The 288,358-nt window shown below is 36.4% G+C and overlaps 1 pseudogene; it reads right to left on the reverse strand.

The window, feature by feature from the left end:
* Positions 1-102,149: 102,149 nt before the first annotated feature.
* LOC119535409 lies at positions 102,150-221,161 on the reverse strand (annotated as a pseudogene).
* Positions 221,162-288,358: the final 67,197 nt, after the last annotated feature.

A 288,358-nucleotide genomic window follows, 5' to 3' on the forward strand; every position in this document is an offset into this window, starting at 1 on the left:
GTAGAGCTAAGAGAGCTCTGAGACACAAAGCAGTAAGTCCAGTGGCTGAGAAAATTTGCTAAACACCACAAATTCCCAATAAAAGGGGGGCATCCCCTTACAGCCATCTTCTTGATGGTCTGGGAATGCACCTGCCCGGCACCAGTGCCACAGCCCAGAGCTGCCCCAAACAACCCAGTGTGACAGAAAGTGTTTCCAACAACACATGCACACACCACGATATTGGGTGTGGACAATAGCCTTTCCCAAACCCTCAGCTAATTGTCCTGGAGCTGTGTGAAAAGGGGGAAATTAACATGCCCCATTCAGCCATCCTTTCAGCAGACTGGGAACGCCCCTACAAAGTCCTGCAGCCCAGAACCTCCCTTGCAGGATGGCGCTCACCTGTGATGTAGCACAGTCATCCCTCAGCAGGGGGCCTAGGATGCACGGCTTGGAAAAGGGACCCATTTGCAACTCCCAGGGACCATATGCCAATACCAAGGACTTGTGGGTCAGTGGCAGAGACAAACTGTGGCAAGTCTGAACTGAAGGATTAGACTATTGCAACAGCTTTAAATCTCCAGGAACACCTGGAAGACTTGACTATTAAAGCCACCCCCCCCCCAACCACACAGACACACGCCCCATATGCAGGGTGGGCAGCACCAACTACACATGCAAACTTGGTGCAGCAGTTGGACCCCACAAGACTCACACCCCCACTCTCCATAAACACAAAGTGGGGAGAACTGGCTTGAGGGGAATAGGTGGCTTGCAGATGCCACCTGCTGGTTAGAGAAAGTGTACTCCATGAAACTGTAGACCTGACAAATTAGAGATAAGGGTTTGAATCAGTCTAAATATCCTAAAAGAACCCTATCAAGTTAAGCAAATGCCAAGAGGCCAAAAACAACAGAAAATTTTAAAGCATATGAACAAACCAGATGATCTGGATAACCCAAGCCCAACACCCAAATCAGAAGATCAGAGGAGACACAGTACTTGGAGCGATTAATCAAACAACTAAAGATGAACAATGAGACCATGGCACAGGATATAAAGGACATGAAGAAGAGCATGGCACAGGATATAAAGGACATGAAGAAGAGCATGGCACAGGATATAAAGGACATGAAGAAGACCCTAGAAGAGCATAAAGAAGAAATTGCAAGAGGAAATAAAAAAATAGATGATCTTATGGAAATAAACTGTTGACCAAATTAAAAAGATTCTGGATACTCATAGTATAAAACTAGAGGAAGCTGAACAGCAAATCAGTGACCTAGGGGATGACAGAATGGAAAAATGAAAAAACGAAAGAATGGAGGAAAAAATAAAAAAAAATCAAAATGGACCTCAGGAATATAATAGATAATATAAAATGTCCAAATATAAGACTCATTGGTGTTCCAGAAGGGGAAGAGAAGGGTAAAGGTCTAGGAAGAGTATTCAAAGAAATCGTTGGGGAAACTTCCCAAATCTTCTAAACACCATAAATGCACAAATCGTAAATGCCCAGTGAACTCCAAATAGAATAAATCCAAATAAACCCATTCTGGGACATATTCTGATCAGACTGTCAAATATGGAAGAGAAGGAGCAAGTTCTGAAAGCAGCAAGAGAAAAGCAATTCACCACATACAAAGGAAACAGCATAAGACTAAGTAGTGACTACTCAGCAGCCACCATGGAGGCGAGAAAGCAGTGGCATGACATATTTAAAATTCTGAGAGAGAAAAATTTCCAACCAAGAATTCTTTATCCAACAAAGCTCTCCTTCAAATTTGAGGGAGAGCTTAAATTTTTCACAGAAAAACAAATGCTGAGAGAATTTACTAACAAGAGACCTGCCCTATTTGAGATACTAAAGGGAGCCCTACTGACAGAGAAAGAAAGAAAGGAGAGATATGGAGAAAGGTTCAGTATTAAAGAGATTCAGTATGGGTACATTAAAAGAAATTAAGAGAGAGGGGGAAAAATATATCTGACAAACATAAACCAAAGGATAAGATGGCTGATTCAAGAAATGCCTTCACAGTAATAACATTGAATGTAAATGGATTAAACTCCCCAATCAAAAGATATAGATTGGCAGAATGGATCAAAAAAAAAAAAAAATGAACCATCAACATGTTGCATACAAGAGACTCATCTGAGACAGAGGGACACAAAGAATTTGGAAGTGAAAGATGGAAAAAAAATATTTTACGCAAGCTACAGCCAAAAGAAAGCAGGAGTAGCAATATTAATCTCAGATAAAATAGACTTTAAATGCAAGGATGTTATGAAAGACAAAGAAGGCCACTATGTACTAATAAAAGGAGCAATTCAACAAGAAGAAATAACAATCATTAATTTTAATGCACCCAATACAGGTGCCACAAAATACATGAGACAAACCCTGGCAAAACTAAAGGAAGCGATTGATGTTTCCACAATAATTGTGGGAGACTTCAGCACACCACTGTCTCCTATAGACAGATCAATCAGACAGAAGACCAATAAGGAAACTAAAAACCTAAACAATCTGATAAATGAATTGGATTTAACAGACACATATAGAACATTACATCCCAAATCACCAGGATACAAATTCTTCTCTTGTGCTCATGGAACTTTCTCCAGAATAGATCATAGGCTAGGACATAAAACAAGCCTCAATAAATTTTAAAAAATTGAAATTATTCAAAGCACATTCTCTGACCACAATGGGATACAATTAGAAGTCAATGACCATCAGAGACTTAGAAAATTCACAATTACATGGAGGTTAAACAACACGCTCCTAAATAATCAGTGGGTTAAAGAAGAAATGGCAAGAGAAATTGCTAAATACGTAGAGATGAATGAAAATGAGAACACAACATACTAAAACCTATGGGATGCAGCAAAAGCAGTACTGAGGGGGAAATTTACAGCACTAAACACATACATTAAAAAGAAAGAGCTAAAATCAAAGAACTAAGGAATCAACTGAAGAAGCTAGAAAATGAACAGCAAACCAATCCTAAACCAAGTAGAAGAAAAGAAATAACAAGGATTAAAGCAGAAATAAATGACATAGAGAACAAAAAAACAAGAGAGAATCAATAACACCAAAAGTTGGTTCTTTGAGGAGATCAAAAAGATTGACAAGCCCCTAGCTAGACTGACAAAATCAGAAAGAGAGAAGACCCATATAAACAAAATAATGAATCGGAAAGGTGACATTACTGCAGATCCCAAAGAAATTAAAAAAATTATAAGAGGATACTATGAACAACTGTATGCCAACAAACTGGATAATGTAGAGGAAATGGACAATTTCCTGGAAACATATTAATAATCTAAACTGACCAGAGAAGAAAAGGAAGACCTCAACCAACCAATCACAAGCAAAGATATCCAATCAGTCATCAAAAAGCTTCCCACAAGTAAATGCCCAGAGCTAGATGGCTTCACAGGGGAATTCTGCCAAACTTTCCAAAAGGAACTGACACCAGTCTTACTCAAACTCTTTCAAAACATTGAAGAAAATGGAACACTACCGAACTCATTTTATGACGCTAACATCGATCTGATACCAAAACCAGGCAAAGATGCTGCAAAAAAGGAAAACTACCTGCCAGTCTCCCTAATGAATATAGATGCAAAAATTCTCAACAAAAGACTTGCAAATCAAATCCAAAGACATATTCAAAAAATCATACACCATGACCCAGTGGGGTTCATCCCAGGCATGCAAGGATGGTTCAATATAAGAAAATCAATGTATTACAACACATTAACAAATCAAAAGAGAAAAATCAAGTGATCATCTCAATAGATGCTGAAAAAGCATGTGACAAAATCCAACATCCCCTTTTGATAAAAACACTTCAAAAGGTAGGAATTGAAGGAAACTTCCTCAATATGATAAAAAGCATATATGAAAAACCCACAGCCAGCATAGAACTCAATGGTGAGAGACTGAAAGCCTTCCCTCTAAGATCAGGAACAAGACAAGGATACCCACTGTCACCACTGTTTTTCAGCATTGTGCTGGAAGTGCTAGCCAGGGCAATCCAGCAAGACAAAGAAATAAAGGCATCCAAATTGGAAAGGAAGAAGTAAAACTGTCATTGTTTGCAGATGATATGATCTTATATTCTGGAAAACCCTGAGAAATTGATGACACAGCTACTAGGGCTAATAAACAAATTAAGCAAAGTAGCAGGACAAAAGACTAATGCACGTCAGTAATGTTTCTATATGCTAGAAATGAACAAATTGAAGAGACACTCAAGAAAAAGATAACATTCTCAATAGCAACTAAAAAAATCAAGTACCTAGGAATAAACTTAACCAAAGATGTAAAACTTACACAACAAAAACTACAAAACTCTACTAAAAGAAATAGAAAGGGACCTTAAAAGATGGAAAAATATTCCATGTTCATGGATAGGAAGGCTAAATGCCATTCTACCCAAACTCAGATTCAATGCAATCCCAATCAAAATTCCAAAAACCTACTTTGCAGGCTTGGAAAAGCTAGTAATCAAATTTATTTGGAAAGGGAAGATGCCGCGAATTGCTAAAGACACTCTAAAAAAGAAAAATGAAGTGGGAGGACTTACACTCCTTGTCTTTGAAGCTTATTATAAAGCCACAGTTGTCAAAACAGCATGGTACTGGCACAAAGATAGACATATTGGTCAATGGAATTGAATTGAGAATTCAGAGATACACCCTCAGATCTACTGCTGACTGATCTTTGATAAGGCCCCCAAAGTCACTGAACTGGGACATAACAGTCTCTTCAACAAATGAGGCTGGGAGAGTTGGATATCCATATCCAAAAGAATGAAAGAGGACCCCTACCTCATACCCTACACAAAAATTAACTCAAAGTGGACCAAAGATCTCAATATAAAAGACAGTACCATAAAACCCTAGAAGATAATGTAGGGAAACATTTTCAAGACCTTGTATTAGGTGGCTACTTCCTAGACTTTACACCCGAAGCACAAGCAACAAAAGAAGAAATAGATAAATGGGAACTCCTCAAGCTTGGAAGTTTCTGTACCTCAACGGAATTTGTCAAAATGGTGAAGAGGCAGCCAACTCAACGGGAAAAAATTTTTGGAAACCATGTATCTGTCAAAAGACTGATACCTTGCATATATAAAGAAATCCTACAACTCAATGACAATAGCACAGAAAGCCCAATTATAAAATGGGCAAAAGACATGAAAAGACAGTTCTCTGAAGAGGAAATACAAATGGCCAAGAAACACATGAAAAAAAGGTTAAGCTTCACTAGCTATTAGAGAGATGCAAATTAAGACCACAATGAGATACCATCTCACATCAATTAGAATGGCTGCCATTAAACAAACAGGAAACTAGAAATACTGGAGAGGATGTGGAGAAATTGGAACTCTTATTCATTGTTGGTGGGACTGTATAATGGTTCAGCCACTCTGGAAGTCAGTCTGGCACTTCCTTAGAAAACTAGATATAGAGTTACCCTTTTATCCAGTGATTGCACTTCTTGGTATATACCCGGAAGATCTGAAAGCAGTGACACCAACAGATATCTGCACACCAATGTTCATAGCAGCATTATTCACAATTGCCAAGAGATGGAAACAACCCAAATGTCCTTCAACAGATGAGTGGATAAATAAAATGTGGTATACACACACGATGGAATACTACACAGCAGTAAGAAGGAACGATCTGGTGAAACATATGACAACATGGATGAACCTTGAAGACATAATGCTGAGCGAAATAAGCCAGGCACAAAAAGAGAAATATTCTATGCTACCACTAATGTGAACATTGAGAAATGTAAAACAAATGGTTTATAATGTAGAATGTAGGGGTACTAGTGATAGAGAGCAATTAAGGAAGGGGGAATGATAACCCAATAAGAACAGATAAGCTATCGTGGGTAAATTTAATGTTCTGGGAATGCCCAGGAATGGCTATGGTCTGTTAATTTCTGATGGGTATGGTAGGAGCAAGTTCACAGAAATGTTGCTGTATTAGGTTATTTTCTTGGGGCAGAGTAAGAACATGTTGGAAGTAAAGTAATTATCTTAGGTTAGTTGTCTTTTTCTTACTCCCTTGTTAGGGTCTGTTTGAAATGTTTTTTTTTTTAATTGTATTGTTTTAAAATTTTTTTTATATAGTTGATTTTTTAAAAAAAGAGTTAATTAAAATAAACAATGAAAAAAGTATGCAGAGCCCCCTTGAGGAGCTGGTGGAGAATGCAGGGGTATTGGGCTTCCCCACCTTGATGGTTGCTGATGTGCTCACAGACATAGGGACTGGTGGGTTGATGCAAAAGAGAGGCTAGGCCTCCCTATAATTGTGCCTAAGAGCCTCCTCCCGAATGCCTCTTTGTTGCTCAGACGTGGCCTCTCTCTCTAGCTAAGTCAGCTTGGCAGGTGAAATCACTGCCCTCCCCGCTACGTGAATCTGACACCCAGGGGAGTGAATCTCCCTGGCAGCGTGGAATATGACTCCCGGGGAGGAATTTAGACCTGGCATCGTGGGATGGAGAACATCTTCTTGACCAAAAGGGGGATGTGAAGGGAAATGAAATAAACTTCAGTGGCAGAGAGACTCCGAAAAGAGCTGAGAGGTCACTCTGGTGGGCACTCTTATGCACAATATAGACAACCTTTTTACGTTCTAATGAATTGGAATAGCTAGCAGTAAATACCTGAAACTATCAAACTACATCCCAGGACCCATGAATCTTGAAGACAATTGTATAAAAATGTAGCTTATGAGGGGGTGACAATATGATTGGGAAAGCCATATGGACCACACTCCCCTTTGTCTCATTTATGGATGGATGAGTAGAAAAATGGGGGAAGAAACAAAAAAGGCACCCAGTGCTCTTTTTTACTTATTTGTTCTTTTTCAGTTTAATTTTTATTCTTATTATTTTTTTGTGTGTGGTAATGAAAATGTCAAAAATTAATTTTGGTGATGAATGCACAACTATGTAATGGTACTGTAAACAATTGAATGTATGCTTTGTTTTGTATGACTGCATGGTATGTGAATATATCTCAATAAAAATGAATTTAAAAAAAAAAAGAGGAAAGGTACAGGAAGGAGAGAGACCAGTCATAAGGATGTCCAGTGGTTTGGGTGAGAGAGGATGGTGGTGGTGGTTAATTCAGATCATTAGGAGAGGTGATGGAAGGAGGAGATAAATAAAAGGGACTTGACAGAAGTAACTCCATTTGGGGATCAGAGAAAGTAGTTAATGATGGGCAGTAAGGGTAATGGGATTAACCAAAATAGAGAACATGTGAGTTATGGGCAGGAGCAGCAGGAGATAGTTCGTTGTTTTTGTTGTTTTAAATAGAGTGTTAGTTAATTTAATTTCATTGCAATGAGTGTTTTTTTAATTAGAGCGGTTGTAGGTTTACAGAAAAATCATGCAGGGAGTGCAGAGTTCCCATACAGCCTCCCTCTCATACAGTTATAGTTATTTTACTCACACAGAGATAGTTATTTTAATTTTTAATGTATTTGATTGCTGAAGCCTATTTGACATTATTGTGAAGATAACCAGCATTCGGATCTAGAATTCAGGGCAAAAGTATGATCTGGAGATGGAAATTTGGGATTTATCTGTAAATATTGATGATTAGGTTTGTGGAATTAGAGAGATTACTCAGTAATAAAGCATAATGCAAGATAAAATGTGGATGCAAGTGAAACTTTCTCATTAGTGTGACACTCTAAAGGGATCAGTTCTTTTTTAAAGCAAGAAAGTTGCTAGTTGGAGTTCCGTTCTCCACTCCCAGAGACTGGACTTGATTACCTACATTCTTTATTTCTCATTATTTTTGTTCATTCTGCCAATTAACAAGATTTTTAAAGTATGTATAATGTCCTACTCAATACTGTTCCATTTCCCCATCCCTCCTCCTCTTCTTTCTGGAAGCACCCTACCCAGTGATCACAGTGATCAATAGCTCACAATGTCTTCTACCATCCTGGAGTTACCCAGTTGACTGAGGAACCCCACAAATGTGATGAAATAGAAAGATCATAGCCAAATGATAGCAAGATTTGGGGAAGAGTTTTTAGCAAGCATAGTCATGACTATACCAGAACCTGCTATTTTGTTTATTATTAATTTTATAAGAGAGGATTATAACAAGATTTGTTTAAAAATCATTCTGCTTTTCAGAAATAGCAAATTTTGTTTATCAATATAATCCAATAGAAATACTTACATACTTTAGTGAATAGGGGAAAATAAAATGAATTCCTGAATTTCTATAGCATTTGAACATTTCCCCTTTATTGTAGAATGTTAATTATTTTTGTATATAATCCACCCACCCACCCCTTTTTTTTGCCTTTGTTACTTATCCTCTGTGTATGAAATACTGGAGATGTGGATGGAATTCAAGTCTATCTCTGACTCATTCTTCCTAGATCATTTTTCAAATGATTATTAAATTTGATAATGATAGACCAGACTTAGGTACAAATTCCATGTGGAAAATTTAAATCACTTGAATTATCTATTTATGATTACTTCAATTTTAATTGGCATGATGAAGGTGAAAATGTAAGGGTGGTCAGGGAAAGATGGTCACTGAAGTCTTTTAAGCAGAAGTTAAGTTTGGTCAGATCCAGGTTTTAGAAAATAAATTGACTTTAATTAAAGAGGAAAGGGACAGGAAGGACAGACCAGTCATGAGGTCTAGCATTTGATACCATCCTAAGGCAATTATGGTTCAAAATAATTAGCCATTGTTTTGGTTAGGATCAGATCTGACCATATAAAATGGGAAAACACAGTGATAGGGACTTAACACCCACAGGTCTCTTCTCATACGAGGAAAAGTCTAGGCAGCCGCTGGTGTTGCAATGGCCCCAGGATTATCAGGGAGTCAGTCTCTGTCTTGCTGCTCTGCCATCATTAGTAGAGTCCTCAAATTCAACCCATCCTTTCTCAGAAGTCTCACACAACCCGTCTGCTTTTATCTATTGGGTGCAATTATACCTTTTCACAAGAAAAGCTGAAAAAAAGGTGATCTTTTAGGAATGAAACTTGTTACCCAAATGAAATTAGGGTTCTGTTACTTCTGTTACTATGGTTTAATGGAGAGAATGAATTTTGGGGAAGGCAATTAGAGTCCTGTTACAGTCAGTATACCATCAAGCTGTTATTTTAATATGTTAATTATTTTTAATACAATTTTATTGGGAAACATTCATACACTATACAATCCATCTGAAGTATGCAATCAATAGCTCACAGTTATCATCACATAGTTTTGCATTCATCACCATGATCAATTTTAGAACATTTTCATTACTCCACAAAAAGAAATAAAAAGAAAAAGAAACCCCAAAACATCCCATACTCCTTATTTCCCCCCATTACTGACCCCTAGTATTGATGTGGTACATTTGTTACTGTTGATGAAAGAATATTAAGATACTGTTAACAATAGTCCATAGTTTGCAATAGGTACATTTTTTCCCATATACCTTTTTATTATTAACTCCTTGTGATAATGTTGCCCATTGGTTCTAGTTCATGAAAGACTTTTTCATATTTGTAAAGTTAATCACAGTATTTGTCCACCACAAGATTCACTGTGTTACACATTTCCATCTTTTAACCTCCAGCTTTCCTTTTGGTAACATACATGACTCCAAACTTCCCCTTTCTACCACATTCACCTGCAAATCAGCACTGTTAATTATACTCGCAATAACACGCTACCATCACCTCTATCCATTTCCAAATGTTTAAGTTTGACCTAGTTAAAAATTCTGTACATATTAAGCAACTGTTCCCCATTCTCTAGACTCATTCTATGTCCTGGTAACCTCTGTTCTAGAGTTCATGTCTGAGTTTACACATGATAATCAGTTCACATTAGTGAGATCATACAGTGTTTGTCCTTTTGGTCTGACTTATTTCACTTAACATAATATCCTCAAGTTTCATCCATGCTGCTGTGCGCTTCAGGATTTCATTCTTTCTTACTGCTGAATAATATTCCATCATATAAATATACCACATTTTGTTTATCCAGTCATCAGTTGATGGTCACTTGGGTTGTTTCCATCTTTTGGCAATTGTGAATAATGCCACTATGAACATCAGAGTGAAAATGTCTGTTCACATCCCTTCTTTCAGATCTTCTGGTAGTGGGATTGCTGGGTCTTAAGGCAACTCTGTACTTAGCTTCCTGAAGAATCATCAAACCATCCTCCACAGTGGCTGCAGCATTCTACATTCCCACCATAATGAATGAGTGTTCCTATTTCTCCACATCCTCTCCAACACTTGTTGTTTCCTGTTTATTTAATAGCGGCCATTCTAGTAGGTGTGAAATGATAACTCACTGTGGTTTTGATTTGCATTTCCCAAATAGCTAGTGAAGCTGAGCATCTTTTCATGTGCTTTTAGTCATTTGTCTTTCCTCTTTGGAAAAATGTCTCTTCATATATTTTGCCCATTTTTTAATTGGGTTGTTTGTCTTTTTATTGTTGAGTGGTAAGATTTCTTTATATATTCTGGATATCAAACCCTTATAAGATATGTAGTTTCCAAATATTTTGTCGCACTGAGTTGGCTGACTTTTTTACCCTTTTGACGAAGTCCTTTGAAGCACGTAAGTATTCAGTTTTGAGGAGATTCCTTGTATCTATTTTTTTCTTTTGTTGCTTATGCTTTGGGTATAAAGTCTAAGAAACTACTGCCTATCACTAGATCTTGAAGATGTTTCCCTACATTTTCTTCTGGGAGTTTTATGGTACTGGTTCTTATACTTAGGTCTTTTATCCATTTTGAGTTAATTTTTTTATATGGTGTGAGATAGATATCCTCTTTCATTCTTTTGGATATACACATCCAGTTCTCCCAACAGCATTTATTGAAGAGACTATCCTGTCCCAGTTGAATGGACTTATGAGACTTGTCAAAAATCAATTGACCATAGATCTGAAATCTCAATTCAATTCCATTGATCAATATGTCTATCTTTATGCCAGTACCATGCTGTTTTGACTACTGTGACTTTATAATATGCTTTAAGTTCTATTAATATTATTTTAATATGTGAAAAAGTACTAAGTTAACTTCCAAGCCTTTGAGGGAAATTTACAGTATTCTTTTCTTTTACTTAGTGTTTTCAGATTTCAATTTATAAAATATTATGGGTTCTAGTTTCCCAATGACATAGACTCAATGTAATATAATCTATGAGACAATTTAATTCAAATAGAAAGGCATTGATTAAATGTGATATGGCAAAAAATCCCTAACTCTTTAAAAAGCTATTACCCTACCATCAAGAATAATAATTCCTCTCTCAAAGCCCACTACCCACTTATGAAACCCTCTGCCAAACCTATCTGCCTTTTTCTGCTGATTCATTCCTATTGCACACAGCAGCCCTCCTGCACACAGACCCTCAATAACTTCAGTATCTGACCCATCTCAGACAACTTCCATGACAACTCTGCCTTTATTCTCCGGATCTTCCTCATCTGCTTTTTGATCTCCTAATTTCATCACAGTTTCTGGTTTCTTCAATTCTAAAGTTCTCAATCTCCATCCACATTGGTTCCATATTCATCTGAATGCAGCTTTAGAACTTGTGATATCCTGAAAAGAGCATATCTCCAAGATTTCAAACTTGAAAAAAGGATGGGGTTTAGAATCAGGCAGATCTGGGTCCAAATCTCAGCTTTATCATATACCCCCTTGTGACTGTGGGTGAGTCACCAAGGAGTAAATGGTACTCCTTGTATCAATTTCTCTCAGTCCAAATTTCCTTATCTATAAAATTAAAATGAACCTGCCCATATCATTGGGTTGCTGAGAGAATTAAAAAAGATACCACAAGAGGTTGTAGATGTCTCATATCTCCTCACCCCTACTGTCACTGATAGTTTTGAGAACAGGTACAATGTCTTGTGCAGTGACCCTCTAGGAGATTTTCTGCTAACAGAGTAGGCTCTTCATAAATGGCTGTTGAATGAAGGAAACTGCAGTCTCCACCTCTGCTCTTGCATATGTGCATCCTTGTCCTTAGGGGCTCATCTGGGTGACTGGATCAAGACATGACACTGGCATCAAAAGATAACAGTCCAAATTCTGGCCCTGACACTTGCTGCCTGCGTGACCTTAGACAAGTCATTGGATCTACATGAATCTCAATTTCCACAAGAGTGAAAAAGAAATAATAGTACTTGATTCAAGGTTTTTCTTTTTGGGTGGGGGGTGGTAAATAAAAGAATAACTTTGCGTTTTACTATTGTGATGCAATGCCCTAAAATGTATGCTTGAAAATATTTTAGTAACTTTTTGAACACATACAAATATTAGTTTTATCTTTGACCATTTTTTAACCTTCTGCACAGACAATGTTGATGATGATGATGATGATAATGATGATAATCACACAACTAATAATATCTGCCAAGCACTGTGTCATGAACTCTACATTATTTCAATTAATACTCACTATACCTACCAGGCAGTTATCAATATTCCCATATTATGTCTGAGGAAACCAAGGCTTAGAAAGTTTAAGGTCCTGTCCCAAGCAACACCTGGGTAGTGATGGAGATGGGGTTGAAATCCAGGTACTCTGACTCCAGAGTCTGCACTATTATCCATCACATTGTACCTCCTCCCAGTTGATTCTACCCCTTAAATATCTCTCAAATATTTGCCCTCCTTTCCACTACAACTGCCATTAGCCTAGTTCAAGGCCTCACTCATTTCTACCTAGGATATTATGACAGTTTTTTAACTTACCTCTATATGTTAGACATGCCTCAACTGGCACAATATTTGATATTTATATCTTAATTGACACACAAACACATTGATGATATTATGTTTTTCTAAGTATTTTCATAGTGCAACAAAATTAGAAAGTTTCACAAATATAAAGATTGTAATGTATACAGAATTGATGAGTGTATAGCTTTAATCATAAATAAAATACTTAACAATATTGTCACAAAATTATGTGATCCCAAGCTAGAGCACACATTTAAAAAATTCACACTCACTTGAATAGGCAGTAGTGTAATTGCCACCCTAAGGCTGACAAAAGACGGGTTTCTGACAAAAGTATCCAGAATGTGAGAATAATATCCAAACTCTGTATTGTGCGGATTCAGATTCATGTGGACATGTTCTCAGGGTTGGCCAGCTGATCTACTAGGGGCTATTGCTATGAGGAGCCAAGGATCCTAGAGAGAGAGAAACTAATGCATGCTCTCAGGGCTGACAGCCAGCCTGCTCAATTTTCCCTGATTATTATGAAGCCTGGGGAAGGAACACCTTCAGGACATCCATTAGGAGGAGAGAGCACTTTGGTTTCATCCTGGTGAAGTGGCACTCAGATTGTCTAGCCTAACTCCCTTCGGCTCAATGCCAGAGTTCTAAAGTAAGGGGTAGATAGCATAGATTGAGTCAAACAACAAATGCCAGTGGAATTCCTGTACAATGCTGAGGGCACCATAGTGCTATCTTAGCGGATTCAGCCCCAGAACAATTGAGGGGAGCAGGAAAATCACGCGTTCAATGATGCAGGTAAGAGAGGGACATTTTACAGTGACTTCATTTTATGCAAGTGAAGTGTGAAGCATGTGGTTGCTCTCCAGGATGCTGAGAGCGTTTGGTCACGGACAGTGACCACAGAGAACTGGGATTGATTAACTGTGTTTTGAATATGGAGGAAGGTAGAAATGTTGAGCTACACAAGGAATATCTCCTAGATAGCCAGCTTTGAGTCAGAAAGAGAGATTTGGCAATTCCCATGGTCTCTCTGGTGAAATTAACCATGGATATGAGAGAGAGAGGGACAGAGAGACAGAGAAAGAAGGAAAGAGATACTATTATGTTACCAAGATGATAGCCAACAAAGGACATGACAAATATGTTCTTTGCTGTTGGAAGCACATAGTGAGGTCGTTAAGAACATTCTGGGGTCAGCTTACCTACTTTTGCCTCCTGACTCCGTGTGATCATGACCAACAAATTTAAATTCTCTAAGCCTTTGTGTCCTTATCTGTAGAAGAAAGATGATAATAACATTGCCCTCACAGACATTGTTAATGAGAATTAAATGAGATAATCATATAATGAATTTGGCACATTCCGGGCACTCAATGAATGTTTTTAATATAGACTGACTAGAGTTTTGCTTTTTAAATTTCTTTTCACACCAAACAGAAGACTTTGTTAAGCTGTCATGAAAGTGATAACTGTTGGAGCTTTTTTTATTCTTCTCCTCCAAGTGGTTAAATTATTTCACAGCTTATCAGCTGTGATCCAATTCCACAGTTCATATTCAGGCAAAACTGCCGTCTCAAATAATGGGGGTTGGGTACAGAAACAACAAAATCAGAACAAAGGATGTTAAATTGCTATTTCCAATGTACCTTACTTTGAACTTGACACTACAGAATTTTGCCTACTGTTACAGTGCACAATTCCTACTTGAAATAATTCTATATCCCCTTAAATTTACAGAGCATTAGCCTGACTGAAAATTTGACAATCAGATAGTCTAGACAGATGACATTGTATCCATTTCTTAACCTGATCCTCCAATTAATGTAAACAAATCCCCACTGGTTTTGTTAACTCAAACATGGAAAAAATAAACATAAATTAATACATTTCTTTATGTATGTATGCAAATACATCATACCTCTGATAGGATGATAAATAGGCCCATGGTATAAAATATAACATCTAGAACTTAGGTTTTTAAAAGTGCAAATAATGTGTTTTTGGAAATCCATTAAGGGTAGAATATTAATATTGTTAAAAATAATACTTCAACAACAACAAAATGGATCATACTTGGAGCCAGCTAGCATCTAAACCCTGGTTTGGCTCGGCTGCCTTTCCTCCTCAGAAAGTCCGAAAGAAGGCAAAAAAAAAAAAAAAAAAAAAAAAAGAGGCAAATCATTTTTCATTCTTGGTTGGGCTTTTTGCTCTGGAACCTAATGTAAAGCTCTATTAGGTAGGCTGGACTTTTCACAAGACTTCTTTTCCCTATATGTGGTAGGCTATTTTCCCTCAAGATCACCATCAGAATCTAAGATATTACTACTGATGCCAACATTTGTGCTGCTATTTGAGAAAAAGCAATCAGAGAGAAGCAAAACAAGATATAAAATATAAAAGAGAGAAAAATTCACCTCCATTGTCTAGAATAGAACTGGACTAAGTTGCCCATTCCAGATATTCTCCTGGTGAGATAGAAGACCAGGTCTAGCTCCCAGGAAGATGAGATAAAAGAGAGCCAGTGTTTCTTTGAGGGACCCAAACTCTGGATTCCTGTCAGATTTTTGTAAAAAGAAAGAGTAAGGAGTGTGTGGGCTTCCTCCGTGGGAGTAGCCCCAGGCGTTATTACGTAGACTCCATGGGAATTGTTTAAAGGGGTCCACACCTCTGTGTGCCAGACCTGTTAGCCAGTGGCATCTCCCCCAGAAATTCAGTGTTTAGTAGCATGTTCTTCCTTCGTGGTAGAATGTCTGCCACTTGATTCTGATTTATCCTTGAGACATGGTAAGCGGGGAGTGGGGGTGAGTAGGAGGAGCTTTTAATTCCTTTATCCACAACCGAAATTTTACCTGGTATTTTTCTTCTGTTAATTTAATGGAGTTAAAAGTCAAATCTATGATCAGCTAAGGGTGAGTCTGTCCCTCTAGGGAGAAGATATCAGCATGTATCAGTAAATCCTACCCGTAATGCTGGGGTGATTTTCTTGAAGACTTTCATTGTTTTATTTTGTGCATCCAGGACCAATGATATAAGCAGTTTAGCAACTCTGTACTCATTATTTATTGCTGCAAAACAAATTACCCCCAAATTTAGCAGCTGAAAACAACAAGCATGTATTATCTCACACAGTTTCTGAGAGACAGGAATCTGGAAACAGCTAAGCTGGGTGATCTGGTTCAGAGTTTCTCATGAGGTTGCAGTCTAGATGTCAGCTGAGGCTATAGTCACTTGAAGGCTTGACTGGGGTTGGAGAATCTGCTTCCAAGATGGCTCACTCACATAGCTGTTGACTAAAGGCCTCGGTCCTCCACCACCTGGACCTCTCTGCAGAGCTCTTCAAGTATCCTTATGGTATGGCAGCTGGCTTCTTGCAGTGAGTGATCCAAGAGATAGCACAAGGAGAAAGCCAAAATGCCCTTTATGTCCCAATTTTATCCCTCACAAACTATCACTTCTACCATACGCTATTCAGTAGAAGTCCTGCTCACACTCAAAGAGAGAGAGTTAAAGTTCTGTTTCTTAAAGGGGGATTTATCAAAGAATCTGTGGGCACATTTTGAAACCACCACTTCCTCAATTCTTTTGTAATCCCTCCAGAAGCTTCTACAATCAGTCAAGATAATATATTAATTAACTTTAAGGCCACAATAAGAAGTTGAGCTTTCCTCTATTTCTCTCCCTCAATAATAATTCTTATTGTCCAGTCACATTCACCAGACAGTATTATGGATGATACGTTTCACCATATTGTGAAATGGATGATACTATAGACCAACTAATGCAGTCAAACACCTTTATCAAGAAAATCCCCCTTTTTTTCCCAAAGAAGTGAGCAAATTAACTTTCTTCCTTTTTTCTGCTGAAGAGAAATTATGTGCTCACAAATGGATCACTGTTTTTTCCTCACAACAGAGTTAAAATTCAAAGGTTTATGCTTTAACATTTCTTTTTATTCTACTTGGCTCTACCTGAAAGAGTCTCACTCAAGTGTGTGGGTGGATTGTATGTGTAGCTCATGTCATTTTGCACAGAATCAATATGGATTCTTCAGTATCCCCAAGGAGGGCTTATTCTCAATGCAACTGTGGTGGATTGTTACACTAATGTCCCCAGTGTGTCCTGCCTCTAAACATCCATGCCCTTGTGTGTTACTTTCCACACTGACTCTGGGGTTGTCCTTGTGGCTTACTTTATCCCATGAAGCATCAGCATATGTGATGCAAGTAGAGACTTGATGAGCATTTGTGGACTGGGCTGTGTCATCTTAAAATCCAGTCACACACATCCCAAGATAATTTGGGCAGAGAATAAAAATATATAAGCAGGGACTCCTGAGGAGTTCGGGGAAAATGCAGAAGTGTTGCACTTCCTTGCCCGGATTGTTGCTGATGTTCTTACAGACACTGAGAACTGATGGTTAAGGTGCCGAGCACTCTATCTTGGGGCTTGCCCTTAGGAAGCTCATTACTGCAAAGGAGAGGCTAAACCTGCTTATAATTGTGCCTAAGAGTCTCCACCTGAGTACCACTTTGTTGCTAAGATGTGGCCCCCTCTCTCTAGCTAAGCCACCTCGGCAGGTGATCTCACTGCCCTCCCCCACCTACCTGGGACCTGACTCCCAGGGGTGTAAATCTCCCTGGCAACACAGGATATGACTCCTGGCAATGAATCTGGACCCAGCATCATGGGATTGAGAACATCTTCTAGACCAAAAGGGGGATGCAAAATGAAACAAAATAAAGTTTCGGTGGCTGAGATTCCAAATGAAGTCGAGAGGTCACTCTGGTGGATATTCTTATGCACTATATAGATAACACTTTTTAGGTTTTAATGTATTGGAATAGCTAGAAGTAAATACCTGAAACTACCAAACTCCAACCCAGTAGCCTTGACTCTTGAAGACGATTGTATAACAATGTGGCTTAACAAGTGGTGACAGTGTGATTGTGAAAACTTTGCGGATCACTCTCCCTTTATCCCATGTATGGAGAGTAGAAAAGTGGGGACAAAAACTAAATGAAAAATAGGGTGGGATGGGGGGATGATTTGGGTGTTCTTGTTTACTTTTATATATGATGGTGCTATGAACAGTTGATTGTACACCATGGATGATTGTATGGTATGTGAATATATCTCAACAAAACTGAATTAAATTAAAAAAAAAAATCCAGTCATGTTGTAAGTCAGTCAGAGTTAGCCGCTTGAGGAGGCCACATGGAGAAGAGCTGAGGGGCCTGTGCTGACAGTCCCTGCCGACCGCTATCCACGAGTGAGGCCATCTAGGACCAGACACATCCAGGCTACCTGCCAACTGTCCACAAACACAGGAATGAATCCTGCTGCTGCTATATGGAACAAAACTGAGTTGTTCCAGCTAGATAGACCTGCCTAAATTCCGAAGAGTAGAACCATGAGCAAATAAAAGTTGTTTGGGGTAGTTGGTTGTGCAGCAATAGCTAACTAACATGATTAGTCTCTCATGAATTCTAACTTTTTGAGGCTCCAGAATGTCAACACCATCTAAGACTGCTTAACTGGGAAAACAACTACATGATTTAACTACAGATAGCCCCAGAATTCAATGAGACCTCAGAATCTAAAAATAGCAATTTATAATCTGAATGCTATTTCTCTTCTGCAACAATAGCTCTCAAGCAAAGTAATTTCCCCAAATCCATACATATTAAAATCTAGGTCTAGACTGAAGTTGATAGCTAAAGAGCATTAGTATTATTTGAAGAAATAAAGTAGAAAGGAGAAACATAGGGAAAAGGAAGAGAGAAATTCTCTTGATTTCAGCTTTTCCAGGCAGTCACTCAATCTTCTAGATGTTAAGAGTCATTTGAAAGAAGTCTCACAATATCTTATCAAACAATGAGGGGTCTCCTACAACCTTTTAGATGCCTGAAGGAGCTTCTCAGTTCTCTGCTGCCAAAAGCTGTGATCCCAGAGGCTGGTTTCCCAGGAGGCTGATCATTCAGGGCTAAATAAGAAGTCAAGTATTCGGTCCAGTCTTCTTGCCATATCTCTCCTCCTTTTCATTTCCTGAATTCTCTTGGTCTATGAATGAAATTCACTGCTCTAGCATATATTAAGCACTCAATAAATATTTGTTGAATAAACAAAAAAGTTTGACTAAAACACAATATTTCATTTATGCTACTTTTTTTTGCTAACTGAAACAGAACCTGCTTTCCCATGCAGAAACACGAAAGTTCTCAATACTGATTTAAAACAACAACAAATCAATAAATAGGGAAAAATAAACAAAATAAATCAGGACAACAAAATCACTAACACCAAACAATGCCCATGGCCCTGGTTTGGGTTGAGGCTCCCTTGACCCTGAAACAAATACTAGCTCTGATAATCACTGATGATTTAACATGCAAGAACTTTGCAGACTATAGGGGGATTTGGGCCACAAGAACAGTAGCTGCCCCTTTGGTCTGAGGCTTAAGAATATGTCCCCCCTTGAGAAGCCAGAGGCTGAAAAAATGAAACCTGGGAGAGAACGACTAGCAGAGTAGCAGACATCGCCATGCGTCTTGCTATCTGAGAGAGGAGCCAAGCTCTCCAGTAACCGGTCTTCAGAGAAGGTGTCGTCCTGCTGATGCCTTAATTGGGACATTTTCATGGCCTTAGAACTGTAAATTTAGAAGCCAATAAATGCCCATTGTTAAAAAATATATATATACTGAGTAATTTCTAGGCATTTACCCTTAGGAAGCAAACAGAGCTGTATGTATAAGGTTCTTCATGGCAACATTATTTATAAAGAAAAACTGGAAACAAAAAGCAATTGATTAAATAATTTGTGATACATATGATTTCATGAACTGTAAAATAGGAAAAACACTATCTACCACCAATAACACTAGTATAAAGTAAGATGCCAAGAATTACTTAACCGTACCTACTAACCAAAGAGATTAATAAATTTAAAGCAGGAACTCATTATCTTTGCTGTCCTAAAAAAAGGAAAGAAAACTTAAATTTAGTGTCTTCCACCCCCTAATTTTTGAAGGAAATTTTCTTTTAAGATACAAACACATAAAAATTTTGTTAGATGTCATATGGCCAAATCTAATCCTAACCAATAAAATACTCTATATATTTTCCCAAAAAAAAAAAAAAAGAATATGTCCCTTGTATTCCACTAAACAAATTTTAGTTCTGTTCATGGCCAGATTTCTATTCCTTCCATGTGACTCTCATTCAGCAGGTTTTTAAGTGGTCTTTTAACTTAAAATATCAGAATTTTCTGCATCTCCAGTTCCATTAATATCAGAAAACTATATTTTCATTTTGAAGTCTAAAATCATGAAATCACTTCCAATATAGGAAGCTGTCCACATTATAACTTGATCTCCAAATGTCCATCCCTAGATATGTATTTGCTGGCCGACTTGTAACCGTATCCGATGCATAACGTTCGGGTGGAATACTACAGCAGTACTGAATCCAAACACTTCTTGTCCTCATTCAGGTCCTAAGAGGAATCCATACACAGAGGAGACAAAGTAGGTGATGCAACATCTTATGTTTGGGATTTTGTCTCTAAATCTCAGCACTTTTGGCTGACCGAGTTGAAGGAGCCCTTTTATCTAACCTTGGAGGACCCAACAGCGTCAAGCTAAAGCAAGCTATGAATTCTATGTTGGTCATTTCCCCCGTCTTCCCAGAATTTGCCACATTCTTAGAATGTGTGGAAAATCTACCTCCACAGCCCCAAAGATAACAAACCAGGAATAGCAGAATGTTAGTGAGTCAATATTTCAATAAGTCAGTATAAGTCCTGTCGACTTGGACTTGCCTCGACTTCAAACATGCCTTCTCAGAGGCCACACGAAGTGTCTGAACAGTTCTTCTCAACCCTAGATAATTATGGCAAATACCAAACATGTATGTACGTTTCCTCTACATGCGAAGGACACATTTTTTCATTCTCATGACATTAATAAACAAAATGGTTTATGTAATCTAAGAAAATGAACAAAATTTCTATATTCAAAAACCTGTTGAAACAACAGAAAGCAAACTAAGATTTTCTATCAAGCTTAAGCTATAAATATTTGTTCATAATTAAACATAAAGTTTTGCAGTTGAGAGGTGGTTAGTTCAAATTTTCGATCTGGCATTAAAAGATTAATAATATAGACCTGTAGTATTTGGAATCAACTCACACATGACTTGAAATGTCTTTGTAAGAAATTATGTACAGTCTCTTTTAAGACTAAAGTAATTAAGTTTCTTTTCAATATCCAGCTAAATGTAAGTAGCTCTATGTTACTACTGCACAGCATTAATTTTAGCAATATCACAACTGTTAAGGCTATCTTTAACTAAAGATTGTTTATTTTATGCTAAAAAGAAAAGTAATAGCACACAGATTTTACAGTAGAATGTATTTTAAGTATTAATTCATATCAAACATATATTTTTTCCTGTCAAGAATAATTCTACTTAAGTCTTTGTTGCTAGAAGCTGTTTATATACCTAAAATATAAAACCCAGTATTTTATAATATCAAGCAGCTTTCATTGAAATGCATATTAAAAACTTGTATGTAAGAGGTTATAAGATAAATATCAAGTTACTAGTTGAATAAACAACTCTTTGAAATATGATTTGGGCTACTTTTACCTAATCATACCCTATTACTTATAAACATTTTAATCACAAATAAATCATATTTGTAACTGAGATTGTCTACTAAAAGTCTTTTAAAAACCCAGCAAAATAATCTATTTGTTTCTGTATCTTGTTGGGAGATGAGGGTCCATTCATACCCTTTCTATATATGCTTTCTTTCTTTATCCTTTCCTGTTTTATGCCAAAAAGAATCCAAGATTTTGTCAATAAGATGATCCTAGTGTTTGCACAGTGTTTTCAGTTGATTAGAATCTTAAGGTGGTATCAAAATGTGTTTGTTTGGAATGACTGGACATACTGTGTGTTAAATTCACTGTAGCTTGCATTATTGGGTATTCTTTTTCTTGTCTTTTATGCTTTCTCCCCTCTACATTAAGCCTACTAGGAAGAAGGGAATCTCTTTCTATTGAATATGGGTGCATTAAACCCTTGGGGATACTGAGCTCTTTCTTCAATATGCATGAACACTTCATGAACACTTCAAATGCCTGATAATGTGGTTCTGAAAAGGAATTCTTTTATTCCCTCCTTACTGGAATATAATCCATAGTCAGATAATGCATAATGCCAGATAATGGACCACACTGAGTAAGCCATGACACTTATACTGACACAATAAATAATATTTTTCCCAGAAAAATATTTTAAATGAGAAAAAAAATCTAGTTGTGCTGTTTTGTTCCTTTTCTGCTTTAGTAAGAGAAGGATAACATTGCCCACTGTGCATGTTTTTCTTTCTTTAGAAGGGCTTCAGGGACATAAAACTTTAATTTGGATTTGAAAAGAATATATGCACATGTATATGATTAAAACAGAGGAAGCATGAATGGGAACTTGTAATATAAGAAGACAGGGAACATAAAAAAGAGAAATTCACTGAAGAAAAAGAAAAAGCAGATTCAAATGAAATAAATCCTAACCAATTCTAGGCACTGGGAAAATGTGCCAAATACTTTTTTTATCATAAAGATACTAAATATATTCCAGTAGGCTTATACAACCACAAGACTTTTTATCTGGTTCTTGCCTACCTCAGTCATCTCTAGTAATGCACACCCTATTTTGACATTGGTATTGTTATCACCGTGTTGATAATAATGTCACAGTATCAGGTTCACACTGGCATCTCACAGCCCTGAAGATGCCCCTTGTTTTCCCTTCAAGGACTTATTCCTGGTAAAGGGGCAATCGCCCCTTTAGGTCCTATTGGGTGCAAAAGGTCAGACAGCCCAGTCACACTACAGTGGAGGCATAACTTCATCTCTGGAAGAAGTAAGGGGGGACTGCATGGTGAATTCAAATGCAACACTGTAGAATTCCCACATCACTGTGTCTGGACTTTTGCCACCAAGCCTTAGAGATTATTTGGTGGCATCTGGTTAGACATGTCTTGGTGCTTGTAACAGTTTCCTACTTCACTTGGCTTCGTGAGTTACATCAAGGAAAAGAGTGTTTTTTTGTTTTGTTTTGTTTTGTTTCCCAGAGAGCACATCATCCCTTTTCTTGGGTTTATTCCCTTTTGGAACAGATAGATAGTATAGAGAATATTTCAATATTCTTTGCAGCAGTGGTTCTCAACTTGCAGATCACAACCCATAGGTGTTTTGTGATATTGGTTTAGTAGGTCTGGGCCAGCAATTAAAATTAAAACATAAAATACAGCAATTTAAGGGAGTCTTAACCACAACAGAATAGAAAATATCAGCTTTCCTTGCATAGTAAGGGTCTTTTCTTCAATTACATATATATATATGTAAGCACATGAATGGCGATGTTAAAATAAAATGGCCACTTGCATTGGGTGTTGCGTGGAGAAGACTCCTTTCCCAGAAGGCTTTTTCCAGAGGACAAAGACAATTGATCTATAGGGGTTTTCTGAGAAAATGGAACACACCCTATAGGGTTGCTGATAAGCAATACCTGATGATAAAAACAGTTTCCATCAGGTAGAGAGAGCTTGTGAGAATGGACAAGCATAGCATACTAATCAATGCATATCTGCTCCCCACTTTATAGGACCCCATATGTAAAATGGAAACTTAATAGCAGCCAATCAGAACATTTCCTCACTTGCTTCCCCATTCACCCTATATGAGCTTGCCCTTTTTACCCCCTAGGTGGAGCTCCCTTCTACTTTCTGAATAGGATGCTGCCTGATTCATGAATCGCTCAATAAAGCTGTGAGATCTTAAACTGCATGAAAAGTTTTTCTTTTATCAGGTTAAGTGTGTTTTTTACTGTGCTGTGGTGAAAAAAAGTTTGAAAAATGGTTTCATAACCATATGATTCTATAAATTTGATGCTTTATAAAAAGTTCAATGATTTAACTCAAGAAAATTGTCATCTTAACTGGATAGACACACACCTACGTGGGAAGAGAGTTGTAAATATTAATTTCCTGTTCATAAAGAGTTTCAGACACCAAAGTGTTCTATCAAAGTTAATAAGAAGGGAAGAAAAGGAAAAACACCATTATCCCAGAATACACATATCCTCAGTCTTCTACAGACCCATTGAATGCCTCATGGGCTGTTCAGGATGTCACAAAGAGAGATCTCCTTTAGGCACACACTTTCCCTTCTTGTAGGTGTCTGGAGAGTGACCAGAGGTGATGGAAGGTCAAATGAGAAATTGTGGCTTCTTTCTCAAATAAAAATTCAAACTTCCAAGAGTTCAGAGTGAATATTTTCTTCTTCTTCTTTTCTGTTAATTTTCCTTTTGCAATCTCCTGACCTATTTTTATCCAATTTAAAGCTAAAATATTCTGGAGTTATTTTCTTCTTCTGGTATACAAAAGAAAATTGGGGCATTTACTCTTCTGAAATAACTTAAAAGTATATTTTATTCTTCCATAGTCACCCTAATTTCTTCCATTTTGAGCTTTAGTTTCTTTGAATTGCTAAGTACCCCATGTGCAGTTTGTGGGGGAGGTGTTAGTAAGTTCTTTTCCTTATGGGGTCTCCTTTGCGCAGCTGGAGGCTTTGCCAAGCTATCTATTGCCAACAATAAACCAAAATAGTTCTCACATGAATCTCTTCTCTATGTAAATCCTGTTTCCTAATAAAGAAATGATTACTGATGTGGGCGTAAATTTTCTTGGTGCATGTGTTACCTACAAAATAAAAACCTTTAACATAAATTAAAGGAGAAATAGAAATTGTTACCATTATTTCATATTAGTAATTTTAAAACATTTTCTACATTTAAATCAGTCAAGTACCATAAGTTTCTTTCAAATTTTTTTTGGTGGAAGGTAAGAGAATGAGGATTATAATATATGTTACTCTATTTCTTTATCTTACATTATATCATTTTCACTGGGATGTTAAGAAAAATTACATGCATGTCTTTAATGTTATTCCCATATCCTAATGATTTATCCTGGTAACCCCCATCTTCAGGTTGCATAGTTATTCAGCAGGCTCTGATACAGACACAGTAATCGCTTGAAGTTAGTGTTCTGTCTTGTCATGACATCCATTCTTATTGGTCGGGGCCTCGGCTGTGTTCCTTAACATATATTTTCAGTATCTCCCCTTCCCATGCTTTCATTCTCACTTCAAACCTTGTGAAAAATAAGGTGACTCATGCAAGGAATATTTACACCATTTTTAACACGGTTTTGTAGCCACTTTTAGAAGCATATAATTAAATCATATTTTTAAAAAATTCTGCTCTCTAGAAAGTTTGCAGGAAACAAGAGAAGAGAGTTGTTTTCAATAAAAAGTAAATAAAAGATGAATGTAATGACATATGAGAACAAAATCTCTGTTTAATATCTAATCCTCATACTTTCCTTATCTTCTCTTTCTACATCATATGTTAAAAACTAGGATACAGAATTATCATTCCTAAATGTGATGAATAATATTGGACAGTGAAATAATAGTGAGAAGGATAACTGAGGGAGAGTCAGGGCTGATAGGAATGCCACTTCCTTACAAAGACATTTCCTCTCAGTAGGAAACCTCAGTTTAGTCAAAACGTAAAAAGTCATGAGGTAAGTCATGAAGTCAAGTCAGTTGAAAATTACCCATTTTCTGTGTGGTCCCATTACTTTGCTTCAAAGATCAAATTCTGTTTTGATTAGAGGAAAATATACCCTGTATCTTCCAGGTCTTTGACTAATGTTCTCACTTTTCTATAATAAACTATCTTTTTCTGTATTTTTATGATTATTTCTGTGGGAATGTGGTGGTTAATAATATCTATCTCTTCACACGAAAACCCAAATGCTGAATATGTTGATGTGATTTGGCCGTACTGCTAATTATGTGTTCTGCTTTTTATTTATTTATTTATTTATTTAAGAAATGCTCCCTACCTTTTTTTTTTTCCCTTGGAGAAAGTCAGGAATTTCCATTTGAAATTTGATGTGATTGACAAACTCAAAAACTCTCTGAAAATGCACCAAATCATAGCCCAATGAGTGGAAAAAAGAGATCATTTCCCTCAGATTACAAATTTAAAAAGGTGACTGAGACAGAATATAATTACTTTCATTTGAATTTAACAAGGCACTGGGGTCAGCAATGTCAATCTCACGTAAAGTATAATGAAATATCTAATGTTCACAGAGGGTCTGGCTCACGTAAAGTATAATGAAATATCTAATGTTCACAGAGGGTCTGGATCTTCCCTTCACATTTCATTTAAAAGATACTCTACCAGTAGTGAGAGAAATGAATGGGATTATTAGAAGCCTAAAGCACTTATTTCCTTGATTTAATATACTTTCAGATATCCAGCGTGGTGAGAGAAATGGGCATTTCATTAACTATATATTCTGGTGAGCAGAAAGGTAGCAAATAACAGGAGTGGTTTCCATCCCGCTGGGAACACGCCTTTCTTTACTCTCACTGCCTCTATGGGTTTCAAGGATGCAGCTTCTGTTTTTCCTGGGCTATAGAAAGTGGGTATGCTCATGAGGCACTCAGAAGGAGCTTTGCAGAGTTTTAGGGCAAGATCAGTCACTGCTTCTTCTGGACAATCTATAGGCAAAGTGCAGAGCGCTGAAAATGAAGGGCCTTGTAAAATCACTGGTATCAACAGACAATGTAGCTACACATGGGGAGCATGTAGTGCATGCTAGGATGGAGATAGTAAATCTAGGGGTTGGATCAGGCATTATCTGACTCACTGGTGAGGGTGACAGAGGGCTAGGGCATCCCCCAGGTCTGAGTGACCTCTCAGGCTCTGTGACCTCCAGGTTTACTCCTTATCACTCTTCTCCTGAAGGACCAGCCCCACAGAAAACTCCTTTGTTCTCATTATCTCTCCAAACAATCATTACAGCAAAAACCCTAGACTTTTCTTCTGTTAGGGCTACCTTTTGATTCTTAAGAGCTTGTGGTTGTCACCAGTTGTGCTCACCAATATATAGTTATTTTCTGTTTCTGGAAAATGTTTTTCTTTCTTTGAAAATGGCAAAATTCCACTTCCTGACCTCCTGGTTCCCTTAAATTTGATTAGGGACAGTAGCTTGTTTTGGACAATGAGTTATGATCATGTATATAATATATGCCAATCAGTGATTGATGGGAGTTGTATAAATATTCTGGTCTCTCACCCTTTGGGTGAGAAATCTCTGAGGTATGTTTGCCAAAAATTTCCACGGTATTAATGTCCAGGTTTCTACAATAGTACTTTCTTTACTGGATCCTTTCCTTCTTTGTTTCTCTCTCACTCTTCTTTACTGGTGCTTCCTTGACTGGTCTCCCAACTAAACTATTTGCACTCAAATCCTTTCGTGGTGGTTGTAAAATATGTCTGCAGCCCTTCGACATTTCTCCCTCCAAAAAGTAGAGCCAAATTCTTCTTCCTTAATTCATCTTAATTCCTGCTCTAACCAATAGCATGTGGTAGAAATGGCGATTTGTGTATAAATATAAAAGGCATCATGGATTTGTCCTTGCCCTCTCTTGGGTATTACTTGCTCTGGAGGAAGCTAGCTGCCATGTCATGTGAACACCCAAGCAACTCTTTACAGAGGTTCCTCTGACAGGGACTTGAGGCCTCCTGCCTGCAGCCATGTGAGCGAGCCCTTGTAGAGACAGTTCAACCAGCCCCAGCCAAGCCTCCAGAGGACTGCAGCCCAGCCACCACCTTAACTGCATCTTCACGAGAGGCCATTACCCAGAACCACACACATAGGTCGTTTCTATAGCCCTGTATCTCAGAAACTATGTTAGTAAAAAATGTTTGTTGTTTAAGCTGCTAAATTTTGGGACAATTCGCTACACTACAGTAAATAACTAATTCACCTCGTCTCAGGGACTGCCCCTGAAGCACCTCAATTCTATGATGACCTGCCTGTAAGACTGAAGGTCTACTGAGGCCAGGCACAAAATAGAGCCATGGCCTAAATCCAGCTGACACTGGATTAGTGGGTCCACAGATCAACTCATGCGTATTTCTGTAATAACTCTATGCTTTAAAAGGATGGAATATTTGACAGCTAAGGGAAATCTCACATTGGTTTCTTGAACTTTGGAATAATAGCCATTATGGTGGGAAAGGCCAAGTTTTGGAGGCTAAAAGTCCAAAATCAAGGTATGAATAGACAATGCTTTCTATAAAGTATGTAACATTCTGGGGATGGCTTGCTGGCAGTCAATCTCTACCTCTTCCACCAGGAAATATGTCTCCTTTGGTCTCCTGTGGCTTCTACTTCTCCTGCTTAGTCATCTATATCTGTCTATATTTCCTCTTTTTATAAGGAATCCTGTCATATTGCTTTAAGGGCCATCCTGATTCAATTTGGCCTTATACAAATGAGTTCACACCCACAGGACGTGGGTTAGGATTTGAGCGTGTCTTTGTGAGGGGCATGATTCAATCTACCACACCATTGCTCAGACATCCCCAGAAGGAAGAGTTCCATGTACTCACAGTGGTAGACTGCCTGATAATTCACCTCTCCATGCCTCTTTCCCTTCCCTGTCTGCCCTCCCTACCTCCCATCAAACTACTTGTAACTTGAATCCTTGTCTCAGGACCTGCATGTGGGGAAACTCTAACTAGGAATTAGATGCACAAAATTCCTAGAGATCCATTCTATTATTAAATCCTCTAATAACTTTTTACAGCTGAGGAAATGGAAAAATAGGTTAAAGAACTTGACCAAGGTCATATAGCTAGGAAGTATGAAGAAGTTACTATAGCCTGCACTTAACCATGTTCTATAAATAACTTCCACTGTGTAGCATTGGAACACTGTCCAATTTACAAAGTGCTTCCAATATATTATCTCATTTGTCTTTAGAATAACTAACATGGGAAAAATACAAAATATATATCTTTGTTCAGAATTTTTCTTTTATTTTTACTCAAATGAGGAAACTATGTTAAAAAGAAGACAAGTGTAAACTTAACTTAACTAACACAGATATCTAAGGGCAACACTTAAACCAGAGTCAGGTCTTCTAACTTCTAGTTTAACCCTATTCTACTGTACAACATTATAGGGCTGTAATTCAATAAAAAAATAGACTTTATTTTATACTTCAATAATTCCCTTAACCTTCTCTCTAATACTTCTGAAGTTGAATTAAAATTGCCTGAAATTCTTTTTAACATGTAGAGTAATATAAATTTTAATTGATTATTTTTAACTCAAGATTTTGAGACTCCCAAGCTGGCATTGCTTATATATATTTAGCTAATCTCAAAAGTAACTAAGACTTATTTATGTACATGTTAGAAAGTAAGTGCAAGGTAGGCAATACTAATTGTGGAGAGAGGCAATATATGCAGTGACAAAACCTGTAGACTGTGTAACCAGACTGCTTGCTTTGGGCAAGTTGTCTAGCCTTTCTCTGCTTCAGTTGCCTTACCTGTAAAATGGGATTAAGTAATAGTATCTGAAGATGGATGTTAATCAATAGTGAAGGCCTGTTATGGGTAAGCTTTGTTCATGGGAATTGGTTGCTTTAAGTAAAATCAAGATCAGAAAAGATGAGGTAATTAAAGTACTCATGAGCTTTTGTGAAGAAAATTTTGATAAGATGCAAAATGGCTTGTTTTATCACAGATAACCTCTTTATATTCCCACCATGGAGCCTGAAATAACCACAATTCTATGATAATTATTTAAATCAAATGTGAACAAGGACTGGAGGGTGGCATACGTGAGAAAGTCAAAGATTGCTGGTGAGATTTTGGACAAGTTTAATTTTTTTTATTTAGCGTTTTCTAATGTGGTTGCGTGACTTAAGTACTCAAGACCACGAAGTGCATGTAAAGTGAAATAGAATGTGATGATAAAGTTAATTAATTTGCTTTAAAGAAAGATACACATTAGTTAGTTAACACTTTAGAATGAATCTGATGTAAATGAGCACAGTCACCAATCACTCACCCTGCCTCCAAGTAAAAAATATTAACTGTTATGAAATGATATTGGGTTCTACATACTTAAAAAAAATCTTTGAAGAACTCTTCTTTTAATTGTTACCCAAAGACCATAATCACTAAGCCTTATGGTAATGGAAGAGGTTGTGGCATGCGTTTATGCAAATAATAATACAATTCATGCATCAAATATATTGGAGACCCAATGTATTTGTATATTTTCAAAAGCACTTAAAAGTAAAACATTAAACTTGTTTAAAAAATGGGTGAATTTGTTTTAGATTAATTTTTGTAGAGATTTATTAGTACTATCTTTGTCAGAGTCAGAGAGGGAACCTTAAGAGAGTAAAATGGGGCTTTTAAAGGTTACTGAAATGCAGAGTTTTGAAGTTAGAGATTTATTTCTTTAATAAAATGGCAAGTTAATTAAGAATTTGATCTTAACAATGTATCATGGAACTATTAGCTATACCTATGACGTTTAGTAAGCAAAAGTCAAAAGGATAAATATAAAACATTTATTTTGATAGGCACTGATTGGCAAAGTCAGTCCACGAAATATTGCAGGAAAGCACAAGAAACAAAGGGTAACCTATGCATTTGTAAGGCAATTCAGGTTATATATGTTAAAATTAATGCATAGTCATAGCTTTTTAAGATATAGATTTTAAAAAAAAATATATGGTGTTTTTTAATGTACCATACCAGAAGGTAAAATTCAATACAGACTGAAAAATAAAATTATTAACAAGACTAGGAGATTGTAATAATCTTCTAAATGGCATTCACTTTTCATTTATATAACTGCTAAATTAAAATCTCAGAAATATTTCTTCTATATGCTATTTAAATAGAATTTTGCTTTGACCATTTCCTTATTATTAAAGTTTACCCTTCTAAAGGCACAGATGATTTAGTCTGCTTGCCTCTTCACTTGGAGACTAAAAATATCAGAAGAACACCGTGGAAATGTGGACCATTTAGTAAGTAATGGCAATGGGTAAGTCTAAGTCTAATACATTAAAGCTATTTTTTGTGACCTGATCCACTGGTAACTGGAAAGAAGAAGTTGATGCATTTTCATTTCTAGTTATCAAGTAGAAGCATTTGAAAAAAGGACAATATGTGTCCTGATTTAAAAAAATATGTTTCCAGATATTTCTTTTAAATATAACTGCTTCAAGATAAGTTTGCACATGATTCTAATTCTAAAGCATACATGAATCTTACAGAGTAAAGGGAAAAACAAAAGACCAGCAATTGCAACTCTTTCCAAGATTTTTATTTCCTAAAGCAAAAAACAGAGAAATGGTTATTTCACAGATTTATTTAATTAAAGGCCTTAAGTGGCTTCTAAGAGATGAAACTGTTTACTATCATTTCTAAGAGTCCTCTCAAGCCACTTATAGGAAAGTTTACATCTGTAAAGAGCATCCTAATTGCTTTAGCTCTTTTCTTTAAAAATAAAACCTCTGTGCCTCAAAGGACATTGTCATGAAAGTAAAACAACAACCTACACAATAGGAAAAAATATTTGGAAACCACATATCTGATAAATATATGAAGAAATCCTTCAACTTAATGACAAAAAGACAAACAACCCATTAAAAAGTGCAAAATACTTGAGTAGACATCTCTCCAAAGATGATATACAAATGGCCAGAAAGCACATGAAAAAATGCTCAGTGTCTTTAGCCATCAGGGAAATGCAAATCAAAAACACGAGATACCATTTCACACCCATTAGAATGGCTGCTATTAAAAATAATGGAAAATTAAAAGTGTTGGAGAGGATGCAGAGAAATAAGAACACTCATTTATTGTTGATGGGATTGTAAAATGGTACAGCCACTGTGGAAGACAGCTTGGTGGTTTCTCAGAAAGCTAAATATCGAATTACCATATGAACTGGCAATCCCACTGCTAGGTACATATCCCAAAGAATTGTAAGCAGGGACTTGTACAGATATTTGCACACCAATGTTCATAGTGGCATGATTCACATTGCCAAAATATGGAAGCAACCCAAGTGTCCATCAACTGATGAATGGACAGATAAAATATGGTACGCATGTACAATGGAATATAATTCAGCTGTAAAAAGGAATGAAGTCCTGATACATCTGACAACATTGAAAGCTCAAAGATATCATGTTGAGTGAAATACACCAGACATAAAAGAAAAAATATTTTTGTTTGATCTCACTGTTTTGAAATAATTAGAATAAGCAAACTCAGAGTCAGAATCTAGGATATAGGTTCTAGGGAAATGGTGTAGGGATAGGGAATGGGAAATTAAGGCTTAAACTGTACATTCCTGTTTGGAATGATGGAAATGTTTTTGTAATGAATGGAGGTGATGGTAGCACAATATTGTGAATACAATCAATGGCACTGAAATATGCATCTGAGTATGACTGAAAGGGGAAATGTTAGAGTGCATATTTGGTAACAGAATAAAAATTAAAAAATAAATCCGTGGAACTGCACTACACAAACAGCGAACCCTAAGTAAAACTATGACTTTAATTAATAGTACAACTATAAAAATGTGCTATTATTAATTATAATAAATGTTCCACACAAATGCAAGGTGTTGGTGTTTGGGATGGTGTATGGGAATCCTGTATTTTATGCATGATTGATTGTTCTGTTATCTTGCAACTTATCCAATAAAAAAATCCAGTTTGTAGAACAAAATTCACCCATAACTTGGAAAGTAAAAAGAACATATCCCTGATGCATACACAACAGCATTCAATTAGTGAGAATTCTCTATCAGAATTGCTTCCTCCCCTCCACTCATATCCTAAGGAACAAGAAAATTTATAATTGTTTATGGCTACTTTAGACCTTTGATGTACAGCTTCACAGGTTGTGTACTGCATTACTCCAGGGTCTTCAGTCATATGGATTGCAATGTGACTAGCTCTCTTGGAGTGATGCAGTCACAACTGGCACAACTATGCATAGTGGCCCTGCTCATTAATGTCCACTGAGATCTTAGCATCACTAAAGAACAGAGAATTATAGCTACTGGGGTTTTCAAAGGTTAATCCATGTATGCTGTTACACTGATTTAACTAAAACCAAACAAAAACCAAAGTGTCTCCATGTGGGATATAGAAACCTGTGTCTATAAAATACATGTTAGGCATTCATAAGAACCTAAGCAGTCACAGTTCTCAATTTCCTCATTGGATCATCAAACATTATATTAACATATTTTGAGAGAGGCCTTAAAATAATACAAATATAAAATGGATTCTGTTAGCTAAGGAGAACAAATAAATCTAGTAGGGAAAATAAAATATTCCCCATACCTAATTGAAATAAAAGTAAGAAAAGTTACAACTCTAGGGATGATGCAGGGTATTATGTAAAACTAACACTTCCTTCTGAAGTTGCAGGTCTTGTTCCCAGTACTCCATCTGCGTTACCTTATTTTACATTCATAATCATTGCCTTAGTAGACAAAATTATTTTGCACATTCTACAGATCAAGAAACTGAGGGGAAGCCATTGAGTAACTTGCCTGATGACACACAGGCAATAAATGGCAGAGCTAGATTTAAATCCACATGGTACAAATCCAGAATCTTTTCTATTAACAGTTATAGTATAGCACCTTTGAAAAGATTGTTTTATTAAAAAAATACGAGATGCCAGGGGTTTTATGAAAGCAGGTTTGAGGCTAGGTGTTATCATACTGCAGGAGAGCTGCACATCCCTAGAATAAAAGAGCAGGTGGCAGAGAGCTTTTATCTGAAATAAAACTTCAGACCTATAATCACCTCAGCCTTTGGCACTACAGAGTCTCCAAACCCTCCGTTTTCTGTTGAGGGGAATGGAATTCTTTAAGACAATAAGACCTGACGATCAATTGGCAGTATAAATGTTTAAATTGAAGCTGATCTCTACCTGAAACTTGAGCATACTTTGCTGAGTATTATAATTTTTACCTTTGCTTCTTGTGAAACAAGAAGGATTTGTGTCATTTCTAAAGCGAAAAAAAAAAAAAAAAAAAAAAAGAGTATGGAAATGCTGTGAGTATCCATGAAGAGAAGTTTATCATATTATGGTTCCCACGTTCTAGCTTTTCTTATAACTAGGACTTGTAATAAAGCCATTGCATTATTAAAGGAGTCCATCACACCAACCCAAGAATCTTTTTACAGAGATATAAATTTCATAAGTGAAATTGATTTCAATAAGTCAGTGAGTATGGCTACATGCATAACATTTTCACAATTTTTGAAGACTAACATCTGTGGGAATTATTAATGATTTACTGTTGCCATATCTTAGCCTCTAATAAGAGTCAAGAAAGCGAAGGTCAGAGTCTGCAAAAGGAGGAGCCACCTTGAGAGAGCGTGCTGTTCAATACCTGTTACAACGAAGCCAGGATCAAAGGGGTTCTCATCACTGTGCTTTAAGGAATCTTGACTGTAAGCATGACAGTTAAAGCCATGCATTGTGGTGTACCTACAGGCTGAAGCCAAGGTGCCTTGGGATTACACAGTATCTATCATAATCCTCCCTCAAAAGATTGCCATACAAGATGAAAGTCAGTTCTGTAAATTAGTATTTGGCAAAATGCACTGGACATTCACCCCCTGAAGGCCTTCAATAGAGCCTTGTGTCCTTCAGGATTATAATATTGCTAATTTTTTTTTTTACTGAAAGTTTTGCTTTGAATTTATAGAATGTCTCTAACAGAAAAGAGTTTTCTTACTATCAGAATTGTGTAATGTAAAAACCTGTTGGAAAGGAGCTAGTTTAAACCAGTGGAATCAACGTCCAGAACAATTTATACGTGACATGAATTTCCACAGAATATTCAGAATGTTCATCGTATGTGGCGGGGGGAAGATGGGGAGCATCCTAGAGTAAGTTCATCCAAATTTAGCCATTGCAGCAATTCTCTCAGAGTTCAAAATGTGATTTTTCTTTGCTCTAAAACTGAGCTTCTCAAATTGAGTGTTTCCTTGGTGACATATGGCAGGGATTCAGTAGTACCCAAAGCTACTTGATAAATTATATCTTTTGTAGCATCTATTCTACTAAAGTGTAAACATTTAAATAATAGCACAAACACATAGATATGAATATAATAAACTGTAAAGTGTAAACATTTAAATAATAGCACAAACACATAGATATGAATATAATAAACTGGAATAAATAATTTTCATGCTTAAGGGCAATCGCTTTGAACTGGGCCATCAAGCCCACGAAAATACACATGTATATTCTCTGCTATTTGTGTTATTTCCATTGCAATGCTTTATAAGTCATGTTTTAAGGAAAATAGGAATTTGATGGGAAATTTGAGGAGTTTCTTCCCTGTGACCACCAGGGCTAATATTTAAAACTATTGAGGTCCTATTTACAGAATATCAAGAAGAACCCGAATGAGCAGATATTTATTCACTCTCTAGTCATAAGTGCTTGGTTAGTTCTTGTTTTCACAACTTTATTCCTCCTGCATCTGGTGCCATCTTCATCTATGGATCCTAAGACCAGCTCCACCTTATCAGGGAAGAGATTTCAGATAAATACACATTAATGCCTGGGGCACCAAAGATCAAGTCAATTATTTTGTCAGGTCTGATCTGAACCTGTCTCCCTATTTTGAGTACCTCACCTTTCTCTTTGTTCTTAGACTGTAAACACCTGATTGCTTAACAAAAACAACAACAAAGTTCTAATTTTATTTTGATTGCTTGAGTCCTTGAATTTAAAGCCTTCCCAGTATCACAGCTCCTGATATGACGCATGTATTTTACTTTCCAGTTGTACTTTTCCCCTCCTCTAGATTCCATTAACTACTCTCTTTCTCTGTTTCCACAATATTTGCTCATTCCACTGTTACAGAACCTTTTACTACCTTCGCTTAGAGGATATATTATCCTGGTTGTGTATTCCTGGTGCTGATACAGAGCCTAGCACAGAGCAGGGTTTCAGTAAACTTTTGTCACATGACTGTGTCACCCCATATCCATACACCCATATTATGGAAAGGATGGTAGAACCTGTCACAAAACAATCATACAAGTGATCCTGAGGAAGGGCCAAGCAGTCTTTTACTTCTGGTTCAAGTTCAAGTATCATATTCCAAACCATGCAGAGTCCAAAGAGTGATGAATATTCCAAACTGGTTTTTCTCACTCATTAAACTTGACCCGTGCTTTTGTCCTCTGGCTTCGATTCTTACTTCTATACTCTCTGGTTTTATCATGTGGACCCTCATGGCATTCTTCTCATTGTTCACTTATTTCTGCCAACCTCTAGAGTTGCTCTGTGCTTATTAACTTTTTGTCTACTCCTGAATAATTCTAACTTCTGGCCTGGGCTGTTAATCATTCTCAGTCACTTCTAATTCTGTCATTGAATTGTCATTGGGGATTGGGTTGGGGGAGTTTGTTTTCAGGTCTTGAAATTAGAGGGGGGAGCAGAAGAAAGCCCCATGATGGCCTGGTTTCAGGGTGGAGAATCTGAAAGACCAGCATTCCTTTACCATTCTATCATTCATTCCTTTATCCATTCAACACACATTTATTGAGTTATGTTGCTGAATAAAAGGGACGGTGATACAGCAAAGAAAAAAGTCAAAATTTTCATCAAGGAGCTATTTTCTAGTCCATCCAGGGTTATTTTACAAAAGTCCACTTTTATAAACTCTTTTTATAACCTTGTCCTCTGTTTCTGTTACTGTAGTCATTGTAGATGTCAGGCTATGGGAAAGAGTCAGGGAGGAGCAGAAGAGGTGTTTGAACTTGTTCAGCCTTACTATTGCTGCCTGCCAACCCACATATTTTAGTTTTCCTAAATCTGTCTTGTTGGGAGACTCAGATGGCAATTGTTTAACTGGATACTACTTACTACTGCCATATTTTCTAAATCTGTGTTTTTTCTTCCATCACCTACAACTGACTTTCCATCCACTCTCTTCTCTGTCATGGGAGCTAGCCCGATCCCAGTGGTTAAATATATTTTTTTTCTCAGTTTATTAGTTTTCTATTGCTGTTATAGCAAATTACTATGAATTCAGTGGCTTAAAACAACTCAAATTTATATTCTTACAGTTCTGTAAGCTAGAATTCTGACACATCTCCCACTAGGCTAAAATCAAGGTGTCAACAGGACTGCATTCCTTTCTCTATCCATTTCCAGATTCCACAACCAGCTGCATTCCTTGGCTTGTGGTGATTTCCTCCGTCTTCAAAGCCAGTAACTTTGGGTTGAGTTGCTCTCCTATCACATAACTCCTTCTGTTACTCTGACAGCTTCTGCCTCTCTCTTCCACTTTTAAGGATCCTCATTATTATGTGGGGTCTACCCAGATATCCAGGATAATTTCCCTATTTTAAAATCAGTTGATTAGCAACCTTAATACCATCTTTATCCTGTATACTCCTTTACCATGTAACCTAACATATTCACAGATTTGAGGGATTGAGATGTGAACATCTTTCAAGGGGGACATTATTTGGCCTAAAACAATCAGAAATGGCTCTTGAAGTACATCTCAGCAGTTAGTTCTTTGGATGCAGATCATTTCTTATGATAAGTGAATGAGAACATTAAAAACAGCTTTGATTTGGGAATCTTGTGCATTCAAACACAGAATCAAAATTTGTTTCCCTACAAACAAGCTTGAATCTTTTGTTGACTATAGTGAATAGCACATATCTGCAATCTTTTCTGGTGATGAAACTTTGCTTTACTCTTGGAAACTCTTTTTGTGTGAATCCACAGGGCTATTACTACTTTACCTGGCCCTGGAGGGACAGGGAACATGGCATAGGCCAGACAAGTTAGAGTGTAACCCATCTCCCTGGCCACTTTTTTCATTGTTGAACATGTCACCCACTCAGGATAAGCAGACCATCTCAGGGATCCTTCAACTAGAGATGATAGGAGAAGCTATTTTCTAAAAAGCCACTAGCCTGTAAGATTGGGATGTGTGGGGTAACCACTGACCGCTTGTCATGATGAAAGCTGGTGAAGATAGAATGTTCTAAGAGATGTGCAGAGAGGCAGTGTCCTCTGTTTAACTATGCTTGAAACCCAATGAACAAGCCAAGCTATCTATCCAGACTTCCCAGTGGTATGAACTTAAAACATAGTCTCCTTTTCTGCTGAAGCTAGCTTGAGTTGTTCTTCTATTATTGAGAATCTAAGGAGTCAAAATTGACACTGTAAACACAAATTAAAACATTTGCAAGGTTATTTTCTGTTTGATGCTAGGGATTTGTCTTGTTTCGGATAAAGTTATGAATAACATAGGAGACATGAATTTACATTTGAACTGGCTAAGAAAAAGAATCAACATAGCAACAAGGTGAATAAATAAATAAATAAATAAATAAATAAATACTTTTTCAAGAGACTTGAACCACAATCATAAAAAGTCTTTCTGTATACATTGACCTAATGACTGAGCATATTACATAAACAGGAAAATGGAAGAATTAAGTGTATTTAGTGTGGCAGACTAGGAGGGGCCAGGATATTTGTAGAACTAAGTATTCAGATTTGGCTGGGCAGGGAAGTAGAGGAGTACAAAGTAGAAGAATGTGGAACCAGTGGATATAAAGTAAGAAATTCCAGTCTGTTAAATGGAATAATAATAATGATTATAGCTACCTTTTAATGCCTCTGTGCTATGCACACCACATACCTTATCTCTATACTTTGCAAGTCTGCAAGTATTCATATCTTATTTTAAAAGAAGGAACTTGAGGCTTAGAGAGTTGGTGAAGTCCCAGGATTAAGGAATAGAGATAGAGTTTTAACCCAGAATTTTGAATTCCAAAACCCAGAGTTTTTTTTTTTTTCCTACTCTATCAACCTACTCCCATGAAATAAGGAGACCAGAGTGCAGTGACTGACCAACACACTGATTTCATCAAATTCTAGCAGATTCCAAAGTGGGCAGAAAAATCATTGAAATGGCAAAATGGCAATCCTACTTTTGGATAGCTCCTTAACTTAAAATAGTATGAGTGATAAGAAAAGTTTCATAGCTTAGGGAATGAATTCTCAGCTAGGGTACCTGGGTCAAGTCATCACTACCCCATGTGCTAGCTGTGACATCTTGGGGAAATTACTTAACCTCTTTGTGTTTCTGTCTCCCCATCTGTAAAATAGGGCTATTAATAATATATACCTCATAAGGTTGTTATGAGAAACAAATATGTCTTAGAAGAGTGCTGGACACATAGTAAACACCACATTAGTGTTTATTAAATAAAGAAATGTCAGAAGGTGGAAGTCTTATGATTTAAAACTCAGTATTATTTATAGAGAATAAATATAGAGAAATCTAGGTCAGGGTTTCTCAACTTTGACACTATTGTCATTTTGGGCTGGATAACTTTATCATGGGGGACTGTCCTGTGAGTTGTAGTATGTTCAGCAGCATCCCTGGCCTCTACCCACTAGATGTCAGTAGCACCCATTCCCCAGGTGCAACAACCAAAAATGTGTCCAGATATTGCCCAATTTTCCCATAAGGGGCAAAATCGCCCCTTTTTATGCTCTAGGCATAAAAATTAATAGCTTAGAAAGCATAGCAATTATTATCAGTTATAATATAAAAGTTATAAGCTGGAACCAGTTGCTACATGTCGCTATTACTACAGGTATTTCAAAGGCAAAGTCAAAACTCAGAAATATGTTAGAAAAGTTCTTGAGGAAATGAAATGCTGTCATCGGCTTGCTATAAATCCTACTCAATGTCACTCACCCGTTTCCGAATATCATATTCCTCTATTCAGTTTACTCTGGTCTTTCCAGTTTTTTCCCTCTGTGCCCTTCTCAGTATAGCAACTCTACAAGTCTACCAGCAGGTGGTATCCATGAATAATAACATCTTCTTTTCCCTTACAGGAACCATCAGATTCCTTTTTCTTACTGACGTGCCGTGGTTTAGATGCTGAGAATTCTGTAGGAATATTCTGCATCTTTTCCCAAACTTGGGAAAAAATGTTTTAGAGTAGGATTTTGCCCTTCCTTATTCTGAAGGCTGCTTGCTACACTTTATATCTAGCAGCAGATATTATGTGTAACTCTGCTATATAAATGAGCTGACATTCCTTGATATCTGCTTTGGTTGATATTCAGGATTCTGCTACTTTGAGTGCCCAGATTATGCTCTTTCATTCTCCTTAGCTGACCAACAATTACTGCATTCCATAATTCCATGTGGCAATGTGGGAACTGCCTTAAGAAGGTAATAAAAGAAGCCTAAATAATATCTTTACCTCTTGCATTTTTAAATACCTACCAAAGCACGCTGTCTCCCCTATTTTTATATCACAGTCATACTGTTGATAAATCCCAATTCTAGTTATGAATCATAATCATATGGAAGTAAATTGAAATTCATTATAAAAGCTTTCAAATTTAAGGAGGATACATATTAGATAATATCATTTAATTTATAAAATTTCAATATATTATAATCTTGTCCTTTCTCATGCAACAATGTGACTCTTCCTTCTCTGGATTTTACATTCTGATTCTTAATTCAGCCCATGGGGAGCTATATCCCCATTATTGTTCATGAAAATAGACCAGACTTGCTCTTTGGAAAATGGGTATAGGAAATCTTCAGAAAAAACATAGTCATCTCTGAGCCCAAAAAGGCAGATTTTAAAACAGTACCTTTTCCAGTGAGTAAAACTGAGGATTAATACCAAAGAAAAGCCGAAGGGTAGGAATCTAAATTAACTTAATTCCTTTGACACATTGGAAAATTTTTGCTGCTTTACTTCCCTTGGCTTAGAATTGGGTTGAGCCAATCATTTTCACTGGTTTCATAATCCATATGTGGCTCTGTAGTCTAATCAATAGTGTAGTGATCAGTATTGATCTTGAAGAGAGTTGAAATGACTGCTTCAACTGAGCCATGGTCTGATCAATTCTTACACATAGATCCAGCCTTAGAGTTCTGCTCCTCATGAAATTATGATCAAACAAATTACCCCTAATAGAACTTTGACAGAATGGTAATAATAGATTATTCTCAGTCAGTAAAATAAAGTGAAGCTTACCAACCAATATGTGGCAGGTAATTTTACACGTATTTCTGTTTTAAAATTTATTATTGGAAAAAGTTTAGAAAATACGTTTTCATAATATTTCAAGATTTTTAAGATCATGACAAATCTGAGCTAATTTAAGATGAATTATGATATATCTGTCTGTCTCACTATTATCTATCCTTCCCTTGGATTTGTCAAATCATAGTATTCGTTGTATTTGATTTTGTTCTTTTGGTTTTTTAAAAAATAAAATATTGCTGGAAACCTCCACATGTACTGTGGTGATCACATCCCTATATATCCCTCACTGACCATTCTTGAGAATTTAGTGTTTTTCTCCCTTTGTAAGTTTTGTAACGTATGCATATGTAGACACTATATATGTGTGAGTCCATAAATACTCATTTTTTTTGTTCTGCTTGTCTTAGAATAGTTTAATACTTAGTGTTTTCTCCAACACCTTGGTTTTCTTCATGCAACTTAAATTTTGTGAGATTCATCCATGTTGATACAAATCTTACATCAGTGAGTATAAGTGATTTATTATTTTATCCATCCTTCAGTTGAAGGGCATTTAGATTGTTTACAGTTTCTTTCTATTACAAACAGTGCTGTGATGAATGTTCATGTATGTCTCCTTGTGCATGTGTGTGAGATGGATTCTTCCAGTGGAATTTCTAGATCATAGGGAATGGATCTTCACATTTATGAGCTATCCCAAAATTGTTGTTCAATTTACACTCTTTCCAGCCATGTGTAGGGGAGTTTTTGTTATTGTTCAATCTCACCAATACTTGGTATTATGAGTATTTTTTTGCGAGTCTAAGAGCATGAAATAGTATCTTACTGTGGTTTTACTCTGCACTTTCTCTTATTACCAGCATGTTTTCCTATATTTATTTCCTATTAGCCTTTGTTTTTCTGGGAATTGTTTATTCATATCCTTTGCTATTTTTTTCTTTTTGATTGTTTGACTTTATTCTTATGGATTTATAGGACCTTTCCCACCACAGCCTGCCCCCACCAAGTACCTCCTGTAATCTTATTTTGTTATTGTGATATCATAGTTACTTTATTTGTGTGCTTTATTGTATGGTATTTTTAAATAAACATTTCTTGATTTATTTTCTCCACAGTGCAAATGAAAAGATTCATTTGCAGTAGTAAACAAATAATACATCTCTAAAAAATTTGTGATTAGTAAAAATATAAGAAAGTTAAGCTCTCTTGAAATCTCACCATCCTGAAACAGCCGCCATTAACAATTTAGAGCATATTTTAAGGCATCTGTTGTACATTCACCCACCTACATCCAAAAGCATAATTTTACATATAACTGGATCATATCCAAGACAATTTTACTTCTCCCCTTTCTTCAACACCCCAACTTCTATCTTCTACCATCCCAGGTAAGTCATGTTAACAACCTAAAATATATACATAAGTATATTTCTTCCATTTCTTATCTGTGTTCTTTTCATTTCTTTTACTTGCCTCATTGCTTCGACTAGGGCCGCTCATGTAATGTTGGATAGAAGTGGTAAGAGCTGAAGCCCTTTCCTTGTTCCTGTTCTTAGGGTCATGACAATAATTGACAATAATTGCTTTACCTGTATGTATGACATCAGATAAGGTTTTTGTTTTATGATTTTCTTTATTGGAGTAAGGAAATTTCCTTCTACTTCTGGTTTGCTGAGATTTTTTAAAATCATAAATGGATATTAAATTTTGTTGATCCTTTTTCTTTTTCTTTTTCTTTTTTTTTTTTTTCTAGCAGGGTTCCCATGGGCTTGGTTATACCAGACATCATCATCCTGGAGGTTTCCTCAGTGTGACGATTCAGGGCAGAAACTGGGTCAATTCATTGTGGTAGTCTGGGTGGTCTGCCTTCTCATGAGGAGGGGTCCATGCTGGGGGATTCTCATAAGCAGGCAGAAAAACCACTGGGTAGTCATCATAAGAATCTGGCTGTCCATCTCGTGCAAAGCCCTGCAACGAGGCCTCAGCCTCCGCAGACTCCCCTCACCATCAACTCGATCTCGGTCCTTTTTCTTTTAAATCAGCTGAGATGATCATGGGGTTTTTCTCCTTCAGTCTGTTAATATTGCAAATTACATTGATTGATTCTTTTTCAAATGTTATCCAGTCTTGCAAAACCAGGGTAAAACCCACTTGGTCCTGACATAATACTCTTTTCTTTCTTAGCCATAGTGTATTATCCTTTTTATGTATTGCTTAAGTTAGTTTGCTAAAAGATACTTTAGGGATTGGTATTAGTTTTCTATAGATGTGCAACAAATTTCCACAAACTTAGTGATTAGTGCACAGTTATGTAGCTCAGAAGTCTGATATGACATGTGTCAGTTCCCTGCTCAGGGTGTCACTAGGCTGAAATTAAGGAGTTGGCTGAGCTGAGACTTGCAGCCATGGATTGAGGTCCTCATTTTCTTGCTGCCTGTTAGGTGGGGGCTTCTCTTAGTTCCTAGATGTTACTTGTAACTCTTTTCTGTGTAGTCCCCTCCATCTTCAAGATAGTGACATCATGATAATCCTTCTGTCCTAGTTTGCTAATGCTGCAGAATGCAAAACACCAGAGATGGATAGGTTTTTATAAAACTGGGATTTATTTCACTACACAGTTACAGTCTTAAGGCCACAAAACGTCCAAGGTAACACCTCAGCACTTGGGTACCTTCACCGGAGGATGGCCAATGGCGTCCGGAAAACCTCTGCCAGCTAGGAAGGCAGCTGACGTCTGCTCCAAAGCTCCAGCCTCAAAACGGCTTTCTCCCAGGACGTTCCTTTCCAGCAAGCTTGCTTCTCTTCAAAACATCACTCCCAGCTGCACTCTGTTTTCTCTCTTTGAGTCAGCTCATTTATATAGCTCCACTGATCAAGGCCCACCCCGAATGGGTGGGGCCACGCCTCCATGGGAACATCTCATCAAAATCATCGCCCACAGCTGGGTGGGGCACAGTCCAAGCAAATCTAACCAACACCAAAACTTCTGCCCCACACAAGACCACAAAGATAATGGCATTTGGGGGACACAATACACTCAAACTGGCACACCTTCTCATGCTATGGATATCTGAACCTCTCTTCTGTGACCAGCTGGAGAAAATTCACTGGTTTTAAAGGGCTCATGTGATTAGGTCAGAAACTTGGGTAACCTTTCTGTTGTAAACTCAACTCTGCCATATAACATATCCTTATCGCAAGTGTAAAATCCATCATACTCACAGTCCCAGTGTTTAGATAGGGCTGGGTGGGTAAATGTGTACTGATGCTCTTAGTATTCTGCCTACCACAGCCTGTCATCTGCTCCCCAAAGATTCAAGACTCTTTCAAATGCCCAATACTCTTGCACCCTCCCAAGGTTTGCAAGGGTCTCATCTCATTACAGCATCAGTTCAAGTCCATAATCTCATCTCAGTCTCACCAGCTCAAAAGTCCAAAATTTCATCATTTGGATCATCTAAATCAGGTGCAGATGTGGATCCCAGTATATAATCCAGTAAGTACAACTCCTGGGACACAATTACTCTTCATCTAGTAAAACTAAAGAGACAAGTCTTATTACCCTCAAACACCCTACATACACTAGTGGGACTAGTATAGATTAATAGTTATAGGTATTCTAATTCAAAAAGGGCTAAAATGGAAGATAAAATGAATGACTTGTCCACAGAAGTTTTGAATTCCATCCAGGAAAAATCCAGCTAGAATTCCTTGATTAGGTTTAAGGCTTGGAATAATCCTTCATGGGTGTCTGCTGTGTTCTCTGAGGTCTCAGTTGTGTCCTGGAGGCTCTTGGCTATGTTCTCAGAGCTCTTTGTGTCACTCTTTTAGTCATATTCTCTTTTTCATGACAGGTAACATACGTGAGTTGCTGAATAATGTTATTAGCCTGCTTCCTGCCAGAAGAATTTGGAGTACTGACAATGAACTTTTATTTTGTATTTTCTCCATTGTCTCTCCATCCAAGCTGGCAGTGTTTCTGCTGAAATATTTTCTCAAGAATCTTTTTATTTCTTTGAAATATTGAATTATTTCAAAGAAAATATATGGTCATTGCGGCATGTTTCCATATGTGTGTGTGTGTGTGTGTGTGTGTATTGAGAGAGAGAGAGAAACACACACAATAGAGTACTATAATTTTTAGATTTATGCATTGATTGGTCTTTTATAGAAATTTATATATATATTTATAGTGTGTGTGTGTGTTTGTGTGTAGTCACACATTTGCCATTTTTGGTGCTCTTTATTTCTTTTTGTAGATTCAAGTTTCTCTCTAGAGTATTTTTCCTTTGGAATTTATTGTAGTGCAGATCTGTGGGTTATAAATTATATGTCTTTGTTTATATGAAAATTTATTTATTTCATTTTCATCTTTGAAGTGTAGCTTCACTAAATAGAGAATTCTTAGTTGACAACTGTTTTTCTAAAGCCCTTTAAATATGGCTTTCAATGTCTTCTGGCTTGCAGAGTTTCTGATGAGAAGAAAGCTCTTATATAATAATTGTTTCCTGTTTGTTTCCAATTTTCCCTAGATGCTTTCAAGATTTTCTCTTTATCTTTGGCTTTTAGCAATTTGTGTATGATGTGTCCAGAAGCTTTTTATTTTTATTTTTTCTTGCTTGGAGTTTGTTGAGGTTCTCAGATCTTTAAATTAATGATTTTCAACAAATTTAAGAAGTTTTCTGCCATAATTTCTTTAAATATTTTTTTCTGCTCTATTCTCTCTTTCCCTTTCTTCTAAGATTCTAATTTCATTTATGTTAAACCTCTTCATATTGTCCCCTAGGCATCTGAGGTTCCATTCATTCTTTTTCAATCTTGCCTCTTTATTCTTTGAATTGGGCAATTTGTATTTATTATCTTCAAATTCATTGGTTCTTTATTTTCCCATCTCTGCTGCTATCATCTAGTGGCTTTTTTCATTTCAGTAAATTTACTTTTCATCTTTAGAATTTCCATTTGAAAATATAGTTTCAATTTCTCTGTTGAGATATATTTTCTGTTCAATCATAGATACTTTATATTTCTTCAATTCTTTGAACAATTTTTCTTTAAATCTTTTGAACATATTTATAATAGCCTCTTTGAAGTCTTTGTTTGATACATCTACTACCTAGCCTCACTCTGGGTCAGTTTGTATTGAGTGCATTTTTTCCTGTGCAGAGATTGCATTTTTGTATGTTTTTTATACCTATAGTAATTACTATTTGAAAACAGCGAATCTTGATAATACGTTTTAGAAACTCTGGGTTCCATAATGTTTTCTGAGAATCTTTTTTTTTCATAGTTAGAAATTATTTCTTGTATTTGAACTTCAAATAAAGTATCCCACTTGTTGTGAAGGAGTTTTTATGTCTGCTTTGTTTTTATGCTCTCCCACTGGGATCTTCTTAGCCCAGCCCCTGTGGAACACTTCACTGCCTGTGAAATTTGGCTGTCAGACAAAGAGTAGGCAGGGATAAGGGTCATCCTTTCTGTTCCCTTGGTTCTTGTTAGCCCCTTGATTTCTAGCTGCTTTGCCATCTTTGGCTGTGGACCCTGACATTTCAAGCTCTTTGACACCTGAGTTGTGCAAGGTTGGAGAATATACTCAGTTAAGAAAAGCATCGCATTCTCAGATCTGGTTCTGCATCACTCTGCCTTTCAAGAGCAGATCTCTCTGTGACTTCTGTGAGCCTTTCCTCTCTGTCACCTGGGCTCTCTCCAACGCATGCATAGCTCAGTTGTCAGCCAGTCATTTGGGCAGTTTAGGCTCTGAATTTGGGTCTCACATTTTCTTTGCTTCTTATGTTGACATAATTTCCTCTCTATATTTCCAATTTCTTTCGCAGATCTGAACTACGATTGCTGACACTTTTAGCTGATAAGGTTGTTTTTTTTTTCCCTTGCCACAGCTATTTTCCATGGCCACAGCTGCTGGGTTGGGCAATGCTCCTAGGTAGGAATTCACAAATTCACTGTTCCTTCCCTTTCAGTTGCAGTTTTTTTGAGATTAAACTCTCAGCTTCTGCATGCTTTTGGACACTTTCCAGAGTCTTGATATAGACTTTTAAAATATATATATATATATACAGTTTTATGATTGTTATCTGTGGGGAGTTAGTGCAACCACTTGTCTCCTCCACCATTATTAGAAATTAGGTCTTGGCTTTAAAACTTGTCTCTTGTACCACCAAATTAATAATTATTATTGTTGTTATTCTATACAGTCATTTCTTTACTTGCTCCCTTATAGGTTAATTTCCCAGTTTCTGAAATACATTTTATAGTAGTTCTTTCAGTAAGGCTATTGCTAAAATCTCTTACTTTTTTTCTTAAAATGTGATTAGCTTGCTAACATATTAAATAACTTGGGTCAATATAGGACTCTAGGTTGACTGTTATTTCCTCAAGTCAATGTATTTCTGGTTGGTTTTAAGGTCTCTTTCCTTTAGCATTCTGTCATTTTAATATAGTGCATTTTTACACTGCACTGGGAATTTATTACAATTTATTACATTCAGACCCTATTGTGCTTTCTGAGTCTGACTCTGAGTATTCAGGTCTTTGATAAATTCTGGAAATTCTCAGCTATTATCTCTTCAAGTATTGTTTCTCCACATTTTCTTCCTTCTATCCTTCTGGAACTTGCATTAACTTGTAACCAGCATTCTCATTACACATTATATATTTCTTAATTTCTCTTCTATATTTTTCATGTCTGAGTAATTTAATATCTTTGTTCCAATGTAAAACTCTTTGGCTGTATTATTTGTGGCTTAACCTTATATTATGTTTTTGATTTCTGTAACATCTTTTCTTTTCTCCTGTTTTGAATTCTTATTTCATGATGTTAATTTACTTTAAACATTCACTTTTGTGGTCTTCATTCAATAGTTACAATGTCTGATGTCACTGGGAGGAAGAGTCTCATCCCAATGTTGTGAACAGCTAACCCATTTTTATGCAAGCCCCTTGGTTACCCAAACCAGCATTGGTCTATTCTGTAAAAAAATTATGGGAGCTCTTAAAAAGATGCAATATAGCACTTACTCTCTTGTTTGTAGCACACACAGAATTCTGAATAAATATATCAAATAACTTATTTTAAATTCTATTATTGGTGGTGGCAGATGATTTTGATTAAACCAAGATTAAATAGTCATACTTAAGTGGTTATTACTTTTAATCACAGTTAAACGGAAGCAAATGACAATCTCTTTTATAGTCAGAACAAAAAGAAGGAAACTAGCTCCTCATCTAAGACCTTAGTAAATGAAGCCAAGTAATTACTGTAGGAATAAGGATGAAGTGTCAGTCCCTGTATTGTCCAATATTTCTCCTCCTGTGTAATTATTCTGACCTAGATTGCTCAATGAGCTACAGATACAAATGCATTTTAGAGGAAATAAGCCTTAATACGTTTATGATTCATTGGTGTTTTCCATTCTTGGAAAGGAAGATGTGTCAATTTGTATCTTTGAGTTTCAAATCAAACTTAAATGTATACAAATTACAATCAATATAGACTTTATAATTTGTCTCTATCATTTGTCTTCTTTTCTGGAAAATTAACATCAAACTTGCCTTTTCCTTGGTCAATAGTTCACAAATTAAATTTTACATATATTTATTAGGAAAAAAATGCACTGCCCAAAATAATCCTTTTAATCTTTAACGTATTTTCCTTCCATTTAATGGAGTGGATAAAGCAATGTACTTTGAGTCAAGAAATTTGGGTTATATTTTTGGCTACATTGTTTGATAACACTCAGCAGTATTTTGATGTCTCTGAATTTCAGTTTCCTCATTGCAAAACAAGAAGGGGACAAAAGTGGAAAATCACTTAAGACCCTACTAATTTTAACATACTATAATAGGGGTCCATATAGGTAAAACACCTATGATTATTCTCAATTACAGCCTACCTCCCCACACACTTTCTAATTCCTTGCCAGAATCTCAGGGACACATAGTGTTTAACTCCTTTACTGAACTGTGGGTCACCATGACCAGTAATTCCCAAATATATACTTCAAATCTCTGGGATTCTGGGGAGTTGCTGGAGTTATAAAGAAGCCATAACTCCTTCAATGCATCACATATTTTCAGTAAACTGAAAGTGGCTCATATACATGTACTTTAATTTTTCAAAATACTTAGGTGCTGCTATGATTTGTAAAATTAAAATAATTAATTTTAAATGTTATTAAAACCATAAAAGCCTTTTGACAATCTGAGTTTTCCAATAATATATAATTAAAGTAAAGCTACATGGTTGCCTCTGAAAATAAACCTAGATATGAGTTTTTAGTAAGGCTGTGTGGAAAATCATTATAAGAAAAAATAGGGTAATGATTTGATAAGTCACTCTGATAACGCCAGCACTTTGTATTTACCTCCATCAGGTCCCTATATTTCAGTTGAGTATATCTATCTTCCTTACTAGATTATGGGTTTATTGAGGGAGGCATAGTCACTTATTTATTCATTTAATATTTCTCCTACATTGCCTACCCTACTATGCTGTATAAATAGTAGATGCTTAAACAGATTATTTGAATTGCATTGAAATGATTTTGTGATTTTACCAGAAGACTGGGGAGCTGCCAACAGACTAAAAGAGTGGGAAGCTCCCTGCCACCAAAAAAGTGGACATGACCAAAGGATGATTCCTGGTTAGAATGTCAGTAAAGATAATGGGCTGCCTTGAAGACCATCCTGACACTCAGGTAAGTCAAACACCCTGGATAGACTAATCTCATTCCCTGGGGTTTGCATGGCTGATGAGACAGGGTTTGGGGTAAATCATCTAGGGCAGGTTAGGCATAAGAAATTTGTTTTAATTGTTTAATATTTTACAGTTTACAAAATGCTTTAATTAATGTATCTCTTGGTTACCTATATTCCATTTATATGTCTCATAGTTAGGCTGATCACTAAGAAATAAGGGTGGGGAGACTCTAAAAGATTCTTAGGGACTCTGAAGTTGCTAATATCCTAGCAATAAGGCTTAAATAGCTCCAAGAAGAGTGTCATATATGAAGGAATGGTTAGTGAATGATTGAATGGTGGTTTAATGAAATTCAGGATGGCTGAATTAAAACCTCTACAGATATTCAAAATGTCTCTGGAATCTATCCCTCTTCTTCCAGTGTATCTGTCTACTTAAGGGATTGGCTTATTTTATGGTTTTCTTAATGGTTTTTCCACCTCTTGGGTGGGGGAGGAGATGGGTGTTGTTTTTCTTACCAAATCCATCCATTACATTGTGGCCAGTCATCCTTGAAAACACTGGCTTGATCATGTCTCTTACTTTTTTTGGAAATCTCCAGTGGTTCCCCCATCCTGAAAGAGAATAAAGCATAATCCACTTAGCCTGGATTATGGAGATGTAGGAAGGACTTCTATGATGAGTAACTGTGGAGGATAATTTTAGGTTGCTTGACTGAGCGCTCATCCGCTCGGTGGGAGAGACTGCCAGTTTCTCCAGGCAGTAGGTACCTGGCTTTGTTAGCATTCCTCTGGCAGTTGACTGTTAAGCTTAAACTTTTTGATGCCAGAGCAATTTGACCCAAACCCCATAAAGACATGCTCAGGATTGTTCCAGACAAAGGAAGTCAATGTGGGAGTAGGACAGGGAGGGGCTACTGTGACTCCTCTGATAAAGCAAAGTCACATGCGTGTCTGCTGCCCTCTGTCCTCAGGGAGCCTCTCCACATACGCCACAGGATGTTGAGAGATAGGGAATGTGGTGGTTGGGTTCATGTGTCAACTTAACCAGGTGATGGTGTCCAGTTGTCTGGTCAAGCAAGTACTCGCTAACTGCTACTGTGAGGACATTTCATAGGTTTAAATCATCAGTAAGTTGATTGCATCTATGGGTGATTCATTTACAATCAACTGAGGAAATTCCCTTCGGCAATGAGACATGTTTCATCCAATTAGTTGAAGCCTTTAAAAGGAGAAGTGATGATTTCAGCAGTCAGAAGAGAGAATTTCCATCTCTACTTCAGACAGACAGCTTCTTTTGGTGAATTCATCCAAAACCTTCATCAGAATTCCCAGCTTGCAGCCAGTTCTACAGAATCTGGACTCATGCATCCCCACAGTTGTGTGAGACATTTTTATAAAATTTTATAATATTTACAAGTTACTCCTGTTGGTTCTGTGTCCCTAGAGAACCCCGATTAATACAGTGGTAAAAGGACTTAAATATATAAGGAAACCAGGAAGTATTTTCTGACTGTTCTACAATGATCCCCAAATCATGTTACTATGATACAATTGTTCAGAAGGGAAGTCTACCCTATAGGATGAGTATAATGGGGTGTTGACTTCTATTGTGGAAAAATGTTGGGTCAAGTTATCCATAATAACTCTCTGCTTGAAAACTACTAAAAGAATTGTCTAAAATATAAGTGTATCTTCTCAAATGTATTGTGGAGTGGTATTTACAGGAAAAATTATAGCTTTGGATGCATATTGTGTTAGAAAAGAAAAACTAAAATTTAATGAACTAAGAATTATCCTCAAAAATTTAGGGTAAGGAAAAACAGTAAAATGAAGGACATAAACTTAAGACAAGAAATTAATAAAAAAGAAAATAAAATGCAACAGTAGGAGTCATTAAGGCCAAAAGTTAACTCATACAAACTGACAAACTTCCAGAAATACTGATTAATAAAAAGTAAGCATAGACATAAGGGATGGAGAAGATGACATAATTATAAATTCTACAGATATAACGAATGTAACAATGTGTCCTATATAATTTTATCCTAAAAAGTTTGAAATTTTAGGCAAAGTAGACAAATTCGTAGAAAAAATAAGCTAGCAAACCAACTGAAGAAATAAAAAACCTAAATCCAAATGAAATAAATTGAACCAGCAATCAAAAAAATTTGCTTCACTAAGGAAATCCTAAGCCCAAGTTGTTTCACAGGTGAATTTTACCAAATTCTCAGTGAAGAAAGTATTCCAACTTATACAAACTCTTCCAGATAATGCAAAGAAACTTCCTAAGTCATTTTATGAGTCTAGCAAGATACTGAAGCCACCATTACCCAAAAAGTTACTGTGAATAAGCAAAATTATGGGCTATTTTCACTCATGAATAGAGATGCAAAAATTCTAAACAAAATATTAACAAACCTACTCCAGCAAGACATAAAAGGATAAGAAATCATGACCAAGTTGGATTTATCTGAGAAATCCAATGTGGCTTAATATTAGAAAGTCAATTAATATAACTGACAAAATTAAGAGTCTAAAGGAGAAAAATTATATTATCATTTCAACAGATTCAGAAAAAGTATTTGATAAGCTTCAACATTCATATTAGATATGATAGAAACTCTTAGCAAACTAGGAAAAGAAATGTTCCTTCATCTGGAAGAAGATATCTAAAAACATCTACAGACTATTATACTTAAAGCAAAACCTGGAAAGCTTTTGCTTTAAGATTGACAGCAAGATTTACTTTCACCACTTCTATTCAACATTGTACTGGAGGTCCTAAAAACGCAAGAATATAAATCATAGAGATGGATATGATTGTAGAAATAGGCATTCCAAAAGGATTGGCAGAGAAGTTATTAAAATTAGTGAGTTGTTCAAGATTGCTGAATTTATATTCAATATTTTAAAATCTTTTACCAAAGTGAAATCAGTAGGGATGGTGAGTAAGGACCTCCAAAAGTCCTCTCCGCCATGAAATTAACAGGACACTGGCAAAAATTTTATGAATATACCTTTTTTCAGAACTTAGGAAGTAACCAAAGGCTTGCAGCAATTTTGAGGTGTTTTTTAGAGAAAAATGGCTGAATCTTGGAAAGAACAGTGAGCTTTGAGGTGTTTTAACTGGCCGTATCCCTATCCCACCCTCCTTGGCTCTGAACAAACGGCCCATAATCATGATCAATACCAGGAACCTGGCAGCTACTGGAGCCGGCAGAATGAAGTTGGAGCTCCTTTGAATCTCCATTCCCAGTGAATTGTCATTGTATGACTTTCATGGTAGTTCCTTTAAAGACCCCAGTCAGAAAGACTTTATTAATTTGACCTGACTCAGAACAACTTTAATGAAAACAGCATTTTCTTCCCAGGAGAGTTTGTCAAGTCATTTATGATAATTGTTTAACATTTTGGCTGCTTGAGATCGTGGATAACAGTTGCGGCATGTAAAAGGCTAGGCAAAAGCTTAAAAGCACAAACTGAGCCACGGGATTTCCATAAAGGGCTTTGAAAAGCACTGGCAGATTGCTGGGAATTTAGAAGACCAAGCACATGCAGAGGACTGTGGGCATGCCTAGGGATGGGTGCTAGCTGGAGAAATACTTGAGAAGACCCTGAGCTCTGGCAGAACTTGAGGTTCTAGCACACAGCAAGGGAAGATTCAAGCAGAGTTGTAAACTTCCTAGTTGAGTATTGAAATTGTGCCCAATATATGTACAGTCCCTAGACAAAGACTGGGAGACGCATTAGTTCCAGGCTTTTAAGGAAATCTTTGTGCAATTGATAGGTGATCATTAAGCTAACTGAGCAGAGACTTCAGTGACCACACATGACCAAGAATACAGACTACAGAATAAGGTTATAAAAGCAGACAGACAAACAACAACAAACACAAACTACAACAACAACAGGCACCCCTGGGCAGGAGTGCATCAAATTGCCAGTGATGAGACATTATATTATTTACAATGTCCAGTTTCAACATAAAATTCCAAGACATAGAGGAAAAAAAAAACCAGAAGAGTGTGGCTCATACACAGGAAAAATAACCATCAATAGACCTGTCCCTGAGGAAGCCCAGATGTTGAACTTGCTTGGCAAAGACTTTAAATGAGCTTTTTAAAGTCTGTTCAAAAACTAAAGGAAACTTTCTAAAGAACTAAAGGAATGTATGAGAACATCTCACAAAATAGAGAACAATAAAGAGACAGAAATAATAAAACAGAACCAAAAAGAAATTTGGGGGTGGAAAGTAAAATAACTGAAATAAAAATTCACTAGAAAGTCTTAATAGCAGATTTGAGCATATAGAAGAATCAGTGAACTTGATGATAGATCAATTGTGTATTTTTAAGAGATTCTTCCTTATTTCAAAATCACAAAGATATCCCTCTACATTAATTTCTTTAAAAATAATAGTTTGTCTTTAACAAGTAGGTTTTCTACTAGTTGGCATTGCTTTTTGAGTATGGTATGTGGTAGTGGTGGTCCAATTTCACAAATATGATAGATAAATTCAATCACATTAAATTAAATCTTCTCGTCCTCAAAATATTATGGAGGAAGTAAAGACAAGCCACTTTGTGAGAAGTGATATATGCAAAATATATAATAGACAATTGACTTGGTTTGAGAAAATATATAAAATGCCCACATATTTAAAAAAACAGGCAACGAAATGGGAAGATGGGTAAATAAATTGAAATAAGAATTTTTATAAAGAAATTCACCTGGCCAAAAAAAGTATGAAAATGTACTGCATCTTTTTTAAAATAAAAAATATGAAAAACAAAAACACAATAGCATAACATTTCCTACCCTATAGACTTGCAAAAATTTTAAAAGTTAGAGACTACCTAAAATGTGTTATATTGAATTATTTGTTCCAGTTCTTCATCCCACCACAACAGAATTACATATTTATACCCTTGCAATGGCTTGTGTTGAGCAGAATGAACTTCCTTGCTCCTTGACTTTGATTTGTTATTTAAATTGTTTTGGCCAATACAATACAATGTTGGTGGAAGAGTGGCTTGAAACCTGCTTACACTGTGGAGTTCGTTACTATGCATTCTAGCATTACCTGTGAAATTTCTATACAGGCATATTATAATCATATGAGTTTTACAATACTAGCAATTGGTACTTTGATTTTGTTTTATCAGTGAGCATTCTGAGAATTATGGGGGGTTGCGCACAAACACACGCACACACATTTGGCCTTTGCACATTGTTCCCAAGTTTGTTTGCAGTGTTGGGTCATGATCACTGTTTGCACTGTGTGGACGCACCCTTGGAATCATGAGGAAGCCCATGATGTTCTTCATGAATGAGCTGTCTTTTAATCAATGCGTGGGTTGCTCTTCAGCCAGGAAATGGAACATGTGGTCTTTCAGAAACACCGTTCAATCCTAAAATGATTCTAACAGCTGTGGGATCCAAGCATTTTCTTTTCCAAATCCCTAGCCCCATGATTCTGTAATAACCAGGGAAATGCTAAATATCATTCATGAAATGATATTTAATACTGATCATTACACTTTCATTTTTTAAAATTTATGGAGAGTAAAGATAAATTGTTTTTATTTACAAGCTGAGCAGGGCAAACCCAGATCCCATGAGATTTATAAAGTAAAATTCTGGCAGAAATTAAGTTATATATTATATAAAATTTCCAACAAAAGTTCTAAAACTTTAGAAATTAAAATGAATTCACTTTATTTCATCTCCAAATTTATATTTTTCAAATATGAGTTGCTGAAATATCAATTAAGGGCCATGCCCACTATAAAGCATTTCATAATTTTTCTATGTCATGACCCCATCCACACCAAGAAATGACTTATTAATCCTTTGTTCACCTAGTATGTGCTATCTATTCCCTTATCATTTCAGCTATGGCCATTTAATTCATTCATCTATGTGTCTATTTCACTGACTCAATTATACTCATCTAAATACTCATCCCATGTCTTTTTCCTCTTTGTACAAACAATACATAGCAGAAAGCGCAGCACTTATGCACTTGATATAAGTGAATGAATGAATGCTTTGGCACAGTTGTCTTTTTTTTTATACTGAAAAAAGTTAACAGGTTTCTTTTTTTCTGATGCTGAAAAAAGAAAACATTTTTTTCAAGTGTCCTTTTTTTTTTCCTGAGAAAGAATGAATAGAATGGTCTTAATAGTTTACCTTGAATTTAGAAAAAATAAATATGAAATAAAATATCTGTTTGATAGATCTGTTAAAAAAACAAAACAAAACAAAAAGCAAAACTGACTTTCCACTATATTGTATAAAATTCTGTTTTATGGATGGAATGGGTCAAAGATTTCCACAACAAGGCGGTTAATGATAACTTTGCCCTAGTCTGAATCTCCAGGTATTTGAACACTTACAGTCGAGAATAAGATCAATATGTTTAGCATAGCTTCCTTTTTAGTATCTAGTTGTGCTGTTATAACTTCAAGTAAATCTAAAGTTTCACACGCAAGCCATCAAAATTTTAGGAGACCTAAGTTTTAGTCTTAGTTCTTCTGCTAAATATCTTATGAGAAAAAGACATTTTAGTTCCCTGGACTTCTCTCTAAAATTGAAATAATATTGACTTGGCTTACTTCCCCTGAAAGAATGATTATGAACATAATTAAAATGATAATAAGTGGAAGTATTTTGAAATGTATGACGTGCCCAGCAACTGTAGGGAAGTTTTGGAGTACAAACATATACGGGGCTATGATGAGAAAAATGCTATGCTTTATTAATACATTTTTCCTTTGTTGGTTTTCAAAGCTCTTTAAAAAAGTGTTGATTATATAGAGTTTGGGCTGGGATGGACATTGCTTCATTCCAGATTGGAGGAAAACAATGAGACTTCTACCCTCCCTGCCAGACACTTTCTGAGCTCTTTCTACCGTATTTCCACCCTGACCCAGATAGTCCATCCAAGGCAGACCACCTTCTATTAGTAGGGATGGTGCCTTGTTTATTCCTGATATTTCTTTCCTGTGATTGACACTCAATCCATATAAACTGGAACTCTCCCTTCTGCTTTACTTGCTCTGCCTGAAGGAAGTAGAATAACATCTCTGTGGTAAATTTGCGTAGGATAATTAGATCAGCTTGGCCCAGCTCCACTTGTCTGTCCCTGGGAGCAAGCCTGATTGTAAAGAGACAAGTTCTCCTTTATTTCTTCACACTGTGAATTTTACCTGGGCAGACTCCTGAGGGGCAGGGAGGCTGGTTCAGCACTGCTTGCAACTGAGTGCAGAAATCTAATGCAGGGGTCTAATATTGGCCATCCTATGTCAATAAACCTAAAACCAAGAGTTTCCCCTAGCTACGATCTTAATAAACGTGATTATTTGCCCTCCATATTTAACTTGTTTTTTTTCTCAATTTGTTCACAACCTGAACACTGAACAGGTATATTTATTGCTTTATCCCCCTTCCGCCAGAGCTCTGCACACATATGCTGGCAGTGCCTAAAAGTTCTGTCACAAGCAGTGACCCCCTCCTCCTGAATCTGTTCATGTTACCACCTGTTTTTCAATGTAAGCTGAGTATTCCTCAATCCTGTCCTCCTGGTTTTCTGACCTCCATTTCTGTCTATATCTTGGCACCAAATGCTCATTTCAAGCCCCCTTTGCTATCATGACTTGTTTGGGAGCCCAACTTCATGCACTTAAACTTTGGGAAAGAAAAGTCCAGAGGGATGCCAGTTGGTCAACAGTCCTGCTTAAACCAAACCATCCCATTCCAAATGAGACTGGCACATTCTGTAGCAAATGAAGGCCAGCGCCAGCTGCCCTGCCTTATCTCTGTTTTTGTAGCGTTTTCTCTGTTAGGACAGAGTTTCCCAATAGTGTTGAGAGCTGCTTGGACCCTTGAGGGAATGTTTCGCTTTTCTCCACTCCTGCCAATAGACTGCTTATACTGTGCAGGAGATTGAAATCGCCTGTGGAAGTTTGTAATGACAAATATTTCTATTTGGATTCGGAATGGAATGCAGTGCAGGGGATTATTCAGGGTACTCTTCATTTTTTTTTTTTTTTTTATTTGTTGGTATTTATTTTAAATGTCTTGTTTCATGGTCTTGACAGTGCTGTGATATGACATTGATTTGCAACCGGCATAGTGCCAGTGTTTCAAATGTCACCAAGCTAACACAGTGTTTATTCCATTTCCTGTTTGGAGCTCTGTGTTTAAAGTCCCAACTGACTTCACCAATTTTCTGAGGCTTTGGAAGACCTCTACCTGAGAAGCCAGAAATTTCTAAAAGAATTAAAATCTGCCTCAGAATTTTGGAATGGTAATGGTAGAAGCAAACTCAGAGATCCCTTAAGCTCTCAGAGTGAAAAAGACAAAATGATCTGAGAGAGATTAAGTTTTTTGTGTGATAGAAATTATACTAGTGTAAAGGTGATGACTGTAACAAAATTGACATTATGCCTAATTTAGAGCTTTTTTTCTGCTTTATAGCACTGTCTTTTCATTACCAGGGAAGTGTAAAAATATTTCATCAAACCCTTTACAATAAACAGCTTTCTCATTTTTTAAAAGTAATGGATCATGGGAAAGTTTCATCTTGCTTTGGGTACTCGCATACTCTTCATATACAGCAAAGTTAGTCATTTAATACTTTAATTCTTGCTTTGTGGAATTGGCATCTAAGAGTAATTATTCTGGTGGATAAAGTCTCATAGTGATGAAGCCTTCCTGAACCTTGAGGGGATATGCAGAATCCGTAATGCTGCTCATTTTTATATAAGATTAGGAACAAAAAAACACTGTGACCTCAAAGGTGGTTGGCCCACACTTTTTTTCTAATACAATTTGATTGAAATATAGTCAGATACCATACAACCATCCAAAATGTACAATCAGTTGTCCACAGTATCATCATATAATTGGGCATTCATCACCACAGTCAATTTTTTAACATTTTCATTAATCCAAAAAATAAAAATAAGAATAAAAATAAAAGTAAAAGAGAACATCCAAAATATCTCATTATCCGCCCCCCTCCATTATTCATTTACTATTTGTCTTACTTTTTACTATTCATCTGTCCATAAATTGGACTAAGGGAGTGTGAGCTACAAGGTTTTCACAGTCACAGAGTCACACCATACAAGCTGTATAGATATATGATCCTCCTCAAGAATCAAGGATACTGCAGTTCATCAGCCTCAGATATTTCCTTCTAGCTGTTCTAATAGACTAAAAACTAAAAGGAGATATCTATATAATGACCAGATAACTCCTCAACCCTATTTGAAATCTCTTAGCCACTGAAGCTTTATTTTGATTCCTTTCTCTTCCCCTTTTGGTCAGGAAGGCTTTCTCAAATCCATGATACTGTGTCCAGGCTCATCCCTGGGAGTCATGTCTCATGTTGCAAGGGAGATTTATTCTCCTGGCAGTCATGTCCCATGTAGTGGGGAGGGCAGTGAGTTTACCCCACAGTGTTGACTTAGAGAGAAAGGCCACACTTGAGCAACAAAAGAGGTTTCCTGGGGATGACTCTTAGGCACAACCACAAGTAGGCTCTGCCACTCCTTTACAGTAACAAGCTTCATAAGGGCAAGCCCCAAGATCGAGGGATTGGCCTACTACAATGGCGGTCCCCAATGCATGTGAGAAAATCAGGAATTCCCCAAGTGGGGAAATCTAGTATTTGCACATTTTTCCAGAGGCCCTCAAGGGGGCTTTGCAAATACTTTTTATTTTCTGCCCAAATTACTCTGGGATGTATCAGGGTTTCATGGTTACCTGTACAAACCAACCAGATCTCACCCCCTAGTCAAGGTTCCATGTAATTATGGTGTTTGAATAAACTAACCATACAAGTTAAATTATATAGTGTGCTATAGAAAATATAGACTTTTCACCAAATAAACATTTTTTCCTCTGGTCTCATGCAGAAGTTGAGGTTTTAAAACACAGTCAATATCATCCTTTACCCTTTAGTCTGGTTTACCTTAGCTCTAATCAAGTCCATTTCGATCATATCTCTAATTGAAGTCTGATCTCTTTCTCAGTCTCTTTAACATTTGCTGTATGGGGTAATGCTGACATTCATAGCTGCTGAACTCTGGCCTGAGTCTCAGGTGTCACACAGGTACCCAAAGTTCCAGGGATTGGCCAGGTTATACACAAACAGCTCAGCATCTCAGAATTTAGATTAACCATTACAACTCATGAATAGATGTGACTGCTGTTAAGAGCTTGCAATCTAGGAACCTCTATCATGAGCCTTGCCCGATATCCTGCGCTCTCAGATTCAGTTCTCAGAGTTTGCACATTATAGTTAGACCATTTTAGTGAGGCATTATGTTTGTCTTTTCGATTCTGGCTTATTTCACTCAACATACTATCTTCAAGGTCCATTCACCTAGTTGCACACCTCACAACTTCATTTCTTCTTGCTGCCTCTCAGTATTCCATTGTATGTACACACCACAGTTCGCCAGTCTATTTATCAGTCGATGTACCCTTAGGCCACCTCCATTCATTGCAAATCGTGAATTCTGCTGCCATAAGAACCAGTGTGAAATGTCCACTCATGTCCCTGCTCTCAGTTCTTCCAAGTATATACCCAATGACAGGGTTGCAGGACCATATGGCAACCCCAGAGTTAGCTTCCTGTGAAACACCACACTGCCCTCCAGCTGGGCTATCTCATTCTACGTCCCTACCAACTCTCCACATTTTCTCTAGCACTTGTATCCCTCTATTTATTTTGTAAACAGTTTTTTTCACATAACATACAATCCAGCCTAAGTCAACAATCAATGATTCCAAGAATAATCACATAATTATGCATTCACCACCACAATCTACATGAGGACATCTCAATTTCTTCTGCATAGAAAGAGGAAAAGGAGGAAAAAAGTGAATAGAAATATAAAAGATAGAAGAGAATTAAAAATAAATAAAATAAAATGTAAAGGTCAGACAACACCACCACCAAGAATCCCATATCACTCCCTTATATCTCCCTCTTATAGACATTTATCTTTGGTATATTGCCTTTATTACAATTACTGGAAGCATCTTACAATGTTACCAATAACTCTAGCTTGCATGCACTGTGTTTTCCCCCTATACCATCCCATTTTCAATACCTTGAAATGTTGACATGCATTTGTTCTCTGTCATTTAAAAACATTCTTATATTTGTACATTTAATCACCATCATTGACCACTCTAGGTTTTGCTAAGTATACATTCCCAGTCTTTATGTTCTATCTTTTCTTCTGATGTCATACATGCACCTAGCCTTCCTCCTTCAACTGTACCCACACTCATCTTTGTTCAGAGTACTTACAATATGGTGCTATCATCACACACTATTATGCTGTGCATTCCGTTTCTGGATCTATACAATCAACCCTGTTGAATCTTCTGTACTCCTTTGGCATCAAATTCCCAAACTCTGTCATTGTATGTATGTCAGAGAATATTTTAAGCTCTCTTCATATTTGAAGGACAGTTTTGCTGGATATAGGATTCTTGGCTGGTGATTTTTCTCTTTTAGTATCTTAAATATATCACCCCACTTCCTTCTTGCCTCCATGGTTTCTATTGAGAAATCCACACATAGTCTTATCGAGTTTCCTTTGTATATGATGGACCACTTTTCTCTTGCTACTTTCAGGATTCCCTCTTTATCTTTGATGTTTGATAATCTGATTATTAAGTGTCTTGGCATAGGCCTATTCAGATCTATTCTGTTTGGGGTATGCTGCACTTCTTGGATCTGTAATTTTATGTCTTTCATAAGAGATGGGAAATTTTCATTGATTATTTCCTCTGTTATTGCTTCTGCCCCTTTTCCCTTCTCTTCTTCTTCTGGGATACCTGTGACACATACATTCCTGTGTTTCATGTAGTCATTCAGTTACCAGAGATGTTGCTCATATTTTCCATTCTTTTCTCTATCTGTTCTTTTGTGTGTAGGCTTTCAGGTGTCTTATTCTCCAGTTCCTGAGTGTTTTCTTCTGCCTCTTGAGATCTGCTGTTGGATATATCCATTGTGTCTTTCATCTCTTGTGTTGTGTCTTTCATTTCCATAGATTCTGTGAGTTGTTTTTTCCAGCTTTCAATTTCTGCCTTATTTTCACCCAGTGTTTTCAGTATATGCTTCATCTCTTTTGCCATATCTTCCCTAAACTTTTAAATTGATTTAATATTAGTTGTTTAAATTCCTGTATCTCAGTTGAAGTGTAAGTTTATTCCTTTGACTGGGCCATAACTTCACTTTTCTTAGTGTAGGTTGTAGTTTTCTGTTGTCTAGGCATCTGGTTTCCTCAGTTACCCCAACCAGGTTATCCCAGACCAGAATGGGCTGAGGTCTAGAAGGAAGCAACAGTATCCTTTTCCCTGAGGGTGTCTTCAATTGAAACACCCTGTGATGCCTCAAGTCACTGTGCTTTTCTGCCCAGCAAATGGTGCCTGTCAGCCTGTAGCTTCAGACTGGCTTAGGGAGTTGTGGTGTATGGTTACTTTCCCCCAGGCTCTGGGGTCTGGTTCTGAATGGAAAGTGGGTAGTAGAGCTTGGCCCCACCTCTTTCCTCTTAGGGAATATACACCCCCTAGGGAGAGGTCATTTACATTCAAATAGTCTCTCTGCCTGTGCTATTTCCACCCTTGTCTGGGTCAGAGCACTGGGAACTGAAAATGGCTGAGACTTTCTCCATTGAGCTGAAAAAGGGACAGAAATCCCCTCATCAGGGCCAGATCTGTGGCCACTCTCAGTTTCACCCATCATCCTGAGAGAACACCTGGTCCTCTGGGCTCCCCCTCCCTCCCACAGAGGTCCTCCAGCTCTCCAAGGTCAGTTGTCACCAAAAGCCTCTGTCTGCTTGTTGGGGATTCATAGCTTGAATTGAGGAGTCCACACTTGTTAATTAAAACCCCAGTTGAAGCTCAGCTGGGCTGTATTCACTTGCTCAGAGAGTGCTGCTCTCTAGTACAGCAAGGCTTTGCAGTTTGCCGTGGGGGGAGGGGGCTCTCAGCTCAGGTCCACAATTTTTACTTACAGATTTTATGCTGTGATCTCAGGCAATCCTCTCAATTCAGGTTGGTGTATGATGAGTGGACAGTCATGTTTGTCCCCCCACAGTTATTCCAGATTCTTTACTAGTTGTTCCTGGTTGTTTATTAGTTGTTCCAGGGGAACTAAGTAGCTTTCACTACTCTCTATGCTGCCATCTTCACTCTGCCCCTCCTTCACCTGTTTTGCCATATCTTCCTTCCACTTGTTTATTTGATTTTTGAATTGATTTAGCATACTTTTTTGAAGATCTTTAATTAGTTGTTTCTACTCCTGTTTCTGATTGGAAATGTAAGTTTTTCCTTTGACTGGGCCATATCTTCATTATTTTCCTACTGTGGTTCATAATTTTTTGTTGTCTATGCATCTGGTTTCCTTGATTACCCCAATCAAATTTTCCCAGACCAGATGGGCCCAGGTCTCAGGAGGAGGTTGTAATTAGTATCAGGTTTCCCTTAGGGTGAGACCAAGCAGATTGTTAGACTTTTCTGTGAGGCCTCTAGACTGTGCTTTTCCTATCCTGCCCAGCAGGTGGCATTTGTCATCCCACAGCTTCCCACCAGTGTAAAGAGGGGCAGTGCCTTTCATTCTCAGGGGACCCTGTCCAGGCTAGAGACTGAGGGTGTCAGAAGCCAAGCTTAAGCAGTCTGGTTCCCATCCCCCCCACCCCCCCACCCAGGCAGTGGGGTCTGAGTTCTCTGAGGGATGGCTGCCACTTGAGCTGGGCCCCACCTACCTTTTCTTAGGGAAGATAAGCCCTTTAAGGAATTGTCTCCTACACTTGAGTTTTTCTTTTGACACTCTATCTTAACTTCACTGTTGCCTGAGTCAGTGCTGACAATTGAAAATGCCTGTGGCTTTCTCTAATGGGCTACTTAGAATGAGAGAAAAAAAGGAAAGAAGAAAGAAGTCCCCTTTTCAGAGTGAGTCCCCAGTCCTCCAGTTCACCAGGCAAGAACTGGAGTTGGTACCCAGTTCTGTGTGCCCCTTTTTTGTGACACAGCCCTTTTCCAGTATTCTGAGCCCAACCAACTCCAAAAGCCACTGCTTTTATTTATTTATGTATTTTCTTTCCATCAGCCCCACCTCTTCTCTGCCAGGAGAAACCTCTGGGTTCCTTTCCTGCTTGTTCTGGGTTTATCTGTGCTCATAGCATGTATTCAGTAGTCCAAATTTGTTAATTAAAACCCAATTGGAGCTTAGTTGAGCTATGTGCCCTTGTTCCCAGCACGGACTACTTCTTTTCCCCACAGGGAAGTGTTCTGACTTGTTTGAAGTGCCTGTGGGGGATGGGTGCCAGCGCCACAGTTTGGGAACTTTACTTACAGTTCTATGCTGCAGTCTCAGCCATTCCACCCATTCCAGACTGTGTACAATGTTGTCCACTCACATTTGTCCCCCTAACATTTGTTCCAGATTGTTTACTAGTTATTCCTGGCTGTTTGCTTGTTGTTCTATGGAACTAACCAAATTCCACACCTCCGTATGCCACCATCTTGCCCTGTCTCTCCAGCCCACACTTTTAAAGCATAATCTAGTTTCAAAAGGGGCAAGGACATTCACTCTGCCCACCATAAGTTCATGGCTAGGCCGTGGTTGCATAATTAACTTGTATGCAGGTAAATGAAGAATTGGAACCAATGACTCAATTTAACACACTTGGTATTTCCTTGATTTTAAGTTTTTGACAATATTTAGAGTGAGTAATGGTATGCTATCATGTTATTATCATGCTATCACCGATTCTAGAGAGGTTAAGCACATTTTAATATGTTTTTTTTTTCCAGGTAGGTTTATTTTTATAAAATGCCTATTGCTACTATTTGCATATTTTTTTCTCTCAGGTTGCCTATCATTTTTTTTTTAATTTAAGAGATTTTTATATATTTCCAAATCAAGTCCATTGTCTATTATCTTTTTTTTTGCTCTTCCCAGCATGACTTGTCTGCCCTTTCTGTGCAATATTTTGAGAGCTAGATGTTTTAACTTTATTTTAGTTAGATATATTTATCCTCTTTATGGTGAGTACTTTTTGCAGTCAGTTGACAAGTGGACTGGCCTCTATTCACATATTTGATGGTTGTTTGGCTGATAGCTGGGGTGACCAGGGAGGCTGTCTCTTATCACCATGCAGGCTAGACCAGACTAATTCAGTTAGGGGATGGTAGGATTACAAGAGCAACAGTGGAAGTGTGCAAGGCCTCTGGGTGCTTGTGCTAAGAATTGCCATAACATTATGTCCAGCATACTCTATTGGCCAGAGCAAATCACAAGTTAAGCCCAGACTTAAGGGATGGAGAAACAAACCACCTCTATGGAGGAAGTGCTGCCAAGTCACATTGAAATGGTGTGTATGCTGCAAGGAAAGGGATTTTTGCAATATACCACAGTTCTTAACTTTACGCTAGCTTTCTAAGGCTGGCAGAAACAACCACCCCATGCAAAAATCCTTGTAAGCACCATCATCACCACTGAGACTAATACAAGATTCACTTGATCTCATAAGGTTTTGCACTCCTTCAGCATTTCATCCCATGCCTCCTTGGTGTTAATTTGAATAGTGGTAATGCCACTGCATACCATAGAATACCAGGGTCCCGTCCTCCTATCCCCACAAGAAGGTTAGTGTGCTCATCCAATATGAGAACAACCCAATTACAGCATTCCATTTAAATGGTCTTTTTCAGGTGGACAGACCTAGTAGAAATCATTGTATTAGACAGGAAATCCACAGGGAAAAGTTAGCAAAGTCAGAAGGAGTTATTAAAAATAACCGTAGATGTGACCAGGTTAAAGAGAAACCAATAAAGGATGGTGAAACACCCAAGCACCAGTAAAAGCAGAAAGCTGCCATCACCCATAGACCTAAAAGGACTAGTAGAGGGAATGTTCACTGGAACCTGCTAAGACTTCCAGCAGTGGGAAAGGCCCATCTGAAAGGAGCTGTAGTTTGGGTAAAGGAACAGCCTCAGACAACTCAACTCGAGTCATAGCTGGAAGGAACTACAAGAATAAATACCCTGAATTCTTTCCTTGTATCCTTAAATTTTGGGTCAAGGCCTCACATTGGCTGAACAAATTATAAGTAAAGGACAAGGGGGTCCAGTTCATATGGGTCAGTTTCCTGAAGCAGCCAGATAGGGCAGAGAAGGCATTGAGTCTGTCTAGGGGGATAACAAGATAATGTCTAGATGTTGCATTTAAAAATTTGTTGAATAAATGCATATTATTTCCTTAATGAAAAAATACCTCAAAGTTGGACCATAGTACTTGCTTCAGCAGAAGCTTTCACTGGCTTATAATTATTTTCCAAAATTAATGCAGGTTCTAATGTTCATTTTCAATCCCCATTAGAATTCTCTCTCTTCCATAACATTCTCAAGTCCAAAACTGAGCCCTTGGATTTTCCAGTTAACAGAGCCAATAAATTATCTTTCTTTTGAAGCTTAAATGATCTGAGTTTCTGTCACCTGGAGTCAAAGTGTCCTAAAATGAACTTATTCACTTTCTTCACTCACACTTGTATTTCAATTCCTTAAACTTGTTCCTATACATGTCTCAGAAATTACTGAAGAATAATAAGTGGTTGAAATTGAAAGTGCTCTTTTTCAGGCAGTCAATGAAAAATGCAGGAGACAAAATAAGCATGAAAGATAAGGTTATATGTTTGTTTATGCAGTTTCCTAGGTGGAAGCCCAAAAGACGTCACAAGACAGTGTCTGAATTTTATAGGGTTAAGGGTGAGCATGGGGACTTGTATAACATGTAGATACAAAGATTCCTGATTTCAATGGATTTTATTGCAACCAAATCATAATTAGGCTCTGAAGACTTACCAGCTGGTGGCACACTTTAGACTCTCCCAGGATTAATTTCACTCTCTATAACAATAATGATTTTTGTAATAATAATAATAATAATAATAATAAATGTCAGAGCTACCATTTTTGAGGAGTTGACCCTGTCCCAGATACTGTAGTAAGATCTTTAAATATATATTTAACTCATCTTCACAGCAATTCTACAGAGTATATATTATTCTCATATTATACCTGAGAAATTAAATGTCAGAAATTAAGTAGCTTGCCTCATTAACTATATGTGTATTCTTTGAGCATACCTTTCCCCCATCATTATATTCACTGAGATTATATTTTAGCACGTATTAGTATTCAAATAACATTGTAAAAATATTTGGTTAAGGAAGGAATTGACTGGAAACTCTGTAAGACAGAAGCCTTAGTTGTTTGTTTGATTAAATATCTTAAAGCTAGTCAATTACTAAATCTGTGTTAATGCTAGGATTAAACAATAGAATAAAAATATGAAAGAAAACATTTACAATGATCTGTTTTCCACCTGACAAGTGAAATAAATATTTGTGAAACTTGGAGGTGGCAATAGGACTGCTAAAACTGGTATAGATATACAAATATCACATTCTCTTTTGCAAAGTTTTTGTGTTATGTTGACAGTTTTCTGAGTTGTGGATAGCCATACTGAAATTGTATTAATGATTGAAATAGCAATTGTGGTTTCACTTCTGAAGCCTAGGTGATTTTATTGTTGTTTTTTTTCTTATTTCTTTCTTTCTTTCTTTCTTTCTTTTTTTTGTCTAAAAGTGATGACCTAAAAAGGTTAGAGTCTGGTATCAGTTCAATTGAGGACTTAATGAATCAAGTATAAAACCAAATGTAAGGCATAACAGCACTTTTTTTGCTATATTTCTTTCTAAAATACTATATAAAGCCTATAAAAATTACTCAGAGAGGTGCATATGAAAGCAAAATAGAAATCAAATTAAATGAGGAAAGTAAGATCATGTAGTCTAAATAGAGACACTTGATATTTACGTAGGCCCTTTATCCCCAGGTGTTTGAAATCTACCGGGAATAGTATCTCATTGGCTATCTTGGTGCTAGAAGCAAGAGCGCTTTGTGGTGTTTGTTCTGGACAACTTGCCCAGTGCCATCAGGCAAGCTGTGGACAGCATCTAGTTTCCTATTTACCTTTAGCTACCTCCCAATACTGCTTCCTTAAGATTGGAATTAAAATGTAAGAAAGAAAGTGATGAAAATTAAGATTCTCAAAGCAACTGTCAATTTTGATTGAAGTTCAAAAATTTCCAGAACTATCCATCTTTGGTAAGCTTCGGATATTGGTGAGACTTCTAATTGAAAATGCTAAGTATCTGCATTATGTATAATATGCATAAATATGCATATTTTTTAAAAGGAACCATGAATATATATGCTATTTTCAATCCTAAATGTTAGATACATTTGTCTGCATTTTGTTACCCCAACATTTGACAAATATACTACTTTACTAAGATTACTCTATAACCTGTGGTGTGAAATAAACATTTTGGTTTCTAGAAGTACACAGAATTTTTATTGATATTTCTTATCATAAGTAAGAAATGAAGTTGAAATGAGAGTAAGGAATAAGCCTGAGATCTCAACCACTTTGCACAATTTGACCTCTCCATTGCAGGGATGCTACAATGCTGGAGAGATGGAGGAAGTAGAAAAAACCTAGCACTGTTGACTTTATCAAATGCAGATTAAATCTGTATCCCTGTGGGCAATTTCTCATTGCAAACCCAAGAGGCACTTGTCTCCATTAAAACACACACACATATACACACAATCTTTTGTATTGATTCTGTCTGAGAGCATTTTAATTTAGCAAAAAAAAAAATTCTTACTGAGGACTAACTAGATGTAAAATTAGAGTAAAAGTCTGTCTCACTAGAAAGGAAACACTGGAAGCTGTGTTATCTTTTCCCACTCATGTCAACTTTGATTTATTAACTGCCATCTTTACTTTTTAAAGCAATGAATTGACAGGGCCATCACCAGTTTTGAGAAATCTGTGCATTTTCTCGAGTGGAATTTTCAATTAGTTAAATGTCAATGAGTCAGACTGCATTTTTAAAAAAAGTTCATGCACATTTTAAACAAAAATAAAGAAAAAATGCAGACTGTTCACATTGGAAGACATTACTAAGAATGACTACTTTTAGCTAGTGTCATGGCCCAAGGGGGCTTTTGCTGCTGAGAAGCCAAAGAAGATGCCAGGCACGTTCTGAGACATGAACTTTTATTCAGAGCTTACTTACAGGGAATGGAAGTCAGTCAATTTGCCATGAAGTCAGAAGCTGCTCTGAATTGTGGCTGGTCCAGAGCTCAATATGAAAATACTTCACACTTTGTGGGGGGGGGGGGGTGTTGATCAAGCCAGTTATAGGGACTTGAGACAGAGACATTCCAATGGGTATGAGAGTATAAGCATGGGAGCAGGGGTCTTGTGACAAAGGGAAGGATTGATTGTAGTCAACAGGGAAGAGGGGAGGATTATAGGTTATCTTACAGATAATAGTATCTCAGGGAGTTCAGGAAGAAGATAAGCTGTGTATTACATTTAGCATAAGAGGCCTGATTTTACAAGGAGAGTAGGTCAAACCTTAACTGACATAGGTCATGCAAGCTGCTGTGTGCAAAGTCTGCAAGGTCCTTAGGGATGGCCCTGGGCCCAGGGCTCCAACAATCCACCCCCATGTAGCAATTTGTGCTGACCATAGGGCAGACAGTGCATCCATAATCCACAACAACAATAAACAGCAGAGTGCAAGTAAACCAGTACATAATGACAGTACTCTTATTAATAAGTGGTGCCATGGCCAAGTTAAATAATTAAACCATTTGGACAAAGGATCATCAGATAAATGTTCAATATTTTGTATATGATCTTCTTTATGATTAAGAGCTTGTGTTACATTTTGTGAGTTATCAGGCATATATACACAACATTGAATATTAATTAAAGCGCAGGTACTGCCTTGGGCAGTGGTTAAAATATCCAGAGTAATTCTATTTTGTAAGGCTACTTTCCTAAGTTGTGTTGTTTCATCAATGATTTAGCTAATTTGACTCAATGAGCATTTGCATGGTGTGGTTAGCTAAAGCAACTACATGTTTTTCAGTTACTATGGTGGCACCACCTGGTGCTAAAATAGCTAAAGGACAAAACCCCAGGCATTCCTCTTTGCTCTTTATCTAGTTTTTGCTATTTCCCAATTGCTGGGTTTATGTGGTAAAGTGTCATAAAGGGTAGCAAGCATGTAGGGTTGCCCCCAATCATCCAATCCAGTTGTAGGGCAGGTAGGGCCAGCCATTCTGCCTGCAGGTCCAGAGCCATCTTTTAGGGGATGGGTAAGCTCCATGGCTAATCTTAACACTTTGCCACTGAAAATAGCTATTCTTTTGTAGGCAGATGGTCATGCTGTAGAGTTCAGGGGGCAGCCATACCATTTCTCTGTATCCTTTAGTATGCTTCATACAAACTAAAGCCACTTTATCTATGGTTACGGTATTGACAGTGAGCCATCCTAAACCATCCTGTACTGAATACCCAAATATAGGCTGGGATTTATTACTTTGCTCCCAGATCAGGGAATACATGTAAGAATAAGATTCAGTCTTGGATGGAAAAATATTTGGTAACACAGAGAAGAGAAGAAGTCTTTCCATACTTGTTGGTGAGTATGTTGCCACATCAGCATGGCATCCCAAATGGACTGGTTGGCAGGAGCGATGGGCCATGGGAGGCGGTGGTGCTGGACAGTGGCACTCAGTGCATACCCAGCACTGAGACCTGTTATGTGCAGAGGTTACTGTAGATGCCCGCTGTAGAAATGTATTTCCTACAGTGCTGTGGGCTAAAAGAAAGATGTTTATGGGGTACAATAAGAGGCAAATCTCGGTGGTCTAACAATATACAAACTACATTTCTATCAGTGGATAACAGTGTCCCAGGCAAGGGGGCATTATGAGGAGTCTGTTAATACCATATATTTTCCCCTTGGGGTTGCAAAGGACCCCCAGGGGTTGCATCCATGGTTAGCCTAGGCATAATAATAGTCCATAATGTCATACATATAGCACCTTGATTTATAGGGGGCCCTGGGATAACAATGTTTGTAACCTTTGGCATTTTTTGAATAAATTGTGGTCTAATATTTAGGTTTTAAGTGATCCCAATCCCCCATGGACTTAGGACAACCAGCTATCGAGGCTGCATTGGCCAGGACCAGGGCCAATCAACCTTATTTCCCCAAATTTCTAGTGCTTGTGGCACAAGCAAGAGTAAATTGTTACCATTATCTTGCTGCATTGGTAAGGTTGCTGGTCCCTTTACCTGAATTCACAAAGCTTGCAGGGGCCCAGCGGTTACCATTGTGGCAGGAGTGGGGGCAGCCACCCTAGACCTGGAGTTGATACTGGTTGGTGTTGAATACAGTCATCAAGTCCATTGCTGTAGGGAATTTTTATCATCTTTCAAGCGTTCTTTTAAAAGACCATTCATTCTCTCAATCAACCCTGCCACAGTGGGCTTGTAGGGCAAGTGGAATGTCCAGAGGACATCATGTTTGGCAGCCCAGGCTTGGGTTAGCTGCCCAGCAAATGGGACCTTGAAGGAGGCTCTCAATTTTTCTAGGCTACATATTGTAACCAGTTGATTGGCCTTGCCCACTGGGAAGGCCAGCAGCAGTCCGGTAGCCATATCTACAGTGGTGAAAGCGTATTTTTCCACTTCGGACAGAGGAAGGAGGCCAATACATTCTACTTGCCACCAGGTGACAAGGATCTGATCTTGGCCAATGTGCCCAAGTTGGTGAGGAAGCATTCTGGGCCATCACAGTGAGCAGGAGGGGCAAGCGTCCACTACTTCTTTGAATTGGTGTCTGGTGATGGGTAGTTGAAACTGCTGTGCCAGCCTCCATAGGGTCTGATATCCTCAGTGCCCAGTTTTTTGATGCAGCCACTCAGCAGCTTCATGCATTGTTGGTGCTAGGCTGTGGATCTTTGCCAGGGCATTGGCTTCTATGTTACCTGGTAATGAATTGGTATTATGGGCAGAGACACAAAAAATGGTTACCTTGCATTTGTGGCAGGCAGTCCAGATGTATTCCCACATTTCTTTACCCCACAGGGGATGGCCAACTACTGTCCACTGTTCTTGCTTCTAGGTGGCCATCCATATGGTTAAGCCCTGATACATGGCCCAGTTGTCTGTACAAAGTGCTGCCTGGTTCATGGACAGTGACCATCCATACAGCCCACTGGCTGCTTTGCAAAGTTCCAGTCTCCCACCAGATGGTGTCAGTACTAGGCTGGACAGCCACAACCATCCAAGTAACAGGTTGCCCATGTGCCAATCCATCAGTTTACTATGCAGAGTCAGGTATACTTCCTTGTCCATCAATGGTAGGCATAGGAGGAGCCACCTCGGGATGATCGACAGGAAGCAGGGTAGGCTGCTCTTCCTCATAGGAGACCGGTCCTAAAATTTCATGTATTTCTGTACTCAAAGGGTTGTTGTTAAAAATGCTGCATCTTAGGAGGTAGGCTTTCCATTTTATCAGCATGCTCAGCTGAGCACTCCCCAAATGGAGCTTGTTTTTAGTGTCACATGTACACCCCTCTATGGGTATGGCCATCCGTAAGTCACTGGGCACCTTTATATTGGCTCTTCAACTTGTAACAGAACATTATAAGCTGCACACAATTGCTTTTCCAAAGAACTATATGTGTCCTTCCATAGTTGGGAGCAGAATCCAGGGTACACATTTAGCCTGTTGCCTTTGCCACAAACCCCACCTGTTGGGGATCAGCACTGGCCACGTCCAATTCATAGTGTATATTGGGGCCCACCACCCTTAAAGCCTGTGCTTGAGCTACTGCGTGCTTAGACCTTTCAAAGGCAGCTTGTTGGGGGACATCCAATTCCCATGTTTTCCCTTTCAGACTAACAAGTATAAAGGTTTCAGAATTTGTACCAAGTTGGCTGTAAAGGGTCTCCAACAGCCTAACAGACCAAGGAAAGCCATTAATTTCTTGACAGTGCATGGGGTAGGATAATTTTGCACTTTATCAATAACTGCAGAAGGAATAGTTTTTGCCTTACCAGACCAAACACCACCCCAAAATTTGACAGAATGTCCAGGCTCTTATAATTTGCTTTGAGTTATCACCCATCCTTGACTTTCAAGATGGGTCACCACTGTGCTAATGGCAATTTTTAGGTCTGGAAGATAATTACTGTCTAGCATGATATCATCAATACAGTGAAACATATTGCCATTTTTAGGGGGTGTCCATTTCTTTAAATCTTGTCCTAACAGTCCATGGCAGATAGTGGGACCGTGAAAGTCCATTGTTGTTCTCCCCATGTGAAGGCAAATGCAGATTGGATGGAAGGATCTAAAGAAATGTTGAAAAAAGGCATTAGCAAGATCTAACACAAAATGGAACAGGCCTAATTGCATACTGATGTCTTGCAGCAAGGTAGCAAAGTTGGGTACTGCAGCAAACAAAGGAGGTGTTATTTTATTTACTTCTCTATAATCAATAGTTATCCTCCAGTTCCCATTGGGATTTTTCACTGGCCAAACAGGACTATTGAAAGGACTATTAGTGGGAATGATAATGCTACTCTTTCTAGCTTCTTTATAGTGATAGTGATTTCCTAATGGCCTCCAGACAGCTTATACTGGTGCACTGCTTCGGTGCACCTGGGAGAAGGCACCGTCACTGGTGACCATTTTGCATGGCACCCAAGACAGCTTTGACTACTAGACACCAGAGGTGAAACTCCCCTATGGTAGTCTGCAAGGTAATATTCTGCAAAATGTCAATTCTAGCATATGCTCTGGAATAGGGGATATATACACTAAGTTTGAGGGGGCAGCTGGCCAATTTGCATTAGTACCTGCCTCTGTGTTGCTTTAATTCCTTGACCCCCACATCTGGCAATGGTTAATGTGGGGCCTCTGGTTTGTGGTCTTTTTCCATTTAATAGGGTACTTTCAGCTCTGGTGTCCTCTAGAGCCAAAACTCTATGCTCATTGGTTGGGGACCAGAAAATAGTTAGTTCTATATGGGGCCTCCAATTCCCAGTGTCCCCATGAATTGTTCTCCCTTGGGCAATCTAGGGGAAAGGGGGCCTCCCAGACCTCTTCAGCAGAAGGCTCCTTATGAGGCATGGGCCAGGGATCAAAGGTTTCGTAGCTAGAAGTAGTTTCCTCTTCCAGAATTCTGACCTCTGGCTTAATAAACATTTGCTCCTTACGTAATCTACTCCATAGCTTAACAAACACTGCATTTGGCTGCCCACAATTTCCTCTGTTTTTGTCCAGGTGGCCACCAAGTCTGCCCACATTTGTCTATGTGACACCCAGTTTGGGCTATCATGCCCCTGGGGACATGACCAGTAGCTCTAACTCTGGCTTTGTTTCACCTCAGGTGGTCTGTTTCTCCTAGTTGGGCTCTTACCTGGACCATTTCAGACAAAGGTTTTCCTGTTAACAGATTGAGAGTTGGCATTAATTTTCCATACCATTAGTTAGGAGCAGTATACAGAATTGTTCCACATAGCCCTGTGGTGAAGGGTACATTTTCTGGCCCAATGGCACCTGGCAAATATATTGATTGCTTCATTTCCAGCCCCTTTAGTACATCTTGGAGCTCATCTTTAGTGCTCCATTGAGGGGTGGGTGGGGTAAGTCCCCTTTTTAGGCCAGACTTCTTTACACCGGCATATAAACCAATCAGCTAGTGAATGTGTTTTGGTGCTGGGGCTTGTGCATACGTGCCCTGGGTAGAGAGAAGTAGGTGGTGAGTGAGATAGTTTACACATCTCATGCCCAGAAAACAAGGTGCCATCAGCACAACTGTCCCACAGCCACAGCAGCCAATTTGCTAAGGGTTCCCTAGGTTTTTGTTTATATCGATTCCCAATAACTCTTAATTCAATTGTGAAAATCCCACAATGTAATGAACAACTTCTGCTCAGTAGGTGCAGCAGGGACCACCTCAGCAGCTGCCTTCCCTTCTCCAGCTGCCTCGCCAGGGATTGTGGCATGCTCTGATTTGACTTTGCATCAGACCAGAGGACGAGCAAGCTTACAGTCTTCCCCTTGGTCCTACTCTGATGGTGAGTTGTCCTCAACCGAGGAAAAATCCACTGGATCCCCTATTTTGGGGTCCCAATCAGGGGATGTTAAAATGTGCATGACTTGGAATTTATAAGGTTTCTGCCCTTTCACTCTAGCATAGTGACAGGCTAAAGTATCTAGGTCTCTATCTACTCACTTTAATCTTTCATTCAAAGCATCCTTTAATTCTACTTGGGTCAACCTCCCATCTCTCTCTAACATCAATTCCTCTTCCAAACGGCACACTGCCTCTTTAGTGTTAAAGCCTCCTCCGTGACTGCATGCACAGCCTCTAACAATGGCCAGCCTATTGTGGCAGCAGTCTGATGACACTTTTTCTCTTTATGAAGTCCCAATAATCCTGCATGCTGCTGCAGAATGGCTATTAGTCTGGCTGGGGAGGTGCAGGCACTTCCACACTCTCTCAGAGGGCCCCATTCATCTAGGAGGGTAGCCACCCCCCCCAACATAGACATCACAGGCCACCCCAGTTTCCCACCCAGGGACTTCCCCTTTCCCTTTCCCAAGTTCTGTTGTCAGTGCCTGGGATTTCTTTAGTTTCTGGGCTGGCAGCTCACCAACTGTCATGGCCAAGGGGGCTTGTGCTGCTGAGAGGCCAAGGAAGATGCCAGTATGAGCTTTCATTCGGGGCTTACTTACAGGGAGTGAAAGTCAGTTAGTTTGCTCTGAAGTCAGGAGCTGCTCTGAATGCCATTGGTCCAGAGCTCATTGTGAACATACTTTGGGTGTGGAGGGCTGATCAAGCCAGTCATAGGGGCTTGAGACAGAGACATTCCAATGGGTATGAAAGCATAAGTGTTGGAATGGGGGTCTTGTGACCTGGGGAAGGATCAATTGTAGTCAACAGGGAAGAGGGGAGGATTATAGGTTATCTTGTAGATAATAGTATCTCTTGGGAGTTCAGGAAGGAGGTAAACTATAGACTACATTTAATGCTGGAGTCCTAATCCTACAAGGACAATAGGTCAAAACTTAACTAACCTAGGTCATGCAAGCTGCTGTGTGCACAGTCTCCAAGACCCTTAGGAAGGCCCTGGGCCTGGGGTTCCCACAGTCAGGTTAGCTATTTTTGCAGATCTAAGGTCTGAGAATGGACTGAGAACTGAGGAAATGTACTGTGCTGGCATAGAATGTGAGAACCAGAAATATACCCCCAGAATGTATTTCATGAAATTCTTGGGGCCCAATATACTTGAGGTTGGCTGAATAATGGCCCCCTGAAGATGCCCACAACCTAATTCCTGCAATCTCTGAATGTTACCATAAGTATAGAAAGCGACTCTGCAGATGAGATTAAGTTGAGGATTTTGAGATGGGGCGATTATACCAGATTATCTGGGTGGGCACGATGTAATCACAAGGGTCCTTATAAGCGGAGGTAGCAGGAGTCAGAGTCAGAGAGAAGGTCATGTGCTGATGGAGGCAGAGGTCAGTATGACCCGCTTTGAAGATGGAGGAAGTAGCCACAAGCCAAGGAATATAGGCAGCCTCCAGAAGCAGGAAAAAGGAAAGGAAACAGATTCTCCTCTACAGCTTCCAGATGAAACTATCCCTGCTGACTACTTTATTCAGCCCACTGAAACTGGTTTCAGACTTTTGGCCTCCATAACTTAAGAATGAAAATTTACTTTGTAAATTGTGACAGCAGTCATAGGAAACTAATAAAATACTTTAACTCTGCATTTTTATGCATATATATATATATTTTTAATATTCATTTTATTGAGATATATTCACATACCATGCAGTCATACAAAACAAAGCATACATTTGATTGTTCACAGTACCATTACATAGTTGTGCATTCATCACCAAAATCAATCCCTGACACCTTCATTACCACACACAAAAATAACAAGAATAATAATTAAAGTGAAAAAGAGCAATTAAAGTAAAAAAGAACACTGGGTGCCTTTGTTTGTTTTTTTCCTTCCCCCATTTTTCTTCTCAACCATCCATAAACTAGACAAAGGGGAGTGTGGTCCTTATGGCTTTCCCAATCCCATTGTCGCCCCTCATAAGCTACATTTTTATACAATCGTCTTCAAGATTCATGGGTTCTGGGTTGTAGTTTGATAGTTTCAGGTATTTACTGCCAATTACCCAATTCATTAGAACCTAAAAAGGGTTGTCTTTATTGTGCGTAAGAGTGCCCACCAGAGTGACCTCTCGGCTCCTTTTGGAATCTCTCTGCCACTGAAGCTTATTTCATTTCCTTTCATTTCCCCCTTTTGGTCAAGAAGATGTTCTTTATCCCACGATGCCAGGTCCACATTCCTCCCCGGGAGTCACATTCCACGTGTATGCATGTATTTTTAATCATATTTTTATTGTAGAATAAAACATATATACATAATGATAACTTTCCAAGTGCAATTTAACAAGTAGCTAGAGAGCAAATTTCAAAGAATTTTATGGGTTACAGTGCCACAGTTTCAGTTATGCATATATTTTTTCTATTTAACTTTTAAAATGAATTTTATTGCCTCTTTGGTGGAAAATCTAGAGTAATAAAAGAAAATGTTGTTGGGGAAAGATGAGTTTTAAAATGAAAAGAATTCAAGAGACCAGATGATATTAAACACAATTAAAATAGCAGGAGACAGAGAATAGCACATACCATCTATAGAAAACATGAAGTAGGAAGAATCTACTAAGTCTAGGTAAAGAAATAATCTGACTTTATCTGGTGTTAACTATAAACAGTCACCAGCTTGATATTTCTCTGTTTATGGCATGAACAGATCTTTTAGATTTGGATTTGGATTTGGATAGCTTATATCCCTCATAGCCTTTGTCTCTGCAATGTTAAGGATCATTTCTTTTCTTCTCCCTCAGATTAGGTGAACCCCCTTAGACTTAGAGCAGACACTCTTTGTCCTGCTGGAATCTAGGTCTTAGAATTTAGTATGCACTCAATAAATATGTTTTGAATGAATAAATTAAAATCCACATACACAATAATCACTTCTCTTATTACCAGTCCCATGTCCAGGTGCTCAGATCAATAGGAGACTGCAACCCTAAATATGCATCTGAATGCAAGCTGAAGTGTTGGCTGAACAACCTCAGGTAATCACTGTAAAGGAAATGAACACAAGGTTCCTGAGGACTCCTCAGGAGGGTAAAAGATGCCTCACTGGTAGTCAGTGAGTCATCTGAGGCCCCCAACTGTGAAGAGGATTTATTAAATTTGCACTGAGTCAGCTGGTGAGGGCAGTCTGTTAATGTCTGGGATAAATATTTTTCATGCAGATATAAAATGTTTAAGTCTTCCTGGCATGAATGTTGGCAACTGTCATGTTCCTTGTGGAAGTCAGTGCTTTATGAAACTAACAGCAGTAGCTTTCACCCTACATATTTTATTACACATATGAAAGGTTGCAGAAAAGGGAGCTGAGGCCCAGATTTCTAGCATTTGATTAGATCTGAGCCCACCTGGAATGATTCATTTCAGAATGAAATTGAAGTGAAGTTATTAAGAAAATTCTCACCTAATGTACCAGCTTTTACCTGGGCAGGATGCTGAGAAACAGTTCTGAATAAAACCCATTGGAAAGGAAAATGCAGGGAAGGGCTTTCTGTCTTCGCTATGCACTGAGAGCAGGGTCCAATAGCTATTGCGTTTTCATTATGTGCGGCCACGAAGTTTTTATGAATTATATAACCTCTTCAGTCACTTACTCTGTTCCTCTCAATCTACTGTAACTTATACTCATTCAGGGCCTCTTGTTCTCTGGAAAAATGTAAGAGCTTTTTCCAGCTGAAAATAATTAAGAACCAGGAAGCATGAGAGATCAGCGTCTGTGCAGCCTGTGAGTTCGGATCTGGTATTCAGTGTGTGTGACAGACATCAATTACTCAGCAGCATTGTTGTGTGACTTTTCAATTGCCATGTGTAGTCTTACATAATGATTCACCATGTTCTAACTTAACCTCCCACGAGTTATTTTTTAAATGAACACAGGTAATTAGATTAAATTCAGGTGACCTGCCCAAGGTCACATAGTAGTGTGCCCTAGAGTAGGGTTTAGAATATATTGTGTTTGCAGTCCTTGATTGCTCATTCACTTCTGTTACCTTTCTGTCCAGTCATTCCTAAAACCAATTGTTTTGCTTCTGGAGACATCCAGAAATTTATCCCATAGGAAAGTTACCTAGGGGATCCTTGTGTGGGTTAAAGTCAAAGCCAGAAATCACTAATGGATTAGGCTGAGCCAATTTTTTCCACTAAACACAGTGTTCAGGGCCCCCCAAATATTTTATTTATAATTTCTTTTATAATAACAGTAAATAACAATAACAAATTTATAATAATGTATCCAGCCTGAATTTTATTCATCTTTCATAACAATACAGTCATAAAATTTAAAAATTTCTATTTGTTTTTTTTAATGGTGGAAGGTGCCTGCAAAAGCAAACATGCTTAGGACTCAAGAAAGTCATAATGTGGCCCTGGGACTAGAATGGATAGAACCATTGAATGGGGATGTAAGAAACAAAACTCAATATTTACTAAAAACGTTCTGCTTGCATTTTGGAGATCAAAACATTAAGATCATAGGGTGTTATGCAGATATAAGCTAGAAGGAATTGAGCTACCATCTGCATTAAAAGGAGATGTTTTATTCAGTAATAAGTTTAAAATACCTGTTTAATTGCAAGTGAACTGTCAACATGGAATGTATTCAAATCCAGGAACCTGAATGATCTTGAGGCAGACAAAGAGCCAGAGTGTCCCTCCCTGCTGGAGTTCCATGGCCCCTTGGTGTGCTGTGGTCCTCTTGCGGCAAGATAGAATAGGTCATCAAGGCTGTGGTCCCTGGTCTTCTGTTCAGCTTCAGAAGAGTTAATGCAGAGCTGCAAACTTCAGCTGCAAACCTCATGGAATAAAAATTTCCTCTAAAGCTCTGAAACCTCCCCAAACCATAAAAGCTTATAAAATCATGGGTCCAAAGCAAATTCTTAGTTAATGACACTAAGCATGGGATCATAAAGGTTGTTAAACATCTGCCCAAAGACAAATTTTAGATATGTGATGGCAGGTCACAAATTCTGGTAACTATCTCCTCCTAGAACAAAGAAGACACCCAGTGTTCAAAGGTCAAGATAAGAAAATCTCTGTAAAACTTCCGTATATAACAAGCTAATCCACTGCCACTCAGTGCATGCTTCTCCCTTGAACACGTCCATGTTATCTCCTTAACGTGTATTTTTTTCTCTCTTTCTTTAAGAAATTTTACTACTTTTTCTTACTGGCCTCTATCATCTCTGAATTCTTTCTGCAGTGAAAGTCCCAAACATGGAACAGGGTTCTGCCTGGTACTGTTACCAGCGAGGCACTGGTTACACTCTTAGCCTTTGAAGTGGCTAGAGAAGGGAAGGGTTGGGGGTGCCTGGACCTCAGACCTTTTGGAGCTTCTGGGGATGTAGCTTATCCCTGGGACTGGTCTCTTCTAATTACTGCAGTGATACACCCAGGTTGGTTAACATTTTCTGTGTAAGCTGATGTGGAAAAAAGTGAGGAAGCAATGACAAGTCTAGGTTTGAGTATCTTATCCAGTATCAGACACTGGATAAGATAGGATCTAATGCAATTCAACAAACATTTTTGAGAGATGTGCTCACTTCTGGGATTCAAGATTAACAGAATGTCATTTGTCTCAAGTCCCATATTTCAGAGTTTACACCCATACTGGGAAAACATGAAACTATTTTCCTATAGTACAAGCCAGACTGTGATAAATGTTGGAAGTGCATTATAATCAAAGTACTAACAAAACTTAGAAGGACTGATTAAATCTAATTGCAGGAAAGCTTCAGAAAGGAAATAACATTTTAACCTGTATAAGAATGCCATATCTCCAGAAAAAGTGATTGAGATTCAGTCCCCAAAGCAGGGGGATCAGGGTCAGAGAATGGGGATCCTAATGTTGAAGACAACCCAGATAAAGATAAGTTAGATTATTTGTCCAAGATCACAGAGCATGTTGTTGGCAGAGATGGGAGAGATATTGGTCATTTCTCCCATAGGCACTCCCAACATAGAAGCTGGGGAAATTAGATTAAATTTAAGTGTTTGTACTTATGAAAAAAATCAAGTATTTTAAGGCATATTAAAAGTCAAAGGGGACTATTAATCAACTGATAAAGTATGAGTAAGTAGGAAACTCCAAAGCAGTGGGAGAAGGAGCTTCTTTCTCTGTGCATTGGCATGGAGAGTCCATTACCAAAGTTCCCAGTACTTTCAGTGTATTGAATCAAATTGTTGAAATGTGGACATGCATGAAAATCAGGTATTTGGCTCATTCATAATTGAAGAGAGAAATTAAATCGAAAGTGGCTCTCTAGACTTATCACTAAGACTGATAAATGACCAACATATGGAATATTGGGAAGTTTAGGTCAATATAGTAATTGCTTAAAATAAATATGGATGGTAGGGGTATGAGCAGAATATGCTACTAGCACACCAGTCAGCCTATATGAAAGAAATTATACAACAGAAAGAAAAATACTAATCACTTATGGGCTTATAAAAATCTGTTATTCTGAAAGTGTTCAAATCTATGCTAAAGCAAAAAGAATAGTATACTGAATCCCCAACATCCATAACCCAGCTTGAATAATTTAAAATAAATTGCCAAGCTTGTATCATGTATATTCCCAACCTGATCCCTTATTGTTTTTTCAAACGGTTTTCTTGGGGTATAGTTTATATACCGTAAAATTCACCTATTGTAAGTATACAATTCAATGATTTTTAGTAAATTTATTATAGAGTCATGCACTGCAGGCAATTACTGAGCTACTTTTTGTCAGTGCAGATTTGCCTTTTGTAAACATTTCATATACATGGACACATACAATATGTAGTCTTTTGTGTCTGCCTTCTTTCACTTAGTATATTGTTTTTGAGGTTCATCCATGTGGTAGCATATATCATTAGTAGGGGTATAATACATGTTGTTTATCCATTTACCAGTTAATGAACATCTGGATTGTTTCTATTTGTGGCTATTATGTGTAATGCTGCTATGAATAATTGTGTGCAAGTCTTTGTGTGGACATATGTTTTCACTTTTCTTGGTTAGACACCCAGGAGTGGAATAGCTGGGTCGTATGGCAAGTTCTGAAAGAAACTCTGAAAGTAACTTCCAAATTGTTTTCCAGAAAAATTGATTGAGATTCAGTCAAGAGGCTGTATTAATTCCCACTAGCAATGAATCTCCTCATCCTTGCCAACACTTATTTCCTGCCTTTTTGATTATAACCATTCTAATACGTGTGTAGTGGTAGCTCTTTGTGGTTTTAATTTGCATTTCCTTGATGACTAAAGGATTTTTGAGGATCTTTTCATTTGTTTATTAACCATTTCTATGTCTTTGTTGGTTAAATGTCTATTCAAATGATTGTGGCCCATTTATTAAAATTTGGTTATCTTCTTGTTATTAAGATGCAGGAGTTCTTTATGTATTCTAGGATAAAATTTCTTTATATATATGTAAATATTTTCTCCATTCTGTGGTTTGACTTTTCATTTTATTAATGGCATCTTTTGAAGTATGAAACACTTTAATTTTAATAAAATCCAATTTATCATTTTAAAATTTTGTGTATTATACTTTTCTGCTTGTTTTTTTGTGTGTATTTATTTATTTATTCTTTTGTATTACACTTTTGACGGGATATAGAAATACAATTTTGTATCCTGTAACCTTTCTGAACTGATTTATTGATTAAAATATTTTTAGTAAATGCTTTAAAGCTTTCAATTTAGGATCATATTGTCTCCAAATAAAGGGAGCTCTTCTTCATTTCCAATCTGGATGCCTATAATTTCTTTTCTTTTTTGCCTTATCACAGACTCGTTAGTATCTCCCATAAAATGTTGAATAGAAGTGGTGTTAGTATATTTTATCTGATATTAATATAGTCATTATAGCTCTCTTTTGGAACTATTTGAATGGAATATCACTTTTCATCCATTTACTTTCAACCTACTTGTATCTTTAAATCTAAAGTGTGTATCTTGTAAATATCAAATAGTTGAATCTTGTTCTTTTCTACCCAGTATGACAATCTCTGCACTTTGATTATCATATTTAGTCTATTCACATTAATGCAATTATTGATAATATGGAATTTGTGACCCCCATTTTGCTATTTTTCTTATTCCACTGTTCCTCCATTAGCATATTATTTTGTTGTTAATAGATATGTTTGGTGTACACTTTTATTTTGTGTTTCTATTGTTACTTTTTAAAAGCTTGAGGTGTAGTTGACATATACTGAACTGAAAATATGTGTAATACCTTCCTCCTGCTCCTTCTTGCCTTCTCTCATCCCCTGACAACTACTGATAGAATTTAGGTCAATGTAGATTATTTTACATTTGCTGGAACTTTATATGAGTGGAATCATATATGGTATGCACACTTTTTGATCTGGCTCTTTTATTTAGCCTAGTTATTTTGAGATTCATTCAAATTGATTCATATATCAATAGGTGATTCATTTTTGTTGGTGAGTAGTACTTTATGGTATGGATATATGATAATTTGTTATCCATTATTCTGTTGATGGATGTTTAGCTTGTTTCCGAGTTTTGGAAAATACAAATTGAGGCACTATGAACATTTGTGTAAAATCACATATGATATGAAATGACATATGCTTTCGTTTCACCTGAGTAAAATGGTAGATTTATGATTAACTTTGTAAGGAAACTGTTTTCCAAAGAAGGTACACCAGTTTACATTACCATCAGCAATGTATGATAGTTCTAGTTCATCCACATTCTAGCCAGTTCTTGGTATCATCAATCTTTAAATTTTGCCATTCTAATAGGTGTTTAATAGTATCTCATTCTGATATTAATTTACATTTCCCTATTGACTAATGATGCTGAGCATCTTTTCATATGCTCATCTACCATTCCCATATCTTCTTTTGTTATGCGTCCATTCAAATATTTTGCCATGTTATTATTGAGATGTTTTATTATTTTTTGAGGATTCGTCATATATTCTGGATAAAAATCCTTAGTCAGTGCATACTTTGTAAATATTTTCTCCCAATCTGTGGCTTGTCTTTACTTTCTTTTAATAGTATTTTGCAAAAGCAGCAATTTTAAATTTAATGAAGTCCAATTTATCAATGTTTTCTTTTATGATCATTGTTTAAGACCTTTGCCTAACCCAAGATCACAAAGATTTCTTCCCAAGTTTTTGTTTATAAATTTTATAATTTTATATTTTGCACTTAGATATATGAATACATTTTAATTAGTTTTTGTGTAGGGTGTGAAACAGGAATTCAAATTCATATTTTTGCATATTGTTATCCAATTGTGCCAGCACTGGGTGTAGTAAAGATAATAATTTTCTAAGTTGCCTTTGTTCCTTGTCAAAATCACTTGTTCTTATCCGTGTTGTTGCATTTCTGGAATTTCTGTCCTGTTCCAGTGATGTTTTTTACTATCTATACTCCAATACTATGTTCTCTTGATTACTGCATCTTCATAGTAAGTCTGGAAGTTAGGTAGTTTTAGTCCACCAATATTCTTCTTCTTTTTCAAAGTTGTTTTGGCTGTTCTGAGGCCCCTTACATTTCCATATAAATTTTTTAATGCAATTAAATTATTTTGACACATTGTTTTGGTGTACATAAATGTTTAAAATTTTGTCCTTTTAATGAATTGGCTTCTTCATCCTTATGAAAGATTCTTTGTTCTTTAATATATTTTGTCTGATATTAGTATAGCTACTCCAGCTTTCTTTTGATTGGGGTTAGCATCGTCTGTCTTTTTCTATTCTTTTGATTTTAAACAATTTGTGTCTTTATATATTTAAAATGTGTTTCTTGTTGGCAGCATAAAATCGGGCCTTGCTTTTTTGTCCAAGCTAACAATCTCTTCCTTTTAATTGGCGTGTTAAGACTATTTTCATTTAATTTGATTATTGATATGATTATGCTTACATCTACGATCTGTTGTTTTCTATTTGTCCCAATTCTTCTTTGTTCACTCTTTCAATATTTTCTGCCTTCTTTTGAATCAAGATATTTTTTAGGAGTCCATTTTATCTCCTTTGTTAGAACATTGGCTAATTTTTTTTTTTTTTGGTTATTTTAGTGATTGCTTTAGAGTTTGTAGTATATATATTTAATTTATTGGAGTTTAATTTTTAAAAAATATTACCACTTACCACATAGTATAGGGACCTTACAATAATATATTTTATATATTTCCTTCCATACTTTATGCTATTATTATCATTTATTTTACTTAAACACTTCATAAACTTCACAATACATTGTTGTCTCTTTCTGTTTAAACATTAAATATCTCGATGTGAATTTTAAAAACAAGGAAAAAGAAACCTGTCTATTTACTATGTAGATAGCATTTCCAGTTGTCTTTCCCCCTTTTTGTAGGTCCATATTTTCATATAGCTATCATTTTACTTCTGACTGAAGGACTTCCTTTAATATTTCTTTAGTGTACTATGTTGGTGATTAATTATTTTAGCTTCCATATGTCTGAAATTTTCAAGTATTTATTTTGCCTTTATTTTTGAAAGTATGTTAACTTGGTAGAGAATATTAGGTTGACAGCTTTTATTTTCTTTCAGTACCTTATGAATGGTTCTCCACTGATTTCTTGATTGCATTGTTACCAACAAGAAATTAGCTGTGATCCTTATCTTTGTGCCTTCCTACTTAATATCTTTTTTCTATGACTTCTTTTAAGGCTTATTTTTTATCATAGAGTTTGAGAAATTTGTATATGATGTATTTTGGTGTATATTTCTTTATGTTTCTTGGACTTGGGGTTTGTTGAGCTTGGAACTATGGGTTTATAATTTTCATTTGTTTGAATCCCAAACAATTTGAACTTAACTATGATGATGTTAGATTCCTTTAAATTCCTGTAAGTATTATTAAAAGTTTTCTGGGATGCAGTTAACAGTTTGGTCATTTTAGGTCTTGTTTTTTTAAGATGTGTTAGATGAGACCAGAGTAATACTCAGTCTAGGGTCAATATTCTCCACTACTGAGGTGAAACCTTTCTGAGGACACTACCTGATGCCCCAGTAATCGTAAGTTTTCCAGTCTGACTAGTGGGAACAGATACCATTTTTTATGAGCGTGATTTCAGGGCACTTTTACCTTTAATCTTCTCTGGATGTTCTTTTCCTAGCCTCAGGTAGTTTTCTCACATATGTGCACTAACTAACTCACCTGAATGTTTGACAGGGACCCTCTTCAGTTCCCTAGAATCTCTCTCTGTGCAGCTCTTTTCTTTCTGATATTCTTTCTTACAAACCTCTGCCTGTTCAATATCTCTAGACTCAGCAAGGTCGAGGAGGAAGATCTGTAGTGTTTACATGAACAGGAATCTTTATTTGCTCAGAGAAGTGACTCTGCTCTTAGGCATACTGATTAATGGGTTTTACCAATTTCTTATGAGGGGGATTTGGAAGTTATACCAAAGCATCACTTTATGTGAAAATTAAGCTTGTGTTAAATGTAGAGGACATTAAATAGTTATCTTTTCAGAGTGTGGGTACAGTGATATAGACTACAGAAGTTCCAGGTAAAGAGTCTCTTTAAATATTATATATAGAGAGATTTATGAACTTAGTAGATGGATTTTGCCTGCTGTGGTTAAGATTCAGATGCTCATAGTAGGCCTAAAAATGTATCAGTCCTCACTGGATGTCAATTTGTCTAAGTGAACTACATAAAAATTTCATAGTCAAGAATCATTAATTTGATGTCAATGCATATTATGCTCTTCTGTAACCACACAGATACCCTGTACAGTGAAAGTAATTTGTATTTCAAAATGGGCATTGTAGAAAACTAACCTTAAAATCCTATAAAACAGTTAAACTTTGTCTCCAAATCTTTTAAATTCAAGTTGGAAAGGAAAGGAAAAAACACTCTGGTAAGCAAAGCAATATTTGGCAGTCTTAGGTCCTTTCATGGAAAGAAAATTATAGAATACTGCAAGGAAAACAGTACTTCAAAAGGAGGCCTTATTATCAAGCTGCATTATATTTTTCTTCTTAAAAGTGGTATTGGCTGTATTTCTTATCCTTGCATCTAGATATGAATTCATTGGCTTTGTTTCCAACAACTCTTTGAACATTTAGGAAGAGTAGAAAAGGCTGCATCTTTTGTCACTTTGTGTTTATGTATGAAGGTATGTACGTACATATACATGATTTTGAATATGGGCCTTTACTTCTATTACAAAATAGGTAAGTTCCTTGGGTACAAATAAAAATAAAATAAAAATCATCCAGTTCAATAAAAGATGGTAGGAAAATGCAGAAACCTGTAAAAAGAAGCACGAGGGTAAAACTAAATGTTAAAAAAACATGATTCCCCATACATTATATCATTTTATTCTCTGAGAATATTGAGAGGTTGGACACAAGTGATATGTGATGAGAAATTTTCAAATTCAGGTATCCCTGACACTTTTGTCTCTGAAGAGAAATTAGGAAACTATTGTTAACACCAGAGGTACAAGAATAAAGAATTCTTTATTTATTTATTGAAGAATAAAATGGGGGAAATTTTCTTGAAAATAACCATTATCTTAAAAATTAGATAAGCATTTGTGTAAGAACAAAGTTGCAAAACTGGTTAGTATTCATAAACAATGGCATGATAGGTGAAAATGAATTATGTCAGATTCAATATAAGTTAGAATAGAGTAGAATAAAAAACAATCACAGTCCATATCCACAAAAAAACAGTTAATCACCGTCCATAGCCATAAGATTACACAGTGGCTGTTTAGCTGATTTCTTTTCTGTCATCAACATAAAGAAATCAGCTCCCTCTGGAAATTCCCGTTATAGGCAATTACCATTCAGCACCTGTCAACAATATGGTCTGATAGATGAGGATCATAAAATGCCAATGTTCGCAGTAACAAGTGAAGGGGTCATTTGGCAAAATCAGAAGGGATGGAGACCTTGGTTTTCTGGAGCCTTTCCTATGGTGAAAGCACAGACAGGTCATGTGTGGTTCCAGCTGGCTGGGCAGTTTTGATTTGACTGCAATGTCTCCGAGGCACTTTGGGCATTACACTTCTGGCCCTGTTTCCTTGGTCTACACCAAACCTTCACGAGTAAGGCCGCTTCTATCACCTCCCCACCCCCCTTAGCTGGTGAGTGTGCTGGATCTCTCTCCTTGCCTTTCAGATCCATTCTGCATCCTTCTCCAACGTGCTGTGCCCTTGTCCTCTGGATTCAGATTGAGTTCTGGATTTGGCCAAATTGGGAACATCAACAGGAGATTAGATGGAGGAAGGAGATATGTGGAAGAAAGTGAGGTAGGATATTTATTCTCCCAGCTTTTTCCTCTGGGGTATGTGAGTGCTGGATGAGACTCCACCTGAAGCCTCAGCTTCTGAGTGGTGGCTCTCATTTCTTAACTCTGTCCTTCAAGATTCTGGGAAGTGCTCATTCTCTTCACCCCCCTTTAGGCTTAGAGTAGTAAAGGCTCTTCTCTGTTCCCAGTCTCTAATCATACTTTTAAAAGTTCTTTTTTTTTTTTTTAAAACTCCATCCAATTATCATAGAATAATTCAGTTGTACCATCTGTTTTCTCCTGTCCTCCTGACTGGTAAAATTATTCTAAGAAAAATCAGCCAACCAATGCACATTTGCCATTATTTAGCCTCTCACCACCACTGTGATGCACAACAATATGAGGAGCATCAACTCTGGATCATACCCTTACAATGTGAAGAGTTATTCTTCTCCAAAGAAGGAAAAGTGAACACTATACCCCCCCAATTTCTCAAGGTTGCAGCAGGGCGGTGCAGAGGGACAGATATTTGTGGGGCTTAAGAACATACCTTATTTTGTGATGAATTGGTCCAGAACTCAATAGAGCAGGTTCAGGAGGGGTATATTTTAGTTGCATAAGAATTCTGTCCAGACTTCATTCCTTTGTAATCTCAAGCAGAGAAGTCAATCCAGAAAGGATCTTTTGGATTTTTGGAGTTTAGGAACAATGACAATAGTGGTGAGGGTGGTGAACACATCAATATGTGACTATACAGGGAATCATCGATTGTTTACTTAGGATGGAATATATGGCATGTGAACAAAACCATCTTAAAAAAATTGGTTGATGACAAAACCTTAAGGGCAATATACTGAGTGAAATAAGCCAGACACATAAGGACAAATATTGCAGGGTCTCACTGATATGAACTAATTATAATATGTAAACTCATAGACATGAAATATAAGTTACCAAGATACAGAACGGGGCTAAAGAATGGGGAGGAGTTGCTCAGTATGAGCAGAATGTTCAACTAGCATGAACAAATGTTTGGAAATGCACAGAGGTGATGGTAGCACGTTGTGAGAATAACTAACAGTGTTGAATGGTGTGTGAAGGTGGTGGAAAGGGGAAGCTCAGAGTCATGTATGTCACCAGAAGGAAAGTTGGAGGTTAAAAGATGGGAATGTATAAAACAGTAAACCTTGTGGTGGGCAATGTCCATGATTAACTGTACAAATATTAGAAATCTCTTTCATGAACCAGAACAAATGTATGACACTACAACTAGAAGTTAATAATAGAGGGGCATGTAGAGAAAAAACATATACCCATTGCAAACTATATACCACAGTTAGTAGTATTTCAACATTCTTTCATAAACAGTAACAAATATACTCTATCAATACTATGAGTCAATAATGGAGGGGGTTAGTTAGGGATATGGGAGGATTTGGGTTTCTTTTTCCTTTTTTTCTTTTTTTTTCTTCTTTGTCTTTATTTTTTTTCTGTAGTAATGAAAATGTTCTAAAGATTGAACAAAAATTAATTGTGGTGATGAATGCACAGCTGTATGATGGTACCAGGGGCAACTGATTGTACACTTTGGATCTTTGGATAACTGTATGGTATGTGAACATTCACAATAAAATTTTTTTTTTTGGAAAAAAAAAGGGAAGATGAAATATACCAGTATTTTGAAAAAAAAAAAAAAATGACAATTCCCATCTACAAAATGAAAAAAGCTAGAGTGTTACACCTTCATTAGAGGAATGTCCCCACAGCCTATTCAAGGTCCTGAAATTTCTCCTGGAGAGGCACACTGGGCATTCCCTCTTTATTGTAAATCCCCTAATCAGTCAGATGCCATTTTGGCCCTCTTTGGCTTTGACCAATTCCATCACACATTGCCACTTCCAGGGCAGATATGTGAAGGTTGAATACCTAAAACCCAGAATATAGAAGTTGGCTATTTTAGCAGTTGTAGTAAAAAAGAAAAGTTTGGAAATGATAACTGGAGTTTGGATTATATGTATGTTATAATTATCCTGGCCTCCTAGCTCTTACTACCAGATTTGGATGTATAAATTCCCTAATGTCTGTATATTTGAATAGACTGTGGGATATTTGATTTTCAAAGGTTCATATAATAAAGGAAGGTTGAACTTCTTTGGTATGATGCAAGGAAAAAAATTACCAAAAATGACCCCAGATGCTCAGTCTGGGTTTCCTAAAAATAAGCTAAGTGGGTCTAGTAGGACTTAACAGTGAGATTGTAAGTCTTCTATATTCCTGGGAAGATAGCATTCTGAAACAGCTCTTGTAAACGACTGGCACTCCAATTCAGGGGGTTGCTTTTATGCTTGTCCTCCAAGAAATATGAGCAATGAGCAGGAGGCTCTTTCTCTCCACTCTAACCTGGACTTATCTGGAGTTCGAGCAGATTGCTAAGGCTCCCATTTGCTTCTCTGTAGGATAATGGCAAGTGGATGAAAGAACCATTCTGGGCCTTCCTTTGCTGACCTTAGCTTTCTAAGTATTCTTGTTCCTTACTAAAGCTTATTTCTTAACTGAGCTGTGAAACATCAAGGAATTCACACTATACATTGATACATGAGAGATGGAGATCCAGATGGTATCTATTTAAAGCGATAGTGACATGAATTGAAGGGCCCTACCTTACATGCAAGCAAGAAGGAATGGGTAACTGGATGGTTGGGATCTGTGATAATTATGTGTCAACTCAGCTAGTGCCCAGTTATTTAATCAAACATTAATTTACATGTTCTATGTGAAGGTAATTTGTAGACGTGGTTAACACCCACAATCAGTCGAATTTAAGTAAAGGAGATTACACTTGGTAATGTGAGTGGATGTCACCCTATCAGTTGAAGGCCTAAAAGCAAAAACAGATTTTTTCTGGAGAAGAAGAAGTTCTGCCTCAAGACTGCAGTATCAAATACTGCCTGAATTACCACACTTTCAGACTACCCTACAAATTTTGGATCTGTTAGCTCCTTCAATCATGTGAGATAATTCCTTAAAATAAGTCTATCTATCTATCTATCTGTCAAGCTATCTGTCTGTCTGTCATCTACCCACCAACCCTTCTCTTAGTACTACCATGCCCCGTGATTCAAGTCAATGGAAAACTGCAACAACCCAATCCAGGCAGGACTACCCATGGCCAAGAAACTTCAGGAATGAAGGTTTGGGTCACCCCACCAGGCAAAGAACCACGGCCAGCTGAAGTGCTTGCTGAGGGTAAAGGGAACATGGAATGGGTAGTGGAAGAAGGTCGTGATAAATATGAACTACGGCCACGTGACCAGTTACAGAAACGAGGACTATGATGATATGAATATTTCCTCCTCGTTTTGTGATGATTATGTTGGTATTTGTCTGTGAAGAAAATATTTTTGCTTTCTTCTCTGTCTTATCCCCTTATCATATGGCATAAGCTGTAACGTTCATGTGTACGACTGCCAAGTTGACAAGGGGTGGACTGTGATGGTTGGGTTCATGTGTCAACTTGGCTAGGTGGCCTAGCTGTCTGGTCAAGCGGGCACTGGCCTGACGATTCCTGTGAGGCTATTTGAGGCTGGTTGGTTTGTCGGATCATCAGTCAATTGACTGCAGCTGACTGATGATTCATCAAGGGGCGTGCTTCCACAGTGAGAGAATGTAATTGGCTGGATTTGGTCCGGGTGATCAGTTGGAGGCTTATAAGCCGGACAGTTAGAGAACCTTCACTTCTGCTCAGTGAAGCTTTTCCTGGGGAGCTCGTCGAAGTTGCCAGTTCGTTTCCTGAGGAGTTCGTCAAAGTTGTCGGTTCGTTTCCTGAGTTCTTCAAAGTTGCCGGTTTGTTTCCTGAGGAGTTCGTCAAAGTTGTCGGTTCGTTTCCCGAGGAGTTTGTCGGACGTCTTCCTTGGAGTTGACAGCTTGTTGACGGCTCTGCAGAATTTGGACTCGTGCGCTCCCGCAGTTGCGTGAGTCACTTTTACAATTTGATAATAAGAGACATCTCTCATTGATTCTGTTTCCAAGGAGAACCCTAACTAATACACCATCCATCTTTATATCCTACAAATTCTCTTTCTCTGGATATCCCTGGCTGAGACATATTACAGATTTTGTTACTGGGAGTGGGGTGCTGCTGTAACAAATACCCAAAAATATGCAAGTGGCTTTGGAATTGGGTAATGGAGAGTCTGGATGAGTTTTGAGGTGTTTATAGAAAAAGCCTAGATTTCCTTGAAGAAACTACTGGTGGAAATATGAGCATTGAAGTTGTTTCTGGTGAGCGTAGAAGGAAATTATGAACATGTTATTGGACACTGGAGAAAAGGTGATCCTTGTTATAAAGCAGCAGAAAACTTGACTCAATTGGGTGAGATCTCAGTGCACACAAGATTGTTTTCAGACTCTGAAACCTAATGGAATTTTCCTTGCTATGTTCCAATCTTGTTGAGGATCTGCAACCCTTGTTTTCTTTCTAATTTCTCTCTTTTCAAATCTGAATATCTATGCTATACATGTCTCACAGTTGTGTTTTAGAAGCAGATAGCTTGTTTTGTAGGTTCAAAAGTCCACAGATTGAGAGGAATTTTGTCCCAGGATGGACTACCCAGAGTCTCACTTGTATCTGATTGAGATGATTTAGCGGATGAGATTTGGGACTTTTAAAACTGATTATATTTAGATGAGATTTTGAACTTTGATTTATTGTGCATTGGGTTAAGACTTTTGAAGATGTTGGGCTGGGGTGGGTGTATTTGGGGCTGATGTGAATTCTTGGTGGCCAGAATGCAGACTGAACTTAATTGACTAGTGTCCCACCCCTGACCCCCAAGGTACACGTCTACCCAGAACCTCAGAATAGGACCTCCTTTGGAAATAGGGTCTTTGTACATGTAATTGGTTAAATTAAGGTGAGGTTATAACAGATTAGGATGGGCCCTAAATCCAATAACAGGTGTCTTTACAAGAAGGCCAATGTGAAAGTTCAGAGACAGACATAGAGAGAAGATAATCATGTGAAGACAGATGCAGAAATTGAAATGATGCAGCAAGAGAAAGTCAGGTCATGCTATGATTGACAGGAAACACCAGAAGCTTGGAAGAGGCAAGGAAAGATTCTTCCCTAGAACCTTCAGTGAGAGCATGGCCTGAACAGCACTTTTATATTGGACTTCTATCCTCCAGAGCTGTGAGAGAATAAATTTCTGCTGTTTTCTTTTTAAATTCAATCTTATTGAGATACATTCACAAACCATACAGTCATCCACAGTGTACAATCAGTTATTCACAGTACCATCATATAGTTGTGCATTCACCACAATCAATTTTTAACATTTTCATTACCACACACTAAAAGAATAAGAATAAAAATTAAAGTAAAAAATAACACCCAAAACATCCCATACACACACATCCCTCCCTATTATTCATTTGCTTTTTGTCCTCATTTTTCTATTCATCTGTCCATATACTGTATAAATGGAGTGGGAGCCACAAAGTTTACACAATCACACAGTCACACAGTGTAAGCTATATAGTTATATAATCATCTTCAAGAATCAAGGCTACTGGGTTGCAGTTCAACAGTTTCAGGTATTTCCTTCTAGCTCTTCCAGTATACTAAAAACTGAAAAGGGTTATCTATATAATGCATAAGAATAACCTTCAGAATGACCTCTCAATTCTGTTTGAAATCTCTCTGCCACTGAAACTTTATTTTGTTTCATTTCTCTTCTCCCTTTTGGTGCAAGAAGGCTTTCTCTATCCCATAATGCCAGGTCCAGGCTCATCCCCGGGAGTCATGTCCCACATTGCCAGGGAGACTTATACCCCTGGGAGTCATGTTCCAGTAGTGGGGAGGGCAGTGAGTTTACCTGCAGACTTGTCTTAGAGAGAGAGGCCACATCTGAGCAACAAAAGAGGCTCTCTGGGGGATGATTCTTAGGCACAACTACAAGTAGGCTCAGCCTCTCCTCTGCAGCTACAAGCTTCATAAGGGCAAGCCCCAAGATCGAGGGCTCAGCCTTCCAAATTGGTAGTCCCTAATGCTTGCAAGAACATCAGCAATTCCCCAGGTGGGGAAGTTTAATATTTCTACATTTTCCCCCGGTCCCTTCAGGGGGCTTTGCAAATACATTTTTATTCTCTGCCCAAACTACTCTGGGATGTATTGGGGCTTCACACTAACCTATATAAGCCAACCAGATTTCATTCCCTATTCAAAGTTCCATGTAATTATGGTGTTTGAATAAACAGACCATACAAGTTAAATTATATAGTGTGCTACAAAAAATATAGATTTTGCACCTAATAAACATCTCTCCCTTTGGTCTCACACAGAAGTTGAAGTTTTCAAGCACCATCATTATCGTCCTTTATTATTTAGTCTAATTTATCTGAGTCCTAACTAAGCCTATTTTGTTCATGTCTCTAAATGGAATCTGATCTCTTTTTCAGACTCTTTAATATTTGCTCTATGGGATAATGCTGACAAGTTCTGCTTTTTTAAGTCACTTAGTTTGTAGCAATTTGTTACAGAAACCCTAGGAACTAATACAGGATCTTAAGGACTTGCTCACTGACAAGGTGACTGAAACTCAGAACAAAGATATGTTAAGAGCTTGATATAGTGAATTAAATTTCATCAGATTGAATTTAATAAGATACCACTTATCATTTTGTACCTAATTTATTTTCTGAAAACACCACACACTCTTATAAAGTAGTTAAAACATGTGTGTGTGTGTGTGTGTGTGTGTGTATGTATGTGTTAGATACTGAAAGAACAACCCCAGAGGAAGGAAAAAGGAGATGGAAACTCTCAGTCTTATTCCTTTGCATAACTACAATAGAAAATCCTCATTCACAATATGTAGGAACTTTCTCTTTAGAGGCTACACTGGGACTGTTATACCAAAACATACAGTCCTTTTCTTTAAATTTCTGGCCCTTTTTATTAAAGAAAATGAATTGGTAATAAAGATTACTGAGGATTTTCGGAACTGAAATATACCGTCACAAGTTATTTTGAGATGAGATAGGAGAAGAGAATGTGAGGTTCCTGGTGATATTCTAGCCAATGCAGTAGTTTCTCATCAAGATCAGTCCAATGTTGGCATGACAATTAAAAGGCAATGATATGACTGAGAATTCCTAAAATTAATGAGATGTTATTCTACATGATCCATGCCCAATCAAAACATTAGTTTTATCATCTGTCTCTTCCTTGCCATACCAAAGAGATGATTTTAAGTTAACTCCTCTCCCTCTAGCCAAGTGGATATTTTTTCAACTCCAAGGAAAAATACTATTTTATAAAAACTGTATAAATTAAACCTTTATGTAGCCTGAGGCAAAGTCATAGTGCTTCAAGAGACAGAATCTTTTATACTTGCTGTGCTGGTTTGAATCTATTATGTACACCAGAACAGCCTATGTTCTTTTGATCCAAGCTTGTGGGAGCAGACTATCATGGGTTAGAACTTTTGATTAGGTTGTTTCTATGGAGATGTGACCCTGTGCAGTCAAGGTGGGTCTTAATCTCCTTGCTAGAGTCCTCCAGGAAAGGATAAAAGGCAGGGACATTTTGGAGAGAGCTCAGAGGAGCTAAGAGAGACAATCAGAGTTTGCTTCTGGGAGAAGCAAGGAGAACCCACAAGAGCTGAAGAGCCATTTTGAAACCAGAAGCCAGAGATCAGCAGACGTTGTCATGTGCCTTCCTGTGTGTGAGAGGGACACTGAATGCCAGCTACCTCTTGATGCCTTATTTAGGACACTTTCATGACTTTAGAATCATAAATTTGTAAACTAATTATTTCCCATTATAAAAGCCAACCATTTCTGGTATCCTGCTGTTACAGCCTGAGGGGGCTTTACCAGTCAAAAGACCAAAGAAAACACCCAGCATTTTCTGAAACATGAACTTTATTTGGGGCTTACTCACAGGGAGGCAGAATTTAAATGGCTTTTCTCTTGCTGGGCAGGTACCGCTTTTGCAGGGAAAATAGGCCATGCAATTCAGAGAACAGCAAGCCCTTTTATAAGGGTTTTAGACAAAGACCTTCCTAAGGTTGGGAGGGGGGGGATTGATGCAGGAACAGGTCATACTGACCTGAGGGGTGATGCAGGAAGGACTAGAATAGCACTTGAACAATTACATTTTGCTCTTTTTGTGAGACTAAAAGTCTCTCACTTCCTGCCTGCTTCCCATAAAGTTACATTTGAAGGTCAATTTACCCTTTTTCTCCTTACTGGCTTACAAAGACAATAGGTTAAACATTTAGCTGCCTTGGTCATGCAGACTGCTGTGCACCAAAGATCTGCAGGCCTGTTTTGCTCAGGTCATGTCTTGCCACACTTGCATTCCTATACCTTTGGCAAACCCAAACACTTGCTAACACAGAAAGGCAGAACCATGCAAACACTTCACTTTTCTTTGCCAGTTTGAAGAGGATTCAGTTTCTCTATGATTTTAAAAGAGCACCTTTGGGAGACTTAAGCAACAAAAAATATTTGGAATGCTCTGACTCCTGTTTCCTACCAATTTTGTAAGAACAGATGAGAAAGAGTCTTCTGGTTATTATTTAAAAAAAAAAGAGGGGAGGAGAGTGGAAGATTGGATATTAGTATCTCTGTAGGACAAATATGGACTTAGTTCACATAAGCCATGAAGACCTCAGACAGTTCATGTGAGAAAAACTCACACCTGTATATTCTCTGCCTTTCATGTAACTCTCAGATTGTTCCTGGCACACCTACCTCATTTGCCCTGTCCTTCCTTCCCTCCTCTCCCAGGGAGGAGGTGCCTCTCCTCCTACCTATGATCAGTATTGCTACTTGTGATCAGGCTTCCACACATGTCTTACCCTTCCCAGTAACATTAAGCTATCCAATACCTCTTATTTTCCTTGTACTTTCATGCTCCTTCAATATGGCATCTTTCCCATGAGCGTGGACATGCTCAAGGCTTTCCCAGCTGAAAGAAACAAGTCAAGTGCCCTTGAATCTTCTTCTTCCCTATAATTTCCTTATCCCTTGTGCTCCCTTTTGTCATTTACTCACATATACAATATTCAACTAGTTCTAGTTTGGCTTCCACCCCCATTGAAGACCTCCCAATGATATTTATGATGAAATCTAAACCTTCATCCTAACTAACTGCAACATCATTTAACTCTGTTAATTTTGCCCTCTTGACTGAAATATTCTTTTGTTTTTTGTTTTTGTTTTTGTTTTTTGCTTCCATGACACCATATTTTTCTGTTTTTTTTTCCTCCTACTTCTCTGTCCATTTCCTGAACTTTATCTATTCTGCATACTTCTTTACATCTACTTGATCTCTAATTGTTAGAGAACTTGAGTCTGATTCCTTGGGTTATTTTTCATTACAATTGCTACTTTCTCCTTGTATAATGTCATCAAAATATATCAGCTAAGTTGCCAGCATACAAATCAATGACTATCAAATTAATGTATCTAACTGACAGTGCTATTCTGAGTTTCAGACCTATGTAATAAACTGCATATTTGTCACCACTTGGTTATAGCAAATGTGCATACAACTAAACATGCTCAGATCAGAACTCATGAACTTCCATTCAAGCCTGGTCCTTATGCAGTGTGCCCCGAATTAGTGAATGATATCACATGCTCCTGATTTCACAAGGTAAACCTGGGGATCATCCATAAACTCTCCCCTTTTCTCATTTATCATATGCAATCCATTGTGATGCCCTGTTGACTTTATCCCTAAATATCACTCATCTTCCTCTACTTCCCTCCATTGTTGATTACTTTCATTTCTTGGACTTCTCTAATAGCCTCTCATTTGGATTTACTGCATGCAAATGATGGCAATTTTTTATTGAGTTAAAATTCATATAATATAAAACTCACCGTTTTAAAGTGTAGTTTTTAGTTTAATAGCAAGGTTGTAAATCCATTACCATTATATAATTCCAGAACATTTCCATCACCCCCAAAGGAATCTGTGCAACTATTAGCAATCACTCCCAACTTCCCTCTCCCCCATCTCCTATCAACTACAAATCTGCTTTTTTGTCTATACGGATTTGCCTATTTTAAACATTTCCTATAATTGGAATCATACAATATATGGCATTTTGTTTCTGGATTCTTTCACTTAACATGGACTTTCAATGTTCATTCATATTACAGTATTAGTACTTTATTTCTTTTAATGGCTGGTTAATATTCCGTTGAATGGATAAACCAGATTTGTGTATCCATTCATTAGTTTTTGAACATTTGGGTTGTTTCTACTTTGTGGCTATTATACATAAGGCTGCTTTGAACATTCATGTCTAAGTTTTTGTGTGAACATATGTTTCCAATTCTCTTGTGTATGTACCTAGGAGAAGAACTGCTGGATAATATAGTAGGTCTATGTTTGATTTTCTTGTGGAACTGCCCAACTGTTTTCTAAAGGGCTACACCATTTTACGCTATATTCCTTTTATTATTATTATTATTATTATTGTAGCCAACCTAGTTGGTGTGAAGTGATATCTCATTGTTTTGATTTGCATTTCTCTAACAACTAATGACAATAAGCATTTTTTTTCATACGTTTATTGGGCATTTACCAGTCTTCTAAGGGGAAGTGTCTATTCAAATCCTTTGCCCCTTTTTAAATTGTTTTTTTTTAATTGTTGAGTTATAAGAATTGTTATATATTCTGCAGACTATGCTCTTATCAGATATATGATTTGCAAATATTTTTCCCATTCTGTTTTTTTTCCACATTCTTAATAGTGTCCTTTGACGCAAAAAGTTTTTAATTTGATGAAGTCCAATTTATCTATTCAGTTGCTTGCATAAATCTGTCACTTCAAGGAATATAACCAGTGGGGTACTAATAAATGTTTAACCAACAGCTCTGTGTGGGGGGAAAAAACAACACTGATTCGTAGATTTGTAGCTGATTTCTGTGGTGTAAATACTCCCAGCATGGCTGATTTCAAGGTAACGATTTGACGTCACTGAACAGAATTGAGAAGAGATGCATCTAATTGGATCTCACAAAACATTGTGAGTCAGCTACAGCACAATGCTTAAAACATCTGCCAATGCTAAAATTAGAACTTCCAAGCAAAGATTGGAATTTTGGCAATTTTGTATCCATCATGAACCTGATAGTTTCTCAACACATAAAGACTTTTCTAAAGATGCTGCTAGAGCTATTAACAAATGTGTTTTTTTTTTTAACATTGTATAATAAATGTGTCAGCATTTGGAAGGCCTGCATAACTCAGTGAACCAATATTTTCTAAGTGAACAACGACATTACCAAAGGATGCCTAGATAAAAGATCCATTTGAAGTTCAAGATAGACAAATCAATTTAATGTAATAGAGTGCCAAAAGTTCATTGTATATGGTTTCAGATTCCACATTGCAACTAACTTTTAAGAAACTACCATTTATAATTTTTGATGTAGTATCAAATTATCCTAAAATGCTATTAAAAAACACCTCCATTTTTCAAATGTATATTTGTGTGAGGTCCAGTTTTCTTTATGCCTTTTAATTAAAACAACATATCACAATGGTAGGGCTTCCTTGCTTTCCAAATGAAAGATAAGGCTCCACAGTCTGGAATGACTGTAGAGAGTAAAGAGAGGGTCGGGACAGAGTTAAATTCCTTATGGGTGCAGCGTTCAGCCTCAGAGCAAACCATTGACGTTCCCTTGCTCTGAGTACCAGAGAAGTACTCCACAATTTGGGAGGTGGGCAAAGTAAAGAGTCTCAGGGAGAGCAGTATCAGCCCAGCCCATCACTGTGAGGCAAAGAGATGCATTGCAGCCTTTCAGAAAGCCCTGGGGATTATACTTTTGAGATGAATAGCTCTCATTCAATTCAATTCAAATTATTTCTTTACTGATAAATACTTCTTATTTCATTTGCATGTTTTCTGGACTTCCATGGTTTAATTAGTATGGCCTATATTTGATTTTAAGTTCCCAAAGGGAAAAGACTAGACCTGTTTAGTTTCTTTTGAGATGGCCAAGCATAAACCACAGTCAGATTTGTAGATAATAAACATTTTGGTGGTGATTGATTTCCTCTTGTTTAGATTCTGGTTTATGGGACAAAGTAGATACTCTATCTTCCTTGCTGATCTAGTAAAAAAATTTATCCTAATCCCTAGTGTCCAGAGATTTACAGACAAAGAAGACAAAGCAGGTACAAATATAACTATCAGAAATCCCCACAATACAGTGGGGATCTCACCCTAGTAGAGAAGCTAGGAGCTCTACTTTTCCTATTCTCCATTAATGTATGCTTTTTGGGTAGGAAAAACAGGGGTTCCTTGAGATCTAAGACACAGAAAATGTTTCGCTACAGGGGCTCAAGCTCCACAGGGGATGGGGACAGGATGATGGGGATAAGGGGAGGAGATAGTGACTCTGTGATAGTGAGGAGACTGGGGACAGAGAGGTGTACAGAAACTCCAGCGGTAGAAAGAGAGAAGAGTTGTGAACTCGAGGGTAACATTGCAAGGGACACTGATTTCCAGGTTGGCCACTCCTTCCCACATTTATGTTTTTCCATAGGCCTCAAGGATTGACCTTTTCTTCCATTGCATGGGCACCAGCTGTTGTGTTCCCTCCAGCGTTGTTCACACACCTTCTCCTTGATCTCTGGACCCTAAATGCTGATGTATGTCAAAAACTTGAATGTCAATATATTTCGAGCACTTAGATCAGACAGAAGCATAAAATGACATGTTTTTCAACTTTCAGTATTTCCTTACATTGAGTTATCAATACTTATTGTAGAGTTCAAAGCTTAGGCACACAGAAAACTGTTCAAATTATAACATTTGTCATTATAATATTGTATTTGTCTTTACAGAAGTTGTGTTTAAATAGGGAGATCTTAAATTAACAGTGATGCAAAGTAAATAAATTATGCACCTGTACACACATATATATATGAAGCCTATGTTTAATTACTATTTTATTAATTCCTCTTGTCCCTACTGCTTCCAAGGCCACAAAAAAAAAAAAAAAAAAAAAAACAGTATTATCTGGGCATGGAAGAAGCAGCGCTGCAAAGGAGTTGGAATAAATGGTTTGTGGTAGGGAAACAGTAGAATATAATGTCTATATGTCCACTTGGATCATTTTCCTCTTGACTGAATAATTGTAAGTGCAGGTTTTAAGTTGGTTAAGACCCTGATTGTATTGCCCGTGTTACTAAGACCTATGGCTTCTGGGAGGGACTGACATAATCCATAACACACCTAGAGTGAATGTATTTTCTTTTTTTCTGAGACAGAAGAGTAGGAGATGAATGTGAGGGAGGGTGAGGTAACAAAGATTTAGGAAAAGAAAGACTGAGAAGTTCAAAGACTAACTTTAACTACTTCAGATGTTGTTTACAGGAACCAATCAATCTGATCTCAGAATACTGCAACCCACTTCCTACCAAAATAAACTAAAAAAAAAAACAAAGGAATTGTATATTATTGGTTAAAATTTGTTTTTTTATCACCATGCAAACATAAATAGGTTCCAGAGAGAGAATGAGACATGTATAAACTGTCTTTTGCTTCATGTATTCTTATGATCTATACTTTTTCACTGTAAATAAAGGTAACAGATTTCTGTTCTTTTATGCCTCTTAATCACTCAGTAGCTTTATTGATTCTTCTATTAGACAACTCTTCAGAAAACTACCAAATAGCAGATTCCCTGACTTACAGAACACCCACACATGTACCAGCAAACATTTATCAGATTATATAGTGACTTCTCTTGTCTATGATACATTTTTTTTTTCAGTCTATGATACATTTTTTTTTTCAGTATAAGTTCATTTATATAAGTTAAAAAAAGGTACACATTGTTTAAGGATACATGCAAAGGTGCAAAAACTATAATGAAAGCAAGGGAATTTATCACAAAATTCAAGATAGTGATTATCTCTGGGAGAGTTGGATAGTAAGGACATATGATCAAAGTGGGCAATTAGGGGGTTCTAATGTACTTGGTAATACTCATTTTATTAACCTGGGTGGTGGGTGCATGGATGTTCTTTAAAATATACATTTTATATACACTTTTGTGTGTATGATATATTTGACAGAAAAATAAAAATAAAATGAGGAATGTTCCTTATAGTCTTCTTTAACCCTTGGGGCTTGTTGCTAGAGTGCTGTGCTATTCACTTTTTCAATGCCAGCTTCCTTGGACATAAAATAAAAAGGGCCAGGGTTTTCCAGCAGTTCTTCAGGGTGCCATACTCTACAGTCTTCCTACTGTCCAGAGCCATTACCTTGTCACTGTCCCTGATCGTGTGCAGCCTGTGGGCAATGGTGATGACTGTGCAACAGAAGAACTCATTTTGAATGGTCATCTGAGTGAGGTGATCTGTCTCTAGATCCACCGCAGCAGTGGCCTCATCCATGATAAGAATCTTGAATTTCTGAAGCAGAGCCCTGCTCAGGCACAATAGCTGCCTCTGTCCAATGTTGAGGTTGTCGCTACCCTCTGTCACTTCATGGGACAACCCAAGTTGCAGGCCGGCCACGAAGGATTTTAGGTGAGACAGCTCCAGGGCCTTCTAAATCTCTTCATCTGAGTACTTGTTGAAAGGGTCTAGATTCATCCTGAGGCTTCCAGAGAGCAGGATGGGGTCCTGGGGGATGATGGTCAGTCTCTCTCGAAGGTCATGGAGCCCAATGGAAGCAATATCTATTCCATCAATGGTAATCTAGCCTCCTGCAGCCTCTAGGATCCTGAAGAGGCAGTTGGTAAGGGATGACTTCCCAGCTCCTGTCCTGCCCACCATGCCAATCTTCTCTGTGCTCCTGATGTCACAAGTGATCCCCTTCAGTATTAGATCCAGCTCAGGCCAGTACTGCACTTGGTAGTTGCCAAATTGGCTCTCCCCTTTGCTGGGCCATCCTCATGGAGGCCTGTTATCAGTCATCCAGGGTGCCTCATTCTCCACTTTTATATACTCAGTTATTCGCACAACAGCCACGATGCTGGTCTCTGTATCTGACAGCATCCTCACTAACCAATTAAGAGTTTGTGTGATATTTAGTGCATTGGACGGAACAAAGCCCACAGTGTCACTACTTAGGGTATCTCTGTAAATAATCATCATGAAAGACGAAAAGAAGATGATCAAATTCCCAACCAGCTCCAGGCGAACTGCGGGCTACCTGTTGGAGACAATTGAGGAAAAGACACATTTCTGGTTGGTGTCAATCCCCACCTCATTGTGTTTTAGAAACCACTGCTGGTGCTCAAAGGTGCAAATAACTGGCAAAACTGACACAGTTTCCCTGAAGTGAGAGTAGATTGGGGACTTGGTGACAGAGTCCAGACATCTCAGCTGGTGGGAAGTAGCCACATAAAATATCTGAATAGACACATAAATGATGGACAGAGGAGTGATGATGACGATGAAGATTGGGGTGGCCATGAAGATCATGATAAGGGTGCTGATTATCCCCAGAAAGCACAGAATCCAGCTGCACAAGGATGTAGGGAGGGTTTCATCTACCATGGAAATGTCACCAGCAAACCTGTTCACAATCCGTCTTATGGGTGTCATGTCAAAAAACCTCTTGGGTGCTTGAAGGATATTGTTCAGCAGTTTTCTGTGCAGGGTATTTGCTGCATGGAGGGGACCATGGGCAGACCATAAATTTGCGATGAGCACAGATAAACCTTGTGCTAATCCCAGAGCTCCATAGACCCCGATTCTCATGTCCCTCTGAGAAGCTGGATAGTTGGTGCCATTGAAGGTCTTAGAGTCACTGGTCCTAGCACTGAGCCAGAGGTGTGATCCAATAAAAAATGCAGAATTCATCACATAGGCAAAGATGGTAAAGAATATCGAACACCTTTCTAGTTTCCATGAATTCCTTCTTAATTAGTTTTTGTTCTTTCACTAGTCCTTTCTCCTTTTACAGCTTTGGCCCCACATTTTGAGCTTTCAAGGAGTTTTTCAGGGACTTCAGGTGCCTGCCATTGGACGTAGAACTGCAACTGAGTGTTCAATGAAGACTATTTTCTCTTTTTGTGCTCAAGGAGACCACATCATCAGGGATTTCCTTCACACTGGGTATCAGCCCATAGTCATCTTCTTCTTCACTGCTCTCATTGACTGTGGCTTCCCCTTCAGGATCAGTCTGTTTTATGTATGTCTTCAGATTCTTAGCAGACACTCCTCTCTGCCAGCAGAGCACTGTAGAATCCCTTCTCCAAGATGGTGCCATTTCCCAGAACCACAATCTCATCAACCTGGGGAAGAAAGTGAATGCTAGGTGTAACTAAGAGTCAACTCTTGCCTTTCAATAGGCCACGGGCTGAAGACCTTTTTCAAAATATGTTTTCCTACATGAGCATCCACGGCTGACAGGGAACATCCAGAATATAGATGTCTGCATTTTGATAGGTAGCTCTGGCCAGGCTGATCCACTGCTTCCGACCCCCATTGAGATTTATACCTTTCTTCAATATGTCTTCACCTTTCAAGTTCCCTTGGTGTCCCAAATACCTTCTCTCCAATCTCAGCCAGGTCTCTTCCAGGCAGCATTTCCAAGTCTGGGAGGAGAGCACAAGCTTCCAGAACTTCCTGGTACCTCTTTTCATCCAACTCTGAGCCAAAAAAGATGTTGTCCTTGATGGTGCCATTCTGGATCCAGGACTGCTGTGGGACATATGCAATAGTGCCCTTGATGGTGATGTGACCATGGACATTTTCCATTTCTCCCAACATGGCTGATATCAAGGAGGATTTCCCATAGCCCACAGTGCCCACCACAGCCACCAATTGACCTGGCATTATGTCCAGGGACATATCTCAGATTGTGGCTTCCAAATCTTGGTCCTAGGTAAAGGAGGCCTCAGAAAACTGCACAGTTTTGTCAAAATTGGAGTCATGTCGAATGGCAGAGGTGTCCAAGTCATCCCCTCCAGAGTACTTCTCTAGCCATTCTGTGGAAACATTGGCCTAGAGCACAGAGGAGATTACCAGGGGAAACATGCCAAGGGGAAAATGCAGGATATTGAAGAGGGTGATGGAAGTGAAAGCCTTTTCTGCATGCAGAATATTGTTGTTATCCACTAGCACATAAACTGAAAATGTGACCACAGACACCAGGACTGGAGTTAAGTATAAGAGGAAAATGATCACAAACTGCAGCTGAGCAAAGTTCAGAAAGTTCTTAAGCTTCTTCTTCCGAAGGTCGTGGACTTGTCCTCTGAATGAAGGTTCCCAGGCAAAATATTTTAGGATCTTGGAGAGCCAGAGGGTCGCCGCAGATTAGCCCTGAAGGGAACTTTCTGTCCCTTTTTCAGCTCAGTGGAGAAAGCCTCAGCCATTTTCAGTTCCCAGTGCTCTGACCCAGACAAGGGTCTATGATACATTTTGAGTGAATTTTTGTATAAGGTGTGCAGTGTAACAAGTTCACTTCTTGCATATGGATGACCAATTGTCCCTGCACTATTTGTAGAACAGACTGTCCTTTCCGCATTGAATTGAGCTTACACTCTTCTTTAAAATCAGTTTCATTTTTTCTGTGGGTCTATATATGGACTCAATATTTTGGTCAGTTAATTTATATTTTTATCCTTTGCCAATACCATACTGTCTTGTTCACTGCAATTTTGTAATGAATTTTTAAATAAGATTGTGTGAATCCTCAAACTTTGTTCTTCTTTTCAATTTTTGGCTATTCTAATTCCTTTGGTTTTCCATATACATGATACGTCTTTTTACATCATTTTACTTCTAATCAATTTATAGCATTACATTTAAGGTGTGTTTTTATAGACAGCTTATGATTGAGTCTTTTTAAATCCAATCTAACAATCTCTGTCTTTCAATTGGTGTGTTTAAAACACTTACAGCAATGTAATTATTTAAATGGTTGAATTTAGGTTAGTGATATTATTATCTTCTGCTTTTTTTCCTCTTGTTTTTGTTCCTCCATTTCCCCTTTTGCACTTTCCTTTGGATATTTGAATTTTTTTACCATTCTATTTTAATTTTTGTGCTGGCTTTTTGGCTGATTTCTATTATTTTTTTTTAATGGTTGTTCTATGGATTAAAATATACATACCTACATTCCACGGTCTTCTTAGAGATGATATTTTACTACTTCAAATAAAGTATAGAGGTCTTACAAGCTTCAAGATTCCTTTACTCTTCCCATTTTATGTTATAGTTTCCATTTGTTTTATATCTAAATATATTGAACCCTTGTTATATTAGTTAGGGTTTTCTAGGGAAACAGAATCAATGAGAGGTGTCTCTGATTATCAAATTGTAAAAGTGACTCACGCAACTGTGGGTATGCACGAGTCCAAATTCTGTAGAGCCGTCAACAAACTGTCAACTCCAAGGAATATGTCTGATGAACTCCTCAGGAAACGAACTGGCAACTTCGACGAACTCCTCAGGAAATGAACTGGGATCTTCAATGAACGTGTTCGGTGAACTCCTCAGGAAACCAACCGGCAACTTCAATGAACTCCTCAGGAAATGCTGCACTGGGCAGCCGAAGAAGTAGTGAAGGTCCTTTATCTGTCTTGCTTATAAGTCTTCAACTGATTAATTGGATTAAATCCAGCCAATTGCATTCTCTCATTGTGGAAGACACGCCCTTTGGTGAGTCATCAGTCACAGCTGCAGTCAATTGACTGATGATTTAATAAACCAGCCTATTGGTTTATTAACCAGCCTCAAACATCCTCACAGCAATTATTAGGCCAGTGTTTGCTTGACCAGACAGCTGGGTCACCTGGCCAAGTTGACACATGAACCTAATCATCACACTTGTCTAAAAATTTTTATCTTGCAACTGTGAAACATATGTTAAGAAATTAAGAAAAAATACAATCTATTATGTTTTCCAGGTTTGCCATTTCTGTTACTCTTCCTTCATTTCTGAAGTTGCAAGTTGCTCTCTGCTCTCACCTCCCTTTAGCCTGAAAATCTTTTCTTAGTATTTATTTAAAGGCTGATCTATGAAGACAAATTCTCCTAATTTTTTTTCATGTAAGAACATCTATATTCGTCTTCAGCTTTGAAGAATTTTTTTTTTTTTTCTGGATATGGAATACTGGCTTGACAGTTCTTTTTTTCTTAGCACTTTGAAAATGTTATTCTGTCTTCCGGCTTTCATGGTTTCTGATGTGTAATCTGGAGTCATACAAATTGTTGTTACCCTATATATTATGTATATTTTTCTTCTGACTGCTTTCAATAATGTTGTTATGTCCTTAGTTTTCAGCAGACTGATTAGAATTGTCTAAGTGTGGTTTTCTTTGAATTTTTCCTCTTTGGGGTTTGCTGGGTTTCTTGAATGTGTAAAGTTGTATCTTTCATCAAATTATTTGTTTGGGGGATTTTCTAGAGACTGTACATTACATTCATTCCCCTTAATCAGGTAAATATATGACAAATGGAATGACACCTGATGGCTCTTGAACCTCCACTGGCTATCACTAATTGATACAAGGTCTCTTTTTCATTAAGCCTGAATGAGGCTTCGGAATTGTTCATACCATAGCTAGTAACAAATCAGTATCGGCATGCAAGTTAAAACTAATCGCCACTCATAATTTAGGCATTCTAAAATGTCCTCTGAATTGAGACAGTCCACCAAGAATTATGGTTGTAGACCAAATCATTGTGGCTCTGAATGGTTATACATTAAAAGAACTTGATTTTGATACTATGCATTGATCTATGAAATGGGTCGTTTACATGCAACCATATCATCTCTGTTGCTGGAGTTAAAGATATCTTTGATGATGTTATTTATTATATCACAGAGCCCCTTTCATTCCAGTGATGGAAGAAATTGATTTCTGATCTCAGAAACTTTTTTTTAATCTTATAGAAATTTGGAACTCCCGATTTACAATGTTTTCTCCAACGTTTCAGTGCTGTTTGTGGATCCCCTCCATTGAGTGTGCAGAAGCACTTCAAATGAATTTTGTGAACTAAACCCACCTTTAATTTCATCTTATGTTTTTCTATCCTCTTCTTTCTCCTGTTTTCCCCATCCACTTATTGCAGATTTTATAATTTATGAGTTGATAATAAGCTACCTGAAGTTATTTTGGAACAAATTGGGGATATTAAGAAATAAAATGTATTATGCTCTTTGATAAAAATACTGAACAGCCCAAAGGTATCAATTCTTCTCAAATAATTTATATTTTAATGAAATTCTAATGAAAGGCCCATTTTGGAAGTAAACAACAGGGTTCTAGAATACCTTTGTAAGGATAAAGCGATGAAAATGCCTAAGAAAATGTTGAAAAGGAAGAGAGATGTGTTAATTTGCCTTATTGTATATTAAAACATTTGTAGAACTGTAATTATGAAAAGAACATGAACTTTACAGAGTCTGACCAGAGAGATTACTAAAAAGACATGTCAATATTTGGCAAAATATGTATTATGCCAATGCAATGGTTTGAAGGAAATATTTATCTCATATCATATAGAAAAATAAATTTTGGGTGGATTAAAGGACTTTTTTCTATATACATATCAACTTTATTGAGATATAATTATCTCTAAAATATATATATCCTATATAACAGCTTTATTAAAATATAATGCACATACCATACAATTCACCCATTTAAAATATAAGGTTCAGCATTTTTTAGTATATTCACAGTGTTGAACAACCATCATCACAATCTAAGTTTAAAACATTTTTTATCATCCCCAAAAGAAACCCCATATCCATAAGCAGTTACTCTCTATTTCTCACCACACATCACCCCCTACCCTAGACAACCAATCTATATTCTGTCTCTAGGGATATACCTATTCTGGACATTGCATATAAATGGAATCATACAATATGTGGTTTTTCCCACTTAGCATAACATTTTACAAGGTTCATCCATTTTGTAGCATGTATCAGTACTTCATTCCTTTTTATTGCCAAGTATTTCATTGTATAGATAAACCACAATTTATTTATCCATTCATCACTTGATGGACATTTTCGGTTGTTTCCACTTTTGAGCTATTATGAATAATAGGCAGTAATATATTTTAAGCTACATTCTTTTTTTTTTTATGCATCTTGCATTTTCTAAAGTGCAATTTTATTGAGATATATTCACAGAACATACAGTCCCCCAAAGTGCACCAACAGTTGTTCATAGTGTCATCATATAGTTGTGCATTCATCACCACAATCAATCTTTGAACATTTTCGTTACTCCAAAAAATAAAATAAAGAATTAAAGTAAAACAGAACATCCAAAACATTCCATTCCCTTCCTCCCCCATTGTTCATTTACTTTTTTTTAACACTCATTCATTGTTTTTTTTAAACTTAGTCAAAAAATTAAAAAACAAACAATAAAAAAGAAAAAACATTTCAAACAAAACTAAAACAAAGGAATAAGAAAAACAAATAACCTAAAATGACTACATTGCTGTTAAAGGATTATTTTTCAAGAACAGCATACCAATTTAATTTTTGACATATAAGCAATGGGAAAACATATGCACACTTTACCCTCATGAGGCTTCCATTCTAGTCAGGGGGGACTGAGCACAAAAAAGGAAAACAATTATACAAGGTATCAGTGTGTGTGTTTAATTATAATGAATAAAAATTAAGGAGGGTGGGAGCTTGCAGAGCCAGGGGCAGCAAGGGGGAATTAGAGGACACTTGCAACTTTAAAGAAAGGTTGAGAAAACTTTTGCTAAAATGATGACCATTGAGGAGAGACCTAAGGAAGTGAGAAAGCAAGTCACATGCTCTCCTGGGGAGGAGCAAAGCAAAAGGGAACAGCAAGTGCAAATACCCTGAGATGCACTTGGGAACAGTAAAGAGACCGTGTGGTTGGAGCCAGTGAGCAGGAATGGGGAAGATGAGAGAGATAACAGAGAGCCAGATTACAGTGAAGACTCTAGCTTTACTCAGAATCAAATGCGGCCCACTGGAGGGCTGTAAGCAAATAATTGACATGATATGACACGTGTTCTAAACAAATCTCTCTGGCTATTGTGGTGAAAGTAAACTGCAGGTGACCAAGGCAGAAGCAGGAAGACCAGATGAAGCTTTGTAAATACTCCAGGCAAAGGATCATGGTAGCTTAGACCAGAGAAGTGGAAAGAAAAGTGAAAAGAAGTTGCAAGTTGGGGATATATTTTGAAGTTAGAGCTGAAATGAATGCTGGCAAAGAGGGGTACGTATAGAAATTAGTTGCATAAACTCTGGAAATGGACTCCTGGGCTCAAGACCCCAGCTCTAGCATTTGCTAGCTGTGTTATCCTGGACAAATTATTTAATATCTCCCTGCCTCAGTTTCCAAATCTTTAACATGTTAACATGTTTCCTTAAAATGTGGACAATAGTGTCTATTTCGCTTGGCTATTGTGAGGATTTAATGAAAAAACCTATAGTAAAGGGCTTAAAATAGTGCTAGGCACACAGTAATAACTACATGATGATGATGATTAGATGTGGAATATGAGATGAAGAGTTGAATCAATGCTGACACTGGGCAATCCTCCAGAAATAAAATGTAAAGAAGCAGATGAAAATCATCAGGTTACAAAACAAAACAAAACAAAAATAGTGTGGCATAATCCAAAGTATGTTTTAAAAGTTATTCAGATACATGTAACAATAGTCTAAAAGGAAATATTCTGGAGTTTTGGCATAGCTCTAGATAACAATATGGTGTGTGACTTATTTTCTTATTTCCAAAACTTTCTAAAATTAACATGCATCTCTGTGTATAATCTGAAAAGGGTTATTAAATTTTTATAGAAAAAAAGACACATGAGTGGTCCTATTTTAGCTCATAAACAAAGTAAGGAGGGAAATGAAATTTTTAAAGAGTGGAAAAAAGGGGGGAAATACAGATCTTTTCCTGAGGTAATTGGAAAAAGAATTGAAAGAGGAAAGGAAAACTACATGTGTATGTGAAAAAACATTGCATAAAGTAGCATCAACTGAATTCTAAGTATAAAGACCAATGAAAGGGAGTTCTCCAAGGCATCTACAAGCTCCACCAGGTTTAGGAAATGAGAGGAGGTGATGTTAAATGAAAGAGTTCCCCGGGGCAGCCACTAAGGGCTTCCACTAGTCCTGAGAGCCTTGATGTCCAGAGCAAGTCCTGGCTGGTGAAGAGTGAAGGGGAAGAGACTTAGAGACTTACCAGCCTAGCTCCTCATTTTAAGATTAGGAAAGTGAAATCCAGAGAGGTTACATGGATTTATTTGAGGTTAAACAGCTGGTGAGACATACACTTGGATAATACTCCAAATCTGATCAGTGCTGCTAGACACTCAGGAACAGTCAGTACTTGGAAGTGACACCACAGCACTGCAATCCCAAAGGGATGCAAGGGTTGAAAGGACTGATCTCCAGTATTATTTTAACAACGTGCTAATAATGACATATGATGTTTGGAAACATATCATATGCCTATTATAATTGGTTTGTGTTTTGATATAGAGTTCACATTAATTCTAATGTTCAAGAATTGTCCAGTAGATGCATATGACTCATAGTCTGATAGTCATAGTTTCTTTTTCCTTTTTTGGCTTCAACAACTCCAGGAATTAATTATAACACTCAGCTTTAGCAACAAGAAAAAATATATGCTACTCTAAACAGGCCACCCTTTTCAAATTTGTGAAATTACGTATGTCTGTAGTTTGTAACTCTTTGGGTATTGTCCTTCCCCCATACCTGGCTCTCCTTGCTCTGATCATTCAGCTCTCCCACCTCCCAATCCACTTGCACCTCCTCTTGTTATCCACCTGATCCTTAACACGTTGTGCCCTTCTCCCATGTCAAAATGTGCCTTCCTTTCATTCATTCATTCATTTGTACATCCAACTTATAAATATCTACTGAGTTCTTGCTGTGCAAGTATTTTGTGCAAGAATCTGTGGGGCAATACAAAGAAAAATGAGACTTGGCCATTGATTTCAAAGAACCCACAGTTTATTAGATGTGATGGTTTGAAGCCATCTGCACCTAGAAAAACATGTGCTTAAATTCAAACTATTCCTGGGGTTGTGGACCCATTGTAAGCAGAGCCTTTTCCCGAGGTTACTTCAGTTAAGGTGTGACCAACCTCAATCAGAATGGGTCTTAATCCTGTAAATGGATTCCTTTATAAAAGAATGAAATTCAGACAGAGAAAGCCACAGAAGCAAGAAGCTGAAAACAACAAAATGCAGTAGAGAAGAGAGAGACCAGCAGACGCTGCCAAGTGCCTTGCCATGTGACAGAGGAGCCAAGGATCGCCAGCAGACAGTGTTTGGGAAGAAAGCATCTCCTTGATGATGCCTTGGTTGGGGCATTTTCCTTGCCTCAAAACGGTAAGCTAATAAATTCTCATTGTTTTCTGGGGTGGCCTAGGAAATGAAAACCTTAGGGGAGGTAAAGATGCACACAAATTGCCAAAATGCAAGAAACCTGTGGTTCATGGTGAGAGTGGTACAATCTAAGGTAGTTGATGTTGCCTCTAACCAGGAAAACCAGGTATGGTTTCATGTGGAGTTGGTATTTAATCAGGGCTTTGAAGATCGAGGATTGTGAGCAGATAGAGAACCTGGGTCCTCTTTCCATCACAATCCCTCTTTCCCATGGGAGAATGGATATCAAATAAATATTTAACCAGCTTAAATTCATCCTTGAATATGTGGTAGCTACAAATTTAGCCTCCTCTACAAGAAAGTTTGTTAACTCTCATGAAAGGAGAGGCTTTAGTCCTGGACAGTTCAGATAACAAGGCAGTCCGAGGAGATTTATTGTCAGTGGTGCCTGCTCCTCACTTCCAACTTCCCAACTTTATATTAAAATATAAGCTGTAACAATTAAAGATCACTTTGCAAAAGCTGGTGATGCTGGAGTAGTGACCAGGGTGATGATGACTAACTGTGATCCAGAATCATTTGAATCTATTATGCAAGGTGACTGGTTAATAGAACTAATTTATGTAATATAAACATCACTGTAAGTGGCAGCCAACCAGGCTGAGCAAGGCCAAAGGAGCAATCCTCCAGAGTCAGGCCGGAGGGAGAATAAGTGATCACAAGTTTTCAAGACTTTGTAAGCAAATGTCAGTAGAAGTTGAGATGACCTTCTGGAGAAAGACTATGTGATGAGGTACTAGAAAACAGAAGAAATGCTCAGTATGCTGTTTCCACTGAAATCAAAAGATGGAGAATATAAAATTCAAAGCCGTATTTTTGGTCTTAGTTGTGCCCTGTGGCAAGTGACTCAATAAGTTCTGGACAGATTTCCCTTCCAGAAAATAGAGCTGAAAGTACTTCCTCCTAAACACATGCACACCTGGCCTGGAAGCACTTGTCACCACTCCAGTCCCCAGTAAGACTTGGCGATTAATCAGAGTGGCATATTGCAAGAAGAGAGATAATAACCACTGTCTAATTTGTGCTGGTGAAAATTTTTTTAAACCACATCCAAACTACCACATAGTTTACAGCAGCAAAATCAGATAGAGCCAGGTACATCAGGAAGCACTTGTAAAACATTTTAAATATAGAAAACAAAAATGATTAAAATCACTTTTTAAGTGGGTCATTGCATCCTTGCACATCTGTATGCATTGGGCTTGTCTGTGAGCATCTATTTCTTTTTCTGGGACACTCCCATAACATTTTCACTCAAGGTGGAACCATCCCCTTGCACTTTTTTTTTTTAAACGATATGCAAAATTTTATTTAAAAAAAAATGCCTTCATTACAAAGCTAAAATCTGGGGAGGCTTATTTCCTCCCCCTCCCCCCACCCACCTACACAAAGCATTTATAAATAAGGGCAATGGAGCTAGTTCTTTACATGTTCTTTGAAAAGAACATGTAGCCCAGCAGTTAGTGAGTCTGGGCCAGTTTGGTCAGTCAAAGTTTGGTGCTAATAAGATTAGCATCACACATATTATCTTCTGGGACTATTTCACCTTTGCCAAGAATAATTCTGTTCAGGCTGAATATCTGAGCTCTACTAACAAAAACATTTGAATGGAAGGAGGAGAGTGGAGACAAAAGGTATAGGGCTATTCAGAAAAAAAAAAATTATCCAAATACATGAAATTCAGATACTACTAAAAGGAGTTAGTATTAATATCTCTAGGCCCCAAGCATAGTAGATGAAAGAGGCCATCAGAAGAGAAGCCATGCACTGGCTGATATCAGAAGTCATTTGTGAGATGGATCATAAATCCATCAGACTGCTAACATGGAAAGTCTCATGACAGTATCATACTTGAATTGAGTCCCTTGGGGATTTCACTAGCTATCCATTGCTGTGTAACAAGTAACCCTAAAGTTTAGCAGCTTAAAACAACAAACATTAATCTTCTCTCAGTTTCTGAGGGTCAGGAATCCTGGCATAGCTTAATAGGGTCTGTAGCTTAGATCTCCCACAAGACTACAATCAATGTATCAGCCAAATCTGCAGTTATCTCAAGGCTCAATGTGGAGAGGATATGCTCCCAAGCTTACTTATGTGGCTGTTGGTAAGCCTCAGATCCTTGTTGGCTATTGCCTGGAGATATCAATTCTTCACCATGTGGGCCTCTTCAAAGGGCAGCTCACAACATGGTATCTGACCTCTCTCAATAAGAACAAGCCAAGTGAGGGTGAGAAAGGGCCCAAGACCAAAGCCACAGGCTCTTAAAACCTAAATCCAGAAGTGAAATGTCATTACTTCTGCCATATTCTGTTCATTAGAAGTGAGTCAATGTCAATGAGTTCAGCCTGCACTCAAGAGTCAGGGATTAAACAAGGTCAAAAGTACTAGGAGATGGGGATCATTGGAAGTCATCTTAGAAGTTGCCTACTGCAGAGATTATTACTAATACTCCAAATATCCTAATTGGCGAGCGGCATACATTTTCTGCTTTACATACATCAAATCTACCCTGACAGTGGAGCAATGGAATATTACTATCCTGGAAAGACCAATGGCTGCCAGAGGATCTGTATTTTTGTTCCAGCCTAATCACTTAAAATTATGGAATATTCATGCTGAGGGTTGTGGGAAGAATCCCACATAAATATTCTGGTCTACTGCTTCTAAAACTTTTCCACTGAAGATATCCTAAAGGTCGAAAAACATTAACACATCTACTCTAGCCCTGTACTGGGACTGGGAGTAAGGATCAAATCTCCCTGCCATAGGGACCCATATGTTTTTGGTGATATCAAGCTAAATATTTAAAAGTTATTTCAATTTTGTATCCTACTCTGTAACATACTTGTGTTTCTTATAATTAAACATGTTACCATTAAATCAAATTGGCACTCCAGGAAGACAGACCATGTTTGTGTTATTGCCTTCTTTATGCCCTAGCACAGCACAAGGTCAGCTGAGCATGTCTCCAATGGTGTGCTGATAAACTGCATCTCAAAAAAAGAAGGAAGAGAGGGAGGAAGGAAGAAATGAAGGAAAGAAGAAAGGGAGAAAGGAGGGAGAGAAGGAAAGAAGGGAGGGAAGGGAGAGGGAGGGAAACAAGTAAGCAAGTTCTGGTTTGTAGTGTCTGCTGATTTTTGCAGTGTAAATACTTCCACTCTGACTGTTTCCCAGCTTCCAATGTGACATCACTGAATGTGGAGTTGGGAAAAGCTATTCACTGTCTGCTCTTGAGAGAAGGTTTGAGCTGTCTCCAGCGTATCACTACTTACCACTTTACATCCTTGAGCTTCTGTTACTCATCTGTAAAATGGTGATAGCATTTTAACCCCTGCCATTTCAAAAGACATTTGCAGGGAAAAATATATTTTTTAGATAACTAAGTTGTACACTTTACAATAAAATTAAATCTAAATGGATAAATATTAAAATATAGAGACTAAATAAAAATTAAGGTAAAATGTATATAAATAAATGTTTGGGGAGGAAAGGACATTCTATGTATAATAACAAAAGTATAAATTACAAAGGAAAAGAGTGAGACATGTATGAAATAAGCAGAAACTACTATGTGGAAAAACTATAAATAGAGTTAAGGGACATAGCTATTTCTGCAGAAACTAAGAAAATAAAGTTAATGATTGTTTTTTATCCTATAATAATGTCCATGATTTCCAGGGCTCTATCATAGGTATGGTTATTTAATTCATATATTTTCAGGTAAACAAGGCATTACAGTCATCAGATGTAAAATATACAAGCTGAGACTTGAGGCTGAGTTTCTGGAAAAATGCTTCTAAGTGTTATTTTAGGGAAAATAATAAATAGATACTATTTCCAGGTTAATGACCCTGTCTAGCCTGCAATGATATCAAGCAGTTGCTAAAGCAAGCCAATTTCTTTTCTCATTTTGCATTATACTTAGAGAGCCTAGTGACTTGAAAGACATTCCATACTAACTGAGAATTATCCTGATGAGGAAATTTCTTTGCTGGCCAGATAATCACTGATTATCACTAAATAAACATTTACAGTCCCTTTCTGTTTTTGTTTGTTTGTTTGTTTCTGATGTTGACTTATTGTCTTAAATAATGTGATTGCCATGAATTGGATCTTCCAGTGACAGTATGAAAAAAAGAGTTATCAATATAGCACATTATTGCTATATTTATAAAGTATCTGGTAGCTCAATATTTATATTATTTTTTGTTGTTGTTTTTAAACATATAGGCTTACAGGGATGATTAATTAATTTATATGTGATAGAATGGCACATTTCCCACCAATTGTAAATACACAAATAAACAAACAAATTATTTCCCAAATCAAGAAGATGCAATAAAAGGAGACTTTATAATGTAATTTACCATCACAAAAATGAAAACAAAAAACAAAAATCTGTTTTAGTATAATAAAGAATTTAGCAATATGCAATAGTGGCTGAAGATTTATTCTTGAAATGGAGCATGCATTTTCTTTTTTTAAAGTAACTATCTGGAGTTAACCAGAAACAAGCTGCTTCCTGAAGACCAGATTATCTCAGTGTTTTTTCCACTGCTGCTTCCTCCTGGATAAAGGTTAGCCCCTCCATTCTCAGCAACAGAACTGGGACAGAAAGAGTAGAGTTTTAAAAATGAAGCTGGAAAGCAAGCCCCAGGTGAGGAATGAGGAGATACGGTAGATTTTAAGTGAGTGGAAGCAGTTAAAACAAGTGAGGCAGTGATGATGGAGAGATGCAGGGAGACAGGAAGAGAGTCTGGTGTTAGGCAACACATCCAGCCAATCAAAGCAGTCACCGCATAGGCCATATAAAGACTGAAGTGTGCCCAAAGCCAAGGGTTTGCTCCAAGGCTCATCTGGTATTGCTCAACTGGTGATATCTGATAGCAAAAAAAAGACTAACATGCTGACTACTATTGTCTCTCCTGTAGGATTTTCAGAAGAATCAACATTCAGTGGCATTTGGATTTCTATGAAAATATTCACCAAATTGTTAATTTAACAAACACACCCTGAAGACTTGTTGTCTAGTAACCCTGTGAAATGCAGAAAGGGACTTTTCTATGCTAGGGTTTTGAATTTTGCATGCAGAGTGACTTTTCTGGAATTTAGAGGCAAATAAGGTCACCTTGTGAAATCAGATGACCTTTACTCTCCTCTAGTTTTATTATCCATTGCATGAATATGTGGCTGTTCCTCAAGTATTCTTGTTTATGTCCTGAGAATGAATGGCCATTGAGCAGCAATGGATAATGTCATCTACTGGCACAGCAGATGTTTCTGTCCAGGTGTGAGATGGGCTATTTTGATAATATTGTTGATCTTAACAATGCATAAATCAAGAACACTACAAGATATTTTTCAAAGGAGACCTAGAGTACAAATTAAGAAGCTTAGCACCTGTTTAAATACTGCACACTTTGGTATCCATTCTGAGAAGTGGGGATTTGTGTGGTTTCTTCCAGATATGCTTTGAGAACACATCTTTAGCAACATCTCTCATTTACTAAAAGCAAATATCTGACCCCTGGTTCATTCACGAAACTAGGGGTATGTTATCATAACATTTATCAAATTTAAACCAAAGCTTAGTCTTTCTGCTTTTGAGTAAAACCACCAGTTGAGTAGAATATATTGATTTATCTCTTGCCAAATCCATAGAGAAAAAAATGCACTTATTCTGGCAGCAGACTGAGAGCAAATGTGGAATCAATGAAAATAAGTAAAGTAGTTGAGGTGATTCAAATTTTGTTCACATTCGGAAAACTTTCTTGTTTTGGCAGCAATACAGATGATAGTTCACAATGACTCCCACCTCTTGCTATTTATGTCCTTGTGGAATATCCTCCCCTGGAAAAGTGGGCTTGACTGAATGACTTATTTCTAATGAATAGAATATAGTGGACATGATAAGAGGTCATTTTCAATATTAGGTTATGAAAGACTGTGACTTCTGCTTTGGTCTCTTTCTTTCTCTCTCTCTCTCTGGCTCCTCTCTTGCTTGCTCTGATGAAAACTCTGAAGCAAGCAAGGAGCCATGTTGTAAGTTGCTCTGTGGAGAAGCCCAAATGGCAAGGAACTGGGGACAACCAGCAGCCAACAGCCAGTGAGGAACTGACATCCCACAATCCATGGGAAACTGAATCCTACCAAAAACTATATGAGTAAGCTTGTAAGCACCCCCGGTTGACACCCTGACTGCAGCCTTGGGAGAGACCCTGAGTCAGAAGACCTAGCTAAGTTGCTCCCAGATTCCTGATCCACAGAACCTAGGAAATAATAAATTGTTGTTTTAAGCCTGTACATTTTGGGGTATTTTGTTACAAAGCAATAGATAACTAGTTTACACAGTTACATATTTACATGTTTACATACCTTTTCCCATCTTTCCAAAGAGACAAGTCAGCCCTCAATTATAGGAAGGAAAGAGTAAAAAGTGAAAAGCCCTTGTGTATATTTCCAGGATCCTTTCCTGCATGTAATGTGTCAAGCAGCTCCGTTATCTGAGAACTTACAGAGTGTTTGGTCCACTCTACACAGGATCCTGCATAATATGGAATCAGACCAGAGGACACATTTGACAGTACAGAGGAAAAGACAGTAGGCACATGAACTTGAGATCCACTAGTCCCATTGCATACCACATAACCCAGAAGCTGCCATGATAGAGCAAAAGAATGGCCTTTTGAAGGTGTGGTTGAGGCTCCTATATGGAGATGAGAACCAAAAAGGTCAGGGAGCATCCTCCAGAATTCAGGGTAAATCATTATTTGGTGCTACGTCAAAAAGTAGGTTATATGGATCATCTCCCATGCCTCGGTTCTGACATGCCTGATTGTTCATCTGAGTATAGAACTCCCTATGGGTTTGTCTGCGGTCTGAAGTTTGTTAAATTCTTCCTCGGCCCATTCCTCCTTTCCAATTCATCATTTTCTGATAGGGAAATTGTGTTCTGGTGCCTCAGAGACCATTTCCCAGGAATCTTGACCTAAGACAGCCTCTGTTTTGGGTGATAGCTCCCTAAGATCAGGAATGAGAGAAGGATTTCTACTTTTAACACTTCTCATCCAGATTGGAAAGGAAGAAATAAAGCTCTCTCTCTTCTCAGATGATGATCTTGAATACAGAAAATCTTAACAAGTCCACTAAAACTTTTAGAACCAATAAATGAGTTCAGCAAGTTTGCAGGATGCAAGATCAATATAAGAAATCAATTGTATTTCAATATACTAGAAATGAACAGTCAAAATAAAATTAAGAAAACAGTTCCATACACAACAGCATCAAAAAGAATAAAATACTAAGGAATATATTTAAGAAAAAAAGTGCAAAACTTACATCCTGAAAACTACAAAACACTAAGGAAATAAAGTAGATCTAAATAAATGGAAAGACAGCCCAAGCTAAAGGATTAAAAGACCGATGTTTCCTTCATGGTTGGATTGGGGTTATGGGTTTGGGGGGAGGAAAACTACAAAGGTGAAGTGCTATTTTCATCACTTTTTGTCAGAGATATGCTATCAACATGACTAATATCTGATGATGTTAATCTTAATCGCCTGGAAGGGTTTCTCCACTGTGAAGTTACTCACCCACCCTCCTTTCTGTATTCTGCTCTTTGAAAGCAACCCACTAAGTGCGACCCATACAATAAGGGAGTAGAAGAGTAAGTTCCACCTCCTGGAAAGGAAGGCGTTTACATAAATTATTTAAAATTTTTCTGTGTAGGATATTTGTCTATTCTCTTCAATTTAATTATTTATTCAGTCACTCTTTTTATTTTAATATGGATTTATGCATATTTATTTTATACTTTGGATTATAATACAACATTATGTTATTTATTTTGTTGCTCAAATTGTTCCATCTTTGACCATAGGGAGTTTGTCCTTGTTGGCTCCTGTATCCCTTTGAAATGCTCCATTGCTTTGATTTTTTTTTTTTTCTTTCCTTTTTGGTACTATAAGATGATCCAGGCTCACCTTGAATATCACCTGGCCCAACCTTAGAATCAACCATCTCCAATAAGCCCTAGTTATTTTTATTGGGAATATCATTAGAAAGCAAGATCTAGCCTCTTCATATATTCATTGCTACCAGAGTGTCATTGCTTTTTGGGCCCTCTCAGACTCTAGAGCTAGGATATATGTGTGTGTATACTAATCCCATGTCCGCACACATATCTGTAATGATTTTTGTGTTTATTGTCTGGATATTAAGCTAAACTGATTTCATATTGCTCATGATCTGACTCTGTTCTAGTACCACATTGTTTGTTCTAGACCCCTCACCTCTGATTTAATTATCTGTAAATTCTCTCTCCTAGACACACCATCCACTATCCATTTATTTATTTATTCCATCATAAATGGGAAACAGCTTTACAAATGTAAATCCAGTGCTTATGCACAGTTCTTTGTGCCTTTAGCCTGGTAGCTTCCAGTCAAAACACTGTTTTCTAAAGTTACTTAGATTAGCTCCTTTGATTTTTCAGTGAAGTTATGCCATAAATTTATATACAGTTAGATTATTTTTGGTCACAGTCTGTTTTACTTCCTCAGATACCTAACTTGCAGGTTGGTTTTTTTTTCAAATGTGTATTATGGTTCACTCTGGATGCTGTAAAGTTCTCCTACTTTTGACAAATTTATAGTTTTATGTATCCACCAAGCTAGTACCAAACATATATGTTCTCTCATCTTAAAAATTCCCTGTACTTTCCCTTCTCAATCACTCCACCCTCTTCAAACCTCTAGAAACCTCTGATCTGTTTTCTATCCCTATAATTTTGCCTTTTCAGAACAGCAGGTGGATAAAATAATGCAATACGTAGACTTTTCATTCTGGCTTCTTTCACTTAGCAAAATGCATTTAAGATTCCTCCAGATTGTTGTGTGACTTTGTAGTTAATTGTTTGTAATCACTAAATAGTATTTTATTATATACATGTATTATAGTCTGTTTATACATTAACCTATTGAAGAACATTTTTACTATTTGGGGCAATTATGAATAATGCTGCAATAAATATTTGTGTTAAGATTTTTGTGAGGGCATAAGTTTTTAAATCAGTTGGGTAAATACCTAGGGTCGTGATGGCTGTGCTATATGATGTCTTCTTAACTACGTAAAACCTGCTAAACTGTCTTCTAGTGTGGTTCTACCATCTTGCATTCCTGTGAAGCAATGAATGGGATGCTTGTTGCTCTGTGCTTCATCAGCAATTGGTATTGCCAGTTATTATTATTTTAGTCATTCAATAGATGTTTAGTATATTGTTTTAAGTTGTATTTACCTAATTCTGTTCCCTACTATTGTGTTAATCTATTTGCAGATCTGTTTGCCCCAACTTGATTGGATCCCTCTAGCTTAGCTCTGTCTCTTTTGACACCATAGTCACATAGTTGAAAACAGAGAGGAGACACTAAAAAAAATATTTGGTGAATAAGTAAACAGGTGAATTTAACTTGAGTCTTGGTGTTTTTGCATTAGATATCTTCAGTACTCAAATATTAGAGTACCTCAGAAACATCCAGAAAGCTTGCTAAATGAGATCCCCAGGATCCAAGCCCAGAAATTCTGATTCAATAGCTCTGGGTTAGGAGTTAGGGATCTGCATTTTAATAAGTGCAGATCACATTCAAATTTTGAGAAATGCTTTGCTAGAGTGTCAACTTTGTTTTCACTTCCTGTACTGGTTGCATTCCAAGCCATCAGTGAATGTCTTCCTACAGTGTATGCATCTTATGGAGAGGTAATTTATCATTAAATTTATTTGCTTCTTTCACTTAGCAAAGTGCCCAGCTCCATACAGGTATTAAATTATTCACAAGACTCTTTTTAATGAAGCTTTCACATTATCTCCCAATTTAAAATTTGCATTTCTGAACTTCCAGCCATTTATTTCACATCAGCAGACTATATTATTGTTTATTGATTTTTTTAAAAAATTTTCTTCTCCTCCATTAGAGTGTGAATGCCATGAGAAAAGGGATTTTTGTCTGTACCTTACCCACGTATCCATAGTACCTAGAATTGTGCCAGGTATTTATGAAGCATGCAAAGTAATTGTTGACTTGAAAAAATGAATGCCCAATTATTAGAAATACTACCTGCAGACATATGATGCACAGGGAATGTATCTGGTTCATGCTCCATTGATTATTCCCTTTCGGTTATGCACAGTTGCTAAATAGAAACAGGATGTGATTTTTTTTCTGCCATTCCTTTTAAAATCACTACTAATACAATTTATTTGAAGGTTGCCTATAACAACTGCAAAAGCTCAAGAGATAGCTGTATCCCTAGACATAATTTTCAATTTTCAAACAACAGCCTTTATATCCAGTTATATTTCTGCATAACTTTTATTGAAATCAGTTCAATCTGGATCTCTCCTCAACTCTGTCAAGTTAAAACTTCCCTATCAATGATACTGCTTTTGAAACAGCCATTGTAGCTTATCGTGAAAGCCAAGGACATGACTCAAGTATGAGATGATGTTATTGCACGTTCTCATAGGAAACTACAAAGAGCAGTGGGTCACTAATCGTGGTCCAGCCCACATTCTAATAGAACATGATGATAGTTTGTAAAAATTCCATTTTTAAATCATGAATAGTGGTTGGAGTGTTATGCCTTGTGCTGATTCATTGATGTTATAGTCCAAAAAATTGATCTTCTAACTGAAAAACATCTAATACAGGTATTGCAGAAGAAAATTACATTTGTAACCACATCTGCTTGAACACTAAAATTTGAAATTAAACTGTATTTCAAGACAGATATACATTCACCTTGTATGTGCTCACTTATTAAAAGGAGCTTTGATTTTCTCATTTGTCCATTTACACTGTGGCATTCCATACGTTGGTACTGAAGTTTTTTGGGTACATAGACATTAAAATACAACCAGACATGAACTTCTAAAGCTAGATAATTTAAACCCGACATAACTTAGGTTCTAGAAAAAAATATAAGTTCAAGATGATGGCCCAACATAACTTGTGTGCTAGAAAAAATATAAATTCAAGATGGTGGAAGGCAAAATTGGAGTTTTTTTTTTTTTTTTTTTTTCTCATTTAGCATAAAAGCTGTCATTCCTTAGGCAAGTATAGTGCTTTACAATTCCACACAGATTTTTTCATTTGGTCCTATCATAGCCTCCTAATTAGGGTGACCATAGCCTGCTGCCTTGGTCTAATTATAATAGTGCTCCCTTTTCCTCTCGAAAGTGTCCCAGTTTGTTGAAAAATTACATGGCCTCTCTACTAATGAGCAGTGGGGATTTCATTAACTCCAATTTACAGATTAGAGATCATACTCTCAGATTTAAATTGTTATTGATTTATTTATGCATGGATGAAAATGCATTAAAATTTCTGGTTTCCTAACTTCTAGGTTGCATGGTATTTCTTCAAACAGGAAACTACAGTACAATAGGACTAGGCATGTGGTAAACTTTTCTAATTCAACTATTTTTAAATCATAACTGGATGATTAACTATAGGGTGGGACTATGGAGAAGGAAACTGGCATTTACTGTAGACCTGTTATATCCTGTGGCATAAAATCTATTGTACTCTAAAATCCTCACACTATGCATATTTAACATAAGTCTGACACTTCCCATATTATAATGAGGAAAGTGAGGTTGAGAGAGTTTAAGTAACTTGCTCCTATGGAGGCAGCTAATAAGTGACATGTGATGGTTAATTTCAGTGTCAACTTGATTAGGTTATGGTGTCCAGTAGTTTTGTCAAGCAAGCACTGGACTGATTGTTACTGTGAGGGTATTTCTGGATTTAAATCATTAGTCTATCATTGATAAGTCAAACCATTGCGTCTATGGCAATCACATCTATGCAGATAGTAATCACATCCACAATCAACAAAGGAGATAGCTTTAGCAATGAGAGAAGTCTCATCTAATCGGTTAAAGGTCATAAAAGGAGAACTGATGATTTTGGCAGTCGGAAAGAATAATTTCTGTCTTTACTTCAGGCAGCCAGCTTCTCCTGGGGAATTCATCCAAACCTTCATCAGAGTTACCAACTTGTAGCCTGTCCTGTGGAATTTGGATTTGCCAATCCCCATGGCTGTATGAACTGATTCCTATAACAAAACTCTTAATATTTATATATTACATATTTACATATATATATTTATACATGCACATATATATGTATATATTTTGTCAGTTCTGTTTCCTGCTTCTCTGGAGAACCTTGACTGAAACGTGACCCAACAAATTTCAAACTTAGACCTTTCTGATTGAAAAGCCTGTGCCATACCGCAATGTTTTAAGGCTGTTGCCTAAAAGACATACCTATATGCAAAGTATACCCTTTCTGTTCATTCTGCAGTTTAATACTTGGGAACTGTGAAATGTTGGTAGATATATCCTCCCCTTCCTAGAAAATGGAGAACAAATAAATATAACATAATTAAGCAGAAGCCTCATAGATGGCTAGTGGCAGCATTGGGAATAGAATCTAGGCATTTTGATTACTAAGCTCCCTTTTCCTGTGTTCCTGAAAAAGAATATTGGCAGCAGAAACTATGGAACCAGCTACTTCTGGCTTTCAGAGTCAGACTCATTTAAAATGGAAGCCATCATTTGAACGTCTGGAAAATTCCTGCTGGAGAGAAGACTGTTGGACGGAGACTGGGAACAAAATACTGCTTTTCTCTTTCATTTTGTTTTCATTTTCTCTTATTCATTTTCTTTCTTTAGCCTCCACAGAAGACAACCACCACCTGGTAACTTTCAAGCACAAGCATAGGACAATAGAGTAGATTCAAGACTGAATAGAAAATCTTATGGGTAGAATTAGCCTTTGAACCCTGATTTCCATAGCTTTTTACTCCAAATAACCTGTTCAGGGAGGGATCAAGTATTATATTTATTTTCCTTTACACAAATATTCAAGACAATGTCTTTTGAGAGACTAACACTTGGTGGAATCTCTAACTGCATCCTAGATACATAACTTTGATTACGTTTATACCTTTTAAGGCACAGATGTCCACAACTGGAAAACAGAGTATATTTTCTTTTTCCACACTGCCAAATCTCTAACTAGTAATTCTATTTCTTGCATGGATAAATATCTATCAAAATAAAGGTTAGCTAGCTAGCTAAATGCAGGGAGGTCTTACAGATGGTAGAAACTTGAAAAGGACTTTTCTGGTCCCAAAACTCAAATGTGGCCATTCATCAAGAGTTAGTTTGAGAAAAAAAACTTCTACTAACCTAAATACACACCAGACAGATTGATGAACCTGAATGTCTATTGATTTTATTTTGAAATACATTTGCGATGATAGCAGAAACAGGTTACTTGCTGGACTCTTGGAAACTTGCTATTGAATTCTTGCTCCAAGGTTTTTTTTTTTCTTTTAGAATCCTTGTAGAGTTTTTTTTGTTAATGTATCATCTCCTCAAAATTCCATGAACAAAATATCATAGAATTACATTTGTGTTGATTAGGTTCATGTGTCAACTTGGCCAGGTGATGGTGTCCAGGTGTCTGGTCAAGCAAGCACTGGCCTAACCATTACTGCAAGGACATTTGTGGCTGGTTAATAAACATGAAGGCTGGTTTAAAATCATCAGTCAGTTGGCTGCAGCTGTGACTGATTACATCAACAAAGGGCATGTCTTCCACAATGAGAGAATTCAATCAGCTGGATTTAATCCAATCAGTTGAAGAGTTTTAAGCAAGGAAGTTAGAGGACATTCACTTCTTTGGCTAACCAGCAACACATTTCCTGAGGAGTTCGTTGAAGTTTCCAGTTCGTTCTTGAGGAGTTCATTGAACATCTTCATTGGAATTGCCAGTTTGCTGCCTGCCCTATAGAATTTGGACTTGTGCATACCCACAATTGTGTGAGACACTTTTATAAAATCTTATATTTATAGATACTCTTATTGATTCTGTTTTCCTAGAGAACCCTAACTAATACAACTTGGTGCCAGGAGTGGTTCTTGAGAAACAGAATCTTAAAATGGGCTTTAACAATTGGTTTTCTACTCTGATTAGATTCAAAGGCACTAATGACTCCATTTCCAATAATCAATATGGCACCGACAGTAAATGGCATGAGGTAGCAATGCAGATATGCAAAACAGCTCCATTTGATTCTCCTAATCATACCCTTGTATGAAGCAAGGGTCTGGGTGACAGTGTTTTTGACACCTTAACAGAGTGTTGCAGAGTTAAGAGGTATAATGATGTTGGCTGGTTGCTCTTAGATATACTGGATAAAATTTCAAGAGAAAGGGACAAGCTAAAGGCTTCAAATTTGAAAGTTAAGCACTGTATGACAGATGTAAAAGTTTCTATGTGTGCCCTGAAAGAAAATCTTATTTGCTGTGGCCACAGACTTGAGATTTCTGAAAAACAGACCCAGAGTCTTATTGTACAAGTAGCAGATTTACAACATAAACTAAAATCTCAACCTCACAGGGTGTCTGCTGTTAAAATAAAGGTATTGATTGGAAAAGAATGGGATCCTGAAGCTTGGGATGGGAACATATGGATTGATAATAATGGCAGTGAGGACAATGGAACCCTTGATTCTGCTGAGTCTTTGTTAGCTATACCTTTAGTGGTCTGTCCTGAGGAAACAGCCCCCTACCTCCAGTCTGCCCTGAGGAGCCTGCCATCCAACCTCCACTTAAAGAGATTAACCCTTCAGTGCCTGCTAAATCTTTAATCATCTTCCCTGAGGAGATGTCTGGAAAGATTAATCCTGTTTCATGAGATGAAACTGCATTTACCTCAGAATGTCCTTCCTCATTCTGAGGTAATTCTTTTCATGACCCAGCCCCACCACCAGGCTTGGCTTCAAGACCTATAATTAGACTAAAGCCCCAACAGGTCCTGATGGGCGAGGTACAAAGTGTGACCCATGAGGAAGTACTCTATACTTCAAAAGAACTGTATGAGTTTTCCAACTTATACAGACAGAAATCAGAGGACTATGTGTTGGAATGGATATTAAGGGTGTGGGATAATGGTGGAAGGAATATAAAGTTGGATCAGGCTGAATTTACTGATATGGGCCGACTAAGCAGATATTCTGCATTCAGTGTTGTAGCTCAAAGGGGTAGAAAGTGTGTTAACAGTTTGTTTGGGTGGTCGGCTGAAACATGGATCCAAAGGTGGCTGACATTACCTGAGGTCTAAATGCCAGAACTGCCCTGGTATAATGTAAAGGAGGGGATTCAAAGGTTTAGAGAGATTGGAATGTTAGAGTGGGTTTATCATGGAAGACCTGCTCACACACCCTGGAATGTCCAGAGGACACACTTTTTACCAGGGCCATGAGGAATAAATTTGTGAGACTAGCTCCATCATCCTTGAAGAGCTCTGGACTTGCCCTTCTCTGTAGGTTAGACATTACTGTGGGAACTGCTGTCGCTGAGCTTGAATCCTTAAACAAAAAGGGGATAATTGAATCCTGAGTCGGCAGAAGCCATGTGGTAGCAGTTAATTGTCAAAGACAAGGTGGGAGTGGCTACCATAATGGAAAACAGGCTCAAGGCAGCAGTCAAAATAATCTGACTTGCAGAGACTTATGATGTTGGCTAGTAGATCATGGAGTACCTTGTTGTAAAATAGATGGGCAGTGTTCCAGTTTGCTGCTGCTGCTGGAACGCAAAATACCAGAGATGGATTGACTTTTATAAAGGGGGTTTATTTGGTTACAAGGTTATAGTCTTCAATCCATAAAGTGTCCAAGGTAAGGGGGTACCTTCACTGAAGGATGGCCAATGGCGTCCGGTAAACCTCTGTTAGCTGGGAAGGCACGTGGCTGCCATCTGCTTGCTCCCAGGTTGCATTTCAAAATGGCATTCTCAAAAATGTCTGCATCAGCTTCCAACGGCCATCTTCAAAATGTGTTTCTCAGCTACAGCAGTGAGCTCCTTATTTCTGAGCTTATATAAGGCTCCAGTAAACTAATCAAGGCCCATGCTGAATGAGCATGGCCACGTCTCCATGGAAATACTGAACTAATAGTTCCAACCTAATCCACACTAATACGTCTGCCCCCACAAGATTGCATTAAAGAATATGGCTTTTTCTGGTGGATATAATACATACAAACCAGCAAAGGCAGTCTACTAAATTCTTGTTTGAACTGTATAAGCAGAAGAATTCTAGGTCAAGTAAATGAAAGTCTACTTTGAATTATAAAACAGAGAGTCACAGTCCCTTAATTCCCAGACTTTAGACAGTTTACAGATCCAGAGCCCCTTGAATGAGGGGAACGCTGGGTACCCTTGGGGAAGGACCCTGTTACACTGCAAAAAATTTATATTGTTAATCTTCCTCCCAACCTTCCCCAGGAGGACCTATTGCCTTTTATCAGGGTAACTGTGCATTGGGAAAAAGGAAGTAATCAGATATTTCAGGGATTATTGGATGCTGGATCAGAAGTGACAGTAATTCCAGGAGACCCAAAACATCACTCTGGTCCACCAGTCAGAGTTGGGGCTTATGAAGGTCAGGTGATCGATGGAGTTTTAGCTCAGGTCCATTTCACAGTGGGTCCAGGGGGCCCTGGACCCACTCTGTGGTTATTTCCCCAGTTCCAGAATGCATAATTGTAATATACATACTCAGCAGCTGGCAGAATCCTCACATTGGTCATTTCACAGGAAGTTAAGTTACAATTACCATATGACACAGCAATCCCATTACTGATAAATACCCAAAAGAATTTAAAGCAGGGACCTGCACAAATATTTTCACACTGATGTTGATAGCAGCATTATTCACAGTTGCCTAAAGATGGAAGCAACCCAAATGCCCATCAACAGATGAATGGATAAATGAAATGTGGCATATACATACAATGGAATATTATTCAGCTGTAAAATGAATGAAATTCTGCTACATGTGACAACATGGATGAACCTTGAAGACATCATGTTGAGTGAAATAAGCCAGACACAAAGGACAAATACTATATGATCTCACTGATATGAAATAGAATAAGGAAGCTCATAGATTCAGAAACTAGAATTCAGGTTACCAGGGGCTGGAGTGGAGGGAATGGAGAGTCAATGCTTAATTGGTACAGAGTTTCTGTTTGGGGTGATGGAAAATTTTGTTAATGGATGGTGGTGACAGTAGCACAATATGGTGAATGTAATTAACACCAATGAACTATATGTATTTGAATGTGGTTAAAAGGGGGCAGTTTTGGTTTGCAGTCATGTTACTAGAAAAAAATTAAAAAAAAAGAACAAAACAGAAATCAACAATGCAAGTAGTGAACCCTAATGGTAAACTATAGACTGTGGTTAAGAGTGTAATTATAATAATGTTTTTTGTCAGTTGTAACAAAGGTACCACACTAATGCAAATTATTAATAATAGGGAAACCATGTGTAAGGCGGGTGTATGGGAACTCTATATTTTCTCCATGGTTTTTCTGTAAACCTACAACTTCTCTAACAAAATAAGTATAATAGAAAACAAAAAAACTAATAGCCACCATCAGCAACCTACATTTGAATTGTATGGCTTATTCTCTTGCAAATGACAGCAAGATTTGGGGTTCATCTGAGAGCACTATTCACTTTTCAGATGATGACTCCATTAATAATACAGCCAACTCTGTAGGGGCCTGCTGATGACTGAGACAGCTGGGTGTTCTGCCTGAATTCAGCTTTGGAGAAACAATAGAATTTCCATGTTCCCTCTACTGTCAAACTCCATAAATGGTAAAAGGCATATTATCACAAATTCATTAATCATCTTTGGAGAAAATTATTAGTTACCCTAGCTTGCCAAGAAAATAGCCTTTAATTAGAAACACATGTAGAAAGCTCAGAAGCAAGAACTAAAAGCAAAAACTGAAACTCAAGTATTTTGACCCTCATCTCCTGCCACAACTCACATTTTTATTATTAATTCCTTTCTTTTAAAAGGAGTTATTTTCTTTCTCACTCCTACAAAGAAGAGCTAATTATCACAAACCATAGACAGATCAGTGGTGGTATAATTGGCAGCATGTTTTAGATCCTAAGCTTTTTCTTCAGCCTCTCTTAGAAATCTCATCCACCAATGCATATCGAGTGTGCTTTGTAATTGAAATTATGTATGTATGGTTACTTCAATGATGAAAGAAGAAAAAAAATGAATTTAAGTTATGAAAGGTGCACTTACAATTTAACTACAGCATTTCCAAAGGAGCTTGGATGGCAGATTGGGCATGTCTTGCTTACTGAAGTTGTTTTCCACCTTCTTCCTAAAATGAAAAATCTTGAATTTGTTCAGGTGTACACCCTTCTTCAAGACATGCAGGTATTTAGGAAAAATTTACCCCATCCCTGCTCCAGTGGCCACATGATAATAATTCCATTATTTCTTTCCAGAGACTCGTTTCTGAGTGTGTGAGCTGTAACCCAATTCTGGTTAATTAAACATGAGGGGAGCTCTTAAGAAGGAGACCCAGGAAATATTATCCCTATTCTGCCTCTGAAGGTCATAAAGCCTGCACCTGATGGAGCCATCCTGCTCTCAGTCTGAGGTTGAAGCCAGCATTTGGAGAAGGGAATAACAAGGGAATCAAGGAGAAGCAGAGCTGGACCTCTGATATACTGCACTCAGAACCAACCCCATCTATGATTTTCTTGTTAGTAAGGTGATAAATTCCCTATCCCTTATACCAGTTGAGTCTGATTTTTTTTTTTTTTTTTTCAGTTACAAGCATGCTGAATGAAACAGTAGATTGTGCTATTCAGATCTTCTGCTTGTCTTGCAGTCGTAGCCAATTGCTTGCATGGTGTAAGAATGGGCTTCACACTGTATGGCAGACATTCTGGATTCTTGTCCCAGTGCCATGAATACTCAGCTCAACCTTGGGCAGGGAAGTCACTTAGGCTGAGTTCCCCTGTCTGCTGAACAATCAGGTTATTGGGAGGATTATATGAGATAAGATATAAGAAAACCGTGTAAACAGTGAATATCATAAATCTAACTGACTGTATTCTTTAAATATTTTTTCATTCTCCAGGCACATCACAATACTGAATGTTTTTAACTCTGTCAGTAAATATTCACTAAATGAATACCCACCCCTCCCTGATTGAAATTTTTGGGATTCTTATACCTAGACTTGAGAAACCTATAGCTTATTCAATAGTTCAAGGCAATCTGAAATGTTTCACAGAGAGATCTCCTTATTTATAGTTTTTGGAGTGGTGTATTTTTTAATGAGTGCTTCAAAATGAGCACATGTTATAATGGTTGCCATTTATTATAAGTGCTCTATTGTTGCTTGAGCTACCCATGTTAACTATATTGCCTCAATTATCACACACAAAAAATTAATCCTTTGGGTTAGGTACTGCTATAGGTGGTCTGCAGGTGAGGAAACTGGGTCTTAGAGATTAAGTGCTATCACTTGCCTCAGGTAAAATAAGTAAGAAAGAGTAGATCTCAGAATAAGCTTGAATTGGTTTGATTCAAACTCTTGTTAGTTTCCCTTATGACCCCACTTCCCATAAGGAAGACACAGTTTATCTAATTGAAGAATCGGGTTGAGTTAACCTGATGAGACAGAGCACCAGCCCCTCTCTACTGTCAATCACCCTCCCTTGTTCCAATCTAAATCCCAGATAAGAATAATGTGATTTATACTGTTTTTTTTTCCATTGTCTTATGCCTCGTATTCTATCTTTTCCATCATCCTAGCTAGTATCATTATTTGACTCTTGCTCTTAAGATCAAAACTTCAAAATGAATTTCTCAGGCACTCCCTCTTACCCCTCCCTGAATATGTACTATCAATTATAGATTTCATTGTTCCTCACACTTCAGGTATTCCTCCATGACTGAGACCTCACTAAAAATATGCTATAATAACATGCCAGAATTACTCCATATTCACAATTGAAATCCCAAACCTGCTATAACAAAACATGTCTTGCACTTGCATCATCTCAAAATTTTGTATATTAGTGCTATTACCTTTAATGTAGTACTAATTGAAAAGTCTTCTAATAAACTGGAGAAGTCTGTGAAGAAAACAGGTGAGAGTAACTTGGGTTAAAAAAAAAGAAAAACCTATAATTAGAAGAAACACAAAGTCATAGAGTATATCAAGAAAATTGGATACTTAATAAGGACATAACATGTCCTAGCTGCATTTGTATGGTCATGATTTTATATGAGTGAAAAAATATCTATGAATTATAAAAATGTTAATTCTGGAAAGTTTCACTGTGTTATTTGAGCATAGCATATGTAGGTGTTTTAAATAGACTTGTCTTTTTAGAGTAGTTTCAGGTTTACAGAAAAAAATGAGCAGAAAGTATAGAATTCCCATATATGAAAGTTTTTCCTATTATTTACGTTTGCATTAATGTGGTACCTTTGTGCCAATTTATGAACCAATATCGATACTTTATTATTAACTAAAGTCAAGAGTTTACATTGGTGTTTACACTTTGTCTTGTACTGTTCTATGGGTTTTGACAAATATGTAGTCATATATTCACCATTATAATATCATACAGAATAATTTCACTGCTCTGAAAACTCCCTGTTCATTCTTCATCCTCCTCTTCCTGAACCCCTGGAAGCCACTTATCTTTTCACTGTCTCTGTACTTTTGCCTTTTCTAGAATGTCATACAAATCATATGATGTAGCTTTTTCATTCTGACTTCTCTCTTAGCAATATGTATTTAAGAAGTTTTCCCATGTCTTTTCTTGGCTTGATAGCTCATTTCTTTTCATCTCTGAATAATACTCCATCATATGGATGTACCAGGTTTTATCCATTCATCTACTGAAGGCATCTTGGTTGCTTCAACTTTAATATTCTAAATTGAAGTATATTTTGCATATTGGCATACCTCAGAGATATTACAGAGTTAGTTCCAAACCACCACAATGAGGAAATATTGCAATAATGTGATTCACATGAATTTTTTTGTTTCCCAGTGCATATAAAAGTTATGTTTACACTGTACTATAGCCTATTAAGTGTGCATAAACACTGTATCTAAAAATAATGTACATACCTTTATAAAAATATTTATTGCTAAAAAATGCTAACCATCATCTGAGACTTCAGCAAGTCATAATCTTTTTGCTATGGAGGGTCTTGCCTTAGTGTTGATGGCTGCTGACTGATCACGGTGATGGCTGCTGAAGATTGAGTTGCTGAGGCAATTTCTTAAAATAAGACCACAAAGTTGTTTTTCACATCAATTGACTCTTCCTTTCATTCCATATAAGAACACTGTACCTTTTAAGCCTTGACTTCCCATTCTCTATTCCCATCCTTTCCACTGGTAACCTATACTCTAGATTTTGACTCTGTGAGTTTGCTTATTCTAATTATTTCATATCTACGAGATCATATGATATTTGTCCTTTTGTGTCTGGCTTATTTCACTCAAAATGATGCCTTCAGGGTTCATCCACTTTGTTGCATGTATCAGTACTTCAATCCTTTTGATGGCTGAATAATGGTATATATATATATATATATATATATATATATATATATGTACACCATATTTTGTTTATCCATTCACTGAATAATGGTATATATATACCATATTTTGTTTATCCATTCACTTTTAATTTCCTTCAAGAGAAATTATAACTCTTAATCATTGTTGGTGGGACTGTATAATGGTACAGCTACTCTGGAAGACAGTCTAGCAGCTCCCTAGAAAACTAGGTATAGAGTTACCCTTTGATCCAGCAATTGCACTTCTTGGTATATACCCGGAAGATCTGAAAGCAGTGACATGAACAGATATTTGCACACCGATGTTCATAGCAGCAATATTCACAATTGCCAAGAGATGGAAACAACCCAAATGTCCTTCAACAGATGAGTGGATAAACAAAATGTGGTATATACACATGATGGAATACTACATGGCAGTAAGAAGGAATGAGGTCATGAAGCATATGACAACATGGATGAACCTTGAAGTCATAATGCTGAGTGAAATAAGCCAGGCACAAAAAGAGAGCTATGGTATGTTACCACTAATGTGAACTCTGTGAAAAATGTAAAATAAATGGTTTATATTGTAGAATGCAAGGAAGCTAGCGATAGGAATGACTATGGTTTATTAATTTTGGGGGGCTATGGTAGGAACAAGTTGGCAGCAATGCAGTTATTTTAGGTTATTTGTTTTTCTTATTCCTTTGTTCAGTTATGGTTTGTTCATTTTCTTGGGGTATGGTAGGAACATGTTGGAAGCAATGTAGTTATTTTAGGTTATTTGTTTTTTCTTATTCCTTTGTTTTAGTTTTGTTTGAAATGTTTTTTATTGTTTGTTTTTTAATTTTTTGATAAAGTTAAAAAAACAATGCATGAGTGTCAAAAAAAAGTAGACAATGGGAGGAGGAGGGGAATGAAATGTTTTGGATGTTCTTTTTTAATTTTAATTTTATTTTTTGGAGTAATGAAAAGGTTCAAAGATTGTGATGATGAATGCAAAACTAAATGATGATACTGTAAACAACTGTACACTTTGGAAGATTATATGTTATATGAATATATCTCAATAAAATTGCATTTAAAAAATTTCCTTCAAGAAGTTTTCCTTTGCATTCACCATTTGGCTAATTGGTACAGAATGCCTCACTTTCAGCCTATCTTGGCTTTTGATGTATCTTTCCCACTAAGCTTAATCATTTCCAGTTTTGATTTCAAGTAAGAGATATGTGACTCTTGCTTTCACTTAAACACTTAGAGGCTTTTGTGGGGTTATTAACTGGCCTAATTTCAATATTGCTGTGTGCCAGGGAATATGGAGGTCTGGGGAGGGGGAGAGGAAGCCAGTTGGTGGAGCAGTCAAGACACATATATTTGTCAATTAAATTCACCATCTGGGTATATTTTGTAGAGCCCCAAAACAATTAAAGTAGTAACATAGACTATCACTGATCACAGATCATCATAACAGTTATAATAATAATGAAAAAGTTTGAAATGTGAGAATTAACAAAATGTGACACAGAGGTATGAAGTGAGCACATGCTGTTGGAAAAATGGCGCTGATAGACTTGCTCAATGCAAGGTTGCCACAAACCTTCAATTAAAAAAAAAAAACAACCCATGGCATCTGCAAAGCACAATAAAGTGAAGTGCAAAAAATGAGATATGCCTACACAGTGAAATTCCCAGATTTTGATTATACACTTTAATGGGTTTTGATAAATGCATTCACTCTTGTAACCCATAATCCTCTGGGGCTCTTTCTTGATCGCAGAAAGTTCCTTTATGCACATTTGTCTGGTTTCCAACACCCTGAGGCAATCACTCTTGTGATTTTTATAACCACAGATTAGGTTTGTCATTTTAGCATTTAATATAAATTTAATCATCCATTTTGTGCTGTGGTACATAGATGCTTCAGATAAAGAAAATACTTCTGAGAATCAACAATGTTGCATGTATCAGTATTTCATTCCTTTTACATATTTTTATTGAAGAAATTATAGAAACACATTGCAGAGCATTTAAAAGGATCATAAAAGTGAGAAATGAAGGCAGAAGGTAAGGGGAAGGAGTGAAGACAACTCTTATAAACTCATAGGCAGCTCCTGAGCATCACCACAATCCTATGGGGGAGAAACTGATATTTTCACCATTTTGCAACTGAGAACACTAAGGAAGAGATAAAGTTACTTTTCCAGAGTCACACAGCTCCAGGCAGTCTTATTTCCCATCACAAATACCATCCTAGATATTGTAATCCTACGTTGATTATGTTCTCCCTTACATAATTTTCTAAATAGTTTGTAATTTTCATTTTGATTTTCTTTTGACCTAACCTAAGAGTCTTTTAATTTTCAGTAACTCTAATTAATTTTATGATAATTTTTTCAGTTGTAGGAGCTTCTATTTTTTTCCTTTTTAAAAATTATTTATAATGAACTTTGATTTTAGAATAGTTTAAGATTTACAGAAAAGTTGCAAAGTGACAACAGAGAGTTCCCATATCTCTACATCAGTTTCTCCTATTATTAACATTTTAAGCTAGAATGGTACGTTTGTTGCAATTAATGAATCAATGTTGATCCATTATTGTTAACTAAAGTCTGTATTTTATTCAGTTTTTACTAGTTTTTACTTAATGTCTTTCTGCTATTCCAGGATACCATATTACTTATAGTCATCATGTCTCTTTAGGTTCCTCTAGATTTTGAAATTTTCTTGTATTTCCTTGTTTTTCATGACTTTGACAGTTTTGAGAGTACTGGTCAGATATTTTGTAGCATATTACTCAATTGGAATTTGTCTGATTTATTTCTCATGATTACACTAGGGCTATGGATTCTTGGGTGGGAGACCCCAGAAGTGACGTGCCATTCTCAACATATTATATCACGGGTAAATAATATCCACATGATTTATCACTGTTGATGCTAATATCGATCACCTGGCTGAGGCAGTGTTTGTCAGGTTTCAAGATTCTAAAGTCAGTTTCTCATCTTTTCATACCATATAATTTGAAAGGAAGTCACTATGTACAGTTCACACTTCAGGAGTGGGGGTTATACTATAGCTCCTTGAAGGTGGAGTATCTACATAAATTATTTGTATTTTTTCTGCACAGAACATTGGTCTATTATCTCTCAATGTATTTATTTAGTAATTCATTTCTATCAGTATGGACTCAAAGATATTTATTTTATACTTTGGGTTATAAGCCAATGCTTCTTTTAAAAATTTTGCTGCTCAGAAGTGTTGGACTTCCTTACCTGGACTGGTGTCAATGTTGTTACAAAATTGGGACTGGCAATTTGATGTGCCGAGCCCTCTATCATGGGACTGGCCCTTATGAAGCTCTTTACTGCAAAGGAGTGGCTGAACTTACATATAATTGTGCCTAAGAGTCTCCCCCTGAGTACCTCTTTGTTGCTCAGATGTGGCCCTCTCTCTCTCTAACTGAGCCACCTTGGCAGGTGAACTCACTGCCCTCCCCCCTACATGGGACCCAACTCCCAGGGGTGTAAATCTCCCTGGCAACTCAGGATATGACTCCCGGGGATGAATCTGGACCCTGCATCATGGGATTGAGAATATCTGCTTGACCAGAAGGGGGATGCGAAATGAGACGAAATACTTTCAATGGCTGAGAGATTTCAAATGGAGTCGAGAGGTCACTCTGGTCAACATTCTTATGTACTACATAGATAACACCTCTTAGGTTTTCATGTACTGGAATAGCTAGAAGCAAATACCTGAAACTACCAAACTCCAACCCAGTAGTCTGCACTCCTGAAGACAATTGTATAACAATGTAGATTACAAGGGGTGACAGTGTGATTGTGAAAAACTTATGGATCACACTTCCTTTATCTAGTGTATGGATGGATGAGTAGAAAAATGGGGACAAAAACTAAATGACAAACAGGGTGGGATGGGGGATGGTTTAGGTGTTCTTTTTTTACTTTTATTTTTTATTCTTATTCTGATTCTTTCTGATGTAAGGAAAATGTTCAGAAATAGATTGTGGTGGTGAATGTATAACTATATGATTGTACTGTGAATAGTTGATTGTATACCATGGATGATTGTATGGTATGTGAATATATTTCAATAAAACTGAATTTAACTTTAAAAAAATTTTTTTTGCCTCTCAAATAGTTTCAGTCTTGGCCATTGGGAACTTTTCAGTTGGCTCCTATTTGTCATACCCCATCTTCGTGGTTTTTTTTTTGGTGAATGTCCCTGCTTTCTGGTTAAGGTGCTCCAGACTCATCTTATATATCTCCTGCTCCAGTCCTAGAATCAGCCAATTCTCCAAGATGCCTTTGGCCCTTTTATTGCAGAATTATAATGGAAACCAAAATCTGGGTACTAGGTATGCTTGTTGCTACTGGGTTTTGTTTGCTTCTAGGCCCTCAAGGCTGAAAGAGCACACTAACCTACATATAAATACATATTTATAAATACATATATGTATGCACACTAACCTACATATAAATACATATTTATAAATACATATAAGTGTGCACACTAATCTACATATAAATACATGTTTATAAACATTTCTGTGTGTGTGCATACTAACCTACATATAAACACATATTTATAAATATTTCTCTGTGTGTGTAACTGTGTGTGTGTGTGTGTGTGTGTCTGTGTATCCATCGGTATGTATATTAAGCTAAGCATGAGTTCATACTGATATTTTCAACTCTAGTCTAGTACCACAGGATCATTCTTGCCTTCCCCTCTTGCTTGTTTGAAACCTCGCATGCACTGAGAAACCTGGCTTGCATCATCCACCATTCATTTATTTAATTGTTCAATTCCAGAACACATCTATAATTGCTTCCCCATTATTACCTCATAACCCTAGGGAAAACAACTTTATCACGTAGAGAGTTATGTGCAATTGGTTTTGTTTGTAGTCATCTCCAAAGTACGTAGGTCAGCAGCTTTATACTCCACTCTTCAGCAAGGTTGTATCATACATTTGTAATATAGTTAGATTGTTTTGTCACAGTCTGCATTCCATCCTGGTATCTACCCTAACCTCATAACCTTCTAAATTATTTTTTAAATATTTTTCCTACATTAAGTTTCACTCAGTCTGCTATAAAGTTCTATGGCTTTTAACAAATGCATACTGTCATGTATCCACAATTACAGTATCATACAGAATATTTTCACGATCCTAAAAAAAATATTCCTCATGCTTCATGTTTTCAGCCCTCCCCACCTGCAACCCTTGGCAACCACTGATATGTTTACCATTGCTATAGTTTTGCCTTTTCCAGAATGTCATGTAAATGGAATCATATACCATGTATCTTTTTCAGACTGGATTTTTCCAGTTAGCTATTTGTGTTTAAGATTTATCCTTGGTTTTTTTTTTTCATGACTTGATAGTACATTCTTTTGTATTGTTTTGAATAGCATTTTGTTATTTGGCTATTCCACAGTAGGTTTATATAGTCACCCTTGAAGGACATAATGATTGCCTCCTATTTGGGTAGATTATGAATAAAGCTGGTAGAAATATTCATATGCAAGTTTTTTCATGTGATAAGTTTTCAGAGCTGTTTGGTAAATCCCTAAGAGTGCAATTACTAGATTGTACGGTAAGACTATGTTTAGCTTTGTAAGAAATTGCCAAATTATCTGACACCAAAGTGGCCATGCCATTTTTCATTCCTGTTAGCAATAATAAGAGTTCCTGTAGGTACATATTCTTGACAGAAAGTTATACTGTCCTGGTTTGTGTGTGTGTGTGTGTGTGTACATTTTGTTTTGTTTTATTTTATTTTATTTTTTTTTTGGTATTTAGCTATTATAACAGGTGTGTAGCAGCATTTCATTGTTGTTTTAATTTGTTTTTCTCTAATGACGAAGCTAAGCTTATTTTCATATACTTATTTGCCATCTGTATATCTTCTTTGGTGTGGTGTCTGTTCAGATATTTTGCACATTTTTAAAATTGAGCTGTTTGCTTTCTTATTCCTGAGGTTTAAGAAGTTTTTGTTTATTTTGAATATTTATCATATATGTGATTTTAAAATATTTTCTCCAGGATTGGTTTGCAATTTCATTATCTTACCAGAGAAGAAGCTTTGAATTTTAATAAAGTACAACTTTCCCGTTTTTCTTGCATGTATCATGCTTTGGTATCACATCTAAAAACTCATGGCCATATCTCTCTCTAAGCCCACTCAGCAGGTAAACTCGCTGCCTGCTCCCCTACATGGGATCTGACTCCCAGAGGTGTAAATTCCCCTGGCAATGCAGGACATAACTCCTGGGGTTGAGCCTGGATTGGCATTGTGGGATTGAGAAAATCTTCTTGACCAAAAGGAGAAAGAGAGATGAAAGAAAATAAGGTTTCAGTGGCTGAGAGATTTCAAATGGAGTTTAAAGGTCAACTCTGGAGGGTATTCTTACGTGCTATATAGATATCCCTTTTTCATTTTTAGTGTGTTGGAATGGCTAGAGGGAAATACCTGAATCTGTCTAACTGCAACCCAGTGGCCTTGATTCTTGAATACAATTGTATAACTATGTAGCTTACAGGGTGTGACTGTGTGATTGTGGAAACCTTGTGGCTCACACTCTATTTATCCAATGTATGGACAGATGAGTAGAAAAATGGGGACAAAAATTAAATGAAAAGTCAGGTGGGAATGGGGGGGTGGTGGAGTGCTTTAGGTATTCTTTTATACTTTTATTTTTATTTTTTTTGGAGTAACGAGAATGTTCAAAAATTGACTCGTGATGAACGCACAACTATATAATGGTACTGTGTAGATTGTACACTGTGGATGGTTATAGGGTATGTGAATGTATCTCAGTAAAACTGTATTTAAAAAAAACACAAAAACACATGCAAAAAAACTCATGGCCAAATTCCAAGGTCAGGTAGATTTTCTCCTTTGTTTTCTTCTAGAAGTCTTATAATTTTGCATTTTACATTTAGGTATGTGATCAATTTAGAGTTAGTTTTGTGTAAGGTGTAAGGCTAATGTCTTGTTTCATTTTTTGGCATGTATGTTCAGTTTTCTGGTAATATTGGTTGAAAAGACTATCCTGTCTCCAATGAATTGCCTTTGTGCTTTGGCAAAAAATAGTTGACTATATTTGTGCATTTAATTTTTTATATATGTATTTTTTTTATTGAGATTGTTCACATACAACTATCCAAAGATCCAAAGTTTACAATCAATTTCCCATGATACCATCATACAGCTGTGCATTCATCACCACAATTTTTTTTTTCAATTTTTAGAACATTTTCATCACTCCAGAAAAGAAATAAAGACAAAAAAAAGGAGACTCAAATCTTCCCATCCCCCTAACCACCCCCCTCCGTTATTGATTCCTAGTTTTGGTATAGCACATTTGCTAGTGTTGATGAGACTGTTAAAATACTACTAACTGTAGTATATAGTTTGCAGTAGGTATATATTTTTTTCCTATATGCCTCTCTATTATTAACTTCTAGTTATAGTGTCATACATTTGTTCTAGTTCGTGAGAGAGATTTCTAATATTTGTATAGTTAATCAAGGACATTGTCTACCACAAGATTCACTGTTTTATATATTCCCATCTGTTAACCTCCAACTTTCCTTCTGGTGACATACGTGACTCTGAGCTTACCCTTTCCACCACCTTCACACACCTTTCAGCACTGTTTGTTCTTGTAACATGCTACTATCACCCCTGTCCATTTCCAAACATTTAAGTTCACCATAGTTGAACATTCTGCTCATAATAAGCAAATGCTCCCCATTCTTTAGCCTCATTCTATATCTTGCTAACTTATATTTCATGTCTGTGAATTTACATATTATAATTAGTTCATATCAGTGAGATCCTGCAATATTTTCCTTTATGTGTCTTATTTCACTCAATATAGTGCCCTCAAGCTTTCTTCATCAACCCCTTTCTTTTAAGGTGATTTTGTTCACGTGCTATACATTCTGTCCTAAGTAAACAATAGTTGGTTCCCTGTATAGTCATGATTTTATGTATTCAGCACCATTGCCACTATCTACATAAGGACACCTCCATTTCTTCCCCAAAGAAGGAGGAAGAGTCAAAGAAGGCAGAGAGACAAAAGAAAAAGAAAAGAGAAAGAGAGCAAGAAATAAAACAACAACAAAAAAACCTGACAGTTAGAAAGCAACAAAAGGAAAGATAGCATTAACCTAAAGTAGAATAAAGAGGCAGACAACATCATCAATGCCAAGAATCCCATATCCCACCCCACCCCCCAACATATGCATTTAGCTTTGGTATATTGCCTTTGTTATATTAAAGGAAGCATAATAAAATGTTTCCATTAATTATAGTCTCTAGTTTGCATTGATCGTATTTTCCTCCCAATCCCATCCTATTTTTAACACCTTGCAATGTTCACGTTCATTTGTTCTACCTCATGAGAAAATGTATTTGCACATTTTATCACAATTGTTGAATACTCTAGATTTCACCAAGCTACACAGTCCCAGTCTTTATCTTTCCTCCTTTCTTGTGGTGTCTCACATGCTCCCCACCTTCCTCTCTCAACCGTATTCATAGTTACCTTTGTTCAGTGTACTTACATTGCTGTGCTACCACCTCCCAAAATTGTATTCCAAACCATGCACTCCTGTCTTCTATCACCCTGTAATGCTCCCTTTAGTATTTCCTGTAGGGCAGGTGTCTTGTTCACAAAGTCTCTCATTGTCTGTTTGTCAGAAAATATTTTGAGCTCTCCCTCATATTTGAAGGACAGTTTTGCTGGATATAGGATTCCTGGTTGGTGGTTTTTCTCTTTCAGTACCTTAAATATGTCACCCCACTTCTTTCTTGCATGGTTTCTATTGAGAAATCTGCACATAGTCTTATCAAGCTTCCTTTGTATGTGATGGATCACTTTTCTCTTGCTGCTTTTAGGATGCCCTCTTTATCTTTGACATTTGATAATCTGATTATTAAGTGTCTTGGCATAGGCCTATTCAGATCTAGTCTGTTTGGGGTACGCTGTGCTTCTTGGATCCGTAATTTTCTGTCTTTCAAAAGAAATGGAAAATTTACATTGATTATTTCCTCTAGTATTGCTTCTGCCCCTTTTCCCTTCTCTTCTCCTTCTGGGACACCCATGACACATACATTCCTGCATTTCATTTTGTCATTCAGTTCCCAGAGATATTGCTCATATTTTTCCATTCTTTTCTCTATCTGTTCTTTTGTGTGTAGGCTTTCAGGTGCCTTGTTCTCCAGTTCCTGAGTGTTTTCTTCTGCCTCTTCAGATCTGCTGTTGTATGTTTCCACTGTGTCTTTCATCTCTTGTGTTGTGCCTTTCAGTTCCATAGATGCTGCCAGTTGGTTTTTTGAACTTTCAATTTCTACCTTATATATGCCCAGTGTTTTCATTATACAGTCCATCTCTTTTGCCATATCTTCCCTAAACTATTTGAATTGACTTAGTATTAGTTGTTTAAGTTCCTATATCTCAGCTGAAGTGTAAGTTTCTTCCTTTGACTGAGCCATCACTTCATTTTTCTTAGTGTAGGTTGTAGTTGTTGTCTAGGCATGGTTTCCTTGGTTACCCCAATCAAGTTTTCCCAGACCAAAATGGGCTCCGGTCCCAGAAGGAAGAACTATTCAGTATCTGGTTTCTCTGAGGGTGTGCCTTAGAAAACTGGTGCACCCTGTGATGCCTCAGGTCCCTGTGCTTTTCTGCCCAGTAGGTGGCACCTGTCAGCCTGTAACTCCAGACTGGTGTAAGGAGGTGTGGACTGTGGCTGTTTTTCCCCAGGCTCTGGGGTCTGGTTCTGAATGGAAGGTGGGTAGTAGATCTGGGCCCCACCCCTTTCCTCTTAGGGAAGATAGACCCCCTAGGGAGAGGTCTTTAGCATTTCAATGGTCTCTCTCTCTGCCTGTGCTATCTCCACCCTTGTCTGGGTCAAAGCACTGGGAACTGAAATGGCTGAGGCTTTCTCCACTGAGCCAAAAAGGGACAGAAAGCCCCCTTCAGGGCCAGTCCATTGCCACCCTCCAGCTCTCCAAGGTCAGTCTTCACCCAAAGCCTCTTCTGGTTGTTGGGGATTTGTATTGAGCAGTCCACACTTGTTAATTAAAACCCCAGTTGGAACTCCACTGTGCTATATTTGCTCACTCTGAGAGATCTGCTCTTTAGCTCCATGAGGCTTTGCAGCTCAGGCCATTGCAGAAAGGGGCTCCCGGCTTGGATCCATAGTTTTTACTTACAGATTTTATGCTGCAATCTTGGGCATTCCTCCCAATTCAGATTGATATATAATGAGTGGACAGTCATGTTTGTCCCCCTGCAGTTATTCTGGATTATTTACTAGCTGTTCCTGTTGCTTATTAGTTGTTTCAGGAGAACTAACTAGCTTCCACTCCTCTCTATGCCACCATCTTAGGTCTACCCCTGTGCATTTAGTTTTGAGTTCCATTGATCTATATGTCTACTTTTTGCCAATACCCCACTGCCTGTATTACTGTAGCTTTATAGTAAGTCATAAAATTGTATGGTGTTAGACCTCCAACCTTGTTCTTCTTCTACAATATTGTGTTAGCTCTTCTAGGTCTTTTGTTTCCATGTAAATTATAGAGTCATTTTTTCAATTTCTACAAAGTAGCTTGCTAGAATTTTGATTGGCTTGTTCAGAATCTATAGAGCAAATTTCAAAAATTGACATGTTACAATATTGAGTATTCCAAACCATTAATATGAATTATCTTCCCATTTATTTAGATCTGATTTCTTTCACCAACATTTTGTAGTTTTCAGGATAAAAAAAAACATGCACATACCTTGTTAGATTTATAAATAAGTACTTCTTTTTTTTTTGGACTAAGTACATGGTGTTTTTTTGTTTGTTTGTTTTTTGTTTTTTTTCAATTTCAGTTTCCAATTGTTAATTGATAGTATGTAGGGAAGCAAGTGGCATTTGTAAATTGATCTTTTTTACTGTGACCTTGTTATACTTGGTTATTAGTTCCAGAAGATTTTCTTGGTATATTCTCTGAATTTTCTACATAGACAATCATGTATTCTGCAAATAAGACAGTTTTATTTCTTCTTTCCAATCAGTATAAGTTATTTCTTTTTCTTGTCTTATTGCTCTAGTTAGGACTTTCAGCATAATATTTAATAGGAGTGGTGAGAGAGTACATGTATGCTTTGTTCCCAATATTAGAAGGAGAACATCCAGTAACTCAAATATGATGATAGCTACAGTCTTTGTAGGTGTTCTTTATCTAGTTGAAGAAATTCTCCTATATTCAAATTTGTTGATAAATTTTATCATGTGTTGTAGTTTGTCTTTTTTAAAAGTTTATTGCATCACTCATATGATCATATGACTTTTCTTCCTTAGCCTGTTGATAAGGTGGATTACACTGATTTTCAAATGTTGAACCTGCCATATTCTATATACTCAATAAGTGTTTGTTGAACAGATGTATATATAAATGAATACATGAGACTTGAAATTGCAAAGATTGTAAGAGCCAAATGAGTAAGCAAATCATGATTTAAAGTGACTACTTGTCTAAACATTTGGTTCTTCAAGGTCTTCCATTTCCCAAAACATGAAAATAAATTATGCTCCTATCTTGAATGTTACAAAGAACTAAATATTTCCTTTCTGAATCTCCTCTTTCCTTATTTAACTACTTCAAATCAAGTAGCTCCAATTCAACAGCAGTTCTAACAAGGACCTGTTTGAAAATCTGTATAGTTGGTGGAAAATAAAATTACTTTAATTGATGGACTTTTGATATCATTCTACTTGACACTGGGCAGGGCATTTATCAGAAGATGTAAATTTGAGCCCCATTTCTTCCAATTACTGGCTATCTGAACTAAACCAAATAATTTAATTTTTATAAAATTCAATTTTCTAATATGTTTCATGGGAATAAGCAAAATGGTTCTTTTTTCTGCCCTAAAAAACAACAAGAAAAAATATTTTCTAGGCCTACATGATACAAAATAACTGATAACTAATAACTAATCACTTCATATTTGTGATTTAATTATTTCTTGTTTGTATTTCCAGAGTAATTATTAGCCATCTCTTTAAAATGAAAAAGGCCTATGGTTTGCTGAGTAAGGGGAGAAGGTATGAAGGATTCAGAATAGAAAAGTGATATCACACAGGGCTATCTTGAGGATTAATAATGCAGTTTTTCATGAGAGTACTATGTAAATATGTTAAAATAAAAATGTTAGCCATGGATACAATTACTTTATAGGAAGAGTCTCGGTACACTTGACAAAATTTTCTCTACTTAATACTGACAATTTTCTAATTAACAGCAGGAAATTTGAAATGAAGAGGGAAATAAAGTGACTTCTTTAAGTTAGAATTGTTTGTGTTTAAAACAGAGTTCTAATACTGCATCTGTCTATGAGGACATGAAGCTCTCTGTAAAGCTCTCACTCTATAATTCTTTCTGTCAGGATGTGAGGCTCACTGTGTGTTCCCCCAAATAGCCAACTCCTACTTTTTATTTGTATTGAGCTAATATCAGAATTGTATCAAATACTAATATTGAGCCAACTTCATTAGAAATCCTCCCATTACATACAACTTTGGAAACAGAACTTGAAATTTTCACTTCTTTAAATTTAATTTTTTTTTAATTAGAGAAGTAGGTTTAGAGAAAAATCATGTAAAAATTACATGTTTCCATATACCCCCTACTGTTCACACTTTGCAATAGTATGGTACTTCACTTTCTTTTTTACGATTGTTAGAAAAAATTAATTGCATTTTAAAATTCAACCATACTTTAAAATGATCTAATTACATAGAATTGCAAAATCAGTTAGAGCAAGTTAGGGGTTGACAAATTATAGCCCATAGGCCAAATCCAGTCCACTACCTGGTTTTATAAATAAAGTTTTATTGGAACATAGCCACACTCATTCAGTATTGTCAGTGGCTTCTTTTGTGCTACGATGTCAGAAGTGGTAGTTGCAACAGAATCCTTGTGGCTTCCAAAACCTAAAACATTTAGTATCTGGCCCTTTATAGAAAATGTTTGCTTAGATCTGACTCAGAGAATGGAGATGTTGTTATATATTAAATATTGTATCTTACTTTAAACTCATCCTGAAACAGAGTAAATTATAAAACCATCATCAAAACACAAAAAGTTGAATAGTATATAAAAATTTTCACATGCAGCAGCTTTGCCATGCATTAAGTCCAAGAGCTCCTAATTTATAATGATCTGGTATAATACTGCTTTCTCTATAATACTGTTTTATGACTTGGAAACTGAGGAAATGCTGAGTAAAGTTTCAGTAGATAGGTTTTTTCCTTCACATATATGTAATATTTAAAATTAGCCTAAATTATTGATTATATACAAACCCATGATACTGAAAGACATAAAAGCATCAGTGATATAATGGCTCCTATTTCTATTTGGCTGCCTAAAACACTTTTCTTTTGGGAAGTGCCTCTCCTCCATTCCATTTGATTCTCTTAGAGCAATCAATCATAAAACTCAACTCACTCATGACAAGCAAGGGCCCATCAAAGTTAGTCTTAAGAGGAATTGACATGGGTGATGGAAGAGGATGGTCACCTCTTTTCTAGAGGATCAAAAATTGTAAAGACAGTACAAATTTGGGGCATCCTGTGATCATCTTTGCCTGAATTTGAAGCTAATCGTGTAGCAAGCAGAGTAGAAATGAAAGACAATATTAGTGTCACCATTTACATCTCTAGATCAAACCTTTCTCAAAGTCCCTTGAATTTTTCAATAACATCACTCAATAAATTCTATTATTTTGCTTAATCTAGTTTGACTTTTACTTTCTATCTTTTGCAACTTAAAGATACCTGATTTAGATACAATTACCAACGTTCAAAGTAAATTTCTTCATTGTGCTTTCTATGTTATTTTTCATGTGTATTATTTCACAGTATATATATCTAGACCTAAAACTTTCTTCTTTCCCATAGATAGGCAATATCTTCTCATTAGAGCAAAGCAGTTTAGTTCAAAAAACTGATGTACATAAAAATGTCTATTACAATGTTCGGTGTGTTGTAAGACCCCAAAATACAAATGTGGACAGATGATTCTGAAGTGTTCTCACAAAGATGGCGCCTAATGACCTAGCTCAGAACTGTAAACATGCCCTAAAATTTCCAATGACATTTATAACAAAGGGATATGACCAGGGTAACCTTTTCCCAGTGATGTAGCATAATCTCCCCACAGAGCGAATGCAGCGAATCAGATTTGGGTTTAAGGTTATGTTTATTTGGTCATGAGATAATAGTGATGACTACTGATACATAACACTAATTTTAGAATCTGACATTATGAATTAGTACAAGGGGATTTTCTGAGTTCTAAGCCTTGTTAAGTCTCCAAAGAAGTAACTTCACTTATAAACTCAAGAAGCTTATACTTTAATTTTGGAGTCAAGATATTTGTATACAACAAGTGAATTAGGCAAAATGGGAAGTTGTATATGCAATGTAATTTTGGTTGCATGTAAGAAAATTCCTGCTCCAAATAAAATGCTCACAAACATGGCCAAACACTGCTTCAATAGCTTTAAATGTCATGTGCTGACTCACCTACACATTACTATGTAATTGATGAGAAATTCTTAATAAAATTTCAAGGAACAAAAGTGGAGTAAAACAAGAATGATGCTGAGAACAAGTAGCTTAAGCTACAATTTTGTCCAAGCAAGACCCAATAACCAAGAAAAAATTCAAGGCCAAGTGCCAGGCAAATTATGACACCAAGACATTACACTAAATTTGGATTAGAAAAAAGATGAAAAAATCCAATTATGCAAGGATAATAAAGGAAGATTTTTTTTAAAAAAATAGACAATATGTCCCAGTAAGACTGCAACTTTACTATTAATGGGAAAGAAGCAAACAGTAAAACCCTTATCCTAAAATCTAACCCATCTGCAAAAGGACTAGTTAAGTTTCCCTGAGAAGTAACTAAAAGTCATAGAAAATATCCTGGGACATTTTCTCAGGGAGGAATTATAGGACAGGGTGTGTGTTGAGGACTGAGGTCTTATCTACGAGTCGATATCAGCCCTGCAAAGAAAGCTCACAGCTCCCCTGTTTCCTGTCCTGAGAGAGACATCATCTTTCTACATGGCAGCTCACTTTTGAATGAAGACATTTATACTTCCAGGCCAACCAAGTAAAACTCTGGAACTGGTAAGGGAGTCTGCTTATTCTGCCTGAAGCTCTGTATCTGTGACAGAAACCACTACTTCTAGCTTTATTTGGTACCATTATATAGGGAAATCAAGGCATGGTACAGTTACAACTTGTCCAAGGTTACATGGAAAGCTATAAGTAGAAATAAAAACTACCATTATAAATCTCTGCTAGGGTCCCAAATGGCAATATTTTTAAACACATCACCCTAAAAGAAAGTTTGTGTTTTTGTCCTGAAAGAACTTACCGGCAGCTTCCTTTTCTTCCTCTTCTGGTTGCCATTATTTGGAGAGAACTATATTTATAACAAATTGGATTTGAAAGGGAATATTCTAATCATATAAAGAAAGAAAAAATATTTCCTAAACATATAAGTACAGATTCTTTTGGCCCATTTCTTGTACAGTATCTGGTCCATACTGGATGCTAAAGCATAAACACAATTTATTCATATACTCCACAACTCCATAAACACAATTTATTCATATACTCCACAACTTATCATATAGATGCATTCCCATCTAAGTACAATATTAGGGGCATTGAGTAGTAAATGATTAAAAGAGTATAAACTGGGAAAGCAAAACAGAGGAATAAAACATGAGCATCAGACAAATGAGGTAGAAAGTATGTTTTTATTTTTAATAGACATGTCTATCTGGATGAATGTGTTCTATTTAATTCCAGCCATAAATCTACAATAACAATGACTGTGAAAATGAACACTAAAAGAACTTCTGCCTACAGATTCCTGCTTCCCTGACTTCCAACTCATCTCTCACAGTTAGGAATTTAGCAGTCATCTTGAAATTTACCACAAAAATATCAAATTCCAATGCTTCCTTTTTATTAACCATACTGACTTTGCCATGCTGACAGTTTTTAAAATGCCTGTTTGCTTTAATTACTACTGACATTGAAGTTGTATCTCTTTAGTACTATAGAGAATTCAAGCAATTTCAAACCCTTCTTCTACAGAGATTGCAAAGAGCAGATGTTTATGCCAAAAGTAGCTTTGCTTTACAACTGAAACTAATTCAATCAAAGAGTAATGCAGTACAACCTCCCAAATGAGACAAGGGACAGCTAAGGGATTCCCTGCTATGTTTCCTCATTTCATTTGATATATGCTAATTTAGATTTTCAAAGACTGTGCTATTGAACCACCCTAATGAGATTAAGAACCGAAGCACAATTATTTTCATACTAGTCAAAATAAACCACGTAAAGCATTGTATTGTTTACTCTTTCATAGCCGCTGACATATATCTGAAGTGTAGCTACCTGGCTGTTTCATTTGGTAGGTGAGTGTGTTCACTAACATTTCTTGAATTTTGTGCTGCAAGTGTCTTATGCAACTTACTACATTTCAAATCCTAAATATAAACCCTATGAGTTAAGGATTAATATTGTTATCCCTATTTTACAGGTGAAAAATTTAAGGATTATCCAGAGAACTGGATTCTTTTTATGTGTCACTGAGATTTGAGCACTTGACATATGGCCAGAGTAGCCCTAAAACAAGCTTGTACCACTTATACAATCATGAAGACAGGTATCTTTGTGGTAAATTGAATTACTGGTCCTAATTCTTCACTCTGCTATAAAAACACTACTCTTTTACACCCTTGCCATGCCCTCATTGTGGGTGGAGCATACTTTGTCACCTCTTGGCTTTGGGATTGGCCATATTATTTGACTTGGCCAATGGGATGTTGGCAGACACAAAGCAAGCAGAGACTTGAATTGTGTTCATGGATAAGGTTTGTTCTTTTCTGTGCTGGTGATTTCCCAGGAGAACATATCTTTGATAGCCTCTATCACTTCAGCCTGGAGTTATGACATGAACCTACAACCTAGGGTCAAATCCAGCTGATTTGCTTACTGGAACAGAGTTGCCTGGCTGAGCCCAGCCAATATAAGCTGAAATGCTTATTGTTTTAAGCCATTGAGTTTTGGGATGATTTGTAATTATTCCGGATTGCTAATGCTGCCTTTTTGCAAAACACCAGAAATGGATTGGCTTTTATAAAGGGGGTTTATTTGTTACAAAGTTACAGTTTTAAGGCCATAAAGAGTACAAGATAATGCATCAACAATCAGGTACCTTCACTGGAGGATGGCCAACAGCGTCTGGAAAATCTCTTTTAGCTGGAAAGGCATGTGGCTGGTGTAGGCTTCAGAGCTCTGGTTTCAAAATGGCTTTCTCCCAGGACGTTCCTCTCTAAGCTGCAGCTCCTCCTCAAAATATCACTTTCAGTTGCTCTTGGGGCGTTTGTCCTCTCTTAGCTTCTCAGGAGCAAAAGTCTGCTTTCAAAGGCCATGTCCAAAATGTCTCTGTAAGCTGCACCTCCTCTCTCAGCTCCTGTGTGTTCTTTTCTTTTTGTGGTTTTTAATTTTTATTGAGATTTTTCACATACCATACAATTATCCAAAGATCCAAAGTGTACAATCAATTGCCCCCGCTACCCTCATACAGCTGTGCATCCATCACCACACTTAATTTTTGTACAATTTTTAGAAAATTTTCATTACTCCAGACAAGAAATAGAGCAAAAGAAGAAAAGAAAAAAAAGAAAAGGAAAGTCAAATCCTCCCATATCCCTAACCAACCCCCCTCCATTGTTGACTCATAGTATTGGTATAGTACATTTGTTACTGTTTTTGATAAAGAATGTTGAAATACTACTAACTTTAGTATATAGTTTGCAATAGGTATATATTTTTCCCTATATGCCTCTCTATTATTAACTTCTAGTTGTATTGTCATACATTTGTTCTGGTTCATGGAAGAGATTTCTAATGTTTGTATAGTTAATCACGGACATTGCCCACCATAGGATTTAGTTTTATACACTCCCATCTTTTAACCTCCAACTTTCTTTCTGATGACATATATGACTCTTAGCTTCTCCTTTCCACCACATTCATGCACCATTCAGCACTGTTATTCTCACATCTTGCTACCGACACCTCTGTTCATTTCCAAACATTTAAGTTCACCCTAGTTGAACATTCTGCTCATACTAAGCAACCATTCCCCATTCTTTAGTCTCATTCTGTATCTTGGTAACCTATATTTCATATCTCTGAGTTTACATATTATAATTATTTCCTATCAGTGAGACCCTGCAATATTTGTCCTTATGTGTCTGGCTTATTTCACTCAGTATATTGCCCTCAAGTTTTCACCATCAACTTATTTTTTTTTAAGATGGTTTTGTCCACATGCCATACATTCCATCCTAAGTAAACAATCGATGGTTCCCTATATAGTCACATATTTATGTGTTCACCACCCTCACCACTATCTATATAAGGGCATCTACATTTCTTCCACAAGGCAGGAGGAAGAGTCAAAGAAGGTAGAGAGGCAAAAGAAAAAGAAAAAAGAAAGAGGAAGAAAAAAAATGACAGCTAGGAAGCAGCAAAAGGAAAGATAACCTTAAATCAAAGTAGAGTAAAGAGTCAGGCAACAACACCAATATTAAGTGTCTCACACCCCTCCCCTATCCCCCCCTCTTATCTGCATTTACCTTGGTATACCGCCTTTGTTACATTAAAGGAAGCATAATACAATGTTTCTGTTAATTCTAGCCTCTAGTTTGCATTGATTGTATTTTCCTCCCAATCCCACCCTATTATTGACACCTTGCAAGGTTGAAATTCTCTTGTTCTCCCTGGTGAAAGAACATATTTGTACATTTTACCACAATTGCTGAACACTCTAGACTTCACCAAGTTATACAGTCCCAGTCTCTATCTTTCCTCTTTTCTTCTGGTGTCTCACATGCTCCCAACCTTCTTCTCTCAACCATATTCATAGTTATCTTTGTTCAGTGTACATACCTTGCTGTGCTACCATGTCCCCCCAAAATTGTGTTCCAAACCACGCACTCCTGTCTTTTCCTATCACTCTGTAGTGCTCTCTTTAGCATTTCCTGTAGGGTGAAGTCTCTCATTGTTTGTTGGAAAATATTTTGAGCTCTCCCTCATATTTGAAGGACAGTTTTGCTGGATATACGATTCTTGGTTGGTGGTTTTTCTCTTTCAGTATCTTAAATATATCACACCACTTCCTTCTTGCCTCCATGGTTTCTGCTGAGAGATCCGCACATAGTCTTATTAAGCTTCCTTTTTATGTGATGGATCACTTTTCTCTTGCTGCTTTCAGGATTCTCTCTTTGTCTTTGACATTTGATAATCTGATTATTAAGTGTCTTGGCATAGGCCTATTTATATCTCTTCTGTTGGAGTACGCTGTGCTTCTTGGAGCCGTAATTTTGTCTTTCATAAGAGATGGGAAATTTTCATTGATTATTTCATCTATTATTGTTTCTACCCCTTTTCCCTTCTCTTCTCCTTCTGGGACACCAATGATATGTACATTCTTGTATTTTGTTTCATCCTGAAGTTCCCGGAGATGTTGCTCATATTTTTTCATTCTTTTCTCCATCTGCTCCTTTGTGTGTAGGCTTTCAGGTGTTTTGTTCTCCAGTTCCTGAGTGTTTTCTTTTGCCTCTTGAGATCTGTTGTTGTATGTTTCCACTGTGTCTTTCTTCTCTCGTGTTGTGCCTTTCATTTCCATAGATTCTACTAGTTGTTTTTTTGAACTTTAGATTTCTGCCTTATGTATGCCCAGTGTTTTCTTTACAGCCTCTATCTCTTTTGCGAAATATTCTCTAAACTTTTTGAATTGATTTAGCATTAGTTGTTTAAATTCCTGTATCTCAGTTGAAGTGTAAGTTTGTTCCTTTGACTGGGCTATAGCTTCGTTTTTCTTAGTGTAGGTTGTAGTTTTCTGTTGTCTAGGCATCTGACCTCCTAGGCCACCCCTCCCAGATGAGAACAGGCTCAAGTCACAGAAGGAGGTTAATATTCAGTATCTGGTTTCCCTGATGGTTTTTCTTAAAGGATTGATACACCTGTGCTTTTCTCCCTGGCAGGTGCACCTGTCAGCCTGTCACCGCCTGTGTAAGAGGGGTGTGGCCTGTGGCTCTCCTCCCCCAGGCTTTGGGGTCTGGTTCCAGAAAAGCAGGCAGTAGAGCTGGGCCCCTCCCTTTCCTCTTGGGAAGCTATGCCCCATCCAGAGAGGTTATTTGTGTATAAATAGATTCTTTGTTTCTCTAACCGTTTGTTTGTCTGTGCTGAGATTTTAAAATGGCTGAGGCTTTCTCTATTGTGATGAGCTGTGAGCTGAAAACAGCCGAGGCTTTCTCTACTGGGCTGCCCAGGTTGACAGAGAGAGAAAGGGACAGAAAGCTCCCAGATTCACCCATCGGCCAGAAAGCTCCCAGATTCACCTGATCCTCTGGGCTCCCTGCCCTGAGACAAACATGTCCCCCAACTCTCCCAAGTCAGTCATCACCAAAAGCCTCTGTTTGCTTGTTGGAGATTTGCTATCCGTATTGAGCAGTTAAGATTAAAACCCAAGGTGGAGCTGGGCTGAGGTACATTCACTTGTTCAGAGAGTTCTGCTGTCTAGCACCGCGAGGCTTCTGTGAGGGAGAGGCTCTTGGCTCTCAGCTGGGGTCCACAGTTTTTACTTACAGATTTTTTGCTGCGATCTCGGGCATTCCTCCCAATTCAGGTTGGTTTATGTTGAGTGGACAGTCATGTTTGTCTCCCTGCAGTTATTCCAGGTTATTTACTATTTTTTTGGTCATTTATGAATTGTTCCAGGGGGACTAACTGGCTTCCACTCCCCTCTATGCCACCATCTTAGCTCCTCTCTCCTGTGTGTTCTTAAAGTGTCCCTCTTGGTTGTAGCAAGCAGGCTCATTCTGTCTGAGCTTATATAGTCCTCTAGTAAACTAATCAAAGCCCATGCTGAATGGGTGGGGGCACACCTCCATGGAAATTATCTAATCAGAGTTATTACCTACAGTTGGGTGGGTCCCATCTCCATGTAAACACTCAATCAAAGAATTACAGTCTAATCAACACTCATACATCTGCCCACACAAGATTGCATGAAAGATAATGGTGTTTTGGGGGACATAATACATTCAAACTGGCACAGTCATGCAGCATTATTTTAGCCATGGCTGACTGATAGCTGCTAATGCTATCAGCTATCACTGCCACCAATATAGACCAAGGATTTGACTAGACTGGTTGCTCCCAGTCCCTTTTACAGCTTGTGGACCCACCACAACAGTACCTTGCTTAAAGCCCAAAACTTACTTTGTGCATCTTGCCGAAGCTTCCCTGTTACCTCTGATGCATGCCGTACCTTGGAAACTGTTGGGTCCCTGTATTTGTGCAACAACCTGTAGGAAGAAAGCTTGACCAATGGGAAATGAGACTAGGCAGATGAATTTCTTGTCCTTCCTCCCATGAACAGATTGTTTACAGAGAGTATTAGTATAAGATATAACCTCTATGAAGTTGTCCTTGGAGACCAAGCTATCAGTGTATCTCAGTGATGCATTTTGCCTATGTTTTTCCAAGGAATCAGGCCTGAGACAGAAAGGATAAGAAAGTTCTCCATGTTCAGAGAATGAGTAAGTGAACTAGTTAGTTAGTGCTCTACTTCAGGCTTTCTGATCCCAAAATCCAATACTTAGGCATAGTATTCTGCTATTTTAAATTACTTTAACAGGATAAAATAGAAAAAATAAAATAGTTATGGTAATTTGGTTATTAATCAATAGCTAATGGGCAAGTGTTGGATGTAAGAAATTTTAAAGTATTTCTAGGTGAAATTATTTTTTTCTTTTTTAATGATTAGAATACTTAAGTACCAGAGTAAGAGAATTTTGCTGTTAATCAGGATGTTCAAAGACTTTTCACAGGGATTACTCTATTTTCTTTTTAACAAAAATGAAAAAAATACCTAGTTGAACAAATTTGATAACTTTTTCAATAGCTATAGATTTCTGCTCTTTTTTACTTCTAAAATTCAGTTATCATGCTAAAGACTTCAAATGAATTCTCTTAGTAATTGTATCTAATTATGTTTGTACAATTCTCTTAATAATTCCCTTAGTCTTATAAAGGAATGTCTTAAATTAAGCTATTTGCAAATAACATCACCATGCTAAGTTCTTTTGGAAGGAAATAGATATGGCAGGCTTGGGTTGGCTAAAATCACCCATCTTCCTCCTGCAGTGTGATCATTCCTTGTGAATATGTTATGATTGCAAAATGTCTAACATGCATCCTTATATTGTGACCTTGGAATGCAAAGAATTGAACAAGATTTCTTCCCAGGGTATGCTTGTGTCTTGGGGAGACAATAGGAATGGGAAGATCCACTCCAGTGAGTCACAATGGATTGTTTCATGGAGATGTAAGTGAACTGATGTTGTTCAGTGATACCTAGTCCTGGCTGCACATCTGGACTGCTTGAAAAGCTTTTTAAAATGCATATTCCTTGACTCTATCTCAAAATCTTCAGAACTTGAAAGATAGAATCATAACCAGAGCCCATGCAGAGAGCTGGGGAAGTGGGGGGGGGGGGTTATGGGATTTATTAACATTTTTTGCTTTCCCTGGGATTCTGAAAACCAAAAGACTAAGCTTCAGAAAAGATATTCTATATATAATTATATTTTTAGTAATTACTACTTCAGAATGTTGTAGCACAGTCTAGTAGTTAAGAGCTTCTACTGTGAAGTAAAACTAACATAAGTTTAGACCTAACTCTTTCTTAGATGTTGTGTGGTCTTTGATAAATTACTTAGCCTTTCTAATCCTCAATCTTCTCATCTGTAAACAGTGATAGGATATTTAGCTACTACATATGTACGTTAAGCACAGTACCTGGGAATTGTGTTTCCACAATTGATAAACGTATTAAACTTTCTTTCTTTCATTCTAAATGAGTCCACAGTACTCTTGGAGGAATTTTCTAAAATTTTCTAAAATTTTCATTAGAACATTTTTTCATCCTCTATGATCTATTATTTGTACATGTTATATGTGGTGTTCTGTTTCATAGTGGTTGTTCTGGGTGAACATCTAAGCTATTTGGCTAACTTTATATTGCTCTCATGAAACAAATGAAAAGCTATCCACTTACACATCTGGTGCTATTTTAGATGATAAATTAATATGTTGAAACCTTCAACCAATTTCCTGTAATAAAAGATTGTATCTGAAAAACATTTTCAAATATGGTACTGGTTATTTCCATAGAACATCAGCAAAAAGAATAATTGCCTACATTATGCATCAAATTGTGTCACTATTCAAAGCTAGTGAAGAAATTTTCCAAATTAGAAACTAATGTCCCTTTCGTGTCCCTACATAATATTTTTTTGAAAAGTTTAATTTAAAATGATGCTTTAATTTCAGTAACTTCATTTAGGAAAGTCACTGTTACTGTTTTAAAATGACATTGATTTCCCAGTATATGTATATAATTATAGTTTTATGAAATGTTCCTTGCCATATGTTCTGAATTTACAGTAACAATATTATCTAAGTTTCTGATTCATACACTCAAAATGACATTTATTTCCTTCATGAAACATGTTATTTGCAAACTTTTAATTGAAATTCACCATTTATATGGACTAGTGTACAAATTATAAGTGTATAGTTCAATGAATTCTCACCAAGTGAACATATCCCATGTATACTCAGCACCCCGATCAAGAAACACAACACTACCAGTACCCCAGAATCTCTCATTGCCCATCCCTAAGAAAACCTTTATCCTGATTTCTAACACTTCTGAGTATTTTTTCCTGTTTTTGAAATTTATATGACTAGAATCCTGAACTAAATATTCCTTCTTCTGTCTTCATTTACAAACATTCATGAATGTTTATGAGTGTCATTCATGCTGTTGTTTGTGACTATACTTTGCGCATTGGCATTGCTTAATACTTGGTTGGATAAATATATCATAATTCATCCAGCTTATAGTTTATGGGTATTTGGATTGTTCACAGTTTTTAGCTGATTTTTAAAAATTAGAGGCTATGAAAATTATTATACATCTTTTAGTGTACATATATCTTCACTTCTGCTGTGTTCATTCTGAATGGATCTTATATTTTGCATAAATTCAACTTTAGTAGAATTTGCCAACCTGATTTCCAAATACTTGTATCAATTTTATTCCCACAAGTGGACTATGAGAGTTGCAATTGTTTCTCATCCTTGTCAACACTTGATATCTGTCATTTTATGTTTGGTCATTTGGGTGGTGAAAATATCAAATTATACTGTTAATTTGTACTTCCCTGGTGATTAATAGAGTTGATCACATTGTCATGCTTGTGCTGTCCATTTGTATATCTTTTTTTGCAAAGTACCTATTTAAAATCATTTGTCCAATTGTTTATTGGCTTACCTTTTAAAATTTATCTAGACATAAATCCTTTGTCTGATATAAGCCCTTCAGTACTCTTCTCTAATATGTGACCTGCTGTTACACTTTCTTAGAGGTGTCTTTTGATGAACAGCAGTCCTTAATTTTAATGTAGTACAATTTGTCACATATTCCCTTTATGGTTAATGTTTTTTGTATCTTGTTGAAGAAACCCTTGCTTACCTTGAGATAATGAAGATTTATTCATATGTTTTCTTCCAAATGCTTTATAATTCTACATTTCACATTTAGATCTATTATTCATGTCAAGTTAATTTTTATTATGTGTAATTTGAAGAATGGGTCAATTTATTTTTTATGAAAATATCCAATTGACACATTACCATTTTTTAAAAAGACTGTCTTCTCCCCACTGCAATGACAGGACAATTTTTTTGTAAATCAGATGACTATGAATCTGTTTCAATATTGGTATATTTATTTATCTGTGCACTAGTACAATACTTTCGTAAATAACAAAGCATTATTATAGGTCTTAATGTCTGATTTTCCTGCTTTTCTGTAAGTTTCTCTTGGATAATTTTGGTCTTTTGAATTTCCAAATAAACTTTAGAATCAACTTGTTTATTATTACTACAAATGGTAATTTTTAAAAGAAAATATTTTGTTAATGTTTTCTATATTAAACTTGCTAGGTTCACTTTATTAATACTAACAAAGTAGGTTTCTTTAGATTTTCTACACACACATTCATGTCATCTGAGAATGATGATATTTTACTTATTCTTTTGCAACCTTTCCAACCTTTATGTCTTTTATTTCTTTTTCATACCTTGGATAGAACCTCCAATCTGCTGTTGAATGGAAGGGGTGACAGAGCATATCTTTGTGTTTTTCCCATCTCAGGGGAAAGCTGTCAACATTCAATAGGATGTTTGAGGTATATTCTTTTGTAGATAACCATTGTTTCAGATTGAGGTAGTTCCTTCATATTCCTAATTTGAGTATGCACTGTGGTTTCCTATCTCACCCAACAATGACAAATCTTTATTTTTTCAGCACTTAGACATTTTTAAATAATTCTGCACTGTTTTTCAGAGGCATTTTATTTTCTTTAGTTCTCTTGCTTCTACAGGTGTCCAATGCCTATGAAAAACATAACTTTTAAAATTTATGTCATGTTTTCTAGTTAATGCAGGAGGATCATTGATCTGCTGTGATCAAATCCATCCTGCAGTCTTTGTCCAGCTTTCAAAACTTTCATATCACTTGTTTAGTCATCATCTATTTTAAGTGCTATAGGGCAGATTCTTATTCTTTTATCCATTCAGAGCAGGTTTTGCTTTTTTATTGGGGGAATTTTAAGATAAATGCATTTTTGATATTTATTTTTTGTGTATGTGTGTGTGTATATATATATATATATTTTTTTTTTTTCCTTTGCTTTCTCTTCTTGGTGTTTCTTTGCAGTTCCTTTTTAAAAATTTTTATGTGAGTTGTCTTCTTTGTCTAAATCTAAATGGCACCAAGAATACTAGTTTTCAATCTCCTTCTTCTGCTTTCACACAATGAAGGATAACATCCAAATGTGTATCACATTTCTATTAGCATTTTGGGGCCAAGATATTATCTTTGTGCCAGTAGTACTATTCTGACATTGTGCTCTAATTTTATATGTCTTAATCCTCTGCTCCTGATGTTTCAGTTAGTGGAAAGTGTTGGCATATGGTTACTCCGTTATTTGTATTTCTAGTATTTTTCTGAACTGTCATTTTTGTGAGTGCAAAACATGAGTATTTTGATAGAAAGATGAGCTATCGTGCCATATCTTAACCCAAAATTCCCAAAAAAGCACTTAATATACCAAATATGTTGAAGGCAAAGTTTTTATTTTATCACAGAAACAAAAACTCCAAAATACGTGTTTTTAGTTGAGCTGTCAATGCACTCCCAAACAGAATTGGCCTATAGGAGCTATCTGCTGCAAAGAACTACTATACTTACTAGAGTCAAAGTGAACAAATTGGAAGAGTGTTTTATCTATCAAATGTACCTATGATAAAATAAATTAAAAATTATACTAAATAAATGCATGCTAAATTAAAATGATTGTTACTGATATCCAAATCTTTAGAATATCCTTGGAGCTTTGGTCTATTTCAAAAAATGTTACTACAAATGTTAACTAGTAGAGCTCATTTTTTCTCTAAGAGATTTCCTTTTGCATAAGATTTTTATTGTGATAAATGAACAATAGGTTGATTAAGAAGTTACTGATTTGACTTTAAATTGACCACATCTCTAAATGATGTTTTCCTAAATAGTTTTAAAAACAATAGATTAAATAGCTTCATGTATGTAGCAAGACAAGTATAATTTTAATCTTTTAAAACTATATTCTCATTCATTCATTAGAAAATGTTTATTAAATAATTATCAAGAACTGTTTGTTCTAGATGGTGGGACTCTAGTAGTGACAGTTTGCTGCCTCCTCCAGTGCAGAAGGGGTTACATGCATTTCTAATTGCCTTTAAGGAACTGGTTGGCCTCATCAAGGATGGTACCATACAAAGGACTCAGTGTCAATTTTTGCTACCAGGTTGGACATTCAGCAGCAGCAATGGATGCTCAGTCTTAGTGAGAGAGAATATATACTGTAGGTATATCCTCCATCCTTGCCACCATGGCTGTTCTATTCATGGACCTACTGTGAAAACACTAAGATAACTGAGGAAAGAGGCTGGCTAATCTCCACAGGTGAGTCAAGTTATCCATCTGGTTGTTCAGTGTTTTTTCACAGCAATGAGTGATCTTGGGTAGATACTGATATAAAATACAAATAAGCAGATCATTTGCTGACAGTTCCATACATTTCTTTCCTTCAATCTTCTCTGTTTCCAACCTTTCAGTCTTCCAAGCTTGTTCCTTCTAGGTAGGAATCTGTTATGCAGCCAAATCATTTGCCATAGTCAAGAAGTATTTCCTTATCTCTGGCCAAGTGAATGACTATAGAGGCTGCTCAGAGCTTTGCATACTGGGAGGACTGTCTCTTAGCACTTTCAGGGTCATTCCTTTAGTGAAATTTTAGTACACAAACAGTCCAGTTATGGTTTACACCAGTATGTTTAGCCATCCCATGTGTGAGTCAGGACTGGACCTTATTTTTCCTCCATCAACTAGACATAACAAACTTGCCACTAGATTATAAGTGTCAGCTAAGGTAAGGCCAACAAATGTAGGTGACATGGTGATCTGGTCCACCTGACATATAACTAATTTGTATTCTCTGCACTTGTACAGGATCAAACTCAAATGTGCTATTTACATTGTACAATGGATTGCTGCTGTCCTGTCAAACAAATGATTTGGTTGGATTGAAAATACTCTCTCATGTTAAGCTGCTCCAAGTGAACTGTACCATGCTGTCCCATGGTAAAGTTCTCTGTGACTGTTGGGGTTCAGAAGCAGACCAAGAGCTACTTTTTGAATGGTTCTATGCTGCAGGTGATATGACCTTAGTCAGGAATCCTAGTACTCTCCACTGAGATGTTCTTATTGGAATTTGCTAGACATGCCACATAGTGTGTTAAACTAACCCTGTTACCACCAACACAATGAATCTGTTGGGCTATATGACCCAAGGAACAAAGTATGAAGTTACTCAAACTTTTGTATATTGTTCTTGCAAGTGAAATATATAACAACAAATTGGAAAAAGTTGGGCAATTTATCATAAAGTTAAACATACATGATTCAGCAATTCCACTGCCAGGTTTTTACCTGTCATGGTTAATTTCATGTGTCAATTTAGCTAGGTTATAGCATCCAGTTGTTTGGTCAAGCAAGTATAAGCCTGACTGTTATTGTGAGGATATTTCATGGATTCAAACCACTAGTCAGTTAACTGCATCTATGGGTGATTACATTTACAGTCAACAAAGGAGACTGCCTTCAGCAATAAGAGAAGTTTCCTCATCCAATCACTTGAAGGACTTGAAGGAAGAACTGATGATTTCAGCAGTCAGAAAGAATTTCTGCTCCAGACAGCCAGCTTCTCCTAGGGAATTCAACATCACCTTCATTGAGTTTCTAACTTGCAGCCTGTCCTGTGGAATTCAGGCTTCCATAGTCATGTGAGATAATTCCTATAATAAATCTCTTAATATTTCACATATATATACTGTCAGTTCTGTTTCTCTGGAGAACCCTAAAAATTACCCAAGAGAAGTGAACTTGTGTGCCCACAAAAAGACTTGTACAGGAACAGTCATAGCCATTTTATTCATAATAGCAAAAAGGAGAGGCTACCTAATGCTAATCTGAAGAATGGATAAACATACTGTGGTATATTCATACAATGGAACCCTACTCAGCAATAAAAAGAATAAATTTCTACATTAATATGAGTTCTTGTATTTGCTTCCAAATAATCAGTAAGTTATGTGTGTGTGTGGGGGGGGGTGTGGTGGGTGGTGGGTGGTGGGTGGAGGGGTTGTTGAAGGCAGGGGTGGAGGGATGAAGGTTAGTAATGAAACAACATTGATCAAATGGTGATAAGTCTTTAAGCTAGACACCAGGTCCATGTTGGTCAATTATTCTATGATAATCTACTTTTTATGTTTGAAACTTGCTATTTTTTTTACTTTTTTCATTTCTTTATTGTAGAATATAACATATATACATAAAAGTGACAACTTTCCAAGTACAATTTAACAAGTAGTTAGAGAGCAAATTTCAAAGAATATTATAGGTTACAATTAATTCCACAGTTTCGGTTATTTCTTATTATGAAATATAACATATATACCAAATGGTAATATCTTTCAAAGTGTGATTTAATGAGTAGATATATAGGGAATTTCCAAAGTTATTATTAGTTATAGTACCATAGTTTCAGTTATTTCCTTATTTGAAATACAACATATATACAAAAAGGTATAGCTTTCAAATTACCGTTTAACAAGTAGTTATAGAATAAACTTTAAAGATGCTAGGGGTTATGGTTCTACCATTTCAATTCTTTCCTTCTAACTATTCTAATACCCTAGCAACTAAGAAAAAGAAAATTATACAAATATTCAATATTCATAAACCTTTGTTAAATTCCATCTTGTCTGCTGCTACACCTTCCTCTAGTTTAATCACTTTCCCCGATCTTCAGGGATGTCTAGGCAGTGACCACCCTAACCTGTTCATGTTGAAAAGGGGTGTCAACTTCATGAGCAAAGGGGACACATCTAGTTGATGTTCTTGAAGAGGCTATTGTCTCTGGGTTTGGGGACTTAGCTGGCATAGGAACACCCTGAAGGATCTAAGTTTTTTTAAACTACGAAGATACCATTTCGTATTCATTACAAGATCTAAAATCAAGAAGATTTAATATGAAATAGTCTCAAGGCTGTGGTACAACTGGAGATCTCTTAATCTGCTGGTAAGAATGAAAATAGATGCAAACACTTGGAAAACTGTTTATCAAATTCTCATAAAGTTAAATCTACATCTACTGATGACTCAGCAATTCTACCGCTAGATATTTGCCCAAGAAAAATTAAAATATCCACAAAAATACATGTACAAAAATGGTCATAGTAGCCTTATACATTACTATAGTAAAAACAAAAAAACTGGAAATAGCAGACATATCCATGAGCAAAAGAATGGTGAAAAATATGAAGTATTTTCCTACAACGTAATAATACTGAATGATGAAAAGGAACAAACTTCTGATATATGCAACAATTCTGATATATGCAACTTAATGAAAGAAGTTAGTTCAAAAAGATTATGTACTATATTAGTGCAATCATATGAAGTTAAAGAACAAGCAAAATTATGTTGATAGAAATCAGAAGTGGTTACCTCTGGATTTGGGCGGGGGGGTGGTTTGAATAGACTGGAGAGAGACATAAGAGATGTGCATGGGTTTCCATGTATGTTGCAAATGCTCTTTATTTTTTTTACCTGGTAGTTACATGTGTGTACGCTACTATCAAAATTCATTGAACCAACTACTACATGTAGATATAGAAATAGATATAACAAAACAAGCATACATACACATAAAATATAAAATGGAAATTACACTTCAATAAAAAGAAAATATATGAATACCTATGATTAAAATATTGCAGAAGATACAAGAAATGATGAAGAAAATAAAGGAAAAGATAATGTCACCAGATAATATGAACCTGTAAAGAGTAACCAAATTAATTTTCTAAAACCAAACAATACAACATGTGAAAATCTTCTTCATCTGGTTCTTGCCCTGAATATGCAGTACAAGTTTTAAGACTGCACTTTTGTGGAATTATGTCAACTCTCTTAGAAAGCTTCCTCTCCTCTGTTTCTTCTCTGGGAATCTCTACTTGTTCTGTTTTGTTTAAATCCTCTTCCTAATTAAGTACTCTGTTTTCCTTAACACTTTTCAGTTCTGGGACCCTCCTGTCTCACAGCAGTTCAGTTTAACCCCCTTTTTTTCTTTCTTTCTTTTTCTCTGTTAGGCTTTTCTGCCTTTGGTTTCTTCCCCATTAAGATATCTCACCTTGAGGAGCCAGATGGGTCAACTGGAAAGTTGGGTTACTCCAGAGAAGTCCATTTTGCAGTTAGGGACCGAGCAAGTGGGAGGCAAGAGGACCCTAAGATCCAGGATTGAAGTTTCCTAGTTGACATTTTCTTTTTCATGATTCATTTGTGGAGTCTTCTCCAGTCTCTATCCTCCTCCATAGTTCTAAGCAAGTGGGATTTATCCTTTCATTCACTGAAACTGAGGAGGTTTTTTCAGGGGATGTCTTACAACACCACATTGATTTTGATCCAAAATGCGGTTTTAAAGTCACTTGCAAGAGTTCTCTCACTGTCTATACTACCAAATTAATGCACAATTGTTTCAATTTTCATTCTATTTTTAAGTATTGCTTTTTAATTTAACTTTACTTTCAACTGTGTAAAATTTTATGTTTCCAATATCCAATTTACAAAACAAGGTTTATTTAGAGAAGCCTGCCTTCTATATATGTCTTTCTTAACCTGTTCATTTCCTCTTCCTTTAGATAACCATTTTTATTTGGGGGTATCCTTTAATTTATCATAAATATAAATATTTATGTAGTTTCATATTGTGCTTTCTTACATACATGGTATTTTACTGTAACCATTTTTCCTACTTTACTTTTTTCACTTAACAAAATATCCAGTGATTATTCCATAGCACATAATTTCTTCATTATAACTTTATACAGATGCAGAATTGTCTGTTGTTTTAATGTATCAATTTATTCAACCAGTTCCCAGTAACAGACATTTGCATTACGTATAGTCTGTTGCTCTTAACAAATAATGCTGCAAATATTGCATTGTATTTTTGTTAGTGCATCCTTGGAATAGGTAGTTGGAAGTGGGATTGCTGTCCCTGAGAAAAAAATAATATGTAATTTTGCTAGAAATTTTCAATTTCTCCTCAGTATTCATTGTACCATGTTGCATTCCCACCAGCAATGTAGGAAAGTGCTTGCTTCTCCAGAGCATCTTCTTTAGATTATGTTAAACTTTTGGATTTTTACCAGACTTACCATAAAACAAGGTTATTTCAATGTTGTTTTAATTTGCATTTCTCTTATTGGGAATGAGGTCTCTCTTGAATGTTAGTTTAGTTGGGAAAATATCCTAGGATATCCTCTATTACCCCCTTAGCCCTTTGAAGTTCTGGTTCCATTATCACCCAGTTGAATTGGAAGTTAGCTTTTAGTTATGTTTTTCTCCTTTGTAAGTGTTCTGTCTTTTCTACCTAATAGCATTTAGAATTTACTCTTAATTCTCAATACTTTGAATTTTTCCCATTTTCTCCTATATTTTGGTATAGACTTATTTTCATTTATTCTTCTCTATATACTCTCAATCTGATGAATCATGACTTTCTTCAATTTGGAAATTGTCTACTTGTATTCCTTTAAAGTTTCTTGTTTCATTTTTTCACACTTTTTTTCTGAATTTCTTTTTGGAGTTACATGGGGACCACTGAATGTTTTTAACATTTCTCTAAAATTATCTTTCAAATTTTTATCTTGTCTCTTTGTGCTAGGCATTTCATGGATTCATCAGTACTCTCAATTTACTGCTTTTTATTATGGCCGGTTTACTAAGTGTCCTCTCTATTAATTTTTTCAATAACAGTAATTTTCATTTTCAGAATATTTAATCAGTTCTTTTGTCATAAGTACTTGGTATTATTTCATTTCTGCCTCTTTTCTTCATACTATTTTAATTAATAAAATAACTCCAGCTATTTCTTCAGCTAATGTACTTATTTACTTCTTTGTACAATCACCATGGCAGTTAATTTCATTTAGAATAAGTATTCTGTTTAGAATAAATTGACATTTCAATATTTGATTTTTTTTGTTTTTGTTTTTCTGAACATTATATTCCTTTTCTTTTCATAAAACTATTGAAATAAGAAAAAATAAGAATCAAGTAATTTATGGAAGGGGATACACTGAGAATTATGGTGGTAATTTCAGTACAGATGGCCAGTGGATTCACTCCTTTAATTTTCCAATATATTGCAATAAAGATAAAGCACTAAAGAAAAAAAAGGCATTGCTGCAATGAAAACAAATATCTTTATATCAGAAACATAGACTACTGAATGGAGTTGAATCCTGTTGGGCTCAAAGTCTAAGAGCAGCCAGGACGCCTTCTGGCTGTATTTTCTGTTAGTCTTCTCTTCCTTTGGGCTCACCTTCTCTGTCTAATATACGCAGTACTCCCACCCGCTCCTCCCAGGTGCCCACCCAGATCCACAACTTATAATGATAGTTCAGAATTCTTGTTGTTCAGTGGTACTGGAGATTTTGCAATTCTTCTCACACCTACGTGGATGCAAATACCAGCTGTGCTTATATGACCAAGTTGCTAGGAATAATAATGTCTATCTCACAAAATTGTTGCCAGATTTAAATAATGAAACATTTGAAATAATCAAATTCAGGATCCAGCACACCTTGTGGTTTAATAAGTATTTTAGGAAAAATCAAATCTCATGGGAATTGTTCTAAACATCTGTATTCTCTCTAGCATTTAGTTGAGAAGAACTCCATCAGGAAATGATAGTTCTGGTGAATGAGAAAGAAGTGATAGGTCACTTTTAGACAGAGGGCATTATTGAAAGAAAGGATAGGGCAGTAGTAAGACCAACGTGGGAAGTTTCTGATTAGTGGGAGAAGGACAGGAGACCCCTGAATTTGAAGAATTTTATGTGAGCAGATGAGAGAAAATTACACAAAAAAAGATACAATATTTTCATGTTTATCATAACTAGGCCAGAGTGAGCCTAGATATGAGAAAACTATAGCTTTCTTATCTCATATTTATTATCCTGTCATCATGAAGCCATTTAAATAGTGGGAATGATACAATGCTTTCCTGACATCAACATCTAAATAAAATGGTCCTTGGTTATGAAATGCTCTTTCAAAGGCATTCCACATGTATCTATTTCAGTGGCCCTGAGGAAATTTGCAAGATTCACAGCCAGACAGACCAAATTACAATTTTACCTCTGCAATTTAACAAGGGTATATAAATTCTCTGAGGTACCTAATACAGAGCAATACATGTAGCAGGAATTTGATATTATTTAAATCATTTATTTCATTATTGATATTATTTCATATTAATATTATTTACCATAATCCTGAAGAAATTTAACTATTAATGAATTCCAGAATTGCTACCATGTGCTCTATACAAAAACATCCATCAACTTCTGTAAGAGAATTTTTACTTTCCTTTTTATTTTAACAAACAGATTAAATGTCACTATTTACATGTTTTTTACTGACATTTCCAAAGATGGCATATTTGGCCTGAAGGTTTCCAGAAAACAAGACCTTTACATGATTTGTTATATAGTTTTCCACTCCTTTGGTCGAATCAGGTATGTATCAGTTGTTGCTATTTCCTGGTGGTTTATTTATCAGGCCAGCTAGACAGAGCTCAATACTGACTTTTAAAATTAAGAAGGGAAATTAATGTTCTTTTCAGAGTAATACCTACATCAATATTTTAGTCATTCACCCAGGTCATGTAAAACTGCAGTTTAAAATTTCCAACACATCATGACAGACATTTTATGGCCCCAAGTATTCAAGGCAGTTGACTTACTAACCACAAGAGTTCTCACCAAGATGATGCACTCTGGCTTGTCAAGTTCACCTCTCCATATATTCTTAGGCTTTAAGAAATCTTTTGGTAAAAGAGCAATTTTTCCAAGTTATATTGTAACCACTTCACCACCCTGTCAAGATGGGGATTGCTTTAACTCAAACATATATATGAAGAATTTTGCTAAATGTAAGCAAAAGTAGCAACAATTTTTCTTTATCTATATCATTTGACTGTAATGCTTCCAAGACCATGAAATGTGATATATAATCAGGTCATAAAACTTTAAATTTCTTTGGTCAGGGTTCAGTTGCTGAGACTGAAATGCTCTGAAGCAAGTTTTAGCAGAAAAGGATTTATTGCTAGGTATTAAAAGGCTTGCAAAATGACTGGAGTTGCCGAGGAAGTATTCTCAGTATAAATATTACTTCAGAACAACCCTTCTGTCACGGACTTGTGGACAAGCAGATCTACTGGAAGGATTTCCTTGCATTGCTATCATTGAGGGCCATTCCCGGGGAGCTCTGTTAGGTAGTGGCCATCAACTTTTGGCTGGGGCCAGAATATCATCCAAAAACCAACTTTTTTTCCTCATGTGTTAACTATAAAAGAGACCAATGTTGTTTTTTTTTGTTTTTTTTTTTTTTAACTCATAAGGTAACTGGTCACAGGGAACTTCTCATAGAGTCATGGGTGTGGGTCAGCAGTACCCATTAAGCAATAGGAACAAGGATCCGAGGCCTCTGTTTATGCAACTTACTCATCCCTTCTGATGTGCTGATACCAATCCCATCTACATCATGGCCATTGAAAATGTTCCTGCACACAATTTGGTGAATCAAAAAAAAAAAAAAAATTCTGTTCACGAACAATTTGGTTGTCCTAATTCCTTTGTATTCCTGGGTCATATATAGATAGTGCATTTCTAGCGTGAGTATTCAATCACTTTTTTTTCTTTTTTTTAAATGCATTTTTTATTGTGAACTTTAACATATATACATAACAGTGATGACTTTCAGAGTATGATTTAACAAGTAGTTAGCAAGTTTCAAAGAATGTCATGGGTCACAGACATTCCATTATTGTAAAATATACATACAGCCATTTCCATTATTGTAAAATATAACATAAATACAGAAAAGTGTTCTCTCTCAATGTACAGCTCAACAAGCAGTCATGTAGGTAATTTCAAAAATTTTTATGAGTTACAGTTCCACAGCTTCAGTTCTTTCCTTATTATTCAATACAAGGTAGGTACAGAAAGGTGAAGACCTTCAAGGCACAATTCAACCAGCAGCTATAGAGCAAATCCTAAACGGTGCTATAGGCTACAGTTCCACCAGGTCATTTACCTCCTTCCAGCCATTCCAACACCCCAGCATCCAAAAAATATGTATAATTAAATAAAGTTTCAGTATTCATAGACCTTTGTTGAATCTTATCTTGTTTGTTGCTACTGCTTCCTCTCACTTAATCTCTTTCTCCATCTTCAGGGGTGTCTAGGCAGTGAGCACCCTAACTTGTTCATATTGAAGGGGGTGTTGAAAGTATGGGAAGGGGCCACATCTGACAGTTGACCTTAAAGAGGCTGTTGCCTCTGAGTTCTAGGACTTGTCTGGTATAAGAAAACTCTGGTGGATTTAAGTTTCTGAAAGATAAAACTTAGGAGTGCATCTCTTACAGAATCTCAGGTAGGGACTGAGGTATTTGGGGACTACTTTTGGTAAGGGCATGGCAAACTTGTGGCCATTTGGGATGTCTAGCTGGAGCTTGCATAAGATAAACCTCCAGGATAGCCTCTCGACTCTATCTGGGGTCTCTTAGCCATTGTGACCTCAGCTTGTTACCTTTCATTTTCTCCCCCTTTTGGTCATGTAGGCATTTTCAATCCCTCACTGCCAGGGCCAGGCTCATTCCTGAGTGTCATGTCCCACATCACCAGGGAGATTCACTCCCCTGGGAGTCATGTCTCTACTTGTAAAGGGGGAGGTTAATGAGTTTTTTTGCAGAGTTGGGCTTAGAGAGAGAAAGGCCACATCTGAGTGATGAAAGAGGTACGCTTTTGCAACTTTATGAAATGTTCTAACATCAACCTAGCATAGGGTCCTGGTACAGAAGCTGGCAAAATCTACAGCAAAATTAAATGTAAGCCTAAAGTAACAAGGAAGAGAGACATTTGCAAAAACAATACAGTAAAGAGCTTAAAAATCCTCTACTCAGGAAGGCAACATGAACAATGGCAAAAATTGTCAGAATCAACCTTTTCAGAACTCTGAAAATTCTGAATGCTTGCAACAGTCTGAAGAGCATTTATCTAAGAAGAACAGCCAAAATTTGGTAAGAATAGTAAGCTTTAAGGCATTTTAACTTATTCTATTTCCATCTCCGTATTTCTCAATCCTGTTGTAGCCTCAAAAAAACCAGCCCCCAATTGCCATGAAAACCAGCTGCCTGGCAGCCAGTGGAGGTGACAATACAGGATTGGTGGTCCTTCAAATTCCCATTCTCAGAGAATTGTCATTTTTTTTTATGTCTGGTGGCTTCACAGAAGACCTCACTTATAAGCCTTTCTTTATTTGATCTGACTTGGAGCTCACCTAGTGTTAAGCCTTTTCTGGAGCTGTTTCTCAAGGACAATCAAAGGCAATTAATTATCATTAATATTGCCTGAGGCAGTGGATTGCAGTTGGGGAAAAAAAAAGGCTAACAAGGAAAGGCTGGGTATGAGATATCTAGAAATGCTTTGAAAAGCTCCTACATATTCCTGGGAATCTAGAAGCCCATGAATATGTGTAGGAAAAACTTGAATAGGCCCTAAGCTGTCACTTTGAGCTGATCTTGAGGCTCTTTGCAAGCAGGAAGTGAAGATTAAGACAGAGTTGTCAATTGCCTGGCTAAGTGTTAAAGGCTTACCCTAATATACACACAGCACTCCTCAGAAAAGACCAGGAGACTTATAAGTTGCAAAAACTTAAGGAAATTTCTGCCCAATCATTATATGAACAACAATCTTCCCAAGCAAAAGCTTTTTAGTCACAACCACAAAGAACACAGAATTTACAGAATTAGGTTAAAAAAAAAAAAAGTCACTAAACAAACAAAAAAAACCACAAAGGGAAAAATAATAAACACTAGAGAAGGAACATCTGATTTTGAGTGTTAACACACTATATTATTAAAATGTACAGGTTTTGACAAAAATTATGAAACATGCAAAGAGACAAGAGAGTAAGGCCCTCACACAAGAAATGAAGCAGTCATATGAACAAAATTGTTATAAATTAATGTGTTAATTTTAATGCCCACTAAGAAAATAACTAATAAATATAGTAAAATAATAGTATAATAGATATAGTAAATAAATAATAAATACAGTAAAATAAATGACAAGAAAATAAAAACAGTGCACTAGAAAATATCTACTTAACTCAAAGAAAGTGGTAATTAAGAAATAGAGAAACAAAAAGAACATAAAACACATAAAGCAAATAGCAAAATGGCATGCATGTATTAATCATCAATGGATTAAACAACTCCAATTAAAATCAGAGATTGGCAGAATTGATCTAAAACACATGTTCCAATTATGTGCTGTTTACAAAGTCCCCCTTTAGATAGAAAGAGACAAATAGGTTGAAAGTAAAAGGATGGAAAAAGATATGCCATACAAAGATAACCAAAAGGGATCTGCAATGGTTATACTACTATCAGACAAAAGAGACTTTAAGACAAATTGTTACTAGAGGCAAAGAAGGACATTTAATAACATAGAAGTATTGATCCTTCAAGAAGGTATAACAATTATAAACATATATGTGTATAACAACAGAATCCCAAAATACATGAAGCAAAAATTTAAAGAATTAAAAGGAGAAATAGACAAGTCAACAATAGTAGTCAAAGACCTCAATACTTCACTTTCAATAATGGAAGCAACACTAGGCGGAAGATAACAAGGAAATAGAATACTTAGTGCTACAAAGCACCTAGACCTAATAGACTTCTATAGAATACTGTACCCTACAACAGCAGAATATGCATTCTTCTCAAGTGCACATGGAACAGGCTCCAGGATAGCCTATATGACAGGCTCCAGACAAGTTAGAATAACTCTAAAAGGATTTAAATAATACAAGGTATGTTATCTATACAAAATGAGATGAAATTAGAAACAATAACAGGAAGGGAATTTGGGAAATTCACAAATATGTGGAATTAAAAAAATACTTCTAATAACTACTTGTTCAAAAAACACATCACAAGGGAAATTAGGGAATACATTCAGATGAACAAAAATGAAAATACAGCATATCTGTGTTGGTTTGAAGTTTTATGTACCTCAGGGAAAACATTTCTTAAATTTTATCCATTCTGGGGGTGTGAACCCATTGTAAATAGGACTTTTTGATGAGGCTATTTCAGTTAGGATGTGGCCCACTCAGTCAGGTTGGGTGTTAATCCCATTAAGGGAGTCTTTCATAAGCCTGAGAAATACAGACAGAGGGAAAGCCATAGGAACCAAGAGGCTGGATATTGGTGGGGCCCAGGAGAAAACAGAAAGGCCAGGAGAGGCTTCTGTGTGCCTTGCCTTGTGACAAACTAAGGAACAAAGATCTCCAGTGACCAGCTGCAGAACCCACTGTCTTCAGGAAGAAAGCATCACCTTCATGACGCCTTGATTTGGACTTTTTCCCAGCCTCAAACCATGAGTGAATAAATTCCTGTTATGTAACCAAACCTATTGCATGGTATTTGTTTGAGCAACCTAGGAAACTAAAACAATATTAAAACTTAATATCATATGCAGCTAAAGCAGTGATTACAGGGAAATTTATAATTCTGAAAACTTATATTAAAAAAAGAGATGCTAACAAAAAACTTAAAGCAGTGACCTGAACCTTAAGTTGCTAAAGAGGAGAGCAAACTAAACAGGCAGAAGGAAGGGAATAATAAAGATTGCAACAGAAATAAAGTAGAGACTAGAATATAAGGGAGAAAATTAATGAAACTAATATTTGGTCTTTGAAAAGACTGACAAACTTTAGGTAGACTGACAAAGTAAAAAGGATAAAAGACTCAAATTCTAAAATCAGGAATGAAAGGTGTAATTGACCTTAGAGTAACAGAACAGACTATAAGAGAATACTATGAGCAATTTTTACCAACAAATTAAGCTAGATGAAATGGAAAATGTCCTAGAAAAAGGAGAATTACCAAAATTGATGTAAAGGAAATAAAAAATCTGAAAAGACCTTTAACATAAAAAGAAATAGCATTATTATCAAAGCCATTTCACAACAAATGGCTTTACTGGTGAAGTCTACCAAACTTTTCATTTGTACTGCTCCTTTACAACTATTCCAAAATATAGAAGAGGAGGGAATACTTCCTAACTTATTCTGTGAGGCCTGTATTATCCTGAGACCAAAACCAGATAAAGACAACACAAGAAAAGAAAACTGCAAACTAATATCTCTAATGCAAATTTATGCAAAAACATGCCCAAAATACTAGCAAACCAAACCCAGCAATACATAAAATGATTATAAACCATGATCAAGTGCAATTTATCTCAAAAATGCCAGGTTGGTCCAACATGCAAAAATAAATTAATATATGATACAAAAGAAGATGGAGGCATAGAGAAGAATGGAAGTTAGTTAGTCCCCTGGGGGAAACTAGTAAACAATCAGGAACAACTAGAAAATGATCTGGAATAACTGCTGGGGGACAACCATGACTGTCCACACATTGTATACCAACTTGTATTGGGAGGAATGCCTGAGATAGTAGTGTGAAATCTGTGAGTAGAAACAGCGGACATGAGCTAGGGGCTCCCTGGCCCCCCATGGCAGCACAAACTGCAAAGCCTCACTGTGATAGACAGCAGCACTCTCTGAACAAGTGAATATTCCTCAGTCCAGCTCTAAGTAGGATTTTAATTGGCAAACGTGGACTGCTCAATGGAAGCTACAAATCCCCAACAAGCAGACAGAGCCTTTTAGTGAGGACTGACCTTGAAGAGCCAGGGGACTTCTCTGTGCCAGGAGGGGGAGCCCAGAGGACCGTGTGCTGTCTGTGGCCAGTGGCTGAAACTGGGGGCCATGTTCTGACCCTGAAAAGGGGCTTTCTGTCCCTTTATCTCTCTCAATCTGAGTGGCTCAGTGGAGAAAGCCTCAGCCATTTTCAGTTTGCAGCTGTCTGACCGAGACAAGAGTGGAGATAGCAGAGTCAGAGAAACAAGGAACCCATTTAAATGCAAATGAAAACTCCCTAGGGGTGTATCTTTCCTAAGAGGAAAGAGGTGGTGCCCAGCTCTACTACCCTCCTTTCATTCAGAACCAGACCCCAGAGCCTGGGGGAAAACAGCCACAGGCCACACCTCCTTACACCAGTCAGGAGCTACAGACTGACAGGTGCCACCTACTGGGCAGATTAGGAAAAGCACAGCAGCTTGAGGCCTCACAGGGTGTCTCACTCTTCTAAAACACACCCTTGGGGAAACCAGATACTGAATATTTCCTCCTTCTGAGACCTGAGCCTCTTCTGGTCTGGGAAAACCTGATTGGGGCAACCAAGGAAACCAGATGACTAGACAACAGAAAACTAAAACCTACACTAAGAAAAATGAAGTTACGGCCCAGTCAAAGAAACAAACTTACACTTCAATTGAGATACAGGAATTTAAACAACTAATGCTAAATCAATTCAAAAAGTTAGGGAAGATATGGCGAAAGAGATGAAGACTATAAAGAAAACACTGGGCATACATAAGGTAGAAATTGAAAGTTCAAAAAACAACTGGCAGAATCTATGGAAATGAAAGGCATGATACAAGAGATGAAAGACACAATGGAGACATACAGCAGCAAATCTCAAGAGGCAGAAGAAAACAGTCAGGAACTGGAGAACAAGGCACCTGAAAGCCTACACACAAAAGAACAGATAGGGAAAAGAATGGAAAAATATGAGCAATGTCTCAGGGAATTGAATGACAACATAAAACACATGAATGTATGTGTAATGGGTGTCCCAGAAGGAGAAGAGAAGGGTAAAGGGGCAGAAACAATAAGAGAGGAAATAATCAATGAAAATATCCCATCTCTTATGAAAGACATAAAATTACAAATCCAGGAAGTGCAGTGTACTCCAAACAGAATAGATCTGAATAGGACTACACCAAGACACTTAATAATCACATTATCAAACATGAAAGATGAGGAGAGAATCCTAAAAGCAGCAAGAGAAAAGCGATCCATCACATACAAAGTAAGCTTGATCAGACTATGTGTGGATTTCTCAGTAGAAACTATGGAGGCAAGAAGGAGGTGGTCTGATATATTTAAGGTACTGAAAGAGAAAAACTGCCAACCAAGAATCCTATATCCGGCAAAACTGTCCTTCAAACATGAGGGAGAGTTTAAAATACTCTCTGACATAGAGACAATGATAGAATTTGTGAACAAGATACCTGCTCTACAGGAAAAACTAAAGGGAACACTACAGACAGAAAGGAAAAGACAGGAGTGAGAGGTTTGGAACACAATTTTGGGAAACTGTAGCCCAGCAATGTAAGTACACTGAACAAAGATGATTGTGAATATGGTTGAAAGAGTAAGGTTAGAAGCATGTGGAACACCAGATGGAAAGAGGAAAGATAAAGACTGGGACTGTATAACTCAATGAAACCTAGAGTGCTCAACAATTGTGATAAAGCGTACAAATATGTTTTTTCATGAAGGAGAACAAATGGATGTCAGCCTTGTAAGATGTTAAAAATAGGGAGGTATTGGGGTAAAAATACAATCAGGCAAACTAGAGACTATAATTAACAGAAATATTGTATTATGCTTCCTTTAATGCTACAAAGGCAATATACCAAAGCTAAATGCATATAAGAGGGGAACTTAAGGGAGGGGTATGGGACTCTTGGCATTGTAATGTTGTCTCACTCTTTATTGTCTTTTAGTTTAATGCTCTTTCCTTTTGTTGCTTCCTAGCTGTCATTTTTTTTTCTCTTTCTTTTTTCTTTTTCTTTTGTCTCTCTGCCTTCTTTGCCTCTTCCTCCTGCTCTGTTGAAGAAATGGAGATGTTGTTATATAGATAGTGGTGATGGTAGTGAATACATAAATATGTGACTATACAGGGAACCATCAATTGTTTACTTAGGATGGAATGTACGGTGTGTGAAAAAAACTATCCTAAAAAAAATGTACTGTATCAAAACTATGAGTCAATAATGGAGGGAGCATGGTTAGGGGTATGGGAGGACTTAAGTTTCCTTTTTTTTCTTTTTTTGCCTTTATTTCTTTTCTGCAGTAATGAAAGTGTTCTAAAAATTCAAAAATATTAATTGTAGTGATGGATGCACACTGTATGATGGTATCATGGGCAATTGATTGTATACTTTGGATCATTTGGATAATGGAATGTGAACAATCTCAATAAGAAAATAAATTTTAACAATCAATTAATATAGTACACCACATTAACGGAATAAAGTACAAACACTATGTGATGGCCATCTCAATAGTTGCAGAAAGAGCATTTGACAAAATCCAACACACTTTCATGGGAAAAGCATTTTAAAAACTAGGAATAGTATAGAACTATCTCAATCTGAAAAAGGGAATCTATAAAATATCTATAGATAACATCCTACTTAATGGTGAAAATCTGAATGCCCTCCCCCTAAGATCAGGAACAAGACAAGAATATATTGACTCATCACTTCTATTCAACATTTTGGTGAGGTTTCAGGCATGGCAATTTGGAAAGAAAAAGAAATTAAAGACATCCTCATTAGAAAGGAAGAAGTAACTATTAACAATTTCTATTTACAAATGACATGCTCTTAATTATAAAGCACTCTTATATAAAAAGAAAACCCAAGGAACATCTATTAGACCTAAGAAATGAGTTCAATACAATGGCAGGATGAAGATCAATATATACAAATAAATCATATTTTTATACACTGGAAACAAACAACCTGAAAATGAAATTAAGAAAATAATTCCATTTACAATAACACAGAAAGAATAATCTAAATAAATTTTTTTATTAAATTCAGTTTTATTGAAATACATTCACACACCATACAATCATGATATACAATCATGATATACAATCCACTGTCCACAGTATGATAACATAGTTATGAGTTCATCACCACAATTTATCTCTGAACATTTTTCTTATATCAGAAAGAACCAGAACAAGAATAAAAAATAAAAGTGAAAAAAGAACACCCAAATCATCCCCCGATCCCACCCTATTTGTCTTTTAGTTTTTATCCCCATTCCTCCACTCATCCATACACTAGATAAAGGGGGTATGATCCACAAGGTCTTCACAATCACACTGTCAACCCTTGTAATCTACATTATTATATAATTGTCTTCAGGAGTCCAGACTGCTGGGTTGGAGTTTGGTAGTTTCAGGTATTTACTTCCAGCTATTCCAATGCATTAAAGCCTAAGAGGTGTTATCTACATAGTGCATAAGAATGTCCACCAGAGTGACCTCTCGACTCCATTTGGAATCTCTCAGCCACTGAAACTATTTTGTCTCATTTTGCATCCCCCTTTTGGTCAAGAAGATACTCTCAGTCCCACGATTCCAGGTCCACATTCATCCCCGGGAATCATACTCTGCGTTGCCAGGGAGATTTACACCCCTGGGAGTCGGGTCCCACGTAGGGGGGAGGGCAGCGAGTTCACCTGTCGAGATGGCTCAGTTAGAGAGAGAGAGGGCCACATCTGAGCAACAAAGAGGTACTCAGGGGGAGACTCTTAGGCACCATTACATACAAGTTTAGACTCTCCTTTGTGGTAATGAGCTTCATAAGGGCAAGTCCCATGCTCAAGGGCTCAGCACATCAAACCGCCAGTCCCAATGTTTGTGACAACATCAACACCAGTCCAGGTGAGGATGTCCAACACATCCGCACCTTCCCCCAGATCCTCGGGGCTGGGGAGTGGGAGGCTGTAAATATATTTTTTATTATCTGCCCAGATTACTCTAGGATGTGTCACTATTTCACTCCAGTTTATACTAACCTACCGTATCTCACTTCCTATTCAAAGTTCCATGCAATTGTGGTGTTTGAACAAATCGACTGTAGAGTTGTACTGTTTAGAAAATTTAGATCCTGTACCAAATAGATATCTATTCCCTTGGTCTCATATGAAAGTTGAAGTTTTAAAACACGATCAGTTTCAACCTTTACCCTTTGGCCTGGCTTGCCCTGGTCTCAACCAGACCTGCTTCATTCATATCACTAATTGAAGTCTGGGCTCTTTTTCAGCTTTTTTTTTTTTTTTTTTTGACAGTGGCTGTATGCACTAATACTGACATTCATATCTGCCGAGCTCTAGCTCTGAGTCTCAGGTGTCTCAGAGATATGCATTGTTCCAGAGACCAATCAGGTTATACACTAGGGGATCAGCATCTCAAAGTTTAGAGATAGGCCTTACAATTCAGGGATAGAGTTAACTGCTGTAAGAGCTTACAATCTAGGGACTATTACAATTATTGTGTCCACGTTAGGTTATGTTCTAAGATTCAATTCTGAGTTTACACATTGTAGTTAGTCCATATTGGTGAGGCATCATCCCTCTCACCATGTTTTCTCCAACACTTTTACTCCTATATATATATTTTCCTACAATTTTATAGAGTTATGTTCACATACCATACATTTATCCACAGTGTACAATCAGTTGTTCATGGTATCATCATAAAGTTGTACATTTATCACCACAATCAGCACTTGAACATACTGATTACTACAAGAAAATTTTTTTTTTTTTTTTTAGCAATAAGAAAAAATGATAAAAAGAAAAATAACATGTCATACAATACAATATACTACTAAGGACAGCAAATAACACCACTACCAAGAATCCCATATTACTCCCCTATATCCCCCTCTCATATACATTTAGCATTGGCATATTGCCTTTGTTACATTTAATGGAGGTATATTACAATGTTACTGTTGACCATAGACTCCAATTTCTATTTACAAATGACATGCTCTTAATTATAAAACACTCTTATATAAAAAGAAAACCCAAGGAACATCTATTAGACCTAAGAAATGAGTTCAATACAACGGCAGGATGAAGATCAATATATACAAATAAATCATATTTTTATACACTGGAAACAAACAACCTGAAAACGAAATTAAGAAAATAATTCCATTTACAATAACACAGAAAGAATAATCTAAATAAATTTTTAAAAGGAGGCACAAGACTTGTCACTGAAAAGTACAAAATATTTTTGAAAAAATTAAAGGTCTAAATATCAACTGTTTAAATAGTTTAAATATTAAAAATTAAATAAAATCTAAATATCCATGGATAAGAAGAATTAACATTGCTAAGATGAAAATGTTTCCTGTGTTTACCTAAGATTCAATGCAATGCCTATCAAAATTCCAGCTGAAACTGATAAGCTAATCTAAAATTCATATGGAAATGCAAAGAATTCAGAATTGCCAAAACAACATTAAGAAAAGAGTTGAAAGAGTCACTCTTCCCTATTTCAAAGTTTACTCCAATACTGTGTGGTACTATCATAAGGATAGACATATAGATCAGTGAATTGGAATCTAGAGTCCAGAAATAAACCCAAATATCTATTACCAGTTGATTTTTGACAGAAGTGCCAGGACAGCTCAATGGCGAAGGAATAGATTTTCCAACAAATGGATTTGGGAAACTAGCTATTCATATGCAAGACAATGACGTCTGACCCATACTTTACACCATAGACAACAATTAACTCAAAATAAATCAAAGGTCTAAATAAAAGCAAAACTATAAAACTCTTAGAAAAAATGTAGACATAAATCTTCAGGAATTCTGAACACGCACTGGTTTCTTAGAAATGACACCAGAAGCATAAGAAATCTATGAAAAAGTAAAGGTAAATTTGAAATAAATTAAATTAAAAATTTTGTGTGTTAATTATCAATAAAGTGAAATGCAAACTCACTAAATGGGAGAAAATATTTGCAAGTCGTATATCCTACAAGGGTCTAGTATACAGAATATATGAAGAACTCCTACAACTTAATAACAAAAAAATGAAAAACCTAGATTCAAATGGTATCTCCCCCAAGCTCTAAAAACCTCTGGAAAATTACTGACCATTTTTTAATAAAACTAGATTCTACAATGGGCAAATCATGCATGAGCTCATACTCTGATTCCTGGTGGGAATACTGTGCATTTGTTGCTGCATTTTTTGTATGTGTATTGGGAAAGGGGAGGGGGTGGGTATGGAGGTAAGTGGTAACTGCTGTGGGTTGAAAACTGGTCATCTTACTATTATGTTTTTAGGATTCCATATGAGTATTCTACAGTTTGGTTAAGATTATTTTTAAAATATCAAGTTTTAATTTTCTCTTTAGCTGTTAAAGACTGATACTCTCTGATCTAGTTAGATATAATGGCACAACTTAAACTGGCATAAGGAAAAAGAAATTATATTAGCTCTGATAATTGACAAGTCCTAGAAATTGGGCTAGAATTAGGCATAGTTTATATGTTCAGGATCCAGTTTTTCTCTCTCCTTTGCTTGGCTTTTCTTCTGGATTGGCTCCATGTTTTAACAAACTCTCCACTCCTATAGCAAATTAGGTACTACAGCTCTACTCTCCACTGAAAAGGAGTCCACTTTCTAGAAAACCAAGAAAAAGTCTCATTGCATTTTTTTTTTTTTGGCTCTGTTTGGAATGGTTCATTCCTCCATTGATGCTGTTGGTTTTGTTTGAGTCATTTGCCCCTCTCTAAAATTTGGGCATATTGGGATGAGCAAGTGACTTAAATTCACAGGCAACATGAGCTGAAAATGGAGGGAGAGCTGAGACAGTCAAGAAGGAAATTAGGGTACCACTATCAAAAGAAGGAGGGATTTGTGCTCAAGGGTGGGGAAAGGAAAAACTAATGTCTAGTACCTAAACTTTATTAAACAGTTTTTATTTTTAATATAACAGAACATTTATAACTGCAGATCTGGTCCAATTGTTTTCAGTCCAGACTAAACCAACATTCCATGTATTCAAGATATGTTTCCATTTATTGATAATCATTAAAAAATTATTTTTATCATGAGGGAGGAGTGACTTTTGATTGAAAGCAAAGGACGTGAGTGAGGGAAGGAGGATGGAAAAGTCACTATGTCATCTGATAAAACAAATAGGCAGCAAAAACAACACTGATTCTTTGTTGAGAGACTTGATGAAATGCTGGGCAAAGAGGTGTATGCAAAGGCTGATGAATCAATTTGAGAGAGATTTTGTGAACTGGTAAACATCGAGCACAGCTGCATTAAGTCTGTGATCCAGAGTGTGATGCAGATTTGGGAAGGAGGCCATTTCCCTGCCAGTCGCTGCCCAGAGGCCAACCATAACTGGCTCTTTTAGAACCAGGGTCCTTGGCGTGGACACTGGAAATGTAGTGATGAGCCATGGGATGGCTACACTTCCCAAATGGCTTTACACACTGCAGACAATTGGGAGATGGGGCAGAATGGGAGGGTGGATGCCAAGAGACAGCTGAAATACACTTTCTGGGGATATCAGAAATCACTGGCTAAACCTTATTATTGCTGGAATAAGTAACATTTCATTTCTGGCAATCAATTTGTCATGAACCCATGCTAGTGTAATACATTTAAAAAGGACTCACTTTGTTTGATAGTCACAGACTAGTATAACCTAAAATAGTTGAATTTCCTTAAGAAAGAAAACTTGTATGGAAACTACTTACCTCCAACTCAGAGTACACATCAGTGCTAACATTACAAGCAAAAAACCCCTGTTCACCCTTTACTATTTTTTTTTTGTTTTGCAACCGATCAATAGATCAGAAAGAGAATAAAAGTGTTTCATATTTCACAGATATCTGCTTCCTTCTGAATAAAAATCATTTTTCTAGGAAACAGGAGGACTGGTTTCCTTTAAAGTAATTTGTTCAGTATGTCATTTGGACATGCCTCAGCCACTCACTGTGGTCATGTTGCCATCAAGAACTTTTGAGAAGTTTTTAATTTTCTTACTTTTTTTTTTATTACTGGAAATATACTGCCCAGAAAAGATACTTTGTAACTGACTGCTGCAGAATATTGCCAATTACAAATGCCCTAGAACACAATGTGATTTTATTTTCTATGCCCCACTCAAAACCTGAACTTTGAAATACAGCAGTTACAGAAAACATAGTGGAAACATATTACTTTTTTTCATATTTTTAAATTGTAGAATATAACATATATACATAGAAGTGATAACTATCCAAGTGCAGGTTAACAAGCAGAGAGCAAATTTCAAAGAATATCGTAAGTCACATTTCCACAGTTTCAGTCACCTCCCCATTGTGGAATATAACATATATACAAAAAAAGGTAATATCTTTCAAAGTATGATTTAACAAATAGCTATATAGGAAATTTCCAAAGTTGTTCTGAGTTACAGCACCATAGTTTCAGTTATTTTCTTATTGTGAGATATAACATATATACAAAAAGGAGATGGCTTTCAAATTACAATTTAACAAGTAGCCACAGAACAAATTTCAAAGGATGCTATGGGTTACAGTTCCACCATTTCAATTCTTTCCTTCTAGCTATTCTCATACCCTAGCAACTAAGAAAAAGATAATTATATAGAGGTTCAGTATTCATAATCCATTGCTAAATTCCATCTTGTCTGTTGCTACCCCTGCCTCTAGTTTAATCACTTCCTCAATCTTCAGGGATGTCTAGGCAGTGACTACCCTAACTTGTTCATGTTGAAAAGGGGTGTTGACATTATGGGAAAAGGGGACACATCTGGTTGATGTTCTTGAAGAGGCTGTTGCCTCTGGGTTTTGGGACTTAGCTGGCATAGGAATTCTCTGGAGGATTTAAGATTCTGAAGAATAAACTTAGTGAGAGAAACTGTTATAGGCTCTCAGTTAGGGATCCGGGTATTCTTTAAGGTTTTCGGGACTATTGTTGACTTGGGCTTATTATACTGTGGTCATTCGGCATATCTAGGTGAAAACTGCATAGGAGTATGTCTCTATGTCTCTGTTTGAATTCTCTTAGCCACTGAAACTTTATTTTGTTGCTTTTCTTTTCCCCCTTTTGGTCAAAAAGGCATTCTCAATCCCTTGATGCCAGGGTGAGGCTCATTCCTGGCATCTGTGTCCCATGTCACAAGGAAGGGTCACTCATCTGGGGGGATCCTGTCCCATACCAGGGGGGAGGGTGATGGATTTTTTTGCAGAGTTAGGCTTAGAGAGAGAATGTCCACATTTGAGCAACAAAAGAGGGAACCACATTACTTTTGTTATTATGTGACTTGAAATGACCCAAGGCATCAAGTTACCACGGGTGATTATATTCCTATGTGCTTTATAGCACACATCATTATTTTTCAACCCTTCCCTCAGATGATTACAATAATAGCTATAAAATAATAATAACAACAGCAACAACAACAACAATATTTAACATTCACTGATCATTTTCTATGTGACAGCTACTATGCTGTGCATTTTTACTGAATATTCTTGTTGAACCCTAACAACCACCCTATAAGGTAGGAATTTTAATTGTACACATTCTATAAGTGCTTAACCTGATTCCTTAGAAAACAGGCTGGAGGCAAATGCTTATATGCTAAAATTTTATTGGAGAATTCAAGCCCATGAAAGCAAGAGTCAATGTCAATGAAAATAAGGGAGGAAAAGAGGGACAGTAAATATGGAGGACTATTGGTGAGTTGGCCATAGATACATGACAAATAGATTGCTCAGACTTGTAAGTCATCTACAAAGAATTCTGTGGAACTATTTTGTCTCCAGTTAGTTCAAAAAGGGAGACAATGAGAAGAAATTAATAATTTACTCTTCCACTGGACAAAGTTAAACCATATGGAGTATTAAGTCCTCCACACATCTGAATTTTGCTTTCTTGGGCAAGAGTTGCATCCTGTGACATCTCATATATCAATGTCAACAGGAAAGTCAAATGGGAAGCCAGAGGCATGTGGTGATGCATTTGGTGAGGCAGTCTGGGGTTATACCCCAGAGTAAAGTTCCTTTGTCTTTAAATGCAAAATAGGGAGAGATATACTTAGCTCCGTGTCAAACCCTCATATTGATTATCTGAAATGTGGTGTAAAGGCCACTGTGGTATAAGGATCAAATAGAAAAACCTGAAACTGCCTCCCTGCCAGGCAAGATAGTAAATCAGAAACATCACTAGAGATTAATGCCACTGTGGTGGTTAGGTTCATGTGTCAACTTGGCCAGGTAATTGGGGCCCAGTTTTCTCATCAAGCAGGCACTGGCCTAACTGTTACTGTAAGGACATTTTGTTGACTTAAATCATCAGAAATTTGGTTGCATCTATGGCTGGTTACATCTACACCAACTGCCTTCAGATTACCTTCAGCAATGAGCGATGTTTCATCCAATCAGATGAAGACTTTAAAAGGAGATGTAATGACTTTAGCAGTCAGAAAAGAGAACTTTCATCTCTACTTCGCCAGCCAGCTTCTCCTGGGGAATTCATCCAAAACCGTCATCACAGTTCCTACCTTGTTAGCCTGCTCTATGGGATTTGGACTCATGCATCCCCACAGTTGTGTGAGACTTTTTTTTTTTTTTAATAAAATCTCATAATATTTAGATATCTCCTGTTGGTTCTGTTTCCCTAGAGAACCTGCCTAACACAGCCACCATTGAAGAGTTGATGGAAACAGGGTGGTGCTACCTGTCATATTCCCACATAGTTCCCCTGAATCACAGCAGATGATAGTGGACTATGTAAATTTGACCAGAGGGTAGTCCTAATCACAGCTACCATGTTATATTTACTAAAATGTATTGACAGCATCTGGCATGTGGTTCATGGCTATTGCTCTATTCTTTTTGATTCATTATCATAAGGAAAGATGAAAAGCAGTTCACTTTTACCTGGTATTTCTTCTTCATCTTAGATATCTTGAGAACATGTGCAGCTCTCTGGCTAACAGTAAACCAAAGGAGCTTATATGATGTATTAGGACCCTTGGTTGTTGGGCATCCTGTATACATTTGGATACTATGCTGGAGGCAGAGATCTCAGCCATTGCACTGGCACTTCCTTGTGACCACACTCCTCTTGGAAGATTAGGAGAGTGAAAAAAGAATCACCTGTTCCTCCTTCTTGGCTTCAGCACTCTTACCTACCTGCTCCAGTAAAAGGGGCTAATTTTATTGATCAAAATGGCTTGAACAGCACAGGATTGCTCCAAGACTCAAGTGCGCATGGGGAAAGAACGTCTATCCACTTCACTTTGTGATGCTGAGGGAGGATCTGATCTTGATACTGGGGAATCTTCCTGCCTTTCTATTCCCGCCACACTCCACAGAGTCCACGGGTGGGCTGGTCCTCTTCCCGCTCCCCTCCCTAACTCCCTCCAAGGGTCATGGGGCTTCTCTCCCCTCCAATGTGCTTCTTCACAAAAAGTCTCATTCTTGCTAACCCAAGAGGATGTGGTGTCCTAGGAGTTAAGGAAATATGTTTTTCTTGGAGGGAGGAGTGGAGAGGCCAAATGTTACTGAGAGGTCAAATAAGATAAGGCAGAAAATTGTTCTTAATATTTATCATAAAGTATGTAGTCATGTTCTTGGTAAGACAAGTTTCAAGGAAGTTTTAGGAGGAAAATATAGATTGGAAAAGCTTGAGTAGTGAGAGGGAGGTGAAGAAGTAAGTAATAAGTTACTCTGTGAAGCAGAGAATTCTGGAATTGGTGAATATGGGGGTCAAGAGAGCATTTTATTCATATATTAAAGACTTAAGCATGTTCAAATATTTGTGTAACAGTACAATAAAAATAAAGGAGATGACAACTGCATGGAAGACTAGAGCCAATCAGCAGAGTGAGTTATTTACATACTTAATATCATTCTCTAGGCTTATGGAACAGCAAGGTATTGCTGGAAGTAGAACTGATGTCTTCAGACTTCTAGTGAGTTATTCTTTCTAACACATTCTTTGGGATGTCTCCATTCATAAAAGAAATATTCTTCAGATCTGTATGCTAATTGAAGATATTTTAAGATGTCTACCAAAGTCAGACACGTCAATTGGACCATTCACACATAGAGGTATGCCTTTAACAGCCATGATTTTGCTGGTAATACTCCTTCCCTCTGCCACAAGTTTTTGGTACAGTATTGAAACCTGACCTAAGCTGGGCTAATCTGACTGACTCTCCTGGACATTTGGAGTTGGGACTCGAAACACTTCAGTACAGGTTGGTCTTCTGACAGAGGAAATGTGTTTCTGGGGCTGTGGACTAATAAGCCAAGAAATGTAGTACGCAGAAAGAAATGAATTAAGCAGGTTGGCTTATGACTGGAAGGGCATGGACTCATCTATTTTTCTCCTCATTGTATCCCTGGCATCTGTTGTTAGACTTGGAATATAGCGAATGCTACTACTAAATAGCTGTTAAATGCATGAGTAAAAACTGAATGAATGAACCCTTTAGGTTTATATACTGATAAAATAAATGTTGTATTGATATATTTTTGGTTATTATCCTTTTCTTGATAGATGTTAACTATCCAAAGATTCAAATATTGATTTTACTTTATTAGAGCTGGGAAATCTACAAAGACAGATAATATGATGAAGAAAGAAGATTCATATTTATGACTTTTCTTAATTTTTGAAAAATCGCCAAGTTATTTCCTGACACTGTTTCATTGTCAATCTCATTTTAATTCATTCAACCAAGACCACTTTGATTTGATTCTGAGAGTAAAAGAATTGCATTAAATTCAGTTTTGTCTTCTCCTTAAGGTTTTTTTGTAATGTACTAATAAGGCATAAGGCCTGTTTTCCTTGGATATAGGTCATGAAAATGATGTAGAGAATATTTCTGCTCATAGAAATCTTAGAACTTCAGACCACCCTATCTCTAGCTTTTTGAAATAATTTTCATTCAAGCTACTCTGCTATAACACATTCATTTCAAACTGAAGACTTAAAAAACTTAAACTAAAAAAACAATTAGAAGATGCTGATCAGAGACTGTATGCCTGGCCTGATGAGACACTTCCAAAACCACTAAGAGAAACAGGCAACATCAAAGGTTAAGTTCTGTCACTAGGCAACCCAGAAATTCCCAGTACACCTTAGGACTTTATTCCACTCAAAAACAAGTTGTAGAGAACTGCACAATTGTTTCAAATAGCAAATATCACTTCTTTGAAAGGGCTCATCTGATTAACACAAATCCCTCCTCAGGCATCCAGCTTAAGCATGGTTATATATCTGTGGTTTTAGTGTCATCTCTGTGTGCACATGTGACCAGAGAAAAAATTCCTTTCTACTTATTTTTTGGTTCAGACACCTGTTATTTATTAATGTATTCTATTAAGAACCCATCCTTGGCCATATGCCATATCAGACACTGCGAAAATAGGGATAAATGTAGCACCCCCGGCCTATGAGGAGTTCAGTCTAATGTTGAAGATAAAAAGGGAAACAAAGCATTTCAAAGATGATAAAAAAGGCAAAACACATCTATATACAGGGTACAGTGGGAATATGGAGGAAGGAGTAGTTAACTTTTCTGAAGGACTTGATGTCTTAGCTGAGTTTTAAAGGAACAACAAAATATTCAGACAGAAAAGGAGATATAGACATCCTAGGCCAAGTCATGCTCTGTGTATTTGGAGAGTCACAGGCCTGAGAGACAGCATGATATTTTTTGAAGAACCATAGACAATTTAGTAAAATACAGCACAAGGTTCAAAGGAGGATGGATTAAAAAAAAAAAAGCTAGGCTAGAGATATAGACAAAATAAAGAGAAGGAGAGTCTTCTCTGCCAGGGACTCTTGTATGTTTTATATGGCCCTGGCCACTTTACTTTCAGAGTTAAGGAGTCGGTGAGGATTTTAATAGGAAAGGGACACAATCAGATTTTCTTTCTTAAAAATTTTATTGATTTATGTTAAAGTAATATTTATTGGGATTTTTATTCAATGAATCATAAAGGAAAAACATTAAACTGCCCAATCATTTCCTGATGTCTTATTGATATTTAAAGATGTACCTTTAGAAAACTGAAACAATTCAAGATTTAAAAACCAGTGCCTCCTCTACTACCCACAGTCCTTCTCTAAAGTTAGTTGTTGATAATTGGCTTTGTATAACCCAACCTAGAAAAAAAAATGGATGTTTCTATTTATTATCTGCCTATATTAAGATATCTACCTAGCCATCTACCTATCTACTAATTTGTCTGTCTGTGTCAATAGCCTATCACCTATGTATCTATCCATCCATCAATCTCTCTCCATTTATTGATTGTCAGTAATCTTTGTGACCTGCTTAATACTGTTTTTGATGACTACAAAGTAATGAAACTATGTTTCATATTTATATGTACCAATAATCTGGAATTAATTTTTGCATAAATAGGAGGTAAGGCTCAAGATTTCTTTTTTTCCACATGTATATTCAAATTGATCTAGCACCATTTCGTGAAAAGACCATTTCCACTGAATTTTAACGGCATCTTTATTATAAATCAGGTGACCACATACATATAGTTCTATCTCTGGATTCTTAATTATCTTTTGTTCATATCTCTAGTACCTTTTTAATAATCTTAGAAGAGAGTTTGGCAGTTTTTTACAAAAAGTTAAGCATTTTCTTACTATGCAATCCAGAAGTTGTGCTACTAGGCATTTACCCAATAAATTTGAAAATACATGACCATACAAAAACCTGTACAGGAATGTTTATAGCAGCTTTATTCAGAGTTGCCCCAAATTGGAAGCAATCAAGATGTTCTTCAACGACTAATGGATGAATGAACTGTGATTCATCTGCACAACAGAATAGTATTCAGCAATAAAAATAAATGTGCTATTATCATGCCATAAAAATACATTAAATACATATTTCTAAGTGAGAGAAATCAGTCTAAAATGCTACATACTCTACGATTCCAATTATCTGATATTCTGGAAAACTAAAACTATAAAGGCATTAAAAAGATTAATGGTTGGCAGAGGTTTCAGGGGAAGGGACAAGGGGTGAATAGATGAAGCATACAGGGTTTTAGGGTGGTTAAACTATTCTATATAATACCGTAATGACGGTTAGATGACTGTGCATTTGTTAAAACCCATAGACCTTCACAGCATGAAGAATGAACCTTAATGTGTGCCATAAGAAAAGCACGTAAGATGTTGGAGACTCCCAAGAAGGAATGCAGACTGTGACAAGAGATTCTAACTGTATTACAAATGAATGAAAACCTCACTGAAGAGGGCAGTGTGGAGTTGGTGGTGCTGACCTAAGTAACTTTGAAGATAGGGAAAAGGAAACACTGCACTCTAGTCGATCAAGTTGTTTCCTGTGGTGGTATGGGTAGCAATGAGTTAACTATTTTAATACTGATATACATGTATACTGGAATGGAACAATTAAGTAAAAGATGGTAGACTGCAGGTGCTAGATTCTCACTCTTGGAGTGGAAATTTACAGATAAGCAAGTAGAGGAGGCTAAAATTATTCATGTGGCAATGGATCAGAGTTGGAGACATCAGTATGAACTCATGTTTATCTTAATATAAATGTTTACATATAGAAATATCTGTAGACATATGTATGTACATTGGTTAGTACACACACATATATTTCTTTGCTCTGTCAGTTGAGAGGGCCTGAAAGAAATGACATAGCATTAGCAATGAATATACCCAGAATTCATTTCTTGGTTTTTAATACCATTCTCCAGAGCTCTTTGGAGAAATGGCTCATTCCAGGACTGGGACAGGAAATGTACAAGATGAACCTAGATCATCTTGTAGAGCCAGAAAATAAGGAAGGGCCAAACACACATACATACACACACACACACACACACACACCAATGGGAGTATGTCAAAAGGATACAGGAGCCAATTGTGAAAGTTTCCAATAGACAAAGCTATAACAATTTGAGCAATAAAAGAAAGTAATATTGGATAACAGCACAGAGTATAAAGTAAATAACTATGGGTCCATTCTTATGTAAATTAAGTTTGAATAAATTAGTAAATGGGGGAGGAGAGACAACTCTCCCATGCTGAAGAATCTAAGATAATTTATGCAGATACTCTGCCCTCAAGAAGCTGAAGCATAACTCCCACTCCTTACATATGTGCTCCCTATAGTGACTTCCTTCTAGAAAGTACTGAATGGAAAGGGGGAAAAAAGAGTAACTCTACAGGGAAGAAACCTGACAAAATCTTCCTCAATCGGGTGATCAAGATTCACATAAACAGAAATAAGCAATGTGGATATTATGTACTCTTGATATGGTGTGATGAAAATGACAATTTACCTCCCTGGTCCTTCTCTCAAAAATCCATAACCCCAGTCTAAGCATATGAAAAACATCAGACAAACCCCAGGTGAGGGACATTCTACAAAGTACTTAAGTAGTCCTCCTTAAAACTGTCAAGGTTGTCAAAAAAAGGGAAAGTCTGAGAAACTGTCACAGCAGGAGGAGCCTAAGGAATTGAGTCCTGGAACTGGTAAAAAAAAAAAAAAGGCATTCAGCAAAATCTAAGGGAATATGAATAAATCATGGATTTTAGTTAGTAATAATGTGTCTATATTGGTTGATTAATTGCAACAAAACAATATACAAAAGTAAAATCTTAATGAAAGGGGAAACTGGGTGCAAGATATATGAGAAACCTCTGTACCATCGTCTCAATATTTCAGTAAATCTAAAATTGCTCTAAAAATAAATTCTATTAAAAAGTAAAATAAAATGTACTTTTATACGAGAAAAAAATTATATATTCTTTTAGATTTACCCACATATTTTCCCTTTCTGGTGTGTCTCATTCTTTCCTTTCTTACCATATTTCCTCAAAGGGATTATTTGCCTTCTAACTGAAGAACTCCTGTTAGTATTCATTTTAGTGTTAATATACTTGTACTGAATTCTTTTGTTTTTTTTATGGTCTTTATGAAAGCATCTTAATTTTTCCTTCATTTTTGAAAGATCTTTTTTTGATGGGCAATTGTTTTCTTTTATCATTTTCAAATTATTGTCTTTTTGTCTCCTGGCTTCTATTATCTCTGTTGATAATTAGGCCACCAGTCTCATTTTTAAAAGTAATGTGTCTTTTTTCCTCTGGCTACTCTGATGATTTTCTCTTTACACTTTATTTTCAGCAGTTTTACTATATATGCTCAAATGTGATTGTTTTTGTATTTATCCTGCCTTAGGTTTTTGGTATTAATTCTTGCACCTATGATTTGATATTTTTTTTAGTTTGGAAAACTTCTGTCATTAAGTTTTCTAATATTTCTCTGCCACATTCTCTCCCACCTCTTCTTCTGGAACTCCAGTTACATATATTTTAGATCTTTTCACTGTGACTCATGTGTCTCTCTGTTCTTTTCAGCATTTCCCATCTAATTTTTTACTTTTATTTTTAACTGGCCTATCTTCCAGTCTACTAATCCTCTCTTATGCTGTGTCTGATCTGTTTTTAAGCCCATCTGTTGGATTATTTTATTTTTCAACTCAAGAATATTCATTTGATCGTTTTTCATAAATCCCTCCTTACAAGTAAGATTCTTACTTTCCTTTTCCTTTTATTTTAACATTTTAATCAAGTTCCTGTCTCTAGTGTCTATTTCTTTCCCTTTATTTTTGTCAACTGATCCTGTTTTTGGCTTGCCTGCTAATTTTTATTACAAAAACTTGCTGAGGCCCTGGTTGACATTATTTTCTTCTAGAGAAGATATAATTTTCTTGGAGGCAATTAAGGCTAACCTATTGCTAGTTTGTCCTAATTTGAAGTACAGACCCTCTCAGGTATCTCAACTAAAACTGGAGGGCTTATCCAGTTTCCTCTTCTTTGATGGATACCAATGTCAGTTTTTATTTCCCCAGGACTTTAAGATTACTGAGAAGTCTACTTAGCTTTTAAACTTCTAAAAATAACTTCATGATGCTTGATTTGTAGGAGGCTCTCATAACAACTCAGTCTGTGGGTCAGAAAATGCCTTGAGAATAAATTGTGTACTGAATACTAGGTTTCATTATCTGCAGTTTCCTTTACTTTAGAACTTTAGCCTAGAGTTCTGACCCCTCAGGTTATGACGATCTTGATAACCCTAATGTCCAACTTTTGTCTCGCTAGCCCAGTGAGACTGCTCCAAACTCTAGGATACTGCTTTTGCTCAATTTCCATAGCCTGCAATGTGAAATAGCAAAAGCCCTGAGGAAAACATGGCTGCAAATGCAGGGTTCAACTCACAGAATTTCCTTCTCTTTGGGATACTGGCTCCTCGTGTTCTAGTTGTTCTCGGTTGCTTAAATTATTTTTCAAACAGTCATTTTTTAAATTTTATCTTGCTTTCATAGCTTTTCTCTCCAATCATAGCCAGAAGGAGAACTTGACAACAATATTTAGGTATATATATTAATTATCTATACAAAAAGTTTGCAACTTGAATAAAACATAAACATTTATTACCTTAAACTCTTTCTGTGTGTCAAGCATTTGGAAGTGGCTTGGTTGGGTGATTCTGGAACAGGTATTCTCATGAATTTATAGTTAAGAGGCCTGCTGGAACTACATTTATCTGCAGCTGGACTGGAGCTGTTCCTGGCATAATTATCAATTGCCTCCCCCCTTTAATTCTTAAAAGTGTCTGAGTCTAGATGATAAATTACATTGTCACCTTATGCATGAGACCTTCAACCGGAAGTAATTTCTCCTAATTCTGATCTCCACATGATTTTATTTGCATTGCTCATACAGAATATTCTTTCTATTCAGATCATGATCAATGACATATATCTCCAATTCCTTAATGAGCTATAAGCTCATTGAGAGCAATACCCATGTCTTTACTGCCCCTCAGTCCCAAACACACTAAAAACTCAATATATATATATTTTTTTTTCACAAATAATATGATTCTACCATGTGTCTCTTTCCCAATTAAAAGCATCCTAATGTAATCATCCTTGAATTAAAGATAGGATGGGATTTAATTTTTAGAAGAAAATGATGACTGGTCCAATCAGGCATAAACAAACTTAAATTCTTATTTTAATTTTTCAGTTTTAGAATCACCAGTAATGTAAATATAGCATGTAAATTCAAGTCAACTACTTCAAGCATCAGTTACTAAGAATATTACAGGGAATCATTTGTATAATAAGACAAATTTAATTAATTATTGATTACTTTTGTATTGCTCTTGAGACACGTATTATACTTGATTTTAAATTATTGTTCACTATTTTTTGTGGCAATTTAAATTATCAAGTAACTTTTCCTGATTTGAGGATGGCAATACATATACCAGAAGCAACACCTTTATCACAATTCAGTTTGAACTATTTATTCATGGAAGATATACATACATTATTTTAGTTTTCTTTCGTCTTTGATAGTCAAGTGCATAATTGAGCAAAACTGTGAAACAAAATTGTCTTTGGTGGCCAATCTCTCTTTTCAGAAGCCATCTCTTTTCCTCTTTCATGTACCCCCACTTCCACCATTCTCTCCACCACCATAACAAGATACCTACATTATTCTCAGCTGAAAAATGATCTTAATTAAAATAATATGTAATGGCTTAGATCTTTATCCTATGTGAAGTAAAGGCAATTCTGCAAGGGATGTTAGGGACAGAAAAGCTTTTGATGAAAGTAATGATTCTAATTATTGATATAAATTATATAAACCATGTTTTAAAGAATTTATGTTATTTTATATAATTCCCTTTAACTGTCTCTTTAGAGCTAATGTTGAGAGAGGTTATGCAATTTCCCAAGGTCACACAGCTATGAAATCAACCTACTTTGGTCCAATGCCAAAGTCTGTGGTACACGTTCTAGGTCTCACTGCCTGGACAAGAATACAAACAATTTTTTCCTAATCATGGAATGTCATACATCCTGACAAGCAGAGGAAAAATATTTTGAAGTACCACCTCTAAAATCACTCTATGTACACATTCCTACTGTACAAGAAAGTGTAAGGCAGTATTTGTTGAGTACTTGGGAGATTCTAGAGTTGAGCAAAACTCTTTGGGTGTATTTTTCTTTCATAATACATAATAAATCTCTGACTTTTTGAACAGGATATTTTTGGAAAATATATCACGTTTCAAATGTAGACTTTCCCTTCTATTTACATTTCTTTGATGTTTGACTGGAAAAAAAAAAAAAACCACCACATGCACTACTCTCACCTAGATAACTATGATGAAGAGAAGGTGCTTAATTGAAAGTTTAACTAAGACTTCCTTAAAAGAGTAATTTCTAGCTTTAATTATAGGCTAGAAAGACATGAGTTACTCTACAATGGAAAATGAGAGGAATTTTGCTCAGGAGAGGAAGAGAGCAGGGAAGAGGGGGAAGGGAACACCTAGAGAACATGGCCTAGTGATAAAATGCTTCAAAGAATATAGCTGCCTAAGATTTGAGAATAAGTTATTTGCATTCCAGTAAAAAAATACCCCCCAACTCTCCAAAATTTAAGTTACGTCTGCTCTATGCACTAAGGAGTTAGGTGACTAATTTTTGTGGAAATAAAATAAAGCATCTGAATTCAATGCTTTTTTTAACACCAGGGTGGAGATAAAGAACAGCCGCAAATTATATAGAGATCGAAAAGTGTTTTCTAAAGGAAGGAGTCAGCGATAAAGTGGCTATAGGAAGACAATGCACCCCATCTCCAAGAATTAGCAGAAATCTTGGCAGGGTATTGGTCTTCCCAAAGACCATTGATCTAGTTCTAGATAAGAACCTGTCAATAGCTGGATATTAGTAGTAACAATCAGCCTCTAGAAAGAAGGCAAACTAGACATAAGGAAATTACTCAATATGTTATCTTATGGTGTTCATTCCCTAATGACACGTCCCCAAAAGAGAATGAAGAGGGCTACTATGTTCCGTTTTTCCCCCTTTTTTACTGGGTGGGGGTGGGCCCAGGTAGGTAGACCAGTTATCATTGAACAACCAATATTCTCTGCAATGATCATGTTATGTTTTGATCTTCTTTAAATTTGCTCCTAATAACTTCATCATCAAATCTCCAATCACAATGGTTTTCTTTATGAGCAATTTATCATAAGAAAATCACAAGGTCCATTTTCACAAGTGCTTATGTCAGGAGTATACAAGTGGAGTTCAAAAGATTTGACTGTGACTAAAAATAAGACCCAAGGAATATCACACGTCATTGTTAAAAAGAAAGAAAACAAAATAGAGTTACTATGGCTAAGAGATTTAAAATGGAGTCAGGAGGTCATTCTGGAAGTTTCTCTTACGCACATCTCAGCCAGATATCACAAACTGCCAAAAAGGCAAATCCTCATGCAACAATGTTCCTTAAAATCCTAAGGACATCTGGACATCAGACACAAACCACAAGATAAGGAACTCAGTAAACTATCTATCCTGAAGGACATTTGGAGCACCCCCAAATATCTACCAACCACAAAGAACTTTGTAAGCTGCTTCTTTTTCTTCAAAAACCCTTGCCTGGAAGTGTTTTGAATTGCTACCTGAATCTGTGCTCCCCAAAGCACAATTCTAAGACCCCCAAATAAATATCTTTGTTGCCTTACAGCATTGTTATTTCTCAGAAGACATCATAAAACACTTTCTGTAACAAGTAATGAAAAGGGAATTGACATTTATTGGGCACCTAATATAGATCGGGAATTATGAGATGTTTTACGTGCAAATAATCTTGTGCCATGTATAAGTAATTCACTTATCTTTAAAATAAAAAAGAGGTGTGTGTGTGGGGGGGGGGGTGAATAATGGCCTTGTAATGCATACATAAAATAAGGAGAGCATCTGATTTGCAATGAGCAAATCAAAGCTCAGCTTCCAAATTCATAGCTGCTGACCTTCAGAATTGGAGATTAATGCTAATAAATGCTATGAGTAACCCAAACTATTGGGTGCAAACTTATTCACTGCTCATATTTTATCAGTATGTATAAAAGTGGCTCTTTTACTTTGATTAAATGACAGAGGAAAAGTAAATGAAACAAAAACTGCCTAGCAACTATAAAATGTTCCCTGGTACTGGAAACTAACTCGGGCCTGGGGCTTCACCAGCGGTTCCTCCTTTGTCTCAGGGGGCACCAGAAACAAAGACTACCACTCTTACAACGATCAGGTTTTACCATTCTACTGTTTGCATACACAAAATGCATGCATACATTTGTTTTTGGTGACCAATTGTGAGCCTTTGATCCCATACACAAATGGTACTGTCCACTTCATGACTGGGAAAAAAAGAATCAGAATAAAAACAACAAATGAAACAAAAATAGAGTGGCTCTTGTAACAGAAAGAACTGCTCTTTTATGTCTCCTTTATCACCCCTTATACAACTACAGAAGTTGCTTCCAAAGATATCTAAAAGAAGGAAATGACCAACTTACTGGGGCAATGAATATGGACAGCAGACTCCTCTCCATCAGGGGTATTAAGAAGCTTTTTCTTGCATTTCAGATGCCCACACTCTAATCCTTTTATATACAAATATAGCATCCATTCAGAAAAATGAAAAAAAAAAAATAGTACAACTAAATGACTTAACACAAGGTAAATAATGAAGTATTAAAAAAATGAAACAAATATTGTAGCATTCTTAAACCGTTCGCACTCCTATCATTAAACTCTCTCTCCACCCCAAAGGTAACTGCTATTTTGATGATTATGGTAATTACATACTTGCTTTTCTCCATAAGGCATTGATTGACCATGCATACCTAAGCACAGTAGTTGTATTGTGACTATTTTTCTTAACTTTGTATAATAAGGCATGTAATTTTCACATTTGGCTTTTTGTGCTTGACCTGAGATTTACCCATGTTTTTGTTAATAACTGTATTTATTTTATTTTCATGGTTTTATAGTATACCATATATATGACCAAACCATATTTATTTATCCAATCGAAATGCTGAAGGGCATTTAGGTCATTTGGACTTTTTTTCATTTTAAGGCTATGAATGTTCTTGCACATGTATATTGAATATATAGCACACCTATCTCTAACATGTATAACTAGGAATGAAATTGTACTTTAGTACATAATGCCAAACTGTTTTGCACAATAATTATTTTCCTTTTTCTACTTGTACTTTCACCAGGAAAGTATAAGAATTCTGATTGTTCTGTATCTTTCCCAACATTTGATGTTACTAGGATTTTGCAATTAAGCCATTTTTAGTGGCTGTGTTGTGACATCCATTTTTATTATAATTTGCATTTCCCTGATCACCAAAGTAGAATACATTTTCATATGTTTATTGACCTTCTGAATATTCTCTTCTCTGAAAACACCTTCCATCTTCAAAGTCTGTAATGGTGAGTCAAATCTTTCTCCCCTCCCATCACCCTGACACGGACTCTTCTGTTTCCCTCTTCTACTTATAAAGACCCTTGTGATTACAATGGGCCCATGCAGAACAACCAGGATATCTCCCCATCTCAAGGTCAGCTGGTTAGCAACCTTAATTTCATCTGCGGCCTTAATTTCCCTATGTCATGTAACCGAACATATTCAATGTTTACAGGGAATGAGTCTGGGCATCTTTGGGGGTCATTATCCTTCCTACCACACACTTTTAATGGTATCTTTTGATGAACAAACACTCAATTTTAATTTTGTCTGAATTATCAAAATTTCCTTTATGCTATTTGTGCTGTGTTTAAAAGTTTTTCTATCTCCTAAGACATGAAGATATTCTCATACATATTCTTCTGGAAACTTTATTCTTCTATTTTTCATATTGACTTTTGTGTATTTCAAGAGGTATAAGTTAAGTTTTATTTCTTACTATGGATATACTAGATTGTCTAAGCACCATTTATTCAGAAGATTGCTCTTTTTATCTTTTTGTGGTACCTTTGTCATAAGTCACATGTCCATATATAATTGTGTCTGTATCTGGATGCTCTACTCTATTCCATTGGACTATTTGCCTACACTTGAGTCAATAACACACAGCCTTAATTATTGTGGCTTTATAACAAAAGCAAGTCTTCAAGCTTGTTTCACTTCTTCAGTATATTCATGGGTATTTGTGGCCCTTTGAATTTTCAAGTAAATTCTAGAATTGTCATTTCATCTTACACAAAGCCATGTATTGGGGTTTTTAATTTGATTACACTGAATTTATAGAATTTATAGATAAGTTCGAGGATAACTGACTTTTTTTTTACAATATTGACTCTTCAAAAATATCAACAATTTATATGCCTCTACTTATTTATATTCATACTTTCTCTCAAAAATGTTTTTTAATTTTCTGTGTATGGAATTGCACTTTTGTGTTAATTTGTTCATGAGTTATATGGCATTTTTGATGTTTTGTAAATAGTGCATTTTAAATTTTAATTTTCTAATTTAAATGCCTTTTTACATTGACTTCACTCTAACACACAGGATTGAATTGTCAAATCAGACCAGCATGACTCAAGAGATCTTATTCAGTATCGAGCTCTGCTAATAAATTTCAAGGATGCAGGCGATCCACAGACTCTAACTAAGAAGAAAGAGTGCTGTAACACCCTGTGAGTCTCTTCACATCCTTCCTTTGCACACCGGAAACTCACTTTCTGTCCCTAGAACAGCAGACCGGTCTCCAGGTGAGGCTAGAGGGCTACAACACACAATGAGGAGTAGTTAAATTATGAAACATCTTTATTTTACATCCCCTGGGGAGTACATTTGCTAGAGAGTCGTACTTCATACACCCTTAGATTTTGTGTTTAATTAGTATAGGTAACCCTTAGCCAGGGATATACTGATAAAAACATTTCAGAGATACTCTTCCTCCAAGGAAATAGCATCAGTCCATTCTCTAGAGGTTTCAGTCATCAGCATATTTACAAGAAGATTATAACAAGTCACCTACCTTCTTTCTTTCTTCTGGACGTGTCCTCCATTAAACAGAGGAATTAGATCACAAGCCCCCAGCTGTAACTCCTTTCTCCCAGATTTGTAACCATCAATCTTGCTAAACTCTCTTATTAATTCTAATAATTCATCTGTATATCCCTTTGGATTGTCTACTTTTAAACAATTATATCATCTGAAATAATGATAGAATCATTTTTTTGTTTCCTTTTCTTATGACTTTTATTTCTTTTTATTGCCTCACTGCAATAACTAGGATCTCCAATAAAATAAAATATTTGGTAATAGCAGAATTCTTGTTGCTAATTCCAATGGAAAAGATTTCAACATTTCACAATTAATTATGATTATTTGAAGTTCTTTTTAAACAGATAACATTTATGAAATACAGGAAATTACCTTCTATTACTAGTTTGCTAAGAGCTTTCAGAATGAATGGATGTTGAATTTATCAAATTCGTTGTAACTTTTTAGTATTGCTAGAGTTCAACCCCCTTCTTCCTCACATATTTTTGTTCTTACTGCCATGGACATGTTACTTATCCTATTTGTGTCTGTTTCCTTGTATTCAAAATGGGGTCTACCTCATAGGTAATACAGGTTTATTGTGAAAATTAAATAAATTTATACACACGAAGCTCTAAGATCTACACCGGACACATAGTACACACTTAATGTTATCTCTTAAATAGGTTCCTGCTATTCACATAATTCTTCTGTTTGTTTCCTTATCAGCACATGCAGATGAACGTCATTATTTTCATTTGTATTGTAGTTGATGCAGTTACTATACCATAAAATATTCACCAGTCCCTTGTTTAATGGCATCTTAGTCGGTGGTAATTATTTTTTTTTTACCGTAAAGTATGGCTAGTAAGCATACTTGTACATGCTCTTTGTGCTCAAGTCTAAATATACATATAAGATAAATTTCTATAAATAGGATTGCTAGGTGAAAAGATTTTTGCATTCTTGATAAGTATTGTCAAATTGCACTCTAAGCAACCTTACCAATTTATACTCCCAGGCACAGGGCAATTCCCTAAACCCTCACTAGCAAAAGAGAGACCAAGAAATAATAAATAGAATGCCATTTTTGTTTTTATTTGCCTATCTTTTATTACAGGAAAGGTTGAGCCCATGTTTATTGCCAACCCTTTTTTCTTCTTCATTGAACTGTCTTGTTCATACTCTTTTTCATATTTCTCTTTGGAGTCTGATGTTTTTAATAATGTTTATAAAAGTGCTCTGTAAATTAGGGATGTGTGTTGCAAGTTCTGCACCCACCTGCATTGCTGATTTTCTGTTTCTGTATCATACTCCTGTGTACCACACACAATTTTATATAATGATATTTATTAATCTTTTCTGTCTAGGTTTTGTGACATGTTTACAAATAACTCTAGACTATTTTTATTTACCAATATTTTCTTCCAGTATTTCAATGCTGTCTTTTCTTTAATTTTAATAATTGATTCTTCTGTTATTAATGTTGTTAGAAGAGTAGATGTAGGTATCCATATTTATTTACTTTTTCCTGAGATTAGTTTTTATTATAGCAGTTGTAGGTTTGGAGAAGAGTCATGCAGAAAAGTCCAAAGTTCTCATGTCCCCCCTTCTCACACACATAGTTTTCTCTATTACTAACATTTTGTTACAATTGGTGGAACATTATTCTACTAGTTGTATTAATAATTATTGCCCATAGTATACATGAGGTTCACTCTTTGTGTTGTACAGTTCTATGTTTTGTTTCTGTTTTTTTTTTTTCTGGTAACTTATATGCAACCTAAAATTTCCCATTTTATCCACTTTCAAGTATACAATTAAGAGATGTTGATTCTATTCACAAAGTTGTGCCTCCATCCCATTATTCTTTGCCAACACTTTTACAAATCCCAAACTAGAACCCATACCAGTTAGACGTTAACTCCCCATTCCCCACCCCCATTGGCCCATGATGATCTCTATTATAGTCTCTGACTTGAAGAATTTTCATATTCTGTTTATTTCAGAGTGAGATGACTCATATTTGTCCTGTCATTTCATATTCTGTTTATTTCATGAGGGAGATGACTCATATTTGTCCTTTTGCATCTGACTTATTTTGCTCAACATCATGTCTTTAAGGTACATCAATGTTGTGGCATGCATCAGCAGTTCATTCCTTTTTATGGCCGAATAATTCTCCATTGTTTATGCCTCATTTTGTTCATCCATTCATCTGTTGATGGACACTTGGGTTGCTTCCATTTTTTGGCAATTGTGAATAATGCCCCTATGAACATCCATGTGCAAATACCTGTTTGAGTCCCTGCTTTCAAATCTTTTGTGTATATACCTTGAAGTAGGATTGCCAGATCATATGGTAATTCTATGTTTAACTTTCTGAGGAAATGTCAAACTGTTTTCCACAGTGACTATACAATTTTACATTCCAAAAAAGCAATGACTGTGTGTTCCTTTTTCTCCACATATGCTCCAACACTTCTTATTTTCTGTGGTTTGTTGCTGTTGTTTGTTTGTTTTAAATAGTAGCCATTCTAGTGGGTGTGAAATGATATCTCATTGTGGTTTTGATTTGCATTTCCCTGGTGGCTGATAACTTGGCTGTCTTTTCATGTGTTTATTGGCCTTTTGTAAATCTTCTTTGGAGAAATGTCTAGTCACATATTTTGCCCATATTTTAATTGGGTTGTTTGTCTTTTTGTTGTTAAGTTGTAGGAGTTCTTCATATATTCTGGATTCTAAACCCTTATCAGATATGTGGTTTCCAAATATTTTCTCCCATTCTGTAGGTTGTCTTTCTACTTAATGTCCTTTGATGCAAAAAAGATTTTTTTTTTAATTTTGATTGTCTCATTTATCTATTTTTTCTTTTGTAGCTTGTGCTTTTTTTGTAGCTAGAACTTCTAGTACAATATTGAAGAACAGTGATAACAGTGGGCATCCCTGTCTTTTTCCTGATGTTGGGGGAAAGCTTTCAGTCTTTCACCAGGGAGTATATTAGCAGTGAGTTTTTCATGTATATCCTTTATCATGTTAAGGATGTTTCCTTCTATTCCTGGTTTTCTGAGTGTTCTTATCAAGAAGGAGTGCTGGATTTTGTCAAATGTTTTTACTGCATCAATTGAGATGATCATGTTGGTTTGTTTTTTTCCTTCATTCTGTTAATGTGGTATATTACATTAATTGATTTTCATATGTTGAACCACCTTTCAATCGTGGGATAAATTCCTCTTGATCATAGTGTGTAATTCTTTTAATGTGCTATTGGATTTAATTTACTAGTATTTTGTTGGAGATTTTTGCATCTCTATTTGGGAGGTATATTGGTCTGTACTTTTCTTTTCTTGTGGTATTTACCTTGATTTGGTTTTAGGGCAATGTTGGTCTCGTAGAATGAGTTGGGAAGAATTCCCTCCTCTTCAATTTTTTAGAAGGGTTTGCACAGGATTGGTGTCAGTTCTTCTTGGACTATTCGTTAACATTCACCAATGAAGCCATCTGTCTGTTCCTGGGCTTTTTTCTTTGTGGACATACTTATTTTTGATAGCTAGAATTTGTTCCAAAAATATTCATTACATAATCCCTTTGCCCATTGTAAAGTAACAACTAGGCATGAAGGCTGCTAGTCTCTAGAGCAGCTGCAAGTCAGCTGCCAGCAGCAAAAACTCCTTGAAATCATCAGGTTACAGAACAGTACTCCTAAATTCTTAATTAACTAGCCAGCATCTAAAGCAAAAAGGAGAATTTCTTTTGACCAAACAAAGATCAGTGTTACCTCCCTCGGGTCAGAATGGGGTGCCCACAGCAGTCACCCACAGTGATGATGGCCATGCCCAGCTGAGTGCCAGGCTCACGAAGCTAATCAGCATCGTGGCAAAACCAGGAAATGAGAGCAATGTAACCTGAAGGATTTATTCCAGAACAAATATGTGGCTTGGAAACTCAAAAAAGTGGGGTGCAACCTGAGGGGGGCTAACTACATGGACATAGGTCACAATAATCTGTATTCAAAAATTGTGCTCTTTTTGACACTTTTTGTAAAGCTGGGGACATTTAGGTAATCTTTTTTTGCCTTCCCAGTAATATGGCAAGTGTCTTGATGGCAAGGAGCATGTCTCATTCATCTTTGTTCCCCCAATGTCATTTATCAGTCACCCCATGACAATATATTGTTGAACTGATAATGCTGCCTTCCAACATGGATCTTTTATCTCAGGATATATATACACATAAACAAATTTAAATGCTAAATTACATCTACATTTTAAATTTAGGCACCCATTCAATTATTATTTTTTAAGAAGCACAGTTTAATGCCAAATTAACATTATAGAAAATAAATGCCATCAAAATATCCATATCTATCACACTATGCTACGAACAATACAAAGAAGTTCAAACTAGGCCTGTTCTCTGGCTTTTATGCCTAAACTAACAGTACCCAGCATGCAAATAAAATTTGGAAAATGTTTGAGAGTTCATCTTTTTTAACAGTGACTTGATTTGCCAACCATACATCTTCAATTTTTACTGTACGGAAGTATCCTCCACTTTACAACAATTTCACACATTAGAAAGAAATTAATTGTGATCTCTTAAGATTTTGTCAAAGTCAATTTCATAATATCTACAAATCTTAACTTGTAAGAGTCAATGTGCTTATCAAGTCACATTTATAGCTTTAACCGGAAATATGACTTAAGAGGAGCTGTATTCAAACAATATTAGCTGTGTCCCTCGATGTAGCATGTGGAGGCATCAGGCTGCATCAGACTGACCTCCTGACCCTCCTGTTTTCCTAAAACTGCTCTTTCTTTTTTATTTTTTAACATTGGAAGAGAATATTGGGCTAACGAAAATGACCCACCCCCCATCCCCCATTCCTGGTCTTCACTGTACTTTTCACTCCAGAGTGGCATGTCTTGGCAGGAGGTTATTATTTTAATATATATGTAATTCTAGTTAAGGAAAGAGACAGGAGTCAGAAAACAATTCAGGAAAAATAGCATTGCATTAATCTGTAATTTTAGTAGAAGTTCAGAAATTTAAACAAACATTTAAACCACAATCCAACAATGTGTGTAAGGTTTGGCAAAATGCAGAAAATAATGTAATTGACCTACACTGGATGTAGAACTGCTAAGACCATGCCCCCTGACTCACACTGAGGCTTCCAACTTCAGTTTCAGAGGAGTATTTTCTCCAAGAAATAAGTCTGAAAACCACATTATTGCTTATTACTTTCAACAGTTCTTCTCTTTGAAGTACCCATGATTTGTTAGACTAGACAACCTCACAAGTACTACAGATTTACAATATAATAGAATATCAAACTCTTTTCTGCCCTGTCGAGTTTTCAGCTGTTCTAAAGTGAACATAGGATAATATTAAATCATAGAATCCTAGAAAGAGTGAACACCTGGTTTCCTTTTTTCCACTTTTAAAATACATTCTAATCTTTCTTTTGTAATGGTGATAGCACAACCTCATAACCTATGGAAAGAAATATCACATTTTATATTAGAATAAAAGCTATACACAGTTTCAAGTATGGCTCTTCACTGACAACTCAAACCCAAACAATCCATTCCAGAAACATGGCTCTGCAATTACTCTACCTTTAGTAATATATGTGTAATTGTATTACCTCAAATCCATTTTGGAAGACATTAGAATGTTAAATATTCCAAATAAGCAATCATGTCCTCTCCAATCAGCAACAATTATTTCAAATCATGGAAGATTCCACTTGATCTTTATTTAAATGCTACTTTTAGCTTCTTTGAGGAATCTGCTTCAAATATATATCTCTAGTTTAATTAATTTGAGATTTGTTTGTTTTCGTCTACATGATCATTTTCAGTGACAACAAATGTAATTCAATACTGCTATGAGCTGCTAAAATCAATGGGATCTATTATGATTGCATAAGGAAGCCTTAAAGAAACTGTCCCATGAAAAAAGAGTCAGGCCAGTACCATACTGTGATAACAGTGCAATTTAATCTTTGAAGCTGGGAGCAATTAGCAAAAATTATCACTTGGAAAAGGCCTAAAATGAGTTTAGCTATTGCAGGAAGGGGGTGGAAAGTTTGCGGTAGCAAATTGGAGTTTGTTTTGAATTCAGCCTTAAGAAGTCCACAATCAAATACTTCACATTATTACATGCTCAATTTTAGTAAAAATCACACTATGAAGATGCTTAAAAAACACCAAAACCCTCAAATAATTTAATTTTCTTAAGGTATTAATATAAATAATTGTCATTGTGTGCCTAATATGTGCTATGGACTTTACATGGATTATTCCATTTAATAATCAAAAGATTCTTTTTAAGGAAATTTACTATACTGTTCTCACTTTATAGATGAATAACCAGAGGCTCTCTAGGCATCTAGGTTTGATAACTTTCTGATAGTCACACAGGTAGCAAGTGGTTGAGACAGGATTTCAACCTGGGCAGTCTGACTCCAGCACCTTACACTCTTAAGCATAAAACTTTCACCCGACTGGTATAATACTATGATTATGACCTGTGGAGTTGTTAAATTTGGTTTTAATCCTGACTCTACCACTTACCAAGGAAGTGATCTCAAGTAAGATATTTAATCTTTTAGAATTTCATCATCTGCAAAATGGGGATAATACTATCTATTTTATAGGTCTGTTTTAAGGGTTAAATGAAAATAATGTAAAAGGGAACTAGTAAAAGATTTCCTTTCCCCATTGGTTAAAAAAAAAAGTTGGCTATGTAAATTTCATACATCTCCACATCTTCCAAAATAAGACCATAGAGATCAAGAAGGAGAGCAAATTAAAACTACCCTTAGCTCATTCCTCCACCACAACTGGGAGACAGGTAAAACAGGTAAACTTCAGTTTACTTTTAAATAGAGAATAAAACATCTGAAACAGCAGAGTTTTCTCCAGAGCTCATATAAAAGCAGAAGGTCAAGCAAGTAATGAACAGAAGGGAAGAGAGTCCAACAGTCTTAATGGTGATGGAACACAGATAACACACTAGGGTACAAGATCGGGGGAAGTGGTCTCCATCCTGACTGGAGAAATGCTGAAAACATCAGAACACTTGGCTACTAAACAGTGAACACTAAGGGGTTAGAAGTGTGCAGCATCAGAAGCAGCAAGCTTGGGAAGGCACTGTTCTGGGGAAGGCTTTCTCAGACAAATAAAAACTGAGGAAATTCAGCACCAACAGAACTGTCCTGCAAATAACATTAAAAGATGTACTCCGAGGAGAAGGAAAATGATATAGGACAGAAATCTGGATCTATTTAAAGAAAGTGAGAACAGAGAGGTATCAATAAGTTAAGGTTAAAAAATCCTTTATTATTCTTACTAATTGATTTAAAAGATCATAGTTTGTTTAAAGTAATAATAATAATAGTGAACTGGGTGATAATAGGATATGGACAAGTGAAATGAATGACAGACAGTAATTCCGTAAGTGAAATGAATGACAGTAATACCATAAGTGATGGAAAGGAGGAATTTGGAATACTCTATTATGAGACAATTATACTACACTTGAAATGGTATGGTGTGATATAAAGGTGGACTTAGATTAGCTAAAATATACTGCAAAATCTAGATTAATTGCTAAAAAATGCTATAAAAGAAATGTAATTAATACATTTAGAGGCTTCAACACACCTCTTTCAGTACTTGGTAGATTAAACAGGCAGAAAATAAGGGAGGCTGTATTTGACTGGAAATTCACTATCAATCATCTTGATCTAACTGACATACATAGAACACTCCATCAAACAACAGCAGGATACACATTCTTCTAAATTTTACATGGAACTTCCACAAAGGTAGACCATGTTCAGTTCCATGAAACACCTTACCAAATTAAAAAAAAAAAAACAGAAATCATATGAAATATATTCTTAGACTACAATGGAATTAAACTGGAAATCAATAACAGAAAGATTTAAGGAAAATCCCCAACTATTTGTAGATTAAACAATACACTTATAAATAATGTGTGGGTCAAAGAATACATCTAAGAGAAAATAATAAATATTTGTAACTAAATGAAACTGAAAATACAAATTATCAAAATTTGTGGGTTGCGGCAAAAGAAGGATTTAGAGGAAATTAATTGCAGCAAATGTATATATTAGAAAAGTAGAAAGACCCAAAAATCATTAAACCAAGGTTCAACCTTAGGAAATTAGATAAAGAAGAGGAGTTTACGCCTATAGTAAGTGAAAGAAAAGAAAGAATAACTGTTATAATGAATAACTATTAATTTTGGTAATGAATGCACAGCTATATAATGGTACTATGAATAACTGAATGTACGCTTTGTTTGACTGCATGGTATGTAAATATATCTCAATAAAATTGAATTTCAAAAAATAGTAAGTAAATAAATAAATAAATAAAGTGATGATAAATCAAATAAATTGAAAACAGTAAAACAATATAGGAAACCAAGGAAACCAAAAGCCAATTCTTTGACAATAACAAAAAAATCAATAAATCAGTAATTAGGCAAATAAGAAATGAGGAAAGAAGACACAAATTACTAATGCCATAACTGAAAGTGGGGTCATCACTGCTAAACACAGGAACATTAAAAGTATAACAATATGCTGAAAAATCTCTGTGCCCATAAATTGGATAACTTAGATGAAATGGACCAAATCCTTAAAATACACAAATTACCAAAATTCGTAAATGTGAATATATAATCTGAATAGGCCTCTGTCTATTAAAGAAGAAGAATCAATAATTAATAACTTTCTAAAAAAGAAAACACTAGGCTCAGATGGATTCACTGCTGAATTCTACCAAAATTTACAAAAGAAATGATACCAATTCTCTACCTTATCCTCCAGAAATAGAATTAGAAGAAATAATTCCTTATTCATCCTATGAGTACAACATTACTTAACACTAGAACCAGATAAAGATATTACAAGAAATTTCAGAAAACTACAGACATCTTTCATGAACATAGATACAAAAATCCTCAACAAAACATGAGAATATCAAATTCAACAAAGTATAAAAAGAATTACACCAAGTGGGATTTTCTGCAGGGATGCAAGGCTAGTTCAACATTGGAAAATCAATCAGCATAATCCACCATATCAACAGGCTAAAAAAGAAAAATCATATAATCACATCAATTGATCCAGAAAAAGAATTTAGCATAATTCAATGTCAACTCTCAGCAAACTAGGAATAGAGGAGAACATCTTCAACTTAATAAAGAACATCTACTAATAACCAACAGCTAACATCATACTTAATGGTGAGAAACCAGATGCTTTCCCCCTGTGGTCAAGAGCAAGTGGCAAGGCTTTCTCACCACTTCTACTCAACATTGTACTGGAAGTCATGGCTAGTGCAATAAAACAAGAAAAAAATTAAAAGGTATACAGATCAGAAAGAGGAAAACTCTTTATTAGCATAACATAACATATTTCTTTATTAGAAATAAGTTCAATTACTTCACAAAACACTGTGCAAATAATTTTTAAAATGTCAGTGATGTGGATATTTTGTAGGAAAATACATGTACCAATATTGACTCAAGTTAGAGATACATAGTTTAACAAGCTAGTTTCCATAGAATAGAAACTAGATTCCATAGAATAAAGCAATATTCCAAATGGTTTCTACCATATCTTCAAAGACCAAAAGTTCAATGCAACATTAACTATTCAAGGACAACAAAAGAGAAAACTTTCATTGATTAATAGATAACCTGATAATGTTTGCACAAAACAAAACACTATGGATACATCTCAGAAATAAATATTGATACAAAAAATGGAATTTTTGACAAAAAAGCCAAAACTATTAAAAAACAACACATTATGTCTACTTGTATGTATTCCAGTAATACAAAGACAGTACAATAGTGGAAATTCTATTAATATATAATTTTATATAAATAGATACATGAAGAAAATCATACAATCATTTCCATAGTTAGTCATTAACTTGGAAACCAAAGGAAAAAAGTAGTACAAAAATAGGAAAATTCAGTAAATTAGCAGGGCATAAAATGAGCATACATAATTAAATAGTCTACACATATATGAAATACCCAGTAACCATCCATTTACAATAGCAACAAAAACAACCATAGCAACAAAAATAATTCCTAAGGTTAAATTTATCAAGATGTGCAATATCTTCATGAGAATTTTTTTCACCAGTCCTGATAAACGGAAAATTATACATGAACAAATAGAGTGGCATTGGTTGTTTTCAGATAATATGACCCAACATCAAAAAATGTCAATTCTGACTAGTTTAGCATCTGAAATGAACTAATTCTGATAAAAATATCAACAATTTTTTTTGTAGGTAGACAAATATATTTAAATTCAAGTAAAAAAAGAAGACATAAATTTACAGATTTACAAAACTTAGAAACTAAGAGAGAAAAACATCAAAAAAAAAATGATGATGGAGCCAACCTCTATGGATATTAAAATATAGTCTACAGTTAAAACACTATTAAAATTTTGTTTCTGGCATGAAAGACAAACTCATAACAAACTGAGTTTTATTTACTAAATAAATACTAACCTGTGACCAAACACAATTTAAAAAGATCAACTACTTGAGGGCTCTAGAGAGTGAACACAAGCAGATTGATTTTCAGGGAAATTGAAATTTGGGGGGAGAAATTGCCATGGTGTGAGATTCTCATTACTATAACTTTGGCTTGAGGATGAGCCTCAATTGCAGTGCAGAGTAGGCAGATAAAACTCAGATAAACAGTCATCCATCTTTATAGGGTGGAACCAGAAGAAAGATACCAGACAATAGATCTCAGATAGTGAGAAGGAAAATCCTGGAGAGAGAACCTGAGTCAAAAAACCTACATTCTGGGTATAAACTCTACTGGAATGTTTGTGTGATTCTTGAATCATGCATGTGCAAGGCAGAATCAAATACTTAAGGTTCAAGGAACTGACCTGGAATTTGAAAATGCTGCCTACTGAAGTTAAGAAAGAGTTTGTAGTTTGAGAGTAACCAAGTTATATGCTTGCTAAAACAAAAATATCAATATTCTTTGGAGTAAAATAACAGAAATAAGTGGCTCCATAATGTAACATTCACAAGGTCCAGGATACAGTCTAAATTTACTTAGCATATAAAGAACTATGCTATAAGGAAAAGGTGATCAATAGAGTCCAAATCTGACAAATCCAGATTTTGGAATTTTCAGTCAAAAACTTTAAAGCAGCTGTTATAAGCATGCTCAGTGAGGTAAAGAAAAATATGCTGTTAATGTGTAAAAAATATAAGACAGCAGAGAAATGGAAAATATAAAAGAGAAACAAAGGGATATTTTAGAAGTGTGAAATAGAAACTTGAAGAATTCACAGGAAAATGCTAATGACAAAGGAAATAGTGAATTTGAATACAGATAAATAAAAAATATCCAATCTGAAACAGAAAGCAAAAAAGAATTGAAAAAAATTAACAATGCTAAGAGATCTGTGCAAAAGGTCTACCAATGAAGGTAACTGGAGTCTCATTAAGAAAGGAGAGAATGGGAAAGAAAAATATTTGAAGAAATAATGTCGGAAATTCTTCCAAATTTGGTGAAATAGATAAAGTTTACAGATTTAAGAGACTTAGCAAACCCCAAATAGAAAAATACAAAGAAAACCATGCCTAAGCACATGTAGCAGTCAGCGTTCTCAGAGAAATAGAACCAACAGGGTGTGTGTGTGTGTGTGTGTGTGTGTGTGTGTATGCATGTATAATTTTAAGAAATTGGCTCACACAGTTGTGGGGGCTGGCAAATCTGAATTCGTAGGGCAGGTTGGAGGGTGGAAATTCCCATGAATGTGATATTAAATTCTTGAGTATTATTCTTGATATTAAATTCCTTAGGCTGGAAACTCGGAAAGGAGTGGAGAGTGTAGTCTTGAGGCAGAATTCCTCTGATCTATGGTACTGTCAGTTCTTGCTGTTAAGACCTTCAACTGATTGGATGAATTCCACCTACATTGTAAAGGGTAATCTCTTTTATTTAAGGTCAACTGATTGCAGATGCTAATCCCATTTATGAAATACTTCCACAATAACAACTAGGCCAGCATCTGACTAAACAATTGGACACCATAACCTAGCCAGGTTGATGTGTAAATTTAACTGCCAGAGCACATGATAGCCAAATTGTGGAAAATCAAAGTTAAAGAAAAATTTTAAAGCGGAATCATGATCAGGGAACAATTATTTGAATGACCACAGATTTCTCAATAGACAATATTGGGACCAAAAGATAGTGGAACAACATCTTTAAAGTGCACTGAGAAGGAAAAAAAAAAAAAAAAAAAAAAAAAAAACACCCAGAATTCTATATCCTTCAAAGATGAGGGTGAAATAAAGACTTTTCCATATAAAGGAAGACCAAGAGAATTCATTTCCAGGAAACCTACACAGTAGGAAATATAAAGTAAATTTTCAGTCTGAAGGGAAATTATACTAGACAGGAAATCAGATCTTCAGGAAAGAATGAAGAACATCTGAAATGGTAAATATCAGTTTAAATATAGAAGAATTTGTTTTCCTCTTAATTTATTTAAAGTATATGACTAAAGCAAAAATTAAAATATTACATGGAGGTTTCTAATGTATGTAGATATAATATGGAAATGTTTTCATAAAGGATGGGGACAGGGTAAATAAACCAATACAACTGCAATTGTTTTGAATTTTATGTGAATTGATAAAATACGAATTCCATGTAGACTGCAAAGTTAAGTATGTACATTGTAATTGGAGAAACTACTAAAAATAATGTAAAAAAGTGTAACTACAAGAAATGGATAAATTAAAATGAAATGCTAAAAAGCATTTAAATAATCCAAAAGTGGACAAGAAAGGAGAAACAGAAGAACAACAATAACAATGGGATGGATGAAAAATAATAAAATGGTAGTTCTATATCCAATTATATTAATAATTACATTACAAATTAATGGACTAAACATTTAATGTTTAGTGAAATGGTTAGAAGAGCTAAAAAAAATGACCCAATTAAAGAGAAAAAATATAAGCAACACCAAAAACCACCATGCTCTATTGATATTTATAGAACCTTACTCTCAACAACTACAGAATACATATTCTTTTCAGGTAAACATGGATATTCAATAAGCAAGACCATATTCTGGGCTCTAAAACATGTCTCAAATTTAGAAGGATTACATTCACATGGAGTATTTTGTTTGACAACATTGGAATTAAATTAGAAATAAATGAAATAATACCTAGGAAAACATGATTGGAAACTGAACAACATATTTCTGAATTATCTATAGGTAATCCCAAGGACATTGGAGAACATTTTTAACTAAATGATCATGAAAATGCAACATATCGAAATTTGTGGAGTGCAACTAAAATGTCAAATATATTTGCCACACACCCTTTTAAATCCTAACATCTGGAAATATTCAGTTTAATAAAATCTCAAGACAATAGAAAAAGGGTGGATGACTGATCTCGTAATAATGGGCTCTGACCTTTAAATCTATTGTCAATATATATACAATTATACTGGCAACATTTAAATGAAGACTCTTGTGCAAAATACTGAAGTGTTCATAGTCCATAAAAATGCCTTTTCCATGTACCCAGGGCCCCTAAACCCCAAAAACTGCTAGAAAATAGTTGTCAGGAATGAGTCCCATAACTAGAAAGAATCATGTGATCACTGTACCTGCCTATTCCTCTTTCCAAAGTCCTTGAACAGGCAAATAAAGGAAAAGTGGCTGATAAAAATAGAGACATCATTTAGTTCAATCATTAATAGCCTACCTGCAATTCCTGGCTCTTTGATCCCTGTGGAACCAGATCATATGCTGAGTCTTTGTCCTTATGTTTCCATGGTTTTGGCAATATTTATCTTCCCAAATGAAATATGTCTAATTGATTTTTAAATTACTGCTCCAAAGCTTGCTGTCTCTGTTTCTTACAAATCAACTAGTCCTGACCAATTTGTTTAATAAGCATTTCTCCAACTCCATTTCAATACATGCCTTTGGAAAAACTCCTCAAGATCACAGGAGAAAGAGATGTTCACTACCATTTCACCCAGATCCAAGAACATCAAGCAGGAGATCAGAATGTTGTAATAACAAAGGAAAGCTATAAACATTCTCTACCTGAAATATGAAATGAAAAAAATAGTTCAGGACATGAATTAGTTCTTATTATATCCTTGCAGAACCCACTGATATTTCAGTGGACTAACCCAACTAAAGTTCTTCCAACACTTTAATAATCTAAATATAAACTTAATTCATGCTACTGAAAAAAATAATACTCTGCAATTAGGCTTGTTCTTCTTGCATGCTTGAGCACAGAATCCAGGTCCCTCCTTGCCTATCCATGCTCTTCTTCATCCTTCTCAACAATTTTCCACTGTTTTCCAGCTTTGCTGATACAGCTTTCCCACAACTTCATTTGAATAATGCTTACCCATCCATCAGATCTCAGTTAAAATTTTGCTTCTTCCAGGAAGTCTTCCCTTACATCTCTCCATAACACCCTTTACCTTGACCATCGTAGCACTCTGCATGGTGTATCATCTTTGCTTACTTACTTGTCTGTACCCTGCAACTAGACTGTAGTTTTTATGTGTGCAGGGACCTTATCCTATTTGTTCATTTTTATGCCTCCAATATCTTTGACTACGGATTCTCAATAAATATTTAGTAACTGAGGTTTTAAAAAGAGGCAAAAGGCGTTCTTTCACTTAGTTTCTGGATATATGGATGAGTGGATGGATGGTTGAAAAGATGGATGGTTGGATGGATGGATGATGAGTGACTTGACTGTACCAGAAACTTTCCTGTTTGGTCTTTGCCTCTCTCTGGGCTCTTGCAACCAGGATATTTCACTAAAGGATAATAAACTAGTCAGAATATGCTAGATCAATGATTTTCAAATGTTAATATGAAAACAGGTGATGCACATGTTTCTGGTCTGTGAACAACACTGTGAATAACAAGGATCTAGGCTGCAAGAATAACAACACAACACAATGAACTCTTAGTAGCTTAACATAATCAAAGTTTATTTCTTTTCTTCTGAAGTCTAATGCAAGTCAAGTGACTCTCCAGGGAACTTCTCCATTCAGTAATTCAGAGATATGGGGTTTTTCCTTATTATGCTTCTTCCATCTCAATGTAGTTTCCAAAGTTGCCACCAAACAGTAAGAAAAAGCTAGAATCAAGCAGGAGATTTTCATCAACTGAAATCAGATGTGACCCAATTATTGCCAGTCACAGTCCTTTGGCCAGAGCTCCTGACATGGATCCACTTAATACAAGGGAATGGGAATACAGCTGGCAATGGTGAACTAACAATTGCTTCTATTATGGCCACTTAAAACAATAGTCCCCATTGCTACCTCCAGAGGAGAATTTCTCAGGGCATTTTTAAAAACTGTTATTCTCCGGGTCCTACCCTTAACCACTTCTGAGTTAATTAGTCTGAGGTGGGATCCAGACATTCGTATTTTGTAAATGCTTCCTTGGTTATTCTAATGTAGCCAGGCATTGAGAACAACCAATTTAACAGTTATACTCATGCCTAGTTCTTCTTCTACAGAACTTCCACCTGACAAATACAAAGTGGGAGAGGAAAATGTCCTCTCTCTGAAGAGACAGGAAGATTGCACATGTCTGTACTTCCTTCAGAACTGGAGCAAGTAGGATTAATACTATGCTTATTATATTCAAACTTGATGGTAGCCAGGTCTGAATAAAATTTTTCATTTGGAAGTGTTCTGGTTTGCTAATACTGCCGTTTTGCAAAATAACAGAAATGGATTGGCTTTTATAGAGGGGGTTTATTTGGTTACAAATTACAGTCTTAAGATCATAAAGTGTCCAAGGTAAGGCCTCAACAACAGGGTATCTTCACTGAAGAATGGCCATGGGCATCCGGAAAACCTCTGTTAGCTCAGAAGTCACGTGGCTGGTGTCTGCTTGCTCCCAGGTTGCACTTCAAAATGGCTTTCTCCAAAATGTTGCTCTTGGGGCATTTTGTCTTCTTTTAGTTGCAGCTCCTCTTCAAAATGTCACTCTCAGTTGCTCTCTGTGTTTCCTGTTTGTCAGCTGTTTTATATGGCTCCAGTGATCTAATTAACACCCACCCTGAATGGGTGGGGTAATACATCCATGGAAATTATCCAATCAAAGGTCTCACCCAGTTGATTGAATCACATCTCCATGGAAACACTCAAAGAATTCCAATCTGATCAACACTAACACAGAAGAAATCCAAAACATCTTGAAATTTTCCAATTTTTATAATGTATATCAGCTGACTGGAGAAAGCCATCTTCATGATGACATTTTTAGGGACAGAATAATAATGTCTGTGTACTGATACCCAGTTTTTACAAAATTCAGTAAATTTTCTTGATTTCTCAGGTATGTATGTTTTGAGATATTTTAATTATATGAGGGAAGAAACATGTATATTTCTAGAAATAGAATCAAATTAATCCCTTTAATAGGAAGTTATAATATTTTTCCAAATAGAGAAAAAGAGAGATATCTGTCTAACATTAACTACATAGCTATGATGTAAGTTGTAATAACTTCTTCCATCTCAATGTGGTTGAGATACTATGCATATCTCACTGGCAGAATTAGATGATCAGGAACTACAAATCACTCAGATGCTAAAACACCAAATTAATCTTGTCCAAGAGAAAATTTAGTAACCTAATTCGTAGAATTACAGGAGTTTCTTGGTGGCTGTCAATAATGTTTAGAGCAAATCAATTGTTTTATGCCAACACTTGATATTCTGCTACAATTTCCTCCAACAGAAGAAATTTAAAAACCTAAAAGTAAGCTCAGATCATGACCTTGGAAACTTGCCAGAACATGAGCTATATCAGTTCCTTTAGTGGAGCTAATACTTATCTAAGTAGACAGGAGATTTGCGTTTCTTCATTAGTTCTCTCTTTATCACCAACTTATCAGTGCATGCAAAATGTCTTGGTAAGGGCCTGTACAATTCACAAGTTACAACACAACACCGACTTCTTATATTTTCTCAAATAAATTTTGCTAAGATTTTGGTCTGCCATCACAGTTTCTTCAAGGTACTATTGATTTAGTAGAATGGCCCTAAATAAGAGCATTTTTAAGAATAATTTTGAAGAATAAGTTGTGTTTCACTCAGGGATAAATTTGTGTTTTTCAAATGTACTTGTCCAGAACTTTGAACAGAAAGGATGCTTCCAGGAATAACTGTCACTTGTCAACTGCTGTAAGAAAGAGCTGCTTAGTCACTGAACCAAGATGTACCTTAGAACAAATCCCAAATCCTCTGTCAGTGACAGGCAAGGCTGAAAAAGACACAGCCCAGCATTTCTGAGTTTGAAGATTTGAAAATTCTCAGCCATCAATATGCATAAAGCTGGAAAGTTCATCCAAAGTGGAAAGCCAACTTTCTCTCCCTCATGTAAAAACATATTTGTACATTTTATCACAATTGTTGAACACTCTAAGTTTCACTGAGTTATACAGTCCCAGTCTTTATCTTTCCTCTTTTCTTCTGGTGTCCCACATACTCCTAACCTTCCTCTTTCAACAATATTCATAGTTATCTTTGTTCAGTGTACTTAAATTGCTGTGCAACCATCACCCAAAATTGTGTTCCAAACCTCTTACTCCTGTCTTTTCCTATCAGTCTGTAGTGCTCCCTTTAGTATTTCCTGTAGAGCAGGTATCTTGTTCACAAACTCTGTCATTGTCTGTTTGTCAGAGAATATTTTAAGCTCTCCCTCATATTTGAAGGATGGTTTTGCTGGATATAGGATTCTCGGTTGGCAGTTTTTCTCTTCCGTCTTGCCTTCATGGTTTCTGCTGAGAAATCCACATATAGTCTTACTAAGCTTCCTTTGTATGTGATGGATCGCTTTTCTCTTGCTGCTTTCAGGATTCTCTCTTTGTCTTTGACGTTTGATAATCTGATTATTAAGTGTCTTGGCATAGGCCTATTCAGATCTAGTCTGTTTGGGGTACGCTCCGCTTCTTGGATCCGTAATTTTATGTCTTTCAAAAGAAATGGAAAATTTACATTGATTATTTCCTCTAGTATTGCTTCTGCCCCTTCTCCCTTCTCTTCTCCTTCTGGGACACCCATGACACATACATTCCTACATTTCATTTTGTCATTCAATTCCCAGAGATATTGCTCATATTTTTCCATTCTTTTCTCTATTTGTTCTTTTGTGTGTAGGCTTTCAGGTGTCTTGCTCTCCAGTTCCTGAGTGTTTTCTTCTGCCTCTTGAGATCTGCTATTGTATGTTTCCAGTGTCTTTCATCTCTTGTGTTGTGCCTTTCATTTCCATAGATTCTGCCAGTTGTTTTTTCAAACTTTTGATTTCTGCCTTATGTACGCCCAATGTTTTCTTGATAGCCTTTATTTCTTTTGCCACATCTTCCCTTAACTTTTTGAATTGATTTAGCATTAGTTGTTTCAATTCCTATATCTCAGTTGAAGCATAATTTTGTTCCTTTGACTGGGCCATAACTTCATTTTTCTTAGTGTAGGTTGTAGTTTTCTATTGTCTAGGCATCTGGTTTCCTTGCATACCCCACTCAGGTTTTCCCAGACCAGAACTGGCTCAGGTCCCAGAAGGAAGAAATAGTCAGTATCTGGTTTCCCTGATTGTGTGTCTTAGAGGATTGACACACCCTGTGCTTTTCTGCCCAGCAGGTGGCACCTGTCAGCCTGTCACTCCAAACTGTGTAAGGAGGTGTGGCCCATGGCTGTTTTCCCCCAGGCTCTGGGGTCTGGTTCTGTATGGAAGGCGGGTAGTAGAGCTTGGCACCACCTTCTTCCTCTTAGGGAGGATATGCCCCAGATTTTATGCTGTGATCTTGGGCATTTCTCCCAATCCAGATTGTTGCACAATGTATGGACATTCATGGTTGTCTCCCAGCAGTTATTCCAGATCTTTTACTAGTTGTTCCTAGTTGTTTATAGTTGCTGTGGGGGGACTAACTAACTTCCACTCCTCTCTATGCTGCCATTTCCCTCACATACTGATTGGTTTCTTTTTGTTAGCTCCTAGCACACAAGGAAGGCTTTCTCATATCACTAGCTGGATACAAAATAAATCTGTCTTCAATGTCAGCTTGTTGCAATATTTATCCAAAGTAGTTGATATAAATTCAGTAAGACCCAAAGTTGTTTCTTCCTCTCAGTTTCACTGATAAATTTTATGATGGATTCTTTTGAACAAACATGGAACAGAATAAGCCAGAGATAGAATAAAATAGGCTAAATTATCAGTGAAAGCTGAGCAAGAAGGACAGAATTAGGTGATGTTTTGGGAGAAAACATTAGATATGGGTTTTATTCAAAGTCACAGTGAGCTACACGCACATCTGAAAGCTCCTTAGGCCACTCATTCATATGGATGAAATGATCCAACAGTTTGTGGACACTTTAGGAAACAAGATTTGCTCTGACAAAGCTGCATGCTGATAGTGAATGCTTTTATCCATAGCCCCGGGGTTACCTGTTTGGTTCCAGTGGATGAAGTTCTGACTATTGAAATGAACAAAAGCAATTTAGACTGCTGAGAAATTGGTTTCATATATCACAGAGTTCTGAGTGTCTGTTTTATGTGGGAGCATCATCTCTTTTGGACTGAACTGGGGAGCCAGGAACAATCTTTGTCAATTTAACCAAATAGGAAGAGCCTAAATTTTCATATTTTTGTCCTGGAGCCTCTCTTCTCGTTCCCAATTACTTCTCAACTCAATTCAAGTGGTCTAAGCCTTTTAGAAATGCAATTATCTTTCCTATCTATCATAGAGATATGTTCCTCTCTATCAAAGGGTATTACCTCTCACAGGAATATTTGCAATTTATTTCCCTCATCTTTTTTACTAACACTTTTTTTTTCAATTATCAACTTAATACAGTACAAACATTCTTAATCAACCTTCACCTGGCCAAATCACTGAATTAAAACATGTCTAACTACTTGTTAAATTGCACTTGGAAAGTTATCACTTTTATGTTATATTCCACACAAAAAAATAAGATTAAAAAAAAAATCTGTGGCACAGATGTCACACTTCCAATCTTCCAGCCTGGGAGGAAGGGAAACAAATATCCAGATGTTTCTTATATAAAATGCTTGACAAATGCTGTTAATTCACTTAGTCCTCATAACACTTCATAGGAAACTGAGAGTAACTTACCCCAAAATTGCACAGGGAATAAGGTGGAGCTGAAATGGGAAAATAAGTCTGTCAGGCTTAAGCATACTTCAGTATGAGTCCAAGAGGGCAGGGATTTTCTTGTTGTATCCCCAGCACCAAGAACAGGACCTGGCATATTGCATGCCTTTAACATTCATTCATTCAACAACTATTTATTGAATACCAACTACGTTCAGGTATAGTTGTAAGCACTTGTAGTCGACGAACAAAATGGACAAAGATCCCTACCCTCAACACAGAGTTATGTTCTAGCAGAGGAATACAACATAAATAATATACATAATAAATAACTGTACAGATTATTACAAAATGATTAAGTTTTATGAAACAAAAATAACAACCAGAGGATTAGGAAGATAGGGTGATGCATTTTTTAAAAATGAACAAACAGGTTGGGGAATTAACCACACAGATACTTGAGGGAAATTATAAGGAAGGGCAGCTGTGGAGTCCCTAAGAGGAGACCCTAAGGCAGAGCATGTCCAGAGCCTTTGGAAAATACAAGCCTAGAGAGCTATTGAGAAATTTTAGCAGAGTTGCAAGATGCTCTAACTTGTTTTAAAAGGATCACTCTGGCTGCTGTACGCGACCATAGAGGGCAATGGTTGCAGCTGAGAGAGCAGTTGGGAGATTGTTACATAATCCAATAGTAGCAGGTACACAATAAATATTTATTATTCAAGGGATCATCTTGATCTAAAGTATATTTTGGGGACAATTGGCTAAACATTAATGAGGTCTCTGGGGGAAGTGCTTTGTATTATTCTTGCAACTGTTCTGTATATTTGAGATCATATCAAAATAAAATTAATTTGAAAATAAAAAAGTCACTGTGAAACAATCATATTGATGTCTATTGTATGCTGTCTATTGTATACTAGCTAGCAGGTATTCTCCAGTAAGTATACACACACATGTGTTCACACCAGGTAAACTGGATGTTTACCAAGAATCCATTGTTTTTGTCTCTAAATCTGTTTGCCAGGTTTTCTTTCATTAGTAATAGTTTCTAAAGGTAGCTGTTTTCATTTTTCCCCTCCCCGTAAGAAGTGAAATCTATTTCTTCTCCTCTTGAATCTGGTCTGGCTCGGGGACTCACTTTGAACAATAAAATGTGGCAGAAGTGATGTTGTGCCAGTTCTAGGTAAGCCTTAAAGAGGCCAGCAGCTTCTTCCTCCTCTCTTGATAGCTGGCCACCAGGAAGTCCGACTTCTCTGAGGCCACCGTGCAGTGAGGAGACCCGGGATAGCCTTGTGGAGGGGCCACAGGGAAAGAGGTGTCTAGTAAGTTTTAGTACATTCCCTTCTATTCCAGGCATCCCGACAGAGGCATCTGACTTGGCCAGTTGCAGAAGTTACCACATAGGGCAGAAGAACCACACTGCCGAGTACGATCCAAATTGAATAATTTTAGAAAATGTGTTAAATTGCTCTCGTTTTAAGCCTCTAACATTTCTGTTACACAGCAGAAGCATTTGCTATAATAATTATGTAATTTAATCAAATATTATGTGTAAACCAATGAGGTTTGAATGGGAGATGAATGAGAATTGTTTCTGTAAAAAATAAATGAAAACTTCAGGAAGTCTCACTAAAAGCTTAAAAAATAGCTTGAAAAAATAGACATTTTTGCTATCAAAAGACATGATTAGGGGAGAAAACATAAAAATCTAGGAATATTCTACATTCAGATTGCTTTGAAATATCTTGAAGTACTTTTTTAATAGTCCCATTTGCCCTGTTTTGTTACTACTTACTTATCCTTGAATGTGAAAGGTTCTAGTCAGAATTACCACCACAGTGGATCCATTAATTGAATCAACCCCTATTGTACACTTAGTTTGCAGTAAAGTATCTTTCTCTGATTTATAGCTAAGGAGCAGGTTTAAGAGTACGATATACTAACCTCTTTTCTATGCTGATTAGCTAAACAATTAATACAGCTCCAATAGGGTGTGGTAAAATTCCCTCATTTCCCATTGTTTCGTATTTTATATGCAGAAGAGAGTCTGCAACAATCTCTAGTACTTCTTTGTCCAGAGGAACACACAAAAGCGACACACTCTATCCTAGAAACAAGGCCCCAACCTCTCTGTGCCTACGGTTTAGCAGAGTTTAGGAGAAACAAAGAAAATAGAGAGACTGGGACATAATTCTGACTGCCTCATAAAATAATATTATCAAGTAATGAAAAACTTCACAGATTTTTGTTAGCACAGTCTCAGTGTCTTTGAGCTGGGAGAAACACGTGGAAGTCAAGCATTTCCCCCGATGGATCTGTGCAAATGCAGAGGGCAGGGCATGTGAAGATCAGTACGATTGATTGTCTAAACCCATTGATGACACTAGTGTTGCAAAGTCCCTCCAATCTCTAGCATATAGCTAAACATTATTCTTGGTTTCTAGTGTTATTGCATAGATTTTAAAGTTTTTAAAGTTTTATTGTAGCTATATATATGTATATATACATATATATACAACCTAAAATTTGACATTTTAACCATTTTAAATGTACAATTCAGTGGCCTTAGTTATGCTTACAGTACTGTGCTACCCTTACCACTGTTCCTTACCAAAACTTTTTATCACCCGAGGATAAACCCCATACTCTTTAAGCAAAAACTCTCTATCCTTCCTTCCCCCATACCCTGGTAACCACTAACCTACTTTCTGTCTACATGAATTTCCTAGGCCTAGAGAGTTCATATAATTGGAATCAAGCCTTTTGTGACTGGCTTATTGCATTTAGCATAATGTTTTCATGGTTCATCTATCCATGTGGTACCAAGTACCAGAACTTCATTCCTTTTTTGGGCTGAATAATATTCCATTGTATCTATTTACCACATTTTGTTTATCCATTCATCTGCTGATACACATTTGTTTTTTTCTGACCTTTTGGCTGTTGGGAATAATGCTGCTATAAACATAGGTGTACAAGTATCTGTTTGAGTCTATTTTCAGTGGTTTGGGGGTATATAACTATACCTGTAATTAGACTTGTTAAGTGATCTGGTAATTCTATGTTTAATTTTTTGAGGAATCACCAAAGTGCTTTCCACAGTGGTTGCACTATTTTATATTCTACCAGCAATGAGTGAGAGCTCTAATTTCTCCATATCCTCACCAAAACTTGTTATTTTCTGCTTATTATAATAGCTATCCTAGTGAGTGTAAAGTGGTATCTCTGTGCATTTGATTTGTGTTTCCCTAATTGCTAATGATGTTAGTACCCTGAAACTTTGTTGAATTCATTTATTAGATCTAGTCACTTTCTCACAGATTCTTTCGGATTTCCTATATAAAGGATCACACCATCTACGAAAAGAGAGAGTTTTACTTCTTCCTATCCAGGTTGGTTGCATTTTATTTCTTTTTCTTGCCTAATTGCTCTGGCTAGAAACCCCATTGAGATGATGAACAGCAGTGGTGAAAGCTGGCATTCTTGTGTTGTTCTTGACTTAGGGGAAAAGTTTTCAGTATTTTACCATTGAACATGTTAGGTGTGGATTTTTCATAAATAACAATTATATTTTCTTGGGAAGTTTTTGCATACTGCTTCAATGTCTTTATTATTGGTTTGGAAGATTTTCCAGGTCATCTTGAATCAGTTTAGGTAATTTGCATGCTTCTAGGAATTTGTCTATTCTCTCTAGGTTATTTAATTTGTTGGCATACAATTGTTCATAGTATTCTTTTATAATCATTTTAATTTATGCAAGATCAGAATTAATGTACCCACTTTCATTTCTGATTTTACTTATTTCTACCTTTGCTTTTTTTTCCTTTGGATGTCTAGCTGATCATTGCTCTTTTCAAAGAGTCAACCTTTGGTTTTGCTAATTCTCTTCATTATTCTTGTATTTGCTATTTAATTTATCTCCACTCCAATCTTTATTATTTCATTCCTTCTGATAACTTTTGGTTTAGTTTGCTCTTTTTGTTTCTAGTTCTTCAGGTGGGAAGTTAGGTTATTGATTTGAGATCTTTCTGCTTTTTTAATCTAACCATTTACAGCTATGAATTTCTCCCTAAACATTACTTATGCTGCATCCATAAATTTTAGTATGTTGTATTTTCATTTTCATTCTTCTCTGTGTATATTAAATATCCCTTGTGACTTCTTCTTTGGCCCATTGGTTAAGTGTGTGTTGCTTAATTTCCATATACTTACGAATTTTCCAGTTCTTTTTGTTATTGATTTCTAACTTTATTTAATTGTGGTCTGAAAACATACTTTGCATGATGTAAATATTTTTAAAATTTATTGAGACTTGTTTTGTGACCTAACATATAATCTATTCTGGATAACGATCCATGTGCACTTGAGAAGAGTATGTATTCTGTTGTGTAGAATATTGTTTCATAATTTCATTATTTGTCTATAGTAACAGTTTTGACTTTGTCTGATATTTGTATAGCCACCCCAGGTCTCTTTTGGTTGCTATTTGCATGGTATGTCTTTTTCCATCCTTTCCTCTCAATCTATTTGTACCTTTGATTTAAAGTGAGTCTTTTATAAACAACATCTAGTTGGATCATGCTTTTTGATCCATTCAGCCAATCTCTGCCTTTTTATTGGAGAATTCAATTCATTTACATTTAAAGTAACTACTGATAAGGGAGAACATACTTCTACCATTTTTCTATCTGCATTGTGTATGCCATACTTTTTATGCCTCTCATTTCTTCCATTACTGCCTACTTTTGTGTTTAATTGATCTATAGTGAACCACTTTGAATCCCATCTCATTTACTTTTACTCATTTACTATACTTTTTTTGTGTATATGTTTCTAGATCTTTAAGCCTAAACCTATAACAACGGAGTTTGAATTGATACAACTTAATGTTAATAGAATATACAAATTATGCTCTTAAATTCATACCCCCTTTATGTTGTTGTCATAAATTACACCTTTATACATTGTGTGGCTGATAACATAGACTTATAATTATTTTATGCACTTTTATTTTAAATCAGGTAAGAAATAAAATATGGAATTATTCACCCAAAATACAGTAATACTGGCATTTTATTTACCCATGCAGTTACCATTGCTGGAGATCTTTGTTTTTTTCATGTGGCTTTGAGTTACTGTCTATTGTCCTTTCATTTTAACCTGAAATAGTCCCTTTATAATTTCTCATAGGGAAGGTTTAGGGATTATGAACTTCCTCAGCTCTTATTTAAATGGAAATATCTGAATTTCTCCTTCATATTTGAAGGACAGGTTTTTTTTTCCCCCAGTACAGGTTTTTTTTTCCCCCAGTACAGCGAATATGTCATCCAACTGCCCTCTGGCTTACATGGTTTCTGATGAGAAATTGGCTGTTAATCTTATTGAGGATCCCCTGTAAGTGATGAGTTGCTTCTCTTCTTTTGCTTGTTTGTTTCTCTCTGTCTTGCCATTCAATATTATGTTAATAGTGTCTCAGTGTGGATCTCTCTGAGTTTACCTTATTTGGAGTTTGTTGAGCTTCTTGGAAGTGTATATTCATATATTTCATCAAATTTGGGAAGATTTTGGCAATTATTTCTTCAAATATTCTTTCTGCCCCTTTCTCTCTCTCTCTTCTGGGAGTCCCATAACACTTATTTTGGCATTCTTAGTGCTAGTGGTTTCTCACAGGTCCCTTATGTTCTTTCACTTCTTCATTCTTTTTTCTTTCTCTTCCTGTCTGGATAATTTTAACTGTCCTCTCTTCAAGTTCACTAATTATTTATTCTGCCTGTTCAAATCTGCTGTTGTTTTATTTCAGTTATTTTACTTTTCAGCTTCAGAATTTCTGTTTGGTTCTTTTTTGTAATTTCTGTCTCTTTAGTGAAATTCTCATTTTGCTTATATATTTTTTCTTGATTTCCTTTAGTTCTTTGTCCAGGTGTTCCTTTTGCTCACTGATCATATTTAGGACTGTTCAGATAATGTCTGATTATTAATCCTTCTGTCTGATCTTCAGGGATAGTTTCTGCCATTTCACTTTCTTCCTTTAAATGGATCATCTATTCCTATTTCTTTGTACATTTTGTGAATTTTGTTGAATTCTGGACATTTCAATGTGTTGGTGTGTTAACTTTGGAAATCAGTTTCTCCCCCTTCCTAGAGTTTGGTTTGTTCTTGATTCTTGAAGACTTAAATTATCTATTTGTTTAATGATTTTTTTTCTAAACTATTTTTGCTAAGACCATATTCCTTGTGTGTGATCACTGTAGTCCCTGTTCCTTTAGCTTTTATTCAGCTAGTGTTATAATAGAGATTTCCTTAAATTCCAGAAACTAAAAATAAGCAAAACAGTCAGATTGGGACTGTTATGGGGCTGCTCATTAATTCCTAACCAGCTTTTCACTGAGTCCAGATAACATCCTGACGTGAAAGCTTAAGGTATTCTCGGGTATTTTCTGAGCATGAGTCTTGCCTTGGACATGCCGTATACATGGGCATTCCCCATATACATGGGCACTTTGAAAGCCCCCACATTTCCATGGAAAATTTCCACAGCTCTTTCTCCTGGGCCCCAGGTGACGTATTGTATGCTTCAACTACTATAATTTTTCACCCTAGGCAGCCATGATTCAGTCATTCCCTAACAGTGTTTTGGCAGCCATGACTGCTGCTTCCCTGTCCTGAGTGAGTTCTGGGACAGGTGAGACAGAGATGAGTGCCTTGTGTCTGTCCTATAGGCAGTCAGCAGACATGTTGGAACAAACATACTTACACCCCACTCTGCTAATAGCTGTGCTCTGCTCCCTGCAGAACTGGGGACCAGAGAGCCACACAGGAAGCATGAAACTGCTATCTCATAGACTGCCATGTCAAGCAGGAAAGGGGTGAAGGAAGGGCTAGCGAAAATGCCACGGTGCTTTTCTATCATTTTTAAGTTGCCTTTTTCTTGATTCAGCATTTACTTGATTGGTATAAACCTTTGAGTTCTGAGAATGTTGCTTCTGACAGTTTCTGCTTGTTTTTCAGTATTTCTGTGGTGGATGGGATTTGGGAACTTTCTACTCTGACATCTTGTTGATGTCAGTCTACTGTTGCATAGTGCTTATTGTTATAAACATTTATTGGGAAGTTGGAAGACAGATTATTATTAACTTGAAAGTCATTTGAATGTCTGTCGAAGTATTATCTTCTAAACATAGCCATTTGATTATTCTTTTTCTCTATAGATATTGCATTCAGCCATGTTCTCACTTAGAACATACTAGAGAAATATCAAGTTAAATTATTGGTACTATTATGTTACCTGGAAATATTATATTTTCTATATTATAAATTTTTTACTTCCTGTAATAATAACATTGTCTTCAACATGTCTGACAGTAGTGTACACCAAATATTTCCATTATTTCCTCTTCCCAACCTCCTGAGGTTATGGGGCCATGTAATTATTTCCAACCAATGAAAATAAAATGTGAGTGGAAGTGAGATGGATTATTTATAGGCTGAAGAATTTAAAAGCCATCCATGATTATCCAGTCTCTTAATCCTCTCTCAGGGTAACAGAAGAGGGCTCGAGGTACAGGTGGTTCAGCTATAAGATGGAAGAGCCTAGACTGGTACAGGTCCCTAATTGAATGGGTGGCAAATCTCCTCTCCGCCCACAAAGAACATGTAGCTTGAGTAAGAAATAAAATTTTGCTGAATTAATCCACTGATATTTTGGAGCTATTTGTTACTGCAGCATAACCTAGCCTAAGCTGCTAATACAACATGTTATAATGATAGAAGTAATTAATCAATTAATTCAGCCACTGTAGGTAGAAATCCACTAGTGCCAAGTACTGTTGCAAAGCAATAGGGTTATGATGATATAAAAGATATAGTCTATACCTTCTGGGAACTTAAAGCCTAGTGTGGAAAGTGGGAAAATTAAATAAGCAATAAATTGTATGATTCATGCAGGTTTATGGATTAACAGTGGGATAAGGAAAGTTTCCCAGAGAAGCACTGAAACTGCAGATTATCTTATATTAGCTTACTAGTTATAATTTTTCTATCTTTGGCAATCCATGACAACCACTTTAATCTCTGTTGAAAGAGAGGCCATGGGTCTCATTATTAGCATCTTTACAATTATATAAGAATCAAAACTTACTAGAAATATGAAAGAAAACTTGAAAAACTGTAAGTATACAATCTGTAATTTGAAAGGAAGACAAATGATAAAAATGCCAATTCTTTTTTAATTTATAAAGTTAATGCAATCACAATAAAAACATTAAGGTTAATTTTTTTTTTAATGTGTAACATTCCAGTAATTTTTTAAAAAATGAAGAACAGTGAGAGCCACTAGTTCTTCCTGTTTTAAAAAAATATAGTAACATCCAAAGCAACTGGAACAACCAATTTATTATGCTGAGCCCCTGATCTTTGGGCTTGCTCTTATGAAGCTTGTTGCTGCAAAGGAGAGGCTAAGACTACTTATAATTGTGCCTAAGAGTCTCCCCCAGAGAACCTCTTTTGTTGCTCAGATGTGGCCTCTCTTTTTCAGCCAACTTGGCAAGTGGACACACTACACACCCTTCCCCCCCCACATAGGACATGATTCTCAGGGGTGCAAATCTCCCTGGCAACTCATCCTGCGGGTCAGTCTGGACATGGCATTGTGGGATTGAGAAAACCGTCATGACCAAAATGGGCAAGAGAAATGAAAAAAAAATTTTTTTCAGTGGTCATTCTGGAGGTTATTCTTATGCATTATACAGATATCCTTTTTAAGTTTTTAGTATATATTAGAATGGCTAGAAGGAAATACCTAAAACTGTTGAACTGCAATCCAGTATCTTTGATTCCTGAAGACGAATGTATAGCTATATAGCTTATATGGTGTGACCGTATGATTGTGAAAACCTTGTGACTCACACTCCCTTTATCCAGTGTATGGACAAATGAGTAGAAAAAAGAGGACAAAAATTAAATGAATAATAGGGAAGATGGGATGATGGGATGTTTCAGATGTTCTTTTATACTCTTATTTTTATTCCTTTTTTATTATTTTTATTTGGAGTGATGAAAATGTTGAAAAATTGATTGTGGTGAATGCACAACTATATGGTGATACTGTGAACTGATTTACAATTTGGATGACTGTATGGTATGTGAATATATCTCAATAAAATTGCGGGAAAAAAAGCCAAAATAACTGAAATATTTGCCACAGGCAGAAAAATACCAAATAGCTTAATGGCACCAATATTGTCTATTATTTAAAACACCTTTCAATCAGGGATTGGTACAATTATGGCACATCCATTCCAGTGATGGATAAAGTGGATAAGTATTTGGAAAATTTTTCAAAATACATCATTATAGAAGTCTGCAGAAAAGTATATTTTCATGCATGAATCCTCACCTCCTAACACACACATATGCACATACCTATATACACACATAGACACACAAATGCACAAACACATCACATACACACATATGGATATTTTCCAGAATAATAAATAAGAAACTGTTCTGGAGAGTGGGACTGAATGATTAGATTGTAAGGAAAGCAGTTATACCTTTCTGTACTTTTGCATGTTTTAGTGCCTGTGCTATTTTCACAATAATACATTCAAAATAAAATAAAAGCTCTTCTAACCTCTTCAGGCGTCACACTTGTGTTTTAATTCTTCACAGTTACTATTGTGTTTCTGAAAGTGCAGGGTTTTAAAATAATTTCCAATGATATTTGTGTAAAATCAAAACAAAACTAAAGCTTTATCTAGTTAATTGAAAAATCAAAAGTATATAATATCCCCAGGCCTTATATATTAAGCAATTATGGTCATAAAAAATAAATATCTATCTAAATAAAGGTCACTGTATAATATCATTGTGCCCAATTGCTAGATTATTGCTAGGATGGCAGATATAGTGGGTATATAAGATATAATTTATACTTATTTTCTGGATCAAAAACCCTATCCCTTTTGTACTAGATAAGCTATGATAAAAATGTATCATTAATGCTACTGTTTTGCAACTTTTCTGAATTCTAATAGAAAAAACATTTTATACAAACATTACAACTTGTAGGTTATATGTAAGTCACAGGGTAGGTGACTCTATTTTCATTAGTAACATGTTTGCAAATCATTTCAGGCTTCTTTTGAGCTTCCTCCTCAAATTCCAGGAGATAGTACTTGAGGCTTGCGTGTAACCCTTTCTCCCCTTGCTGATCATTGCCCCTTTTCTCTCCCTATTATTTTTCTCTGAGCTGCGTAATCCCACTTCACTAAGTTAGGTGAACGATCTTCTATTGCTGGGTTTAAAGTTTTCTTCTTTATTCTGTAAGGAAAATAATTCTGGGATAGTGATGATCAAGGTACGAGCATATCATGTCTATTTTCATTAATGTCCACCTGATCCTATGCTAAGGATTATCTATCTTTTTTAAACAGGTGGTTAGAGAAAGATTTTAAATGATAGATAGGTTGTCCTGTTATGGCAATTATCAAGCACGATAACTCCAAAGCAGAACGTTACCAAGCCTCAATCTATAGTCTGTCATTGCCACCATACCTTGTTTGGAGAATGTTAATATCTACTCAAAAGTCAAATGAAGAACCTTTTTTATTTTGTAGATTTTTTTGAGCAATGGAGTAACACGTCGATTCTGTGTGGCAGTGGGGAAATGAAACTGTCACATCAATTACAAAAGCTGCTAAGTTGCCAGCGGGAAAGGCATTGATTCTCGGTGAGTTCAGATCCGTAATTTCAGATACCTTTGTCATCTTACTGAATAGAAAACTTTGAAAAGAAAATCACTTCTTCCATTCACAACAATTACCCATCATTTGAGCATTTGAGTCTTTGAAGGGAACTGATAAGTTGGAAATTTATTCTTGAAATGCCCTCGGTTGTTGCTAATTTTTATTTCTAATTTAATTTTAATTTGTCCTTTCTTTGAGATATCAGCTCATGAGCTCCTTAGACTCTAAGAAGAACTCAATGTGGCTCCACAGTAGTTTGCAGGTCCATTTCAATATGTATTTGAATAAGAGTAAATCAAAATTTTACAAGTCATTGTCTCAATAAATAAGCATTTATTTTTCTTTTAACAGTTTAACTTCTGGAAGAATTTCTGTGTTGTGCTTGTGTGTGTGTGTGTGTGTGTGTCTTCTCCACTGAGGCTATATGGTTTCTTTATGGTGTAAAAATCAAGATATTTAGAAAACTTGCAAAAGCTTTACTCCAATTGTTTCTGACTCAGTCCAAGAAAACTCTTCAGGAGGTATCCTGAAGGATTTCTGGTGGATGGACAGAAGGGAAAAAAGGAGGCTCTGTGAGGGTAAGGATTGACAGCTTATGCTTATCAAGTATCTTTATGTGCCCTGCAAGCTACACTTATCTACTTCACTAATAAAACCAGGTTTCAAGGGTTTGGATGGCAATATGAAATGTTTACAAGTTGCAGGTTTGTTTATTTGTGGATTGTGGCAGAGAATGGGTATGTGACCACCAACCCACTTTCCTTCTGCTGAGCACAGAAGAAGACTACATTTCTGAATCTCCTATGAAGTTAGCTTATGGAATGTGGGTGGAAGTAATGTATGTGTCTTTGAAGCCAGCCATAAAAATCTCTTGTGTGCTTGTCCATACTTTATGCTTTTGCAGTCACCATGGAGGCCATGTTTTTTAATGGCAATATTCTGAAATGGAAGAAGACTGGATTCCTGAGATACGTCTTGAAAGAGAACCAGCTAACTTGCAACTAACAATTATGTGAGGGAGAAATGAACTTTCATCATGCTAAACCACTGTGATTTAGGAGTTGTTTTTTTAAAGCAGCTGGTGTTTCTTGTTCTGACTAATACTTTTAGAAATTAGAAAACGTAATGTAATTTGACCAACACATGGAATAATTTGGGGGAAACAATGGAAAACCCTACAACTAAAATACCATAGGGCTTTTGAATTCCAACATTTCACACTTAAAAAAATATCAGTACTTACTTCTTATGACTTCCATAAGCTATAACCTGCACACAGTTGACACCAATATTTAAGATTATCTGACAGAGGGCTATGGCCATCTCACTTTCTATCCTTGCTTAGACACAGTGGCAATGCTGTAAAATGTGTATCATATAAGAGCAGTATACAAATCCAACAAATATAGGAATGAGTTATACCTCTGTGAAAGGATTTACTTAGAGGACTGTGAAATATTCTGCAGGCTTGATTTATTCAAGCAATAAGATGAAGAAATCAGTTCTACATTAAGTTTTATTACAGCCAAGTAGAGAATTTGCATCCCTAAACGTGGAATCATTGAAACGGAAATAATATCAAGAGAGATTTTCATGCATTTCCAGCATCTCATAAATTTACTCTACTAGATAATCTGTCTTTTAACCTTTTCTGTATAGCTCAGGTAAAAGAGCTTGACAATCAATGTGAGGAGCATGTTAGCATGACACTAATAATATTGAACTGGTGGTATTGGTTTATGTGTGTAGTGTACTGAGGAAGAGAAAAACAGCCTCCCTATAATGCTATATAAGTTCAATAAGAAATCCCATTAAGTTGATAGAAATCACTTTTTTAACTTCTTTGCTTCCATACGCTGTAATTACAGTTTCTAAAATTTCCTCCTTAGAAGCCAAGTTTTAACATAGAGACAAATAATTAGTGATTCATTATTGAAAATGCAACATTTTGACATTTCATTTCACTATGCTATTTCATGCCTGGTCCACATGAAGGACAATATTTTAAAACCTATTAGTTACTTTCTTTAATTTAACCATCTTAAGTGTGTATATTAATTGACATATAGAGTCATTCTTATTGAATGGAAATAAACAGTTTTTTTTTTTTTTAATTATTCCCATACTAAGAATGCTTATCCACAGGGCCTCATGCATTGTTTCAGGGTCATGTGCTTTTAGGTAAAGGTTATGTGATAGAAAGAGCCCCAGTCTAGAAAATTGGAATCTGGATTTTCTTCTGGCTCCCCTTTAACTTTGTGTGACCTTGAAAAGTTCTTTCACAATAATAAGTAACATGTGAATGGTGCTCAAATAGCCTCCAAGTGTATTCTCATATACCTGATTTCATCCTCCTTATAAACTACTTAAACATCCTGGAGATTCATCTGAACCATCTGACTTTAGAGGAGACCAGATACTATCCTTGTTAAGTAAAATTTGTCACTATGAAATTAGGTAATAGATCATCAACCAAAGGTACAATTTGACTATAAACATGGATAATGATACCCATAAGATAAGTTATATATTAACTAGTTACAAAGTCAAAGAATTCTACTTACTTTCATTAAACTTTCCTACATTCAACTTTTGTCTTAAATAGAACAACAGCTAATTTAAAAATTTTTCCATCATTTAAAAAATTATTGATAAATAATATAAATAATTATTTATATTCTCTACTTCATGATTTAACACATCTCTTACTCTCTACAAAGAAGTAAAATTCTCCAACTCACACTTCTCTTTTGAACAATATTCATTAATCCAAGTCATATTTGCGACACTATCAATATAGTGATAAATTCAATCTTTGGAACGATTTGGTCGCTAAAGAGATGAAGTCTTGTCATGCCTTCCCTAAAGTTAAATTTCAAACATAAAATCTAGAGAAATCCACCTCAAAAGATTCAGACTTGATTGCTGTTTGGCCTCTAGAATGTAAGCTCCATGAGAGAAGAGAACTTTACTATCTTTTGTTGTAACCACTGTATCCCTAGTGCATAAGATATGGTAGATGTTCAATAAATATTTGTTGAATGAAACAAAAATTATCTTCCTTTTGCCCAGCTTCTAGGGGAAATAAATCTTTCACTTCTATAACTGATTTCAAAAAAAAAAAAGGAAAGTTGGGTGAGTATGGGAAATTAGATAAAATAAGTTAGGTAAGGAAAAACAAGCTTATTATAGTGCAACATGGTATGTGTGGAGAGGGGGTGGATGTGGAACCAAATGGCCCTGTGTCCATGTCATTCCACTAATATTTGGCTTCAAAATGCCTGTCAGTGAAAATGTTAGTAGATAATGCTCAGTCTCTTTCACCATGTCTTTGATATTAATAGGGGACACTTTCAAACGTGAAATTATTTATATCCCAATGAAATCAAACTACACTAAAGTGATGGGTGGATATTGTAATCAGGTTTTATTAGTTTGCAAAAATGAAAATAATTTATTTGAAATTAACAAAATGTCAAAATCTAAGATATTTTGACTATTACTATAATGTTACTTCATTCTTATGATTAAAAGATTTATTTGTTGGGCTTCCTTTACTTCCTTTTCCATTTATCTCTTGTTAGTGAAAATCCTAATCCAGTAAAATGAAATAACAGTTAATTAAGGAGCAGCATAAGAGATAATCTGGAAGGATCTGAGTTGAAGATTAACTGAATAAACTCTGAAATCAGACAGATTTAGGCCTGAATACTGACCTTGCCTCATAATAGTTATAAGAGCCTGGGAAAATTATTTTCTTTCTGTAATTTCATCATCTGTTAAAAAAAAAGAGAGTCAAAAGTAGTCCTGGGCTAATAGGACCTAACCAAAGAAATGTGCTTAGCCCAGCAAGAATAAATGATGGCTATCCTTATACCAACAATAAACAGATTCTCAAACCTCAAATACTTTAGATTATTGCAAATTTTAACTAACTTGAATGAACTCAGAACTATATCCAAATTGACTCCCACATATGTCTGTTTTATACACATACTCAAAGATCAGCAGGATAATGCTCCTAAAGCAGAGAGTTTTAGAGTGCTGCATAGCCTGCAAAATCCTTGCTTGGACTAGGGCAAATCGAGCCAAAGGGTAAACGACAATACTGACTGCATTTTAAAACTTCAAATTCCATGTGAGACCAAGGGAAGAGATGTTTAATTGGTGCAAGATCTACATTTCCTAAACAATTTAACTCATACAGTTTGTTCAAATACCATAATTACATGGAACTTTTAACAGGAAGACCTGATAGGTTTGCATAGGTTAGCATGAAATAGAGACACATCCCAAAGTAATTTGCACAGAGAATAAAAAATATATATGCAGGGCCCCCCTGAGGAGCTGGGGGGAAATGCAGAGGTGTTGGGCTTCCTCACCTGGATTGTTGCTGATGTTCTCACAAACATTGAGGACTGGCAGTTTGATGTGCAGAGCCTTCTATCACGGGACTTGCCCCTTATGAAGCTTGTTACTGCAAAGGAGAGGCTAAACCTGCTTATAATTGTGCCTAAGAGTCTCCCCCTGAGTGCCTCTTTGTTGCTCAGATGTGACCCTCTCTCTCTAGCTAAGCCAACTTGGCAGGTGAACTCACTGCCCTTCCCCCTACGTGGGATCTGACAACCAGGCATGTAAATCTCCCTGGCAACACGGGATATGTCTCCTGGGGATGAATCTGGACCTGACATCGTGGGATTAAGAACATCTTCTTGACCAAAAAGGGGATGTGAAATGAAACGAAATAAAGTTTCAGTGGCTGAGAGATTTCAAATGGAGTCGAGAGGTCATTCTGGTGGACAGTCTTAGTACTATACAGATAACCTTTCTTAGGTTTTAATGTATTGGAATAGCTAGAAGTAAATACCTGAAACTATCAACTCCAATCCAGTAGCCTTGACTCTTGAAAACGATTGTATAACAATGTATCTTACCAGGGGTGACAGTGTGATTGTGAAAGCCTTGTGGATCACACTCCTTTTATCCAGTGTATGGATGGATGAGTAGAAAAATGGGGAAACAAAACTAAATGAAAAATAGGGTGGGAGGGGAGGTATGATTGGGGTGTTCTTCTTTACTTTTATTTTTTATTCTTATTTTTACTTTTTCTGGTTCAAGGAAACTGTTCAAAACATAGATTGGAGTGATCTTTGAAGATGCTATTAGCTAAAATGTGCCCAAACTGAATCCAATATGGCTGAAGTCCCTATAAGCAAAGGAAGTCAGATACAGAGAGGAAGCCATGGGAAGAACCTGGAAGTCAACAGAACCCGGAGGAGAAAGGAGAAGACACTGCCATGTAACAATAAACCAAGGAACCCCAAAGATTGCCAGCCAGGGTCTGCCTTCCTTGCTTCAGGAGGAAGCAAGCTTTACAGCCTCTGAAATTTTAGCTCATAAATTCTTGTTGTTAAGCCAACTCATTGTATGATATATTTTTTAGCAGCTAGGGAACTAACACTTAATTGGTAGAGTTTTCTTTTTTTTTTTTTTGTGGGGGAGGGATGGAAAAGTTTTGGTTATGGATGGTGGTGATGGTAACTCAATATTGCGATGCAATTAACACCACTGAATTGTATATTAGCATGTGGTTAACACCACTGAATTGTATATTTGCATGTGGAAAATTTTAGGTTGTATATATGTGTATATGTTACCAGAATAAAACTTTTTAAAACCCATAGAACTGAACAACACAAACAGTGAACCTGAATGTAAGCTATGGACTACAGTTAGTAGCATAATTATAATAGTATTTTTTCATCAGTTGTAACATGTGTACCACACTAATGCAAAGTGTTAACAATAGTGAAAACTGTGTATATGAGGGTGGGTATGTGGGATCTCTATACTTTGTGCCTGATTTTTCTGCAAACCTACAACTTCTATAATTTATAAAAAAGCCAACTTCCTTTCATGACAAAAACAATCAACAAACTAGGAACAAATGGGAAATGGGAGTGACTTTTAATGGATGTTTGGTTTCTTTGGGGGTGGGGTGATAAAAATGTACTACATTTAGGTTGTGGTGATGGTTCACAACTGTGAATGTACCAAAAACTACTGAATTATACAGTTAAAATGGGTGAATTTTATGGTATGTGAATTATATATCAATAAAGCTGTTTTTAAAAATCATAGCTTTCCTGTGTCCAAATAGCAATCACTTAGTAGATATAGTATAAGATGAGAGAAGACTTCCATATGTAACAGTTATAAAAATCTATATGACTGTGTAACATACTGCTTTCGCAGAGTTCCACGTGACTACTTTCAAAAATCTATATGAAGAAACACTTAAATGGCTACTGAGGGATATAAAAGTAGATCCTTTTTAACATGAAAATTCAGTATTATAATTATGTTATTTTTCCAAAAATTAATCTGCATATTTGAGGCTTTTTACAGAAAATGCTAACTTGATATGTAGGAAAGAAGTTGATTCTGAAGTTTATATTTTAAAAGGTTAAAAAAAGGCCAACAATATCAAAAAGAAGAGAAATGAGACAGAATCATCCCTATCAACTCTCAAATATATCCTGTAGCTACTACAGAAAACACTGTTTATGTGGAACAGATTAGAGTCCAAATAGCCCAAAAAACATATGGAACTTTAGTGACTATGTTATTGGTTTACTAAAATAAAAAAACTGGACTCAGAATGAGGAAACAGGAAGGGACTATTTTTATCCCATTGCTGTCCTCAACTCATACCATCACATTTTCCTCCCACTCCTGAGTCCATTCATTCAGCAGTGAATAAATATATACTGACGATCCTCCATCAGCCAAGCACTTTTCTAAATCTGAGTTACAGTACTGAACAAAACAGGCAAAAATCCCTCCCTTCCTGGTGTTTATGTACTAGTTGGGGGTGCAGACACCAAACAAAATAAGTAAGAAAACATTGAATGTGAAATGGTGATGAGTGCGGTAGAGTAAAAGAAGTGAAATGAGGAAGATAGGGAATGCCAGATGCTGGAGTAAGGGGTACTTTATTATGTTTTAAATAGGTGGTCCAAAAAGGTCTCACTGAGAAAGTGATACCTGAGCAAAGACTGGAAGAAGGTAGTCTTATGGATATATGGGAAAGACCACTCAGGCACAGTTCCTAGAAAATGCAAAGGACCTGAGGTGGATGCGTGCCTGATACATTTGAGGCTAGAACAAACTGGGAAGAAGTGGGAACGATAGGAAATAAAGTCAGAGAAGTAAGAGGGGCTGATAATGTACGATAAGTCCCCCTCATTTCCGGGACCCTAACATACCATCACTTAGCTGTTTTCTGTTTGGGTCACCTGGTCCCGACAAATAGATCTTTCAAAATAGCTCTGGCCCTATAGCATTCATTTCATTTATGAGACAACTCAACACCTTTGACCACCAAAATTAGGAAATGCAGGCTGGACCCAACACACTCTTGCTCTTATTTGTTGTCCCCATCAGCACCAGCCAGCCTCTCACGTACACAGTGTTCAAGGTAAGAGTCAAGTAAAATGATCGTTTCTCACTCTTCATGGTCTTTGATGAAATTCTCCCAAGAACCATCTCAGCACACTCCCCTCTGCTGTCCTGACAACACCAAGGCCCATGAAATTCTGTAGCTCAGCAAGCAACCAGACTGGAGTAAGATTTCCATTTCCCCTGCTGACTCTCTATGAGTGGCTCTCTTGCACAAAGAGGGGAGTAGAAACACAGAGTTTCTTACCTAATGAAGTCCATGATCAGTATTTTGCTTTTATTTTAAGTGGGAGATGGGTGATGAGCTAAGGGTTGCAGAACTTGTTTTAAGACAAGTCTTACAAAGACCTGCACAGATTACATAATAACTTTTGTATGTGGGGTATTTTTTTCTCTACCATTTACAGATTTTTTGTCTCACCTAAGACTAGGTGGAGCTCCATGTAACACCCTGTTACAGTTAGTAAAACCAGCATTTTAAATCATTAGTCAAAAGATAGATTATTAATAAATGATATAGGGACATCTGTCCAGTCACCCATTTGGAGAAGGTAAATTTGGATCCTTACATTACTCTTTACACACACACATACACACACTAAATTCTAGGGTATTCAAAGATTTACATTAAAAATGAAATAATAAAAGTTCTAGAAAACTAATACATGTTATAACATGAATAAACCTCAAAAATATGCAAAGTAAAAGAAATCAGACTACAAAGTACCACATATTGCATGATTCCATTTATATGAAATATCCAGAAGAGGAAAACCTATAGAGACAGAAAGTAGATTAGTGGTTGCCTAGAGCAGAGGGTAGGGTCTACAAACAGGCCCAAAGTTTCTTTTTGGAGTGATGGAAATGTTCTAAAATTAGATTGTAGTGATGATGCACAACTCTGTAAAGTACTAAAAATCATTAAATGCATTTTATGCTAAGTAAATTATACCTCAATGAAGTTGTTTAAAAAATGTTAGAAGAAACATGAGGAGGTATGCCTTCCTAAGTATGAAACAAACACCAGAATCATAAAAATAGACATAAATTTGACTACTCAATAATCTAAAATTTTTCACAAAAATTTATAAAATGTCAAAAGAGAAATGACAAACCAGAAAAGAGATTTGGCAACACCATCTCAGTCAGGATTCAGTGCAAGAAACAGACACTCTTTAAGGTCTATTAAGAAGAGATTTAATACAGGAAATTATGTGTTTACAATGTCATTGGAAGGCTAGAGGAATGAGTTGTCAGCTGGATTCTCCAGGAATCACCTTGAGAACACTTTTGAATTACCCCACCAGAGGGAGTTTTACCTCTGCAACTGCCAACCTAAATATCAAGAGCAGGATACTGGAGCAGGCATTCAGGGATCAGGGAGACGGAGGGAGGAAGCTGTCACAACTGCTTCTTGAACACACAAAGCTAGTGCGCTGGCACTGGTACATGAAGTTGAGCTGCTGCTCCCAGCACAAATGCCTCTCAACAGCATAATTAGGTACGGTAAATTGGTAAATAGGCATGGGAAAGTGGAATCCTGCTGCCTATTCTACAACAGACTCTTTTCATCATGGTAAGTGTTACGGAACACTGTAGTTAAGCCTCCCATCTCCAAACCTTTACTTAACAACAGAAAACCAGCCAAAAGGTCCAGAGAATGAACACTGATTCACTGTGACTGTTTCTACCTAATTTCATGCAAGTGCATCTACTTGCAACACCTCATTCACTTACAGATATCTAGCTCCTAGGTAGTCCTGAAATGGAGTTATTAGCTTTCTAATACTTGCAAAAGAGAAGGCATATTGAAAAGAGGGGGGAATAGAATGTAGGTAAGCCAGTTCATATTATCACCATAAACAAACATGACAATCAGTGGCTCATATTTTAATGTATAACAAGATCTTACAAATCAATAAGCAAAAGATCAACATAAATAGAAAGCTCCAGGAGAGTAGATACAAATATTTTATAAACATTTTAAAAGATTCTCAATATCACCTATAATAAATAAATGCTAAATAAAAATATAATATATAGTTTTCACCTATCAGATGGTAAAAGATCAATAAAATTGAGTTGCATAGGGTAATGGAAAAAGCAGAATCTCTGGAAGGAAATTTGGCAAAACCTATCAGAATTCAAAATGCACTTAAACCTTGGTCATCAATTCTAGGAATTTTTACTAGATATAGATTAGTATATATGCAAAGAAGCATGTATAAAACTATTTATTGAAGTATTGTTTGTAATAGAAAATACTGGAGAAAGCCTTACCATCTGTAAGAAAGGGTTAAGTTTAGCTTTCACATAAAGATCACATGGAATAGAGAAAATGCAGATTGGGCGGAAGAGCTGGCTTAAACTAGCCCTATAGTGAGGGGGAGGCAAAAGAGAGAGAGCTCCGTGACATAAGTCTAGAATCAGCGCCAGTTCCTCATGTGAGAAAGATAACCAGGGTTACTGGAATATGAAAGAATGTGGGGGTATGGTCAAAGGCGGGAACTCTCAGCAGGGAATTTAAACTGGATGAGCTCTCTTGGACAGGCTGTACAATTCAAAATCTCAAAGACAGGCTAGTTAGCTTTCTCGGATAGGCTATAACCTCTGGAGTACCCAGCCAATGGGGAAACGGAGGGACATGCATATTAGGAGTAGGAGAGAACTATCACCATGTTCTTTTTTGGGTGCACCTGCCATGTTTCTGGCTGTGTGTCCGTTCTTACAAGATTGTGAGTAAATTCTTTTCTCCTCCACAACCGGGTGAGAGTTTTTAAGGTATAATGCTTATTTCTAACACCATCCATCAAAAAAGAATTGGTTACATATGAATGAAGCAGGTCTGGTTAAGACCAGGGCAAGCCAGGCCAAAGGGTAAAGGTTGAAATTGATAGTGTTTTAAAACTTCAACTTTCATATGAGACCAAGGGAATAGATATCTATTTGGTACAGGATCTAAATTTTCTAAACAGTACAACTCTACAGTCGATTTGTTCAAACACCACAATTGCATGGAACTTTGAATAGGAAGTGAGATATGGTCGGTTAGTATAAGCTGGAGTGAAATAGTGACACATCCTAGAGTAATTTGGGCAGATAATAAAAAACATATTTACAGCCTCCCCCTCCCCAGCCCCGAGGATCTGGGGGAAGGTGCGGATGTGTTGGATATCCTCACCTGGACTGGTGTTGAGGTTGTCACAAACATTGGGACTGGCAGTTTGATGTGCTGAGCCCTCGAACATGGGACTTGCCCTTATGAAGCTCATTACCACAAAGGAGAGTCTAAACTTGTATGTAATGGTGCCTAAGAGTCTCTCCCTGAGTACCTCTTTGTTGCTCAGATGTGGCCTCTCTCTCTCTAACTGAGCCATCTCGACAGGTGAACTCGCTGCCCTCCCCCCTATGTGGGACCCGACTCCCAAGGATGTAAATCTCCCTGGCAATGCAGGGAGATGAATGTGGATCCGGCATCGTGGGACTGAGAGTATCTTCTTGACCAAAAGGGGGATGCAAAATGAGACAAAATAGTTTCAGTGGCTGAGAGATTTCAAATGGAGTCGAGAGGTCACTCTGGTGAACATTCTTATGCACTATATAGATAACACCTCTTAGGTTTTAATGTATTGGAATAGCTAGAAGTAAATACCTGAAACTATGAAACTCCAACCCAGCAGTCTGGACTCCTGAAGACAATTATATAATAATGTAGATTACAAGGGGTGACAGTGTGATTATGAAGACCTTGTGGATCACACCCCCTTTATCTAGTATATGGATGAGTGGAGGAATGGGGATAAAAACTAAAGGACAAATGGGGTGGGATGGGGGGATGATTTGGGTGTTCTTTTTTCACTTTTATTTTTTATTCTTGTTCTGGTTCTTTCTGATGTAAGGAAAATGTTCAGAGATAGATTGTGGTGATGAACGCATAACTATGTTATCATACTGTGGACAGTGGATTGTATACCATGGATGATTGTAGGGTGTGTGAATGTATTTCAATAAAACTGAATTTAATTTAAAAAAAAAAATAAAACTGTTACCAATAGGGGAAAAAAAAAGAATTGGTTACAAATAATAGAACAATGAATGGATAATAAATAAGCACCAATGTGGAATGCCATGACAATATATTGTTAAATAAAAGAAGCAAGGATATGCAGCTTGCAATCATTAGCACAAAATGAAAGGGCAGAAAACGTAATGACATCTATGCTTGTTTATGTATAAAATATTTCCTTGTGTTTAATCAAGGAAATAATAACAGTGGTGACCTCTGGAGAAGGGAACTAGGGGCCTGCAAGTCAGTGCTGTGATACTATTAGAATCTTTATGTTTACAAATAATACAGAAAACTTAAAATATAAGGTGCAAATATTCATGAATTAGTGAAAAAAAAAGAAAAGTGATAGCAAATTATAAATTTTTCATCATGTTTGTGATGAGACAGGCTAAAGCCCTGCCAGCCAAGCTGATATATAACAAGACTTGGCAGTTACTTATGTTTATGCCTCCTAAAAGCTAAGACTGAAAAATGTTTGAATAAAGCTTCAAGACTGGAACTGATAAGCAGCTGGTAGTAGTCTTTATTAAACAAAGCATACAGATTAAAGCCAGTATTCTTGGAGTTATTTGGGATCACTTAATAATTTATGGCTCATTTAAGTGAAAATTGTAAAGGTAAGGCCGGCTTCAAGTGAGCTTGATCAGGGCTAGGGTTTATTTCTCTGCTGTTCTCTTGCCTGTTCATTCCCTCCTCTGTGAATTATCTTTGCTCTTGGCCTTGCTTTCCTTAAATTAGCTAAAAGGCTGCAGCAGTTCCAGGTGACACCATTCAGAAGACAAGAGAGTTCATCTTTCCAACCATCAGGCACAAGTCCTGGATTTAGGGATGAAAGGCCTACCGTCACATATCCAATCTGCAGCCAAATTACTGTAGCAAAAAGAAGAGATTCCACTGATTGGCTTGGGCCAATAAATGCCCACCCTTACATTTTTCAGAACGGTGTTAATCTTACCAAAAACGCTGTCTTATCCAGGCTGCTGTGACAAATACCACACAATGGGGTGGCTTAAACAACGGGAATTTATTGACTCACTGTTTTGAGGCTTGGAGAAGCCCAAAATTGAGGTTTCAGCAAGGCAATGCTTTCTCCCCGAAGTCTGTAACATTCTGGTGCTGGCTGCCGGGGATCTTTGGGGTTCCTTGGCTTGTTTCCCTGCCTCAGTTCACACAGTGATGTCCTTGCCTTTCTCTTCTGGGTCCTGGTGACCTTGTGGTGCTCTTCTAGCCCCTCCCACTTCCTTGTGGGGTGTGGAGCAGCCTGTGCTCAGATTGTGGGCTCCAGGCCTTGTTCCAAAGGGGTTTTGGGGTTCCTGTACATAATGCCAATCTATTTGATTTATAGAAAGCTTGAAAGATTGAACTAAGAAAATTGTCTCAGGCTCACCCTCCCAGAATTTGTCCTGAAGGTGGGGAAGCAGCTTGCAGAGAGCAAAGGCCATAAAAGAAATAATTGAGCTGAAGCAGCCTGAGCAAAGGACTTCTTACATTAAGTGATACAATAGAGCACCCAGGAGGGGGTGAGATTCTACAGCAAAGGGAGTAGGCACAGCAGTCAAATTCCTATAAACGGGATTTCTAAGGCCTGGAGTTAAATACAGGCCCGGGAAAATACTCAGGCTCAACACAAGCCCAGATAAGTCAGAGAGGATCCTGTATTTTGCATTTGCCTCTGACCTATCTTTTAGGAGGGCCAAAAAAAAAAAATGTGGTGTATACATGCAATGGAATATTATTCAGCCGTAAAAAGCAATGATGTTCTGATACCTGCAACAACATAGATGAAACTTGAAGACATCATGGTGACTGAAATAAGTCAGACACAAAAGAACAAATATTATATGAATTCACTGAAATAAAATAATTAGAATATGCAAATGCATAGAGTCAGAAACTAGAATTCAGGTTAGTAGGGGGGTAGGGAAGGGGGAATTAATGCTTAAATTGTACAGAGTTTCTATTTGGGATGATGGGAAAGTTTTTGGTAATGGATGATGGTGATGGTAGCACAACATTGTGAATATTATTAACAGCATTCAATTATATATTTACATGTGGCTAAAAGGGGACATTTTAGGTTTTATGTATATTACTAGAATAATTTTTATTAAAAAAAATAAGACTACAACACAAGCAGTGGACTCTAATGGAAACCATGGACTATGGTTAGTGTAATTATATAATGTTATTTTATCAATTGTAACAAATACACCACACTAATGCAAGGTGTTAATAATAGGGGTGGTATATGGGAACTAAAAAAAAAAAAAGACATAAAAGCAATTACAAACACATTTGAAACAAGTGAACACATTTGAACATGCCAAGAAATATAAGGTACAAAGGAGGTCCAAATGGATATTTTAAAACCGAAATACAGAAAAACTAAAATAAAAAACTCAATGGATAGGATCCGTAGCAGAATGGATGGGACAGAGAAAAGAATCAGTGTACTAGGAGATAGAACAATGTAAATTATCTAATATGAACCACAGAGAGAAAATAGAATTTAAAAAAAAATGAGGACAGCCTCAGAGACCTGTGAGTCTATAAGAAAAGATGCAACATTCATTTCATTGGTGTCCTGGGAGAAGAGGAGAAAGAGGGTGGGATTGAAAAAGCACTAAAAGAAATAATGACTGATAACTTCCCAATGGACAGGAGATATAAACCAACAAAATCAAGAAGCTGAGCAAACATCAAGCAGGATAAACCCAAAGAAATTCACGCTAAAACGCATCATAATAAAACTTCTGAAAATTAAAAGCAAAGAAAACTGTTGAAAACAGCCAGAATGGGGGTGGTAGGGTGGATGACACTTTTCTTATAGGGGAAAAACAATCTGAGTGACAGCAGATTTCTCATTAAGAAATGAAAACCATCTAAGTTAACGTGTGTTTGTCTCTGGCTACATGTAGGGTGTTCCCTTCCAATTTGATTTTCAGTAATCTTACTAAGATGTACCTAGGTGTGATTTTCTTTATATTTATACTGCTTGGGTTCATAGCACTTTTTGAATATATGTTGATGTTTTTCTTTGGTCTCATGATTTCTCATTCAATATTTTTTCCTCTGTATTGTCTTTCTCTTCCCTTTCTCACTGAGCAATTACATGTTTAGACCTTTCTACAATGTCCCAAATGTCTCATATGCTATTTTCTGTATTTTTTATCCTCCTTGCTCTCTATGCTTCTGCCTTGCTATTTTATACTGACCTTGCTACCATTTCACTACCATTCTTTTTGGGTGTGTTCAATTTGCCAGCAAATCAATCTATCCATTAAGACATTGATTTCAATTATTGCACTTTTAAAATTCTGGATCTTCCATTTTATTAGTTTTATAGATTTCATTTCTTTGAAAAAATCTCCATCTTGTCCATTTTGAAATATGTTAATCACAGTTATTTCAACATTCATGTCTAATAACTATAAAATTAGATCAACTTTTGGGTGTGTTTCTATTGTCTGGTTTTCTTGTTTTTTCCCTCTTGGCTTTAAGTCATTTGATCCTATCTCCTGAATTTCCTAAACAGAATGTACATAAGAAGCCAGGCATAAATATATTATGAGTCCATTTATATGTAAAATTCCAAAAAAAAACCAGAAAAAATTTTAATATTATTTAGAGATGCTTATACTTGAGATAAAACTGAAAAGAAAATTAATGAAACAGTTGCTGATAAAATTAGAAAAGTAATTAATTCTGTCAGGGAGAATGAGTTTGGTATTTAGAATGGTTCAAGTGGATCTTCTAGGTAATTACAAGGTTCTATTTTTTGAACTGGATGGTAATTTCACTGGTGTTTGCTTTAAAAAGCTGTACGTTTCTGTTTTATACATGTGTGGGTGTTTGTTATAGTTTACAATGCAAAGGCTTAAAATATATTGGAAGGATACACAATTCCCAACTGCTGTTGCCTCTAAGGTAGGAAATAGGTTGGCATAACAGAAGGAATTCAGTCAGAAATGGGGACAAAGTAAATATCAATTATATCTCTAATGCTCTTATACTTTTAAGAAAGACAAATTAAACTTGACAAAATGTTTTGTTTAAATTGTTAAATCACCACTTCACACACAGAAGGATAAATAGCATTCAAGAGTGGAAAATAACCAGTGTTGGACAGGTTGCATAGAAATTTGATCTCCAGCACATTATTGGTGGGAATGTAAAATGGTGCAGCCACTATGGAGAGCAATATGGTGGCTCCTCAAAAAGTTAAATATAGAATTACCATATGACCCAGCAATCCCACTCCCAAGTATATACACAAGAAAGTAAAAACAGTCTCAAACAGATACTTGTACACCAATGTTCATAGTGATATTATACACAATAGTCCAAAGATGGAAACAATCCAATTGCCCATCAACAAATGAATTGATAAGCAAAATGTAGTATGTACATATGAAAGGAATATTATTCAGAGATAAGAAGGAATGAAGTTCTGAGACATATTGCAACATGGATGAACCTTGAAAACATTATGCTCAGTGAAATAAGCAAGGCATACAAGGGCAAATATTATATGATGTCACTTATAAAAGATGTCCAGAAATAAGAAAATTTACAGAGACAGAAAGTAGATTGAAGGATACCAAGAGATGAGGGGAGAGGGTTAGGAGGAGTTTTTGCTTAATAGGTATAGAGTGTAAATAAAAACTAATTTTAACAGTTGTCAAATATGAATGGCAATTATAGTGGTATTTATGTTTCTTTAATTTTAAAACTCCCTTTAAAATTAAAATATTGAGCAACCTTGAGTTTCATTTGGGAGTAAAACACTCTATTATACATGGAGATATTTAAAAAAAAAAAAGTAAACAACTTTTCCTTGCCCAAAGAAACACTTAATATGTCAAGAAAGGCTCAGTGTAAACATATAACTATTAAATAGTAAGTAGTCCAGAAAAAATATGAACAATGGGTATGGATACACAGGAGGGATAAATACAGTTTGCCAGACTAGGGAAAATATAATCTAAGACTTCAACGATGAGTTCACTGGAAGAAAAAGGGAGAGAGTTAGGCTAGCATAAGGAATGGATATTGGTGTCTGTCACATTAGGGGAACTTGACCCCCACAGGGAGAACCACTTCCAGGAAGGCAGTGTAGGAGGAGCTCCCTAGTGAAACTGGTGAAATTTATATATTCTTTTTTAAAAAAACAAGACCAAAACATATAAAGCTTCTGGAAATGGTCCTAAGGGCAAACAGCAAGTGGAGAAACATTTATTCAAGAAAACTTATGAAAATTCAGTAAAGAATACCAGAGTTTGTGGTCTTTGAACCAGTACCACTCCTGCTCTGTTTCCTCCTAGCTCAGTGAAGCGGCTCCACTTCAGACTCCTGCAGGCAAGAACACAGGACTTCCTCATCCTTTGCTCCCAGCCTGACGTCTTTCTTCCAGGAAGAGGTAGGACTTCTGTGTTTGTCCTTCCTGGTCCCAGCAACCTGTTGCTGAGGCTGAGTCCAGGCGACTACAGCTGAGAGGCAGGGGTTCCCTTTGTCCACCCAACCCCCTCACGTGTAATGGAGGTAAAGATAATTATGCAGTTAAAACAGAAACTCTTAATTGCATATTTTTCTCCATTCTTCTCTCAACTGTTGAAAAGTAATTGTATAAAATAATATGTATATAATGTATTGTTGGACCTATAAACTATAGAAATATAATATGTGTATAATGCATTTACCAATAACAGTACAAAGAGATGGATATGAGCAAAGCTGCCATGGGCTAAGGAAATGATGATAGATGGTAATAATTATTACAATGTATTGTTGGGTTTGTAACATTAAAAGATGCAATATGTATACTAATAATACCACAAAAAGTAAAGTGGAAAATTAAATAGTGCTATATATGAACAATGTTTCTATATATTCCTGGAATTAAATTAGTATAAATCTGAAGATAATTCTATAATTTAAGATGTATACAGCAAATTTTAGGGCAATCATTAAAAGATAATTAAAAATACAGTGAAAATTCACTAATAAAATTAAATGTTACATTAGAAAATATCCTCAATGAAAGGAAAGCAGTAAAGGAGAAGGAGAGGAACAAAACAAAGACATGAGAAATATAGAAAACAAAAAATGAGGCAGACATAAATCCAACTATATCAATAATAACATTATATGTGGATGGATTAAACAATCCAATCAAAAGGCAGAGATTATCAGATTAGATTAAAAAAAATGATCAAACCTATATGTTTGAGTCAAAGACACAAACAAATTGAGAATAAAAGGATGGGAAATATATACAAGCAGTCAGCAATTAGAGGAAAGCAGAAGTGGCTATACTAAAATCAGACAAAATGGATTTTAAAGCAAAAAAAAAGTGTTACTAGAGATAAAGAGGGACATATTATAATGGTAAAATGGTCAGTTTATAAGGAGGATATAAAAATTATAAACATATAAACTAATAAAAGAGCACCCAAATACATGAAGCAAAAACTGACATAGATGAAGAAAGAAATACCCAATTCAACAGTAATAGTTGGAGACTTCAATATACCACTATCAATAATGGGCAGAACCATCAGACAGAAAATCAACAAGGAAATAGAAGAGTTGAACAACAATATAAACCAATAAGAACTAAACAGACATATATAGAACACTCTATCTAATAACAACAAAATATCTATTTATCTCATGTACACATGGAACATTCTCTGTTTGCTAGGGCCTAAAGCAAGCTTGATAAATTTAAAAGGATAGAATTAATATAAAATACACTGACTGACCACAATGGAATACAATTAGAAATCAGTAACAGGGAAAAATTTGAGAAACTCACAAACATGTGAAAATTAAATTTGAGAAACTCAGAAATATGTGAAAAGTAAACAATGCACTCCTTAATAATCAATGGATCAGAGAATAAATTAAAATGGAAATCAGAAAATACTGACACAACATAGCAAAACTCATGGGATGCAGCTTAGAGGAAAAAATATAGCTATAAACCCCTGTATTAAGAAAGATGAAAGATCTCAAATCAATAACCTAACCTTCTCCCTTAAGACACTGGAAAAAGAAGGAGACACTAAACTAAGAATAAGGAAGGAAATAATAAATATTAGAGCAGAAATTACTGAAAAAAGAGAAAAAGAGAGAAGACTCAAATTATTAGAATCAGAAATGAAAATGGGGACATTACTACTAACCTTACATTGGTTTAATATCTAAAAATATATTAAGGCAATACATTATATCAACAGAACAAAAAACAAAAAATCAAATGATCATCACAGTAGAGGCATAAAGAATATTTGACAAAAAGCACTAAACAAACTAGGAAGCAAAGGGAACTTTCTCAACCTGATAAAGGTCATCTAGGAAAGATTAAGGGTGAAAATTAGATGCTTTCCCCTAACATTAGGACAAGATAGTGGACAAGTTCCACTCTCACTGCTTCTGTTCAGCATTGTAGTGGAGGTTCTAGCCAAGGCAATTAAGCAAGAAAAAGAAATAAAAGGCATCCATATTGGAAAATAAGAAGTAAAACTCTCTACTTGCAATAAAACTCTTTTGGTACATAGAAAACCCTAAGAAATCCACTAAAGAAATATTAGAACTAATAAATGAGTTCAGGAAGGTTGCAGTGTACAAAATTAATATACAAAAATCAATTATATTTCTATACACTCATGAAGAAAATTCATAAACATCAAGAAATCAATTCCATTCAAAATAACATTAAAAGAAACAAATATTAAGGAATAAATTTGATACAAAAAAATGAAAAACTTATACTCTGAAAACTACAAAACATTGTTGAAAGGTATTAAAGAAGATCTAAATATATTTTTTAAAATCCCATGTTCATGGATTGGAAGATTTACATTGTTAAATGGCAATACTCTATGTAATCCCTATCAGAATCCCAGCTGACTTTGTAGAAATTGACATCTGATTCTAAATTTTATATGGAAATGCTAAGGATCCAGAGTAGTCAAAACAATCCTGAGAAAAGAAAAACAACGAAGAGGACTCACACTTCTCAATTTCAAAACTTACTACAAAGCTACAGTTCAAGACAGTAAGGTACTGGAACAAGGAGAGACATATATATATGTATGAATACATATATATCAATGGAATAGAATTCAGAGTCCAGAAATAAGCCCATACATCTAAGGTCAACTGATTTTCAACAAGATTGCTAAGACTGTTAAATGACTCTCAGACTTTGAAATCTAATGAAGTTTGTCCTGCAGGTTTTAGGAACTGTTTTGGTCCTGTTAACCCTGTTTTTCTTTCAGTTTCTTCTTATGGTAATGGGAACGTTTATCCTATGACTATCCCTACTTTGTATATTGAAAACAGGTAACTTGTTCTAAGTTTCACAGGTCCACAGCCAGAAGGGAATTTTGCTTTAAGACAAGACCACACATGTGACTGATTTTGATAGGATCTTGTACTTAACTATTGTTACTGAAAGTATTTAAGTTTCTGTGATATTGTGATGGGATGAATGTATTTTGTATTTGGAAAGAATATGTTTTTCTGGGGTCCAGGGGGTGGAAGTGCCAGTTTGTATATATTATGTCCCCCAGAAAAAGCCATATTCTTTGATGCAATCTTGTGGGGGCAGATGTATTAGTGTTGATGAGGTTGGAACCTATTGATTCAGTGTTTCCATGGAGATGTGACTCCATCAGCTGTGAGCAAGACCTTTCACTGGATTATTTCAATGGAGGTGTTGCCCCACCCATTCAGGGTGGGTCTTTATTAAATTACTGGAGCCATATAAAAAAGCTGACAAACAGAAGGAACTCAGAGCTGCAGCTGAGAGACATTTTGAAGATGGCCGTTGGAAGCTTACACTGACATTTTGGAGAATGCCATTTTGAAACACAATCTGGGATCAAGCAGACACCAGCCACATGTCTTCCCACTAATAGAGATTTTCGTACGCCACTGGCCAACCCTATTGTTGATGCCTTACCTTGGACACTCAATTGCCTTAAGACTTTAACTTTGTAACCAAATAAAACCCGTTTATAAAAGCCAATCCATTTCTGGTATTTCGCAAACGGCAGCATTAGCAAACCAGAACATATGTATACATATATATCAATGAAGTAGAATTCAGAGTCCAGAAATAAGCCTATACATCTAAGGTCAACTGATTTTCAACAAGAGTTCTAAGACCATTAAATGGAAAAAAGAATAGTCTGTTCAACAAATGGTGCTGAGAAAACCTGATAGCCACATGCAAAAAAATGAAGTTGGACAGTTACCTCATACCACATACAAAATCAGCTCAAAATGGATCATATCGTCATGACCTTGGATTTGGCAATGGATTCTTGTATATGATGCCAAAAGAAAAAACAGATGAATTAGATGTCATCAATTTTTAAAAAATTCTGCATCAAATACTTCATCGAGAAAGTAAAACAACCACCTATAGATTGGTATAAAATACCTGCAAATCACAAATCTGATAAGGAATTTGTATCTAAACTACATAAATAATTCTTAAAACTCAATAATAAAAAGACAACCCAATTTAAAAGTCAGCATGACTTTTATGAATGATATGAATAAACATTTCTCCAAAGAAAACTTATTTTATGTTGAAATTTTTAAAAATTCAAGTATCCTTTATTCATTGGAATCTAACCTTCTTAAAATTAATCACTTTTATTTAGGGGCTGATGTGCTATGCTAAACCAAGTGGACTGTGAATGGACCTATAAAAGAAAACCCCAACCTATCCATAGGATAAAGAGATATGGCTGGAAGTATTTTTAAATATAAAATCTGAATAATTACTTCAGTCTTCAGCCAAGTACTCAAATTCATTTTAAGCAAGATTAATTGATTTCAATTATATAAAACTGTATTCATGCAACAGAGCTGTGTGTGCATTCAAAAAACTTGATGAGTGATTAAGGAAGCAAAATTCAGGATTTGATGAAGAATGAAAATACCTATGTCCCAAAATTGTAAGGATGGATGAATTGAATAATTATTTTCTCAGACTGCGTGAATTTTTAAGAGACCAAACACTTGGGAATCCATAAATTGTACAGCTTCAATGATGCTCAAATATCTACTCCAATGCAGATTTATCTCCTTACAATTTGCTATATTATCACCATTTATAGAAAGAAAGAAAGAAAAGATTTTAATGGCCTACTCAAATAATAACCATCAGATCACCACTCTGTACTACTCTCTACAGACATATGCTAGAGCTTATTAATTCAACAAATTAGCCACCTGTCATCTAGAGCTGCTATGCCAAAGAGGATACTTGAAATTTGTCATTTTCAAAGACTAAATTCAGTTGCTCTTATCAGGTTCTGAGGAAAATGGCAAGGAAGACCCAGTTGCACTTTGGTTTCTACCCTTTCTCCACTGACCCCACCGTTCTTCATGTGTGCTGCCTCATCTGTGGCATCCCACCCTTGCCCCATACAAACCCATTGGTTTAAAGTGTGAATGGATTAGAAACCTGATGAAAGCAACTTCTGAGCTGTGGAAAACTGGTAGAATTAATTCTCCGGTAGGAGCTTTTATTGGTGCCTTCAGAAAGACTGGTATACTGGAACTTTGTCCTGACTACATCCCTCTCTGTGTCACTTGGACAAATCCCCAAGAAAGTCTGAGCCACTGTGTGTCTGGAAAGCAAATGGGTTAGTCTATGTGTATCCTAAGGTTCTTTTCAGCTCTAAATATCCACTGTTTTCTCGGTGGCCAAGCTTATCAGAGTATCAGAATGTGTCTTAGGCACTGAAAGGAAACCTGGTTTATGAGATGATGATAAAATCAATAATATGATTAAATTGTCCTAATTCCATTACAATACCACCTCTAATTAATTCAAATGAGTTAATGTAAAATGAACAGAATAAATACAAATATGACCTATCCTCATTCCCAACATAGAAAGAAATATTTCCAACTATGTCACCAAGATTCCTAGATTTCCATAGGTATTCATAAAATTTTCTTCTCTCACCTATAAGAAAAGAATAATTCTACCCATATAATTTATGTTCTTGCTACAGTACAGAAATTGATATCCCTCACATAAGAAGTGTAAGTAACAAAGCTGAGGGTGAGTATTGTTGAAAAAGGAAGGCTAAGGTCACATTTGTCACCAGAAGGAAAGCTAGAGGATAAAAACTGGGACTGTATAATTTAGCAAAATCTAGAGGATGATGACAGTGGTTAATTGTACACATATGAGAAAGTTCTTACAAGAACTAGAACAAACATGCATCACTATTTCAAGGTGTTAATAATAGGGTGGTATATGGGAAAAATATAATTAATACAAACTAAAACCTATAGTTAACAATAACATTGTAATATTCTTTCAGTAATTTTAACAAAGGCAGCATACCAAAGATAAATGTCAATAACAGGAGGATATAAAGCCTATGGTATTTTTTTTTTTTTTTTGGAAGAGAAGAGAATTTCTCATATTAACTGTGGTGGTGAATGCATAACTATGTGATTATACCAAAAGCCACTGACTGTACACTTAAGATGGATTGTATAGTGTGTGAATAAAACTTTTTCAATTTTAAAAAAAGAAAAACTATCACATATATTATCTATTAAATATACTGAGTGCTCTATGTACATTTTTAATAATCCTTATAAAATATTGTAAAGGAGGTATCCTCATCCCCATTTTAAATATGTGGAAACTGAGATTTAACTGACTAAGGTCACACAGTTGCTAGCTAGTAAACTGAGAGTAAAACACTGGTCTTCCCAATTTCAATTTTTTTTTTATTTACCATAAATGGGTATTTCTTTTAAGAATAATGGAAATATTGTAAAATTAAATGTGGTGATGCTTGTACAACTCTGTAAATATACTAAAATTCATTGAATTGTGCACTTAAAAAGGGTGAATGTTACAGTATGTAAATAATATCTCAATAAAGCTCTTTTTTTAAAAAAAGATGCCTATGCAGTTTTCCAGTCTTATTAACCTCTGAGCATGTTCAGTAGGCACTGACCTTCAGAAAACCATTCAGTAAATTGTCCAACAAAATACAGAATGAAAGTCAAAGACACTCCTAGGAGATCAGTAGGATGAATTATTGGAAAAGGTGATCAGGGGGAAAGGAGAGATTTATTTTGAGATACTAGCTCTCATCCAGCCACTCATGAATTTGTACTAGTTAACCCCTTTGAATTCCAGTTTTCTCCTCTGTAATGAAGGAAACAGATTGGATCTTCTCTGAGGCCCCACTTCCATTCACAATAATCCATCTCTAATGCTTCCCTTGAAATAGCTGACCTGAAGACTATGCCTGTTTTGGTATTGTGATGGAGCAGTATCTTTATTTTACTGTCCTTGAGATCCTCTATTATAGTCTCAAAGGCCAGATCTTTGAAATAAGTGGAATATTTTCCCTTCTAAACTCAAATAAGCAGCTGTAAAGCCAGTCATCCTGCCTGCTGGATATCAGCCCAAATGCAGAATTTTAAAGATGAAACTGGGTTTGTTGGCCACTTTTGAATTTGACTCACCTCCTGCGTCTTGAAGGCAGCAAACTTGAGCCAGAATCAGAATCTGATCAGAGAACAATGACTAGAAGAGGCAGTTGGCAGTCTGAGGGGTCACCATGACATACATTCTGAAATCAAACCCAGCAACAGCCCTGCTGCTCCTCTCCATTCTCACCAGTTCTTATCAGATTTCAGATGAGAGTCCCCTATTCTTTCCGCATCTGTGTCACTACCAGGAAGGCTTGGCTTTAAATAAATGTGGGAATATTTTCCATCTCCTTTTCCCAATAGCAAGAAGAAGTAGGACAAATGCAGTCGTTGACTCCTTACTTTGTTAAAGGGAACTCATGGTTCTAGAAAAAACACTTCCTAAGTGCTTCATACATCACTTTAGGAAACAAACAATATCTGGTTTTTGTGATTCTAAGTTGATCTATGAATTCGTGGCAAAACAGCCTGATCATTCCATTGTTAAGCTGTCCACCAATCTTTTATTAAGCATTTTTCATATGTAGCCTAATCATTTATTTTAGTCAGAGTTACCAAATGGTAGTTTTATAAATCCATCATTCTTCTCATATTTATCAACTGGCATCCTTCAATAAAGGACTTTTCTCATCAGTTAGGACTCTTTGGTTACCCTGAAACAGTTTGCACAGGAGAGGGTTCTGACCACCTTCTATTCACCCCTTTGGTGAAGGAGGGATTAAATACTAGGAGATGACTGAGCATGTGAGTCCTGACAATGGACAGCTAAGACAAGCAGCAGTTTATTAGTCACAGATACTTACAGCCCAGGGGAGGAGGAGTCTGTACATCAAACAGGGTGATGTACGGACTGCATTCAGGAGCAAGTTAGCCAGCATGGGTGTGGGAGGCTGGGTTTGTAATGACTAGAGAGCATGGTGACCTTGGGTTCCCACGGGAGAATGTGATTGATTGTTGAGACTGGTGGGGAGGTGAAGCCCAGTAGGTTGAGAACTGCATGGAGTGCAGAGATGATCCTGCTGATAGGGGCTAGCCAGGTGGGGAGCTTTCCCCTTGGGTGGGGGGCCATATCTGGTGAGAATGAGGAAACTCATGGTTAAGCCTTTGGGGCCCTGTGAGGCTGAGATGTCAAGGTGGCATTTTAACGTTGCATCTTAAGTTCAGGCCTTACAGTACAAAAAGTAAGGCGAATACTTCATTTGTTCTTTCTAATTGCCAGTTTTCAGAGTAAAAAGTTGGTGCCCTAGTTACCTCCAATGATGTTCAATGTGTTGCTGATGTTTTTTGTTATGTGTTGTTATTTATGTTTTCAGTATCTTTAACATGATTATGAACTCCTGGATATTTATATATGAAATGTTTCTATAAAGGATATTTATAACTTTTTTGTGTGTAAATTACCCTCTCTGTGGCCAATGAATGCAACTTGTTGGAAAACATTGAATAATATGTTTTAAAGCCACTTGAAATATTTTTTTTCTGCAGAATTTTGTTACAAATTTGATTGACAGGTTCATTTACTTCTATTTTCAAATTTTAGGTATTACCTTTTTCTCTCTTATTTAATGTTATTTTTAAAAATGTAAAACACTGATATGTTTTCCAAGTCAGAACCATATAACAAGCTATAATCAGAGAGGTCTCATTTGCATGTCTTTCTCTCCTTTCATTCTTTAACAAAAGAAGAGCAAACTATATAAACACTTCTGACTCTTGCTTTGTTCAGATAAAATTGCTGGAGATCACTCCTATCCATGTAGAGAGATAATTTTCATTCTTTTAATGCCTGAATAGTATTCCTTGAATGGATGTACCCTTGCTCATTCAACCAGTCCTTAATTGATGGATATTTGAATTTAATCTTTTGCACTTGTAAATATACCACAATAAATAACTTGTGCTTAGCCATTTCCTATTTTTGCTAGTGTAACTTTGAGATAGATTTCTAGAAACAAGGTTGCTTGTTCAAAGGGTAAATGTATCCAGAATTTTGTCTTTTGGGATTGTACCATATTGCAATTCTATTGACAATATAAGATAGTTGATGGGACTGTACATTATTGTTAAAAGATCATATGGCCAACTTTTTTATTTTTGCAAATCTGATAGGTGGGAATTGGTATCTCAATATAGTTTAAGGTCTTATTTCTCTTATAATGTGTGGAAGTGGTGACTTTTTCATATGCTTGGTAACATTTTTTTAAATGTTTTGGCAAAAACAAAAAAAAATGTTTTGGCAAATATCTCAAAAGCAAGTATAAGAAATAAACTCTTCAAGGATACTGTGGCTAGTGGGAGTAAAGAATTGTTTTTCTTTCTTTTTTTAAAAAAATGGGTCTATGTTCAGATCTGAGATTTGCATCTTTCCATAATCCCTGATGAGTTAATAGTCCTGAAAAATAAATGGCTTGGATGATAAGGAAAAAAAAATTATTTTGTCTTCAACAATCATCCAAGTCATTCTGAGATTCAAATTCCTCTGACCTCACCCAAGCAGGTTGCTACTCATTGCAGCAGATGAAGGGACGTAACCAAAGAGTAGAAAACCTATATTCTCTTTCCCATCACACTGTGGCAAACGTGTTCTCTCTCAGAACATTCTACATTTACCTCAATTCAAGGTTGCATTATATTTCCTGTTGTCCACTTGGACTCAAGCAATATTTTATAATTTTAAAATAAGTTTGGAAATGCTGATCTCTATAACTAAATTTTCCTTTTTTAACTTTACATATAGGCATCATACTGAGTCAACAATAAAATCAATTTGCTTTACTTGAGAAATACATTACTATGAGTCTACAAAGTCTCTATGGCAATTTCGACACTGGGAATTTTGCTCTGAATACTGTGCAGCCCAGCTTATCAAATGCAGAAAGAATACCTAAGAACTGAGCTGTGTAATAACCTTTGTTCCTGGATCTTGAAGTCTCTGCCATCTAGCGTAAAGACTATATAGGGATAAGATTACTAGATGTTTGGAGAAATACCAGCAGGGATGCAAGGAACGTTTATTTTAATCTGTAAGGCACACAGCCCAGGGGAATGGATTTTCCCAGATTGTCAAATCAGGGACTGCTTTGCAAATGTAAGAAAGTTTGCCAGACTACTGTTCTTGCGAGCTGAGTTTTTATTTTTCTATTTCCTATTTTTGATTTGTGGAAAAGAGCTATTAGACAGACAAATATTTGTGTTGGATTTTTTTTCTTGTCCTGCCCCGCCTGGACATCAAAGCCAAGAAAACTTCCTATTTGTTTCATCCACAAGAGCCTTAAATAGATGGCTAAATGTCAGGCACTGAGCTATATAAAAACCAAGAGCAAAACCATAAATAGTTTATAGGAAAAAGGAAAGAGAGAGAGAGAGAAAGGAAGGAAGGAAAAAGAAAAAAAACCAAGAAGACAAATCTTTGACTCATGTAGTCTCTCATCGTTTCATTTGTAGACAATGTTAAATACATTCTTTTAATTTTCCTGTTGTATAAAGGTGACCGCCTTTGCAAGAAATACATATTTCCCTCATTCTGCCCTTCAGAAAGAATTCCTATTTTGTATTGAGATGACGGAAAATATAACCATGAGTTAGTCAAAAAAAAAAAAAAAAGAAAAAAGAAAAAGTCTCTTACATACAAAGTCCTCTTAACTGTTAAGTAAACATTTCAATTGCAGGCGCTAAGTACATGGATGCTATTATCCTCTGGTTAGGAGGGTTAATACTTTTCCAAAGTATATTATTTTAGGAGTTACACAATTTTGTGCCTACATCATTTTATGCTGTTTGATAATAATATAATCAGCCTGTGTTAGGAATTTTTTCTTATGGAATATGTCAAGTTTTTGGTCTTTCTTTAGAAAGTATCCCATCAAATGAACTAGAACCCCTGATCCCTGGGGAGTGGTTTACCTAGGCTTGGGAAAGGGGTGACATGGGAGCTGCTGGTGAGATGGCTCATCAAAGGCTACTCTCCCTATTTGAAAGTTGCCAAAAGAAATCTCTTGGAAAGAGCATCTCTACCCACATGCTCAAGACTTTAAAGAGAGGCTCAATGTGAGGAAAAGTAAAAATCACTTCCCAAATAATATGGGAAATTGAGGAATTCCTTCAGGAAAAGGTATCAGATATCATGGAAACTTCAATGAAAGGTAGGGGACAAAATAAATCTCTCTCTTTCCTCTAAAAGGCTATGGCACAACTTCAGAGAAGTGATACCAGGCAAAGAGTGCCATGTAGGTTTTTATTTGGGAGAAAGAAATTTCTATGACTAAAGCCAATTGGGAAACCATTCAGGTAGATAGTATTTGTGACCTCTTCCAAATATAAGATTTTGTGATGTAAGCATTATAAGAGCAGAAAGTTTATGGCAGGATTATTCATTATGTCTTAAAATATTGTGCTATAGGCAGAACATCATAATTATCAAAATGACGGGAACATAGAAATGCCCATCTCCTAGACTTTTGAAACAGTTAGACAGAAATGTTCTGTTTAAAGGCTCTTGTCAAGCCTCAAGCCTTTTACCTAGGAAGTATCTGCCTTTTCTGATGGGTGCAGCAGTTTGCCAGTGAGAAATTTTCCTCTAGTTTGAGCAGTTCATGATTTATATCACCAAAGCCATATCACTGCACAACTCTTTCACAGACATCATTGTTTCACTGGTATAGTATCTGCTGGAAAGAAAGAAATTAGGCAATTTAATTGAGTAATAATATTAAAATTTTAAAAGCCCACAGAAAAAGAAAACAAATCAACCAAGAAAATATCATGATGATGCTGTTCAAGCCTGAAGGGAAGTCGCAAAGTCTCACATTCAAAGCCATGTAAAGCAACAAATGGTTAATAGCTGTCAATATGAAGGGAAAAAAAAAACCCAGTGGCAGAAATGTTTGCTGTTTTAATGGACACCTTCCGTTTCCTTTTTTTCACCCAAGCACGGTTCCTGTCATTTGCAGGAGGAAATCTGGTCATCCACAGACTGATACGTTGTGAAATTCTGCCTTTCAGACTTTATTTGGAAACTGAATCTGCCAGTCTTGTTTCTGATTTTATGCTTAAAAGGAATCTTCTGCAGAAATCCACTCTCAGCCCCCACTAATGACAAATTCCAACAGATTTTATCTTCCTGTCAAACTTTTCATTCCCTTCTCAGCTGTTATACAGAAACTACCAAAACTCAAATTTGAAGATTCAAAGTTTGTCTTCTATTTTTTCCACTCTCTCTATCGCCCCATCCCCATGGCTGTCCAGCTTTCTATATGACATGGGTACTCTGACCCTAGACCTCCATTCTCCATCTTTCTTTTCTATTCTATTCTCCCACCTTCCCTTAAACATTTCAAAGTTTCTATTTCTTCTGTTCTGTGTTCAAAGTATCTGTTGTCTTTTCCCTCACAACCTTGAGCATGATTAACAAGGTGACATCCTACCAATAGTAGTTAATTCTGTATAAAATATTAATGTTTTTCTCTTCCCAGGCTGTATGTTCCCACTCTTTAATTGTGACAGACAGTGAGGCATTAGGGTAAGAAAATATTTTTTAAACAGGCAGCTCTCAAAAAATCACTAAAAGGATTCACCAACAGCTGTGATGGACCTTCTTAAGATTATATTTGTGAGCTACCTCTCCTGTAGGAATCTATCATGTTGAAGTAGCTTTTACTAGAAACTATCTTTTATGATCTGGAGAATACATATGCCCAAATTCAAGGAGTTATTGGGCAAATATCCAGGTTATGTAATGACTAGAAAATGTTGATTTGGGTGACTCCTTTCCCCAAATGGACTTCTGACCAAAATTATCTGATTTTGTTGTACTCACATCTCAATTTATCATACAAGACAAAAGTCTTCACTTTAGGATTATGAAAATGCAGTTTGTGTAGTCATTTTTTCTGGAACAGAGGCTATCACATATCTGCTCAGAATGCCGTTGTAAGTCTGGGGTCGAGAAAGTTAATCAGCCAAGTGAAAGATTTCCAGAGGGCAGTGGTCAAGATATATTACCTGTCCATGTACATAGGCAATTGGACTTAGTCTAATCTCACCAAATTCACACGTTAAGGAAGAGTTATTGCATCACTGTCTACTAGCCCCACCTCAAATCTCATCAAAAGCTGATAACGATTGTTGGCATGAGAAATCATCCAACACATGAAGTCCTTTGTATGACTCCATTGGGGCATATTAAAAACAAAACAAAAGAAATTTCTTATTATTTATTAACCCCCATATAACTTGTTTTATCTCAGTAGTTCAAAGTGGTTAAACAATTTGAAAATACATAGAAGTGAAATTTCTTGAAGAAAATTTATTTTGAAATATTATAAGCATATGTTTGGTTTGTTTACTAGGAAACTGATTTATAACAATGGCTAGTTAATTGATCCTAAATCTGACAAATATGCTACCACCTCAAATGTAAACTGAGAAGTAAATAAATTAAACCAGATGTCTAACTAGTTCTGCTAATCATCTTTGGGTAGTTTTTCTCTAATATCTGACCAAAAAATAATTAATTTGTATTATTTCCTTTCAACCTGTTAATTAAAGGAACCTAATATTCTCACAGAGTGATTTATTTAGCATAGGGCAATTATAAACACCTCAAGCAACCCTAATCACAGTGTACAGTGCTGACTGAGACTTCTGAAAAGATGACATCATGTCATGTTAATTTGGCCAAAATTGAATATCCCTCCAGAAACATAGGAACATGTTGTACCTTATTTCCCTTCTTACAGTATGTATGGGAAGGATAACTGTCCTTATACAAGCAGCAATGAAACTTTCAAACAAATTAATTTTCAGTTTGTTTATTCTTTGTGTATAGGTTGGCTTTTATCTAGCAAAATATTAAACTCCTCCAGTAGTCTTGATAAGGTCTGAATCATTCCTAGAAGGCTTAATGTGGTTATAATTCTGGTCTTTTGTGAATTTTTGAGGGAGGAGATCATTATGTTTGTTGGTAGGAAGTTGGATGAGAAGCAGCTCCATTAGCCTCAAACAGAGGACAGTGATGGCTTCAGAAGACATTACAGGGAGCTCCCTTCTGATACTACATAACCACTACATCTCTTCTATTTGGTACATCATGTCATTTCCACTGTCATTACTATTCACAAGTTATTTAATTTGACTCTTTTGGTTTGTGTACAATGAGGGTTTTGTATGTGTGGCTTTTGGTTAGTATTTTCAGGATTTGTGCATGCTGCTCTAAATTGACTCCTATAATTATCAAAATTCCTTAGATAACAAAATTCCTCAGATAACATGATGTCCTCTTACTGCCTCTTTACATCCCTCTTCTGCAGTTTGGGATCATTGCCCCTTGAGAATAAATCAACACAAAGCTTTTAGAATTTTACCATCTCTGTTTGCATTATCCTTAGCCTCCAGCTCATCCCAAATTTTGCATTTGGTTTAGTCTATAAAACATTTGCATCCTTGGCATGGAAAGACCATGAATGCTGAATGCTGAGCCACTGTCTTATATGCATGTCCACAGTCCAACAGGCCAGGATTTTGAAAGACAAAAAGTGCCCAGTGGGAAGATTTCAAGATCTCTAGAAATTTCTTCACCCCGTCTGAATTGACTCAGTACTGTATAATCATCTATAATGAACTGAATTCAGAATTTGAATCAATGTGGCAAAGCCAAATCCCAGATACTGGATTAATCACAGAGCCTTTTAGGGATAGGATATGAAGGCACAACTGCATTTGTGTATCTTAGAGTCATATGTGAACTCACAAGGTTTATCATTGTAGCTATTATAGAAAACCAAGAGGAAACCTCTATGATGATCAGTGTCTGTGCAGTAAGTTTATTCAAATAAAGGAAATTTACTTTTCTGGGTTGTTTCCAAAGATATTCCTGCACTTTACTATAAAGTAACCACAACAGTTATTGCAATTTTGTTCTTTTATGTGGCTGCCATCCCTCACTTGCTCAATACAGCCAAAAACAGCAGTTTGACTTTTAATTCTTTCCTGTGCAATTTTGGCTTCAAAGCTGATCCAGGGAAGAAACAGAGGAAGAGTTTCCTCTTGCCTTCTCATCCAGTAAAATAATATTGTTACTGTATATACCTACTCAATATGCTGTACAAATCAACCTTAGAAAATTTAAATTTTCATCTTAGACTTGAAGTTATGAAGTACAAATTGGAACTCTTTTAAGGAAAGCAACCAATTATACAGAAAGATGTGTTAGAAATAAGCAGCAATCATGGCAAATTACTTGTTTGCATGTTTTAGTCCAATCCTTGCTGTCAATGAACTTAGTTTATTGGACCCACATAATTTACTCTTGAGCTAAAATAACAAGCAAGACATTTTATTTTCTCTTGCTTAGCCAAGTGAACAAAATCAATAAGAAAATTTTATGTGACTGTAGGAAGAGTCTGAGTGAGATTTTGTTTTTCAAATATGTCCAAGATCTAAGGCTTCAAGAGAGACAACTCCATTACTTCAAACTAGCTATTTCCCCCAAATCAAATAACTGGTAAACAGACGATCATAGTTATAATATACAAGATGGTATGCCACAAAAATTCATTTTTTTTTTGATTTTGCTATTTTTAAGGTAATTTAAATGAAGATGTCAGGTGTATTTCTTAGAAATGCCTGTCACACTATTTAAAGACCAGTTAATTCCATTAAACCTTAATATAAGAATGCCTAGTTTAACCAGAGACTTCCTACAGACTCATTAAAAAATTATCTGAAATGTATTATTTAAACACAGTAACTATTTATCATCCCTGCTTTCTCCCAAATCTCTAGCCAGTAGTTATGAATGTATTTTTCCCTGAATGATGTATTAAGAAGTGAAAAAAAAAAACAAAACATATTATTTCTGAAAAGGAAGTAGTCTCTCCTTTGATATATATTTCTTACTTCCTAGTCACATTATATTTGCTGCCAAATGAATTCAGATAGATGAAAATACTTAAATGTCACACAAACAATTAAAGTATAAGTAAAGATAGTATATCTAACGGAGACCTGATAGATTTGTCAGTGGAAACTTTTTAAAGGCCATTAGAAAATGCAAATTTTTAAAATTGGTAGGAACAAAGGAAGGGTTTTCTTTCCTAAATTTGCATGAATTTCTTTCTGTGAAAGCAGATATGATGGAATGATTTTAAGGTCAAATTACCATTTATTTATATGCATCTGGAACTAGAACTTTCCGATAACTACTGTTTCCATAGCTCTGTAAACTGTCTGTGGTACCTAAAACCAGTTGAATCAATGCAATTGAACAGTGTATGCTTTTTCGTTTGCTTATCTATTTATATGCATCCTCATTAATTCAGCAAAAACTTAATGAGCATATGCAATATACCACACTGTATTAGGCACTGGAGATACGAAGATAAATAAAACACAAGCTTTGCCCTTCAGTAGCTCAAAGTGTCATGGGAAAAGAGACACAATAATAGTATAACCAGAGCAATAATGCAAGTGTTTTGAGTGTGTGTATACATACATTAATGATCTTGCAAACAAGGACTGATTTCCTCTGTATACAAAGATGAGGGAATAGTTCACAGAGGAAGCAATAACTAAGGTGGGCTTTGAAGCATCGTGAGGAAGAATGGATAGTCAAGTTGGGGGTCTTTAAAGACTTACAAGAATTTGTCAAACAAACAAAGCCTAGCGTGAAAATAAACTGGTTTCTCCAGGGAGAGACGAAAGAATGAGAAGAAAAGAAGGCAAAGGACACAACCCAGGGAAACAACACTATTTCAAGAAAGAGAACTCAGCTAAACGAATGGAGAAAGAGATAGAAGACCTGAATAAAGCCACGCTTCCAAATCCAAAGGAAAAGAAAAAACTTAGAAGGAAGAAATGGGCAAAATATCAATGATGAGGAAATGGCAAGTAAAATAAGTGTTAAAAAAGTACCCATTATATGAAAAGTACCCTTCCGCAAAATAGAGTAGGAAGTGCCAAACTTCCATACCTCTACAAAAACATTGAGAAACAAGCAGAAACTCTCAGAACCAACTTTGTCAGAAATTCTGGAAAACAGTCAAATGTTTATATCAACAAAGTAAATTCTGAATCAAGAAAAAGGCAATTTTAAAAAGGTGGGAAAGCTTGGGGCATTTTACTTGCCCGTGCCCCCCCCCCCCAACCCCCCCCCCCCCCCGCCCGCCCCCGACATGCTCAGCAGTGGCTTTGAAGACAGCAGCCTCAATTCCCAGCTGGGACCCTAATACCTGGTTCTGGGGGAAGCAGACCAGACCTGATTTGCAAGTTATTGTGGTTCAACTGCTGTGAAAAATAGTTTGATGGTTCCTCAAAAAGAGAAGCATAAAGCTACCATGTCATGTGACTCCCCAATTTCACTTCTAGGTTTACCCAAAAGAATTGGAGACAGGGACTCAAGTAATCACATGAACATGTATGTTCACACAGAGCACTAGTCATAATAACCAAAAGGTGGAAACAGCCCAAATGTCCATCAAGGGATGAATAGATAAACAAATTACCGCATACACATACAATGGAATATTTCAGACATGAAAAGAATGAAATGTGGATACATGCTATAATGAAACCTCCAAAATATTATGCTAAGGGAAAGAAGCAGGATACAAAAGTTTTGTATTGCATGGTTTCATTTATAAATCCATAGACACATAAGACAAATTGGTGGTTGCCAGGAGGTGGGGGAATAGGGGATGTGAAGAAACCACTTAAAGGGTAAGGGGTTTTACTTCGGAGTGACGTAATGGAGATGGTGGTGGTGGTGGTTGCACAACATTGTGAATATACCAAATGCCGCTAAACTTTACACTTTAAGATGCTTAATTTTATGTTATGCATATTTCACTTCAAATCATTTACAAATATTACCCATTATATATGACAATTAGGAAATGATTGATGCTTTAACAAGAGCAGTTTTGGGTGAATGGAGAAGGCAGCTTTACTAAGTATTTTTTTCCTGTTTGGGAAGGAAAGCTGAAGATAAAGGTAAGGTTTCTTTCTTTGGGAAGATCACATTCCATGTAAGAAACGTAAGAAAATATAAATGCAGTTCGCACTATACTACTACAAAGTTAACATTATGCAGTGGGGATTATGAAAAGTTTAAGTTTTGTTGGAGGCTGGAAGGGGATAGGGAAAGAAATTAAGCATGAAGCTTTCCACAGAAAAGGACCATAAGATCCAGAGAAGGGCTGCCTGAAAAACCAAAGGGACACTGTGGGAATTGTATGAAGGAGTAAAGATGAAGACTATTCCTTTATAATTCTATTAAATGATACTAGAGTGTAAGCACAACCTTTATAAATGAATGTACTTAGGATTTACCATATTTAGAAGGTGATATCCTCTCACTTCTAAACAAGGACACTTTTGTATATCAAGGCAGACCCAATCAAAGCTAAAATAACTAACATGACAGTAAAGAAGAAATTTGGGAAATCAAGAATGTTGAAGATATGTAGATGCATCTGAATATTTAGTATCCTGTGAGATTTACTTTTGCCTTACCTATGCCCTTAAAAATAAGAAAATTAAATAATCCAGTAAAATGTTACCATACAATACTATTTGTGAATATGGAATACAGCCAATTTTTTCTGAATATCAGCAGAAATTACGGTCCTGTTGGTGATTGCTCTTTATTGAAAAGTGCTTTTAAAAATATTTCTAATAAGACAGATACTGTCATCCAGGGAACAATTGTATTCACGCTCTTTCACTCCCTATATCCCAATTGAGGCCTTCTTTGATGTACCCAAAAGTAATGTGTGGGCCCACAAATTGTTCCCTACAATTTAAAAGGCCCAACAAAAATTATATATATTGCTAACTATTGCCTAACAAATATAATTTGCTGGATCAAAAAATCTATTAAAACACAAGTTCGTGGGAAGGGAAAAATAATAGAGGAATTGGTGCTTTTTTGTGGAAAATCTGGGAAAACAGCATTAGATGCTGTTCAGATTTATTCTGACATACAAATCAATAGCTTTACAGACTCAAAGTTCATCTCTCTAGATTTAGGACACTTGGCAATTTAGCAGCCAAGTTCAAGAAAATATTTTTCCAAATTAAAGAGAATTATTAGGAAAAGAAAGGGAATCTTGACTGAGCTATGATCTCAGGTTCATATTTTGCAGAAATAGAGAATTATAACAATTAAAATCCTTAAAATTTCAAGGAAATGCCATTTTTGAAGGGGAAATATGCACTGGCTCAAGATTCAGTCTCTTTTCCTCAGTCTGCATACGGAAACAAAACAATGTGAGAATACGCATTAAGGAAAGACAAGCTGAAATATATTGAAAAGGTCATAACTTACATTGCCAAAAGTGTTCACTTCTTAACCTGTTCATCTTTATTTCATATTCTGCAAACAATAGCAGAGGGCATAAGGAGACAAAAATATAAAGATAAGTCAGTATTTTCTAACCATTATCAATGCAAGTCACTAATAAATATCTATCCTTGAACAAAAATGACTCTATTTATACATCAAAGAAACTGAAGATTTGTTTAAATAAAAAAAAAGGCATAGATCACTCTGGTAACGCCATCAACTTGGCAATGCAAGACATCCCCTGGAAAAGTCTCCCTTCAGAATTAGCTAATAAAAGGACAAATTCCACTTGCTTGGAACTCTGGATGATGATAGAGACTGGAGAAGGGCTCCACAAATCCTGAATTGAAGAAAAAGGAAAATAATCTCCAAGATTAAGTAGGAGATTTTTCTTCCCAGAGCTGCCAATCCAACCCCTTCTCACTCGATCCCACACAGATTTTGAGTCACACAGAGACAGCATGGCTGGGGTCCCTCCTGCCATGGATGCAGACTATAGCGCCATACCCAGGCACAGGGACCCATGTCCACACAGAACAGGGCAGAACACAGGCCCCTAAAGCATGCTGCATGCAAAAGGGCCCCTGGGTGGGAGTGAGGGGAGAGACCATAGCAGAACTGTTAGCAAGAGGTGCATACATGCAATTCAGTTTCTGTTGGCTGTGCCACCTAAACACAAAATGGACTTCTCTGGATTAACCCACCTTTCTGAATTGACCCCATCTGGGTCACCAGGGCAGGATACCCTAATGAGGAAGAAACCAGTAGCAGAAAAGCCTAAAAGAAAAAAAAAATAGAGGCGGGGGGACTGAACTGCTGTAATATAGGTCAGGTCCCAGAACTGAAAAGTGTAAAGGAAAAGGGGCACTGAGGGAGGGACAGGTTTTAAACAAGCCATAGGATCTGGGTAGAACATTCTATAAAAACAAACAGAACAAGATGGCGGCATAGAGAGGAATGGAAGCTAAGTAGTCCCCTGGAACAACTACAAAAAACCAGAAACAACTAGTAAATAAGAGAGGATAACTGCGGGGGGACAAACGAGATCATCCACTCATCATACATCAACACGAATTGGGAGGAATTACAGCATAAAATCTGTAAGTAAAACCTGCAGATCCAAGTCGTGAGACCCCCTCCCCCATAGCCCGAGCTGCAAAGCCTTGTGGTGCCAGAGAGAAGCTCTCTCCCAGCAAGCGAATATAGCTCAGCTGAGCTCCAACTGGGGTTTTAAGTAGCGAGTGTGAACTGCTCACTACAGGTACGCAGCCCCAAAAAACATACAGAGACTTTGGGTGATGACTGACCTTGGAGAGCCAGAGGGTAGCCTTGGACTGGGTCTGAAGGGGACTAGCTGTTTCCTTTTCGAATCAGTGGAGAAAGCCCCAGTCATTTTCAGTTTCCAGGGCTGTGACTCAGGGAAGGGTAGAGACAGCACAAGCAGAGTGAGAGATCATTGAAATGCTAATGACCTCCACCTGGGGGGTCTGTCTTCTCTAAGAGGAAAGGGGTGGGACCCTTTCCATTCAGAACCAGACCCCAGAGCCTGGGGGAACATGGCCATACCTCCTCACACCAGTCAAGAATTATAGGCTAACAGGCATCACCTGCTGGGCAGAAAAGCACAGTGACCTGAGGCATCAAAGGGTGGAGCAATTTTCTAAGACACACCCACAGGGAAACCAGATACTGAATATTTCTTCCCTCTGGGACCTGAGCCTGTTCTGGTCTGGGAAAACCTGATTTGGATAACCAAGGAAACCATGCCTAGACAACAGAAAATTACAACCTACACTAAGAAAAACAAAGTTATGGCCCAGTCAAAGGAACAAACTTACACTTCAACTGAGATACAGGAATTTAAACAACTAATGCTAAATCAATTCAAAAAGTTTAGAGAAGATATTGCAAAAGAGATAGAGGCTGTAAAGGAAGCACTGGACATGTATACGGCAGAAATCAAACGTTCAAAAAAACAACTAGTAGAATCTATGGAAATGAAAGGCACAACACAAGAGATGAAAGACACAATGGAAACATACAACAGCAGATCTCAAGAGGCAGAAGAAAACACTCAGGAACTGGAGAACAAAACACCTGAAAGCCTACATGTAAAGGAGCAGGTGGAGAAAAGAATGAAAAAATATGAGCAACGTCTCCGGGAACTCAAGGATGAAACAAAGAACAATAATGTAAGTTTCATTGGTGTCCCAGAAGGAGAAGAGAAGGGAAAGGGGGCAGAAGCAATAATAGAAGAAATAACTAATGAAAATTTCCCATCTCTTATGAAAGACATAAAATTACAGATCCAAGAAGTGCAGCATACTCCAAACAGAAGAGATATAAATAGGCCTTTGCCAAGACACTTAATAATCAGATTATCAAATGTCAAAGACAAAGAGAGAATCCTGAAAGCAGCAAGAGAAAAGCTATCCATTATATACAAAGGAAGCTTAATAAGACTATGTGCAGATCTCTCAGCAGAAACCATGGAGGCAAGAAGGAAGTGGTGTGACATATTTAAGATACTGAAAGAGAAAAACCACCAACCAAGAATCCTGTATCCAGCAAAGCTGTCCTTCAAATATGAGGGAGAGCTCAAAATATTTTCTGACAGACAATGAGAGACTTTGTAAACAAGACACCTGCCCTACAGGAAATACTAAAGGGAGCACTACAGGGTGATAGAAGACAGGAGTGTGTGGTTTGGAACACAATTTTGGGAGATGGTAGCACAACAAAGTAAGTACACTGAACAAAGGTAACTATGAATACGGTTGAGAGAGAAAGGTGGGGAGCATGTGAGACACCACAAGAAAGGAGGAAAGATAACGACTGGGACTGTGTAACTTGGTGAAATCTAGAGTATTCAACAATTGTGATAAAATGTACAAATATGTTCTTTCACGAGGGAGAACAAGCAAATGTCAACCTTGCAAGGTGTTAAAAATGGGGAGGCATTGGGGGAGGGATGCAATCATCATAAACTAGAGACTGTAACTAATAGAATCATTGTATTATGCTTCCTTTAATGTAACAAAGGTGATATACCAAGGTGAATGCAGATAAGAGGGGGGGATGGGGAGGCATGTTAGACACTTGACATTGGTGGTATTGTCTGATTCTTTATTCTACTTTGATTTAAGGTTACTTTTCCTTTTGCTGCTTCCTAGCTGTCATTTTTTTTTCCTCTTTCTTTTGCCTCTCTACCTTCTTTGACTCTCCCTCCTGACTTGTGGAAGAAATGTAGATGCCCTTATATAGATAGTGGTGAAGGTGGTGAACACATAAATGTATGATCATGCAGAGAATCATCGATTATTTACTTGGGATGGAATGTATGGTGAGTGAACAAAACCATATTAAAAAAAAAAAAATGGGTTGATGACAAAACCTCGAGGGCAATATACTGAGTGAAATAAGCCAGACACGTAAGGACAATTATTGCAGGGTCTCACTGATGGGAATTAATTATAATATGTAAACTCATAGACATGAAATATAAGGTACCAAGATATAGGACGAGGCTTAAGAATGGGGAGTGGTTGCTTAGTATGAGCAGAATGTTCAATTAGGATGAACTTAAATGTTTGGAAATGAACAGGGGTGTTGGTAGCAAGATGTGAGAATAACTAACAGTGCTGAATGGTGTGTGAATGAGGTGGAAAGGGGAAGCTCAGAGTCATATATGTCACCAGAAGGAAAGTTGGGGGTCAAAAGATGAGAATGTATAAAACTGAATCCTGTGGTGGGCAATGTACATGATCAACTGTATAAATACTAGAAATTGCTTCCATGAACCAGAACAAATGTATGACAATACAATTAGAAGTTAACAATAGAGGGGCATATAGAGAAGAACTATATACCTATTACAAACTATATACTACAGTTAGTAGTATTTCAATATTTTTTCATAAACAGTAACAAATGTACTATATCAATACTACGAGTCAACAATTGAGGGGGGTTGGTTAGGGATGGGGAGGATTAGAGTTTTCTTTTTTTCTTTTTTCATCTTTCACTTTATTTCTTGTCTGGAGTAATGAAAAGTTTCTAAAAATTGAACAAAAATTAAGTGTGATGGATGCACAGCTGTATGAGGGTACCCAGGGGCAAGTGATTGTACACTTTGGATCTTTGGACAATTATATGGCATCTGAACAATCTCAATAAAAATGAAAACAAACAAACAAACAAACAAACAAACAGAACAGATCAAGATTCCCAGAGAAGGAACAGAGAGAAGGAAGTTCTCTCTTGGAAGTGAAATAATTACACAAAAAGTGCAATAATAAAAATTGTACCACATACCCAGGGCAAGAATCAGAAGAAGAAGAGCTGAAAAATATGAATAGTTAAAACATGGCCTACTGTAATGGTCCAGAATAAGTTGGATGAAGTGTCAAAGAAAAGCCTTAACACAAAGCCAATGAACAATAAAACCCTAAGTGAGAGGGGGAAACTGATGTGCAGAGTTAACACTTTTAAATAAACAGATGCCCAGACATCAGAAAAAAATTAAAAGTCATACTAAGAAACAGGAAAATGTGACTCAGTGAAGGGAACAAATTAAAACTTCAGAAGACACCCAGAATTTGGAACAACTAATCATAGCTACTCAAGCAAATCTCCTAAATCAATCCAAGGAAAATGAGAAAAATATAGCTAAGGAGATAAAGGATATTGAGAAGACAATGTGAGAGTATAGAGAAGAATTTGAATGTTTAAAAAGAAACACAACAGAAATTATAGGGATGAAAGGCACAATCCTGGAAAATAAAAATACACTAGAGGCATACAATAGTAGATTTGCACAGGCAGAAAGGAAGAATCGGTGAACCAGGAGACAGGATAATTGACGTCATGCTGTCAGAAGAACAGAAAAAGAAAAGAATAGAAAAAATTGATCAGTGTCTCAGGGATTTGAGGGACAGCATGAAGTGTACAAACATGGATGTTCCAGAAAGAGAAGAAAAGGAAAAGGGAGCAGAAAGAATATTTGTGGAAATAAAAGACATAAATATACATGTCAAAGAAGCATAATATACTCCAAACAGAATAAATCCTAATAGGCATACTCTGAGACAAATACTAATCAGAATGTCAAATGGCAAAGATAAAGAGATAATTCTGAAAGCAGCAAGAGGAAAGCAATTTGTCACAAACAAGGGATCCTCAATTAGACTAAGTGTTAATGTTTTATCAGAAACCATGGAGGCAAGAAGACAGTTGTCTGATATATTTAAGGTACTGAAGGAGAAAAACTGCTAGCCAAAAATTCTTTATCCAGCAAAAATGTCCTTCAAAAATGAGGGAGAGTTTAAAATATTTACCAACAGAAACTGAGAGAGTTAATCGACAAAAGACCTGCCCTGCAAGAATTACTAAAGGGAGTTCTGCAGGTTGAAAGGAAGACAGGAGAGAGTGACTTGGAGAAGTGTGAAGAAATGAAGATCTTAGTAAAGGTAACTTAGTAAAGGTAACTAAAAGGGTAAATGAAAAGCCCAATAGTACTTTATCATCAATATACAACTCTACTCTTTAATTCGTATGAGTCAGAAAACAATTGAACAGGAAAGAGGCATACTTCCTGATAATGGGCATGCAAAGTATAAAGAGGTAATGTGGAACAAAAACAATATATAGAGGAAAAACAGAGGGATATAGAAGCAGAAAACATGTGTGCTATTGAAGCTAAGTTGGTATCTTTTCAAATTAGTAACTTATAAATGTAGGTTGTATAATACAAACCCCAGGGTAACCACATAGAATGTAGATTAAAAATATACAGAACCAGAAATGAGGAAGGGGTCAGTTAGATACATCATAAAAGGCCAACAGAGGCATTCACACAAATAAGATATGACATATAAAAACCAAGGGACAAAATGGCTGAAGTAAGTATGGCATTTACAGAAATAACACTGAATGTTAATGGATTAAACTCCCCAATCAAAAGACACAGATTGGCAGAATGGATAATAAAGTGTGATCCAACTAAATGTTATTTACAAGAGACTCATCTTAGACTTAAAGATACAAATAGGTTGAAAGTGAAAGGATAAAAAAAGATATTCCATGCAAATTGTAACCACAGAAGAACTGAGGTAGCTATATTAATATCAGGCAAAATAGACTTTAAGTCAAACCCTGCTTTAAGAGACAAATACGGACACTATATATTAATAAAAAGAGGCAATTCACCAAGAAGAAATAACAGTCATAAATATTTATGCACTTAACCATGGGTTCCAAAACACATGAGGCAAACACTGGCAAAGCTGAAGGGAGAAATAGACACCTCTAGTTGGAGATTTCAATACACCACTGTCATCAGTAGATAGAACATTTAGACAGAAAATCAAAAAGGAAACAGAGAACTTGAATAATATGATAAATGAACTACATTGAAGAGACATATACAAACATTGCACCCCAATACAGCAGGACATACATTCTCCTCAAGGGCACCTAGATCATTCTCCAGGATAGACCACATGTTGGGTCACAAAACAAGGGTCAATACATTTTAAAATATTGAAATTATAAAGAGCATCTTCTTTGACCATAATGGAATGAAGCTGGAGATAAATAACAGGCAGAGAATAGAAAAATCCACAAATATATGAAGGTTAAACAACACACTCTTAAACAATCAGTGGGTCAAAGAAGAAATTGCAAGAGAAATCAGTAAATATCTTGAGACAAATGAAAAGGAGAACACAACATATTGGAATTTATGGGATGCAATGGGGCAGTGCTGAGAAGGAAATTTATAGCCATAAACACCTACATTAAAAACGAAGAAAGAGCTATAATCGAAGACTTTAACTGCACACATAGATGAACTAGAAAAAGAAAAGCAAACTAAACCCAAAACAAGCAGAAGGAAAGAAATAACAAAGAACAGAAAAGAAATAAATGAAATAAAAAACAATAGAGAGAATCAACAAAACCAAAAGTTGGTTCTTTGAAAACATCAATAAAATTGAAAAACCCTTAACCAGACTGATAAAGATAAGTAAAAGCGAGACTATTCAAACAAATAAAATCAGAAATGAGAGGTGGGACATTACTATACACAACCTACACTGACTCTAGAATAAATAGAAGACCTCAAAAGAACAATTACAAGTAAGGAGATTTATTCAGTCATCAAAAACCTCGCAACAAAGCAAAGTCCAGAACCAGTTGAATTCTACCAATCATTCCAGGAAGAATTGATATCAATCCTGCTCAAAATCTTCCAAAAAATTTAAGAGGTGGGAACATTACCTAGCTCATTCTATGAAGCCAACATCACCATAACACCAAGGCCAGATAAAGATACTAAAAGAAAAGAAAACTACTGACCAATTTCTCTAATGAATATAGATGCAAAAATCCTCAACAAAATACTTGCAAATCAAATCCAACAGCACATTAAAAGAATTATACACCATGATCAAGTGGATGTTATCCAAGGTATGCAAGGGAGGTTCAACACAAGAAAATCAATCAATGTAATACAACACATTAACAAATCAAAGGGGAAAAAAAACCACATGAATATCATAATTGATGCAGAGAAGGCATTTGAAAAAAACTAGCATTCTTTCTTGATAAGAACTCTTCAAAGACAGGAATAGAATGAAACCACCTCAACATGATACAAGGCATACATAAAAAACCCACAGCTACCATTGTACTCAATGGTGAAAGACTGAAAGGTTTACCTCTAAGATTGAGAACAAGACAAGAATGCCCACTGGCACCACGCTTATTCAACATGTGCTAGAGTTCTAGCTAGAGAAGTTAGTAAAAAAAAAGATGTAAAAGTCATCCAAATTGTAAAGGAAGAAGTAAAACTTTCACTATTTGCAGATGTTATGAACCTATACATAAAAAGTCCCCCAAAATCAACAACATAGCTACTAGATCTTATAAATGAGTTCACCAAAGTGGCAGTATACAAGATTGACATGCAAAAATCAGTAGTTTTCCTGCATACTAGTAATGAACAATCTGAGGAATAAATCAAGAAAAAAATTCTATTTACAAAAGCAACTAAAATAATTAGATATCGAGGAATAAATTTAACCAAGGATGCAAAGGACCTGTACATAGAAAACTACAAAACATTGTTTAAAGCAGTCAAAGAGGACCTAAATAAATGGAAAAAATTCCGGGTTCATGGATTGGAAGACTAAATATCATTAAGATGTCAATTCTACCCGAATTGATTTACAGATTTAATACAATCCCAATCAAAATTCCAATAGCGTCCTTTGCAGAAATGGAAAAGCCAGTCATTGAATTTATTCGGAGGTTAAGGGACCCTGAATAGACAAAAATATCTTGAAAAAAAAAGGAAGAAGTTGGAGGACTCACACTTCCTGACAGTAAAGCATATCACAAACCTACAGTAATCAAAACAGCCAGTTACTGGCACAAAGATAGATACATTGACAAATGGAATCAAATTGAGAATTCAGAAATAAACCTTCACATCTAAGGTCAATAGACTTTTGACAAGGCTCCCAAGTCCACTCAACTGGGACAAAATGGTCTCTTCAACAAATAATGCTGGAAGGATTGCATAGTCATATCCGAAAGAATGAAAGAGGCCTCTATCTCACACCTTATACAAAAATTAACTCAAAATGGATCAAAGACCTAAAAATAAGATCCAGACCATAAAATTCCTAGAAGAAAAGGTAGGGATGCATCTTCAAGATGTTGTGGTAGGCAATGGTTTCTTAGGCTTCATAACCAAAGCACAAGCAATGAAAGAAAAAATAGATAAATGGGACTCCTTAAAATTAAATACTTTTGTGCTGCAAAGAACTTTGTCAAGAGACTGAAAAGGCAGCCTACTCAATGAGAGAAAGTATTTGGAAACCACATATCCAATAAGGATTTAATATCCAGTTTATATAATGAAATCCTACTACTCAGTAATAATAAGACAACCCAATTAAAAAGTGGGCAAAGACTTAAATAGACATTTTTCCAAAGAGGAAATAGAAATGACTAAAAAGCACATGAAAAGATGCTCAGCATTATTAACTAGTAGGGAAATGCAAATTCAAAACCACAATGAAATCCCATTTCACACCCAATGGAATGGCTACTATTAAAAGAAGAAAAAAACTGAAAGTATTGGAGAGGATGTGGAGAAATTGGAAAACTCATTTACTGCTGCTGGGAATGTAAAATTGTTCAGCTGTTGTGAAATACAGTTTGGCGGTTTCTCAGGAACCTAAATATAGAATTGCCATATGATCCAGCAATCCCACGATTACGTATATACCAGAAGAACTGAAAGCAGGGATACAAACAGACATTTGTTCACCATTGTTCATAGCAATATTATACACAATTGCCAAAATATGGAAGCAACCCAAGTGTCCATCAACCAATGAATGGATAAAGAAAATATGGTATATACATACAATGGAATATTATTCAGCTGTAAGAAGGAATGAAGTCCTGATACATGCAACAACATGGATGAACCTTGAGGACATTATGTTGAGTGAAATAAGTCAAACAGAAAAGGTCAAATATTGTGTGATATCTCTAATATGATCTATTATAATTATCAAACTCATAGTGATAAAATCTAGAATATAGTTTACTAGGAGATAGAATGAGAGTAAAGAATGGGGAGCTGCTGCTTAATTTGTGCACATTTTTAATTAGGTTGACTCTAAATGTTTGGAGTGTAATTAACAGTGCTGAATTATATGTGTGACTGTGATTGAAAGGTGAAGTTTAGGGTCGTATATGTCAGCAGTACAAAAGCTAGAGGATAAAATATGGGATTGTATAACATAGTGAACCTTGTTGTGGAAGATGACTGGGGTTAATAATAGAAATATAAGAATGTTCTTTCATGAACTAGAACAAATGTACATCACTATTACAAGATGTTAACAATAGGATGGTATATGGGAAGAAATACACCTAATGCAAACTATGGACAGTAATATTTTAATATTCTTTCATTGGTTGTAACAAAGGTACCATATAATGCTAAATTAATAGAGGGGTATTAGTGGTATGGAGTTTTTCTTTTTGGAGTAATGAAAATGTTCTAAAAATTGAAAAAAAAATTAATTGTGGTGATGGATGCACAGCCTGTATGATGGTATCATGGGCAATTGATTGTACACTTTGGATCTCTGGATAGTTGTATGGTATGAGAACAATCTTAATAAAAGCTAAAAAAATTTAAAAAAAAAGTAAACTAGAAAGAAAAATATCAAAATAATTTGTCTCTGTGGAGGATGCAGTGTGTGAATGGGATATGAGGGAAAAATTTAGGATGATAAAAACAGTTCTATCTTGATAAGGCTATGAATTACATGATTGAATATATACATGTAAATTTTGTCCACAACAGTAAACAAAAATAAAAGAAATGGAAAGGTGCATTGTAAAGATAACAAATGTATACCACTTGAATGAATGGAAAAAATAATTATCATTTTATGTAAATGGGTACTTGTATTTAGGATAAAATATCCAATGAGCACATAATATGTGGATTCAGAAAGTGCTATCTTGCAATTTACATGGATGATGTAATCTAGTAAATATAATTGATTAAAAACACTCTTTCAACAGAGACGCTGATTCTGTAGATATGAGGAGTTTGACTAAAACCACTTCATGAAATATAAATGGAAAAATATCTTGGAAAGCACCGACATGAACTCATTCATCCTGTACCTTCTTAAATAAATAATTCAGACCTTTCCAAAGTGTAGGCCCACGTGCTGGAATCATCCAATTATGAGAGGTCAACATTGGGTATCTGTTTTCCTGCAAGGTAACTTTAGGGTTACGTTCCCAGGTGAAAAATTGGATGATTAGAAGTTTTCTTCTCCACCATCAGTCCCTGTCTTCTCCAATCATGCCCTCCAGCCAGCACTGCAGAACTTCCACCTGCAAGAGATCCATAAATTATCCCTGGGACAAGTTATTCCTTATGGGCACGTCCCTTCCCCATTTCTGGTCCATTCTTCCTTCCTGCTAGCCAGCAGCGATTTTCTAGCACATTTCACATCTGAGTCCCCATGGAAAGTACACTGTTCAGAAGAAGTTCTGGGTCAAGAGGTAAGTGCCACCCTAGTGGTCAATCTGAATTCAATATTGCATGTCCTGCTGCTCTAGCTTGACAAGGTCTACATGGGGTCCCTCTTACTGGACCTCTTTCTTCCAACACTCTCCACTTTTCCCCAACCAATTTTCTATTTGGCATTATTCTGCTCCATGCTAAAATGTGCTAGTATGTACAACTACCTAAAACTCTCTGTCACCTCTAGGTAACTACTCTCACAGCTTCCTGCCAAAGATGTTGCTGTGTCCAGCCAAAAGCAGGAATCTGCATGTGGCAGAAAGGCAGGGGTTCCAAGTAGGATGCTTTCCAGACTCCCTTGCTTAGAAGGAATCTTATGATATCTCTGCTGCCCATGGTTGTCTCCCACTCAAGTGGTAGAGTAAGCATTAAATGTTTTTTTTTTCCTTCCCCTTCTATGAGGACACAGCCAATCCCCTTTCTAGGAAATGCCTGAGAGAAATCAATTCATCTTTATTCACATCCATAAGTCTCCAACATTAGCTCTCCTCTGACTCTAAGCCAGCACATTTTAAAGAAGTCCCTGGTGCATTTTTCCCCAAAAGCACTGCTTTTGCTAGAGGACATCTGCCTACTCCCATAAAATGCTGAAATCTACCACCCTACAACACTGGGAGTCCCCAGAGCTTTTTAAAACAGAACCTCTCACTCTGCCTCAAAGTGTCAGTTGCCGTGGCCTCTGCTTGCCATCTTCCTTGGAGGGTGGATCCATCAGCCACTCCCTTCCAGCTTTACCCATCTCAGGCTACAGGTCTGTTTTGCCACTAAGAGAAGGTGACTGAACCCAACGCCTTGCAAGCTGAACAAACTGATCTGAGGCTATTACTCTACCACACCATTAAATAATGCACAACTTGCTTATCTACAAAATGTGATTCATGCACTAGGGAGTACGTGCCTCAGCACTGAGCAATCTAAATTTCTCTCTTTAATTATGCTTGGCATTACAAAGAATTTGAAAAAGTTGCTTTTTTCCTATCTAAAATAAGGGGAAATGTGAAATTATTCTGAAGGAACAAAATTGTGGGTTTTTTTTTTCCCCAACAAACATAGTTTTGCAATTTCTATAGGAAATCAAAGTATCTATTTGTAATCATCTTACTATTCATAGTCTAGGAAAAGTTTTAATAAGAAAAGGTGAAAAGTAACCATTATTGCATGCTAGCTTGTATTTCTTAATTCGCTTCTCCATTTATACCTTCATTCTAAAAATAATAGACCTCAAGCCCCACACGTTAAATGCACCTACTCCCTCACTCTGTGTGGCTTGATGAGCATTTACCATTTCTATGAACTTTGCATTTCCTGCTCCTGACTTCTCTCAGGAATAAAGAATGTTTGCAGTATTTGATTTATTAGTTTCACTGGGTACTAGTGCTATCTGTACAAGTCTCTGTGGTCCAGGTAGTGATTAATCTTTAGCTAAGAATGGAAACATGGCAGGTAGAACAAGTCACACTAGTTATTTCTTGCTCCAAATAGATAACTACAATGATTAAGCAAGAAGCAAAAAACCATGACACAAATTAACTTTTACATTATTTTTTTTTTACCAATGAAGAAATATTTGGCCATCATACCATCAGGTAATTGCTGCAAATCAAAAAGTAATTTTCAGGTCCTTTATACAATCAATGAGTCCAATCTGAGAGGGAAATATAATGCAAGCATATGATTAAGCCTTGAAATGTGATTGCTTCCTGGAAATTCATTTGCTTATTCATTCAAATAAATTCGAATAATAGTACTGAGGACCGATAATTTGCAAAGGCATTATGCTAAGCATTTCAATATGAAGGAAAAAAAAACAAAAACAATACAAAGATTTCACTGAATACATCTGAAATCATAAAACACTCAGAAAAACAATGGCTGAGGTATGGAAAATAAAGTCCAGGCACTACTGGTCTGACCTTAATGGATTACTTAATCTATGCTTCATTTTCTTTATCATAAAATGGTTAAATGATTTATTGAAGAATGGCCTTCTGGAAATTCACATTTCAAATAAATAATTTTCAAATCGAATAATCTATATAATTGTACAATAGAAGTGACTTGCACAATAATCAGGCATAGACAAAGATATGGAGCAGCTGAAACTCCTGCACTACATGTGGGAATGCACACTGATACCACATCTTAGAAAACAATTTCTAACTGTCTTGCAAAATTGAATATTAACATACTTTACAACCTAGCTGTAACAGAACCCACTAACACAATCACTTCAGGTTTACTCTTTGTTCCTATTGTGTAGAGTTTTTGTTAGGAAACTACTGCCCAGTAGAGACTATAATTTCACAGTTTCCTTGCATCTAGATGGGATCATGTGATTAAAGTTCTAGCCAACAGAATGTGAACAGAATCTATGAGTATAGTTTCCAAGCCAAAGTGGCCATCTGCTGTGTCTTCCCCATGATCTCCTCCCCTTTCAAGGCCACTGAGAAGCCAAGTTTTGAGGATTAGTGCCAGCACCACCAGTACAATCTGGCCAAGACAACAAACCAACCGGCAGTAGTCGCATGGGACTTGGCATATGTGAGAAGTAATGTTTAGGTCACTGAGATTGTGGAATAGTTTATATCAGCAGCTAGTCTACTCTAATAATACCCAGGAATTCCACCCCTATATTTACTTTTTGTGGTAGTTTGGAATTGTATGTACCCCAGAAAAATATATTCTTAAACTTAATCCATTCCTGTGGGTGTAAAACCATTGTAAGTAGGACTTTTTGTCATCCACCCCAATCAGGAAGGGGCTTAATCTTATTACTGGAGTTCTTTATAAGAGAATGAAATTCAGGCAGAAAAAAAAAGAGAAAGTCATGAAAGCTAGAAACTGAAATCAATGAAACTCAGAAGAGAAGGGAGAGACAGCAGACAACACCAAGTGCTTTGTCATGCAGCAGAAGAGCCAAGGATTGCCGGCAGCTGGTCTTCGGGAAGAAAGCATCACCATGGTAATGACTTGATTTGGACATATTCCTGGCCTCAGAACCATGAGTGAATAAATTCCCATTGTTTAACCCAATAGTACTTGCTTTGAGCAGCCTAGGAAACTAAAATACCTTTGAAAACTTCTTGCCTATGTGCATAAGGAGACATGTTCAAAAATTTTCAAAGTAATATTGTTTATAATGGTCAAAATCTTAAAACAACCAAAATATTCTTGGGCAAAAAAGGGAAAAAGTACTTTCCATGTTTTTATACAATAGAATACTAGAAAGGAGTGAAATGAATTCATTCAGGTATATCATTCAGGAACATAAATATTGAATGACATAAGTTGTGGGGGTATGGGAGAGGTGGCAGATTTCACCATTCAATCCAGAACATAGGGTCTGAGAGAAATTTATACCAATAGCAAAACTAAAGGAACTAGATTTCAAGAAAAAAAAAAAAAACAAAAAAACTTCTGCTAAATTTTGTAGCAATGCTAAAAAAAAGAATGCCTCCGTTTCCGAAAGAAAGATCCTTTATTCTTCCCTTATTAGGTTTTCTAGTTTAGAATCACAGTATTCTTGGCTCAACCAACCACAAAACTTGTCAACCATCCATATGCCATGTGGGTGCAGGCCAAAATATTTTCCTTCATCCCTGTATTGGTTATCTATTATTCCATAACAAATTATGCCAGTTTTAGCAGCCTACAACAACAAACATTTCTTATCTCACCGCGTTTCTCGGGGTCAGGAATCTGGGAGCAGCTTAGCTGGGCGGTTCTGGCTCAGCATCCCTCATGGGGCTGCAGTCAAGGTGTCAGCCAGGGAATCAGTCCTGTCAGGGCTCAGTTAGTTTTAAAGAATCTGCTTCTAAGCTCGCTCATGTGCTAAGCTTCTAAGTAGAAGCATTGCAGGTTTCTACTTCTCACCAAGTGGGTTTCTTCATAAGCTTCCTGAGTGTCCTCAACATGTGGCAACTGGCCTTGCGCAGAATGAGAGATCCAGGAAAGAGAGAGAAGAAAGAGAGTGAGCGAGCAAGAGAATGCCCAAGATGGAAGCTTCTGGAATATGAGGGGTTATATCTCATCACTAATTGTTACACAGACCAATCCTTGTACAATGCTGGGAAGAAGCTACACAGGGGGGTGAATAGTAGGAAGGAGAGAGCATCGGGACCATCTCAGAAGCTGGATCCACAGTCCCTCTTCTGTACCTTTCCTTCTACAACCAGTTAAATCCTGGCACTCCCAGTAAACAACATAGAAGGAAATACAGAGAGGAGGAGAAGAGCTCTGGCATGAGTCTTGTTTGTTTGTTTGTTTTAAATTTCAGCTCAGAAAGTCAGGAAGCACTGGGAGCAGAGGAATACCTTCTATCAGTTTAGAAAATCTGTTAGTTTGTTATCTGCTAAACGCTGAGAATTGCTCTAAGTACATCGATCCATCTCCAGCAGCAACTCCAAGGTGGGGATTTGGGCACTGAACAGAATGGCAGTGAGTAAAGTCTATATACCCTACTTTAATGAGCTGAATTGATTTTGTCTCATACCGAAAGGCATAAAATATAAAGCCAGCATGGGATCTATGAAACCACACTGTAAATTCATGTTAAAGAAACATAATTTTTAAGACTCAGTGTAAAAGCATAAAGCCAAATGTTTTGTTACAGGAAAAACATTTTATAGTGTCAAAAATATACAGCCTTTGTGAAAGAGAGTAATTCCAAATAGATTGAACAGACTGTTATAAGAAGAATGTAATTAGAAGAAAGTGAAAAGAAGCAATATAAGTAAGGATTGCAAGAGAACTAAAAATGAAATATCACAATTTAAGTGAAAATTGGAGGAAGAAAAGACTGGAATTGACGATTGACATTGACAAAATAAAATGAATAACGAGGAGGATAAGCTATGTAAGCTTATCCAGAATGCAAAAGTAAAGAAGAAAGAGAGTGGTGAATAGACTAACAGGAAAAGAAATACCACCTTAGAATTATAGGCATGCCTGGGGCAGAAAGCCCTCCTAAGTATGTGGGTGGGAAAGACTGAGAGATTCCTGAAATATTCAAGAACAGAGCTCAACATGTGTAGAATTCTTCTCTGAGACACTAAATGACAAAAACAACAGGATGATTTCTATGTGCATTTGAGAGGAGGGCATTATATCCTAACTAAGTTCTCCCTCATAAAAGAAGACAAGACAGACTTTCAAAGATTTTCAGGAAAGATACAATTTACAATTGATGTAACCATCTTGAAAAACTGTATTGAAGGTATACTCTATCTTATGAACATATGAGATTAATTGAGACAATAATAATGTCAGAATTGGTTATTTTTTCTCTGTCTGGGACCTAGCATACAAATAATGTCAGGATAAGCTAAGTATGTCTTGTACAATTCAAGGCTGACAGAAAGAAAAAGGCAAGTATAGTTCTGTTAAAGGGGTATATTCAGAACAGTTCTTTGTAGCTCCTTCACTCTGTCTGAGGTCTCCTTTTCCCAATCCTCTCCCAAAATATATGAGACCCAAACTTCACCTGTCATCTCTGCCTTAGGATCCATTCAGAAACACAGCCATATGGAACTCAACTTTGTGAACTGAACCTGAAAGCCAAAGCTAGAAGGCAAGACACTGAGTGGGAAACAAAGATTTTAAAGCAACTAGGACCACAAAGAAAGGAGATTGCAAAGGAAAAGTGTTTTTTTTTTTGTATTTTTTTTTTGTTGTGTGTGTGTTTTTTTTTTTTTTTTAGGGATACTAGAGCGAAGGCCACAATTGGTGTCCCAGAAGTCAAGAATGAAGAATGAAGGCATTCTTGGTTGTGGAGAGCCCTTGAGATGTGTTCAGCAGGTTACAAACATATTCCTGAATCCCCATGTCCTATGAACTTGTAGGTTTTGGAGAATAGTAGTCATAGCAGAGAAGCAGATTTACAGTGATGCTTATGAAGAGTATCATTCAGGGGTTTCACTAGCCTGGGCCCTGTGAACGGTCGGAGTTGCTGGGAATTAGCGTGTCCTGGAGGATGGAAAGCTGAGTGCAGTCAGGAAACATTTCTGCATCCATGTTTCTGGTAAATTTCTTAGAGTCCTCAGAAAAAGAGACCTGAATCTCCCAGGCACCAGAATTTTACTGTGCTTTCTTTTCTTATTCTAATTAAGCACATATGTAACTAATTTTGAATTTGTAAGTTGCAGTCTTTTTGTTAAATATGATCTCAAAAATTCTATAAGCTACAAGCCCTGTCGCACGGAAAACATCATTTAAGAAGCCCGTTGATATCTGGAATGGAAGTAAATGGCTGTTTGGTACATTTTGCTGGTTTCACATGTGTGTTTGACTTGTTAAGTACTACCCATTCCATCATCTTTTACAACTTTAGCTGTACTAAACTAGCTACTATGTTACAGGTGAATTATATGCAAAGCTGCTGTCTTCATTGTGAGTCATTTCCCTTAGCATTCATTATGTTATACACATTTATCTTTGTCTCATTTAAACCTTTTTTCCCAAACTTTCAATCTAGCATGTTGCACACTAGGAATACAACCCTGTTTAGTTTTTACTTTATTCCTTTTATTTTTAACTTTGAATAAAATTATTTTAGATTTGTCTCCTATATATAGCACAGCAGCAGGTTTTCCTTTATGATCCAAATTTTCTCTTTTTTTGTGATTTAAATCAATTTCCCTTAGTTGACAGGACAGATACGTTTGAGTCCTTTCACATTGTGTTATTTTATGTATTCTATTTTTATAAATAACTGTATTTGACCATATGACTTTTTTTTTTTCTTTTTATTCCAGCCCTTCTGATATTTCAGAAGTTTTGTTTTTCTTTACTACTGGCTGCTTTTTACTTTTACTTTGATAAAAGGCCCTCAGTTTCCTCTTTCTTCCTGTACCTATTGGTCCTCTACTATGAGCTACAATATGATTAACTCCTATCATCTACTGTCAACTGGTAATTTGCATACTTTTAGTCAAGAGTATGATCTTAGTGTTTGTATTTGTAAATATGTTAATATCTGATTTGTCAGTTTTATGTGATATCCTTTGATCCCAGTTCTCATGGCTTATTCTGTTTTCCACCTTCTTTCCTTTGCTTCCCAGCTTTGTTGGTTGCATCATTTCTATATTGACTGAGCATGTAATGTAATGATTCCATTTGGTTCCCCTAATTCCTACTTTTTCTTAAATCTTAGTTCTACAGTTAATAACATGCACTGCTTTCCACAATCCTTTCATTCAGGTTTCCTGAGTACTTGGTCAGTTGCAAGTTCTCCTCTAGGATTGTATCCATTCCATGTAAAATTTCTCAGTTTTTGGTATAAAAATTATTGCAAATATGCTCTTAGTATCCACGTTATCTCTATCCACATCTGTGCTTTTGTCTTTTTTCATCTTGATATTATTTTTATCTTCTTTGTCAATCTTGCCACAGGTTTATCAGTCTTAATATTGTTTTCAACTAACCAAGCTTTGCTAGCTTGTTTGTTTGGCAATATTTATTCCTTCAACTTTATCTCTGTTCATGTTTCATCAATCCTCCTGCTTTTTCCTGCTTTATTCCATTGTTCTGACTCAGATTTCATCGGAAATAAATCATTAAAGCAGCAAGTCTGTTCTGCAATCCATTTTACTCCCTGGGGAGAAATAGCCCCGGGAAAGAGAGAAGGCAGATGATCTTGTCTAATCTCCTTGTATTCAACCTCATGGCAGATTTGAACTTCCACAACCAAATGGTTTTGTGGAAGGAGAGGCCTTATCTATGGGAGCCTTTTTGCAGGATGTGCTTGGCTGTTTAGGATTGCTTAAGGTAGACAAACCTGTAATCTACGGATTTATAGGACATGGTTGCCTTGAAAATATGTAAGCTATAACCATCTGAGTATAAAACAGAGATGGTTTCTGACCTAAATGGCTCCTTCAGCACAGGTGCTCTGGACCACAGAACTTCTGAGGCAGTAAAATAAGTAAGCAAGTAAGTAAGTAAATTAATAAATAAACAGAAAAACCTAGGGAGTCCAGCTGGGGGTGCTAGATCTCACCCTAATTTGACTGTATCACTTGATTATTTGTATCCTTGAAATTATTAGAACAGTTACATTTTTTTCTAGTGAATTGATCATTTTATCAATATACAGTGACGAACTGTATCACTATGCTTAATGCCTTATATTATTATAAATAACTTTTTCGGTTGTTTTTTTTTGTCTGGTACACATTTCAGTCCTTTGCTGCCAATTTTTCTGTTTATTTATGTTTTAGATATGTCCTAGTGGGGCAGCAAGGGGCTTTACTTCATTATTTATTCCAGGAAGATAATATTTTTCTTTAGAATTTCTTCCATGTACAATTTAATGTAGTTACTATTATATTTAAATTTATTTTCATAAGCTTATATTGTGCTTTCTGTTTTTTCTGGCCTTTATATCTTTTTGCTTGTTTTTGCTCCTTTCTTGCCTTCTCTTGAATTGATTATGGTTCCTGTTTTATTCTTTCTCTTTACTAATTTGGAAATCACACATTATATCCTTATTTTTTCAGTAATCATATTTAACCTAACAAACTCAAAAATCAATAAAAACCATTATTCTCCTAGAATACTTTCATTCAAATCAGTTTCCTATCCACTTAAACATTATTTTTCTATTTTAGTTCTACCTTATTTTAAAATCCCTGATAAAATTAGTGTTATTGTGTTCAACATGAGATGTTCACTTGAATTTAACAACAGATTTCTACTTTTTGTAGTTCATTTCTTACTGCATCTAAATCTTCCTTATGAGGCCCCTTCAACTAAGAAAAAACCCAAAACTTATGTACTTACAAAGGCAAGATGGTGGAATTAATAAAGGTAAAAGCAAAAATCAATGTATTATGTCACATAAAAGTACTGGAATAATGCTCATTTATAAATTCTAGTAAAATAGAAAATGCTATAATCAAGGATGAAATAATGAAAACTGGGAAGGAGAAGAGATATACAATGAAAGTTTGAAAGACCTTCTTAAAAAGGTATAAAAATTCAATGAAAATAAATTCAATTAAAAATACATAATCCAGTGCTAAACATTTTGAAAGCCTCCATCAAATTACTTTAAAGGAAAAAAGACTGATTACCAAAATCAACCCAAGAAGAAGTAGAAAACCTGAATAAATCAATAGCCATAAATAAAATGGAAAAAGTTAGCAAAGAACTTACTTTAAAATCATGCTAGACCAAAACAGTTTAATGTGAGAGTTATTAAAATCCTTTAAAAAACTAAATTATTCTTGTAATATTATAAAACCCAAGCACATAAGAAAAGATGGAACATTTCAGAATATATTTTGCCTAGTATAATAACACGGATAACAAAATTTAACAAAGATCGCATTTAAAAAAGAAAACTATAGGCAAAATTCTTCTAAAAATTAACAAATTGAATTCAGCACGATATTAAAAGTTTTAATATTCATAGAAGGTTCACTTTAGAATTTATAGATAAATCCATATTGAGATATCTATCAGGTAATTTATCATCTTTAAAACTCAACAGCAAAAAATATGATCCTGTTTTACATGCTGAAAAGCTATCTAACTAAATCCGTAATCTATTCCTGATTTAAAGAAAACCCTCCTAGCAAACTAGGAAGATAATTACACTTTATCAATCTGATATGTAATATTCATTTCAAACCTATGGTTAATGGTATTGTTAACATATAAGACAACACAAAACCTATGCTCATAAAAGTTAGGAATAAACAAGAATACTCACTTTCTCCACTCTTACGTAGCATTGTTTCTGGAAGTTTCAGTCAATGTAAACAGAGAAGAAAAAGAATTATATTGTCAGAAAGGAGATACATTAATTATTTGCAAATTTTTTGACTCTGTCTCAAAATCTACTAAATAGTATTGTGATACATAAGAATGTTTAGTATTGGTTAATCAGAGAATAACTAAGACAACAATCATAGCTTTATTATTTAACAGCAATTACCGGTTAGAATATATGACCTATTAGATGGTTCCATTCAAAGAAAGAACAAAGCTTTAAAAAAATAAAAAATCAACTTAAGGTATAAAATATTTGAATTAATAATGATGTACTCAGGAAAGATTTTCTGTTATTCTGATAGAATACCATACTAGAGATTTCCATGTGTGCTTCATTCCTTTCTTCACCTTTAATATAGTAAAGATAGCTCTTCTTCAGGTAAGTATTTAGCTTGCTCTTTCTGGAAAGGAATAAGATACATGGATTTACATAGTAGCCATCCTTATAATGTTAGACCTAACCCCATTGTAGTAAAGAGAGTGCTGTCAGCCTTTTATTTCCATAGGTTTTAACAAATAAAGCATGGCATCCTGAAGGA

The sequence above is a fragment of the Choloepus didactylus genome, chromosome 5 (genome assembly GCF_015220235.1).
Source record: "Choloepus didactylus isolate mChoDid1 chromosome 5, mChoDid1.pri, whole genome shotgun sequence".
Taxonomy (NCBI): Eukaryota; Metazoa; Chordata; class Mammalia; order Pilosa; family Megalonychidae; genus Choloepus; species Choloepus didactylus.